Source organism: Pristiophorus japonicus, chromosome 3 (genome assembly GCF_044704955.1).
Source record: "Pristiophorus japonicus isolate sPriJap1 chromosome 3, sPriJap1.hap1, whole genome shotgun sequence".
Classification (NCBI taxonomy): domain Eukaryota; kingdom Metazoa; phylum Chordata; class Chondrichthyes; family Pristiophoridae; genus Pristiophorus; species Pristiophorus japonicus.
The window spans coordinates 243,030,440-243,318,797 of NC_091979.1; the positions used below are offsets into that span (position 1 = coordinate 243,030,440).

The 288,358-nt window shown below is 46.9% G+C and overlaps 3 protein-coding genes across 4 annotated transcripts in view; 1 reads left to right on the forward strand and 2 right to left on the reverse strand.

The window, feature by feature from the left end:
• The first annotated feature begins 18,534 nt into the window (after nucleotides 1-18,534).
• On the forward strand, nucleotides 18,535-52,590 carry cyp17a1 (cytochrome P450, family 17, subfamily A, polypeptide 1). 2 transcript variants are annotated; one of them, XM_070876478.1, is made up of 8 exons: nucleotides 18,535-19,018; nucleotides 23,592-23,730; nucleotides 28,928-29,157; nucleotides 29,980-30,066; nucleotides 31,491-31,700; nucleotides 36,694-36,863; nucleotides 43,728-43,831; nucleotides 49,767-52,590. In XM_070876478.1, the coding sequence occupies exons 1-8, from the start codon at nucleotides 18,707-18,709 to the stop codon at nucleotides 49,877-49,879; spliced, it is 1,365 nt and encodes a 454-aa protein (XP_070732579.1). In that variant the 5' UTR covers nucleotides 18,535-18,706; the 3' UTR covers nucleotides 49,880-52,590. The 2 variants fall into 2 exon arrangements, with proteins under 2 accessions (XP_070732579.1, XP_070732578.1); XM_070876477.1 differs by having other exon boundaries at nucleotides 18,536-19,018; nucleotides 49,602-52,590.
• Nucleotides 52,591-88,502: 35,912 nt separating this feature from the next.
• wbp1la (WW domain binding protein 1-like a) lies at nucleotides 88,503-209,494 on the reverse strand. Its single transcript, XM_070876479.1, has 4 exons — nucleotides 209,338-209,494; nucleotides 115,301-115,409; nucleotides 101,068-101,229; nucleotides 88,503-92,343 (listed from the first exon to the last, which is right to left on the reverse strand). Exons 1-4 carry the CDS (start codon nucleotides 209,446-209,448, stop codon nucleotides 91,466-91,468), a joined length of 1,260 nt encoding a protein of 419 aa, XP_070732580.1. The 5' UTR covers nucleotides 209,449-209,494; the 3' UTR covers nucleotides 88,503-91,465.
• A 51,929-nt stretch (nucleotides 209,495-261,423) lies between these two features.
• sfxn2 (sideroflexin 2) overlaps nucleotides 261,424-288,358 on the reverse strand; it is a 164,120-nt gene continuing 137,185 nt past the window's right edge. The window contains exons 11-13 of the mRNA XM_070876481.1: nucleotides 280,264-280,313; nucleotides 271,941-271,988; nucleotides 261,424-269,051 (exon numbers count right to left, since the gene is read on the reverse strand). Coding sequence (XP_070732582.1) covers nucleotides 268,952-269,051; nucleotides 271,941-271,988; nucleotides 280,264-280,313 — 198 coding nt within the window. The 3' untranslated portion in view covers nucleotides 261,424-268,951. The remainder of the gene's footprint in view (nucleotides 269,052-271,940; nucleotides 271,989-280,263; nucleotides 280,314-288,358) is intronic.

The window sequence follows — 288,358 nt, forward strand, 5'->3', positions numbered from 1 at the left end:
TGCCACGCGTGAGTCTAATGATAAGAGGTTAGAGCAGATGAATGCGTGGCTGGAGAGATGGTGCAGGAGCGAGGGCTTTAGATTCCTGGGGCATCAGGGCCGATTCTGGGGAGGTGAGACCGGACGGGTTGCACCTCAACATCATCATCATAGGCAGTCCCTCAAAGCGAGGATGACTTGCTTCCACGCCAAAAAGGAATAAGTTCACAGGTGTTTCACTGAAGGACCTAATATTCCAGATCCCGAACTACATCTTGAAGGATGGAAGATGCCTGTGCATGGATTTTTTTTAATGTGTGGTGGCCATTGCACACCAGCCACCACACGGGCTTGACAGAGCTAGGTCTTGGTCCAGTGGTAAGGATTACCCAAGACAACTGGAGACCAGCTCTGCTGCATAGACCGAGCGCGCACACATATAGCAGTGTGGGCTGGCCCGTGCTGTCCCTGGGCCCTCGCCTCTTCTGGGCCCCAGACTCACACCTCTCCTGGGCCCCGGTCACTTCCTTCTACAAACTCTTGCCGCTCCTTCGCCTCTCCTGCTGTGCCTGCCCGCACTGCAATCAGCGACCTGACTTCGCAGCTGTCGTCCTCCTGAAGTGGTATGCCGCCGCACGCTGCTCCCTCTGATGGCCCCGGCCTGCTGATGATCTTGCAGGCTGGCACCGTGCCGATTTCTGGGCCAAGCCGGGCCGGGCCGCTGCACACTGCTCCCTCTAATGCAGCCTTTCAATCACAGTAAATCCTCTTCAATTTACTAACGTGTTCTTTCGATGGCGGTGCATTTACCCAGCCAGTACCAATGACCTCGCGGGGAGGTTTGCTCGTGTTGTTGGGGAGGGTTTAAACCAGGATGTAGCATTAGAAAGGAGAAACAAAGGGCACAAAGGACTGGGAGAGACGGATAGCACTAAAGCAAAAAATAGGAAAAGGCATTAGTTAGGTTCAGACTAAGAGAGAACACAGGATGATCTAACATAGGTTTACAATGTATGTATGTGAACGCATGAAGCATAGTAAACAAGTTAATTGAGCTGCAGGCACAAATAGCACGTGGGAATATATTGTTGTGGTAATAACGGAGACCTGGCTCAAAAAAGGGCAAGATTGGGTATTGAATATTCCTGGATATATGTTCAGAAAAGATTGGGAAGGAATGATAGGAGATGGTGTAGCAGTATTGGTTAAGGAGATTGTCAGTACTGGAGAGAGAGAATGTCCTGGAAGGGTCAAGAACAGAATCTATTTGGTTAGGGTTAAGATATAATAGAGATGCCATTACACTACAAGGTGTATTGTATAGGCCACCAACTAGTGGGAAAAATATGGAGGACCAAATTTGCAGAGAAATTACAGAGAGATGCAAGAACTATAGAGTAGTGATAATGGGGGACCTCAATTATCCTAATATAGACTGGGATAATAATAGTGTAAAGGGCAGAGAGGGGGAAGAATTTCTGAAGTGTGTTCAGGAGAATTTTCTGAATCAGCATGTTTCTGGCCCAACGAGGAAGGAGGCATTACTGGATCTGGGGAATGATGTGGGTCAAGTGGAGCAGGTGAACATTTAGGGAAAGTGATCATAGTAACATAGGCCCCAAGTTTCGTGCCGCGGCGAAAACGGCGCACCTCCGAGCTGGGCGCCTGTTTTTCGCGCCGAAAACTGCGCTTAAAAAAAACTCCCATATTCTCGAGCTCCTTGGAGCTTGATATCTGCTTGGTGCGGCGCGCTCTTCGCAGCAGGGGGCGGAGCCTAACACTCGCGCCGATTTTCTAAGTAGCAGGGGGCGGGTACAATTTAAATTAGCCTTCGTGGTGCCGGCAACTCTGCGCGTGCGCGTTGGAGCGTGCGCGCATGCGCAGTCTCACACAAACATTGGCACTCGGCCATTTTTAAAAGGACTGCAGAAAAAGTGAAGATTTGTTTCTTGGACCCCTGCAAAGGCTTGTAATTTAATTTTTTTGATATTTCTGTGTGTGAGGGAGTGCTTTTAGCAGCACTGCTGAATAAATCACCTGCTGAAATCAGTGAGTGCAGCTTTTCACTGCTAAACTTGCAGAATCGGTGCTGCATTGGTGCATGCAAATTAAGGACTGTGTGTTTGGAGAAATAAGAGTGCCAATTCAACTTTGCAATGGATCAACGTCCACCAAGAACAAAGAATTTCTTGCATGAGGAAGTGGAGATATTAGTCAACGTCATTGAGCAGAGATGGCAGGAGCTAGATACCAGCAACAGAGGTCGCATAAAAGTGCCACCAAAAGAAATTTCGGTACTGCTCAGATTCCTCCACAGATGCTCGCAAGGCTATGTGGGTACAATCAATGCAACCCTGTACCTTTGGGAAGCCGGCAATCCTGAAGAAGCCCACAGCCCTCTCGTGGATCATTTGTGCGGTCATTGGGAAATTGATGAAGTAATTCCTTCGCGCATAAAGTGCAGCCGTGACCTGGTAAACGCAGGCATGTATTGCATGTTGAGAGATGGCACACACATCTCCAGTTGTAGCTTGAAACGATCCCGAGGCATAGAAAGAAAGTGCAGCTGTTACCTTCACTTCAACAGACAAGGCAGTTGTCCTTCTGCTTCTGGGCTGCAAATCTGCTCTCACCATATCACAGATCTCAGTGACAACTTCTCTGCGAAAACACAGCCTTTTCACACAATCAGCCTCGCTCATGTCCAGGTACGAGTGCCTGGTTCAATATTGTCGACGTGGGTAAGGTCTCCTGCCCATCAACCTACGGGCTACGATGTTCCTGGTGCGGTGAGCTCTAATTAATTCTCTCCTATGCAGTGAATTGATGGCAAACCATTGCATAATACGTGGTGTTGACAATGCAGCACCCATTCTGCAAATTTAAATATAAAACTGTCGCCATGGCTGCCTCTCCCTGTCCAAATGGCCTCAGTCCCCCTCACAGCTCGAAGGCTGCTGCTGTATCTTCGGCTGCCGTCGAGCCACTGACGCTGCCCCTAAAGCGTGGCCGAATGGCCTCAAGCATTATAAAGAGCTGCGTGTGTCAGGTGTTGATTCTTCGGCTGCCGGCCAGCCACTGACGCCGCCGATATCCTATGGCCGAATGGCCTCCCGTCCGTCCGCTGCTGATTCTTCGGCTGCCGGCCAGCCACTGACGCCGCCCCTAAAGCGTGGCCGAATGGCCTCAAGAACCTTAATGAGTTGCGTGTGTCCTGCGTTGATTCTTCGGCTGCCCACCAGCCACTGACGCCGCTGCTATCTCATGGCCGAATGGCCTCACGTCGGTCCGCTGATTCTTCGGCTGCCAGCCAGCCACTGCGCCGCTGCTATCTCATGGCCGAATGGCCTCACGTCGGTCCGCTGCTGATTCTTCGGCTGCCAGCCAGCCACTGACGCCGCTGATATCTCATGGCCGGATGGCCTCGGGTCCGTCCGGTGTTGCTTCTTCGCGGCCAGCCAAGAAGAGAATGAAGGCCTGCCTCAAGCACCGCAGCTCAGCTCGAAGCTTGCTGCCGCTGCCGTTGAGACACTGACGCCACACCCCTGCCTGTCTCCAATATGAAAGGCCTGCCTGAAGCACAGCAGCTCGAAGGCTGATGCTATTTCACACAGGTAGGAACATGGTTTATTTAATCTTTTCTTTGCTTATAAATTTTTATTCAGGTTGGATTTATTTGTATAATATTTGTATAAGTATAACTAAGGATTGATTGTAGAATTTAATGACTTCCCTTCAACCCCCCCCCCCCCCATTCCCTACGCCTAATTTGTAACCTATGCCTGATTTTCTAAAGTGTAGACAAGGCTTTTTCGAGCGTACAAAAATCTTCACTTACTCCATTCTAAGTTAGTTTGGAGTAAGTTTTCACTGACAAAACTTTGAAAACAGGCGTAAATGGCCGGACACACCCCCTTTTGAAAAAAAAATTCTGTTCCAAAGTGAAACTGTTCTAACTGACTAGAACTGGAGCAAACTAAATGGTGAGAATTCCGATTTCTAAGATACTCCGTTCTACACCAGTTGCTCCTAAAAATCAGGAGCAAATCATGTCAAAACTTGGGGCCATAAGGTTTAGAGTAAAAATACTTAATTGGAGGAAGGTCAATTTCAGTGAGAGGAGAACTGATCTGGCCTGGGTAAATTGGAATCACAGATTGGCAGGCACAGCTGTAGTAGAACAATGGGATGCATTTAAAGAGGCGATGGTTTGGGTATAGTCGAGGTACATTCCCACTATGAGTAAAGTTGGGCAACTAAAGCCAGAGCTCCCTGAATGATGAAACAGATAGAAAGATTAAGCAGAAAAAGAGCGCGTATGACAGATGTCAGGTCACGAATACATCAGAGAATCAGGCTAAATATAGAAAGTTCAGAGGAGGTGAAAAAGAAGATGAGGGGGAAAAGGGAAGAGAATAGAATGGCAGCCAACATAAAGGTAATCTAAAAGTCTTCTATAGGCATATAAATGGCAAATGGGTAGTAAGAGGAGCGGGGGGGAGGGGGGGCGGGGTGGCGATTAGGGACCAAAAAGGAGACCTACGCATGGAGGCAGAGGGTGTGGCAGAAGTACTAAATAAGTACTTTGCATTTGTCTTCACCAAGGAAGAAGATGCTGCCAAAGACATACTAAAGGAGGTAGAAGAGATATTGGATGGCATAAGAATTGATAAAGACAAGGTACAAGAAAGGCTGGCTATACCTGAAGTAGATAAGTCACCAGGATTGGATGGGATGCATCCTAGGATGCTGAGGGAAGTGAAGGAAGAAATCGTGGAGGTACTGTGTTGCTTGAATGGCAATTTCACTAGTTGTGTGACTAGTAGTTGCCTGCAAAGGTTCTTGAGTTAAATACCAAATGACACACTAGAAAATGGTGGTACCGTTAATGTTTGTTTAATACAGAAGAAGTACAAGACTCACCACTTATATGTTATAGTTACCCAATAGGTGCCTGGATGATCAGTCCGTCCTAATACTGTTCCATCAAGGGTCTCTTCCCTAGTGCCTACTTCTGCCGAGTGTTGCTCCTAGGTCCTCGCTATGGCCTAACAGTGTTCCGTCAAGGGTCTCTTCCCTGGTGCCTACTTCTTTTGAGCGTTGCTCCTAGGTCCTCGCTATGGACTGTCTGAACCTGTCTAATTTTATACACTGCTTTTCATGCCTAACTACTCGAGTTGGTGCCAGTAAGTCTGAGGTGATTAGGTCAGTAAGTCGAAGGTAAATAGCTAATTTCCTGCTGAAATTGGCAGTGCTTACTCAGTCTTTGTGTTAGAGAAAATTGGCTCCGCTTTGTCTGCCCAGACCAGTGACCTTATGGCCTGTCCTTCCACATTCCTTCCTTTGATCAATTATATATATATATAATATGTAATGATTTGATCAAAGTAGGGTTTCAGCTTCGATACTGGGTCCTCTTTGTACTTGTCCTCTTCTTTTGATATGAGTAATTTCTTCGTTTCCAATTCTCATAGGTCTCAACGGGTGAGTGCAGAAGCTTGGTTTGGGTATCGGGCAAATTTGTGTTCCGTAATGGTAGGTCCTTTTTGTTATATATGTAAACTTGTATTTACTCTGTACAGCCACCAGAGGGCTCATCCCATAATCCCTTGGGAGCACAGGTATTTAAGGAGGCTTCACAGGTTGGAGAGGCACTCTGGAGACCTGCAATAAAAGACTAAGATCACACTTTGCTTTGAGCTCACAGTGCTCAGTCTCACTCTTTCTCCATACATGACAACTGGCGACGAGGTACAGATAGCGAACTCAAAGATGCAGAGAACAGTGGGCATCCTGGTGAAATTCTCGGAGGGAGATGATTGGGAAACTTTTGTGGGGTGGCTCGACCAATACTTCGTGGCCAACGAGCTGGATGGGGAAGAGAGTGCTGCCAAATGAAGGGCGATCCTCCTCACCATCTGTGGGGCACCAACGTATGGCCTCATGAAGAATCTGCTGACTCCAGCAAAACCCACGGAGAAATCATGCGATGATTTGTGCACACTGGTCCGAGAGCATTTGAACCCGAAGGAAAGCGTTCTGATGGCGAGGTACTGGTTCTACACCTACAAAAGGTCTGAAGGCCAGGAAGTGGCGAGTTATGTTGCCGAGCACGATATTGCCAATTTGAAGGACATTTGGAGCACATGCTCAGAGACTTTTTTATATAGGCATTGGCCATGAAACCATACTGCGCAAACCTTTGACTGTAGAGACCCCAACCTTAATTAAGGCCATAACGATAGCCCAGGCGTTCTTTGCCACCAGTGACAATACGAAGCAAATCTCTCAGCACATAAGTGCTGCTACAAGTACTGTGAACAAAGTGATGTTGTTTTCGAATCGTAATGTACAGGGCAGGTCACACATACCTGCAGGTACATGTTCGCAGATGTCTCAGAGTCCACCATCAAGGGTGATGAATGCAACCATTAACACCTTGTTGGCGCTGCGAGGGTGATCATCGTTTCCATTCATGCCGATTCAAAGAGTATGTTTGTAAGGGCTGTGGAACAATGGGACACCTCCAACGAGTGTGCAGGCAAGCTGCAAAGCCTGTTAAACCTGCAAACCACCATGTTGCAGAGGAGGACAGATCCACGGAGGATTATGATGAACCAGAGCCTCAGATCGAGGAGGCAGAGTTACAAGGGGTGCACACATTCACCACGAATTGCTGAATGTTGAACTAAATGGACTCCCGGTGTCAATGGAGCTGGACAAGGGCACGAGCCAGTCCATCATGGGCAAAAAGACTTTCGAAAGGTTGTGGTACAACAAGGCCTCAAGGCCAGTCTTAACTCCAGTTCGCACAAAACTAAGAACTCACACGAGAGAACTGATTCCTGTAATCGGCAGTGCTACTGTAAAGGTCTCCTACGATGGAGCGGTGCAGAAGCTACCACTCTGGGTGGTACCGGCCGATGGTCCCATGCTGCTCGGCAGGCGCTGGCTGGGAAAGATACGCTGGAACTGGGACAATGTCCGAGCGCTATCGCCCGCTGACGACATTTTGTGTGCCCAGGTCTTAAACAAATTTCTTTCGCTGTTCGAACGAGACATCGGGAAATTCCAAGGAGCAAAAGTGCAGATCCAACTAATTCCGGGGGCGCGACCCATCCATCACAAGGCGAGAACAGTACCGTACATGATGAGAGAAAGGGTAGAGATCGAGCTAGACCGGCTGCAAAGAGAGGGCATCATTTCACCAATCGAGTTCAACGAGTGGGCCAGTCCTATCGTCCCAGTCCTCAAGAATCTGTGGTGATTACAAAGTAACTATCAATCGTTTCTCCCTGCAGAACCAATACCCACTACCAAAAGCCGACGACCTCTTTGCAATGCTGGCAGGAGGAAAGACTTTCACGAAGCTGGATCTGACTTCAGCCTACATGACGCAGCAACTGGAGGAATCATCGAAGGCCCTCACCTGCATCAACATGCACAAAGGTCTTTTTGTTTATAACAGATGCCCGTTTGGAGTCCGATCGGCGGCGGCGATATTCCAGAGAAACATGGAAAGCTTACTGAAGTCGGTCCCGCACACCGTGGTCTTCCAGGACGACATCTTGGTCACAGGTCGGAACACAGTCGAGCACCTGCAGAAACTGGAAGAGGTTCTTAGTCGACTCCAACGCATGGGGCTCAGATTAAAACGCTCTAAGTGCGTTTTCCTGGCACCTGAAGTGGAGTTCCTGGGAAGGAAGATTGTGGCGGAAGGCATCAGGCCCACCAACGCGAAGATGGAGGCAATCGAGAATGCACAGAGGCCACAGAACGTGACGGAGCTGCGGTCATTTTTGGGACTCCTGAACTACTTTGGTAATTTCTTACCGGGTCTCAGCACACTATTAGAACCACTGCATGTCTTACTACGAAAAGGGGATGAATGGGTTTGGGGCAAAAGTCAAGAAAATGCCTTTGTAAAAGCAAGAAAATTGTTTTGCTCGAACAAATTGCTTGTGTTGTATGATCCATGTAAGCGTTTGGTACTAGCATGTGATGCGTTATCATATGGCATCGGGTGTGTATGGTTTCGGGAAACTGCAACTGGTTGCTTATGCATCCAGGATTCTGTCTAAGGCTGAGAGAGCCTACAGCATGATTGAGAAAGAAGCGTTAGCGTGTGTCTATGGGGTAAAGAAAATGCATACAAATATCTGTTTGGGCTAAAATTTAAATTGGAAACTGACCATAAGCCACTTATATCCCTGTTCTCCGAGAGTAAAGGGATAAATACCACACATCGGTCCGCATCCAGAGATGGGCGCTCACGTTTTCCGCATACAACTACGTCATCCACCACAGGCCAGGCACAGAAACCTGCGCCGATGCTCTCAGTAGGCTGTCATTGCCCACCACGGGGGTGGAAATGGCGCAGCCCGCAGATCTAGCCATGATTATGGAAGCATTTGAGAGTGAGCAATCACCCATCACTGCCCAGCAGATCAAAACCTGGACAAGCCAGGACCCCTTTTTGGGCCCAAGTTTCGGGCCGCGACTAAAACGGCGCAGCCCGGACCTGGACGCCCGTTTTACGCACCACAAAGTGCGCCTAAAAAAAACGTACCTATTCTCCGGCTCCCTGCAGGTCCTCTGGAGCTGGGCGCGGCGCAGCACGAGCTGTGGGGGGCGGAACCAGGTCCCTGCGCTGAAAACAGTGTCGGGACCTCTGCACATGCGCGCTACAGTGGGCGCGCATGTGCAGTAGCTCCAGGCGCCCAAAACTGTGGGAGAGGCCCGAAGCACGCAGCTCCTAGCCCTGGCGAATGGCCTCACTGACGCTGCGTGGATAAGGCTCCTCCCACCTGACCGGACCCGACCCGATCCTCGCTCTCCCCCCCCCCCCCCCCAGGCGACTCGACCTCTGCTTCCGCCCCCCGACTCTCCCACCCCGACCTCCACGACTCCCCCCCCCCCCCCCCGGACCTCCGCGACTCTCACCCTCCCCCCCCTCCGGACCTCCATGACTCTTCCCCCCCCCCCCAACCCCCGAGACCCGACGCCACCTACCTGTAAATCCAGCCCGAAGTCTTGGGCCCGGCCGTTCAGCCTCCTTCTCTCCCTTCCACCCCCCCCCCCCTGCTCTCTCCTTCCTCCCCTGCTCTCTCCTTCCCTCCCTCCCTCCTCCCTCCCTCTATCCTCTCTCCTTCCCTCCCTCTCTCCTCTTTCCTTCCTTCCCTCCCTCTCTCCTCTTTCCTTCCTTCCCTCCCTCCCTCCTCTCTCCTCCCCTCTCTCCCTCCCTCCTCTCTCCTTCCCTCCCTCCCTCCCTCCTCTCTCCTTCCTTCCTTCCCTCTCTCCTTCCCTCCCTCCCTCCTCTCTCCTTCCCTCCCTCCTCTCTCCCTCCCTCTCTCCTTCCCTCCTTCCCTCCATCCTCTCTCCTTCTCTCCCCCCTCCTCTATCCTTCCCTCCCCCCTCCTCTATCCTTCCCTCCCCCTCCTCTCTCCTTCCCTTCCTCCCTCCCTCCTCTCTCCTTCCCTCCCTCCATCCTCTCTCCCTTCTCCCCCTCTCCCCCTTCTCCTCGCCCCCTTCTCCTCGCCCCTCCTTGCCTCCTCCCACCCCCCACCCCCCTCCTCCTCCCCCACACCCTCCTCTTCCTCCTCCCCTACCCCCCTCCTCCCCTACTTCCCTCCTCCCCTACATCCTTCCTCCCCCCCACCCCCCCTCCTCCCCACCACCTCCTCCTCCCACCCACCTACCCTCCTCCCCACCCACCTCCCCCACCTCCCCACCACCTCCCCCACCCCCCACACCCCCCCCACTCCCCCTACTCCCCCCCTCCTCCTCCTCCTCCTCCCCCCCCACCACCCTTCTCCCCCTCCCCTCGCTGTCAGAAATACAGACACTGACAGACAGAGAGTGAGAGACACACACACAGACAGACAGAGAGATAGAGACACTGACAGAGACACACTGGGGGGGCCGTCCCAGCACGCTGTTGGAGGGCTCCCGGTGCTGCAGTCGGTAAGTAGAAAATGTTTTATTTATTGATTTTTTTAATTTTTTTAATTTTTTATTAATTTTTTTTGATTGATTTATTGGTTGATTTATTGATTTATTTATCATTTATCATTGATGATGGCTCTTTATTTGTAAAACTGAAGTGTTTAATGTTTGTAAACTTCCCTTTAAACCCCCCCCCTAATTTGTAACCTACGCCTGATTTTCTAAAGTGTAGACAAGGTTTTTTCGAACGTACAAAAATCTTCACTTACTCCATTCTAAGTTAGTTTGGAGTAAGTTTTCACTGCCTAAACTTTGAAAACAGGCGTAAGTGGGCGGACACGCACCCTTTTGAAAAAAAAAATCTGTTCCAAAGTGAAACTGTTCGAACTGACGAGAATTGGAGCAAACTAAATGCCGAGAATTCAAATTTCTAAGATACTCCATTCTAAACCAGTTGCTCCAAAAAAACAGGAGCAACTCAGGCCAAAACTTGGCCCCATTATCTCTAGTCAAAAGCTATGTGCTTCACGGGAGCTGGTCCAGTGTCCCAGTGGAAATGCAGGAAGAGATAAAGCTGTTCCAGCGGCGCAAAGATGAAATGTCTATATAGGCAGACCGCCTTCTGTGGGGCAATCGAGTAGTGATCCCCAAGAAGGGCAGAGACACCTTCATCAATGACCTCCACAATACCCACCCAGGCATCATAATGGTGAAAGAGATAGCCAGATCCCACGTGTGGTGGCCCGGTATTGATGCGGACTTAGAGTCCTGTGTTCACAGATGTAACACATGCTTGCAGTTAAGCAATGCACCCAGGGAGGCGCCGCTAAGTTTATGGTCTTGGCCCTCCAAACCGTGGTCTAGGGTACACGTCGACTATGCAGGCCCGTTCTTGAGTAAAATGTTCCTTGTGGTTGAAGACACGCACTCCAAGTGGATTGAACGTGAGATAATGTCGGCTAGCACGTCCGTTGCCACCACTGAAAGCCTGCGGGCCATGTTTGCCACACACGGCCTACCCGATGTCCTGGTCAGCGACAATGGGCCATGTTTTACCAGTACTGAGTTCAAACAATACATGATCCGTAACGGGATCAAACATGTCACATCTGCCCCGTTTAAACCAGCGTCCAATGGTCAGGCAGAGAGAGTATTGCAAAACATCAAGCAAGGCTTGAAGAGGGTAACTGAAGGCTCACTGCAGACTCACCTATCCCGAGTCCTGCTCAGCTACCACACAAGACCCCACTCACTCACTGGGATCCCACCTGCTGAGCTGCTCATGAAAAGAGCTCTTAAGACAAGGCTCTCGTTAGTTCACCCTGATCTACATGAACAGGTAGAGAGCAGGAGGCTTCAACAAAGTGCATATCATGATAGTGCAAATGTGTCACGTGAGATTGAAATCAATAATCCTGTATTTGTATTAAATTATGGACAAGGTCCCAAGTGGCTTCCCGGCACTGTCGTGGCCAAAGAGGGGAGCAGGGTGTTTCGGGTCAAACTTTCAAATGGACTCATTCACCGGAAACACTTGGACCAAATCAAACTCAGATTCACGGACTATCCTGAGCAATCCATCTTGGACCCTACCTTTTTTGATCCCCCAACATACACACCAGTGGCAACCGGCACCCCAGTTGACCATGAAGCAGAACCCATCATCCACAGCAGCCCAGCAAGGCCCAACACACCAGGCAGACAGCAAGGCCACCCGCACAGCAGCCCAGTGAGGGCCCAAGAAATGATTCAACAACACCAGCTTTTACACCGAGATAATCAACCAGGGCAAGAAGGGCCCCAGATTGACTCACATTGTAAATAGTTACACTATTGACTTTGGGGGGGGGGGGGGGGGGGAGTGTTGTTATATATGTAAACTTGTATTTACTTTGTACAGCCACCAGAGGGCTCATCCTCTGGAGTCCCAAGGGATCCCATAATCCCTTGGGAGCACGGGTATTTAAGGAGGCTTCACACGTTGGAGAAGCACTCTGGAGACCTGCAATAAAAGACTAAGGTCACACTTTACTTTGAGCTCGCAGTGTTCAGTTTGACCCTTTCTCCATACATGACACTTTTGGTGGCGGTGAAACAATAAGTCCCATTTCCCAAACAGGCACTCCTGACGAATTTTTGGACCTTCACATTCAACATGGTCAGAGTACAGTTCTTGGCGGTGCTGTTCTTGAAACCACACTTTGCAGTGTTTTCGCAGCTGGCATCCATCTGGAGGGTGTGGTTCCTTGTTCGAGGTCAGACTCTGAATTTGGGTATTATTGATCCAGGTGGGAATGCTACCCTCTTTGGTTTCCTGCAGGTTTTTCCGTAATTATTCTATCATCCAGTTTCCATAACTTGCACCTGAGTTTGGTTCTCTGCTTTCTTGGCAGCATTGGTTAATTGGTTGATAGTCTGAGCGTGACTTTCCAATATGGTGATCATTCATTTCTCCCGCTTACCGTCATTTTTTTCCTGCCTCCGTTACCTGTCTCTGATCATTATTTAAACTATTTAAAACCTGCTTTATTTGTCCGGTCAATCCCTTTATCTTAGTGTTCAAATTAGTAATATCTAAGGTAGTGACTGTGGCAATTCCTGCCCCGTACGCTGTACCCATGTCATTTGCAATGCGTCTTTTCTGCCTACTCTTACTTTCTGTCTTACTCGGTCCTATTTCTTGTCTCAACAGTAGTGAAGTCAGGTCCTGATACAACTTCCTTAAGTTGTCCAGGCACCAGTTGGGCAACTGAATATTACTTAAGTTAAGTACAACAGGTATCAACTCATACTGTACATTGTCATCAAATTACAGTAATAAGCAAACACACAAAACATAAAAGTATTCTGATTGCACCCTGTAGGATAATAAAACACAGTATCAGTTGCTCTACTTACGGAGTAGGTCTTCTCAATCTCCTCGAATCCAGGGTAGAGCTAGGCAAAGATATTGGATGGTTCCTTGTCCACGCGACTGTTCCTTTCTCTCTCTGGGAACCATCGTCCTCGCTTCCTTCTCCTGACTCGAGGTGTGAGACTCATAGCTTCGAAACTCCATGACAAACTGTCTGTCGGACTTGGTGCCGTCTCATCGTGGGGGGCACGGACTTCGTCAGGTGTCCCTGGGGCGGGTACCTGGTCATCTTCTGAATCATTACTTTCTTCTTTGGTGGCTTCCACTGAACTACTTGCGGCCTCTAAATTTTGGATAGGCGGCAAGACGGGTATTATACCTTGGGCTGGGATCGGGTTAGCTGCTTGGTCGGGTGGGGCGAGCCCTGTCTCTTCTGAATCTAACATGACGTGGTACATGTGGCTGTTCATTTTCCCAAAGGGTTTTAGCTGGTTAAGGTGGTGCCACTTATACTTCCCTTGGCCATCCATGACCTTGAACACTGAGGCACTAACCTTTTCCATTATACTAAATGGTCCGGCATATTTAGGGGCAAGGAAAGTTCCTTCCTTCTGGATTTTTACCATGAGTTGGTCTCTGATTTTTAGTTCCCATTGGTGTACCTTCCCATCAAAGTAGGCCTTTTTTTTTATGTTCGTTTCCCAATTTCACTGCAGCAGCCATTTTAGCAGCTTCCAAATACTTCATCAAGTTTGACATGTATTTCTCTGAGGACAGGGAAGTTTTCTGGATCTCGTTCAAATCTAATCCCATGAAGGCTTGGACATCTCTCATGACTCTTCCGGTCATTGGCTTGTGGGATGAATAGCCTGTAGAGACTACCACTGTGTTTCAGATGGCCATTAATACATAAGGGAGGACCTTGTTCCAGGACGTGTGGTTCTGCTGTACTAATATCCGTGACATGGTTTTTAATGTCCGATTCATGCACTCTACCACTCTGCTTGATTCCGGGTGGTGGCGATATGGAATTTCTGTTTTACCCCTGCCAATTGCATGACCTTCTGCATAACTTGTCCCGTGAAATGTGTTCCCTGGTCAGAATCGATGCCGTCTGGCAATCCCCATCTGGAAAACACTTCTTCCATAAGTATTTTTGCGGTTGTGGCAGCCAAGTTATTGTTAGTTGGAAATGCTTCGATCCATTTGGAGAATACGTCCACCACTACTAGGATGTATTTCTTACCACCGGGACAGGTGGGTAAAGGTCCTACATAGTCTATTTGAAGTTGAGTCCAAGAGTCCTTGCCCTGTCTAGTATGTCCTAATTCTGCCTGGGTTTTGTACTGTCGGATTGTTCTGGGCACATACCAGACAGTTTTTGACATACCCTTCCACTTCTTGCTGTATTCCAGGCCACCAGCATAGCTCCTTCAATTTGGCTGCGGTCCTATCTATTCCCTGATACTCAATGATTTTAAGTAATTCTGCATAACATGCTGCCAGTAAGACACATTTAGACGCCCTCCTTTTCTTTTCCTTTTTAGTTTTGTCGAAGAATGAGTCTCCTCCGGTATATCCGGGTGAGCACATTGTTTCAAGTCATCCCCTGAACTGGTTAAACTGCTCTTCCCACAACTGGGAGATTCCACATTTTCCTGCCATTTCTCCGATGTCTTACCTATAGTTTTAACTCAGAATCATCCCATCTTGGTTGCCACTGTTGCTCGAATGACAATTTCGCTAGTTGTGTGATTTGTAGTTGCCTGTGATGGTTCTTGAGTTAAATACCAAATAACACACTAGACAATGGCAGAACCGTTAATGCTCGTTTAATACAGAAGAAGTACAAGACTCATCACTTATACTTTATAGTTACCCAATAGGTCCCTGGATGATCAGTCCATCCCAACACTGTTCCGTAAAGGGTCTCTTCCCTGGTGCCTACTTCTGCCAAGTGTTACTCCTAGGTCCTCGCTATGGACTGTTTGAACCTGTCTATCTTTACACCCTGCTTTTCATGCCTAACTAGTCGAGTTGGTATCAGTAAGTCTGAGGTGATCAGGGTCTTTCCTGCTGTCGAGTTGGTGCCAGTAAGTCTGAGGTGATCAGATCAGTAAGTCTAAGGTAATTAGCTTCTTTCATAGAAACATAGAAAATAGTGCAGGAGTAGGCTATTCGGCCCTTCAAGCCTGCACCGCCATTCAATGAGTTCATGGCTGAACATGCAACTTCAGTACCCCATTCCTGCTTTCTCGCCATACCCCTTGATCTCCCTAGTAGTAAGGACTACATCTAACTCCTTTTTGAATATATTTAGTGAATTGGCCTCAACAACTTCCTGTGGTAGAGAATTCCACAGGTTCACCACTCTCTGGGTGAAGAAGTTTCTCCTCATCTCGGTCCTAAATGGCTTACCCCTTATCCTTAGACTGTGACTCCTGGTTCTGGACTTCCCCAACATTGGGAACATTCTTCCTGCATCTAACCTGTCTAAACTCGTCAGAATTTTAAGCGTTTCTATGAGATCCCCTCTCATTCTTCTGAACTCCAATGAATACAAGCCCGGTTGATCCAGTCTTTCTTGATATGTCAGTCCCGCCATCCCGGGAATCAGTCTGGTGAACCTTCGCTGCACTCCCTCAATTGCAAGAATGTCCTTCCTCAAGTTAGGAGACCAAAACTGTACACAATACTCTAGGTGTGGCCTCACCAAGGCCCTATACAACGGTAGTAACACCTCCCTGCCCCTGTACTCAAATCCCCTCGCTATGAATGCCAACATGCTATTTGCTTTCTTAACCGCCTGCTGCACCTGCATGCCAACCTTCAATGACTGATGTACCATGACACCCAGGTCTCGTTGCACCTCCCTTTTTCCTAATCTGTCACCATTGACAGTGCATACTCGGTCTTTGTGTTGGGGGAAATTGGCTCCGCTTTGTCTGCCCAGACCAGTGACCTTATGGCCTGTACTTCCACATACTGGCCATAATATTCCAATCCTCCTTAGAAACGGGGGTGGTGCCAGAGGACTGGAGAATTGCAAATGTTACACCCTTGTTCAAAAAAGGGTGTAAAGATAAACCCAGCAACTAATGTCAGTTCAACCTTGTTTTTTTTAACTTTTAATTGATATTTTTGGTCGGTCAAGAGTTTTTGTAAACAGGAACCCATTCCCATGCTTAAGAGTCTCCAATCCAAACTACTGACAAATCCACAAAGTACTGCACTGAAGCGTTAGCCAGGATTATGTGCTCAAATCCCTGGACTGGGTCTTGAACCCATGACCTTTTGAGTCATAGGTGAGAGTGCTAACAAATATGCCAAACTGGTCCTTCATACTCAGAACAATGGGGTTTAGCCACTAATAACTGGTCAGTGTGGTGTGGGGGTGATGCTGAGGAGTCTGAACCCCAATATTGAGGCCGAGGAATCACCTTGGGTCAGGCAAACTGGTCCTTAAAGGGGAAGGGCCAGTGGGGAGATTTTCTGTTGGAGGTCACATAAGTGGATTTTCTGTTCGCACGATGCAGACAGCATACCCACTCTCTGCAGGACACATCACACAATTCCGGAGAAGTGAAGCACAGGTTGGCAAAACAGCAAAGGTTTAGAGACCGCTGGATAGATACTGCAGCAGTCTTGCCAACAAAGAAAGCACACACACAGCTTAACGTCATAGAGCACTGGCAAACTTAACACTGGCTACTGCTACAGTAGCGACTTGCATTTATATACGAGCCTAACATAGAAAAATAGTTGTGTGTGCTTCACAGACGTGTAATGAAAATAAATGGCTGCCGAGCCAAAGGAGAAGAGATTATACATAGATACATAAGAGTTACAACATGGAAACAATCCATTCGGTCCAAACAATCCGTGTTGGTGTTTACTCTCTGTGCAAGCAAATAGTCCTAATTGCATTTACCTACCTGGTTCTCATATCCCTTTAACCCCATTTTCCATCATCCATCTATCCCATCTAATCTTGAATGTTGACATTGTTTCTCCCTTAACACTGGAAGTGAATTCCACAGTCCCACAACTCTCCAGGGTAGAAATTCGGAGCGTTTGCGTCTCCCGTTGGCGCTAACGGGGCACAAACGATTTTCCCCAGGCGCAGGACTGCTAACGATTCCCGCAATATTTCGTGGGAGTTTAGCGAGCGCGGTAACCGGTAGCAACCCGCTCCGCTGCGCCGTCGATGACGATGTGTGTTGACAAGGTGTTCAAATTCATGAATGGTTTTGATAGAGTAAATAGGGAGAAACTGTTTCCAGTAGCCAAAGGGTTGGTAACCAGAGGACACAGATTTAAAGTGATTGGGGAAAGAATGACATGAGGAAAAAATTTTTGCAGCAAGTTGTTACGATCTGGATTGTGCTGCCTGAAAGGGTGGGGGAAGCAGATTCATTAGTCACATTCACAAGAGAATTGGATAAATACTTGAAGCGAAAAAATTACAGGGAAAGAGCAGGAAAGTGGAATTAATTTGATAGCTCTACCAAAGAGCTGGCACAGGCATGATGGACTGAATGGCCTCCTTCTATGCTGCATTATTGGGTCATTCTATGATTTTATCTCATCCCATAATCTGTGCAGTTGAAATGAAAAAGGCTACAGTTTTTCAAGTGTTTCTGCCTATTTGTATTTCCTCATACCAGGCAGCATCCTAGAAAATCTGCATTGTATCTTCTTTACAGCCTCAATATGTGCACGGTGCTCAAACTGATTAGGAAGAGTGACCAAAGGCTTGCTCAAAGCAGTGGGTTTTAAGGAGGCTCTTAAAGTGAGGGAAGTGGAAAGGTTTAGGGAGGAAATTCCAGTACATGGGGGATGGGACCTAGGCAGCTGAAGGCACAGCCACTAATAAAGAGGGATAGATAAGAGGCTAGGGTAAAAGAAATGGAGGTCAGGGACAAGGGGCTTGTAGGGCTGGAAGAGGCGAGAGAGAGATTAGGGAGGGGCAAGGATATGGAGTGATTGAAGACAAGGATGAAAATTTAATATTTAAATTTGATGCTTCCCTTTATTTCTCTGCAGATTTATTAAGGGCCCTGCTCTTCTTCAAAATGGGATCTTTTATGTCCACCTGAGAGAGCAGTTTAACATCACACCTCTGACAGTGCAGCACTCCCTCAGCACTGCACTCGTGAAATTCTGATAACAGCTGGACTTTTCACCCGTTGCGTTTGAATAGCCTTACTGTAGTGTACTCTGTACTCAAAACTAACATTAGAAAGACTTGCATTTCTATAGCACCTTTCATAACCCAAAGCGCTTTACAACCAATTTTACTTTTGGTGTGTAGTCACTGTTGTAATGTAGGAAACGCGGTAGCCAATTTGCACACAACTAGCTCCTACAAACAGCAATGTGATAATGACCAGCTAATCTGTTTTTGTTATGTTGATAGAGGGATAAATACTGGCCAAGACACCGGGGATAACTCCGCTGCTCTTCAAAATAGTGCCATGGGATCTTTTACATCCACTTGAGAGAGCAGACAGGGCCTCGGTTTAACATCTCAGCCAAAAGATGGCGCCTCTGACAATGCAGCGCTCCCTCAGCACTGCGAGTGTCAGCCTAGATTTTTGTGCTCAAGACTTGAATCCACAACCTTTTGACTCAGAGGATGCCCACTGAGCCACAACTGACACTGCAAGTCTAGATATGTGACTCTGTTAGAACTGGAGTGCCCTCTGCAGGTGAATATTATCAATCTGTGCGTAGAACGTCGTGCGATTGGGATTGGCTAGGTAACAAAAATGCTGAATTGTGGAGTGATAACACAAAGCAAAGACATCGTTCTCCTTGCTGCTGCGGATGATAACACTGTGTCAAGGCACTGACTCCTAGACTTATAAAAGGGCTCCCACTACAGTGTGAGCAGATCCCCCGCAGAGGGTCCAGAGTGCAGAGAAGATGAGTCTGATGCTGGCTGCTCTGATCCTGACGGTGGCCTTTGTGATCTGCTGGTTGACTGGACGGACTCAGAGAAACCTGAAAGGGGGCAGAATTCCCAAAAGCCTGCCATCTTTCCCGCTGATCGGGAGCCTACTCAGCCTCAGGAGTGAACTCCCTCCTCACCTGCTCTTCCAAAAACTCCAGAAGACCTACGGCAGCCTCTTCTCCTTCATGATGGGACCTCACCATGTAGTGGTGATCAATAACCATCAACATGCCAAAGAAGTCCTGCTAAAAAAGGGCAAGATCTTTGCCGGTAGACCCAGTATGGTAAGATTGCATTGAATAATGGAAAGATTATTTTTTTTATAATTGCCTTACAATCATGTTTTTTTAAATTTACGATTTCAAAAATTATACATGCTCATACAAAATCTGCATTCTTTTTAAAATAAATGTTATGTTTTTCATGCACTTTATTTAATTATTTTGCACAATGTGAGAGTTGAGTTCTGATGAGTTATTCAGTAATCGAATCGATTTGCTTCTTGTTGAGTATCTGTATGGGGAGGAGGGAAGGGGGGAATAAATGAGATTTTGAGATGCTTCTAGATTTGTGTTTCTCATCCATTCTCTTGAATTGATAGTAAGGGATTTTGTGATGATTGATATTACTGCCTAACCAGCTCCAACTCAACATTTCAATCAGCCCAAGCCCTGATCTCCCTGAGTCTTCTCCACCTCCTCCAATCTACGGGCTTTTAAAAACCAACTGGGTATTTAAAAGCACCTTCGTGACTTCAGGATGCCCTACAGTGCTTGACAGCCAAAGAAGTACCTTTAAAAATTGTACATCACTTGTTGTAATGTAGGAAACACGGCAGCCAAATTTGCGAACAAAGTCCCACAAACAATGAGCTTTTTTTTTTAGTAACAGATGCCCTTCACGCAATCTTTATCACTCCTATTGATCATTAATACTGTATCATGGCTTCCTAAGTTCAGTCCGTTTTGAGTGAGGTAGAGATGGGCATTGCATTGCAAATGTAAATATATCCACTGTTTCAACTGCCGATAGTCCCATAGCTGCAAGATATCTGTGATAACATTGGCACATCTGTCTCCTCGTGTGTTGGGTCAGGGTTTTGGTTTCCTCCAACACGCAGGAATCTCGAAGAAGAAAAAAATACCCTGAGCCTTAACTCTGTGGTTGAGTGAGGTTTCAGTCCCACCAGCCCAGCTCCTGAAGGAGGCGTTGTCTCCTGCTATTCACTGGTCCCCAAACGATTGCTCTATTGAAAAACAGTCACCAAAGAATACTAGGCTCAGCGTGTTGGAGTAAGAGATGTGATCAGGAGTTCACTTTATTGCATAAAACTTCACCTATGAATGGCAACAGATCAGAAATTCAAGGGGTACCATTTTCATGAAAAGCAGAAGGTTAACACATTGTCCTTTCACCTCTGGACCTGGATTTGAATCCAGCCCAGACTTATAGGATTACATTTTCCTCTGTGTCATCTGAAGCCAATTCTCTTGCTGTCTGTCTCTTAAAAAAATCTGACGTTTCCCTTGATTACATTTTAGAGGATTAGAGAATAAGCAAAACATTTCCTCTGAGTGTGCATGAGTAGTTCTAGGGACCATACAATGATCCAATATGGCCAAGGACATTCTATCCCTTTGGCCCCGATCTTAACTCCAGACGGATTCCTCGCTCAGGCCTAAATTAAAATTACAGTCGCGTTTCAATGTCATCAGGCCATAGATAAAGAATGACCCTGTTGGCTCCAGGCGCCTGTCCAAGAGAGCAGGTTAAAATTGCAAATGTTGCGATCATAGCAGCTTTTGGACAGGTAAGAGCCAGGGCGATTTTAACTGCCCACCCACCAGATTTCTGCTGAGCGAGTAGGGTTAAAATTGCTTCCTAATGTAACTTTAATAATGTAACACAGATTCCCCTAGTGACCTAGGAGATAATAGCATGATCTGGTGCAGCAGTACTTTTCACATACACAATGAGGAATGCATGTTGGGAGGCGGCTGAGCTTTTGAGAAATTGATCGTCAAGCTGATGAAAGCATGTATAGTAGTATCAACAGTAGCGAGACTGAGGAGGGGACATAAGTGACCAATGTTCTGGGGACAGATGGACTAGCTTAAACCTCAGCTCAGGATCAAATAAAGTACTGGAGATGCCCAACGCTGGTTCAGCCTCAGCAGGTGGCCAGAACGGTTAGAGGCAGAGGTTTGTAGGTACTCTTGAGAGCCGAAAAGATTCAAATAGGCTAACGATATTGGCTCACAGATGACTTTCATGGTGGATTGCACTGAACCAAGCAAATTTGAGGGCTAACATTGAATGTTTGGTCTGCAGGCAGATTTCAGCCAATGCAGCAGCTGAGGTGTTACAATAGGTGATTATTGGGAATATTTCAGAAAAAAACATTACTAGATATAACAATTAACACTGTCACATCATGGAGCACAGACATAGGTTGGAAAATATGCTATATGGCCCAAACTGTCTTTCATTGTCTGGTTTGCATTTTAGAAATTAGAAATTTATAAGAACATAAGAAATAGGAGCAGGAGTAGGCCATACAGCCCCTCGAGCCTGCAATGCCATTCGATAAGATCATAGCTGATCATCGACCTCAACTCCACTTTCCCACCCGATCTCCAAATCCCTTGATTCCCCTAGAGTCCAAAAATCTATCGATCTCAGCCTTGAATATACTCAAAGCCTTGATTATACTCAAAGACATTAGAAATGGTTCATTCAAAAACTGGACTTTCTAATTCAAAACCAGATGGCAATTTTTAAATGGAATCTATTGATAATTAATATTGCCAGGGGAGGTGGTGCAGAATAGGATGACAGATTTACTATAAGCACTGTGATCCAATGAAGGATCGACTTAGTAACTGTAGATACTTTCCCATTCGAAGATTGCATCTAATGACAAATTTTCATCTGTTAATAGTGGAAACAACCAAAACCACTGCAACCCAACACAACCCAAACAACCCAACACAACAAAATCCAACTCAACCCAACCCAACTTAACACAAACAACCCAAATAGCCTAACCCAACTCAACCTAACCCAACCCAACCAACCCATTACAACTCAACCCAATTCAAATAACCCACCGCAACTCAACCCAATTCAAACTACCCATGTCAACTTAACCCAAACTACCAAAATAACCCAACTCATCCCAACCCAACCCAAATCAAACCCAAACAAACCAACCCAACGCAACCCAATTCAACCCAACCCAAACAACCCAACCCTACCCCAACTCAATTCAGCGCAACCCACCCCAACTCAACCCAACCCAAACAGCCCATCCCACCCAACCCAACTCAACTCAATGCAAACAACACAACTCAACTCAACCCAAACCAACCCAACTCAACTCAACCCAAACAACCCAATCCACTCCAACCCAACTCAACATAACCCAGCTCAAGCCAACAAAACTCAACCCAACTCAACTCAACCCGACACAAACAACCTAACCTAAAAAACCCAACTCATCTCAACCCAACCCAACCTAACTGAATCTAAACAGCCCAAACCAACTCAATCCAACCCAACTCAACAAAACTCAACCCAACCCAATACAAACAACCCTACCCAAACAACTAGACACAACCCAAAAAACCCAACCCAACTCATCCCAAAAAATCCAACACAACACAATCTAATTCAACTCAACCCAACCCAATCAACCCAACCTAACCAAACTCAACCCAACCTAACCAAACTCAACCCAACCTAACAAAACTCAACCCAACCCAACCTAACTGAACCCAAACAACCTAACACAACCCAGCCCAACTCAATCCAACCCAACGCGACCCAGCCCAACCCAGCTCAACACAACTCAACCCAACCCAAACAACCCAACTCAACACAACCCAACTCATCTCAATCTAACTCAACCCACCCCAACTCAACCCAACTCAACTCAACGAACCTCAACCAAGCCCAACTCAACCCCACTCAACCCAACCCAACTCAATCCAACCCAACCCAACTCAACCCAATCCAACTCAACCAAACTCAAACCAACCCAACTCAACCCAACCCAACTCAATCCAACCCCAACTCAACTCAACCAAATCCACTCAACCCAACCCAACTCACCCAACTCAACTCAACTCAACCCAACCCAACTCAACCCAACTCAACTCAACTCAACCCAATCCACTCAACCCAACCCAACTCATCCAACTCAATTCAACCCAATCCAACTCAACTCTTCACAACCTAACTCAATCCAACCCGACCCAACTCAACACTAGTGGCATTGCATACAAAATGTGAGTATATTAATGTGCTTTTTGGGGTTACTACTTCCACTGCCAGTAAAATAAATGTAGAGAGCCAGTGCCTGCATCTTTTCACTCAGATCCCTATACTAACAGAATTTGAGAGGCCTGCAGTACTGCAACAACCAGTTCATTAAAGCAAGTATAAAATGGAGGGACGAGGAGCTTGCTATGCTGAAACATTACCTCTTCACCCCATTAAGACTCACCTACAGCACCGGATAATAGGGTCTTCTAAACACAACTTGGACATGATTATGTACAGAACAAACTGCACTAATCAGGAACTGGGGTATAGGTCAGCAGCACAACACATACAGCTTCCCGTCTCTCCACAGAAACTTCTAGGTTTTGTCTTGTGTATGCAGCAACCCCTTTTCCTTTCCTCAGGGATAACAAAGTATATTTTGTACTTCCTTACTAGGGGAGCCTGTGCTACATTATTAATGACACAAAGGGACAGAATTTCCTTGTTATTGCAATTGGGCACATTGGATCATTGCAACCCAGTGTTTAGATATCAAAGCAAAAGCACTTATTATCTCCTTCCTCTGTTCAGGTGACTACAAACTTACTCTCCAGAGGTGGGAAAGACATTGCGTTCGCAAACTACGGGCCTATCTGGAAATTCCATCGGAAGCTTGTTCATTCAGCCCTCTTTCTGCCTGGTACTGGGTCAGCGGCTTTAGAGAAAATGAGTGAGTATACTTAACAGTCATGCACCGGCAATTATTTCTGGCTCCTCCGATGGCTCAGTGTGTTTATCGGTTGGCTGAGCCATGCGCATTAGCATAGTTCCAGGTTCAATCCTTGCTCTGGTGCTGAGTTAGCAGATCTCAGCCGGGGCGGCTCGAGAGACGCTATACTTGTCTGAATTAGAGAGGAGAAAATAAAATAGGGTTCCTACTCCTGTCTGTTCTCCAGTAAGCCCAGCTGGAGGTGGGTGTAGGCATCACATATCCTGCTACTACTTGTCTAGGTTCATGCGTAAATAATGGCCACTTCTCTGAAGTATCAGAAAAAAGAAATAGCTTCAGTACAACAGACCTGTAATGTATGCACCTGTTTGTAGAGCTGTTGCACGCAATGACATGCCATCTTGCCATCCGGAGCAGACAGGGTTCTCCAATGGATTGCACTCTATGCAGGAGTCCTCCCTTTATCTATTGGGGACTTGGCCTGGAGGGTGTTGCACAGGCAGTCCCATTCAATAGGTTTTTAAGTCGGTTCACGGACTCCCAGGCCACCGGCAATTTCAGCGGTCTGGAGGAGCCCGTGTTCCAAGTGTATATACAATGTGTGAGGTTGCAGCCCCTATTCCATTATTTGAAGGGGCTGCTCCTCGAATTTTGGCTGCACTTCAGTCCCGTGCTCCTGATCCTTGGGCACCCGGTGCGGAGGGGAGCTGGCAGGTCGGAGGGCCTCCTCACAGGACTGCTCCTCGGCCTGACCGAGGTGGCCATTAACAGGTCCAGGCAGTGGGTGGTCAAGGGGAGCGTTCAGCCCAACTGCCTGCTTCTCTTCCGTGGCTATGTTCGTGCCAGGGTGTCCCTGGAGATAGAGCACGTAGTGTCCACCAGTATGCTCGCGGCCTTCTGAGGTAATGGAGTATATCATTTCAACAGAGAACAGAATTTTAATTTGATTTCACAAGGTTTCCTTTAATGTCTATTTGTTAATTTGTGGATTTTGGTGCCCTTACAAAAGGGGGCACTTGATTTAAAGTTATACCAAAAATAGTAGTAGAGCTGTTGCATTGTGAGTGGCTTAGCCAGTCATGTGATGTTCACAAGACTCAATAAAACCCCAGTCAGTTGGGTTTAGATCATCCACAATGAGGTATGCCGTTGTGAGCCTAGTGGATGAACTGGTAATGTGTAGTGCGATTGTTAAACCTTTGTTAATAAACCAACTAGTTCCTAATAGCAATGTGTTGCTATGAATTCTTAAGCAAAGAATCCATGAAGCAAACACATTACAATATTCTATGAGGGAGTCAACACCTTCAGGAGTTTGGAGGGAGAAAAAAAGAGATTACATAAGGCAGTTTAATTTATCAATCCCCAGTCAGTGTGAAATACGTTTTCTAGTAAGTAATGAAAACTTACGCCAAAATTCACTTCATAAATGTAAGAAAAGATCCCAAAGGCACTTCACAGAGATGTAACCAGAAATAAAGGAGCTGAAGAAGATATCCTGGATTTTACAGTCACCAGCGAAGGAATGGCGCTTGCTATTCACCTCTGTCAGCCGTCCACAAAGATTTGACCAACTTTAGAGTGGTGACATCCATGGGCTCCACACTTATAACATTAATTTTTCAGAGCCAGAGAGATTGTTTGGTAGTAATTATCACTTATTACAATGTTAAAAACTCACTTACTCCTGAATGCACTAGCTATAACTTTTTCAGCTGTCTGTAGTGTGGAATTAGTGGGCAACTACCCCAAGTTCACGCCATAGCAGCGATTTAAATTGCGAGTCCGTTGATGAGGACTGCAACAGCGCACCCTGTGGAGGAACAGGGTATCTCGGAGAGCAAATTCGGGATTTCCATGTTTGCATGCACGGGTGCCTGAAGTTGCTGTCAGATTTACACAGTAATATTACGGCAAGATCCTGGCCATTAGCTTAGTGTCCAAAACCTTGGTCAGGAAGGTAGATTTTAAGGAGGGTCATAAAGACTGAGAGGGAAGCGGGGATTAGGGGGGATTTAAGGAGGGAATTCCAGAGCTTGGAGCTAGGCAGTTGAAGGCATTGCCGCCAATGGTGGGGTAAAGGAAGAAAAATGAAAGTCTTGCATTTATATAGCGCCTTTTATGACCACCGGACGTCTCAAATTGCTTTACAGCCAATGAAGTACTTTTCGGGTGTAGTCACTGTTGTAATGCAGGCAACGCTGCAGCCAATTTGTGCATAGCAAGCTCCCACAAACAGCAACGTGATAAAGACCAGATAATCTGTTTCTGTTATGTTGATTGCAGGATAAATATTGGCCAGGACACCAGGATAACTCCCCTGCTCTTCTTTGAAATAGTGCCATGGGATCTTTTACGCCAGTTGAGAGAGCAGACAGGGTCTCATCTGAAAGACGGCACCTCCGACAATGCAGCGCTCCCTCAGCACTGCACTAGGAGTGTCAGCTTAGATTATTTTGTGCTCAGGTCCCTGGAGTGGGACTTGAACCTACAACCTTGTGACACAGAGGCGAGTGTGCTGCCCATTGAGCCACCGCTGATACTGGAGGGGTAAAGGAAGGGGGATGAACAATTGATCGGAGCATGAGGAAAAGGAGGATTTAGGAAGGATTATCAGGGCTGGAGAAGGTTCCAAAAAAAAAAAGGGAGGAATGAGGCATTGGCGGTCTTCAAACTCCCAAGGCCTCCAGGTATCCTCATGGGTGAAGATACAATGGCTGGGAGCGTGTGGTTGGGGTGTATTTCATTTTCACCCTCCTTCCCCTGCGGTGGGTTCTGGCTGTCCTGCAGGACCTCAAACAACTGCCCGGTTCTGTTTGTGAGGCTGGACCATGAATATCTGCAGGACCTCCAGCCTTCGGGAGGGATCACTACAACCGAGTCCCAATCTGTCCTCACCTGCCCACCCTATGTGGATGCACTCTCCAGCGGGAGTTACAGTAAAATGATCAGGGCGAGAAACACTGGTTCTGATTCATTCTCTTTGACCCGGAGCTGACGTCCTCGTTTGCAACTGTGTAGCGAATGTTCTCACTGAGCCATCAAGGACCCCTGTAATCATGTCAGCCAAGTTAATAAGGGCACCAGTTGTTTTCTTGCATTCATTTTTAAAGTGGTAATATTTTCCTTTCCTCTCTAGGTCCGCAAAACCACCTCCTTACCCCACACCACCACAAGTGATATCATCATCATCATAGGCAGTCCCTCGGAATCGAGGAAGACTTTGCTTCCACTCTTAAAATGAGTCCTTAGGTGGCTGAACAGTCCAACATGAGAACCACAGTCCCTGTCACACGTAGGACAGATAGTCGTTCAGGGTAGGGGAGGGTGGGACAGGTTTGCCGCACGCTCTTTCCGCTGCCTGCGCTTGATTTCTGCATGCTCTTGGCGATGAGACTCAAGGTGCTCAGCGCCCTCCCGGATGCACTTCCTTCACTTAAGGTGGTCTTTGGCCAGGGATTCCCAGGTGTCAGTGGAGATGTCGCACTTTATCAGGGAGGCTTTGAGGGTGTCCTTGTAACGTTTCCTCTGTCCACCTTTGGCTCATTTGCCATGAAGGAGTTCTGAGTAGAGCGCTTGCTTTGGGAATCTCGTGTCTGGCATGCGGACAATATGGCCTACCCAGCGGAGCTGATCAAGTGTGGTCAGTGCTTCAATGCTGGGGATGTTGGCCTAGTCGAGGACGCTAATGTTGGTGCATCTGTCCTCCCATGAAGGCGAAGTGATATATGATTCCCTGAACTAGTGGATGAAGAGGAACAAAGACTTGTATTTATATAGTGCCTTATTACATAGCTCAGAAATGTCTCAAAGTCCTTTAAATTACTTTAGTGTAGTGACTGTTGTTACCCAGGCAAACGTGGCAGTCATTTTGCAAATCGCAATGAGATGACTGGCGAGTTAATGTCTTTTGGTGGCAATTGGTTGAGGGAGGAATATCGGCACTTTTGACAGAGCAGCACTCCCTCAGTACTGCAATGGAGGGTCAGCATAGATTATGCCCTTAGAAACAAAGACTTGCGCTTATATAATAATAGGGACTTGGATTTATATAGCGCCTTTCATGACCACTGGACGCCTTAAAGCACTTTACAGCCAATGAAGAACTTTTTGAGGTATAGTCACTGTTGTAATGTGGGAATTCATTATTTAAAGGGGCTGCTCCTCAATTTCTGGTTGCACTTCAGTCCCACACTCCTGATCTTTGGGCACCCTGTGCGGAGGGGAGCGGGTAGGTCCGAGGGCCTCCTTGTAGGACTGCTCCTGGGCACGGCCAAGGGTGCCATCAGCTGGTCCAGGCAGCGGGCAGTCGAGGGGGTCGTTCAGCCTGACTGCCTGCCTCTCTTCTGTGCGTACATCCGGGCCAGGGTGTCCCTGGAGATGGAGCACGCGGTGTCCACCGGTACGCTCGCAGCCTTCCGCGAGAGGTGGGCGCCGGAGGGACTGGAGTGCATCATCACCCCCGGCAACCAAATTTTAATTTGATTTTATATGTTCTAAAGTCTAATTTATTTTAAATGCCGGTTTTAGTGCCCCCCTCCCCTTTTATAGGGGGCACTTGAAAAATTATGATTTTAGTGCCCAAAAAAACAAAAATAAACACAAAAAGGGCACGTGAAAAGTGTTTGGAGTGTCCCCCAGATCGGGGGGCACTTGATTTAATTTATTATGTTTTCCCCAAAAGAGTTGTAATGTGGGAATCGTTGGGAAGTGTGACTTGGACCCACAAAGGCCAAGCTCACTGCCTCCCAGTCTGCTGCCACTTGCTCTATCGGCTGAGCGCAGAGAGTGAATTGGACTGATTTCTCAGTCTAATTATTTTGGGGTGGTATTCTTTGGCTCTGCACCTCAGTTTGCCACATAGGAAAGCTGCAATCCTAAACCTATGTCCGAGTACTTCGTAGCACAATGCTAACCAAGCTTTATATAAAATCCAAAGCAAAATACTAGGGATGCTGGAAATCTGAAATATATACATGGAAAATACTGGAGAAACAGAGTTAACGTTTCAAAAATGATAACTCTTGTCTCTCTCCGCAGATGCTGCCTGACCTGCTGAGTGTTTAGAACATTTTCTGCTTCTATCCAAGCTTTCTATTCCTTGTGGAAAGGCCCAGCCCACCGCGCTGAGTTTCCTGTCTGTCCTATTTCTAACAATAATATTATTTTTTTCCGGCACGAATTGGACGATGAACAGTTTGCCAAGAAGCTACCTCATTATGCTCCACATTTGAACGTTTGATGGACTCGCCGCTAGACCTAATGACTGAGGTGACACGAGCCATCACCAATGTAATCTGCTTGCTATGCTTCAGCTCATCGTATGATAAGGAAGACGAGGAGTTACAGAAAATTTTGAACTATAGCCAAGGCATTGTGGACACTGTGGCAAAGGATAGCTTTATAGACATCTTCCCCTGGCTCCAGGTACTTTAGTCCCAACCACTGTCTCTATCTGTAACATGAAGGGCTGGATTTTAGGCTTTTCGGTTTCGGGGCAAAAACGGAGGCGGAGACGGGAACGTTACCGGTCGGGAATAGTTTGCGTATGGAAGTTTGGGCATCTGGGCCCTGCGTCAGGGGGTGCAGCACGAAGAGAGGTGTTGTACACCTCTTGTGGCGCAAGGATAGGAAACTCCCGAGCTAAAGTGCCGGGCCGTGTGCGCTCCGAGAGAGGCCCGGTGGGGGGGGGGGGACACCTTAAAAAACCCACAGAAACATTCCCAAAACATTGCCCACACCACCACAACACAAATCACAAATGTAATTAAAAGAACAAACACTCGCACTTACCTTCAGAGTACTTTACCTAGCTCTGCGCCGCCGGCTATGCCGGACCACTCTGATATCCCAGGCCGTCATTGCGGGCGCACTTCCAGGCGGACGGATTGGGCAAAAGTCCAAACTCCTGCCGGTGTCGCAACCAGAGGCGTTGCACACCCGGCGCAGCTCTTCCCGGCGGTGCTGCTCAGCGCCACCACAAAACCCGACCAGAAGATCGCGGCGGGGCGCTGGAGACCTCACCGCCGCCTTTCACCCCGCTCCGGGGCAAAACCCCGAGCGCAAAGGACGGGAAAATCCAGCCCCAGGTGTTTAATACACGGGTTTCAGTAATCTCGGATTGCAGATAGTACTTAGCCAATCTGATCATGCATCTCCCCCCAGTGAATCCTGTGCACATTAACCTCTGGTTGCAGATCCCGCAGTCATCAATTATTACACATTGTTTCTCTCGTACTTCCTTTACAGTTTTTTCCTAATGAAGATCTCCAGACTCTGAAACAATGCATCTCAATTCGAGACAGTATCCTTCAGAAGAAACTCGAAGAACACAAGGTACTTTGGTGTGAAATGTGTAGCATCTCAATTTTATCTGTGCAATGGGAGAAGTTAAATGGGTGTGTGCTATCAGATCAGTCAACAATTGTATAAGTTGTAGTCAACACTCAACTGCACATAAGAACATAAAACATAGGAGCAGGAGTAGGCTACACAGCCCCTCGAGCCTGCTGCACCATTCAATAAGATCATGGCTGATCATCGACCTCAACTCCACTTTCTCGCCTGATCTCTGTATCCCTTGATTCCCCTAGACTTGAAAAATCCATCAATCTCAGCCTTGAATATATTCAGAGACTCAGCATCCACAGCCCTCTGGGGCAGAGAATTCCAAAAATTCACAATCCTCTGAGTGAAGAAATACCCCTTATCCTGAGACTGTGCCCCCTAGTTCTAGACACTCCCACCAGGGGAAACAACCTCTCAGCATCTACCCTGTCAATCCCCTTCAGAATCTTGTATGTTTCAATGAGATCACCCTTATTCTTCTAACTTCAGAGAGTATAGACTATATTCCAATATTTGTAAATTGCTGCAGATAAGTTTTTTTTTCCAGTCTCTGGTTCTTTTCCAATAATGTGCAACCACTACCTGTGGTATCCAATAGGGCTTCAGGACAGAAAATGAAGTGCAGGTCAATCTCCCCCCAGGATCTCCCCAGTACAGCATTAAACTGCCTCTAGAATGATTCCAGAGGGGTTGCCTCCACATCCCTACCCAGAAGACCATTCCAGGTATTAATCCAGGTGTACAAATGTTCTTCCTGATGACAGTTCTAACATTCACCCGATTGTACCTATATCTTCCTGTCCTGCCATCTTGGTTTAATCTGAAACAGTCCTCGGGACTAAACTTTTCTATTCTACTGATTACATTGTACACCCTATAAAGCGCCCCCCCCCCCCTCACTCATTTATCTCCATCTCCTTTTAAGCTGAAGAGTTCAACTTCTTCGCCATTACTCAATCCTCTGACACTGGGGATCCACCTCGAGGCACTTTCCCCTCACAACTCCCCAGGGCTTCGATTTTTCCCTTGTGCCTCAGTGACCGGAACTGAATGCGGTAATGAAGATGCCGCCCAACCACAAGATCTGCAGCGATTCAGCGCATTATCTTGGCTTTTGTCAACAGTCTAATTGATCATAAGATAAGAAGTAGGAGCAGGAGTAGGCCATACAGCCCCCTTGAGCCTGCTCCGTCATTTAATACGACCATGGCTGATCCGATCATGGACTCAGGTCCACTTCCCCGTCCGCTCCCCATAACCCCTTATCCCCTTATCGTTAAGAAACTGTCTATTTCTGTCTTAAATCATCGCAGCTGCCAGTCATTTCTTTGATCGCTTTAGCCTGTGCAGCTCTCAACTGTGTGTATGTTTTTATTTCAGTGATTCTTGTTGTTTCCCCACCCCCCTTCCAGGCAAATTACAACAGCGACTCTGTCAATGATTTGCTCGACATCCTCATAAAAGCCAAGATGAATTTAGAGAACAACAACAGCTTGGTGCACGGGATGGAGTTGACGGATGACCACGTGCTCATGGCGGTGGCCGACATATTTGGGGCAGGGGTGGAGACCACAGTTACCACGATCGGATGGATTTTTATTTATCTGCTTCACAATCCTGAGGTAAAAGAAACATTTAAAGAAAAACATACAACAGTATTTACAGCACAAAAACAGGCCATTCGGCCCAACAGGTGCGTGCTGGAGTTTATCAGCCTCCTCCCACCGCTCTTCATCTCACCCCATCAACATATCCCCTTCCCCTCTCCCTCATGTGCTTACCAAGCTTCTCCTTGAATCCATCGATATAATTCGACTCATCCACTCCCTGTGGTAGTGAGTTATACGTTCTGAGTAAAAAAAAGTTTCTCCTGAACTCAAACAACAACTTGTATTTATATAGCGCCTTCAACGCAGTAAAACCTCCCCAGGGGCTTCACAGCGTGATAAAACAAAATCTGGCACCAACTCACATAAGGAGATAAGTAGGGCAGGTCAAAGACGTAGGTTTTAAGGAGCATCTTAAAGCAGGAGAAATAGGCGGAGAGGTTTAGAAAGGGAATTCCAGAGCTTAGGGCCCAGGCAGCTAAAGGCACGGCTGGTGGAGAGATTAAAATCGGGGATGCTCTGGAGGCCTGAATTCCCTATTGGATTTTGTGGGTTGAGAGGTTTGAATGTTTTTAGCACTAAAATAAGGAACAGAAAATGCTGGATACACTCAGCGGGTCAGGCAACATCTGTGAAGAGAGAAACAGAGTTAACATTTCAGGTCAATGACCTTACATCAGAACTGATCAATTCTAGTCTTCATCTTCTTAAGCAGTCCCTTGGGGTCAATGATGACTTGCTCCCACACTAAAAATGAGTTCTCAGGTGACTATACAGTCCAATGCGATATCTACAGTCTCTGTCACAGGTGGGGCAGATGGTGGTTGAAGGAACGGATGGGTGGGGAGTCTGGTTTGCCACACGCTCCTTCCGCTGCCTGCGCTTGGTTTCTGCATGCTCTCGGCGATGAGACTCAAGGTGCTCAGCGGCCTCCCGGATGCTCTTCCTCCAATTTGAGCGGTCCTGGGCCAGGGATTCCCGGGTGTCGGTGGGGATGTTGCACTTTTTCAAGGAGGCTTTGAGGGTGTCCTTGAAGCGTTTCCTCTGCCCTCCTGGGGCTCGCCTGCCGTGTCAGAGCTCTGAGTAGAGCGCTTGCTTTGGGAGTCTCGTATCAGGCATGTGGACGATGAGGCCTGTCCAGCAGAGCTGATTAAGTGTGGTCAATGCTTCAATGCTGGGGATGTTGGCCTGAGCGAGAACACTGACGTTGGTGTGCCTATCCTGTCAATGGATTTGCAGGATCTTGCAGAGGCAGTGCTGGTGGTACTTCTCCAGAGTTTTGAGGTGCCTGCTGTATATGGTCCACGTCTCTGAGCCATATAGGAGGGCGGGTATTACTACTGCACTGTAGACCATGAGCTTGGTGCCAGGTTTGATGTCCTGGTCTTCAAACACTCTCTTCCTCAGGCGACCTCAGGCTGCACTGGCACACTGAAGGCAGTGTTGGACCTCGTCATCGATGTCTGCCCTTGTTGACAGTAGGCTCCCGAGGTATGGAAAATGGTCCACGTTGTCCATGGCCTCATTGTGGATTTTGATAACCGGGGGGTAGTGCTGTGTGGTGGAGTTAGGTTGGTAGAGGACCTTTAGTGTAAGGAATGTTTGATGTAAGGCCCATGCTCTCGTACGCCTCGGTGAAGGTGTTGACGATGGCTTGGAGTTCGGCCTCTGAGTGTGCGCAAACGCAAGCGTCGTCTGCATACTGTAGTTCGATGACAGAGGATGGGACGACTTTGGATCTGGCCTGGAGACGGCGGAGGTTGAACAGATTCCCATTTGTTCTGTAATTTAGCTCCACTCCAGCGGGGAGCTTGCTGAGTGTGAGGTGGAGCATAGCAGCAAGAAAGATCAAAAAGAGCGTTGATGCGATAACACAGCCTTGCTTGACCCCGATTGGACGTGAATTGGGTCTCTGGTGTATCCGTTGGTCAGAACCTTTGCTTTACCTTCTCCATGGCTCTAATGTGCTTGCTATAGAGCAGGAAGGTTATGCTTAAATTGTATAATACTTTGGTTAGGCCACAGCTGGAATACTGCGTGCAGTTCTGGTCGCCGTATTATCGGAAGGACGTGATTGCACTGGAGAGGGTGCAGAGGAGATTTACTAGGATGCTGCCAGGAATGAAGAAGCTTAGTTATGAGGACAGATTGGATAGGCTGGGTTTGTTCTCATTGGAACAGAGGAGGTTGAGAGGAGACCTCATTGAGGTGTACAAAATATTGAGGGGCCTGGACATAGTGGATAGTAAGGGTCTATTTCCATTGGTGGAGGAGTCTATTATAAGGGGGCATAGTTTTAAGGTGGTTGGTGGAAGGTTTAGAGGGGATTTGGGTGAGGGGCTTCTTTACACAGAGGGCTGAAGGGATCTGGAACTCGCTGCCTGGAAGAGTGGTGGATGCAGAAATCCTCACCACTTTTAAGAGATAGTTGGATAGGCACTTCAAGTGCAGTAACCTGCAGGGTTACGGACCTAGAGCTTGTAATTGGGATTAGAGTGGATGACCTTTTGTTGGATGGCACAGATATAATGGTAAGTACTGCAGGGAATAGAATACGGCCAGGGTGATCTCCTGGACTAGTTTTAATCGCCTGGATGGGTCGGAGAGGAATTTTCCCAGATTTTTTCTCCCTAAATTGGCCATGGTTTTTTATCTGGTTTTTGCCTCTTCCAGGAGATCACATGGCTCCGGTTGGGGTGGAGTGTAGAATGTTTCAGTGTAAGGGGTGTCGCAGTTGTGTGAGGCGGACTGGTTGGGCTGGGTGCTCTTTGCCTTTCCGTCATTATTCATAGGTTTATATGTAACCTTTAGGGTTGCTGACCAAGGGCCATGTGGCTCTTTGTCGGCCGGCGCGGACGCGATTGGCCGGAATGGCCTTCTTTTGCGTTGTAAATTTCTATGTTTCTATGTTTCTATTAATCTAAAACTGCGGACAAAACGCCAACTGATGCCTAATCAACATCTTGTACAAATTGAACAGTGCTTCCCTGCTTTATAGTCAGTGTACCTATCTCTACATGAATCTAATTTGCCTTTGTATTGTCTTTTCTACCTGTACCCCTGCATTTAAAAATCTGTGTAACTGCACCCAGTCATCGCGCTGTTCCATCATACACTCTGTTAAAATCTTACCTCTCAGGGTACACGGTCCACGCCTGATAATTCAACGTTATATTTTTGCACTTGCAGTGTCAGCTGTGGCTCAGTGGATAGCACACTCGCCTCTGAGTCAGAAGGTTGTGGGTTCAAGTGCCACTCCAGAGACTTGAGCACAAGAAAATCTAGGCTGACACTCTAGTGCATTCCCGAGGGAGTGCTGCACTGTCGGAGGTGTCCTCTTTCGGATGAGATGTTAAATTGAGGTCATAGAATCATAGAAATTTACAGCACGGAAGGAGGCCATTTTGTTCCATCGTGTCCGCGCCGGCCAGCAAAGAGCTATCCAGCCTCATCCCACTTTCCAGCTCTTGGTCCGTGGTCTTGTAGGTTACGGCACTTCAAGTGTATATCCAATGTGGTGAGGGTTTCTGCCTCTACCACACTTTCAGGCAATGAGTTCCAGACCCCCACCACCCTCCTACCAATTACTTTAAATCTATGCCTATAGTCTTCGTCCCATCTGTCCTCTCAGTAAAAGATCCCATGGCACTATTTTGAAGAAGAGCAGGGGAGTTCTCCCCAGTGTCTTGGCCAATATTAATCCCTCAATCATAATAACAAAAACAAATTATCATTGCTGTTTGTGGGAGCCTGCTGTGCGCAAATTGGCTGCTGCGTTTCCTACATTACAACAGTGACTACACTTCAAAAAGTATCTCATTGACTGTAAAGCACTTTGGGACATCGGTGGTTGTGAAAGGTGCTCTAGAAATGAAAGTCTTTCTTTCTACTGAAGAAAATGTGTACTAACGATTAATTTGAATAAAGCAAGATAAATAACAGCAAGTGGATTTAGTGCTAACATTTCTTTAAATTATCAGATAATTTGAATTGAGTGGCTTTGAATTCAGAGAAGTTGTTGGTATTTCCTTGCAGTGTTTTCTTTTTGAAAAATGTACATTTCTCTGCATTTGTCACCTCTCTGCTAACCCATCTATGTCCTCTGCAATATCCTAAATTCTTCCCGATTGTTTGCTATGCCCCCTGATTTGTTATTGTCAGCAAACCTCAATATGATTTCTCTTGTGCCTGTAACATTTTTGGGGGCTTCTCTATCCTTCTTACTCCAGACCTTTGACCCCTGTGTTTTAGATCACTCACACAGGTGAGTCCCAACACCATACTTCTTTGAGGGTGTCTTCAACAGAACTTCATATCCCCGGCTGATTGGTCAAGTTCAATATTGACACCCCTCCAACGTGTGCAATTGCTGTGTCTTGCTGAAGTCTAGAGTTTAGAAGACTGAGAGGTGATCTCATTGAAACATACACAATTCTTCAGTCCTCCACAGCCCTCTGGGGTAGAGAATTCCAAAGCTTCACCACCTGCTGAATTAAGACATTTCTCCTCATCTCGGTCCTAAATGACTGACCCCTTATTCTGTGACCCTTGGTTCTAGACTCCCCAGCCAGAGGAAACATCCTTCCTGCATCTACCCTGTTAAGCTCTGTAAGAATTTGGTATATTTCAATTAGATTATCTCTCGTTCTTCTAAACTCTAGAGAATATAAGCCTAGTCTACTCAATCTCTCCTCATAGGACAATCCCCCCACCCCCCCAGCCCCCATCCCAGGAATCAGTCTGGTGAACCTTTGTTGCATTCCCTCTTTGGCAAGTATATCCTTTCTTGGGTAAGGAAACTAAAACTGTACACAATATTCCAGATGTGGTCTCACCAGGGCCAGATGTGATCTCACCAGGGCCAGATGTGATCTCACCAGGGCCCTATATAATTGCAGTAAGACATCTTTACTCTTAAACACCACATAAAAAAACGTTTGCTATATTATAGGTAGATTATTCAATGAGTAAGACAGCTGAATAGTTTGACGCTCTGTTTTCACTGCAGGTGCAGAAAAAAATACAGGAGGAAATCGATAACACCATTGGATTTGAGAGGACTCCCACAATAAGTGACAGATGCAATATGCATTTTCTCAATGCAACTCTCAGTGAAGTCCTGCGGATCCAACCAGTATCACCTCTCGTAATTCCACACTTGGCTTTAGCTGACTCCAGGTAAATGCGTCTTGGATCCAAGGCATCTGCATGTCCTGAATTGTATATTGGGAACATAGGAACAGGAGTAGGCCATTCAGCTCCTCGAGCCTCTTCTGCCACTCAATTAGATCATTAGTGATGTGTATCTTAAATCCAGTTACCCACCTTGGTTCCATATCCTTTAATACCCTTACCTCACAAAAATCTATCACATTTTCAATAGACCCCCAGTCTCTACAGCTTTTTGGCAGAGAGTTCCAGATTTTCATTATGCTTTGTGTGAAGAAATGCTTTCTGATATCACCCCTGAACATCCTGGCTTTAATTTTAAGCTTATAATAGATAAGGGAGAACCAGTGGATGTAGTGTATTTGGATTTTCAGAAGGCCTTTAATAAAGAGGTTAATGTACAAAATTAAAGCACATAGGATTGGGGGTAATGTATTGGCATGGATTGAAAATTGGTTAACTGACAGAAAACAGAGAGTAGGAATAAACAGGTCTTTTTCAGGGTGGCGGGCAGTGACTAATGGGGTACCACAGGGATCAGTGCTTGGGCCCCAGCTATTCACAATATATATAAATGATTTGGATGAGGGAACCAAATGTAATATTTCCAAGTTTGCTGACGACACAAAACTAGGTGGGATTGTGAGTTGTGATGAGGATGCAAAGACACTGCAAGGCGATTTAGATAGGTTGAGTGAGTGGGCAAACACATGGCAGATGCAGTATAACGTGGATAAATGTGAAGTTATTCACTTTAGTAGGAAAAACATAAAGACAAAGTATTATTTAAATGGCGATAACTTGGGAAATGTCGGTGTACAAAGGGACCTGGGTGTCCTTGTACACCAGTCATTGAAAGCAAACATGCAGGTGCAGCAAGTAGTTAGGAAGGCAATTGGTATGTTGGCCTTCATTGCAAGATGATTTGAGTACAGGAACAAGGGTGTCTTACTACAGTTATACAGGGCCTTGGTGAGACCACACCTGGAGTATTATGTGCAATTGTGGTCTTCTTACCTAAGAAAGGATATACTTGCCTTAGAAGGAGTGCAGCGAAGGTTCACCAGACTGATTCCTGGGATGGCAGGACTGTCATATGAGGAGAGATTGGATCGACTAGGCCTGTATTAACTAGAGTTTAGAAGAATGAGAGGGGATTGCATTGAAACGTATAAAATTCTGACGGGGCTGGACATACTGGATGCGGGGAAGATATTTCCCCTGGCTGGGAAGTCTCGAACAAGTGGTCACTGTCATGTATTCAACTGTCATTGTAACCCATGTAAAAGCTGACCTAAGTTGTACACCTTGAGAACATTAACCACAAGGGGGTGAACTTGTGGGAGACACTCCTAACCTGGACTTTCAGGTATAAAAGGGGAAGCTCCACCCATCTTCACACTTGAGGTCTTGGTAATAAAGGTAACTGGTCACAGAGTGACCTTATCTCAAGTATGGGCCTCGTGTGCATTTATACTGTATAGTAAGGACGTATCAGTCACAGTCTCAGGATATGGGGTAGGAAATTTAGGACTGAGATGAGGAGAAATTTCTTCACTCAGAGGGTGGTGAACCTGTGGAATTCTCTACCACAGAAGGCTGTGAAGGCCAAGTCACTGAATATATTTAAGAAGGAGATAGATAGCTTTCTAGACTCAAAAGGCATCAAGGGGTCTGAGGAGAAAATTGGAATAAGGTGTTGAGACAGAGGATCAGCCATGATCATATTGAATGGCGGTGCAGGCTCGAAGGGCCGAATGGCCTACTACTGCTCCTATTTTCTATTTGTTCTATGTTTCCATATTATGCCCTCTTGTTTTGGACTTCCCCACCAGAGGAAATAGTTTCTCTCCATAAACTCTTAACACATTATTTAATCATCTTATACACCTCAATTAGATCACCCCTTAATATTCTACACTTAAAGGAATACAAGCCTAGTCTGTGCAACCTATCGACATATTTTAACCCTTTTAGCCCCAACATTCTGGTGAATCTACACTGGACCCCCTCCAAGGCCAATATATCCTTCCTGGAGTGCGGTGCTCAGAACTGAACGAAGTTGCTCCAGATGTGGTCCAACCAGATCTTTATTCAACTGTAGCATAACTTCCACCCCTTTATATTCCAGCCCCCTTGAGACAAAGGCCGACATTTCATTATCCTTTTTAATTATTTGTGGTACCTGTCCCCAGCTGTTAGTGATTTCTGTACATGGACCTCTGCTCCTCCACAGTTCCGAGCTCCACGCTATTTAGACAATACTCTGATCTATCTTCCTTAGGTACAAATTGGATGACCTCACACTTCCCCACGTTGAACTGCATCTGCCACAGTTTTGTCCAATCAGTTAATCTATCAATGGCCCTTGCAACCTTTCCTTTCCCATCTACACTATTTACTGTGCCACCTAACTTAGGGGCCAAGTTTCGGCCTGAGTTGCTCCTGTTTTTTTGGAGCAATTGGTTTAGAATGGAGTATCTTAGAAATTGCAATTCTCTGCATTTACTTTGCTCCAGTTCTAGTCAGTTAGAACAGTTTCAGTTTGGAACAGATTTTTTTTTTCAAAAGGGGGCGTGTCCGGCCACTTACGCCCGTTTTGAAAGTTTAGGCAGTGAAAACTTACTCCAAACTAATTTAGAATGGAATAAGTGCAGATTTTTGTACGCTCAGAAAAACCTTGCCTACACTAAGAAAATCAGGCGTAGGTTACAAATCAGGTGTAGGGAATGTGGGGGGGGGGGGGGTTTAAAGGAAGTTTACAAACATTAAAAAATTCAGTTTTACAAATAAAGAGCCATCATCAATAATAAATTATAAATACATCAATAAATCAACCAATAAATCAATCAAAAAAAATTAATAAAAAATTAAAAAAATTTAAAAATCAATATATAAAACATTTTCTACTTACCGACTGCAGCACCGGGAGCCCTCCAACAGCGTCCCCCCCCCTCCCCCCCCCAATGTGTCTCTGTCAGTGTCTCTATCTCTCTGTCTGTTTGTGTGTGACTCTTTCACTCTCTGTCTGTCAGTGTCTGTGTTTCTGACAGTGAGGGGAGTGGGAGGAGGGGGGGAGAGGGAGAGTGAGGGAGGGGGGGGAGAGGGAATGAGGGGAGGAGGAGGGGGGGAGGGGGAGAGGGGGAGAAGGGAGGGAGAGGAGGGAGGGAAGAGAGGGGGAGAAGGGAGGGAGGGAGGGGAGGGGGAGAGAGAGAGAGGGGGACAAAGTCGGGTCCGGGGGGGGGGGTCGGGTCCGGGGTCGGGTCGGGTCAGGTCCGGGGGTGGGAATGGGAGTTGGGTCGGGTCCGGGTGGGGAGTGGGAGTCGGGTCGGGTCCGGGGGCGGGGGTGGGAGCGGGAGCGGGAGTAGGGTTGGGTCGGGTCAGGTCCGGGGCAGGGGGGGGAGCGGGGGTTGGGTCGGATCCGGGGGCTGGGGGGGTCGGGTCCGGGGTCCGGTCCTGGGGCGGGGGGTGGGTCGGGTCCGGGGGTGGGGGGGGGGAGTGGGAGCGGGAGTCGAGTCGGGTCGGGTTGGGTCCGGGGTGGGGGGAGCGGGGGTCGGGTCCGGGGCGGGGTAGGGGAGTCGGGTCGGGTCCAGTCCAGTCCGGGGGCGGTTGGGGGGGGGGGGGGGAGTGGGAGCGGGAGTCGGGTCGGGGTGGGGGGAGCAGGGGTCGTGTCCGGGGCGGGGTGGGGGAGTCGGGTCGGGTCGGGAGGAAGCAGGAGCTGGGAGTGGGAGGTGCAGCCTGATCTACGCCGCCCCAGTGAGGCCATTCGGCCAGGGCTAGGGGCTGCGTGCTTCAGGCCACTCCCATACAGTTTTGGGAGCCTGGAGCTACTGCACAGGTGCGCCCATGTAGCGCGCCTATGCAGAGGTCCCGGCACTGTCTTCAGCGCAGGGACCTGGCTCCGCCCCCCCACAGCTCGTGCTGTGCCGCGCCCAGCTCCAGAGGACCTGCAGGGAGCCGGAGAATCGATAAGTATTTTTTTGACGCACTTTCTGGCGCAAAAAACGGGCGTCCAGGTCGGGGCTGCGCCGTTCTAGTCACGGCCTGAAACTTGGGCCCTTAGTATCATCAGCAAACTTGGATATGCAGCTCTCCATTCCTTCATCTAAGTCACTGATAAATATAGAGAAAAGCTGAGGCCCCAGTACAGATCCCTGGGGGGGACACCACTACTCACATCCTGCCAGTTGGAGTACATATCCATTATTCCTACTCTCTGTCTCCTACCTCCTAACAAATTCCCTACCCATGTCAATTGATCTTGATAGCCCTGTTACAATGGGCACGTGTTTAAATCCTTCTGTAACTCTGTAACTTCCAAAATTGGTTTTGTAAAGCTACATATCTGGACAATCTGACATATCCAAGTACCAATCATTTTCATGCCCAATGCATATTTTTATAGCCAAAAAATAATCCAAAAATAAGGGGTGTGCATTATACACGGATAGTAAAATTCAAGGCTCAAATATGAGGGGAGAGAAACAGTACATCTCATACCCACAGACTCTTGATGCTTAATTCTCCTGTGCTGTGGTGTAAGTTATTTTAGGCAGGTAGATGATGTCTACAGCAGGTAATGCTCATATCTTCCACTCATACTTCAACACCAGGGAACGGACTGGCCAAAACGTCACATGGGGGCTTATTGAACTTTTCACCCAGGTTTTTTAAGCAAAAGCTACGAGCTGTGGTGGATTGGAAGATAGCGCAAACCAGTGAAGGAGGTACAGCTGTCAGCCGTGGCTCGGTTGATAGCACTAAATATAAACCTATGAAAACGGTGGGCAGGAAAAGACCAACTGTTCCATCAAGCCAGCCCACACACAGGATGACTGGAGCAATGTGTGGTGGCCATTGCACACCAGCCACCACACGGGCTTGACAGAGCTAGGTCTTTGTCCAATGGCCAGGATTACCCAAGACAACTGGAAATCTGTTCTGCTGCATGGAACTAGTGTGCATACATATCGCAGTGTGGGCTGGCCTGTGCTGCCCCTGGGCCCCTGGCCCCGAACTCACGCCTCCTCTGGGCCCCGATCACATCCCTCCACAGTCTTTCACAGCTCCTTCGCCCCGATCTCGTCGCTCCTGCTGCATCTGCCCACGCTCCAATCATCGACCTGGACCTTGCTGACATCACCCACCACATCAGTGGCAATGCATTCCAGAGACTTACTACTCTCTGGGGAAAGAAGACCCGCCTTACATCCAGTCTATTCCTACTCTTACACTGTGTACAGTAGACAACTCAAGTTGCTGGAGAAATATCACCAACGATGTGTCCGCAAGATCCTACAAATCTCCTGGGAGGACAGACGCACCAATATCAGCATCCTCATCCAGCACTGAAGCACAGACCACACTCAATCAGCTCCGCTGGGCAGGCCACATTGTCTGCATGCCAGACACAAGACTCCCAAACCAAGTGCTCTACTCGGAGCTCCTTCACGGCAAACCAGCCAAAGATGGGCAGGGGAAATGCTACAAAGACACCCTCAAAGCCTCCCTGATAAAGTGCAAGATCCCCACTGACATCTGGGAATCCCTGGCCCAAGACCGCCCTAAGTGGAGGAAGTGCATCCGAGAGGGCGCTGAGCATCTCGAGTCTCAATGCCAAGAGCATGCAGAAATCTAGCGCAGGCAGCGGAACGAGCGTGCAGCAAACCTGTCCCACCCACCCCTTCCCTCAACGACTATCTGTCTCACCTGTGACAGAGTCTGTGGCTCTCGAATTGGTCTGTTCAGCCACCAAAGAACACTTCAGGAGTGGAAGCAAGTCTTCCTCGATTCTAAGGGACTGCCTATGATGATGATGACTCTTACACCGTCTAAATGTGTATCCTCTCGTGCTCTCCATTTTGTTAAACTGGAATAATCTATCAATAGAGACGCTATCCAACCCTTTCATTATTTTATCGCCCTCGATCAGATCTTCTCCAAAGTTTCCTCTGCTCAAGAGTAAGTAGAGCCAACTCTTTGAGCCTATCTGAGTAACTAAGTAACCTCTGGGTCAGAAGGTCGTGAGTTCAAGTCCGACTCCAGGAACTCGAGCACATAAATCTAGGCTGACACTCCAGTGCAGTGTTGAGGGAGTGTTGCATTGTCGGAGGTGCCGTCTTTCAGTTGAGAAGTTAAATTGAGGTCCCGTCTGCCCTTTCAGGTGGGCATAAAAGATCCCATGGCACGATTCAAAGAAAACAGACTGGATGCAGGGAGAATGTTTCCCCTGGCTGGGAAGTCAAAAACAAGGGGTCACAGTCTCAGGATACGGGGTAAGAAATTTAGAGCCGATATGAGGAGAAATTTTTTCACTCAGAGGGTGGTGAACCTGTGGAATTCTCTACCAGAGAAGGCTGTGGAGGCCAAGTCACTGAATATATTTAAGAAGGAGATTGATAGATTTCTAGACACAAAAGGCATCAAGAGGTATGGGGAGAAAGCAGGTATATGGTGTTGAGATAGAGGATCAGCCATGATCATATTGAATGGTGGTGCCGGCTCGAGGGACCGAATGGCCGACTACTGCTCCTATTTTCTAAGAGCAGGGGAATTATCCCTGGTGTCATGGCCAATATTTATCTCTCATGGCCAATATTTATCACAAAAAACATTATCTGGTCATTTATTTAATTGCAGTTTGTGGGAGCTTGCTTTGCACAAATTGGCTGCCACGTTTCCTACATTACAACAGGTGACAACACTTCAAAAAGTACTTCACTGGCTGTAAAGCGCTTTGGGATGTCCTGAGGTAGTGAAAGACGCAATATAAATGCAAGTCTGTCTTTCTAGGAGGTGATCTGGTTTTGAAAAAAAATTATTCACATACTTTTGAGATGCAGTTTTAACTGATTCCAATTTGTTGATTTGTAGCATTGGTGACTACACAATCCCAAAAGGAACTCGTGTAGTCATCAACCTCTGGGCTATTCATCACGACGAGAAGGAGTGGAAGAACCCAGATACCTTTGATCCAGGTGAGAGCTGTTCTTTGCAGCCTTCCGGACTCAACATTGCGTTCAACAATTTCAGATCATAATCACAGCTCCCATTTATTGGACAGCAGGTGCTGATGATGACTCTCCCAATCTCTGTAATCTCCTCCAGCCCCACAATCCCCCGAGATGTCTGCGCTCCTCTAATTCTGCCCTCCTGAGCATCCCTGACTATAATCGCTCCACCATTGGGCGGCCATGCCTTCTGTTTTCTGGGCCCCAAGCTCGGGAACTCCCTGCCTAAATCTCTCCGTCTCTCTACCTCTCTTTCCTCCTTCAGGATGCTCTTTAAAACCTACCTCTTTGACCAAGCTTTTGGTCACCTGCACTAATTTCCACTTATTGGTCAAATGTTTATCGCATAATACTTCTGTGCAGCGCCTTGGGACGTTTCACTACGTTAAAGGCGCTATATAAATACAAGTTGTTGTTGTTACCGCTGTCATTTACAGCTTCTCTTGACCCATCTTTTGTTTCTTTACTTGTCCCTTTACCATCTCCTTTCGCCCTGTACCATCATCCCTTTAGTCATTCAATCACTCCTTGCCTTCCACCCTATCACAGGCCTTTCCTTTTCTTCTTTCCTCCCCCTCCATTCGTTCCCCTGTCCCTGCACTCACATAGAAATATAGAAAGTAGGTGCAGGAGTAGGCCATTCGGCCCTTCGAACCTGCACCACCATTCAATAAGATCATGGCTGATCATTCCCTCAGTACCCCTTTCCTGCTTTCTCTCCGTACCCCTGGATCCCTTTAGCCATAAGGGCCATATCTAACTCCCTCCTGAATATATTTAATGAACTGGCATCAACAACGCTCTGCGGCAGGGAATTCCACAGGTTAACAACTCTCTGAGTGAAGAAGTTTCTCCTCATCTCAGTTCTAAATGGCTTACCCCTTATCCTTAGACTGTGACCCCTGGTTCTGGACTTCCCCAACATTCTTCCTGCATCTAACCTGTCCCGTCCCATCAGAATTTTATGTTTCTATGAGATCCCCTCTCATCCTTCTAAACTCCAGTGAACACAGGCCCAGTCGATCCAGTCTCTCCTCATGTGTCAGTCCTGCCATCCTGGGAATCAGTCTGGTGAACCTTCGCTGCACTCCCTCAACAACAAGAACATCCTTCCTCAGATCAGGAGACCAAAACTGAATACAATATTCCAGGTGAGGCCTCACTAAGGCCCTGTACAACTGCAGCAAGACCTCCCTGCTCCTATACTCAAATCCCGTAGCTATGAAGGCCAACATACCATTTGCCTTCTTCACTGCCTGCTGTACCTGCATGCCAACTTTCAATGACTGATGTACAATGATACCCAAATCTTGCTGCACCTCCCCTTTTCCTAATCTGTCACCATTCAGATAATATTCTGCCTTTGTGTTTTTGCCCCCAAAGTGGATAACCTCACATTTATCCATGTTATACTGCATCTGCCACGTGTTTGCCAACTCACCTAACCCGTCCAAGCCACCCTGCAGCCTTTTAGCGTCCTCCTCACAGCTCACACTGTCACCCAGCTTAGTGTCATCTGCAAACTTGGAGCTATTACACTCAATTCCCTCATCCAAATCATTAATGTATATTGTAAATAGCTGGGGTCCCAGCATTGAGCCCTGCGGCACCCCACTAGTCACTGCCTGCCATTCTGAAAAGGACACGTTTATCCCGACTCTCTGCTTCACAGTTTTGGTCTCCTGCTACACAGATAGATAGATTTTTAACCAATAAGGGAATTAAGGGTTACAGGGAGCGGGCGGGTAAATGGAGCTGAGTCCACGGCCAGATCAGCCATGATCTTATTGAATGGCGGAGCAGGTTCGAGGGGCTAGATGGCCTACTCCTGTTCCTAATTCTTATGTTCTTCCTGTCTGTCAACCAGTTCTCTATCCACGTCAGTACATTACCCCCAATACCATGTGCTTTAATTTTGCAACCAATCTCTTGTGTGGGACCTTGTCAAAAGTCTTTTGAAAGTTCAAATACACCACATCCACTGGTTCCCCCTTGTCCACTCCACCAGTTACATCCTCAAAAAATTCTAGAAGATTTGTCAAGCATGATTTCCCTTTCATAAATCCATGCTGACCTGGGCCAATCCCATCACTGCCTTCCAAATGTGCTGCTATTTCATCTTTAATAATTGATTCCAACATTTTCCCCACTACTGATGTCAGGCTAACCGGTATATAATTACCCATTTTCTCTCTCCCTCCTTTCTTAAAAAGTGATGTTACATTAGCTACCCTCCAGTCCATAGGAACCGATCCAGAGTCGATAGACTGTTGGAAAATGATCACCAATGCATCCACTATTTCTAGGCCTACTTCCTTAAGTACTCTGGGATGCAGACTATCAGGCCCCGGGGATTTATCAGCCTTCAATTCCATCAATTTCCCTAACACAATTTCCCGCTTTATAAGGATATTCTTTAGTTCCTCCTTCTCACTAGACCTTCGGTCCCCTAGTATTTCCAGAAGGTTATTTGTGTCTTCCTTTGTGAAGACAGAACCAAAGCACTTGTTTAACTGGTCCACCATTTCTTTGTTCCCCATTATAAATTCACCTGAATCTGACTGCAAGAGACCTACGTTTGTTTTCACTAATCTTTTTCTTTTCACATGTCTATAGAAGCTTTTGCAGTCAGTTTTTATGTTCCTAGTAAGCTTCCTCTCATACTCTATTTCCCCCCTCCTAATTAAACACTTTGTCCTCCTCTGCTGTATTGCAAAATTCTCCCAGTCCTCAGGTTTGCTGCTTTTTCTGGCCAATTTATATGCCTCTTCCTTGGATTTAATACTATCCTTAATTTCCCTTGTTAACCATGGTTGAGCCACCTTCCCCCTTTTATTTTTATTCCAGACAACGATGTACAATTGTTGAAGTTCATGCATGTGATCTTTAAATATTTGCCATTGCCTATCCACCGTCAACCCTTTAAGTGTCAATTGCCAGTCTATTCTAGCCAATTCACGTATCATACCATCGAAGTTACCTTTCCTTAAGTTCAGGACCCTAGTCTATGAATTAACTGTGTCACTCTCCATCTTAATAAAGAATTCTACTATATTATGTATACTTCCCCAAGGGGCCTCGCACAACAAGATTGCTAATTCGTCCTTTCTCATTACACATCACCCAGTCTAGGATAGCCAGCCCTCTAGTTGGTTCCTCGACATATTGGTCGAGAAAACCATCCCTAATGGTTTTCAGGAAATCCTCCTCCACTGCATTGCTATCAGTTTGGTTAGCCCAATCAATATGTAGATTAAAGTCGCACATGATAACTGCTGTACCTTTATTGCATGCATCCCTAATTTTTTGTTTGATGCTGTCCCCAACCTCACTACTACTGTTTGGTGGTCTGTACACAACTCCCACTAGCGTTTTCTGCACTTTGGTATTCCGTAGCTCCACCCATACCGATTCCATATCATCCAAGCTAATGTCCTTCCTTACTATTGCATTAATTTCCTCTTTAACCAGCAACGCCACCCCACCTCCCTTTCCTTTCTGTCTATCCTTCCTGAATGTTGAATACCCCTGGATGTTGAGTTCCCAGCCTTGGTCACCCTGGAGCCATGTCTCCGTAATCCCAATTACATCATATCCGTTAACTGCTATCTGCGCAGTTAATTCATCCACCTTATTCCAAATACTCCTCGCATTGAGGCACAGAGCCTTCAGACTTGTCTTTTTAACACACTTTGCCCCTTTAGAATTTTGCTGTAATTTGGCCTATTTTGCTTTTTTGCCTTGGATTTCTCTGCCCTCCATTTTTACTTTTCTTCTTTCTATCTTTTGCTTCTGTCCCCATTCTACTTCCCTCCATGTCCCTGCATAGGTTCCCCTCCCCCTGCCATATTAGTTTAACTCCTCCCCAACAGCACTAGCAAACACTCCACCTAGGACATTGATTCCGGTCCTGCCCGGGTGCTGACTGTCCGGTTTGTACTGGTCCCACCTCCCCAGAACTGGTTCCAATGTCCTAGGAATTTGAATCCCTCCCTTCTGCACCACTCCTCAAGCCACGTATTCATCTGAGCTATCCTGCGATTCCTACTCTGACTAGCACATGGCACTGGTAGCAATCCTGAGATTACTACTTTTGAGGTCCTACTTTTTAATTTTGCTCCTAGCTCCCTAAATTCGTCTTGCTTAAAGCCCGTTACATCTCCAACTTTTTCCAGTTCTGATGAAAGGTCACCGACCTGAAATGTTAACTCGGTTTCTCTCTCCACAGACATGCTGCCTGAACAGCTGAATGTCTCCAGCATTTTCTGTTTATATTTCAGACTTTCGGCATCCGGTGTATTTTGCCTTTTGTAGGAACATAAGAAATAGGAGCAGGAGTAAGCTATTTGGCCCCTCGAGCCTACTCCGCCATTCAATAAGATCATGGCTGATCTGATTCTGCCCTCAACTCCACTTCCCCGCCTGCTCCCCATAATCCTTGACTCCCTTATCATTCATAAATCTGTCTATCTCCGCCTTAAATATACTCAACAACCCAGCCTCCACGGCTCTCTGAGGTAGAGAATTCAAAAGATTCACGACCGTCTGAGAGAAGAAATTCCTCATATCCATTTTAAATGGGCGATCCCTTATTCTGAAACTGTGTCCTCTAGTTCTCGATTCCCCCATGAGGGGAAACATTCTCTCTGCATCTACTCTGTCAAGCCTCCTCAGTATCTTATACGTTTCAATAAGATCAGCTCTCATTTTTCTAAACTCCAATGAGTCAGGCCCAACCTGCTCAAGATAGTGAAGGTTCACCAGAGTGATTCCCGGGATAGCTGGACTGACATATGAGGAGAGACTGGATCAACTGGGTCTTTATACACTGGAGTTTAGAAGGATGAGAGGGGATCTCATAGAAACGTATAAGATTCTGATGGGACTGGACAGGTTAGATGCAGGAAGAAAGTTCCTGATGTTGGGGAAGTCCAGAACCAGGGGACACAGTCTTAGGATAAGGGGTAGGCCATTTAGGACTGAGATGAGGAGAAACTTCTTCACTCAGAGAGTTGTTAACCTGTGGAATTCACTGCCGCAGAGAGTTGTTGATGCCAGTTCATTGAATATATTCAAAAGGGAGTTAGATATGGCCCTTACGGCTAAAGGGATTAAGAGGTATGGAGAGAAAGCGGGAAAGAGATACTGAGGGAATGATCAGCCATGATCTTATTGAATGGTGGTACAGGCTCGAAGGGCCGAATGGCCTACTCCTGCACCTATTTTCTATGTTTCTATGTTTCTAACCTTTCTTCATAAGACAACCCCTTCATATTAGGTGCTCCTTACTGAGAGAAAATGAACACAGACCTTGAACACATTAAAAAGTAACGCGTCAAATTTTTCCAATCCCACCCCCGGCTCAAAGCTGCTGAAAGGAACTTTTTAGGTATCTGAATTGAACAGATTATATATACAAGTTGAACCACCCTTATCTGGCACCCTCGGGACTTGGCCTTGCCGAATAAGGGATTTTGCCAGATAAAGGGAAGACAGCCCGAGGGAGGGGAGGGGGGAGGAGGAGGTCAGTGCCCCGGGCGGGCCTGAAGTGTCAGCGAGCCCCAGCGGGCAGAGTGTCGGTGCGACCCCAAAGTCCGGGTGGAGGTCAGCCACGTTCTGCGCATTCGAACCCAACCACCAGAATCATGCCGGATGAGGGGTGGTGCCGGATAAGGGAGTCCCCGATAAGGGAGGTCCAACCTGTATAAAAAATATATATATTTGGTCTCTATTGCAGGCCGGTTTCTGGATGAGGATGGAAAATACATCCATTCTCCTTCGCCCAGTTTCCTGCCTTTCGGGGCTGGCGTCCGTGTTTGCCTCGGGGAGGTGCTGGCAAAGATGGAACTCTTTCTCTTCATGTCGTGGATTCTGCAGCGCTTCACTGTCCATGTCTCCCCAGGCGATCCGCTGCCAGACATGACAGGAAAATTCGGGATTGTCCTGCAACCAACAAAATTCAAGGTCCATCTGAAGATCAGGGAATCTTGGAAAAATTGCGGATTGCGCGATTGACAGCAAAAATGGTGCACCAGCTCAGAAGCAGCAACCAGTCTTAGTAATGCTACTCATCGCTACTGAACAGGGAAAGCAATCACAAGCCCACTGGGCCCCATAATCTGCTACATGTAGTAACTGACGCCTTGCACGGTTCTGTGTACTTAAAGTGTGTTCACGACTGACGAGTTTTTTTTTATTGTGTATAAGCTGCTGGCAAACAGTAACAAAAGTTGCAAGAGAAATGTTAAGAGAAATGAGAAATGCATTTGGGGTGGGTGAGAGGGCGCAACCTAATATTAGAGGGTCTACAAGGCTATGAAGAGGGTCTCCGAGAGAAGTTTAATCCCAGGTCCAAGCAGAAAGTTCCTTGAAAATGACACAGCACTTGGGGTCAAATGGAGATAAGTTTTCAGGGATAATTTGTGGGTTGCTCCACTCTGTCCTTCCCCCCCCCAAAAAAAAATATATAGCGTACCTCCAGTCTCTGAACAATATCTACTACCACACGAGGGTGGCATAAATTTCCATTTTTTCATTCCAGACATCCCGAGGTGTCGCTGAGTGAAACTGACCAATTCATGCCACTTTCATGCTGTGGATTCATGTCCTCCCCCCACGCCCCCCGTCTAGATGAAAGTTGCTCAAATACCTTTTATATAGTTCCCGTTTACGACTGACATACCCAGCAGACTTTCATTCTATCAGTCTGGGATGGACCCAGACCTCAGAGGTGAACCACAGTGTGCTCAGAACATCTCCACCCCCTCCCCACACATTTTAGACATGAAGAGTGGCTGCAGTTGGTTTGGCCGAGGGGGTGATCCCCAATCACTCAGCCCGATAGTGAGAGGGAGCTGAATTGTTAGGTGCTGTTATTCACTCAGAGTGCTGCCTCGATTTATTCCCACTCCTTTGAGGAGTTCGGAGTCCTCCAAGGCAGTCTTTCATAAGAACATCAGAAATAAGAACACGAGTCGGCCATTTGGCCCCTCGAGCCAGCTCCACCATTTAATAAGATCAGGGCTGATCTGATCCTGGCCTCAACTTCACTTCCCTGCCCATTCCCCATAACCCTTCACTCCTCTACAGTTCAAGAATCTGTCTATCTCCACCTTGAGTATATTCAGTGACCCAGTCTCCACAGCTCTCTGGGGCAGAGAATTCCAAAGATTCACAACCCTCCGAGTGAAGAAATTCCTCCTCATCTCCTTATATGGACAACCTCTTATTCTGAAACTTTGCCCCCTAGTTCAAGATTCCCCCACGAGGGGAAACATCTACTCAGTCCCCAAATATTTTAGGCGTGAAGAGTGGCTGCTGTTGGCTTGGCCACCTACCTTTAATAATAAAATTACCTTTAAAGAAGGTCTGAATAGTGAAGCTCCCCTTCTTTAAAGGGAGGTTTGGGTCGGAGACTCCCCCTTTAAATGTTTGGTGAGATTCCTGTCTTTGAAAACGAGAATGTCCCAAGATAAGACTCCCTCTTCAATACACATATCAACTGTAGGTTCAATGAGGCTTTGTTACCCTGAGAAATTACCCAGCTCATGTTTTTCAGTCTGCAATAGTTTTCTGTTCTCTTCAGTGAATACAAGGGCTATGATACAATTCCCTTGACGCAAAGGGGATTTAATAGTTGCATCTGTAATTATAAATGCTGCAATATTTACATATTTGAATAGCTTCCGCTGGCCTCCCCATTTATTTACTCTGATGACCATATTAACATAGGCACAGGCTCCCGTTTTGCTGTTTAGGACACCTTAATGGGTAAAAATGCTTTTCTTCATCTTTCGGATGAGACGTTAAACCGAGGCCCCATCTGCTCTCTCAGGTGAACGTAAAAGATCCTGTGGCACTATTTCGAAGAGCAGGGGAGTTATCCCTGGTGTCCTGGCCAATATTTATCCCTCAATCAACATAAAAACATTGCAATAGTGACTACACTTCAAAAAGCACTTCATTGGCTGTAAAGAGCTTTGAGACGTCCGGTGGTCATGAAAGGCACTATTTAAATGCAAGTCTTTTCTTTTTTTCTCGGAAACAACCTTTCCAGATCGGTCACTGCAACTTTTGGTGCAGACAGGGGAGTCAACATTATTCAGATGTAACTCCTTTGTTTTGCATTAACTAATGGGAGTTTATTTAAGGCACTGTACCTTCTCTTGTGTGAAGACGAGGAGGCTATCTGTAGAGTCTTCATGCATGGGCTACAAGGGCTCCTTTACAGTCATACTCTCCATTGGTGAGTGCTGCACGGAATCTTACTGTTGCAGTTATTCTAATTCTAAAACACTGCACCGAGCTTAACGACATCTACATGAATATTTGTACCTATGAAATATTGTATACAAATATATATTCACAGACTATAGCTACCAGCTAATCAACTTTTGTTCAATACTCAATAAACTGTAGTGATTGCTGCTTTGTGGGATCTCTTCCACCCTTCTTCCTCTGGGCTGAATTTTAAGTTGCTTTAACAGGTTATTCTCGACTGCTGTTGAGATTTGGAGATCCTCTTTGTCATGTATTCTACTGTCATTGTAATCCATGTATAAACTGACCTAAGTTGTACACCGTGAGAACACTGACCACTAGGTGGTGAACTTGTGGGAGACACTCCTAACCTGGACTTTCAGGTATAAAAGGGGAAGCTCCACCCATCTTCTCCACTTCAGTGCTGGCTAATAAAGGTTACTGGTCACAGAGTGACCTTCTCTCTAGTATGGGCCTGGTGTGCATTTGTACTGTATAGTGTTAGTGAAAATAAATTCACATAGACTCTAGTAAAGTAAGAGAGACAACTTTATTGCTTCTCTGGGAGAAGAGTTGCGATCCCGCGATCTGCTAACACCTTCTCCCTGAGTGCCTGGTGCCGCGGGGTTATAAGCAGCTTACAGGGGGTGGGATACAATCATTTAAATTCATTTACATACAACCAATCAATCCATATGGCAATGCAATTCATTTACATACAACCAATCAATCCATATGGCAATGCAATTCATTTACATACAACCAATCAATCCATATGGCAATGCAATTCATTTACATACAACTTTTTAGTCCTAGTGAAACCTGATAGCATGGCACGAGTTTGGGGGCCCTTCCTCTGTATCTTCTTTTGTGGTTAGTTATTCTGTTGCAAAGCTTTCTATGAAACAGTGGCCTGCACCTGGCCAGGAGTCACTTGTTGCTGCAGAGTTCATATTAGGGACAGCAGATAGGCTTCTTGGTACAAAGTTCATTTAGTGGAAAGGCAGATAGTTGGCTTACCCCATCCTGCTTTGCTATGTCTGAAAATCCACTCCAACAGTTCCCCCTGTTGGTCCTGGAGGATGTTCACGAAATCCAGATGATCACAATGAAGGTGGCTCAGTGCCTACCTTCGAGGCAAGTTACTTCCCTGCCTTGCCTGTAGCTCTAGCCTACCCTTCATCGGTAGTGGTCTGTGCCTGCGTCGTCCGCTCCATCTTCCTCGGCGTCTTCGGGTGTTCCCATCAGATGTTCTTTTCCGGTGATCACGCTGGCAACCGGCACTATTCGGGCCATCATGACTTTACAGCAGATATTAAAACATCCGATAATCGAGCAACAAGTAATTATTATTACAACAAGAATAACTACTCCATGCGTTAAATAGGACCCCCAGGATCCCCCAGTCAAACCAGCTATTCCCCCTTTTTGGGCCTTGTCTGAACTCGTCAAGCTGCTTTCTTATGGTATCAATGGCTTGGGTGATATTGTATGATTCATCCGTAACATGCGTTATACATTTGTCTCCTATTATTGTGCATACTCCCCCCTGCTGGGCTAACTGATAATCTACGGCATAACGGGTCTGCTGCGTATACAATCTTAATTCAGACAGCTCCCGGTTGATGGCATCCAATCCCTTAGATGTACTGTTTCCCAGAATGGTTAATTCACAAATAAGATAGTTCCTATTTTTTGCACTAATTACCCCCGCTAATTCCCCCACAGACAGGGCCACGAACAGGGCCTCTACTGATTGGGCTAGTGGGTAACACACGGTTCGATTGCCGTGTAAACGTATATGGGTCTTGAAAAACGAGTTATCTTCAAATCCTATTAGCTTTACAACCGTGACAACATAGAGTAACGCGATTATATACGCTATCTTAGACATGTTTGTTACGCTCAAACAATACAATATTTACACATTAGCAGTAGGCGTAATTTCGACTTGCTTGCAGTCGTCACCTGTTCGGGGTGCATAAACAAGTATCCTGGTTACATTATTGTTAGCGTTAGTGTTTTCTCAGAAGAATCACTCAACACTCAGAGTCGGTTCCAATGCTGATGCGGCCTTTACTACGCTTAGCGGGGAGGAAATCACAAGACTGAGTCCAGGCTTCTCTCCACAGAACAAAGGGTTACATTCACTTTTATATGTTTCACAACAGTTACAAACAGTTTACTACAGTTACACAGCCCATCACGGCTGGACACAAGCCAATCACAACGATTATAGATTACATATAGGTTCTTTTAACCCAATAGAATTCCCCTTATGTCTCAGGAACCATGTGTTCGTCTCTTGTCAGCTTGGGCTGATTGATATAGGTTCTCTCACTAGTTCTTTCTTCTTGGAGAAATAATTGGTTTATAACCTTGTTTACAGGAGATGGGTTCTCTTATCTCTTTCTTCCTGGGGAATTAATTGGTTTATGGCCTTGAATACGGGAGATGGGTTCTCTCCTCATTATTCTTATCCTGCATCCAAGGCATTCCTATAGTGGGCCTCACAGGGTTATTGCTCGGTCATTGAACATTCAACAGTTCACAGCTTGACTACCTGATTTCCCATCATGCCTGGGCAGCCATTTTATGTGTGGCCACTTTAAACTTATATGCGTTTAGATATATCTAGCAGGTGCCTAATGCCTCGTATTCTGGTATATTCTAAAGGTGCCTACCTCCTACAACAACTCCCCCTTTCGGTAAAGGGACTAGTCCTAGTCCCCTTTTAACCGACCATTTGACCTTTATTAGATTTTGTGCACGGCCCGGTACTCCCTGCCTCAACGTGCTGGCCAGTCACGCGGTTTCAGGAGTCCTGGTTGCTTGAATCGAATTGACAAAGGCCAAATCCTCCTGCCCCCTTATCAAACAGGCTTGTTTAGTATCCGGGGAGCGGTGATTTGTCCGTCTTCGCTGTGCGTGGTGTCTGCATGCCTGGCAGGCCATTACGCCCCATGTTATCGCTAAGATCAATTGTATCCCGACCAGTATGTGTGAAATTATTCGAATCCATGGGTGGATGTTCACATTTATTCCCCAGTCCCAGACCTTTCTCCACCAACTCTGACTTTGTAAGTCTACCTCGGTATCTTCTTCCAGTACTTTGATTTTAGTTTGTAGTTGGTGGTAGAGCTTTACGGATTGACCCACTCTGAGCCTCAACTCTCGTAATACTTCGGTTAGATGTGGGATAAGGACCTGATCTGGTTCGTCATAATCCTGTAAATGATCATGGAGCTGATCGGTTACCTCAATAACTTCGGACTTCCGGCGCCTAACCTGGGTGATATGCGTTTGCCCGATCGCGACAGGTCGTAGTGGTGTAAAGCAAAAGTTTGGCTGTGGTATATGGCACTGCAGGTCATTATACTGGAATGAACGCTCAGTAGTAGAGACGCAGTATCTTCCCTTCCTTCCATAGCCTGCCCTCGCGAAGTGCATGTGTGCGGGCACTATTTCTAGTACACACCCGTAGGTTCGGTTAAACCCGCACTCGTCTAGCTCCCCTCGGCCCACCGGGTGAGGGCATACTGTGATTTCCCCCTTTTGCTTGCAATCTGCTAGGGAAATCCCGGTAAGTATGTTGTTTCGACGAACGGCAGAGGTGGTGGTCAGGTAGTAACGTATGGAAACATTTTCCCGTATTATTCCAATATTCTCTCGTTGGTATAGGGGGAACGGCCCTGAGTCCGGCATGGCTATAGGGATCATCAGGACTATCCCTATCCCGGTAGTCCTACCCATCTGGCAATCTGGAATTGCTGGGTATACTCAGGTCAGTCCCTTCAGAGTACAATTATCCAGTGTCCCCCTTTGGTTAGCCAACTGAGCTAAATGTGAACTGTCTATCCAATCGGGTACTTCCCCGCGTTGGATCTGGTCGAGATTGTGGCGGATCTGTCCCACCATCCACAGACCATAAGCGTGACAGAGTTGCCCCTGTCTTTGCTTTCCCTGTATCTTCCTGTTCTCTATCAATGAGGTGATTGATGATTCTGGCGTGAGCTTCCAGGACTGAGATGCCATCCAGCTGGATTTTGGCACCCTCCTTTCCTAGGTTGGCTTGGTCTTCCTGGTTTTGCTCCACCCTCTCCAATAACCCCTTCATCACCCCTCTAAGCTGTTCCACCCTCTCATTTAATCCTTGTATGTCTATCGAGTTCACTACGGAGGTCCCTGTATTGAAAACGGTAGCAACATCATTAACTATTTCCCTCTTCATCCTGGGGGCTAACCCCTGTCCCCGGAACCTACTGGCACCCATTGCATCGGCAGCCTGCTGCATTACAACTTTACTTAATACATTGTACATCTTCCTTGACTGTTCTGTACAGTATTCCGGCATCTGGATGCCTGAAATATTGATCAGAACAGGCACAATTTCATGTTTAACATTATCATACAACAGTTCCCCTTCATTGTACATTACAATCCCATTCTCTGGTCCCTTCGTAGTTATGGGACAAGGCAGTTCCTCGGGCAATGTAGTGATTCTTATGGGGCGCGGTGTCGGAGGGGGTGAGAAACAGACATACAATGATATTGCAGCCGTCCCCGCCTCCTCGTAATACCCACACAGCCCCATTCCCTTCTTGCGGATGACTGATTGCTGGGATTGTCCTGGAGGCGCGCAAATTATGCCGAAAGTACATTCATCGGGCCCTTTGACATCCCTCCGTTTAATGCATCTGCTCCTTATACCCGTGGAGCACTGTACACATACTCTTATTCTTATTAGGATTCTTATTAGGATTCACTTGTAACCATGCATTAAAATAAGTCCTGTCCTTGCTCCAGTCCTTGGCTGCTGGGATGCACATTCCGTCCGTTAAATTAAACAAGACTCCATAGTTCATGTAGTTGTTTATTTCCAGCGTGCTCTGCTGTCCGTCGGTGTTGCCCAGGGTACGTGCATGTCGCAGGGCTATCCATATTACGAGTAGCGCCGTTCGTATTCCCATTCCGATAAGTATTATCTGTAATTTTAAACAGACGGCCTGGTCGTCACCAGGGGTTAAGTTTTTTGCTCTACGAGTGTCCCTGTCACCCTGCAAAATCAGAAGCACAAGGTTATAATCGAACCATTTCGAGCTGAATCTGTAGGGCGTGCGCCCGTGCCTTTACCCACTTAAATATTACCCAAACTCCTATGACCAAGGCCAAAGCTATTCCTCCGAACATCGCTGTCTGCTTTACCGTTAGGTTAGGTTTGTGGACTACACCTATCCACCGTGGGGTACATTGGCTCTATTGCCAGAGGTGATGGTGCTATGGCTGCGCACTGCACTATCCGTCTAGTCCCGTTATCTCTTCCAGCCTGTTTATCTTAGCTTTTAACTCTTCAATTTGTTTTATTGAGTATCTATTTCTTTATTGTATCAGGCAAGTATTATTACATAAGCTAGTTCTGTTTTTATTTTTGTTTCCTCTGTTAGGTGAGTCTTTTTTTTCCTATTAAGAAATCCAAATTAATAATGTTCAGTATAAAACGGCTGTCAATGGAAAGGGTTAACTCCTTTCCAGGTTTGTAAGAAGACCTGATGTCATTACGTGACTTCACGTAATCATCTGAAAAAAAAGTCTTTGTGCCTTCAAAACTGGCTTCGAAATTAGGAATCCGTTAAAAACAGCATAAATCATTCGAGTAAACTCCAATGTTTTCTTAACTTCTAATTCAAGTACTTGCCAAAGAATTTTTTAAAAATTGTTTTAAAACAAGACCACACATACAATAGCAATTTTGCTTACTGAAATTCAATTCTGTTTTTTTTTTATTTCTCTCTTTCTCCTCGTTATCTTCAAAACCCTCCTGCTTGTTTAGACTGTTCGGGACTTTTTTTGATAAACACTGTCTGTTAGCGTTAGTGTTTTCTCTGAAGAATCACTCAACACTCAGAGTCGGTTCCAATGCCTGGCGGCCTTTAATTACGCTCAGCGGGGAGGAAACACTCAGGACCGTATCCAGGTTTCTCTCCACCGAACAAAGGGTTACATGCACCTTTATATGTTTCACAACAGTTACAAAACAGTTTACTACAGCTACACAGCCCATCACGGCTGGACACAAGCCAATCACAACGATTATAGATTACATATAGGTTCTTTTAACCCAATAGAATTCCCCTAGTATCCAGGGAACCATATGTTCGGTTATTGTCAGCTTGGGCTGATCAATGACTTTATAGGTTCTCTCCCTAGTTCTTTCATCTGGGAGAAATAATTGGTTTATAACCTTGTTTACAGGAGATGGTTTCCCTCTTATCTTTCTTCCTGGGGAATTAATTGGTTTATGACCTTGTTCACAGGAGATGGTTTCCTTCTTATCTCTGTCTTCCCGCATCTCAGGCATTCCTACAGTGGGCCTCACAGAGTTATTGCTTGGTCATTGAACGTTCAACAGTTCACAGCTTGACTACCTGATTTCCCATCATGCCTGGGCAGCCATTTTATGTGTGTGTTCATTTTAAGCTTATGTGAGTTTTAAATATCCAGCAGGTGCCTAATGCCTAGTTATATATATGTTTCTACTCTCTACAACAATTCCCCCTTTCGGTAAAGGGACTAGTCCTAGTCCCCTTTTAACCGACCGTACTGCCTTTATCAGATATTTGTGCACGGCCCGGTATTCCTTGCCTCAACGTGCTGGCCAGTCACGCGGTTTCAGGAGTCCCGGTTGCTTAGATCAAATTAACAAAGGCTAACTCCTCCCGTCCCCTTATCAAACAGGCTTGTTTAATATCCAGGGAACGGTGATTGGTCCATCTCCGCCGTTTGTGGCGCCTGCATACCTGGCAGGCCATCATGCCCCATGTTATTGCTAAGATCAATTGTATTCCGACCAGTATGTGTGAAATAATTCGAATCCATGGGTGGATGTTCACATTTATTCCCCAGTCCCAGACCTTTCTCCACCAACTCTGACTTTGTAAGTTTACCTCGGTATCTTCTTCCAGTTCTTTGATTTTAGTTTGCAGTTGGTGATAGAGTTTTACGGATTGACCCACTCTGAGCCTCAACTCTCGTAATATTTCGGTTAGATGTGGGATAGGGACCTGCTCTGGCTCGTCATAATCCTGTAAATGATCATGGAGCTGATCAGTTACTTCAATAACTTCGGACTTCCGGCGCCTAACCTGGGTGATATGCGCTTGCCCGATCGCGACAGGTCGTAGTGGTGTAAAGCAAAAGTTTGGCTGCGGTATAGGGCACTGCAGGTCATTATACTGGTATGAACGCTCTGTGGTAGAGACGCAGTATCTTCCCCTCCCTCCGTAGCCTGCCCTCGCGAAGTGCATGTGTGCGGGCACTATTTCTAGTACACACCCGTCGGTTCGGTTAAACCCGCACTCGTCTAGCTCACCTCGGCCCACCGGGTGAGGGCATACTGTGATTTCCCCCCTTTGCTTGCAATCTGCTAGGGAAATCCCGGTAAGTATGTTGTTTCGACGAACGGCAGAGGTGGTGGTCAGGTAGTAGCGTATGGAGACTTTTTCCCGTATTACTCCGATATTCTCTAGTTGGTATAGGGGGAACGGCCCTGAGTCCGGCGTTGCTATAGGGATCAACAGGACTATCCCTATCCCGGTAGTCCTACCCATCTGGCAATCTGGAATTGCTGGGTATACTCGGGTCAGTCCCTTCAGAGTACAATTATCCAGTGTCCCCCTTTGGTTCGCCAACTGAGCTAAATGTGAACTGCCTATCCAATCGGGTACTTCCCCGCGTTGGATCTGGTCGAGGTTGTGGCGGATCTGTCCCACCATCCACAGACCATAAGCATGACAGAGTTGCCCCTGTCTTTGCTTTACTGTATCTTCTTGTTCTCTATCAATGAGGTAATTGATGGTTTTGGCGTGAGCTTCCAGGACTGAGATGCCATCCAACTGGATTTCGGCACCCTCCTTTCCTAGGTTGGCTTGGTCTTCCTGGTTTTGCTCCATCCTCTCCAATAACCCCTTCATCACCCCTCTAAGCTGTTCCACCCTCTCAGTCTTGCAGCTATGGGGTTCACCTTCGGTCACTATTCCCTCCGCGGGATTAAAACCTATATCCCTGATTATTTGTATGGACTGGTCTTTGGGTAATAGTACTGCCTCCCAGGTAGCTCGTCGCGCATCTGACACTGTTTTTAACCTCCCGGTATTTAGCAATTCCACTATGTTGTGCTTCGTGTGTAAGATTATCTGCCCCGACATCGTGACTGGTTCGCATATTCTGGCAGTCCAAGCGGCACAGTCGAGGGCAGCCACACACTGATGAAGTCCTTTCACTACCGGGGACTCTTGTGTTGAGTAATACGCTACTGGTCTCATTACCCCCCCTTTCTCCTGGGCTATGACGGCGCTATAAAAACCTCCATCGAGATCATAATATACATGGAACGGCTTTGTCATATCCGGTAGTTCAGCGCAGGGGCTGCTACCAATTCGGCTTTTAATTTCCCATAGGCTTCCTCTTGCTCCGATCCCCAGTCTACCTGCTCTGTTCCTGGTTTTGGATTTATTTTAAACCCTGCCTTATCTAGAGTCCTTAGAACCATGGCTACGGCCCCTAAATGCTCTCGGTCACTTGATGAGGCTATCAGGATGTCGTCCACGTACTGAAGGATTGTACTATTATACGGGGTTAGGTTACATGGTTCCAAGGCGTTACTCATGACTCGGTGGAAAATGTTCGGGCTGTTATGGAATCCCTGAGGGAGTCGGGTCCATGTGTATTGTCTATCTCTGGATGTAAATGCGAATCTCTCCTGAGACTCAGGGTCCAGCGGGATTGACCAAAATCCGTTAGCAATATCTAAAACGGTGAAAATCCTATGTTCCGGATTCAGACCGTTGAAGATAGTCGCTGGGCTGGCCACAATCGGGTGTTCCCTGGGTGTAACTTTATTCAGGGCTGTGTAATCTATCGTTAGTCGGTAGCTTTCATCCGGCTTTTTAACTGGCCACATCGGGGAGTTTGTGACTGACACGGTCTGTCGTAGTATGCCCTGTTCTACCAGGGCTTCTATTATCCCCTCAGTGGCTCGCATGGCCTCTGGTTTGATAGGCTACTGCTTGTGGGGGGGGGTGTACCGGTCCCGTGACCTTCTCCGGTGTCATGTCAACAAGTCCACAGTCCTGTTTGCTTTTTGCCCAAACTCCCGGGATAGCCTGACACAGTAATCCCAACATCCCGTCCTTAGACCAGTCTCTCGTCAGAGTATCCGTTTTACCTAATGTGGCTATGTTCTTTACTAGTGCCCATTTCCTGGCCACTTTATCCTTATACCCTTTCGTACTTTTCCAGGTTACCCGTCTTCGCTGCGCATCCACTATCGTTCCTAATTCGCGGAGTAGGTCCATCCCTAGTATAGTGCCCTCTGAGTTTTGACATACCCAGAACTGGACCGGCATCATTATCCCGTCCACCTCTAGCACTTGGGTTTCACTTTGATATGCGGTGGTCCTGTCCCCCCCTACCCCTTGGATCGTGATGGATCTTCGGGTAGTGGGTAGGTCGAGGTTCGTTATTGATACCGACGCCCCGGTGTCTATCAACATATCGCATCGCCGGCCCCCTAACGATGCGTTGATCCACATACGGGGATCGGGTTCTTGGCCGGGGGCCGATGCGATTCATTGGGGACTCGCCTGCTTCTGGGTCAGCTGCTGTATAATGTCCAGCAGCTGCTGGTTCCCGAGGGTACTAACGTCCGGGGCTCTTTCATTGATCGTTTTTCCCGATCTAGGTCCCTTCCCTTCTTTGCCACCTCCCTTGGCCCAACAGTCCTTTGCCTCATGGCCTAGTCGGTCACAATTACTACACTTTTTGCGTCCGTTGCGTTTTGGGGCTCTACACTCGGCGCGGCGATGCCCCGTCTTGTTACAATTATAGCATGTCTCAGCCGCCTTTTTGTCAGTGGCTGCACAGACCTCCGTTGTACTTGCGGCTACTTTGGACCTTTGTTGATTATCTACCGAGGTCGCCCATCTTTCCAGGTCATCAAAATTATTGTACATCACCAAGCCTGTTTTTAAGATGGCTTGGTGTGCAGGGCTTAGTCCGTCCTTATACAATTGTATGAAAGCCGGGTTCTGCCGGTCAGCTCCGGGTATTCCGCCATGTGCTAAGAACGCCTCAAATTTCCTTGCCCCGTATTCTGGTGCCTGTTCATCCTTCTTCTGTACTACTCCCACTATAGCGTTCCAGTTTACGGGGACCTGGCCTAAAACGCGTATCACGTTCGCTTTAAATTCTATCATGGAATCCTCCTGCTCCTCTTTTGTAGAGGACAGGTCGGCACACCAGGTACCGTCTTGGTGATCATTATCTAGTCTGTCCCAGTAACTTTCTGGCATTTTAATCCTAACTATACCAGCGATATCTCGGTTGTGGAGCTGGTGGCAAATTATCATTTCTTTGAGCTTCTGCCAGAAGGTTGCGTTGTTATGGCGGGGCACTAGGGGTGGCAGTTTCTCTAACAACTGCATCGTGTCCCCTGGGGTCAGCGATAATTATGTTACTCGTGTCTGCGCGGGTATGGCGGGACTGTCATGACGTCTTGTCCCGGCTGGGATCCTGGGTATGTGTTCTACCTTTAGCGGGGCAACCTGAGCCGGGTTAATCGTATTATATGGGGGTGGTAAGATGCCTCCTTTAATGGAGTTGCAACTATCCGTTTCATTCTCTAGGCTTTCCCAGTCTTCCTCACTAGGTGGTGCACTTGGGCTATTTATTGCCAGGACTGGCAAAACTGTCTGTCCGTTATCAACATCTACTTGCTTCCTTTTTATTTGCACATACCGGTTAACCTTTTCTGTTAACTTTACATGCGCTCGCAATATCAAAATTACTGCCTTTTCCTCTTTATCTTTCTTTTCCTTCTCCCACCATTCCCTTTGCTTTGCTGGTAGTTCCTGAGGATTCCACCCTGCTTTGATCATTTTTTCGATTAGCTTCTTTTGTTTTTCCGCCAGGTGGCGGGTAAGTGACCCTTCTGGTCCCCACTCGAGTTTATTTGTTTCCATGGCCATTTCTGGGTAGGACTAGTACCGTTAGGAATCTACTCTCGGAGGTCCGCTTTCTTTCTAGCGCGACTTGTAGTAAACTGTCTCTTGGCTACTGTCAGGTCACAAGTTCTGCTGTTACACACACTTATACAATTCTTAAAAACGCGTTTAAACAATTCCCGCAGTGCTCTACGTATCCTTAACGACTACCTACCACCGCTCGGCCCGTTGGTCCGACCCTGTTCACAGGTTTGGATTCCGTTAGCCGCTGCACACCGCTTGGTTCTACCCCGGGGTATATCTCCAATTACACTACTGGGTCCGGAAGGTGTCTTTCGGTATCACGATCCCACGGTCCAAGTGTGTTCCCGGCACCTACTTAATTCCTGGCCGTTACGTGGGACTACTGTCCTCTTAATTCAGGCTCAGGCTAGGTGTTTGAGATATTGGACCGTTCCCTCGTGTCGATCAACCAGCATCCACCTTCCGCACTTTTATAATTTAAAAATCGTCTGTGTTTATACTCACCCGGGTTTACTCCAAGTGCGCTCAGTGACTTCGGGGAATCCTGCCGACTACGCCATTGTTAGCGTTAGTGTTTTCTCTGAAGAATCACTCAACACTCAGAGTCGGTTCCAACGCCTGGCGGCCTTTAATTACGCTCAGCGGGGAGGAAACACTCAGGACCGTATCCAGGTTTCTCTCCACCGAACAAAGGGTTACATGCACCTTTATATGTTTCACAACAGTTACAAAACAGTTTACTACAGCTACACAGCCCATCACGGCTGGACACAAGCCAATCACAACGATTATAGATTACATATAGGTTCTTTTAACCCAATAGAATTCACCTAGTATCCAGGGAACCATATGTTCGGTTATTGTCAGCTTGGGCTGATCAATGACTTTATAGGTTCTCTCCCTAGTTCTTTCATCTGGGAGAAATAATTGGTTTATAACCTTGTTTACAGGAGATGGTTTCCCTCTTATCTTTCTTCCTGGGGAATTAATTGGTTTATGACCTTGTTCACAGGAGATGGTTTCCTTCTTATCTCTGTCTTCCCGCATCCCAGGCATTCCTACAGTGGGCCTCACAGGGTTATTGCTTGGTCATTGAACGTTCAACAGTTCACAGCTTGACTACCTGATTTCCCATCATGCCTGGGCAGCCATTTTATGTGTGTGTTCATTTTAAGCTTATGTGAGTTTTAAATATCCAGCAGGTGCCTAATGCCTAGTTATATATATGTTTCTACTCTCTACAACACTGTCCATTTTGGAAATCTTTTCAAACTGCATTGAAACTTTTTCATAATTTAAAATTCGAATCCATGTAGAGTGTTTTTTTACTTATTCCAATTTTTTTTTCCTTCTAATTAAACCAATATCTTTTTCACAGCAAACATCAACTAGTATTTAGTAAGTTATGTCTTTTTCCATTTAGTCCGTTACATCTTTTTTTTCTTCAAATTAGGTTTTGTATTTTACACGGAGGGTTCGTAACTCCATAAAGTTGTTAATTTAAAATCATTTGTTTACTTTCAAAGTGGCGTCTTTATCTTTTTCTTTTTCTCCATAACTGGAATGGAGTCCAGCTTTGAGAGTTTGAGGGCTGCCTTTCGTTATCTCAAAATGCTCTAGTTTCAAAGTCGTTACTAAAGCTTGCTGTTTTTAACATTTTCCAAAAGTCCCTTTTACACCTTCGCAGATAGCTCGCCACTCGCCCAGAAGTTTGACCTGATCAGATTTAATTTAATAATTTTTTTTTTTAATCCACCTCAGTATTTTCTGTGCCTTCTCTGAATATCTCAAAATCCCAATTCAAACTTTGTAATTTCAATCTTTATTTAAAACTTTTTTTTTTTGCTAGAAGCTCTTTTTTTTTAAAGCATTCTTTATCTCATTCCGAGACTAAATTTATGTCTTTCAACCCAATCAATCATTGCATGTTTTCTTTCGGCAAGTAAGTGAGCGTGTCAAATAAATCTTTTGCTCAACAAACCTATCCTTTATTGTTTATTTTTCTAGCTCCGTAACTTATCATCCGAATAAATCCACACCTGCGTTTCTAACTTAAATGTCTTAAAACTTCCCACATACAGGACAACATTACAAAGGGTTAAAAAAAGACTTTCACTCTGTTTCTAAAATAAACAGACACTTGCATTCCTCTTCCAACCAGGCTTTCGGAACATGAAAACATTAAAAAATTCATTCTGCAGTCAAAAATCACACAGACACTTCTCACTCAACGATCAGACATTTACAACAGTCTCTCTTCTTGTTTTAGTTGGCTCTATTTTTGGATCCATGACCTTTCAGGGAATTCGTAGTTTTATCTAAATAATTCCTCACATAACTAGTTCCTGAGGATTCCACCCTGCTTTAATCATTTTTTCAATTAGCTTCTTTTGTTTTTCCGCCAGGTGGCGGGTAAGCGACCCTTCTGGTCCCCACTCGAGTTTACTTGTTTTCATGGCCATTCCTGGGTAGGACTAGTACCGTTAGGAATCTACTCTCAGAGGTCCGCTTTCTTTCTAGCGCGACTTGTAGTAAACTGTCTCTTGGCTACTGTCAGGTCACAAGTTCTGCTGTTACACAAACTTATACAATTCTTAAAAACGCGTTTAAGCAATTCCCGCAGTGCTCTACGTATCCTTAACGACTACCTACCACCGCTCTGCCCGTTGGTCTAACCCTGTTCACAGGTTTGGATTCCGTTAGCCGCTGTACACCACTTGGTTCTACCTCGGGGTATTTCAAATTACACTACTGGGTCCGGAAGATGTCTCTCGGTATCACGATCCCACGGTCTAAGTGTGTTCCCTACGCCTACTTGGTTCCTGGCCATCACGTGGGACAAAAGTCCTCTTAATTCAGGCTCAGGCTAGGCGTTTGAGATATTAGACCGTCTCCTCGTGTCGATCAACCAGCTTCCACCTTCCGCACCCTTTATACTTAAAAATAGTTTTTTTTTATACTCACCCGGGTTTTTCCAAGGGCGTCCAGCGACTCCGGGAAATCCTGCCGACTACGCCACTGTTAGCGTTAGTGTTTTCTCAGAAGAATCACTCAACACTCAGAGTCGGTTCCAATGCTGATGCGGCCTTTATTACGCTTAGCGGGGAGGAAATCACAAGACTGAGTCCAGGCTTCTCTCCACAGAACAAAGGGTTACATTCACTTTTATATGTTTCACAACAGTTACAAACAGTTTACTACAGTTACACAGCCCATCACGGCTGGACACAAGCCAATCACAACGATTATAGATTACATATAGGTTCTTTTAACCCAATAGAATTCCCCTTATGTCTCAGGAACCATGTGACTGGGCTGATTGATATAGGTTCTCTCACTAGTTCTTTCTTCTTGGAGAAATAATTGGTTTATAACCTTGTTTACAGGAGATGGGTTCTCTTATCTCTTTCTTCCTGGGGAATTAATTGGTTTATGGCCTTGAATACGGGAGATGGGTTCTCTCCTCATTATTCTTATCCTGCATCCAAGGCATTCCTATAGTGGGCCTCACAGGGTTATTGCTCGGTCATTGAACATTCAACAGTTCACAGCTTGACTACCTGATTTCCCATCATGCCTGGGCAGCCATTTTATGTGTGGCTACTTTAAACTTATATGCGTTTAGATATATCTAGCAGGTGCCTAATGCCTAGTATTCTGGTATATTCTAAAGGTGCCTACCTCCTACAACATTATCGTGAATCACATGTCTTATGTTTACTCATTAGTTTCTTTGTACAATTTCAACTGGGTCCAATGTTTCTATATACTCTTCCCTCTTATGTCCAGACAGGCACAGGTGTCTCCACTGATTATGACCTCATATGGGCCATTCTATTTTGGTGCAAACCCTGGTTTTTCAGGTAATGTTTTTACCATGACGCGACGTCCCGCCATCGGGATGTCAGGGAGCCTTTCAAGCTCTTTCTGAGCGTCTCGCTCTTCCTGATTGTCTCTTACTAATTTACGCATCCCTTTGAGTTGAGTGCTTAGTTCCAAAACATACCATTTAATTTTGTCTTTTAATGGGCCTACGTCGGCCCCACCTGTTATGATGCTTTCTGGTAATTGCATCGTCCTTCCTGTCATTGGTTCATAAGGGGTTAATCCGGTTGTCCGGTTTACCGTGGTTCTTAACTTCATTAATATAATAGGTAATACTTCTGTCCACATTCTTCCTGATGTTTGCATGGCCTTGGCCAGGGCGTTCTTAAGGGTACGGTTCATGCGTTCTACCATCCCAGAACTCTGCGGGTGGTAGGGGATGTGGAATTTTTGTTTTATGCCCATCAGTTGGCATACTGTTTTTATAATCTTCCCGGTGAAGTGGGTGCCTTGGTCGGAATCTATCTGAAGAGGCACTCCCCATTGGGGAATCACCTGCTCGGTCAATATCCTTGCCACTGTTGAGGCAATGCAATCACGTGTGGGGAAAGCTTCCACCCACCGGGTAAATTGATCTATAATCACTAGGCAATATCTTTTCCCATGGGATGGGGGCAAAGGACCTGTGAAATCAATTTGTACGTGTTCCCATGGCCCCCGTGGACGGGGCTGGTGTCCCATTTTAATTTTAATGGGCCTGCCTGGATTATATTGTGCGCACGTAACGCATCGATGGCAATGTTTGTCAATATCTCTCCCCATCCCCTTCCACCACCAATCTCTTCCAAGACTCCCGGTCATGGCCTCTCGTCCCGAATGGGACAGGCCATGGTGCAACTCCAATAAGGTATTCTGTATGCATTCAGGCGCCATTACCTTGTCGTTTTGTCTCCAAACGTTATCCTTTCCTTACGTTGCGCCTGCTTTGTCCACATACCCCTTTCTTCCTCAGAAGTGTCCTGGTGTAGTTTCTCGATACTTATCTGTTTGTCTCGGACCCCAGCGGCGTTGACTGAGGCTTCCTCACACTCCTCTTGTTCTAATGCCTCTTGTGCAGCTAAGTCCACAGCTTGATTTCCCTGGTGACTCAGCCAATCTGGACTGGTTCGGTCCGGTTCCCTTTGGTGGGCTTTAATTTTAATGACCGCTACCTGTTTTGGTTTATTACTGGCTGCTAAGAGAGCTTCTATTCTCAGCTGGTGTTTTATGGGATGTCCACTGGTTGTGATAAAACCCCTCCTCCCCCATGCTGTCATATAATCGTGTACTACCCCGAATGCATATTTACTGTCCGTATAGATATTAACGATCTTACCCTCTGATAGTTCCAGTGCCCGGGTGAGGGCTACCAATTCTGCTACCTGAGCTGACGACCCCCCATTAATTCGCCCTGATTCGACTGTCTCTAGATCCTGGTTAACTACGGCCCATCCAGTACGAGGTAGTCCCTCTACGTATTTTCGCGAGCCGTCCACAAACAAGGTTTATTCTGCGGTTTGAAGGGGGGTGTCTTTTATTCTATCCTCTTCCATGTCCATAGCCACGTCCCCGCAATCGTGGGGCTCTCCCTCTTGCACTATGCCCTCTGCGGGGTTTTCCCCTACATCTCTAATTATAGTTACTGCTTTGTTGGGTGGCAAGAGGACTGCTTCCCACTTTGCCCGTCTCATATTAGAAACAGTTCTCAGTTTTCCTGTGTTTAACATTTCTACCAACGTGTGTTTGGTGTGGAGAATGATGTTTCCGGTCATTACCACGGGCTCGCTTATTTTTACTGCCCAAGTTGCGCAGTCTAGTGCAGCTATACATCTGGATAATCCGGTCACCACCGGACCTTCGGCGGTGGAGTCATAGGCTATAGGTCTCCTTTTATCCCCGTGATCTTGGGTGACCACAGCCGTATAGAACCCATCATCATTGGTACAGTGGATGTGGAAATCTTTACCCATGTCAGGCAGTCCCAATCCAGGTGTGGAGACTAGTTCTGACTTGAGTTTACTATATGCCTGTTCTTGTTCAGGGCCCCACTCTATAAGGTCTAGGACCGGTTTTCCTCCCTTTACTAATCTTTGTATAGGCTCGGCAATCTTTGCAAACTCAGGGATAAAGTTCCGACTGTAATTAAAGAGACCCAGTACCTTCCTCACCCCCCCTTACCGTTACTGGTCTAGGCATGTCCTTGACAGCTGTTTTCCTATCCGAGGGCATTTCTTTCAACCCCTTTGAAAGGCAGTACCCTAGGTACAGGACTTGGGTTTTCCCTACCTGGGCTTTCTTGGGGTTGACCTTAAGGTCGGCCGTCTCCAAAGCTCGTAACACCAGGTATAGGGTTGCCTGATGTCCCTCCTTGGTTTCTAAAGCTATTAATATGTCGTCGACATATTGAAAAATACTATTTCCTGCCGGCACTTCTATTTGTTTTAGTACGTCGCTCATGACTCGGTGGAATATGGCAGGACTATTATGGAACCCTTGTGGTAATCGGGTCCAAGTATATTGTTTATCCTCCACCATGAAAGCGAATTTCTCTTGTGATTCTGGGTCGAGGGGAAGTGCCCAGAAACCATTGGCTATGTCCAGGACTGTAAAGATTTTATGTTCAGGGGATAATCCATTAAGGATTGTGGAGGGACTGGCTACTATCGGGTATAGTTTGGGGGTGACCTTATTAAGGGCGGTGTAGTCAATGGTTAGTCTATAACTCCCATCTGGCTTCCCTACTGGCCATGTTGGGGAGTTAGTGGTGCTAACAGTTTCTCTTAAGATACCTTTTTCCACTAGTCCCTTTACTATTTCTACAACTGCTGTTCTGGCTTCGGGCCTTACAGGGTATTGCCGGTGAGGTTTATGAGATGGTCCAGGGACCTTAATAGGGTCCATGTCTGCCTTTCCGGTATCCAATTTTGTCTGTGCCCAAACCCCGGGCACAGAGGCACAAATGCCGCCATATCCTCCAGTCTTGGTATGCCAGTTGGTTTTCGTGGCTGTTGCTACACCTAAACTTTCCATATGGTGAGCTATCTGTCCCAAATCTCCCTTACTGCCATCTGCCTTTGGCCATGTTAATTTCCCCTCGCCACAATCAATCAAGACCTGGAATTCCTTCATTACGTCATTCCTCAATATTGTTCCCTCACGATTCTTGCATACGTAAAATCTCATGGGTATACATAAATTATCAATTTCCACCACTTGGGTGATGCTCAGGTAGGCCAGTGTTGGCCGTCCATCTATTCCGTTTATTAAAGCCTTTTTGTTGGTTACGGGAAGGGGTAGATTGGTAATGGATATTGAGGCTCCCGTGTCCACTAGCATCTCACACTGTCGGCCCCCTACTAGTGCAGACACATATATCCTTCCCTCCTTTTTACTTTGTACAGGGGCCGCCGGGCATCACAGGGTGGCTTTGTACTCCTGCCACTGCTGGTATTCCTGTTCTAACAGGGTCCTTGCCTTATTAGGATAGCCATTTTTACTATAGCAGGTCGCGTCTAAATGTCCCTTTTTGCCGCAATATGTGCATTGTTTTTCCATGCGTTTTCCCCTTACATTCTTTGGCAAAGTGACCCACCTTCCCGCAGTTATGGCACGTCCCCTTTTACTGTCCTCCCCCCGTCCCTGCTGCAAAAACCCTTTTTTGTTTTATCTTTGTTTGGGATTTTTCATCGCCCCCTCCCTGGACGCCACTATCCCACTCGACCAGTTCATCATAATCCTAGGTTACAATTACTCCCATTTTATAATGGTCTGGTGTGCAGCGGATAATCTGTCCTTAAATGCCTGGATAAATGCTCGGTCGCCGCGGCCCGGGTTTCCCTATCCAGAGCATTCTTGATATATCTGGAATAATCGTTCCCCATACTCTGAGGCTCCTTCCCCCTTTTGTTGTTTGGTTGTAGTAATTTTACTCCAATTAGTAGGGGCATTACCTAAAACTCGTTGGATCTCAGTTTTAAAAGGGCCAAAGGCCGCCTGTTGACCATCTACTTCGGGTGGTTAAAGGTACCGCGTGTGTCCAACGTCCCCCTGAAAAGTCGGCATTAGCTGCTACCGCGGCTCCTCCGGCCACTACTCTCCACCGATCTGCCGGGCAAGCCGCTCGGACTAGTTGGTGGATATCTCTGAGGTGTAGTTGGTGGCCCACCCAAACTGTATCCAGCTCTGCCCAAAATTTGGTATTCGCACACCGGGGTTGTAATTTTCCAGGGATGCCATTATCTGCTGTCTCTCGCCGGGGGTAAATGGTTTATAGATTGCAGTGGGATTCGCTGCAGTTCCTCCCCTGGTGACTGGCGCGCCGGGAAGGTTTCTAGATCTTCCTGACCCGGAGCTATTGCCTCACCTTGGTAATCTTCGTAAGGGGGCAGTGAGGCTGTTTCTCCCCCCCCATTGGGAACGGTTCTGAATCTGTTGTTCTAACGCCAGGCATTTCTTTTTCCATTCCCTACATTTTCCTTGTGCCTGAGTTAATTGTTTACTTTTCTCTTCCCTTTTCCCTCTAACGTCCTTTACTTGCTCAATTAGTCTTGCTAACTGATGTACTAGTAATACTCCGGCCTTTTTGGTTTTATCTTTCTTTTGTTTTGCCATCCAATTTCGTTGTTGTTCTAATGTCTGGGATACATCCCAGTCGTCTTTCTGCATTTTTAAAATTAAGACTTGTCGATCGGTCATGTAAGAATTAATTAGGCACCCGGGCGGTCCACATTTTTACGTCCATTTCCTTAACTGCCATTGAAGATGTTTATTCTATGTTCCTGTATTCCCCTCTAGTTTATGGAATTTCCGAACTTAAATACTCAGGGCCACGATTCACCTCGCAGAGACCTCTTGTCTTGCTCGCGAAGATTAACGTGTTTCCTTACCACCGGAGTCCGGCTCTTGGTTGGAGTGATCAGCTCCCTTCCGCACCGATTTCTATATCACCTTCTATGAACATTGGACTAAAATAATCAACCCCCGCATCACTAATTACTTTACTTTCAGTCTGCGTTGTACGCCACTATAGTCTGAATTTCTTAACTCTTATCACATACTATCACATATTATCAAGTTATGTCTCTTTCCTCACTTAATTTTTTTATTCGTTTGATACCACATCGCCGGCCAGCCGCTTCCCCCAGTATAATTTCTGGGTGGTCAGAAATTGACTACTATCCCGTTCTACTGGGTCATACGACTATCCAGCTCCGCTGTATCCTGCCAACTACGCCAATTTGTTAGTGAAAATAAATTCACATAGACTCTAGTAAAGTAAAAGAGACAACTTTATTGCTAACAGAGCTCTGGGAGAAGAGTTGAGATCCCGCGACCTGCGAACACCTTCTCCCCGAGTGCCTTGTGCCGCGGGGTTATAAGCAGTTTACAGGGGGCGGAATACAATTATTTAAATTCATTTACATACAACCAATCAATCCATATGGCATCGCAATTCATTTACATACAACTTTTAGTCCTAGTGAAATCTGATAGCATGGCGCGAGTTTGGGGGCCCTTCCTCTGTATCTTCTTTTGTGGTTAGTTATTCGGTTGCAAAGCTTTCTATGAAACAGTGGCCTGCACCTGGCCAGGAGTCACTTGTTGCTGCAGAGTTCATATCAGGGACAGCAGATAGGCTTCTTGGTACAAAGTTAATTTAGTGGAAAGGCAGATAGTTGGCTTAACCCATCATGCTTTGCTATGTCTGAAAATCCACTCCAACAATAGTAAGGACATATTATTGGCGACGAGAAACTGGGATTGAAACTACGCAAACATGGCCACTAGCTGCACAGATGAGAGGTAGTGTGTTGGTGATGACTGGGACGATTTTATTGAGAGACTACAGCAAAGTTTCGTCACCAATGAATGGTAGGGACATGATTCGGCTGACAAACGCAGGGCTCATCTCCTGATGGTTTGTGGATCCAGGGCATACTCGCTGACGAAGGACCTTCTAGCATCATAGAAGCCGGCGGACACGACTTTTGAAGAGCTCAGTAAGTTGATCGGGGAACACTTTAAACCGGCGAGCAGCATGCACATGGCGAGACACCGGTTTTACATGCACCGGCGGCGAGAAGGGCAAAGCGTTCCAGACTTCATGGCAGACCTCCAGCGACTGGCGAGTCTATGTAAGTTCCCAGATGCATGCAGAGCGGAGATGCTGCGAGACTTTTTTATTGAGGGCATCGGGCACGCTGGGGTTTTCAGGAAACTGATTGAGACCAAAGACTTGACCCTGGAAACGGCGGCTTTGATAGCCCAGACATTTATCTCAGGGGAGGAAGAGACCAGAATGATGTTTAACAAAAATCTTGGTTTAAATGCAGCAAATGGACAGGGAGTCAACATTGTTAATGCGGCACACAGTTCTCCAGGCAGCCAGGGGCAATCGGATATGCCCGAGCATGTAGTCGAACCCAAAGGGGGAATTCAACAGAGACAATGGCTAGCTGAACGGCAATTCATGCCATCACAAGAGACAATGCGGCCAGTAATGGGGCCATCAACACCTGTCAATGGTGCGTTTAAGGACAGTTACAGAGACAGTCAGAGACGATCGACTGGTAATGAACCTTTTGTTTCCAACAACGGCTCATGTTGGAGGTGTGGAGGCAAACACCCAGCCAGAGCTTGCAGGTATCAGCAATATACCTGCAGAAACTGCAATGCCAGTGGTCACTTGGCGCGTATGTGCAGGAAGCCTGCAGCCAGGTTGATGAACGATGAGGACGGGCCCAATGTAAGCCCTACGAGGCCAAATGAATACTGGGGGAAATCGCTGGAAGCTGAAGTTCAGCGAATTCATGTGGAGCACATATACTGTTCATATACCAGGACGTCACCGATAATGATGAAAATGCTTCTCAATGGCATCCCAGTATCAATGGAGCTAGACACAGGGGCCAGCCAGTCCCTGATGGATATCAAACAGTTCAACAAGTTTTGGGCGTCCAAGGCCAGGAGGCCAAAATTATTGCCGATTGACGCACAGCTACAGACATATACAAAGGAGATCATTCCGGTGCTAGGCAGCGCCACAGTAGTCGTGACCCACAAAGATTCGGAGAACAGGTTGCCACTCTGGATTGTCTTGGGGGACGATCCCGCACTACTGGGGAGGAGTTGGCTTGCTGTCATTAACTGGAAATGGGGCGATGTCAATGCAATTTTTTCTGTGGAGCGAGTATCATGCTCACAGGTCCTGGACAAATTTGACTCACTATTTCAACCTGGCATTGGCACTTTCATGGGGACCAAGGTCGTGATTCACATAAACCCGGACGCCAGGCCAGTACACCACAAGGCCAGAGCGGTGCTGTACGTGATGCGGGAAAAGATAGAATGCGAATTGGACCGTCTGCTGAGGGAAGGCATCATCTCACCAGTCGAATTCAGTGACTGGGCGAGCCCGATCGTGCCGGTGCTCAAGACGGATGGGTCGGTCAGGATATGTGGCGATTACAAGGCCACCATCAATCAGGTGTCACTCCAAGACAGTACCCGCTACCGAGAGCAGAGGACCTCTTTGCGACGCTATCCGGTGGCAAACTTTTTTCAAAATTGGACCTGACCTCAGCTTATATGACCCAGGAGCTGGCGAGTGAGTCGAAGAAGCTGACCACCATCACGACACACAAGGGGTTGTTTGAGTACAACAGATGTCCGTTTGGGATTTGTTCGGCCGCCGCGATCTTTCAGCGAAATATGGAAAGCCTTCTCAAGTCGATTCCAAGGACGGTGGTTTTTCAAGACGACTTCCTCATCATGGGTCGCGATACTGAAGAACACCTCCACAACCTGGAGGAGGTGCTACGCAGACGGGACTGGGTAGGGCTGAAAAAGGCGAAGTGCGCCTTCTTAGCTCCAGAGGTAGAATTCCTGGGGAGGAGGGGAGCAGCAGACGGGATCAGACCGACTGCGTCCAAAACGGAAGCGATCCAGAGAGCACCCAGACCCCGTAACACGACGGAGCTGCATTCGTTCCTGGGGCTCCTGAACTATTTTGGTTACTTTCTTTCCAAATTGTGCACGCTGTGAGAATCGCTACACGTGCTCCTACACAAAGGTCGCGATTGGGTCTGGGGGGACAGCCAGAAAAGGGCTTTTGACTGATCACGCAATTTGTTATGCTCCAACAATCTGTTAACGCTATATGACCCATGTAAGAAACTTGTGTTAACGTGCGATGCGTCGTCCTATGGGGTCGGGTGTGTGTTGCAGCATGTGAATGCCAAGGGTCAGTTACAGCCGGTAGCTTATGCCTCCAGAAGTCTGTCCCAGGCAGAAAGGGGCTACGGGATGGTAGAAAAGGAAGTGCTTGCATGTGTTTATGCAGTAAAAAAAAATGCACCAGTACCTGTTTGGCAGGAAATTTGAGCTGGAGACAGATCACAAACCCCTAACGTCCCTTTTGGCCGACAACAAGGCCATAAATGCGAATGCATCGGCCCGCATACAGAGGTGGGCACTCACGTTAGCCGCCTATGACTATACAATTCGGCACAGACCAGGCACTGAAAACTGCGCCAATGCACTCAGCAGGCTCCCACTAGCCACCACCGAGGGGGCAACCGAGCATGCTGCTGAGATGGTCATGGCTGTTGAAGCTTTTGAAAGCAAAGGCTCACCTGTGACAGCCCGTCAGATCAAAGTCTGGACAAATAGAGACCCGCTACTGTCTTTAGTCAAGAAATGTGTCCTGAATGGGGACTGGGCAGCCACGTATGGGGCATGCCCTGAGGAATTTAAACCATTTCACAGGCGCAAGGATGAACTCTTGATTCAGGCCGATTGCCTACTATGAGAAAACCGAGTAGTCATGCCCCAGATGGGCAGAGAGGTGTTCCTCCGAGAACTCCACAATGAGCACCCGGGCATTGTCATGATGAAGGCAATTGCCAGGTCACACGTTTGGTGGCCAGGTATAGATGCAGACCTGGAACTTTGTGTTCGCAGGTGCAACACGTGTGCCCAGCTGGGCAATGCGCCCAAGGAAGTCCCCCTTAGCCCCTGGCCCGCCAAGCCATGGTCACGCATCCATGTGGAATACGCAGGTCCTTTCATGGGAAAAATGTTGCAGTAGATGCCTACTCCAAATGGATCGAGTGTGACATTCTCAATTCAAGCACATCCTCTGCCACGGTAGAAAGTCTACGGGCAATGTTCGCCACCCATGGTCTACCGGACGTCTTGGTCAGCGACAATGGCCCGTGCTTTACAAGCATTGAATTCCAGGACTTCATGGCAGGAAATGGTATCAACCATGTTAGAACGGCACCGTTCAAGCCGGCCTCAAACGGCCAGGCGGAACGAGCAGTGCAGATAATCAAACAGGGGATGCTCAGAATCCAAGGGGTTCCCTTCAAAGCCACTTATCACGCCTCCTGTTGGTCAATAGATCCAGACCACACTTGCTCACAGGGGTTCCACCCGCAGAGCTGCTAATGAAAAGGACGCTCAAAACCAGGTTATCCCTTATACACCCCACCATGAAAGAAATTGTTGAGAGCAGGCATCAGTCACAATGTGACTACCATGACGGGAATGCGAGGGCGCGATGTATTGATGTCAATGACCCTGTCTTTGTCCTCAACTACGCTGCAGGGCCCAAATGGCTCGCAGGCACTGTGGTTGCCAAAGAGGGGAATAGGATTCTGGTAGTTAAACTTACCAATGGACAAATCTGCCGCAAACACGTGGATCAAACAAAAAGGAGGTTCAGCAACCCCATAGAAGAAGCAGAGGAAGAACACGATGTAGAGTTTACTCCACCACAGGTGACCGAACACCGGAACCAAGTGGAGGAGAGCCCAGTCACTGTGGGCAGTCCGGATAGGCTTGAGGCACCACAAACAGCAGACATTCAGGCCAGCGCCCAACAACCGGAGCACCAACTCAGGCGCTCTACAAGGGAGCGTAAACCACCAGAGAGACTTAACCGGTGATCCCTATAAGACTTTGGGGGGTGAGGTGATGTCATGTATTCAACTGTCATTGTAATTCATGTATAAACTGACCTAAGTTGTACACTTTGAGAACACTGACCACTAGCTGGGAACTTGTGGGAGACACTCCTAACCTGGACTTACAGGTATAAAAGAGGAAGCTCCACCCACTTTCATCACTTCAGTGCTAGCGAATAAAGGTTACTGGTCACAGAGTGACCTTCTCTCTAGTATGGGCCTCGTGTGCATTTATACTGTATAGTAAGGACATATCACTCTTCACCGGCTCCGGTGGCCAGGTAAGTTTCTGACAGCAAGATCAGGATAACGAGCAGGAAACCTTTCTGTGAGTTGCCTCAGTTATCAGTGGCCTCAGAACATCTCTCTTGAGCCCTCAAAAAGTGGATAGAGCCTCAACATCAGACATCATTTCAACCTTTAACTAAAAAAAATAAATTTATTGAACAATGGGCAAACAAAATAAATATATAATACAAATATATTTGAATACATAGTTGAAGTACACGATCCTTTGAAGGTGGATAGACACGTTGAGAAGGCCTTTTTTATTAAAAAAAGCATATAGAATCCTTGGCTTTAAATATCGAGGCATAGAGTAAGAACATAAGAAATAGGAGCAGAATTAAGCCACTTGGCCCCTCGAGCCTGCTCCACCATTTAATAAGATCATGGCTGATCTGTTCATGGACTCAGCTCCACTTCCCTGCCCGCTCTCCATAACCCTTTACTCCCTTATCGCTCAAAAATCTGACTATCTCCGCTTTAAATATATTCAATGACCCAGCCTCCACAGTTCTCTGGGGCAGATAATTCCATAAATTTACAACACTCAGAGAAGAAATTTCTCCTCATCTCAGTTTTAAATGGGCGGCCCCTTATTCTGAGACGATGTCCCCTAGTTTTAGTTTCCCCTACAAGTGGAAATATCCTCTCTGCATCCACCTTGTCGAGCCCCCTCGTTATCTTATAAGTTTCAATAAGATCACCTCTCATTCTTCTGAACTCCAATGAGTAGAGGCCCAACCTACTCAATCTATCCTCATAAGTCAACCCCCTCATCTCCGGAATCAACCTAGTGAACCTTCTCTGAACAGCCACCAAAAGCAAGGAAGTTATGCTAAACCTTTATAAATCACTGGTTAGGCCTCAGCTGGAGTATTGTGTCCAATTCTGGGCACCATGTTTTAGGAAGGATGTGTGAAGACCTTGGAGAGGGTGCGGAGGGGATTTACCAGAATGGTATGCAGGAATGAGGGACTTCAGTAATGCAGAGAGCTTGGAGAACCTGGTATTGTTCTTCGATGTCAGCCGTGGCTCAGTGGGTAGCACACTCACCTCTGAGTCAGATGGTTTGGGTTCAAGTCACGACTTGAGCACATAAATCTAGGCTGACACTCCACTGCAGTGCTGAGGGAGCGCTGCACTGTCGGAGGTGCCGTCTTTCAGTTGAGACATTAAACCGAGGCCCCGTCTGCTCTCAGGTGGACGTAAAAGATCCCATGGCACTATTTCAAAGAAGAGCAGGGGAGTTATCCCCAGTGTCCTGGCCAATATTTATCCCTCAATCAATATAACAATAACAGATTATCTGGTCATTATCACATTGCTGTTTGTGGGAGCTTGCTGTGCGCAAAATTGGCTGCTGTGTTTCCCACATTACAACAGTGACTACACTCAATTGGCTGTAAAGTGTTTTGAGATGTCCGGTGGTCGTGAAAGGCATTATATAAATGCAAATCTTTCTTCCTTTCTAGAGCTGAGAAGGTTAAGGGAGATTCAATTGAAGTGTTCAAAATTATGAGGTTCCAAATTTTCAAAAGGGGAATTAGATAAATACTTAAAGGGGAAATATTGCAGTGGCTATGGGAAAAGAGCAGGGAACTAGCTCTTTTCCTGCTCTTTCAAAGAATATATTGGGCTGAACGGCCGGCCGCCTTCTGCGCTGTAGCATTTATCAGCTATCACCACTAGATGGCAGTAAAGTAGCAAGAAAAATCTCCTGGCACCAAAAGGTGTGAACAGATAAACAACACCTTGTATTCATACAGCGTTTTTAACGGAGCAAAACATCCCAAGGCACTTCACAGGAGTGTTATTAGACAAAATTTGAGCCAGCCAGCCACAAAAGGAAATATCAGGACAGGAAAGACGTAGGTTTTAAGGAACGTCTTAAAGGAGGAGAGGAAGACAGGCGGAGAGGTTTAGGGAGGGAATTCCAGAGAGCTTAGGCAGGCAGCTGAAGGCACGGCCACCAATAATGGGGCGAAAGAGGTCAGGGATGTGCAGGGACCAGAATTGGTGAAGCGCAGAGTTCTGAGAGGGCTGTAGAAGATTGCAGAGATAGGGAAGGGGCGAGGTCGTGGAGGGATTTGATGGCAAGGATGAGAATTTTAAATTTGAGGCATTGGTGAGCTTGGAGTCAATGCAGGCAATGTTATGACCATATGGGAACCTATGCAGGGAGACAGAGGGAAGTAGAATGGGGGCAGAAGCAAAAGATAGAAAGAAGAAAAGTAAAAGTGGAGGGCAGAGAAACCCAAGGCAAAAAGCAAAAGGGGCCACATTACAGCAAAATTCTAAAGGGACAAAGTGTGTTAGAAAGACAAACCTGAAGGCTCTGTGCCTCAATGCGAGAAGTATTCGTAATAAGGTGGATGAATTAACTGCGCAGATAGCAGTTAACAGATATGATGTAATTGACATCACGGAGACATGGCTCCAGGGTGACCAAGGCTGGGAACACAACATCCAGGGGTATTCAACATTTAGGAAGGATAGACAGAAAGGAAAAGGAGGTGGGGTGGCGTTGCTGGTTAAAGAGGAAATTAATGCAATAGTAAGAAAGGACATTAGCTTGGATGATGTGGAATCGGTATGGGTGGAGCTACGGAATACCAAAGTGCAGAAAACGCTAGTGGGAGTTGTGTACAGACCACCAAACAGTAGTAGTGAGGTTGGGGACAGCATCAAACAAGAAATTAGTGATGCGTGCAATAAAGGTACAGCAGTTATCATGGGCGACTTTAATCTACATATTGATTGGGCTAACCAAACTGGTAGTAATGCGGTGGAGGAGGATTTCCTGGAGTGTATTAGGGATGGTTTTCTAGACCAATATGTCGAGGATCCAACTAGAGGGCTGGCCATCCTAGACTGGGTGATGTGTAATGAGAAAGGACTAATTAGCAATCATGTTGTGCGAGGCCCCTTGGGGAAGAGTGACCATAATATGGTAGAATTCTTTATTAAAATGGAGAATGACATAGTTAATTCATAGACTAGGGTCCTGAACTAAAGGAAAGGTAACTTCGATGGTATGAGACATGAATTGGCTAGAATAGACTGGCGATTGATACTTAAAGTGTTGACGGTGGATAGGCAATGAAAATATTTAAAGATCACATGTGTGAACTTCAACAATTGTACATCCCTGTCTGGAGTAAAAATAAAAGGGGGAAGGTGGCTCAACCATAGCTAACAAGGAAAATTAAGGATAGTGTTAAATCTAAGGAAGAGGCATATAAGTTGGCCAGAAAAAGCAGCAACATTTAGAATTCAACAGAGGAGAACTAAGGGTTTAATTAGGAGAGGGAAAATAGAGTATGAGAGGAAGCTTGCTGGGAACATAAAAACTGACTGCAAAAGCTTCTATAGATATGTGAAGAGAAAAAGATTAGTGAAAACAAACATAGGTCCCTTGCAGTCAGATTCAGGTGAATTTATAATGGGGAACAAAGAAATGGCGGACCAGTTAAACAAATACTTTGGTTCTGTCTTCACGAAGTAAGACACAAATAACCTTCCGGAAATACTAGGCGACCGAGGGTCTAGTGAGAAAGAGGAACTGAAGGAAATCCTTATTAAGCGGGAAATTGTTAGGGAAATTGATGAGATTGAAGGCCAATAAATCACCGGAGCCTGATAGTCTGCATCCCAGAGTACGAAAGGAAGTAGCCCTAGAAATAGTGGATGTATTGGTGATCATTTTGCAACAGTCTATCGACTCTGGATCAGTTCCTATGGACTGGAGGGTAGCTAATGTAACACCACTTTTTAAGAAAGGAGGGAGAGAGAAAACGGGTAATTATAGACCAGTTAGCCTGACATCAGTAATGGGGAAAATGTTGGAATCAATTATTAAAGATGAAATAGCAGCACATTTGGAAAGCAGTGACGGAATCGGTCCACGTCAGCATGGATTTATGAAAGGGAAATCATGCTTGGCAAATCTAGAATTTTTTGCGGATGTAACTGGTAGAGTTGACAAGGGAGAACCAGTGGATGTGGTGTATTTGGACTTTCAAGAGGCTTTTGACAAGGTCCCACACAAGAGATCGGTGTGCAAAATTAAAGCACATGGTATTGGGGGTAATGTACTGACGTGGATAGAGAACTGTTTGGCAGAGAGTCGGGATAAACGGGTCCTTTTCAGAATGGCAGGCAGTGGCTAGTGGAGTGCTGCAGGGCTCAGTGTTAAGACCCCAGCTATTTACAATATACATTAATGATTTGGATGAGGGCATTGAGTGTAATATCTCCAAGTTTGCAGATGACACGAAGCTGGGTGGTGGTGTGAGCTGTGAGGAGGATGCTAAAAGGCTGCAGGGTGACTTGGACAGGTTTAGGTGAGTGGGCAAACGAGTGGCAGATGCAGTATAATGTGGATAAGTATGAGGTTATCCACTTTGGTGGCAAAAACAGGAAGGCAGAATATTATCTGAATGGCGGCAGCTTAGGAAAAGGGAAGGTGCAACGAGACCTGGGTGTCATGGTACATCAGTCATTGAAAGTTGGCATGCAGGTACAGCAGGCGGTGAAGAAAGCAACAATGGTGTGTTGGCCTTCATAGCTAGGGGATTTGAATATAGGAGCAGTGAGGTCTTACTGCAGTTGTACAGAGCCTTAGTGAGGCCTCACCTGGAATATTGTGTTCAGTTTTGGTCTCCTAATTTGAGGAAGGACATTCTTGCTATTGAAGGAGTGCAACGAAGGTTCACCAGACTGATTCCCAGGATGGCAGGACTGACATATGAGGAGAGACTGCATCGACTGGGTCTGTATTCACTGGAGTTTAGAATGATGAGAGGGGATTTCATAGAAACATATAAAATTCTGACGGGACTGGACAGGTTAGATGCAGGAAGAATGTTCCCGATGTTGGGGAAGTCCAGAAGCAGGGGACATAATCTAGGGATAAGAGGTAAGCCATTTAGGACTGAGATGAGGAGAAACTTCTTCACTCAGAGAGTTGTTAACCTGTGGAATTCTCTGCCACAGAGAATTGTTGATGGTAGTTCATTGGATATATTCAAGAGGGAGTTAGATATTGCCCTTACGGCTAAAGGGATCAAGGGGTATGGAGAGAAAACAGGAAAGGGGTACTGAGGTGAATGATCAGCCATGATCTTATTGAATGGTGGTGCAGGCTCGAAGGGCCAAATGGTCTACTCCTGCTCCAATTTTCTATGTTTCTATGTTTCTTTCCCAGAGTTTCAGTTGATTATGTTGGGAAGCCATTTCAAACAGCTTTATCTTCCTAGAGATTTGACTTATCCTTATTCAAGTGCCTTAGATTAGATAAGTTGGGTGAAGTCCATGAAAGCGCAATTATACATAATGCACAGGGGTCAGTTCAATGGGTCAATACCTTGTCTTATTTCATAAATGTTTTTGTATTAATATTAAAAACAGTTGACCTTGCCTAGCGCTGCTCACCGATAGTTTGGGACCTGGTGTCTGGAGGCTTGGCCTGGGGATATTGGTCAGTTGCTGCCGGACTGAATGGCAGTGTTGCAATGGGAGGGGTGCGGAGGGAGGAGGAGCGCACAGCAAATCCCTGGCTCAACAACCTGGAACTCCCTCCCCAACAGCACTGTGCGAGCACCTTCACCACGCGGTCTGCAGTGATTCAAGAAGGTGGCTCACCACCACCTTCTCACGGACAGTTAGCAACGGGCAATAAATGCCGGCCTTGCCAGCGATGCCCATATCCCGAGGGGCAGGACTATGCGCGACGCAGTGTCAGGAGATCAGGACTTTGCACTCGCACTGTTGCTCCATTCAGGAGGCGGAATATGCCTCAGTGCCATTGTACGTTGAATAGTGAATAAAAAGACTTCCAGAATCCTGGCCAACAAGTCAACAATCGCACCTTTTACAATAACGAGAGGTGTGTGCACACACACAGACAAACAAACAAACAAACAAACAAAGGCTGTTCCCATTAGCTGATGGTGCAAGGACTAGAGGGACACAGATTTAAGGTTTTGGGCAAGATATACAGGGGGGAATGTGAGGAAGAACTTTTTTACACAGTGAGTGGTAATGACCTGGAACTCGGGGCCGACGAGGGTAATGGAAGCGGAGACTGTTATATATGCAGACTATAGATATACTCTCTGTGTAGTCACTGTATATCAATAAGGTTTACACTGTGTATACACTATGCTGGCACCACTAGAGGGTGCAACTGGTGGAGACCGGGATTTCCTGCCCTGGTGGCAGGGGCTGTATAAAAGGGGAGCCACCATGCAGCTATCTTACTCTGGAGTTACGAATAAAGGACCAAGGTCACTACAGTTTGAGTACAACACATTGTCTCGTGTCGTCATTCATAAGTACATTACAGACATAACAGACGATCGATGATTTCAAAAGGAAATTGGGTAGGCACTTGAGGGAAATAAACTTGCAGGGCTACGGGGATAGAGCGGGGGATGAGACTGACTGGATTCCTCTACAGAGAATCAGCATGGACTCAATGGGCTGAATGGCCTCCTTCTGTGCCATTATGACTCAATAACTCAATGACTAAAGGAGCATTTCAATCTACACTAGTAGATGTCCCATGGCTTATTGCATGGTTAGCCCCACTCCAGGGACTTCAGCACAAAAATCTAGGCTGACAATCCCAGTGCAGTGCTGAGGGAGCACTGCACTGTCGAAGGTGCCGTCTTTCGGAGGAGATGTTAAATCGAGGCCCCATCTGCTCTCTCAAGTGGACGTAAAAGATCCCGTGGCACTATTTAGAAGAAGAGCAGGGGAGTTATCCCCAGTGTCCTGGGCCAATATTTATTCTTCAATCTACATAACAAAAACAGATTATCTGGTGATTATCACATTGCTGTTTGTGGGAGCTTGCTGTGCGCAAATTGGCTGCCGCGTTTCCTACATTACAACAGTGACTACACTTCAAAAAGTACTTAATTGGCTGTAAAGCGCTTTGAGACGTCCGGTGGTCATGAAAGGCGCTATATAAATCCAAGTCTTTCTTTCTTTGTGGGTATCTTCGGGTTGGTGTTGAATAGGTAACCTGGCTTGTGTCTGAAAGGCCACTGCTCTAAATGGGTAGATCCCGGTAACTTTAGCTACTCCTGAACTACTGAGTTCAGAGCACAGCTGCAACAGTTTGCAAATTTCTGGCTCCCAGGTCAATGACTGGCTTCCGTTTTTGAAAAAAAATGATCGTTTTATATCTCGAACAAAATATCACAAATATGCATTAAACACAAGATAATACAATTTAAAAACAAACATACATTGGCAAACAGACTTTGTGGTTTTGTATCGAGGTACACCGTGAAAAAGCAATGTTGAAATTATACAAAGACCTTAGTCAGGACACTGTTGGGAGTACTATGCACAGTTTTGGACACTTCATTATCGGAAGGACAATAAACGCAATGGAAAAGGTGCAGCACAGATTCATTCGGCTGTTAACCAGGGAGAAAGGATTTACAATTATGAGAGGCTTGAGTAATTCGGGTGTTTTTTTACCCACTAGAGCACTTAAGGACGAGTGGATAGAGGTCTTCCAGATTCTGAAAGTTTATGAGAGGAATAGTGATAGATCTTGACCATTGGGTGACAAGATGGCAATAAGAAGGCACAAAATTAAGATAATCGGTAAAAAAAAGTGGGTTTATAAAAACCACAGCTTGTGATTAGAATGTGGAATTTTCCGCCATAAACCTTGGTCAAAACAGAGTTTATAAATTCTTTTAATAAGGAATCAGATAGCTACTGGAAAAGGAGTGTGGAGTGCAACCAAGGTTCACCAGACTGATTCTGGAGGTTTGGCCTCTGAGGAGAGATTGAACACACTCTAGAGTTTAGAAGAATGAGAGGTGACCTCATTGAAACATAGAAAATTCTTACAGGGGCTTGACAGGGTAGATATATTGAGGATGTTTTCCATCGCTGGGGAGTCTATAACCAGGGGTCACAGTCTCAGAATAAGGGGTCGGCCATTTAGGACTGAGCTGAGGAGAAATTTCTTCACTCAGAGGGTGGTGAATCTTTGGAATTCGCTGCCCCAGAGGGCTGTGGAGGCTCAGTTGTTGAGAATATTCATGAAAGAAATTGATAGATTTTTGGATACTCATGGAATTCAAGGGATATGGGGATCGGGTGGGAAGGTGAAATTGAGGTAGATCAGCCATGATCTCATTGACTGGCGGAGCATGCGCGAGGAGCCGAATGGCCGACTCCTGCTCCTAATTCTTATGTTCTTAAATAGAAGGGTGGAAATAGACTAGGTGGCTCACATGAGGAAGAACATCTGTTTCTGCGCTGAAACATTGTATGATTCCAAATAAAAAGTATAGATTGTTGCCAAGACGATTCACAAGAGATATAAGAAAAGCCAACGCTTGAAATTTGAAAAAAAACAGGAAACAGTACTAGAAACACAAGCAGAACAAGGACCTGGAAGACACAATGCAAGGTCCTGGAAGTCACTCTCCTGCACAATTCCTCTGATGAGAGGTAAACCTTTCAGATGGAACCTAACTTTCCAATGCTCTGTTCACCATCCCACACCAAGTCTGCTTCACCCATCCCCTTTGTCCTCGCTGACCGGCACTGGTTCCCAGTCCTCCAACACTTCAAATTTAACATTCTCATCCTGCCGTTTAAATCCCTCGGGGGTGGGGAGGCCTTACTCTCCTCTCCCCACCCCCCCCCACCCACATCCCCCATCTCTGTAATCTCCTCCAATGCTCCACATCCCCCCATCCCACGAAACACTCCCCTCCTCTGAACATAAGAAATAGGAGCAGGATTAGTCCGTATGGCCCCTCGTGCCTGCTCCGCCATTCAATACGATCATGGCTGATCCGATCATGGACTCAGCTCCACTTCCCTGCCCGCTCTCCATAACCCCTTATCGTTTAAGAAACTGTCTATCTCTGTCTTAAATTTATTCAATGTCCCAGCTTCCACAACTCTCTGAGGCTGCAAATTCCATAAATTTACAACCCTCAGAAGAAATTCCTTCTCATCTCAGTTTTAAATGGGCGGCCCCTTATTCTAAGATAATGCGCCCTAGTTCTAGTCTCCCCTATCAGTGGAAACATCCTCTCTGCATTCACCTTGTCAAGCCCCCTCATAATCTTATTCCTCTCATTCTTCTGAATTCCAATGAGTAGAGGCCCAATCTACTCAACCTTTCCTCATAAGTCAACCCCCTCATCTCTGGAATCAACCTAGTGAACCTTCTCTGAACTGCCTCCAAGGCAAGTATATCCTTTCTTAAATATTGAAAACCAAAACTATACACAGTACTCTAGGTGTGGCCTCACCAATACCTTATATAACTGTAGCAAGACTTCTCTGCTTTTATACCCTATCCCCCAAGATTCCATTGGCCTTCCTGATCACTGGCTGTACATGCATACTATCCTTTTGTGTTTCATGCACCAAGACCCCTAGATCCTGCAGCACTTTCTCCATTTAAATACTAACTTGCTATTATTAACCCAACCTCTTGTGTGTTCCCCTCCCTTCTTTGCCTAGTCACCAGTGGCAGCAATTGTTTAGGTCCCACCCTCTGGCATGCTCTCGCTCAGCTCCCCAGCCATCTCTATTTCACCTCTCCTCCTTAAAGACCCACCTCGCTGACCATGTTTTTGGTGAACTCCTCCTAACCTCTCCTTTGTTGGATCAGCATCCATTATTCTTTAGCCTTCGCGACATCCCTTGGGATATTTTTCTACATTAAAGGTGCTATATAAATATAAGTTGTTGTCGTGCTGTACGGCATCCAAGGCTTCACAGAACTGCGGCTTAAAGGTTACAGCAAGCCACCCTGACTGGTGAACAGATCAAGCTGCGAATAGCCCAGACCAGGGGAGTATCGCCATTCCCTCATTCCTACAGAATTTATAAAGGAGAGCTCTAGAAAAAGAGAAGGCTGAGGAGGGACCTGATGGAGGCCTTTAAGATCACAAAAGGGTTTGATAGGGTTGATATAAAGATGTCAAAACTTGTGGGGAGATCAAAGCTAGGGTCATAAATATAAGATGGTCACTAATAAATCCGATAGGCAATTCAATTCGGGAGAATTTCTTTTTTAAACCCAGAGAATGGTTAGAGTGTGGAACTCGCTACCACAGGGAGTGGCTGTGGCGAATAGCGTAGACACATTTAAGGGGAAGCTGGATATAAATGCACGAGGGAGAAAGGAATAGAGGGATTATGCTGAGGGCGAGATGAAGTAGGATGGGGATGAGGCTTGTGTGGAGCATAAACACCGGCACGGACCAGTTGGACTGAGTGGCCTGTTTCTGTGCTGTACATTCTATGCAATTCTGTTTTATTTTTTTGAAACTTCAATTGGTGAATAATTTTCGTCTTGGCAAAATCGCTGACTGACCAAGTTGAACAGGCTTCACAGAAATAATTAAGCGGCACTCTTCATTCTCCAGCGATGGCAGCGATCTGCACTGCAATCGTTACCGAGATACATGCGTGGCAATGTGATGCTGCACGTGGCCCAGTCTTCCCTAGGCAGTCTTGCTGCCAAACCGCAATCAGCGGGTGATCTGTTGGAAGGCAAGGTGATGTTACGTGACATCCCACGGTAAACCCTGTGGATTTCTATGATAATAACTGCATGCAGTTGACGAGGTTGATTCCTGAGATGAAGGGATAGTTAGATGAAGAAAGGTTGAGCAAGGTTGGGTCTATTAGAAGACTGAGAAGTGATCTTATTGAAAGATTCTGAGGGGGTTTGACAGGGTAGATGCTGAGAGAGGATGTTTCTGCCCTAGTGGGGGAATCTAGAACTAGGGGGCACAGTTTCAGAATAAAGGGTGTCCCATTTAAAGCAGAGATGAGGAGGAATTTCTTCTCTCAGAGGGCCGTGAATCTTTTGAATTCTGTGCCCCAGAGAGCAGTGAAGGCTGGGTCATTAAATATATTTAAGGTGGAGGTGGAGAGATTTTTGAATGCTAAGGGAGTCAAGGTCTATGGGGAGTGAGCGGGGAAGTGGAGTTGAGGCCAGGATCAGATCAGCCATGATTTTATTGAATGGCAGAGCAGGCTCGAGGGGCCAGATGGCCTACTCCTACTCCTAGCTCTTATATAGTCGGACTTACTGCCGCAATTTAGTATTTGAAGAGTCCCAGAGGCGGTTGAAGTGACGGTCCGAGGGCAGGGTTGAAGTGATAACAAATCACCAATGCTTGTAATAATGCGGCAAGTTCTTAAAAGAAAAATAATGACCATGAGATCAGAAGACACTATTGATTTTTTAATAAATCATTAAAATATCTATTGGAAAATTACAATGTGATGTTGAAACCAAGTTAAAGCTAGCAGTTGGTAGGAGTACTCCAAGGAACGCGCCTTCACGTGAAAATCGTGATTACTTAAGACCAGCCCAGTCTACTATGCATCTGTATGAAGCTCCCTGCAGTTCATATGAAAGCATTTCCTTTTGCATTCAGTAGTTTCTACCTGTATACTTCAAGATTTTTTTTTTTTTTTAAACTTGTTTTCGAATCGAGACAGCAAATCTAATTTTAAATCCACACTTTCCCGGTTAATGTCACCGTGAGAGATTAACCCCCCCCACCGCCCCATCCCTAACCCCATTAAAAAAAACTCTCTCTAAACTAGTCTTGTGAATGAAACTGGAAATCGCACTGTCACTCTCCTCCACTATTCAGTCAGTGTGGAGCTAACCACGGCAATGCAGTCCCCCCCCCCCACCCCAAACTAAAACCGGGTGCACTTCAGCAGCCCTGCTGCCAATCACTGTACACGTCTCAATCTGCACCGCAAAATGGCTCCCTCATTCACAAGGCTGACTACGAGCCAACCGCGTGTCTACACCTCGGTTGACCTCTATGTGGTACAAGTTCCTTTGGCTCCATGGTACATCCTTGCTCGGTTGGATCGTCTGCTCATTTATCCATCTTGGCATCACGCGGCCCCTTGTCTGGTGTAACATCACAATGCTGCTTGTGGGAGCTTGCTGTGCGCAAATTGGCTGCCGTGTTTCCTGCATTCCAGCAGTGACGACACTCCTAAAGTACTTCATTGGCTGTAAAGCGCTCAGATGTCCGGTGGTCGTGAAAGGCACTATAGAAATGTAAGTCTTTCTTTCTTTATGACTTCCCCCACCCTCCCTCCGACAGTCAGCTTCAGATCTACGCTGTCACATAGCCAGCCCCCCCCACCGACACCACTGAAAACAATCGCCATCACTTGGGGTGACCTTGGTCTGAAGGAGTCGGGATCCGGCAAGAGCCATTTGGTTCACTCGCCAATAAGCTTGACCAGCAGTCCTGATACACGACATTATTAGAGGAGACAGTCGTTCCCAGAGTTTGTGGAGGCAGCGCATCAAATAAGTGACTCAGAATATATTGGTATCAATCTAAAAATCCCACTGTGACCCAACTCCAAATTTAACATTAGAGAAGTACTGGGGTGCGCTGGGGGAGGAGAAGGGAAGGGGGAAAGAGGAAAGGTAGCTTGTATGTTCTACAATAATATGCATAGACGGTCAGAGAATTACAGAGTAGTGCTCAGGGCCCAGGTAACAGGGTTTGGTATTTCTGCATACACAGCCAAAACAAACCAGGCAGCGCACACTCACACGTGCGCACACTGCATCTGTAATTCGCCCAACATTTTCTATTTATACTTCAGTGTAGTACCGCACTGTCGGCGGTGCCATCGTCTGGATGAGACGTTAAACCCGAAGCCCCGCCTGCTCTCTCAGGTGGGCGTAAAAGCTCCCACATCACCATGCGGACAGCTAGGGTAGCTCTCCCCAGTATCGTTTATCCCTCAACTAACACCTTAAAAACAGAGGGTAGGGTCATTTATTTCATTGGTGTTTGTGGGACCTTGCTGTGCGCAAATTTGGTTTCCTACATTACAACAGTGAGCACACTTCAAAAGTAATTCATTGGTTGTGAAGCGCTTTGGGACACCCTGAGGTCATGAAAGGCGGTATATATAAATCCGGGTCTTTATTTCTTTTAATTTATATATAAGTGGTCATAATCTGTGCGCTGTGTACAAGATGCAAATGCTTCAGATAAAACGGGTTTGCATTTTTTGTTGTGACAGAGCGCAACGCAGAGGAAATATGCGTCTCTACTGCCATCCCGTGAATGGCAGGCACGGCACTGGTGGAGGAGGAGATGTGGCGAGAGGCAGAGAGCGACTGTTCTCACTTGCACTGCAGGTTTGAGTCTATCACAGATGTACAGAACACCGCTCAAGCAGGGTCCGGACATCATTCAAAACCAACCTTAAGTTTCACACAGGAAACGTTTTTAAAAAAAATAATAATCTCGATGACAGCACCCATTGTCAGCCACATCAAGGGACACATTTACAGTTACAGACCCAGCACAAAAAAAATTTGCATATCCAACCCAGTTATGGCTTTTTTTTTCTTTGTGTGTTTTTTTTCTGCGCTACATATCAACTTCTCCGGGCGATCTGTTCCTCTCGCCTTCCCACGCTTCTGGAACCTCTATACACAATGTCGTGAAGAGCGAGCGTAAAAAATAAAAAGCCTCAGCAACTGAAATAATGAAACTTGTGCTTCTGTAGAGAGAGAGAGAGAGAGAGAGAGAGAGAGAGAGATGATGCGGAAAGATGTCCTTTATGCAGTTTAAAGCCGGTCTTCACAGTCCCAGGCGTGAGGAGAACCATCACCCAAAAGCACACTGTGCATCGGTCTCCCAGGTCCCCATCCTGCTTGCCGCTCCAACCCAGGTGTATAAAGCGGTCTGTCTCTCTTGCAAGGTCACAGGTAAAGAAAAGTGATGTGGTCTCTTCAAGGGACACAAGGGGTCACGATCCCATGCAAATATGTTTTGATTAAAAATTTAAATGCTGGATATAAAATTCCAGTTGACGTCATAATTGCTTCTATACCACAATTCGACAGGCCAACACGAACCCTCGCAGTGTGCGTCATTCTCGTTACTAGGCTGACCGATTTCTCCTTGTTCAACGCAGCCAGCTCAGTCTTTTGCTCCATAACCCCCCCCAGCAAACCCTGGCATTTACCGTATTATTTTCCCCTCCTTTCTCTTTCTTTCTTCCCAGTATGCCTGGGACCACCGGAACGGGTTCCGGGGTTGGGTGTCAAGGTGGAATTCAAGTCCTCGGGAGCACTGGAGCACAAAAGGTCCAAAAAACAGGGCGGCCGGCAAGGCAGCGGCAGCTGCAGTTTAGGTCGGGGAGTCGCGGTGCTGGTGCGCTGGCGGCAATTCGTTCTCATTGATGGTGTCCAGCAACAGGCAGACCGGTTCCTCCGCGGCGACGTCCCCGTGAGCGCGCTGCTGCTCCTTACAGTCCTGCTGCTGCTCGCGGGCTCCGGCGAACGCCTCCTCCCTCGTGTCTGGGCGGGGGCAGGGGTCGCACACGTTACAGCTGTCGCAGAACTCCCTAGCATCACCCAGCCCGTCGATCAGGCCGTCCCGCTCCTCGGAGCCCTCGCGGCCGCAGTCGTCCTCCTCGTCGTCATCGTCGTCTCGGTTGCAGACGCAGACCTCGATGCCGGAGTCCCCGGTGAAGCGCCGGTGCCGACCGGTGGTGGTCTTGTCAACCTCCTTGATCTCCAGGCAGGAGTGGTGGTGCCAGTTCTCGATCTTGGAGGAAGAGCCTGGGTAATAGTCGGCCAGCCGCTCCTTCTCGGGGCAGCCCAGCTCGTCATCCTCCTCCCCCTCTTCCTCCTCCTCCTCCTTCTCCAGGTCCAGGCGACAGGTGCGCACCGATCCGCACTCGGTGCTGGCCGCCCGCTGATGCTCCTCCTCCTCCCCTGCCACACGGTTAGCCGTCGGCGGCGTTTTGTCGGAGCCGCGTTGGGGGCAGCCGAGGGGAGAGTCCGGGTCCGGCGCACCATTCCCGCCTTCCCGGGGCAGCGCCTCGCAGACCGTGGGCACCAAATTACTCGGGGTGGCCGGAGCCCGGGCCGGCTCGGGGTTGTTGGCGGAGCCGTTGCAAGCCGCGACGCACTGCTGGTGAAAGGCACTGTAGGGAGGTGGCGGGGTCACAGGTCGGTTCACCACCTCTTCATAAGGAGGGAGCAAATAACTCGGCAAAAACCCTGTGTTTTTTGGGGGGTGGGGAGAAAGGAAGAGAAAAGAAAAACAAAATGTTTATTTATAATGCAAATATATTTCATCGCTGTAATGTATGGGTTCTTTGCTTAAGAATTCATCATAACACATTGCGACTGAGAACTAGTTGGTTTACGAGCAAAAGGTTTAACAATCACACTAGACATTGGCAGTTCATCCACCAGGCTCACAACCCCCCCTGCCTCGTCGTGGTTCTCCCGAACCCAACTGGCTGGGGTTTTATTGAGTCTTGTGAACATCATGTGACTGGCTAAGCCACTCCCAACTCAACAGCTCTACAACTATTAAACCTGTGAGCATGCTCACAGGTGCATACATTACAATTGCAATATTAGAATGATCAAAGGAGGTGCAGAACAGACAAGAACAATGGTTCTTCGGGGTGTTACACTTTATCATGAGTGACAAGACCTTAGCTGTGAAAGTTTCGCAAAACTGACGTAGCAACTCAGTGGTCCAGAAATTGCGGTTGGAGGTTTCCTGCGGGAGAAAGTACTTGGTGGTCCCGGAGGAACGTAGACTTGCAGTCGAGGCTTCCATTCGCAGTCCAGTATTTGGGCTCGCGTATTCCAGGAACGTAAACACATCCTGAGATCACGTGGGCATGGACCACCAATCACAATGGAGTATTCTCATTGATAATAATGGTGAGTTCCGTTTGTACGAGCTCCCATTACTATCAATGAGAATAACCCCCAAAACACAGAAAAACACACAATAAATTAAAAAAAAACACCTCACATATTTAAAATTCATTGACGTATTTAATTAAATATTTTAGACAAAAAATTATTTTTTTGAATTTTTTTTATGGGGTTTAAAAAAAACTTACCTTAATGGACAGAGTTTTTAATATAAAAATTAGTGATAACATTTAATTTTTCTATCTTTTAAAACTCTTATGCTGGTAAAAGTAGGCCGTACACCTACTTTTACCAGGCATAAGAATTTGAAGGACATTTGCTGAGCAGGAGTTGGGCAAATAGCCCAAATCTCCGTCCCACGAATGCCCTTCTCCCGGGGATGTGTGCAATCTGACAAGAGACATTTTGACAGTTCGCAAATGCTGGATCTCAGCATATCACACACACCTGGAGAGGCTGCAATTTATGGCCCAATGATAATTGTTAATTAGCACTGAACCCTTCCATTTATATACCCCTTTGTACCAGTAAAACGTTCCAAGGTAATTGAATCACAGGAACAATTATCAGACAAAATTTTACACCGAGTCACTTAAGGTGATATTAGGACAGGTAAACAAAGAGGTCAGCTTTAAGCAGTGACTTGAAGGAGGGGAGAGGCGGAGGAGGAGGAGGGGAGCTTTGGGCGGGGAATTCCAAAGCTTAGGTCCCAGGCAGCTGAAGGCACGGCTGCCAATGGTACAGTGGGGAAAATCCTGGATGAGCAAGAGGCCAGAATGCGAGGAACCCAGAGATTTCAGAAGGTTGTGGGGCTGGAGGAGGATAGAGAGATAGATAGATAGGGAGGGGCGAGGGCCATGGTGGGATTTGAAAACAAAATGAAAATGTTTTAAAAATCGAGGCACGTACAACAGAATAATGGTCCTCAACGATTTTTCCACCTTTGTGTTTGTGAGTATTTAGCTGAGGCTGGTGTTTTTTTAATCTAAGTTTTTATCTGTAGCTACTGAAGTCTAGTCAATCACAAGATTTGAGAGAAAATGGAACACTTGGAAAGCAAAATATTAAAAGGATGGGAAAACAGCAAGGGACTGGGCAACGTTTCCTGGAAGCTGCACGCATACGCAGCGTCTGAGATTCCACGCAATGCTCAAACGTCTTCTGTATTGTAAAAAAAAATGCGCATGTGCAAAATCTGAATAGGCCACACAGCAACTTAAAGGGACCCATGCACGCAAAAAAAGTAAGAGGGAACTTTGGGAGCGGGGAGAGATTAGATAACTCCAATGGACCCAACGGATAAATAATCTCTACCTACATAAGAACACAAGAGCATCAGAAAACTGTATGCAGTTTTGGTTTCCATATTTACAAAAGGATATGCTTGCTTTGGAGGCAGTTCAGAGAAGGTTCAGTAGGTTGATTCCGGAAATGATGGGGTTGACTTATGAGGAAAGGTTGAGTAGGTTGGGCCTCCACTCATTGGAATTCAGAAGAATGAGAGGTGATCTTATCAAAACGTATAAGATTGTGAGGGGGCTTGACAAGGTGGATGCAGAGAGGATGTTTCCACTGACGGGGTGACCTCGAGAGCATAATAGAATAAGCGGCCGCCCATTTAAAACTGAGATAAGGAGAAATTTCTTCTGAGGGTTATGGATCTGTGGAATTCGCTGCCTCAGAGAGCTGTGGAAGCTGGGACATTGAATAAATTTAAGACAGAAAGAGACAGTTTCTTAACCCCTTATCATTTATAGGGAGTGGGCGGGAAAGTGGACCAGAGGCCATGATCAGATCAGCTATGATTGTAATAAATGGCGGAGCAGGCTCGAGGGGCCATATGGCCAATCCTGCTCCTATTTCTTATGTTCTTATGTAACATAAGAAATAGTAGCAAGAGCAGGCCATTCGGCCCGTCGAGCCTGCTCCACCATTCAATAAGATCATGGCTGATTTTCGACCTCAACTCCACCTTCCTGCCCGATCTCCATAATGCCTTAAATCCCTTAGTTGCCAAATACTGACATTTTTATGATCCTATACAACTGAGATGGTGGACAAATAAAACCTTCTATTTGCACGTTGAAAAAGAAATTGGGAAAGGTACAAGTGTGCCTATAGTTAAGACAGACAAAATACAGCTGGGTTGCAGGTTACATTAAAATATATTGAGACAGGAACAGAAAAAAATTGGCATACTGTTGGAAGCAAAAGTCTTTAAAAGAATAATATCTTTCTTTCTGCCTCTCCGCTTCGAGGTGCTCCACCAAAGTGCGTTCTTCAGAAGCAGATGCACTTCCGCCCAGGCAACTGCCAAAGCAACTCTAGGATCTGCCACTAGAGGGGGCAGAAGAGCAGTCCCCAGCCACACCGCCCCCACACTTTGCGAAGGTCAAGCTGACAGTCTCCGAGTGCCTCGAGCCTCATTCCAATGAACGAAAAGAATGGCGCTGGAGCGCCGTTTGCTTCTGGGCCAGCTGTGGCCTTCGCCCAACCATGGGCTTGCATCACCTGCCCGGCTGCTCTGGGACAAAGGGAGGCTGGGTCGTCTCTCCTTCACCTCAGCTGCAAGCCAAGGGGGGCCCAGCCAAAAGACCACTCTTTAATAGAACGATTGTAATGGGCTGGATTTTGGGTTTTACTAATTTCGGGGTGGTAATGGCGGCGGGGCGGTAAAGTTTGCACCCGGGAACAGTTTGTGCCTCAGTCAGCAAAATTCATCAGCTGGGCCCCGAGTGTGGGGCGGAGCGCTAAGGGAGGCATTGCACACCGCTCTTAGGGCGCTAGGCCGACTGAGCATGGGAAAATCCCGAACTGAACTGAAAATCCGTGAGGTGGGCCTGGGGAGAAAAAAAAAAACTTGAAAAAAACCCCCACCAAAAATATTAATAAATATCTCACGCCACCAGAAAAATTAAAATAAAAACCAATCAATTTTATCTGAGGTTCACATTACTTACCTCACTGCGGCCGCTACAGCTCGAACCGGCCGCTTTCACAGGCCGTCCCACTAGGGGGCGCTGCGGGGCACTATGGATCGGACGGGAGGCAAAAATCAAGCCGGTGTTGCAACCCAGGGGCGTTGCACACTGGCTCACCTTGCGGTAATGCTCCACGCCCCGCCCCCCCCACCGCCCGCCCGCCGTAACTGGCCCCGAAAACACCCGGAAGAGCTCACCGCCGCCCCTCCAGGGCGAAAACAGAGGTGACAACGCAGCAGAAATCCAGCCCAAATTATTGTTCCTACAATTTTCCCTCTTCTTATGGGGAAATGCCAGACCCAGTTGGCCAGTGCCCACTGTGGTACGATTCAGTACCGGGCACCACAGGCTCTTTCTTATTACTCCAGGAAGCAGCGTTTCACAGAGTAACCAATGAGCAATGTATCGCTAATGAAGGGAATAGATTTTACTTTTTTTTTAAAAATTCATTCACGGGATGTGGGCATCACTGGCAAGGCCAGCATTTATTGCCCCTCCCTAATTGCCCTCGAGATGGTGGTGGTGAGCCACAGCAATCCATGTGGTGAAGGTACTCCCACAGTACTGACTCGTCCTAGCTTTTTTTGGTACAACTGAGTGTCTCGCTAGGTCATTTCAGAGGGGCAGTTAAGAGTCAACCACATTGCTGTGGGTCTGGAGTCACATATAGCCAGACCGGGTAAGGGCAGCAGATTTCCTTCCCTAATGTCCGCTAATCTGGCAAGCCAGTAGTTTCATGGACCCCATTACTAATACTAGCTTTTGATTCCAGATTTATTTAATTAACTTAATTTAAATTCTCCCAGCTGCCATGGTGGGATTTGAAGTGTCTCCGGAATTATTAGTCCAGGCCTCTGGATTACTAGTCCAGTGACATAACCACTATGCTACCGCTCCCTTATATTGTATTCCAATGGACAGTTTGTTCCAATTAAATAGGTTAGGGAGGACCAGGGGGGTCACAATTTTAAGTTGTACAAGGTCAGACCGAGGTTATATGTCAGGAGGTGGTTCTTTTCCCACAGACTAGAAGAGCCCTGGAAGAGGCTGCCGTCTCGTGTGGTGGACGAGGGCTGGCTGAATTGCTTCAAGCGAGAGCTGGACCTGTTTCTGACTGGGTCGAACATCACCTCTTAGAGCAGGGACTCCGGGGCCAGCGTGATCTGGACCACTTTTGATCGTCGAGGTGGGTCAGAGAGGAATTTCCCAGATTTTTTTCCCCCCCCGAATTGGATTTTTAAATCTGTTTTTTTTTGCCTCCCCCAGGGGGTCACATGGTCCCTTTTAACAGGCTGCATTCAAAATTCTGCGCATGCACGGTTTTTCTGTGTGAAAGCTGGCTTAAAGGGAAAAGTTGCCGGAGAGCATATAATGTTGTGATACACAAGGTATCGCAAGTGTGTGGGACAGGCTGGGTGGACCAGTTGGTCTTTACCTGTCTGTCGTTCTTTGTGCGATTGAGATTGTGGCCCACATTCTACCCTATGCAAACTGGAGGTGATCCAAAACTCAGCTGCCCATGTCCTAACTTGCACCAAGTCCCGCTCACCCATCACCCCTGTGCTCATTAGCTTCCAGCTAGGCAACACCTCGATTTCAAAATTCTCATCCTGGTTTTCAAATCCCTCCATGGCCTCGCCCCTCCCTATCTCTGTAATCTCCATCAGCCCCACAACTCCCCCCCCCCCCCCCCCCCCCGCCCCCCGGAGATGTCGGTGCTCCTCTAATTCTGCCCTCGAGCATCACTGATTATAATCATTCAACCATTGGTGGCCGTGCCTTCTGTTGCCTTGACCCCCAAGCTCTGGAACTCTCTGCCTAAACCTCTCTGCGTCTCTTTCTTCCTTCAAGACGCTTCTTAAAACCTGCCTCTTTGACCAAGCTTTTGTTCATCTGTGCTATGTTAATGGTGCTATATAAATACAAGTTGTTGTTGTTGTTGTCATTAACGCGAGTGTTCTGTACTTTAATCAATCCACCGCAGCTGTCTCATGCCAACGTCATTCTAGGCAAACGGAAGTTACTGCCATGCATCAGTGAACATTAGCAAGCAAGTTAAAGAGTGAGAAGGTTTTACTATTGTTTGTGCTTTCACTTGTGACACTTCAGTCTAGCACATTCTGACAAGGAGCTAGACTGAAGTGTCACGAGAGAGAGAGAGAGAGAGAGAGACACACACACACGGAGATACGGAGAGAGAGAGACACACACATACACAGGGAGATACGCATAGAGAGCGACACACACACACAGGGAGATATGCATAGAGAGAGAGAGAGAGAGAGACACACACACACACGGAGATACGGAGAGAGAGAGAGAGAGAGAGACACACACACACACACACACACACACACGGAGATATGCATAGGAGAGAGAGAGAGAGAGAGACACACACACACACACACACACACACACGGAGATATGCATAGGAGAGAGAGAGAGAGAGAGACACACACACACACACACACGGAGATATGCATAGGAGAGAGAGAGAGAGAGAGACACACACACACACACACACGGAGATATGCATAGGAGAGAGAGAGAGAGAGAGAGACACACACACACACGGAGATACGGAGAGAGAGAGACACACACACACACGGAGATACGGAGAGAGAGAGACACACACACACACGGAGATACGCATAGAGAGAGAGACACACACACACACGGAGATACGCATAGAGAAAGCCACACACACGCACAGGGAGATACTCACAGAGAGAGAGAGAGAGAGAGAGACACACACACACAGGGAGATACGCATAGATAGAGAGAGAGAGAGAGAGAGAGAGACACACACATACACACAAAAAGGGAGATACGCATATAGAGAGAGAGAGAGAGAGAGAGAGAGACACACACATACACAGGGAGATACGCATAGAGAGCGACACACACACACAGGGAGATATGCATAGAGAGAGAGAGAGAGAGAGAGAGAAAGACACACACACGGAGGTATCCATAGAGAGAGAGACACACACAGGGAGATACGCAGAGAGAGAGAGACACACACACACACACACAGATACGCATAGAGAGAGACACGCGCACACACACACACGGAGATATGGATAGAGAGAGAGACACACACACACACACACACACACACACACACACACACACACGGGGAGATAAGCATCATCATCATAGATGGTCCCTCGTATCGAGGATGACTTGCTTCCATGCCAAAAAGGGATGAGTTTGCAGGTGTTTCAATGAAGCACCTAATATTCCAGGTCCTGAACTACATGTTGAAGGGTGGAAGATGCCTGTGCGTGGATATTTTTAACATGTGGTGGCCATTGCACACCAGCCACCACAGGCTTGACAAGCTAGGTCTTGGTCCAGTGGCAAGGATTAACCAGGACGACTGGAGACCAGCCAAGCTGCACGGAGCTAGTGCACACACATATCGTAATGTGGGCTGGCCCGTGCTGCCCATGGCCCTTGCCTCTTCTGGGCTCTGAACTCTTGCCTCTCCTGGGCCCCGAGCACGTCGCTCTGTGATCTCTTGCCACTCCTTCGCCCTGACCTCCCTGCCCCTGCTGTATCTGCTCACGTTCCAATCAGCAACCTGGGTTATGGTGACGTCCAATCCAGTCACCCTCTTCGTGGCGGTCGCCCTCCTGAACCGACTCGCGCTGAGCCTTGAAGTGGTATGCTGCCAGACTGCTCCTTCTTTGAAGGGCCCGACCTGCAAGGACCATCAGTGGAGATGGGCATACACAGAGAGACACACATGCGGAAAGCGAGAGAGAGAAAATGCGCTAACACTGGCTTGATGGGTTAGAGACGATCAGGAAGCACCACTTATTAACAGAACTCTCAGAATGAGTCAGGAAATGTCACACTGTTGGGGTCAGTAACCTTTCCAAGTTCTGTTGATATTAGCACAGTTGCTGTTTAAACAAAAGTATACATCAAATAAAAATATCTAATCCAAGAGAGACAGACACACACACACACACACACACACACACACACACACAGGGAGATATGCATAGAGAGCGAGAAAGATTTCCACACCCTCCCCTCCCTCCAAGTGTGAATTTTCTGTTCCCCAACAGTGAGAAATATAAGAGATAGAATGGAACAGTGTCAGCACCAAGCGCCTTCAGCTCACGTACAGACAAAGCATGGTTAGATTCAGAAGAAAGTTTCCTCAACTCTATTCCAAACTCCACCTCACACCTGAACCCGTTTCTATTTCTAACACCAGCCACCCTGTGACCTTCGAGCGAGATTGCCAATTAAAATCAAACCCAGTGCCAGTTTTGCCCTGTGGGCCCAAACTCACCTGGGACGCGGGTTGGGACTGCTCAACTTCTCATTTCACCGCACCACCATCGGAGACTTCTCCCTCATCAGTCCCGACTGGATCCCGACCCTGGTCCCAGGAGGAGAGGCCAATGCTTCACCCACCAGACTGGATTCACACCCAGATCTCAGTATCTAACTTGGGTCAAATACTCAGTTCTATTCTATATTAAATTTATTCATTCCTGGGATGTGGATGTCACCGGCAACACCAGCATTTATTGCTCGTCCCTAATTGCCGTTGAGAAGGTGGTGGTGAGCCGCCATTTCAGAGGGGCAGTTAAAAGTCAACCACATTGCTGTGGGTCTGGAGTCACATATAGGCCAGACCGGGTAAGGGCGGCAGATTTCCTTCCCCTAAAAGGACATTAGTGAACCAGATGGGTTTTTGCGACAATTCGGTAGTTTCATGGTCACCATTACTGACACGAGCTTTTGATTCCAGATTTACTTTATTAACTGAATTTAAATTCCCCAGCTGCCGAGGTGGGATTTGAACCCATGTCTCCGTGGATCATTAGTCCAGGCCTCTGGATTGCTCGTCCAGTGACATAACCACTATGCTACTGTGCCCGCATTGTTAAGAAGCAACGCATCGCCACAACAGCGCATTGTTGGGAACACAGCAATCATTTTTTACCCCCCTGTGAGAATGACAAGTTGCTACTCTGAAAGGGGCTGACAGCCATGTACAATTCCCCAGGGGAAGCACAACCTGCGACAGAGAGACACGTACTTAGGTAGAGGGGAAGCAGGGAGTAGTTGCGGGCCCCCTGGTATGCGATGAGGTTGATCTCGTGCTGCCGCTGCTGCTGCTGAAGGCGGAGCTTGGCTCGTCGATGGTGACAGACGCAGCAGCAGCTCAGGATGATGATGATGGTCCAAACAAGCCAGAACCCTGGAGAGAGAGAGAGAAGGAAGAAAGAAGAGAAACATCATATAGCTGAATTACAGCTTTACAAAAACCCCAGATTCCATTTTCCAGTCAATCACACCGAGACTTGAAAGGACACATTTAAAAGACATTGGGCTGGATTTTTCCGTCCTTTGCGCTCGGGGTTTTGCCCCGGTGTGGGCTGAAAGGCGGCGGTGAGGTCTCTAGTTCCCCGCCGCGATCCTCCGGTCGGGTTTTGCGGTGGCGCTAAGCAGCACCGCCGGGAAGAGCTGCGCCGGGTGTACAACGCCTCTGGTTGCTACACCGGCAGGGGTTTGGACTCTTGCCCGATACATCCGCCCGCAATGACCGCCTGGGAAACCAGAGTGGTCCGGCATAGCCGGCGGTACAGAGGAAGGTAAATACTCTGAAGGTAAGTGCAAGTGTTTGTTCTTTTAATTTCTTTTAGCGATTTGTGTTGTGCTGGCGTGGGCAGTGTTTTGGGAATGTTTTTGTGGGTTTTCTTGTTTGTTTTTTTTTTCAAGGTTTCCCTTAAAGTAAAGCACTTTACAGCCAATGAAGTACTTTTGGAGTGTAGTCACTGTTGTAATGTGGGAAACGCAGCAGCCAATTTGCGCACAGCAAGCTCCCACAAACAGCAATGTGATAATGACCAGATAATCTGTTTTTGTTATGTTGATTAAGGGATAAATATTGGCCCCAGGGCACCAGAGCTAACTCCCCTGCTCTTCTTCGAAATAGTGCCGAGGGATCTTTTAAATCCACCCGAGAGCAGACGCGGCCTCGGTTTAACGTCTCATCCGAAAGATGGCACCTCCGACAGTGCAGCGCTCCTTCAGTATTGCACTGCACAAAGTTGAAAACCAGGCTCTCAAAACTGTCACCAAGTTAATGGTCTACAGGACGGTAGTAATACCTGCCCTCCTGTATGACTCAGAAACATGGACCATGTACAGTAGACACATTAAGTCGCTGGAGAAAAACCACCAATGATGTCTCCGCAAGATCCTACAAATCACCTGGGAGGACAGGTGCACCAACGTTAGTGCCTCGACCAGGCTAACATCCCCAGCATCGAAGCACTGACCACACTCGATCAGCTCCGCTGGGCAGGCCACATCATTCGCATGCCAGACACGAGACTCCCAAACCAAATGCTCTACTCGGAACTCCTTCACGGCAAATGAGCCAAAGGTGGGCAGAGGAAACTTTTGAAGGACACCCTCAAAGCTTCCCTGATAAAGTGCAACATCCCCACAGGCCCCTTGGAGTCCCTGGACAAAGACCGCCTTAAGTGGAGGAAGTGCATCCGGGAGGGTGCTGAGCACCTTGAGTCTCGTCGCCGAGAGCATGCAGAAATCAAGCGCAGGCAGTGGAAAGAGCGTGTGGCAAACCAGTCCTTCCCACCCCTTCCCTCAGCGACTATCTGTCCCACCTGTGACAGGGACGGTGGTTCTCGTATTGGACTGTTCAACCACCTAAGGACTCATGTTAAGATTGGAAGCAAATCTTCCTCGATTCCGAGGAACTGCCTATGATGACTGGACAAATATAAGCACGCACGCACGCAAATACATATACACATCTATAAATAAATCTCACATACTAGATGAAAAATGTACATCCTGTTTAGAACCAAATGTGGAAAGGGGGGGGGGGGAAGGGCGCAGTTGGGGTTACCTTACACCTGGATCCCATCTATCCTGCTCAACTGAATCCATTTTAGAATCCAGCCTCGAGTAGGGATTTGGAGAGTGGCTGTTTAAATAGCAGGATTCCTGGAGGAACAACATAGCAGCAAACAGGAGCTCTCCCTCCTGGCCCCTGCTGTTGATGCTAAACCTCCCAGGAGGGAGGGCAGGGTGGGGGCACCATTTTATGCGCGAGTTATTTTATACTCCTGTACATGTGTTTTTTTAAAAAACAAAGTCCCCCCACAAGGTCAGCATACCTCAGCGTGCCGTGGCAAGGAATTTTAGCTCTGCTGTCTACACGATATTTGAACATTACAGGACACTGCTAGCCATGGTTTTATTTTAAACTCCATCCCGCCCCCCTACACCCACCCCCCCACTGCCCCCACCTCCGCCCATCCCCATCACAGCCTTCTGGAACATTCAGATGTTTTAGCTCCCACTTAACTGGTCCTGAGAAATGTGTTTACTGGCATGCGGAGCAGCCAGAGTTACAGATAGTGTTGTCGGAAGCACATTGCTCTGCCTGGAACAGCTGTCTCGCACCATGCACATAAGTAAACACAGGCACTGACTCAGCAAATCTTCCTTGGCACAGGATGTGAAAAAAAAGTTGACGTTTTGGGGGGGGGGGGGGGGGGGGGCTTTAAAAGGACAAACCATTTTCTCCCCCTCCCCTCCCCCCCCCCGCTTCTTTCGCAAGTGCACTCAACATTCTCAGCTATCTGGACATCATTACCAGCCCAGATTGTTTTTACAGTTTCCCAATAAAAGTGACCTGGTTTGGGGTGCGGTGTTTTACAGCAGGGTTTAATTTAGTAATTTTACGCCTCCAGACGTCTACCCAACATTACAAAGAATTAAACAGAATTTCACAGCACAGAAACAGGCCATTCCGCCCAACGGGTCCGTGTGGGTGTTTATGCTCCACACGAGCCCCCTCCCACCTCTACTTCATCTCACCCCATCAGCATATCCTTCTATTTCTTTCTCCCTCATGTGTTTATCTAGCTTCCCCTTAAACGCACCTACACTATTTGCCTCAATCACTCTCTGTGGTAGTGAGTTCCACATTCTGACCACTCTCTGGGTAAAGAAGTTTCTCCTGAATTATTCTCGAGGACAATTAGGGAAGGGTAATAAATGCTGGCCTTGCCAGCGGCACCCACATCCTATGGATGAATAATAAAAAAACATTTATTGGATTTATTTTATATTTATGGCCAGTTCTGTCGAAAGGTCATCGACCTGAAACGTTAACTCTGTTTCTCTCTCCACAGATGCTGCCTGACCTGAATATTTCCAGCATTTTCTGTTTTTATTTCAGATTTCAAGCATCCGCAGTATTTTGCTTTTGTGTTATATTTATTTGTGGCCCCTAGTTTTGGACTCACCCCACACATGGCTTGATTTGCTACTTAAAGTAATTATAGAAATAATATTCGTACATAAAGACCAGATCACCCTTAGGACCATGGTCTTCTAGTCCTTCAGCTGCAGTTTGGGGGAAGATTTAGTTACATTATTACACTTTACACTCTAATGTATTTGCTTCATGGGTTCTTTGCTTAAGAATTCATAGCAACACATTGTTAGTAAGAACTAGCTGGTTTATTAGCAAAGGTTTAACAATCACACTACACATTACCAGTTCCATCCACCAGGCTCACAACCACCTGCCTCATTGTGGATCTTCCGAACCCACTGGCTGGGGTTTTATTGAGTCTTGTGACCATCACATGACTGGATCGGCCATTCCCACCTCAACAGTTCCACAAACCCGTGAGCATATTCACAGGTGCATACATTACATACACCATCGGCACTCTTTTGACACTGGATTCGAACACACAATAAACCTTGCGATTTTTCACTTGATGTGTCCCAGTTTCTCACGAAGACTGTGGGCGTGTGGGGGGTGGGGCGGGGAGGAAATAAGGCTGGTACTTCACCCCGGGAGGTGGTCCTCACTTTAGATGGCAGCGCCACGATCAGGCATGGCTCAGTGGGTTAGTACTTCTGCCTTTGAGTCCCACGCTAGAGACTGACGCACAAAATCCAGACCGTCACTTCAGTGCAGGGCTGAGTGGGCGCTACACTGTCGGAGGTGCCGTCTTTCAGATGAGACGCTGAACCGAGGCCCCGTCTACCCTCTCGGGTGGACCGAAAATGATCCCACCACACTATTTCGAAGAGGCACAGGGGAGTTCTTCTCGGTGCCCTGGCCCATCTCTAAAACAGATTATCTGGTCATTGTTGGCTGCTGCCTGCTCTAGGTTCAGCAAGTTGAGTGTGGAGTCGAGGACTCTTGGGTCCCTTTCATCTTCTCCATAGCTATTTCAACACCATGAAGGACTTCAGTCACGTAGAGAGACGAGAGAAGCTGGGATTGTTCTGCTTAGAGCAGAGAAAGTTCAGGGGAGATTTAACAGAGGTGTTCAGAATTATGAGGGGTTTTGATACGAAGAAATAAGGAGAAACTGCTTCTACCGGCAGGAGGGCCGGTAACCAGAGGACACAGATTTAAGATAATTGGCAAATGAGCCAGACTAGAGAGGAGGAGAATATTTTTTTTGCAGCGAGTGGTTATGATCTGGAACGTGCTGCCTGAAAGGGTGGTGGAAGCAGATTCAATTGTAACTTTCAAAAGGGAATTGGAAAAAATTGCAGGGCTCTGGGGAAAGTGCACGGGAGTGGGACTAATGGGATCGCTCTTTCAAAGAACTGGCACAGGCACGATGGCCTGAATGGCCTCCTTCTGTGATGTAAGATGCCAGGTAAAAGTAGCTTTTGTCCTCCGATATCCAGTACCTTTTCGGTGAGCGATCAGCCCGGCGATGTGCCGAAAGTTGCGCTGAGCAATGTGTGGGCAATCACCTCGGCAATGTGACACGAAAGTTGGACCGGCAATTTTCTGGTGATGTTCCGGCCCAACTTTCCACTTTTTAATCAAAATGGCCGATATATGGGCACTAGCCCAGCGATCTGAAGTGGAAAGTCTAGCCCATTCTAACACCATTTGTGGAGTAGTGGCATTGCTTATTTTTCTTCCTATTTGCAGGACCTTACATCTGTCTGCATTAGATTTCATCTGCTATTTATTTGGCCAAATTATCCAATTTTTCCAATTCATTCTGTAATTGCTGAAGTGCCTCCTCTAATTCCTGCGAGTTTGGTATCATCTGCAAATTTGACCACTTTGCATTGGGTTTCTGAATCCAGGTTACTTAAGTTAATTAGAAATAGGAGCGATCCCAACAGCCCCCCCTGGGACCCTATCCCACACCCAATAGAGGTTCAGCATTTCTCAGATCTATTATTTTTGTCATGTAAGAGGCAATTATATAGAGCAGATTGTAAAAGTCGCTTTGCCTACTGGGGACAAAGTAGACTGTCCTACTTTGTCTACAGAATCTGTGGTTTATGACAACATCATCATCATAGGCAGTCCCTCGAAATTGAGGAAGACTTGCTTCCACTCTAAAAGTGAGTTCTCAGGTGACTGTACTGTCCAATATGGAAATTACAGTCTCTATCACAGGTGGGACAGACAGTGGTTGAAGGAAAGGGTGGGTGGGAGTCTGGTTTTCCATAAGCTGCCTGCGCTTGTCTTCTGCATGCTCTCAGCGACGAGACTCGAAGTGCTCAGCGCCCTCCCGGATGCTCTTCCTCCACTTGGGGGGGGGCTTTGGCCAGGGAATCTCGGGTGTCAGTGGGGAAGTTGCACTTTATCAAGGAGGCTTTGAGGGTGTCCTTGACAACATTACAAATCACAGAGACACAATCAATCCCACACTTTCAACCTTCTGCACACAATCCAATGCAGTCCACAGGGTTCAAGGAAGAGAAGAACAGGAGCAGGCCATTCAGCCCCTCGTACCTGCTCCTCCATTCAATCATGGCTGATCTGCACCTCAACCCCATTTACCTGCCTTAACTTGATATTCCTCAATATCTTCGCCCGACACAAATCTATCGCCCTCAGCATTAAAAACTTCAATTGTCCCAGCATCCAGACTTCGAGGTAGCGAATTCCAGATCTCTACTATCCTTGGTATGGAGAAAAAAGTGCTTCCTGATGACCTGCCTTTCATTTTAAAATTATGTCCCCTCTTTCTTGATTTCCCCCACCTGATGGGCAATGAAACCTGTGGTATATACCCCCCCGCCACTAGGAGCTAAAAATAACAGTTGGGACAGCAGCATTCCTATGAAAGGATATTCTCCACTTTGAAGATGATCAAGATAGCAAGGAGTCATCTCCAGGAAGGAGATTTCACAACCAGGAGCCTAATAAAACATTCACACCATCCAGTGAAATTGGAAACGATTCCATCGAGACATTTTAAGCCACGGAGGACAAGACGTTTACCGGAATTATTAAAGCACAAGGATATTTCGAGTCCATTTTTAATGATTATAAATTTATCTTCTACTTTTAGGTTTTATGTATAAAGCTCCTTCCACTGGAAGCGTTGTGGCAGAGGGGCTTTCGTACGTCCCATGTAATCTTGTGAAGCTACCCGAAGGAGCCTTCGAGTCTGAGGCAATTCTGGAGATTAATCAATAGTGTCACAATTCAAGGGCGAACAAAAGCTGTTTACAATACAGATGCATCATAAATGGGAAGGGCCTTTTGGATCCGACAGCCTTTTCCTGTTCCTACAAATTTGTTCAGTCCTCCTAATTCGAGCCGCAGTGAACATAATACTGCATCTGTACAACTCTTGAACTGGCATTTATATAGTGCCTTTAAAGCAGTAAAACGTCCCAAGGCACATCACAGGATCGTTATCTAACAAAATTTGACACCAAGTCACATAAGGAGATATTAGGGCTGGTGACCAAAAGTTTGGTTAGAGAGGTAGGTTTTAAGGAACGACTTAAAAGGAGGAGAGAGAGGTAGAGAGGCAAAGAGGTTTAGGGAGGGAGTTCCAGAGCTTTGGGCCCAGGCAACAGAAACATAGAACATAGAAAATAGGTGCAGGAGTAGGCCATTCGGCCCTTCGAGCCTGCACCACCATTCAATAAGATCATGGCTGATCATTCACCTCAGTACCCCTTTCCTGCTTTCTCTCCATACCCCTTGATCCCTTTAGCCGTAAGGGCAATATCTAACTCCCTCTTGAATATATCCAATGAACTGGCATCAACAACTCTCTGTGGCAGGGAATTCCACAGGTTAACAACTCTCTGAGTGAAGAAGTTTCTCCTCACTTCAGTCCTAAATGGCTTACCCCTTATCCTTAGACTGTGTCCCCTGGTCAAGGCACGGCCGCTGATGGTGGAGCTTTTAAAATAGTGGATGCTCAAGAGGGCAGAATTAGAGGAGTGCAGCGTTCTCGGAGAGTTGCAGGCAATGTTCTCTCCAAGCTGCACAGTTCTCTGCTGGTCCCGCGCAGTCCATTAAAGGGGTCTCACATCCCCCCAAAAATTCAGGGGGAACATTGGTTGTGGAGCTGGAGGAGGTTACAGAGATGGGGCGAGCCAAGATCATGGAGGGATTTGAAAACAAGGATGAGAGTTTGAAAATCATGCCGTTGCTTAACCAAGAGTCAATGTTGGTCAGCGAGCACCAGGGGGGGTGATGGATGTCATTGCAGGTTGGGGCTTCAAAGGCAGAGCAGTGTGGAGCCCGACCCGGCATTCGGCGTGGCGGCCCCAACCTGCAAGGACCATCAGCAGGTCAGGGCCTTCAAAGCAGGAGCAGCAGCATGGAGCATACCACTACAAGGGACAGCACGAGCCGTTTCAGGAGGGCAACAGCTGTGAAGAGGGCGACTGGATTGGATGTCACCAAGGTCCAGGTCGGTGATTGGAGCGTGGGCAGGTACAGCGGGAACGGCGAGGTCGGGGCAAAGGAGCAGCGAGAGATTGCAGAGGGATGTGATCAGGGCCCAGGAGAGGCATGGGTTCGGAGCCCAGAAGAGGTGAGGGCCCAGGGGCAGCACGGGCCAGTTCACACCGCGATGTGTGTGCGCACTAGGTTCGTGTAACAGAGCTGGTCTCCAGTTGTCCTGGTTAATCCTTGCCACTGGACCAAGACCTAGCTCTGTCAAGCCCGTGTGGTGGCTGGTGTGCAACGGCCACCACACGTTAAAAAAAAAATCCACGCACAGGCATCTTCCACCCTTCAACATGTAGGTCCCTCATTGAAACACCTGTGACCTCATCCCCTTTTTGATGTGGAAGCAAGTCATCCTCGATACGAAGCTGATGATGGATGAATGGGACAAAGCTCCTGGTTACAATGCCGGAGGCAGTTTACTTACTTCTTCCCAATAGTCTCCTGACAATTCTGCAATGCAGAAAAGGCAGGCGGTTTTCAATCGGCATTTGACCAGCCCGCCAGTACCTAGGCCAAGTGGCCATTCATATGCCAACGTTGATGGCAAGGGTCGACAAGCTTATGGACCACAAGTGCATCACAGCCCTAGGGGCCCGATCCACACACCTGCAAGGTCCACACTGGGTATTGACCAGGAGCAGGAATGCCTGGTTGATTTAAAAAGATAAACAGTTCTACCTAGCGAGGCCGGTTATGAATTGTACTGCTCCAGTCTTGTGCTTAGATTAAACCGAGGACCATGTTGGTCTGTAGTGCTCAGCGCCACACCGAGTATAAACTTATAATGTGACTCACGCAGGAAAGACAATCTCAGACCACTTCACAGAGCCAGTTGGAAGGCAGAAGAGGTAGAGTGGAATTAGGGAACAGGGTAAAAAATAGATGGACAGAAGAGTTTTGAGAAGGCAGTCAAACGAAAGGAGTCCTTTCTCTATAGATTCACAGAAAAATTACGACACAGAAGGAGACCATTCGGCTCATCGTGTCCATGCCGGTCGAAAAAGAGCTATCCAGCCTAATCCACCTTCCAGCACTTGGTCCGTAGCCCTGTGGGTTACGGCACTTCAAGTGCCCATCCAAGTACTTTTTAAATGTGGTGAGGTTTTCTGCCTCTACCACCCTTTCAGGCAGTAAGTTCCAGACCCCCACTACCCTCTGAGTGAAAACATTTCTCCTCAAATCCCCTCTAAATCTCCTACCACTTACTTTAAATTTATGCCCTCTGGTTATTGACCCCTCTGCTGAGGGGAATAGGTCCTTCCTATCCTCTCTATCCAGGCCCCACAAAATTTCATACACTCAATTAGGTCTCCCTTCAGCCTCCTCTGTTCCAAAGAAAACAAATCCAGCCTATACAATCTTTCCTCACAGCTAAAATTCTCCAGTCCAGGCAATATCCTCGTAAATCTCCTTTGTATCCCTGCAATTTTTCGCCGTCAAACATTTATCCAATTCCCTTTTGAAGGCTACTATTGATCCTGTATCCACCACCCTATCAGGCATTGCGTGCCAAATCCTAACCACTCGTTGCGTAAAAAGTTTTCCCTCATGTCGCCTCTGGTTCTTTGGCCAATCACCTTAAATCTGTTTCTCTTTATTTAATCTATCTAAACACTTCATGGCTTTAAACACTTCCATCAAATCTCCTCTTGGCCTTCTCTGCTACATAAGAATTAGGAACAGGAGTAGGCCACCTAGCCCCTCGAGCCTGCTCCGCCATTCAACAAGATCATGGCTGATCTGGCCGTGGACTCAGCTCCACTTACCCGCCCGCTCCCCGTAACCCTTAATTCCCTTATTGGTTAAAAATCTATCTATCTGTGACTTGAATACATTCAATGAGCTAGCCTCAACTGCTTTCTTGGGCAGAGAATTCCACAGATTCACAACCCTCTGGGAGAAGAAATTCCTTCTTAACTCGGTTTTAAATTGGCTCCCCCTCATTTTGAGGCTATGCCCCCTAGTTCTAGTCTCCCCGACCAGTGGAAACAACCTCTCCGCCTCTATCTTGTCTATCCCTTTCATTATTTTAAATGTTTCTATAAGATCACCCCTCATCCTTCTGAACTCCAACGAGTAAAGACCCAGTCTACTAAATCTATCATCATAAGGTAACCCCCTCATCTCCGGAATCAGCCTAGTGAATCGTCTCTGTACCCCCTCCAAAGCCAGTATATCCTTCCTTAAGTATGTTGACCAAAACTGCACGCAGTACTCCAGGTGCGGCCCTACCAATACCCTATACAGTTGCAGCAGGACCTCCCTGCTTTTGTACTCCATCCCTCTCGCAATGAAGGCCAACATTCCATTCACCTTCCTGATTACCTGCTGCACCTGCAAACTAACTTTTTGGGATTCATGCACAAGGACCCCCAGGTCCCTCTGCACCGCAGCATGTTGTAATTTCTCCCCATTCAAATAATATTCCCTTTTACTGTTTTTTTTCCCCCCCCCCCAAGGTGGATGACCTCACACTTTCCGACATTGTATTCCATCTGCCAAACCTTAGCCCATTCGCTTAACCTATCTAAATCTCTTTGCAGCCTCTGTCCTCTTCACAACCCGCTTTCCCACTAATCTTTGTGTCATCTGCAAATTTTGTTACACTACACTCTGTCCCCTCTTCCAGGTCATCTATGTATATTGTAAACAGTTGTGGTCCCAGCACCGATCCCTGTGGCACACCACTAACCACCGATTTCCAACCCGAAAAGGACCCATTTATCCCGACTCTCTGCTTTCTGTTCGCCAGCCAATTCTCTATCCATGCTAATACATTTCCTCTGACTCAGGCGTACCTCTATCTTCTGCAGTAACCTTTTGTGTGGCACCTTATCGAATGCCTTTTGGAAATCTAAATACACCACATCCATCTGTACACCTCTATCCACCATGCTCGTTATATCCTCAAAGAATCCAGTAAATTAGTTAAACATGATTTCCCCTTCATGAATCCATGTTGCGTCTGCTTGATTGCACTATTCCTATCTAGATGTCCCGTTATTTCTTCCTTAATGATAGTTTCAAGCATTTTCCCCACTACAGATGTTAAACTAACCGGCCTATAGTTACCTGCCTTTTGTCTGCCCCCTTTTTTAAACAGAGGCGTTACATTAGCTGCTTTCCAATCCGCTGGTACCTCCCCAGAGTCCAGAGAATTTTGGTAGATTATAACGAATGTATCTGCTATAACTTCCGCCATCTCTTTTAATACCCTGGGATGGATTTCATCAGGACCAGGGGACTTGTCTACCTTGAGTCCCATTAGCCTGTCCAGCACTACCCGCCTAGTGATAGTGATTGTCTCAAGGTCCTCCCTTCCCACATTCCTGCTCCGAGGAAAACAACCCTAGCTTCTCCAGTTTACCCTCTGAAGAAATGTTTCCTCATCTCCCCTCTAATCTTTCTACCAATTGCGTTAAATCTATGCCCCCTGGTTATTGATCCCTGTGCTAAGGGAAATAGGTCTGACCTATACACTATCTTGGCCCCTCAATGTTATACACTTCAATTAAATCTCCCCTCTATGGGGTTTTTAATGTTCTTTAGCACTTCGTAAAGCTAAAATAGGTTCTCAAATTAACTCAATCCGTGGTCTACACGTGTCTTTAAACCGGTGTTTTTGATCTTGGTGTTTATCTGTCTGCAGAATGTTGGGTGAAGGTAAAGTGCCTTTATTATCCGAACCATAGAATGAAAGCTCAGAGGCCCATCGTACCTGTACAGCCCACTGGCTTTGTTCTGAAATGTGTTAGTTATGTTTGCAGGGTGTGGTAGTGCAGTGGTTATGTTACTGGACGAGGAATCCAGAGAATGCGAGTTTAAATTGGCAATTGGCAGAATGTGAATTCAGTTTAAAAAATAAATCTGGAAATAAAAAGCTGGTATCAGTAAAGTGACCATGAAGCTGTTGGATCGCCATAAAAACCCATTCGGTTCACTAAATATCTTAAGGGATGCAAATCGGCCGCCATTACGTAGAATGTACAGCACAGAAAAGGTCATTCGGCCTAATGGGTCCATGCCGGTGTTTATGCTCCACTCGAGCCTCCTCCCTCCCACCTTACTTCATTTAACCCCATCAGCATTCCCTTCTCCCTCGTGTGTTTATCCAGCTTCCCTTTAAACACATCTATACTATTCACCTCAACCATGCCCTGTGGTAGCCAGTTCCACATTCTCACCACTCTCTGGGTAAAGGAGTTTCTCCTAAATTCCTTACTGGATTTATTAGTGACTAGCTTATATTTATGGCCTCTAGTTTTGGTCTCCCCCACAAGTGGAAACACTTTGGAGAAATTAGGTCGCTCCTCTGTTGCGGTGTTAGTCCAGGTGGAACAGTCATTTTAGCGCCTTGAAAAAGTTTGCACCTCCCGCCCAGAAATTCGTCAGAATCAGTCGAAGAGCTGACAGGGGTGCTAAATCAGCCGTTGCACACTAGAGCTGGGGGAATGGGCGATAATGAAAACGCCGCCGCTAACTTTAACCGAGTCATTATGCACGCGCCGAACTCCGATTCCGATCCCGGGAAAAGCTGAGTCTTAGTAATGCACATTAAAGTTTACATCATCACCTTTTTCAAGCTGAACTCTTATTTCTGTCTGCCGCTGCAAACTCGGGAGGCTCACGCACCGTGCTGTGTGTAAATGTTGCACTGACTGTGACCTCTAAGGGAAGCGCTTTCTCATCTTTTAAGTAGCCACCAGTTAACAACTCTGCAAGCCTGTAACCACTGATTTTCCAGACATTGTTCTTGACGGCTGCACCTAATTTACTGACCGGTGCGCAAGTATGGGCATTGCACCAGGAATATGTCCTGATCGGAGTGATTGTCAGCAGCCGGGCGCTACTGGTTTGTACACCCAGTGAGCCTCTAATGAATTTTCGGTCTGGGCGCTAGATGCTGTGCTCCCGGTCGGTAACCTCATACGCTCCCATTAACGCCACCGCTGGCTGCTAACTGAGGCGTTAGACAACCGAAAATCCAGCCCTCTACGTCTACCCTATTGAACCCTTTCATAATCTTAAAGACCTCCATCAGGTCACCCCTCAGCCTTCTCTTTTCCAGAGAAAAGAGCCCCGGCCCGTTCAATCTATCCCGACAGGTATAATCTATCAGCGTTGATTGAACCTCACATATATGTTGAGTTATTGGCACAGGTCCAGGCTTGGTCAGGCTCAGAGAGTAGCATCTTCTTATTTCTTCGTCTGAGGATGTGCAAGTGAAATGTATCGTATTGATTTTATACTGCTGTCTAATGTTTTACTTTTAATAATCTCATTTCATAGCTTATAGCCGACGTTGAACGACCCAGCGATCTGACAGCTCAGAGATCATGAGAGGACTCCTGTCAATTCCCTGAACAAATAACAACCACCAAGGCCTGTTCAACCCCTGGGAATTGGTAGCCTACCAGGTATTGAGCACATAGAGTACAACTAGGTAGAGAGTGAGTGGGGGGGGGGGGGGTCTCTTTTTCAGGAGTGGTGCTTGGTGCTGAGAATGAAATAAATATCTAGCAAGAGGCCCAATATCAAATTCTTTCAATAGCATGGAGGGATGAAGGTACAGAGGGGGTGGGGATTTTGGCAAGAAGCTCAAGAGGCCATAGAATGAAAGAACAACTGATGGTGGAGCGCAAATACTGTGGACAAGTCGTGCCAGAGTAATGAAGGGCATGCGCAGAGAAACAGGACTGAAGGAGGTCAACAACAACTTGTACTTATATAGCACCTTTAGCGTAGTGAAACATCCCAAGGCGCTTCACAGGAGTATTACGAGATTTTAAAAATTTGACACCGAGCCGCAGAAGTAGAAATTAGGGCAGGTGGCCAAAAGCTTGATCAAAGAGGTAGGATTTCAGGAGAGTCTTGAAGGAGGAAAGAGAGGTGGAGAGGTGGAGAGGTTTAGGCAGGGAGTTTCAGAGCTTGGGGCCCAGGAACAGAAGGCACGGCCACCAATGGTGCAGTGATTATAATCAGGGATGCTCAAGATAATCACAGCGATATTCGAGGCAAAAGTCCTTGAGGCTCCTGTAGAATAGTCACTGGTTTTTTGATAGATAACCCAAAAGCCCGAGCAGCAGGCTCAAAGTTGAGCGGCAGCTCCAGACCTTGCAACGTGGTTTGTTTTAGCCCCACTTCCGGCTTCCTTGTACATCGCACTGCACACGCGCGACCAGATCGGATTGAGCACGCAGGCGCAACAAGGGGGCGGTACCCACGGCATGGCGCAGAAGGACACAAAAAATGTCCATGCAGATAATCACGACGATAATAAATGGCTAACAAAAGAAAGACAGACTTGCATTTATATAGCGCCTTTCAGGACCACCGGACGCCTCAAAGCGCTTTACAGCCAATGAAGTACTTTTGGAGTGTAGTCACTGTGGCCATGTAAAGGTGACAAAGAGACGGGGAGAGGGGCACCATTCGCTCCTTGCATGAACAGATCAGCAAAATGAAGCTCGTGACTCACAACAACTGCCGTCTCCGCCTATTCACAGTTAGAACTGAGGGGGTCAATACTTACACCAAAGTTCGTAATAGTAGTTACAGCATTGCGATTCTCCACAGCAATGTCCCGTTTCACAGTAGTAGCTCTGGTTGTTCACTCCGATGCATACTTCTCTTCCTTGAGACTGAAAAAGGAAAAAAAAATTCAGTTACAGCGCAGATAAGAGTGGGAAACTCATGGAGGCTCGAGTGGTTACAAGGTGGTAATGTAACCGTCTTTCGGATCAGACATTAAACCGAGACCCCGGCTGCTCTCTCAGGTGGAAGTAAAAAATCCCACGGCACTATTTCGGGGGCAGGGGCGGTGAGGGAGATATCCCCGGTGTCCTGGCCAATATTTATCCCTCAATCAACATCACCAAAAAAAAAAAACAGTTCATCTGATCATTATCGAACTGCTGTTTGTGGGAGCTTGCTGTGCACAAATTGGCTGCTGCGTTTCCAAGATTACAATAGTGACTACACTTCAATAAGTACTTAATTGGCTGTAAAGCACTTTGAGACGTCCGGTGGTTGTGAAAGATGCTATATAAACCCAGGTCTTTCTTTTTTCTTTTAACCAAGGGTCATTAGCCACTTAGCTTTGCCCACCATCATGAGCCAGAATGTAGTTTGCTATCTTGCGGTAATATATGGTTCATTTATGGAAAAGGGTTGGGTTCAGTTTCGGGTCAAGTACATTTGAAAATCAAGAATTAATTTCACCCAATCGAACTCATCCTGTCCCAAGACCATAACTGCTCACCTTCCTCAGTCTTCGCTCCCCGTGACCTTGAGCCTTGGCAAACCCAAGCTTAGCTGCTACAATTGACCCATTGTGTCTTCCTTGCTGCGTTCTTGGTGGTGCCCTGTAATATAGGCCTTGGCCCCTCACCTAGATTTAATGAAAAACCCCGACAGACACTGTCGCTACAGTCAATGCATTCAGTACAGCGATACCCATCAGTGCTCACCGCTGAAGGATTAATGATGGTATTGCTATTGAATGTCTGTCAAAGAAATAGTCTAGATGTGACTACCAGGAAAGTCTACAGCCAGTGAGTAAAATATCACATCATCTTTCTACCTAGGGTTAGCTGTTACAGTTGTTACAAAGCTGAGGGGCGGTGAGCCCAATTCAGCGGTGGGGGTGGGACTTCCTGTGCCCGGCACAGGAAGTCCCGCCCCAGTAGGGTACCACCCCCAATCGGGGCACAGGGCAAATTTCCTCCCCGGGAAGAGAAGGATGAGGGGTGACCTAATAGAGGTCTTCAAAATGATGAAAGGTTTTGATAGAGTAGATACAGAGAGAATGTTTCCTTTGTGGGGAAGAACATATCTCGAGGCCATCAATATAAGATAGTCACCAAGAAATCCAATAGGTAATTCAGAAGAAACTTCTTTACTCAAAGCACGGTGAGAATGTGGAACTAGCTACCACAGGGAGTGGTTGAAGCGAATAATATAGATGCATTAAAGGGGAGGCTAGACAAGCATATGAGGGAGAAGGGAATAGAGGGTTATGCGGATAGATTTAGATGAGGAAAGACTGGCGTAGGCTCGAGTGGAGCATAAACGCCGGCATGGACTGGTTGGGCTGAATGACCTGCCATAGATCCTCTGTAATCTTTTGTAATCAATGCATCTTTCAGAAAGCCTCAGGGTTCCATTTGGAATCTCCAGCACTATTCATTCAAGGTTAGAGCAGGGAAAGAGGGGTACAAGTGAAATGGCTGCCGATCAGGGGGATGTCTGGACCCAGCAAAGAAGAGGGGGGTCGGGCTGAAAGCGGAAAAGGCTAAAAAGGATGTCCACAACCGAGTGAAGCAAAGAGGCCAGGAGGGGGAGTGGGTGCTGTGAATTGGGAAGCACCACAGAATCACCAATGATGGGCAAGGCATGGACGATGTGCCCACCTGCTCTACAAAATGAGGGACGGTCCAAAGTGCGACTGTGGCCGTGAATCCCAGACCACGGAACATGTCACATCGACCTGCCCACTGAGATCTGTTGCAGGGGGCACCTCATTTCTCCACTCGGCATCTCAGGAGGCCATCGAATGGAACGCCAATCTAGACATCCTGTTATAAGCTTTTCCCGTCATAGGAAGTAACAACCACCAGCAATGATGGGAGGCCTGCAACTACACTGTAACAGGCATGTGTTTACATAGAAATTGCCATTATAAATGTTTACATATGGATTCCCATAATATGTCAACAAAAGCATTACTCAATAATCATGACAACAGAAAGTAAAGTTTATAGACAGGAAGTGTTCACCATATACAAGACCTTTAATAATTTATAGGTCTACATAAAACCAAACTGTCGAAGTTGAGGGCTGACCATAACCTTCAAGACTTTGGTCTCTACTTAAAACATTTTGTGACCAAGAGTACAAAGGTTATGGTTAAGAGGTGCGTGCGACGCACAATCCTGGAAAATAAACATACGCACCTTAGACCGGATTGTGAGCCCATGGTAAAGAATGCCAGATGCTATCAAGCTGTACAGATAGACTGAAGCCACGGTGTATGTGCAGAGCTTGATAGGATCAGTATTGGTGTGATGAACAGAGGCCACTCCATCAGACAGGAGGCCGCTGAGGGCAAGAGATACACAGATTCACTAAGAGACTGTACAACATGGATTGCCAGTCCAACAGCAATCATGCTTCCAAAAAGAAAATGTTGATTCATGAGAGATACCTTATCTCGGTACTGTTTTAAAACACCCATGAGGTTAGTATTGTCCAAGACTGAATCTAGATGCAAGCAATCATGTGAAAGATCTTAAGCAGCATTCAGTTTCACTCAACCTGCATCCAGTTATCACAGGACTGCAGTAGAAAATCACTTCACACATCCGAACACACAAATACGAGTGTAATTCATTGCCAATTCAATTTGTTCTGCATTCGAGAAACTGCCCATTATGAAGCAACAACAACTTGCATTTATACAGCGCCTTTAAAGCAATAAAAATGTCCAAAGGTGGAGCGATTAAAATCGGAGATGCGCAAGAGGCCAGAATTGGAGGAGCGCAGATATCAAAGAAGCCAAGTATAAAATTCTAGTAATTCAATCCAATCCAAGCTATGGAACAGAAATTCACCAGGATTAGGTTAGGCCAAAGAGGAATGAAACCCAAACAGATTTATTGAACAGTGTTGGACAGCACAGTGTTGACTTACTTCAGATGCAGTACAACACTGATTTTACATATTTCAGACTTGAAAGTTAAAAAGATGTACAGTACCTTTTCTGCAGGTTTATAAAGCCAGCGCGACACTCAGAATTTCTCTATCAAAGCAGATAAGCCAGCCTTTTGGTAATAGCTGTGTCAGCTGTGGCTCAGTGGGTAACACCCTCGCCTCTGAGTCAGAAGGTTGTGGGTTCAAGTCCCACTCCAGGGACTTGAGCACATAAATTCAGTGCTGAGGGAGTGCTGAACTGTCAGAGGTGCCGTTTACCGGATGAGACATTAAAACGAGGCCCCGTCTGCTCTCTCGGGTGGATCCCATGGCACTATTTCAGAGAAGAGCAGGGGAGTTATCTCTGGTGTCTTGGCCAATATTTATTCCTCAAACAACATAACAAAAAACAGATTATCCGGTCATTATCATGTTGCTGTTTGTAGGAGCTTGCTGTGCGCAAATTGGCTGCCGTGTTTCCCACATTACAACAGTGACTACACTCCAAAAAGTACTTCATTGGCTGCAAAGCGCCGGTGGTCGTGAAAGGCATAAGAACATAATAGGAGCAGGAAGTCGGCCATTCAGTCCCTCGAGCCTGCTCCACCATTCAATAAGATCATGGCTGATCTGATCATGGGCTCAGCTGCACTTCCCCACCCGCTCCTCATAACCCTTCACTCCCTTATCGCTCAAAAATCTGTCTATCTCCACCTTAACTACATTCAATGACTCGGCCTCTACAGCTCTCTGGGGCAGAGAATTCCAAAGATTCACGACCCTCAGAGAAAAGCAATTCCTCACCTCAGTTCTAAATGGGCGAACCCTTATTCTGAAACTATGTCCCCTAGTTCTAGATTCCCCGCGAGGGGAAACATTCTCTCTGCCCCCTCAGTGTGTTTCAATAAGATCACCTCTCATTCGCTCTGCAAATGCAAGTCTTTCTTTCTTTCTGGTAAAGACTTAATATAAAAAAACAGCTCCCGACTTGTACAACTCCCTAAATAATATGGCGTTTAAGCCAACTTTCCTATCCAGCACCGTACCTGACCTTCCATCCCATGGGCCCTTACCTTTGGCATTAATTGCTGAAGCAGAATCATGGCAAAAGCTCTCTTGAAAAATCCCCGTTTCTCACATTAACTGCACGTGTTCTGTGCGGCACGTCCCGTCTGTGCCTTTGAGAAACTGCAGGTCAGTAATCGCAGCCACCCGTCCCCACCACGATTGTCTAAGCAAGCTATCTTTCCCAAGTTTTCCCCCACTGGATCGCCAGAGATTGTCCCCTAAAAAAAACATTCCGTGCAGCTGACAAAGCAATTTAAGTTTATAAAAACACAGCCACTCACAAGCCTGCAAAGTCACCTCTGTCCCGAGCTCATTTGCAGCTGAAAAGAATAGGCGATTGTGTCCAACGCTGGTTTGTATAAAAGGTTTCTCTGTAACTGTTCAAGCCTAGTTTTCCATTAATCCAAAGCAAATAGATGTGTTAAAAATAAGTAAATATGGCTGTGAACATTATGTGATCCATTTACTGTAATCCAGGATTTAGAATTACCTATTGAATGTGCGTTCTGATGGTTCCAATTAACGGTGGACAATGTGCTGGACTATAGCAGTAGTTCTCAAACTTTTTTGGTTGACGGACCACTTTTCCAATTGATTAGTAATCACGGAACCCCCCCAAATCAGAATATTATGAGCGCTACATGTAGAGTGTTTTAATAATAGAACTGAGATGAGGAGGAATTTCTTCTCTGAGGGTCGTAAATCTGTGGAATTCTCTGCCCCAGAGAGCTGTGGAGGCTGGGTCATCGAATATATTTAAGGCGGAGATAGACAGATTTTTGCGAGCTAAGGGAATAAAGGGTTATGGGGAGCGGGCAGGGAAGTGGAGTTGAGTCCATGATCAGATCAGCCATGATCTTATAGAATGGCGGAGCAGGTTCGAGGGGCCAAATGGCCGACTACTGCTCCTATTTCTTATGTTCTCACAATGCTCTTGTGATACCCCCCCCTCAATAATGCTGACTAGTCAGAGCAGATATGGCCTGAGGAAAAGGGTGTTCGAAGACCAGGCCCTAAAATCTACCACCAAGCTCATGGTCTACAGGACTGTAGTAATACCCGCCCTCCTGTATGGATCAGAGGCATGGATGATATATAGAAGGCACCTCAAGTCACTGGAGATATATCACCAATGATGTCTCCGCAAGATCCTGCAAATCCCGAGAGGACAGGCGCACCAACATTAGAGTCCTCGTCCAGGCTAACATCCCCAGCATTGAAGCACTGACCACACTCGATCAGCTTCGCTGGGCAGGCCACATGGTTCGCATGCCAGACACGAGATTCCCTAAGGAAATGCTCTATGCGGAGCTCCTCCACAGCAAACGAGCCAAAGGTGGGCAGGGGAAATATTACAAGGACACCCTCAAAGCCTCCCTGGTAAAGTGCGACATCACCACTGACACCTGGGAGTCCCTGGCCAAAGACCATCCTAAGTGGAGGAAGTGCATCCGGGAGGGCGTTGAGCTCTTCGAATCTCAACGCCAAGAGCGTGAAGAGGTCAAGCGCAGGCAGCGGAAGGAGCGTGCGGCAAACCTGTCCCATCCACCCCTTCCCTCAACGACTATCTGTCCCACCTGTGACAGAGACTGTGGTTCTCGTATTGGACTGTTCAGCCACCTAAGAACTCATGTTAAGATTGGAAGCAAGTTTTCCTCGATTCCGAGGGACTGCCTATGATGATGATGACAAGCCCAAGCAGAGAAGCACAAACTGTGCCCACAGTAGGAAAAGTTTTGCTTAAAAAATATTTAATGAAGTTGAAAAGTTGTACAAAAAGTTCTTACTGCCACTTTCAAACTAAATTAACTAAAAGTTAAAGAAAGTCATCTCTTGGAATTGCCTTAAAGCACTTTATATACACTGGAGTTACTTGAAATGCTATGGATTTATGTAGGCTACTTTTTAAACATGGTATAGCATCTTGGGACACTGTTCTATGAAAATTGCATGCTCCTTTTCCAATAGTGCCAGTGGATCTTTAATGTGTGTCTGAAGCAATGGAATAGGGCAGATGATTGCTTGATTTACCATCTCATCCAAAGGATACTATCCGTGACAATGTAGCACTCCTTCATATAGCACTGCAGTATCAGCCTAGATTAGAGAAAGAATAAGATTTATATAGCGCCTTTCAGGACCACCGGACATCTCAACGCTTTACAGACAATGAAGTACTTTCGGAGTGTAGTCACTGTTGGAACGTGGGAAACTGCAGGAGCCAATTTGCGCACAGCAAGCTCCCACAAACAGCAATGTGGTAACGACTGGATTATTTGTTTTTTGTTAAAGGCGCTATATAAATAAAATATAAGAAGCTAGATAAACACCCGAGAGAGAGAAAGGAATAGAAAGATATGCCGATAGGGTTAGAAGAGGGGTGGGGAGAATGCTCTTGTGGAACAGACAACGCCAGCGTGGACCCGTTGGACCGAGTGGTCTGTTTCTGTGCTGTAAAATCTGTCACAAAACATGAGGCCCAGCAAGGGAAAGTGGTCCCAAACACTTGTAATAAAACCTGCTTGCACCAGGTGCAAGAGAAAAACACACTTGAATATTTAGTTTCAGCTTAAGAGGCCTGGGTCACTCGATACTCGTAATCAAGAAGCCGAGATAAAGGATAAAGGATAACGGCTCATTGTGCAGGACACCAGTGATGCTGGAAAGATGAGAAGAAAGTTTGAGATAAACACCAAATCATCAGATTGTTAAGTGACACCAAGCTTCAGTCTCACTAAAACTGATTATCTGGTCATTATCAAGTTTGTGGGAGCTTGCTGTGCGTAAATTGGCTGCCGTTTTTACAACAGCAGGCACTCTACTCGGAACTCCTACATGGCAAGTGATCACCAGGTGGGCAGAGGAAATGTTTCACGGACACCCTCAAAGCCTCCCTGATAAAGTGCAACATCCCCACCGACACCCGAGAATCCCTGGCCAAAGACCACCCTAAGTAGAGGAATAGCATCCAGGAGGGCGCTGAGCACCTCGAGTCTCGTCGCCGAGAGCATGCAGAAAGCATGCGGCAAACCAGACTCCCCACCCACCCTTTCCCTCAACATCTGTCTGTCCCACCTGTGACAGACTGTAATTCCCATATTGGACTTCAGTCACCTGAGAACTCACTTTTGGAATGAAAGCAAGTCTTCCTCGATTCCGAGAGACTGCCTATGATGATGATGATGATGATTACAACAGTGAATACACACTCCAAAAAGTACTCGATTGGCTGTGAAGTGCTTTGGGACGTCCCGAGGGCATGAAAGGCGTTATATAAATGCAAGTTTGTCTTTCTTCTTTCAGAAACCTCAGGTTTGTAGTTGAAAGGGAGCACTGGGGGGTGGGAGGAGTTTCAAAGGTTGCAGATCCTGGAAAAGAATGAGTAAAAGCAGGAAATAGCGAGGTGAGCTGTAACTGGAACACCAGAAAGATGCAGAATAAGTGCGTAGGGAGGTGTATTTCGGCATTTTGGGAGGGGAACAGGAGAATAAAGGTTGGTGGATAAAAGACCATTGTAGCATTGGTACTTGTGTGAGTGAGTCTCTCTCTCACACATTAAAGGAAGGCAGTACAAAGGGAGTGTGGAGTTGGGTGATTGGAGAAACCCATGTGCAGTGTTGAAACAGAATCTGTAACAGAAACACGAGGAATTATTCAGCTCAAATTTGCAGTCCAAATAACCTGGTTATTACCTCATGTCAAATAATTACATTTAAACAAGAAATAACCTAAGGAATGATTCCTGCAATGACTGACCCCATATGGTGTGATGAACAAAATGGAAATACTAGGTACCAAACTCAGTACGTCCAGACATCAGTGCTTAAAGCAAATAAAATCAGGGCATATATAAAGAATATATTGTGTGTATATATATCTATCTCTATATGTGTGTGTGTATATATATCTATATATGTGTGTATCTATTCTATCTATCTATATATATTATATATATATATATTTTGATCCATCTATATCTATGTATATATATATTTCTATCTATATATATATCTATGTCTAACTATAAACACAGGTGCAGCGTCCCAAATCCGGAACCCTCGGGACCGAGGCTGTTCCGGATTTTGCGTTTTTCCAGACTTTGGAATGTCTTTCTGATGTCATGAATCCAGAAACACCTGAGCCCAGGTTTGGGTATTTCCTGATTTCGGAACGTCAGAAAGCTGGGGTGGGGGGAATTCCCGCTGAAGAACTGTTTGGACCATCCTGCCCCGCCAAGGTGTTTGGGCGGGCCGGCGAGGAGGTCCTGAGGTCGGGCAGCGGTGAGGCCCCGAGGTCGCCCGGTCGGATTCCAGAACATTTTACGGATTCCGTTCGAACCTGCCATGGATTGTCCCGGAGTCTTCGGATCAATCATATATATAGTTGGACCTCTCTGGTCCAGAAACGTCATGGTTCGGTTTCGGCATCGGTTTGCCACGCTTCCTGGCTCTCAACGATCAGTGCGCAACTGTCCCTTTACGTGGATGGTGTCCCGGTTTCCCTGTGCTTACACAGACAGAGAGAGAGCGTGGCCCGAGTTTCGCAGCCTGAGCCGGAGCGCAGCCAAGGTGTTCAGGAGCCTGAGCGCTGTCGACAGGTACCGAGGCTCAGCGTGACCTCCCGTGGTTTGGAAAAAATTCTCTGTTCCGGCACCGGTCTGGTCCCCGAGGGTGCCGGACCAGAGAGGTCCAAGCTGTACCTCGTTACACTGTTCGGCTCATTTAACATTCCTTGAATGGCATCTCTTTTGCTGCAGGTCTGTGATCAAAAATTGTGAAACAGAGTGTCTACTGACACCCACTGCGTCAGCCAATGAGGTGGAGGCGGGCTGGGACTTACGACACGGCGCACGATACGCAGTTTATTTTACAGCAGAGTTTATTTAAACAGCGCACTACAGCAAGCAGTCTACAGTGTCTATTTAAAAAGACTCCCCGACGAACTACAGCAAACGGAACTCATGAACGGAACTACAGCGACATCTCCCAATAAAACGGTGATTTCTCCAGCAACTGCAGTCATCAACTGTTGTGTATCTGTAAAGCATGCACTCCCATGTTCCACCACCAAGTAGCGCATCCCCTGAAGTCCCAAGGGATCCCAGCATCCCATAGGAGCACTGTATATAAGCCGGCCCCTAAGGCCTGTTCCTCACTCTGGAGTGTCTTATTAAAGACTGAGGTCACTGTTACTTTAACCTCCCTGTGTGCAGCCTCATCTGTGTTAGGAACACAATAACTGGCGACGAGAATACGAATCCAACGCAAAGATGCAGCAAACTGGCATCCTGGAGAAGTTCCCGGAGGGTGAGGACTGGGAAGTCTATGTTGAATGGCTAGACCAGTACTTTGTAGCCAACGAGCTGGATGGAGAAGGATGCGCTGCAAAAAGGAGAGCAGTCCTCCTCACAGTCTGCGGAGCACCTACCTACAGCCTCATGAAGAATCTTCTGGCTCCGGTGAAACCCACAGATAAGTCATATGAGGAGCTGTGTACACTGGTTTGGGAGCATCTTAGCCTGAGGGAGAGCGTGCTGATGGCGAGGTATCGGTTCAACACGTGCCAGCGATCTGAAGGTCAGGAAGTGGCGAGCTATGTCGCCGAGCCAAGGCGACTTGCAGGACAATGTGAGTTTGATGGCTACCTGGAGCAGATGCTCAGAGACTTTTTTGTACTGGGCATTGACCACGAGACCACCCTATGAAAACTTTTGACTGTAGAGACACCGACCTTCAGTAAGGCTATTGGAGGCTGGTTTAAATGGGGTTTATGTCCACCAGTGATAACACCAAACAAATCTCTCAGCACACAAGTGCTAGCAATGTTCATAAATTAATTGGAGCTGTGTTTGCGAGCAGAAATGTACAGGGCAGAATCCACGAGTCTGCAACTGCCAGCAGGCCTCAGGTGACCCAGATGATTCAGAGTTCGCAACAAAGAATGAATGCAAGGCAATTCACACCTTGTTGGTGTTGTGGAGGCTTCCATTCAGCCTATTCATGCCGCTTCAAAGAATATGTTTGCAAGAGCTGTGGAACAATGAGGCACCTCCAACGAGCTTGCAAACGAGCTGCAAGCTCTGCAAAACCTGCTAACCACCACGTGGCAGAGGAAGATCGGTCCATGGTGGATCAAAGCAATTTCGAGCCTCAGAGAGAGGAGGCAGATGCTGAAGTACACGGGGTGCACACGTTTGACGAAATATCCACCTATAAAGCTAAACGTAAAATTGAATGGCTTACCCGTAGCCATGGAACTGGACACTGGCGCTAGCCAATCCATCATGAGTAAAAAGATGTTTGAGAGACTGTGGTTCAACAAGGCATTCAGACCAGCCCTGAGCCCCATCCACACGAAACTGAGAACGTACACCAAAGAGCTCATCACTGTCCTGGGCAGCGCCATGGTCAAGGTCACCTACGAGGGCACGGTGCATAAACTGCCAATCTGGATTGTCCCGGGCGATGGCCCCACACTGCTTGGAAGGAGCTGGCTGGGGAAAATCCGCTGGAACTCGGATGGCATCCGAGCACTATCACATGTCGATGAGGCCTCATGTACCCAGGTTCTTAACAAATTTCCTTCCCTTTTTGAGCCAGGCATTGGAAACTTTTCCGGGGTGAAGGTGCGGATCCACTTGGTCCCAGAGGCACGACCCATTCACCACAAGGCGCGAGCGCTACCTCACATGATGAGGGAGAGAGTGGAAATCGAGCTGGACAGGCTGCAATGCGAGGGCATCATCTCTCCAGTGGAATTCAGCGAGTGGGCCAGCCCGATTGTTCCAGTACTCAAAAGTGATGGCACGGTCAGGATTTGCAGCGATTATAAAGTAACTATTAATCGTTTCTCGCTACAGGACTAATACCCGCTACCTGAGGCAGACGACCTATTTGCGATGCTGGCAGGAGGCAAGACGTTCACCAAGTTCGACCTGACTTCAGCCGACATGACGCAGGAGCTGGAGTCGTCTTTGAAGGGCCTCACCTGCATCAACACGCACAAGGGACTGTTCATCTACAACAGATGCCCGTTTGGAATTTGGTCGGCTGCAGTGATCTTCCAGAGAAACATGGACAGCCTATTCAAGTCGGTACCACACACGGTGGAGCTGTGGTCGTTCCTGGTGCTCCTCAACTATTTTGGTAACTTCCTACCGCGGTTAAGCACCCTCTTAGAGCCCCTACATGTGTTATTGCGTAAAGGTGAGAACTGGGTATGGGGAAAAATCCAAGTAATTGCTTTTGAGAAAGCCAGAAACATTTTATGCTCCAACAAGCTGCTTGTATTGTATAACCCGTGTAAAAGACTCGTGCTAGCATGTGATGCGTCGTCGTACGGAGTCGGGTGTGTATTACGACAAGCTAACATTGCGGGGAAGTTGCAACCTGTCGCCTATGCCTCCAGGAGCTTGTCTAAGGCCAAGAGGGTCTACAGCATGACTGAGAAAGAGGCATTAGCGTGTGTGTTTGGGGTAAAGAAAATGTATCAACACCTGTTTGGCTTCAAATTTGAGCTGGAAACCGATCACAAGCCCCTCACATCCCTGTTCGCTGAAAACAAGGGGATAAATACTAATGCCTCAGCCCGCATACAAAGGTGGGCACTTGCGCTATCAGTGTATAACTATACCATCGTCATAGGCCAGGCACCGAGAACTGTGCGGATGCTCTCAGTCGGCTACCATTGCCCACCACGGGGGTGGAAATGGTGCAGCCTGCAAACTTGTTGATGGTGGCGCAGCCCGCAGACTTGTTGATGGTCTTGGAAGCATTTGAAAATGATAAATCACCTGTCACGGCCCGCCAGATTAGGACTTGGACCAGCCAAGATCCTCTGCTGTCCCTTGTTAAAAAAAAAACTGTGTACTGCATGGGAGCTGGGCCAGCACCCCCGTTGAAATGCAAGAGCTAATCAAGCCGTTCCAGCGGTGAAAGGACGAGCTGTCCATTCAGGCAGACTGCCTGTTGTGGGGTAACCATGTAGTGCTACCCAAAAAGGACAGGGAGACGTTCATCTCGGATCTCCACAGCACACCCGGGGAGAGTAATGATGGAAGCGATAGCCAGATCCCACGTGTGGTGGCCCGGTATCGACTCTGACTTGAGTCCTGTGTACGGTAATGCTGCGTGTGTGCTCAGTTGAGCAACGCGCCCAGAGAGGCACCACTAAGTTTGTGGTCCTGGCCCTTCAGACCATGGTTGAGGATCCATGTTAACGATGCGGGCCCGTTTCTCAGTAAAATGTTCCTGGTGGTGGTGGATGCTTTTTCAAAATGGATTGAATGTGAAATAATGTCGGGAAGCACCGCCACCGCCACCATTGAAAGCCTGAGGGCCATGTTTGCCACCCACGGCCTGCCTGACATATCGGTCAGTGACAACGCGCCATGTTTCACCAGTGCCGAATTTAAAGAATTCATGACCCGCAATGGGATCAAACATGTCACCTCGGCCCCGTTTAAACCAGCCTCCAATGGGCAGGCAGTACAAACAATCAAATAGAGCCTTAAACAAGTCACAGAAGGCTCACTCCAAACCCGCTTGCCCCGAGTACTGCTCAGCTACCGCACGAGACCCCACTCGCTCACAGGGGTGCCCCCGGCTGATCTACTTATAAAAAGGACACTTAAAACCACTCTCGCTGGTTCACCCCAACCTGCATGATCAGGTAGAGAGCAGGCGGCAGCAACAAAATGTAAACGATGGTCGCGCCACTGTGTCACGGGAAATTGATCTGAATGACCCTGAGTATGTGCTAAACTATGGACATGGTCCCAAGTTGACCGCGGGCACGATGATAGCTAAAGAAGGGAGTAGGATGTTTGTAGTCAAACTAGACAATGGACAAATTTGCAGAAAGCACCTGGACCAAACGAGGCTGCGGTTCACAGACTGCCCTGAACAACCCACAGCAGACACCATCTTTTTCGAGTCCACAACACACACCCAAAGGATCAACACCACCACCCCGGACCAGGAAATTGAACCCATCACGCCCAACAGCCCAGCAAGGCCATGCTCACCCAGCAGCCCTGCAGGGCCAACAACACGCCAGCCCAGCGAGGGCACAGCCAACACACCAGAATATAAATTTGTACCGAGCCGGTCCACCAGGGAAAGGCAGGCTCCCGACCGCCTCACCTTGTAAATAGTTTTCACTTTGGGGGCCGGTGGGGGGAGGGGTGAGGGAGTGATGTTGTGTATCTGTAAAGCATGCACTCCCATGTTCCGCCACCAGGGAGTGCATCCCCTGAAGTCCCAAGGGATCCCAGCCTCCCTTTGGAGCGCTGTATATAAGCCGGCCCCCCTAAGGCCTGTTCCTCACTCTGGAGTGTCTGAATAAAGACTGAGGTCACTGTTACTTTAACCTCCCTGTGTGCAGCCTCATCTGTGTTAGGAACACAACATTAACTACTTCCATTTCCAGAATATTAGCCCTTTCCTACTTCACCCCAATTGCTCTCAATCAAGCTTTAGTCACCTTCAGACTTGACTTTTCCAATGCTCCCCTTGCTACCCTCTGAAGCTCCAACCCATCATGATCACATCAGGAAATTAGATATTGACAACGATCCGACCACCCAGCTGCCCCCACACCTCGTGCCAGTTTCAGATTTAACGAAAGGTGCCAAGCATAGCACCCTCGATTCTCCACACCTGAGCGAATGGTCCCACACCTGTCCCGCAGGAGAGCAGGAGACTTGTGCGCAAGTCACCTCACCGGCACAGTCATCTCCCAGCAGCCAATTAGAGTGACATGAAGCCATGAAGGCCACCGGCTGCAGCTTGAGGAATACTCAGGAAGTTGTCCTCCTAATGTTTAAGAATAATCAAATATTAGATAAACCTAAACAGTCTCCGCCCTTGCCTCAGCTCATCCGCTGCTGAAACCCTCATCCATACCTTTGTTACTCTAGACTTGACTATTCCAACGCACTGCTGGCTGGCCTCGCACATTCTACGCTACGTAAACAAAAGGTGATTCAAAATTCGACTGCCCATGTCCTAACTCGCACCAAGTCCCGCTCACCCATCATCCCTGTGTTCGCTGAACTACATTGGCTCCCGATTAAGCAACGCCTCGATTTCAAAATTCTCATCCTTATTTTCAAATCCCTCCATGGCCTCGCCCCTCCCTATCTCTGAAATCTCCTACAGCCCCACAACCTCCAGCTATATAAATACATGATGTTGTTGTTGTTGTTGTTGTTGTTGGAGGACTAAGGAATTCAAAGGTAACTGTACATGCTGAAATTCAATTATTCACGACCAGCACAAGTGGGATTTAGCATTTTTAAGTGTACAATTAGATTGTACCAGGTAGCCTTGGAGGAGATTTACTAGAATGATACCAGGGTTAAGGGACTTCTGTTATGTGGAGACTGGAGAAGCCGAGATTGTTCTCCTTAAAGTGGAGAAGGTTAAGAGGAGATTTAATAGTGGTGTTCAAAATCATGAAGAGTTTTGATTGAGTAAATAGGGAGAAACTGTTTCCAGAGGCAGGAGGGACACTGATTTAAGATAATGTTAAAAGAACTAGAGGGGCGATGACAAAACTTTTTTTTTTATGCAGCAAATTACTATGAGCTGGAACGCACTGCCTGAAGGGGCAGTGGAAGCAGATTCAATAGTAACTTTCAAAAGGGAATTGGATATATATATATACTTGAAAATAAAAATGTGCAGGGGAAAGAGCAGAATAGTGGGACTAATTGGAGAGTTCTTTCAAAGAGATGGCACAGGCACGATGGGCTGAATGGCCTCCTTCTGGGCTGTAAGATTCTATGATTGACTGCTTGTATGTTTTTTTTAAATGGGAGCATTTTATTTTCCCTACTGCTGGGCATTATACCATTGTCATATGAAGAAAGGTTGAGCAGGTTGGGCCTATACTCATTGGAGTTTAGGGGAATGAGGGGTGATCTTATTGAAACGTATAAGATTCTGAGGGGGCTTGACAGGGTAGATGCAAAGAGGATGTTTCCCCTCATGGGGGAATCTAGAACTATGGGGCATAGTTTCAGAATAAGGGGTCGCCCATTTAAAACGGAGATGAGGAAGAATTTTTTCTCAGAGGGTCGTGAATCTTTGGAATTCTCTACCTGAAAGAGCTGTGGAGGCTGGGTCATTGAATATATTTAAGGTGGAGATAGACAGATTTTTAAAAGGACAAGGGAGTCAAGGGTTATGGGGCGCGGACAGGGAAATGGAGTTGAGGCCAAGATCAGATCAGCCATTGAATGGCGGAGCCGGCTCGAGGGGCGAAAAGGCCGACTCCTGCTCCTATTTCTTATGTTCTTATGTATTAAAGCTGGACTGGGGCGTCAACAGCCAGGGACAATGCAGCAGGCAGGCCTGAAATCACTATTTTCCCACCCCTTCACCTGAGGTTGAGTAAAAAAAAAACAAGCAGCACTCTAACAATTTCACAACTAATACATATATTACTTTTTCAATATCCTAGTTCGCAGTTAATGCAGTGCATCAAAATAACCACATCAGCAAAGAGACGAGAAAAGTTCCCACCTTGAAATTTTTGTTTTTATACTAGATATAAACAAATCAGTGGTGGTGGAGAAAGACATGTTGAGGTTTATCTCACCAAAGCCTCAAGTTAACGTGCACAGACATGCAGCACATGCAGATACTGCTTTTAAACTGGCTCGATGTTGAAAGAAACCAAGAACAAGGAGAATAAGACCTCTGAACTTTGGTCAAAACAGACTGTTACTCAAAGAGGTTAATGCAACAAAGGGACCTTTGAATCGCCTGAGCATTGGGAGGTGGCGGAAGAAAGGGGAGGAAGGGAAGGAAGGAAGACAGAATTGGATTTCTATAGCGCCGTTCATGACCACCTGACATCTCAAAGTGCTTTATTGGAAAATAATTCATTGGATGTAAAGCGCTTTGTGATGTCCTGAGGTCGTGAAAGGGGCTATATAAATGTAGGTTCGATCTTTCTTTAGAGGTATATATAGGAGTGAATGGATTCCTGAGCAGCTGGGGGGCAGGGCACAATATAAGCAGAGAACAAAACAGAGCATGCAATAGGGGAAACGGTGATTATGAAAAGTCAGACAGAAAAGCAAGGAGTGAAAGTAATGTTAAGAACAGCGAGAGAGAGACCCGAGCAGGGACAAACGCCACACACAGAACAGAAAGCAGTCAGCGAGGAATGTGAGATAGCCTATCTCGCGTGCAGTCCTTTCCCCATCTGTTCAAACAAAGGACTCTCCCATCACCCTGACGTCATCAACCTTGGCACTGCACAAACTTGAGCACGCTGTGTCTTTGCTCGGCTTATTTCGATCCAGCAATCCGGGGCTACTGTACAATGAATCGAAGTCCCAACGCCATGCATGACTGGCAACCGGGTAGCTTGTTGTGACGGTGCAGGGTATCGCTTTAAAACGAGAACACTGCATGCATAACAGGCGTAAAGAACACCCAAGTTAAACATACAAGCCAGGGAGAGGGAAGGGGGTTGAGCAAATTCCAGGCAAAAGCAGAAAGTCAACAGTATTACCTGTTTGGAACTCAGAAGGAAAGGCATATTGAACTCAAACCTGGGTGAAGAATGAGAAATCTGAACTTTGAGGAAATCTGGGGATGCCATTTCCCAGCCTCTGTAGCCCAGGCCTCCGCCGCATGTGTTATTTCAATGCTTGTAAAAGTGCCAGAAAATGTCAGTAAACAGCCTCGCAGACAAGGCTCATATAGGACACTACTGGGCCTTGGCAGCGGCAGCCACTGCCAAGAATTAATTACATCTCTACACACCACGGACTCACCACCAGTCAGCTGTTTTACTATCGAGAGGCAGGAGTTCAGAAACATGGCTGGAGTTTGTTTCGCCGCCTCCACCCTGCAATTACCCTGCAATTCTCAGGAGCATAAACAAGCAAATGTCGTAAATGACTGGGGCTATCTATGACTAACCACCAGAATATCGCACTCCTGTTGTAAGTGCTACTGCCACAAACAGACCTGAACATCGCCTATTCCTCACACTCTCAATCATGATCTCTTGATTTCCTCCCTACCCGGTGCCACCCACCCTAATATTGAAGGCGACACCTCTCGTACGCCAACAGACTGCGAGTACTGCAACCGTGCCAGTGTTGAACTCAACATTGTTCAAAAGCTGCGGAGAGATATATTCAGCTGATCATCATCATAGGCAGTTCCTCGGAATCGAGAAAGATTTGCTTCCACTCTTAAAATGAGTTCTTAGGTGGCTGAACAGTCCAATATGAGAACCACAGTCCCTGTCACAGGTGGGACAGATAGTCGTTGAAGGAAAGGGTGGGTGGTGAGTCTGGTTTGTCGCACGCTCCTTCCGCTGCCTGCGCTTGTTTTCTGCATGCTCGTGGTGATGAGACTCGAGGCCCGCCCGGATGCTCTTCCTCCACATAGGGCGGTCTTTGGCTAGGGACTCCCAGGTGTCGGTGGGGATGTTGCACTTTATCAGGGAGGCTTTGAGGGTGTCCTTGTAGCGTTTCCTACAGGGAAAGGTGGCTGGTGTCTTTCCGAGCCAAACTTACAAAGGCCCAAGGGATAGGGGTAAATATGGGTCAGAATCATGGCACTCCCTACCTAGCAGCACTGTGGGAGTACCTTCGCCACACGGACTGCAGCGGTTCAAGAAGACGGCATCTTCTCAAGGGCAATAAATGCCGGTGTTGCCAGTGACACCCACAGCCCGAGAATGAACAGAAAAAAATCTTGCATTTTATTCCTTACAAAAACAGACCTAGAAAAATGTATTTGTTCAAAGCTTTATATAATCAACAACAATTTGCATTGATATAGCGCCTTTAACGTAATAAAAGATCCTAAGGTGCTTCACAGGAGCGTTATCAAACAAGATTTGACACCGAAAGCTTCATCAAAGTCACTTGACCAAAAGCTTGGTCACAGAGGTAGGTTTCGAGAAGCGTCTTAAAGGAGGAAAGTGAGGTAGAAAGGCAGAGAGGTTTGGGGAGGGAATTCCAGAGCTTATGACCTAGGGAGCTGGAAGCACAGCCACCGATGATGGAGCGAAGGAAAGCGGGGATGCTCGGAGGCCAGAATTGGAGAAGGGCAGAGATTTCGGGCTGAGGGGGGGGGGTCTGGAGAAAATAACAAAGATAAGAGGGGGCAAGGTCATGGAGGGATTTGAACACAAGGTTAAGAATTTTAAAATCAAGGCATTGCCAGGCCAGAAGCCAATGTAGGTCAGCGAACACAGGGGTGATGGGTGAACGGGACATGGTGCGAGCTAGGATACAGACAGAGTTGTGGAGGAGCTCAAGTTTACGGAGGGTGGTAGGTGCGACAAATCTAAATGAAAAAAGGTTTCCCATGACAGTTTAGTTGCAAATTTTCTGTCTAGTATCTGAGGCTGAACCAGGCTGTTTGCAACCTGTGTGTCATATTTGACCCTGAAATGAGCTTTCGACCACATATCCACAGCATAACTAAGACCGCCTATTTCCACCCCCGTAACATCACTTGTCTCCGCCCCTGCCTCAGCTTATCCTGCTGCTGAAACCCTTTTCCATGCCTTTTGTTACCTCTAGACTTGACTATTCCAACACACTCCTGGCTGGCCTCCCACATTCTACCCTACGCAAACGAGAGGTGATCCAAAACTCAGCTGCCCGTGTCCTAACTCGCAACAAATCCCATCACCCAGTGATCGCCGACCTACATTGCCTCCCGGTTAAGCAACGCCTCGATTTCAAAATGTTCATCCTTATTTTCAAATCCCTCCATGGCCTCGCCCCTCCCTATCTCAGCAATCTTCTCCAGTCCCGCCCCCCCCCCCCGACCTCCCGAGATGTCTGCGCTTCTCTAATTCTGACCTCTTGAGCATCCCTGATTATAATCGCTCAACCATTGGTGGCCGTGCCTTCTGTTGCCTGGGCCCCAAGCTCTGGAACTCCCTGCCTAAACCTCTGCCTCTCGACCTCTCTTTCATCCGTCAAGACGTTCCTTAAAACCTACCTCTTTGATCAAGCTTTTGGTCACCTGCACAAATTTCTACTTATGCAGCCTTGATGTCAAATTTTTAATCTCATAATACTCTTGTGAAGCGCCTTGGGACGTTTCACTATGCTAAAGGTGCTATATAAATACAAGTTGTTGTTGTTGTAGTAGCGTGCTGAGCCAAAGTGCCCAGGAAGGTCTCAGCTTCTACCCATTGGTGCAGTATTAGCTGATTTTTGGAGAGGAGCTTCGAATGGCCTTAGAACCCTGGGGCTGGAGGAAAACCTGCGCCCCTGTCAGGTGAGGAGAGGATAAAAGCTCAGCGTCTCTGCACGATCAAAATATCTGGCATCAGAAACATGGCTACTTGTGTGAGGGACTGGAAGGTAAGCAGCATGCCAGCTGTAGCTCAATGGGCAGCACACTCACCTCAGAGTCAGAAGGTTGTGGGGGTTCAAGTCCCACTCCAGGGACTTGAGCACAAAAATCTAGGCTGACACTCCTAGTGCAGTGCTGAAGGAGTGCTGCACTGTCGGAGGTGCTGTTTTTCCAGATGAGACGTTAAACCATGGCCCCGTCTGCTCTCTGAGGTGGATGTAAAAGATCCCAGGGCACTATTTCAAAGAAGAGCAGGGGAGTGATCCGCAGTAACCTGGGCCAATATTTATCCCTCAATCAACATAAACAAAAAACAGATTATCTGGTCATTATCACATTGCTGTTTGTGGGAGCTTACGGTGTGCAAATTGGCTGCTGCATTTCCCACATTACAACAGTGACTACACTCCAAAAGTACTTCATTGGCTGTAAAGCGCTTTGAGACGTCCGGTGGTCATGAAGGCGCTATATAAATGCAAGTCTTTCTTTGTTTTATCATCCACACCCCAACAAAGAATCAATGCCTTGTTGAGGGCCAGGAGAGGAGACAAAACTGGCAGAAATAAGTTGAGGGGCCAGAGAGGAAACAAAATTTATGTAGGATGCTAATTAAGTTCTACTTTGGCTGAGCTGGTAGCACTCTCGCCTTTTCCCGACAAAACATGTGCTTCACAAAGTCTATTAGACCAGAAACGGACCATATATTGATTAAAAAGCAACCAATTTTCATCAACACAAAATGCTCCTACGCTATCTAGGTCCTGCAGCTAATTCAACTCACCATCTCCCCTACACAAACACATTTCAGAAAGGTTGTTTCTCTACATACCGAGAACTTCCTGTCGAAGCTTCCTCACTGTATACAATGACATCGCTGTCACTTGCTGAAACTACGTGGGAACCAAGAAGTGACGTACATTACAATTAATTACAGTTTCACCAGAATCCTGGACAGACATCAACAACTCCTACTGCAAATAATTAAAAAAATGCATGTCTAGTCCACAAAACTTACTTCCCACTGTTACGATTTCTGGTCAATCTTTCCTGCCAGCATTGCCCATTCAATTTTGCTACGTCCAATGATCATGACGGAGATGAGGAGGAATTACAGCACTGGCATCTGCTCGACTACGTCAACATCCGAGCGAGGGACTGTAAGGACGTGCGTATCACCCGCGCCATGACAGGAGTCGATGACTGCTGGACGGATCACCGCCTGATCTGCTCCGCTCCGTCATTAATATCCACGTAGCCCCAAAACAGTGACGGCAACGGAAGCAATACCGCAGAAAAATCAATGCCGGGGTACTCAAAGACCCAGTTAAGAAAGCCCTATGTAGCCAGCATCTCACTACCAACCTGGCGACCCTCGATGACCCCGAGACGCAGAGTGCCCACAGTGATTGGTCTGCTCTCAAGGCCTCCATAACCAACACCTGCAAAGAGACGCTCAGTCACTCAACCAGGAAACACCAAGACTGGTTTGACGAGAACGACCAGGAGATCCAGGAACTAATAAACCGCAAATGCAAGGCATTTCTGAACTTAAAGCAGCAACCCAACTCGGGAGCAGCAAAGCAGCTCTGCAGGCGGCTGAAGGCCGAGGTCCAACAAAAAAACCCGTGACCTAAAGAATAGATGGTGGGTGGAGAAAGCACAGGAGATCCAGCCATGACGTGCAAGGATTCTTCAGCGCAGTGCAGACCACCTACGATCCAAGCACCCAAGGCCCCACCCCACTGCTGGCAAAGAACGGAGAAATTAAGGACACCGAGGCAGTCAGGGCCCGCTGGAAAGAGCACTTTGAAGATCTTAACCGAGACTATGCCTTCGACACGAGTGTCCTCGACTCTACTGTTCATAACTGGGCATCAGGCAGCATGAAAATAGCGGCCGAGTTGAGTTCACCTGATGATTCTTTAAGTTAGGGTAAAATTTCAAACGTGAAGGTTATTCTAACAAACCCATCATAATGGTATGTCCTTGTGCCTATTTTTAAACGACACCAGCAGATACATATATTTTTTTAAATACCAAAACAAATCCAAAATCATGTTATTGTTGGCTGATTTCCCAATAGTTTGGTCTCCATGGTGCTGTGCCAACCCTGTGAGTGTACTGCCCACCCAGCACAGCAGTCGTATCAGACTAGGCGTGGGAAGTGAAAGAAAGACTTGCATAGAATTTACAGCAAGTAGACCATTCGGCCCAACTGGTCTGTGCCGATGTTTAGAACATAAAAAATAAGAAATAGGAGCAGGAGTAGGCCATACGGCCCCTCGAGCCTGCTTTGCCATTTAATACGATCTTGGCTGATCCAATCATGGACTCGGGTCCACTTCCCTGCCCGCTCCCCATAACCCCTTATCGGTTAAGAAACTGTCTATCTCTGTCTTAAATTTATTCAATGTCCCAGCTTCCACAACTCTCTGAGGCAGCGAATTCCACAGATTTACAACCCTCTGAGAGAAGAAATTCCCCCTCAAATCAGTTTTAAATGGGCGGCCCCTTATTCTAAGATCATGCCCTCTAGTTCTAGTCTCCCCCATCAGTGGAAACATCCTCGCTACATCCACCTTGTCAAGCCCCCTCATAATCTTATACGTTTCGATAAGATCACCTCTCATTCTTCTGAACTGTTATGAGTAGAGGCTCAACCTTCCTCATAGGTTAATTCCGGAGATGAGGGGGTTGACTTATGATCCACAAGAGCCTCCTCCCATCCAACTTCATCTCACCCCATTAGCTTATCTTTCTATTCCTTTCGCCCTCGTGTACTTCTCTAACTTCCCCTTAAACGCATCTATACTATTCGTTTGTAACCACTCCTTGTGGTGGTGAGTTCCACATTCTAACCACTCCGTGTAAAGACGCTTCTCCTGAATTGCCTATTGGATTTATTAGTGACCATCTTATATTTATGACCCATAGTTTTGGACTCCCCCACAAATGGAAACATCTTCTCTATGTCCACCCTATCAAACCCTTTCATAATTTTTTTAATACCTCTATTAAGTCACCCCTCAGCCTTCTCCTTTCTAGAGAAAAACGCCCCAGCCTGTTCAGTCTTTCGTGATAGTTTTAACCCCTCAGTTGTAAACTTGCATTTATGAAGTGCCTTTCACGACCTCAGTTCCGTCTCAAAGCGCTGTACAGCCAATGGAGTACAGTGGACTGGTCATCATAAGCAGTCCCGCGGAATCGAGGAAGACTTGCTTCCATTCTTAAAATGAGTCCTTAGGTGGCTGAACAGTCAACACGAGAACCACAGTCCCTGCCACAGGTGGGACAGATAGTTGTTGAGGGAAAGGGTGGGTGGGACAGGTTTGCCACACGCTCTTTCCGCTGCCTGCGCTTGCTTTCTGCATACTCTCGGCGACGAGACTCAAGGTGCTCAGCGCCCTCCTGGATACACTTCCTCCACTTAGGACGGCCTTTGGCCAGAGACTCCCAGCTGTCAGTGGGGATGTTGCACTTTATCAGGGAGGCTTTGAGAGGGTGTCCTTGTAAAGTTTCCGCTGCCCACCTTTGGCTCGTTTGCCGTGAAGAAGTTCCTCGAGTCTCTTCACCAGGAGCACGCGGAAGTCAAGCGCAAGCAGCGCATGCCAACCCAAGCACCCCACCCACTCGTCCCTTTAACCACCTGCCCCACCTGTGACAGAGACTGCAGATCCCGCATTGGTCTCATTAGTACGGAAGCAAGTCATCCTTGACTCCGGGGTTCTGCCCAAGAAGATGACCCTGCTCTAGGCCTACAATTAGTTGCATGAGACGCACACTTGGCTGGATTCAACGGGATTTTAGCCCTCTGAGATATTGTCCACTGTTGAGGTCAGAGTAAAAACATTAGCAGTTGGCTCTTTACTGAAATAAATCCCCAAAATGAGGGTTTTGTTAAATGTTTCTCCCCCTTTTCACATCAGCAGAGACACAAACATTCCTCACTGATTGTCATTTTAACTCTGTAGATGATTTTCAAGTTGCTGCACTGGTTCCCACAGATACCAGCACCTGGCCTCATGCTCCCCTTTACATTACTATCCAGGGCCATTCTCCATCAGTTGGCCGGGTAAAAATGGAGCAGGCAAGTCCAGCTCTCCGCTACGGCCAAAACAGGGTCAGGCAGGACAGAAGCATGCGCTTACTGCCGGCTGCAGGTTTTTAAGAAAACACATCGAGCAGCGTTAATACAAACTAAATGGTACAATTTTAAAGGGGGTACAGGAAGAGAGAAACCTGGGGCTGCTTGTGCACAAATCAGGACAGCCTAACAAAGCGGCTAATAAAGCATACAGGATCCTGGACTTTATAAATAGAGGCATAGAGTACAAAAGCCAGGACGTTATGCTAAATCTATATAAAGCACTAGTTGGACCCCAGCTGGAGTATTGTGTCCAATTCTAGGCACCGCACTTTAGAAAGGAAGTGAAGGTTTGGGAGAGGATACAGAAGATATTTACGACAATGGTTCTACGTATGAGGGATTACAATTGCATGGATACACTGGAGAAGCTGGGTTTGTTCTACTCAGAGCAGAGAAGGCCAAGAGGTATTTAAAATCGTGAAAAGTTTAGATAGAGTAAATAAAGAGAAACTGTTCCCATTGTCGGAAGGGTCGATAACCAGAGGCCACAGATTTAAGGTGATTGGCAAAAGAACCAGAGGCGGCATGAGGAAAAACATTTTACGCAGCGAGTGGTTAGGATTTGGAATGCGCTGCCTGAGAGGGTGGTAGATAGAGAGTCAATAGAAGCCTTCAAAAGGGAATTGGATGAATGCTCGCAGGAGAAAAATTGCAGGGGTATAGAGGAAATTTACGAGGATGTTGTCAGGACTGAAGAATTTTAGCTATGAGAAAAGATTGGATAGTTTGGGGTTGTTTTCTTTGGAACAGAGGAGGCTGAGGGGAGACCTAATAGAGGTGTACAAAATTATGAGGGACCTGGATAGAGTGGATAGGAAGGACATATTTCCCTTAGCAGAGGGGTCAATAACCAGAAGGCATAGCTTTAAAGTAATTGGGGTCGGAGGTTTAGAGGGGATTTGGGGAGAAATTATTTTACCCAGAGGGTGGTGGGGGTCTGGAACTCACTGCCTGAAAGGATGGTAGAGGAAGAAACCCTCATCGCATTTAAAAAGTACCTGGATATGCACTTGAAGTGCCGTAACCTACAGGGCTACGGACCAAGAGCTGGAAAGTGGGATAAGAACATAAGAAAAGAAGAAATAAGAGCAGGAGTAGGCCATACGGCCCCTCGAGCCTGCTCCGCCATTTAATACGATCATGGCTGGATAGCTCTTTGTGGGCCGGCGCGGACACGATGGGCTGAATGGCTCCTTCTGTGCTGTAAATGCCTTTGATTCTAGGATATGGGCAAAGAGCGGGAGAGTGGGACTAACTGGATTGCTCTTCGAAAGAGTGGGCGCGGACTCGATGGGCCGAATGTGCTATTCTATGATTCTATGAAAAAGGCTATGGGAAAATGTAATTTCCTCACACAAGTAGAGACAGTAACTTCTCCCTGCTCCTCACAATAATAGTCAACCAACTGAGAAATTCAACCATCCAATTTGGGCTGGCGCCTCTACTGACGCCCCGGAGGGCCAGTAATGGGTATGCAAATGATTTCCAGCTGGGCAGCCAGCTTTCAGACGGCCCTCCCCCCTTCCCCGGGACATTTGGTGCTGGATTTGTGGGGGTGCGGAGCAGTACCGCCGGGGAGCATCGAGCCGTTTGCGACACCGCGGAGAGAAATGTTTCGGGCGGCACCTGTAGCGCCCCCTAATGGAACCGCCTGGGAAAGCTGGCAGTTCGAGCTGTTCTGGTGGCAATGAGGGAAGGAATGACTACCTGAGGTAAGTGCGATTGGGTTTTGTGTTGTTTTATTTTTGCGACTTATCTTTATGTGGGATGCGTAACTGTATTGGGAATGTTTTTTGGGGCGATTTTTTTTCCCCCCCCAGGGAAGCCTCTCTTCGGGTGCTGTAAATCCGGCGCTTTAGCTCGGGATTTTCAGTTGCTCAGCCGGCCGAGCACTCAGAGGTTTGCAACGCCTCCCTTTGCGCCCTGCCCCACACTCTGGGCCCAGCTGCCGACACAGACGCAAACCATTTCCCGGCGCAAAATTTACCGCCCCGCCAATGAGAATGTGAATAGAGGGGTTGTGAATGTGTCAAGTGGTGAAGAGAATCATGGGAAGATAGCTGAAAGAAATGTAAAGCTGCAATACTTGCAGTGTCGACACAAAGAGAGGTTACTCAGAGTGTGGTCAAACACGAGTTACGCGAAAAGCGAAGTCAGGTATGAGACAGACGAAAGAGACTGCTATAACAAGCCATAAAATAGGGAAATAAGAGGCCCCGAAACTGTAAACAAGCTAGGCCGAGTGCCCGCCCTGTCTGGGGGACCTGTCGGCCTGCCATTAGATGTATTCTGGGGGAAGCAGAAAGTGATTGGATGAACTAAGTGCTAATCAAATGTGTTCTGTTTTGAAAATGTATAATTACTGTGCTTTCGCGCTGTTACGAGACTTGTCCTGAGGGAGTTGAACAAGCTCTAATTGAGAGTGTTCCTTTATCTTGACAAGTCCCGATCGGAGAATCTTCAATAAAGGTCTTTTACAGAAAAGGCAACAAAGGTGTTCGGTGTCAGTGTATTCGCTGAAGCAGATTGAGGGAAAAAGAATCCGTATTATCACCGCCATTAGCGCCCGAAAATGCCTCCGACCGAAAATCCAGCCCTACATAGTTTTTAAGAAAAGGATGCAAATGGTGCAAAAACTTGCTCTTAAAATTTTTTTGGTGTTTGGAATATAAAAACAGTCTTCAAGTCTTGTGAATTGCGGCTGTTTTAAAGTTTCGAAAGTTCAATGAGTGTGGTAGCAGATACTGATTACTTATTTGGATTACAGTCGCATCAGTTTTTTTCTCTCGCTCTCTCTCTCTCCAGTAACTGTGCTTCCTCCCTGCTGGGAAATGTGCCAGCTAGCCTAACAAACCATAGAAACATACTCGTCTAATGCAGGGTTTAATCGAACACTACTACAAAGGCTGCAATCAACAAACTTTCTCAACACTCCTCTCTCTCTCCAGCTCTTGTACAAGCCATCCACAGGCCGCATACACTGCAAACAAGTCTTAAAAAGGACATTATCTGCAGGGCTACAGGGAAAGAGTGCCGGTGGGGAGGGGGGGGGGGGGGGGGGCGGAGCTGGGATGTGGGACTGATTGGAGAGCTCTTTCAGAGAGCCAGCACAGGCCTGATGGGCCGAATGGCCTCCTTCAGCGCTGTAGAATTCTGTCACGCTGTGCCGCGAGGCGTGATTGCAATTTTGAGAACTCAGCAGAATTTCCCTAAAATGTCACCGTGTACATTATCTTTAACTAGTCGGCAATGCCAAAGAGCAGCTGATACGAAACAAAAGGTTTGCAGATGCTTGGTAAAGAACCTGTTGATCTGGTCGAATGTCAAAGTGAGGGTGGAGGGGCGCTGTCTAAATGTTCCCAATGGTACAAGTTGACTTCAGTGAAGTATAAACATTATATGGTGCGAACTGACTCCCAATATCCTGTTCACAGCCCGACAAATGATCATTTAACTGCTCTCCCCACACCACAATTAACAGGATTGCATTGTGGCTGAGCGAGCAGCATTGGAGCAGGCCGGGGAGCGGAAAGAGTAGCGTGGCAGCGTACCACTCCAGCACGTGCTGGAGCAGGAGAGCAACGGCAGTGAAAAGATCCAGGGCGGTGATTGGAGCGCGGGCAGGCACAGCAGGAGCGGCGAAGTCTGGACGAAGAAGCGGCGAAAGATTGTAGAGGGATGTGATCGGGGCCCAGGAGAGGCGTGAGTTTGGGGCCCAGAAGATGCGACAGGCCAGCCCACACTGCTATATGTGTGCTCACTAGGTCTGTGCACCACTGCTGGTCTCCAGTCGTCTTGGTTAATCCCTGCCACTGAACCAAGGCCTAGCTCGGTCAAGCCCGTGTGATGGCTGGTGTGCAATGGTCACCACACCAGGCATCTTCCACCCTTCAAGATTTAGTTCAGGACCTGGAATGTTAGGTCCTTCATTGAAACACCTGTAAACTTGTTGACGTGGAAGCAAGTCATCCTCGATTCGAGGGACTGCCTATGATGATGATTATGATTGTGGACAGTGACAGCCCCAATGAGATGGAGATGCACAAGTTACATCGGAACAGGAGGGGGGGCCATACAGCCCCTCGAGCCTGCTCTGCCATTCAACGAAATCACGGCTGATCTGCACCTCAACTCTATTTATCCGCCTTTTGCACTTAATCCCTTGCTTCTCGTATCGAACAGAAACCTATCTCCGGGAGGGCACTGAGCACCTCGAATCTCGTCACCGAGAGCATGCAGAAAACAAGCGCAGGTAGCGGAAGGAGCGTGCAGCAAACCAGACTCCCCACCCACCCTTTCCTTCAACCACTGTCTGTCCCACCTGTGACAGACACTATAATTCCCGTATTGGACTGTACAGTCACCTGAGAACTCACTTCCAGAGTGGAAGCAAGTCTTCCTCGATTTTGAGGGACTGCCCATGATGATCTACCTTAATCTAGAAATTTTCAAATTGGCCTAGCACAACCAGAGTCTTTGCCCGGGGATGGGGGGGGGGGGGGGGGGGAAAAAAAGAGTGTTTCAGATTTCCATGACTCTTGTGACACCACTCCTATACGGCCTGGCTCGAATCTCAAGGTTATGCCACCTTGCTCTGGACTCCTCTGCCAGAGGAAATAGTTTCTCTCTATCTACCCCTATCCAATCTCTTGATTGTATTAAACACCTCGATTAGATCATCCCGCTAAACTCAAAACAAGCCAAATGTATGCGATCCAGCTTCATTCTGCACATGCTATTTTCGTAGTTCCTCAAATAAAGTTTTACTTGAGGCACTTGTGACTTGCAACTTTATTACAGCACAAACTGATAAACCGTGGCAAGCACGCAACAGAGCAACTTCCTCATGAAAACTTTTTCGAAAACTTTATATATGAAGCGCACGCAATATTACAACAACAACTCTCCACAGGAATGCAGTTACACGTTAGGCCTTTTGCAGCCCACCGTGATTTAATCCAGCTGGAAATCCAGGGTATATTAGAAGACAATAGCATGGTTTTAAACAAATAAATAAATTAGGTACTTGTCTTGAGGCAAATAATATCTTCAACTGGAATAACTATTTCTATAACATTAAAGACCAGCGGGGAGGTTCGTAATGCTATTCTCCCAACTGACCTGCGTGAGAACACCAGCGGCAGGTCGGGGCCATAAAAGGAGCGGAGATGCGGTGGCCCGGGAGCAGCGTGGAGGCCACTTCAGGGAGCAGCGGGAGCTGGTGCAGAAGGGCGACGGCAGTGAAGAGTGACATCATCAAGGTCCAGGTCAGTGATTGGAGCGTGGGCAGATACAGCAGGAGCGGCGAGAGACTGTGGAGGGATGTGATCGGAGCCCAGGGGAGGCGTGAGTTCGGGGCCAGGGGCCCAGGGGCAGTTCGGGGCCAGGGGCAGCACGGGCCAGCCCACACTGCGATATGTGTGCGCACTAGATCCGTGCAGCAGAGTTGGTCTCCAGTCGTCTTGAATAACCCTCGTCACTGGACCAAGACCTAGCTCAGTCAAGCCCGTGTGGTGGCTGGTGTGCAACGGCCACCACACGTTAAAAATATCCACAGGCATCTTCCACCCTTCAACATGTAGTTCAAGACCTGGAATATTAGGTCCTTCATTGAAACACCTGTGAACTCATCCTTTTTTGGTGTGGAGGCAAGTCATCTTCATTTCGAGGGACTGCCTATGATGATGATCTCCCAACACTGGGGCTTTCATTGAGGTGCAGGTATTATTACATTATTCCCATTCTCAACAGGTGTCTGAATGGACCAGACATCCTTCACACCACCCCCCCGCTGACAAAGGAATTCGTCTTAAAATGTCAACCAATCAAAAATAAAATTTAATTGCCTGTCTGCTTAGCCACAATGCCTCAAAACAAATAAAGATTTGTACCCAATGCATCAAAACCCATCAGAAATGTAAATTCATGGCATGTCACCTACTCAAACTCACTCTCTCCCAGCATCTCATTAACTGCAGATTTCTGTCCCTAATGAATCCCTCAATCTTCAGGCTTTTAAAACCCAAATTCAGCCTCACCTAATCATTACTACTAATTTTCTATATCTTCCTCACGTGCTACCCTCCTCCCTCCCTCCCATCCTCTCCCCCTAGCTCAGATGAATATGTGGCTTGAGGAGTGGAGCAGAAGGGAGGGATTCAAATTCCTGGAACATTGGAACCGGTTCTGGGGGAGGTGGGACCAGTACAAACCGGACGGTCTGCACCTGGGCAGGACCGGAACCAATGTCCTGGGGGAAGTGTTTGCTAGTGCTGTTGGGGAGGAGTTAAACTAATATGGCAGGGGGATGGGAACCTATGCAGAGAGACATGGGAAGTAGAATGGGGGCAGAAGCAAAAGATAGAAAGAAGACAAGTAAAAGTGGAGGGCAGAGAAAACAAGGCAAAAAGCAAAAAGGGCCACATTACAGCAAAATTCTAAAGGCGCAAAGTGTGTTAAAAAGACAAACCTGAAGGCTTTGTGCCTCAATGCGAGGTGTATTCGTAATAAGGTGGACGAATTAACTGCGCAGATAGCTGTTAATGGATTTGATGTAATTGACATCACAGAGACATGGCTCCAGGGTGACCAAGGCTGGGAACTCAACATCCAGGGGTATTCAACATTCAGGAAGGATAGACAGAAAGGAAAAAAAGATGGGGGTGACGTTGCTGGTTAAAGAGGAAATTAACGCAATAGCAAGGAAGGACATTAGCTTGGATGATGTGGAATCGGTATGGGTGGAGCTACAGAATACCAAAGGGCAGAAAACGCTAGTGGGAGTTGTGTACAGACCACCAAACATTAGTAGTGAGGTTGGGGACAACATCAAACAAGAAATTAGGGATGCGTGCAATAAAGGTACAGCAGTTGTCATGGGTGACTTTAATCTACATATTGATTGGGCTAACCAAACTGGTAGCAATGCGGTGGAGGGGGATTTCCTGGAGCGTATTAGGGATGGTTTTCTGGACCAATATGTCGAGGAACCATCTAGAGGGCTGGCCATCCTAGACTGGGTAATGTGTAATGAGAAAGGAATAATTAGCAATCTTGTTGTGTGAGGCCCCTTGGGGAAGAGTGACCATAATATGGTAGAATTCTTTATTAAGATGAAGAGTGACACAGTTAATTCAGAGACTAGGGTCCTGAACTAAAGGAAAGATAACTTTGATGGTATGAGCCGTGAATTGGCTAGAACAGACTGGCAAGTGATACTAAAAAGGGTTGACAGTGGATAGGCAATGGCAAACATTTAAAGATCACATGGATGAATTTCAACAATTGTACATCCCTGTCTGGAGGAAAAATAAAATGGGCAAGGTGGCTCAACTGTGGCTAACAAGGGAAATTAGGGATAGTGTTAAATCCAAGGAAGAGGCATATAAATTGCCCAGAAAAAGCAGCAAACCTGAGGACTGGGAGAATTTTGGAATTCAGCAGAGAAGGACAAAGGGTTTAATTAGGAGAGGGAAATAGAGTATGAGAGGAAGCCTGCTGGGAACATAAAAACTGACTGCAAAAGCTTCTATAGATATGTGAAGAGAAAAAGATTAGTGAACACAAACATAGGTCCCTTGCAGTCAGATTCAGGTGAATTTATAATGGGGAACAAAGAAATGGCGGACCAGTTAAACAAATACTTTGGTTCTGTCTTCACGAAGGAAGGCACAAATAACCTTCCAGAAATACTAGGGGACCGAGGATCTAGTGAGATGGAGGAACTGAAGGAAATCCTTATTAGGCGGGAAATTGTGTTAGGGAAATTGATGGAATTGAAGGCCAATAAATCCCCGAGGCCTGATAGTCTGCATCCCAGAGTACTTAAGGAAGTGGCCCTAGAAATAGTGGATGCATTGGTGATCATTTTCCAACAGTCTATCGACTCTAGATCAGTTTCTATGGATTGGAAGGTAGCTAATGTAACACCACTTTTTAAGAAAGGAGGGAGAAAGAAAACAGGTAATTATAGACCAGTTAGCCTGACATCAGTAGTGGGGAAAATGTTGGAATCAATTATTAAAGATGAAATATTAAAGAAAAATGCATTTGGAAAGCAGTGACAGGATCGGTCCAAGTCAGCATGGATTTATGAAAGGGAAATCATGTTTGACAAATCTTCTAGAATTTTTTGAGGATGTAACTAGTAGAGTGGACAAGGGAGAACCAGTGGATGCGTGTATTTGGACTTTCAAAAGGCTTTTGACAAGGTCCCACACAAGAGATTGGTGTGCAAAATTAAAGCACATGGTATTGGGGGTAATGTACTGACGTGGATAGAGAACTGGTTGGCAGACAGGAAGCAGAGAGTCGGGATAAACGGGTCCTTTTCAGAATGGCAGGCAGTGACTAGTGGGGTGCCGCAGGGCTCAGTGCTGGGACCCCAGCTATTTACAATATACATTAATGATTTAGATGAAGGAATTGAGTGTAATATCTCCCAAGTTTGCAGATGACGCTAAGCTGGGTGGCGTTGTGAGCTGTGAGGAGCTCGCCAAGAGGCTGCAGAATAACTTGGACAGGTTACGTGAGTGGGCAAACGCATGGCAGACGCAGTATAATGTGGATAAGTGTGAGGTTATCCACTTTGGGGGCAAAAACAGGAAGGCAGAATATTATCTGAATGGCGGCAGATTAGGAAAAAGGGAGGTGCAACGAGACCTGGGTGTCATGGTACATCAGTCGTTGAAAGTTGGCATGCAGGTACAGCAGGCGGTGAAGAAGGTAAATGGTACGTTGGCCTACATAGCTAGGGGATTTGAGTATAGGAGCAGGGAGGTCTTACTGCAGTTGTACAGGGCCTTGGTGAGGCCTCACCTGGAATATTGTGTTCAGTTTTTTCTCCTAATCTGAGGAAGGACGTTCTTGCTATTGAGGGAGTGCAACGAAGGTTCACCAGACTGATTCCCGGGATGTCAGGACTGACATGTGAGGAGAGACTGGATCGACTGGGCCTGTATTCACTGGAGTTTAGAAGGATGGGAGGGGATCTCATAGAAACATATAAAATTCTGACGGGACTGGACAGGTTAGATGCAGGAAGAATGTTCCCAATGTTGGGGAAGTCCAGAACCAGGGGACATAGTCTAAGGATAAGGGGTAAGCCATTTAGAACGGAGATGGGGAAAGCCATTTAGAACGGAGATGGGGAGAAACCTCTTCACTCAGAGAGTTGTTAACCTGTGGAATTCCCTATTGCAGAGAGTTGTTGATGCCAGTTCATTGGATACATTCAAGAGGGAGTTAGATATGGTCCTTATGGCTAAAGGGATCCAGGGGTATGGAGAGAAAGCAGGAAAGGGGTACTGAGGTGAATGATCAGCCATGATCTTATTGAATGGTGGTGCAGGCTCGAAGGGCCAAATGGCCTATTCCTGCACCTATTTTCTATGTTTCTAGTCCTCCCCGCCTCCCTCTCCCCCTCACTGTGGACCTCTCCTCCTCTTTCCTCTCTGCTATTCTCCTTCCCCACCCCCCGCCTCCAATCCTCCCGCTCTGCTGCCCTTCTGTCCCCCCTGGCTCCGGTCCTCCCCCCCTCCTCCCTCTCTGCGGTCCTCGTTCTCCCCCCACCCACTTGCTCCGGTTCTCCTCCTCCTCCCCTCCCTCCCTCTCCCTCTCCTCCTCCCCTCCCTCCCTCCCCCTCTCCTCCTCCTCCTCCTCTCTCCTCTCCCCCCTCCTCCCCGGTGGTCCAGTGAACGTCACTAAAGTGGCTGCAGAGCTCGCAGCGCCACCCGCCCCCCCCCCCCCCCACCCTTTAACTGAAGGGCAGAGACGTTGCTACGCGTCAAGGCAACGCGTCAAGCTGCTCAGCGCGGCACGGATGACACCGACCGCCTTCCGTCCCGCTCTCAAAGCACTTCCGGCCCTCAGCCGCCCGGACAAATTAAAAAAGTTAGAGAGGTCAATTTGCCTCTATTCTCCGCCCCATGAATTCGGGCGGAGAATATTCATTTCATTCGAATTACCCGCCCAGTTTGGGGTGGAGGGTAATTTCGGCTCTTGGAACCTTTTGCATGGCTAAACCACAACCTTGGGGATTCTACCAAATTGGCAGCTACCAAATTCTATGAAGTTTATATCTTGGAGCTTTACTGATAAGCATCGCTACAGCAGCCTAATTAAACATGGAGGAGTGATAGGCCGTGATGTTCCTTTCTTGTCAAGACACAAACACAATATTTGCTTTAATCAATCCTTAATGGACCCAGCTTATTGCTGCATGAACCCTTGGCATTTGTGGTAAATTTAGATTTTTTTTTTTACAAATGAGCCTGCCATGATGTGAATTAAGAGACCCATGTTGCACTCTGTTGCCAAACCGGGATCCGATGTAGGTCAGCAAACAACGGGGTGATGGGTGAGCGGGACTTGGTGCGAATTAGGACACAGGCATCAGAGTTTTGGACAAGCTCAAGTTTATGGAAAGTGGAAGGCTAGAGACCAGCCAGTAGAGAATTGGAAAAATAAAAATTGCAAAGATAAAGCAACAGCATGGCAGCAGGAGCAAGGACGAGGGCTCGAGCGTCAGATGGGCTGAGGTGGGGAGGAGATAATTAAAGTAAATAACCCAGCTGCTTTGATAGCTGGGAATCAGAGAGGGATTAATACATAAACACCTTAAATGTATCTGTTTGACTTGCTCAGAGTGGAACGATAACACAAGAACATAAGAATTGGGAGCAGGAGTAAGCCACACAGCCCTTCGAGCCTGCCTGCCATTCAATAAGATCATGGTTGATCATCAACCTCAACACCGCTCAATCCCCACAATCCCTTGATTCGAAAAATCTAGCGATCTCAGCCTTGAACATGCTCAAAACAATTCAGCATCCACAACCTTCTGGGGCAGAGAATTCCAAAGATTCACAATCCTCTGAGTGAAGAAGTTCCTCCTCATCTCAGTCCTAAATGACCGATCCCTTATTCTGAGACTGTGCCCCCTAATTCTAGACTCTCCAGTCAGGGGAAACAACCTCTCAGCATCCAATCTGTCAATCCCCCTCAGAATCTTGTATGTTTCAAAGAGATCACCTCTCATTCTTCTAAACTCCAGAGAGTATAGGCCCAATCTACTCAATCTCTCCTCATAGGGCATCCCTCGCATCCCAGGGATCAAGACGTGCTGTTATAATCAGGAGACAATATTATTGCAGCCTTCATTAAATGCGCAGTGACTGATCTTGCCTGTGCGATGCAGGGTGGGGGGGGGGGGGGGAAAACATTGCAAATATTTGCAGTTAGCCATTAGACACGCAAACTATTACATTTGGGCAGCTTCCTGAGCGAATGTTTTGGGGGGCAGCTTCGAGCAAGTTTTGCCTCATTTTTCGCCAATGTTTTCTTGGGGTCAGTCAGTCTGACGCAATCACAGGAAACATGGACTTGATTTCTCTTGCTCTTGTTAAACTTCAAAAACAGCTGGGAAACATATCTTGGGCAGAAGCCATGATCGGTAAGCAGTGAACTCTCTCAAAAGGTTCTGGTCAGGGACCTTGTTCCTGATCCATGTTTTACTGTGAGACCCGACTGTTAACGTTCAAAGGGTGATAGCCACAGCGCATCACTGTAAATCTGCTGCTGTTTTATCTTTGCTATCGTTTACCGAGACATTTGTTAAAAATAAATCTGTTTGTTAGTTTATTGTCTGAGCTACAATCTACACACCTCTTACATAAGAACATAAAGAATAGGAGCAGGAGTTGGTCATTTGGCCCCTCGAGCCTGCTCCGCCATTTAATAAGATCATAGCTGATCTGATCTTTCCCTCCACTCCACTTCCCTGCCCACTCCCCATAACTCTTGACTCCCTTTATTATTCAAAAATCTGTCTCCTCCACCTTAAATATATTTAATGACCCAGCCTCCACAGCTCTCTGGGACAGAAAATTCCAAAGATTCACGACGCTCTGAGCGAAGAAATTCCTCCTCATTTCTGTTTTAAATGGGCGACCCCTTATTCTGAAACTGTGCCCCCTAGTTTTAGATTCCCCCATGAGGGGAAAGATCCTCTGCATCTACGGTCAAGCCCCCTCAGAATCTTATATGTTTCAATAAGATCACCTCTCAGTCTTCTAAACTCCAAGGATTATAGGCCCAATTTATCTTCATATGACAACCCCTTCATCCCAGGAATCAACCTTGTGAACCTTCTTTGAACTACCTCCAATGCGAGTATATCCTTCCTTAGAAACATAGAAACATAGAAAATAGGTGCAGGAGTAGGCCATTCGGCCCTTCTAGCCTGCACCGCCATTCAATGAGTTCATGGCTGAACATGCAACTTCAGTACCCCATTCCTGCTTTCTCACCATACCCTTGATTCCCCTAGTAGTAAGGACTTCATCTAACTCATTTTTGAATATATTTAGTGAATTGGCCTCAACAACTTTCTGTGGTAGAGAATTCCACAGGTTCACCACTCTCTGGGTGAAGAAATTCTTCCGCATCTCGGTCCTAAATGGCTTCCCCCTTATCCTTAGACTGTGTTCCCTGGTTCTGGACTTCCCCAACATTGGGAGCATTCTTCCTGCATCTAACCTGTCTAACCCCGTCAGAATTTTAAACGTTTCTATGAGGTCCCCTCTCATTCTTCTGAACTCCAGTGAATACAAGCCCAGTTGATCCAGTCTTTCTTGATAGGTCAGTCCCGCCATCCCGGGAATCAGTCTGGTGAACCTTCGCTGCACTCCCTCAATAGCAAGAATGTCCTTCCTCAGGTTAGGAGACCAAAACTGTACACAATACACCAGGTGTGGCCTCACCAAGGCCCTGTACAACTGTAGCAACACCTCCCTGCCCCTGTACTCAAATCCCCTCGCTATGAAGGCCAACATGCCATTTGCTTTCTTAACCGCCTGCTGTACCTGCATGCCAACCTTCAATGACTGATGTACCATGACACCCAGGTCTCTTTGCACCTCCCCTTTTCCTAATCTGTCACCATTCAGATAATAGTCTGTCTCTCTGTTTTTACCACCAAAGTGGATAACCGCACATTTATCCACATTATACTTCATCTGCCATGCATTTGCCCACTCACCTAACCTATCCAAGTCGCTCTGCAGCCTCATAGCATCCTCCTCGCAGCTCACACTGCCACCCAACTTAGTGTCATCCGCAAATTTGGAGATACTACATTTAATCCCCTCGTCTAAATCATTAATGTACAGTGTAAACAGCTGGGGCCCCAGCACAGAACCTTGCGGTACCCCACTAGTCACTGCCTGCCATTCTGAAAAGTCCCCATTTACTCCTACTCTTTGCTTCCTGTCTGACAACCAGTTCTCAATCCATGTCAGCACACTACCCCCAATCCCATGTGCTTTAACTTTGCACATTAATCTCTTGTGTGGGACCTTGTCGAAAGCCTTCTGAAAGTCCAAATATACCACATCAACTGGTTCTCCCTTGTCCACTCTACTGGAAACATCCTCAAAAAATTCCAGAAGATTTGTCAAGCATGATTTCCCTTTCACAAATCCATGCTGACTTGGACCCATCATATTACCTCTTTCCAAATGCACTGCTATGACATCCTTAATAATTGATTCCATCATTTTACCCACTACCGATGTCAGGCTGACTGGTCTATAATTCCCTGTTTTCTCTCTCCCTCCTTTTTTAAAAAGTGGGGTTACATTGGCTACCCTCCACTCCATAGGAACTGATCCAGAGTCAATGGAATGTTGGAAAATGACTGTCAATGCATCCACTATTTCCAAGGCCACCTCCTTAAGTACTCTGGGATGCAGTCCATCAGGCCCTGGGGATTTATCGGCCTTCAATCCCATCAATTTCCCCAACACAATTTCCCGACTAATAAGGATTTCCCTCAGTTCCTCCTCCTTACTAGACCCTCCGACCCCTTTTATATCCGGAAGGTTGTTTCTGTCCTCCTCAGTGAATACCGAACCAAAGTACTTGTTCAATTGGTCCGCCATTTCTTTGTTCCCCGTTATGACTTCCCCTGATTCTGACTGCAGGGGACCTACGTTTGTCTTTACTAACCTTTTTCTCTTTACATATCTATCGAAACTTTTGCAATCCGTCTTAATGTTCCCTGCAAGCTTCTTCTCGTACTCCATTTTCCCTGCCCTAATCAAACCCTTTGTCCTCCTCTGCTGAGTTCTAAATTTCTCCCAGTCCCCAGGTTCGCTGCTATTTCTGGCCAATTTGTATGCCACTTCCTTGGCTTTAATGCTATCCCTGATTTCCCTTGATAGCCACGGTTGAGCCACCTTCCCTTTTTTATTTTTACGCCAGACAGGAATGTACAATTGTTGTAGTTCATCCATGCGGTCTCTAAATGTCCGCCATTGCCCATCCACAGTCAACCCCTTCAGTATCATTCGCCAATCTATCCTAGCTAATTCACGCCTCATACCTTCAAAGTTACCCTTCTTTAAGTTCTGGACCATGGTCTCTGAATTAACTGTTTCATTCTCCATCCTAATGCAGAATGCGGGGGGTCTAGTAAGGAGGAGGAACTGAGGGAAATCCTTATTAGCCGGGAAATTGTGTTGGGGAAATTGATGGGATTGAAGGCCGATAAATCCCCAGGGCCTGATGGTCTGCATCCCAGAGTACTTAAGGAGGTGGCCTTGGAAATAGTGGATGCGTTGACAGTCATTTTCCAACATTCCATTGACTCTGGATCAGTTCCTATGGAGTGGAGGGTAGCCAATGTAACCCCACTTTTTAAAAAAGGAGGGAGAGAGAAAACAGGGAATTATAGACCGGTCAGCCTGACATCGGTAGTGGGTAAAATGATGGAATCAATTATTAAGGATGTCATAGCAGTGCATTTGGAAAGAGGTGACATGATAGGTCCAAGTCAGCATGGATTTGTGAAAGGGAAATCATGCTTGACAAATCTTCTGGAATTTTTTGAGGATGTTTCCAGTAGAGTGGACAAGGGAGAACCAGTTGATGTGGTATATTTGGACTTTCAGAAGGCGTTCGACAAGGTCCCACACAAGAGATTGATGTGCAAAGTTAGAGCACATGGGATTGGGGGTAGTGTACTGACATGGATTGAGAACTGGTTGTCAGACAGGAAGCAAAGAGTAGGAGTAAATGGGTACTTTTCAGAATGGCAGGCAGTGACTAGTGGGGTACCGCAAGGTTCTGTGCTGGGGCCCCAGCTGTTTACACTGTACATTAATGATTTAGATGAGGGGATTAAATGTAGTATCTCCAAATTTGCGGATGACACTAAGTTGGGTGGCAGTGTGAGCTGCGAGGAGGATGCTGTGAGGCTGCAGAGCGACTTGGATAGGTTAGGTGAGTGGGCAAATGCATGGCAGATGAAGTATAATGTGGATAAATGTGAGGTTATCCACTTTGGTGGTAAAAACAGAGAGACAGACTATTATCTGAATGGTGACAGATTAGGAAAAGGGGAGGTGCAAAGAGACCTGGGTGTCATGGTACATCAGTCATTGAAGGTTGGCATGCAGGTGCAGCAGGCGGTTAAGAAAGCAAATGGCATGTTGGCCTTCATAGCAAGGGGATTTGAGTACAGGGGCAGGGAGGTGTTGCTACAGTTGTACAGGGCCTTGGTGAGGCCACACCTGGAGTATTGTGTACAGTTTTGGTCTCCTAACCTGAGGAAGGACATTCTTGCTATTGAGGGAGTGCAGCGAAGGTTCACCAGACTGATTCCCGGGATGACGGGACTGACCTATCAAGAAAGACTGGATCAACTGGGCTTGTATTCACTGGAGTTCAGAAGAATGAGAGGGGACCTCATAGAAACGTTTAAAATTCTGACGGGGTTAGACAGGTTAGATGCAGGAAGAATGTTCCCAATGTTGGGGAAGTCCAGAACCAGAGGTCACAGTCTAAGGATAAGGGGTAAGCCATTTAGGACCGAGATGCGGAGGAACTTCTTCACCCAGAGAGTGGTGAACCTGTGGAATTCTCTACCACAGAAAGTTGTTGAGGCCAATTCACTAAATATATTCAAAAAGGAGTTAGATGAGGTCCTTACTACTAGGGGGATCAAGGGGTATGGCGAGAAAGCAGGAATGGGGTACTGAAGTTGAATGTTCAGCCATGAACTCATTGAATGGCGGTGCAGGCTAGAAGGGCCGAATGGCCTACTCCTGCACCTATTTTCTATGTTTCCACCATATTATGGTCACTCTTCCCCAAGGGGCCTCGCACAATGAGATTGCTAATTAATCCTCACTCATTACACAACACCCAGTCTAAGATGGCCTCCCCCCTAGTTGGTTCCTCGACATATTGGTCTAAAAAACCATCCCTTGTGCACTCCAGGAAATCCTCCTCCACCGTATTGCTTCCAGTTTGGCTAGCCCAATCTATGTGCATATTAAAGTCACCCATTATAACTGCTGCACCTTTATTGCATGCACTCCTAATTTCCTGTTTGATGCCCTCCCCAACATCACTACTACTGTTTGGAGGTCTGTACACAACTCCCACTAAAGTTTTTTGCCCTTTAGTGTTCTGCAGCTCTACCCATATAGATTCCACATCATCCAAGCTAATGTCTTTCCTAACTATTGCATTAATCTCCTCTTTAACCAGCAATGCTACCCCACCTCCTTTTCCTTTTATTCTATCCTTCCTGAATGTTGAATACCCCTGGATGTTGAGTTCCCAGCCCTGATCATCCTGGAGCCACGTCTCCGTAATCCCAATCACATCATATTTGTTAACATCTATTTGCACAGTTAATTCATCCACCTTATTGCGGATACTCCTTGCATTAAGACACAAAGCCTTCAGGCTTGTTTTTTTTTTTAAAAACACCCTTTGTCCTTTTAGAATTTTGCTGTTCAGTGGCCCTTTTTGTTCTTTGCCTTGGGTTTCTCTGCCCTCCACTTTTCCTCATCTCCTTTCTGTCTTTTGCTTTTGCCTCCTTTTTGTTTCCCTCTGTCTCCCTGCATTGGTTCCCATCCCCCTGCCATATTAGTTTAAATCCTCCCCAACAGCACTAGCAAACACTCCCCCTAGGACATTGGTTCCGGTCCTGCCCAGGTGCAGACCGTCCGGTTTGTACTGGTCCCACCTCCCCCAGAACCGGTTCCAATGCCCCAGGAATTTGAATCCCTCCCTGCTGCACCACTGCTCAAGCCACGTATTCATCTGCGCTATCCTGCGATTCCTACTCTGACTATCACGTGGCACTGGTAGCAATCCCGAGATTACTACTTTTGAGGTCCTACTTTTTAAATTTAGCTCCTAGCTCCTTAAATTCGTTTCGTAGGACCTCATCCCTTTTTTTAACCTATGTCGTTGGTACCAATGTGCACCACGACAACTGGCTGTTCTCCCTCCCTTTTTAGAATGTCCTGCACCCGCTCCGAGACATCCTTGACCCTTGCTACAGGGAGGCAACATACCATCCTGGAGTCTTGGTTGCGGCCGCAGAAACGTCTATCTATTCCCCTCACCATTGAATCCCCAATCACTATTGCTCTCCCACTCTTTTTCCTGCCCTCCTGTGCAGCAGAGCCAGCCATGGTGCCATGAACTTGGCTGCTGCTGCCCTCCCCTGATGAGTCATCCCCCTCAACAGTATCCAAAGCAGTGTATCTGTTTTGCAGGGGGATGACCACATGGGACTCCTGCACTACCTTCCTTGCACTGCTCTTCCTGTTGGTCTTCCATTCCCTATCTGGCTGTGGACCCTTTCCCTGCAGTACGACCAACTCGCTACACGTGATACTCACGTCATTCTCAGCATCGTGGATGCTCCAGAGTGAATCCACCCTCAGCTCCAACTCCGCAACGCGGACCGTCAGGAGCTTGAGGTGGATACACTTCCTGCAGATATAGTCGTCAGGGACACTGGTGTCGTCCCTGAGTTCCCACATGGTACAGGAGGAGCATAACACCCAACCGGGCTCTCCTGCCATGACTTAACCCTTCGATACACTTAAATTGGCAACAACAATGTTAAAAGTTACTCACTGATATAGGAGACCGAAACTATATGTTGTACTTCAGGTGTGGTCTTATCAACGCCCTTTACAGGTGGAGCAGGACTTCCCTGCTTTTATACTCCATGCCCTTTGCAATAAAGGCCATCATTCCATTTGCCTTCCTAATTACTTGCTGTACCTGCATGCTAACTTTTTGAGTTTCATGCACAAGAACTCCCAGATCCCTCTGTACCGCAGTATTTTGTAATCTCTCCCAATTTAAATAATAATTTGCTTTTTTATTTTTCCTATCAAAGTGGATAACCTCACATTTTCCCACATTATACTCCATCTGCCAAATTTTTGCCCACTCACTGAGCCTATCTTTATCCCTTTGTAGATTGTGTGTCATCCTCACAACTTGCTTTCCCACCTATCTTTGTATCAGTAAATTTGGCTGCATTACACTCAGTCCCTTCATCCAAGTCATTAATATAAATTATAAATAGTTGAGGCCCCAGCACTGATCCCTGTGGCACCCCACTAGTTAGAGTTTGCCAGCCTGAAAATGACCCATTTATCCCGACTCTCTCTTCTCTGTTAGCGTGGATAGTGGATTAGCTAACTGACATATTACTCCCATCTCCGTGAGTTCTTAACTTGTGCAGCAACATTTTGTGTGACGCCTTATCGAATGCTTTCTGGAAATCTAAATATACGACATCAACTGGTTCTCCTTTATCCACTCTGCTCATTACATCCTCAAAGAACTCCAGCAAATTTGTCAAACATGATTTCTCTTTCATAAAATCATGCTGACTCTGCTTGACTGCATTATGATTTTCCAAATGTCCTGCTACTACTTCCTTAATGATGGACTCCAGCATTTTCCAAATGACAGATGTGATATTTCCAGCAAGCCCTAAAACAGCCACAAGCATTTCAATTTGAACCCATGAGCTTGCAGCAGTCATTAGATTTCCGACATTTAATACATAATCCAGCTCAGAGAGCAAGGGGTCAATTATAGAAGTGACTTTGGCATTGGACACAAGAAAAGTATCAGAAGTAAAAGTCCAAAAATGCAACAGGCCTTTTCATCATCATCATCATTATCATAATAGGCAGTCCCTCAGGATCGAGGAAGACTTGCTTCCATTCCTGAAGTGAGTTCTTTGGTGACTGTACAGTCCAATATGAGAGCCACAGACTCTGTCACAAGTGAGACAGATAGTCGTTGAGGGAAGAGATGGGTGGGACTGGTTTGCCGCATGCTCTTTCCACTGCCTGCGCTTGATTTCTGCATGCTCTTGGCGTTGAGACTCAAGATGCTCAGCGCCCTCCCGGATGCACTTCCTCCACTTAGGGCGGTCTTGGGCCAGGGACTCCCAGATGTCAGTGGGGATGTCACACTTTATCGGGGAGGCTTTGAGGGTGTCCTTGTAGCGTTTCCGCTGCCCACCTTTGGCTCATTTGCTGCGAAGGAGCTCCACGTAGAACACTTGCTTTGGGAGTTTCGTGTCTGGCATGTGGACTGTGTGACCTGCCCAGTGGAGCTGTCGAGTGTGGTCAGTGCTTCAATGCTGGGGATGTTAGCCTGAATGAGGACGCTGATGTTGGTGCGCCTGTCCTCCCAGGGGATTTGTAGGATCGTGCGGAGACATTGTTGGTGATATTTCTCAGCAACTTGAGGTGTCTACTGTACATGGTCCATGTCTCTGAGCCACACAGGAGGGAAGGTATTACTACAGCCCTGTAGACCATGAGCTTGGTGGCAGTTTTGAGGGCCAGGTCTTCAAACACTTTTCCTCAGGCGGCCGAAGGCTGCACTGGTGCACTGGAGGTGGTGTTGGATCTCGTCTTTTGATGCCTGTTGTTTTGATAGGAGGCTCCCGAGATATGGGAAGTGGTCCACGGTGTCCAGGACTGCACTGTGGATCTTGATGACTGGGGGGCAGTGCTGTGCGGTGAGGACAGGCTGGTGGAGGACCTTTGTTTTCCGGATGTTTAGCATAAGGCCCATGCTTTCGTACGCCTCAGTAAATACTTCGACTATGTCCTGGAGTTCAGCCTCCGTATGTGCGCAGACGCAGGCGTACTGTAGCTCGAAGACAGAGTTTGGCGTGGTCTTGGATCTGGCCTGGAGATGGCGCAGGTTAAACAGGTTCCCCACTAGTTCTGTAGTTTAGTTCGACTCCAGCGGGGAGCTTGTTGACTGTGAGGTGGCAAGAAAGATTGAGAAGAGGGTTGGGACGATGACGCAGCCCTGTTTGACCCCGGTCCAGACGTGGATTGGGTACAACCCTTTACATCAGACTTCATGTGTCAGCTGTGGCTCAGTGGGTAGCATTCTTGCCTCTGAGTCAGAAGGTTGTGGATTCAAGACCCACTCCAGGGACTGGAGCACAAAAATCTAGGCTGACACTTCCAGTGCAGTGTTGAGAGGGTATTGCACTGTCGGAGGTGCTGTCTTTCGGATGAGGCCCCGTCTGCCCTCTGAGGTGGACGTAAAAGATCCCAGGGCACCATTTCTAAGAAGAGCAGCGGAGTTACCCCGGTGTCCTGGCCAATATTTATCCCTCAATCAACAGAACAAAAAACTGATTATCTGGTCATTATCACATTGCTGTTTGTGGGAGTTTGCTTGTGCATAAATTGGCTGCAGCGTTTCCTACATTACAACATTGACTACACTCCAAAAAGTACTTCAGTGGCTGTAAAGCACTTTGAGACGTCCAGTGGTCGTGAAAGGCGCTATATAAATGCAAGTCTTTCTTTCTTTTTCCACAGCGCAGTTTTGTCCTTTCACAAATCAGAAGGGTTGCTGAATTCCAGTAAGCTGGTTCAAGATATACTTTTTTTCTTATAATATAAAACTCAGTGTTCAACGAATAAAAGGCAATCAAATATGTTATGTCCCCTGATTGCATCAGGTTGTCATGGACTGGAGCTTCATATTAATAATCTCCAAGGTGACAACCCTGAGGAGGCAGCCCCATTTTAAGCCTGCGTCTATACTTCATACAATGTACAGAAGCACACCTGATCAAAGCATTGTACGTGCGATAACTGCTGCTTCGCCCCTCCAGTACCAGCTCAGTTAGTTCTGGAAAAATCTGATCACATATTTGAAGAGTCACAGGCTGTGCCAACCCATCCTTTTGAAGTCTAGTATTCCATTGATCACCAAAGACCCTCAATTTTGGACATATCGATGAAGGGCCTCTGTTTAAACTTCAGCTACATCAAGTGGCTGTAAAGCAATGCATCTGGTGGGACACCAGATAAACCCCAGATAGTAGTGTTCCAGTCAGTGCCGTGCATCATCACAGGATTATCAAAGTGGAGGAGGATCAGCAAAGACAACAGGTTTCGTTATCTGTTGACTTACTCTGACACTTTCCCTGGAGCTATGTATAAGGAGTGGCTCAAGAGCTGGATAAGGAAACATTTTAGCTGATATCAGCTGTCTCTCAGTGAGTAGCACTCTCACCTCTGAGTCAGAAGGTTGTGGGTTCAAATCCCCACTCCAGGGATTTGAGCACATAAATCTAGGCTGACACTCCCAATGCAGTTCTGAGGGAGTGATGCACTGTTGGAGGTGCCATCTTTTGGATGAGACGTTAAACCGAATTCCCGCCTGCTCTCTCAGGTGGACGTAAAAGATCCCACGGCACTATTTCGAAGAGGAGGAGAGTTATCCCCGGTGTCCTGGCCAATATTCATCCCTCAATCAACACAATAAAAACAGATTATCTGGTCATTATCACATTGCTGTTTGTGGGAGCTTGCTGTGTGCAAACTGGCTGCCGCGTTTCCCACATTACAACAGTGACTGCACTCCAAAAAGTACTTAATTGGCTGTAAAGCGCTTTGAGACGTCCGGTGGTTGTGAAAGGCGCTATATAAATGCAAGTCTTCCTTTCTTCTTTCAACACGGCAGTGTTAAGAGGTGCCATTCTTCGAATAAGATATTAAACTGAATCCACACTGCCTGTTTAAGGTGAATATTAAAGTTCTCCCCATATTGAAGAGAAGCAGGGAGTTTTCCCAACGCCCCAGTCAACATTACCCCTTCAATCAATGTCGCCAAAATTCAGATCAATCAGTCAACCAACTCAGTGCCTGGTTCTGGTGTGTTCTGGTGGAAAATGGCTGCCATCTTTGTTCACCTGGAGTCTCGTCGCCGAGAGCATGCGGAAAACAAGCGCAGGGAGTGGAAGGAGCATGCGGCAAACCTGTCCCACTCTCCCTTACCCTCAACGACTGTCTGTCTCACCTGTGACAGAGACAGTAATTCCTGTATTGGACTGTACAGTCACCAGAGAACTCACTATTGGAGTGGAAACAAGTCTTCCTCGATTTCGAGGGACTGGCTATGATGATGACATAGCAACAGATCATTTGGAAAAATAATGAATTGCACTGTCAGAGGATGTGTCTGGAAAGACAGAATGCAATAAATGGCACAATTTTGTCAAGTGTAGATGAGCAGAGACTTGGGTGTCAATATACACAAATCCTTACAGGTGGCAGGGCAAGTTGATAAGGTGATTATAAAAGCATATGGGTTACTTGGGTTATAAGTACAGGAATAGAATATAAAAGCAAAGAAATCATCCTAGAACTTTATGAATCACTGTTTAGGCCTCAGCTAGAGTATTGCGGACAATTCTGGACTCCACACTTCAAGAAAAATGTAAAGGCCTTAGAAAGCCTTGGAGGAGGTTAATCCAGGATGTTCCCATGGATGAAGGACTTCAGTTATGAGGAGAGGTTGGAAAAGTTAGCACTTAAGAGTGCCTGCCTAGATTTTTGTGCTCAATTCCCTTGAGTGGGACTTGAACCCACGACCTTCTGGACTCAGAGACAAGAGTGCTACCCACTGAGCCACACAGAGGCCATGGATTTAAAATCATTGGCAAAAGATGCAGAGGGGAGATGGAGAAATGTTTTCACTCAGAGTTGTCGGGATCTGGACGCTCTACCTGAAAAAGTGGTGGAAGCCGATTCCATCAATAATTTTAGAGAGAGTTGGTGGGTACTGGAGGATGGGGAACTTACAGGGTTAGGGACAGAAAGCGGGGAATGTGGGACTGAGTACGACTGCGCTTTCAAAGAGGGGCCGAATGGCCGCCCTCTATGCTGTAAGTCTCCATGATTCTCATCATCATCATCGTCATCACACTTGATCCGCTCCGCTGGGCAGGCCACATTGTTTGCATGCCAGACTCTACTCGGAACTCCTACACGGCAAACGAGCCGAAGGTGGGCAGAGGAAACGTTACAGGGACACCCTCAAAGCCTCCCTGATAAAGTGCAACATCCCCACTGACACCTGGGAGTCCCTGGCCAAAGACTGCCCTAAGTGGAGGAAGTGCATCCGGGAGGGCGCTGAGCACCTCGAGTCTAGTCGCCAAGAGAATGCAGCGTGCGGCAAACCAGTCCCACCCTTACCCTCAACAACTATCTGTCCCACCTGTGACAGAGACTTTGGCTCTCATATTGGACTGTTCAGCCACCTAAGGACTCATTCCTCGATTCCAAGGGACTGCCTATGATGATGATTTCAAAGAGCCGGCACAGGCATGAGGGGCCGAATGGCCTCCCTCTGTGCTGTAAGTCTCTACAAGCGCCTGGAGACAATTTGTCAGACATAGCGTGAAGCATAAATGCAAATATCTCTTCACACGGAAATGCCCCAACACCCCCAGAACTCGTTTGATCACAGCAGCGGTGTGCAGCGTCCGTGTATTTGCCTGTACAGGTACCAGTTTGCTGTTGCGTTACTAGAATCATGAGCCAGACCGTGTTGGGGCTGGTGCAACTCAACCACAAAACATACAACTGCCACAGGCATGGAGCTCAGTTGGTGAGGCACATGAGTGAAACTTCCCATTTCTGATGAAACCACATGAAATTACCCGTAAGCTTATGCAGACAGGGTTTAAATGTAGGTGTTGACGGCACCACAGAGTGTGAGAAAAAGGAAGTGTTCAGTACTGAAACAGTGTTGAGGGATACAATGGTTTTGCAATCTGAGCACAGATTCTATTAATTTTTGGGGGCTGAATTCATTATGATGAAGGAGGTCTGTGATAGGGGAAAAGGAAATGATCATCCTCTTCAGGCAACCAGCATCAACATCAGCACTAGAAAGACTTGCATTTATATAGTGCCTTCCACGGCCACTGGACATCTCAAAGCGCTTTAAAGCCAGTTATGCGCTTTTGGAGTGTAGTCATTGTTGTAATGTGGCAAACACAGCAGCCAATTTGCGCACAGCAAGCTCCCACAAACAGCAATGTGATAATGACCAGATAACCTGTTTTAGTGATGTTGATTGTTGGCCAGCACACCGAGGATAACTCCCCCACTCTTCTTCCAAACAGTGGCCATGGGATCTCTTACGTCCACCTGAGAGAGCAGACGGGGCCTCGGTTTAATGTCTCATCCGAAAGACAGCACCTCCGACAGTGTAGCACTCCCTCAGCACTGCACTGGGAGTGTCAGCCTGGATTTATGTGCTCAAGTCTCTGGAGTGGGACTTGAACCCACAACCTCCTGACTCAGAGGCGAGTGTGCTGCCGACTGAGCCACACAGAGGCCAAAGATCTAGAGGGGAGATGAGGAGAAATGCTTTCACTCAGAGTTGTCGGGATCTATTGCTAGAGTAAAGCTCCTGTTGTCCCAGCATTTTCATCCCAAACCTCAATCAAGCACCTCCTACACAATGAGCACGGTCCTCTCCCCAGCGTCACACGCTCACCTTTATAGACAATTTACTGTCAACTCTGCGTTGCAAGATCAGGACTGGCAATGGGACGCGCACACTCTGAATCAGGAAGTCAGTTTGAATGCACCAGACTGCGGCAGACAGCGCCACATTCGGAACAGTCCAGTGTGGATCTCATCCATTCAGGCCAGAAATGTATCCTCGGGGCGAGAGAAAGTGAAACCGAGGGGTGGGTGGAGGAGAAAGCAGGTGCTGCCATGTCACGTATTTCTGATCATTAATGAGTAAATCAAGCAGGGGTACGTTAGCACAGTGGTTATGTTACTGGGCGGATAATCCAGGATTCAACACAAGCTCGAGGAACAGCACCTCATCTTTCGTTTAGGCACTGTATTGCCTTCTGGACTCAACATCGAGTTCAACAATTTCAGAGCGTAACCACTGCCAATCTTTGGCTCCCTTTTCTCCCCACCAGCCCCCTCTCCCTCTCCACTGCCCCCCCCCGCCCCTTCCCAAAGCTATAGTACAACAACCAACCACAGTCTAATGATACAAGTGCAAACAGCGGAAGGAGTGCACGACAACCTAAGCACTCTACCCACGCTCTTCTTAACATGGTCGCATCCACATCTTCCTGGATAGCCATAGTCTTGCAACCACCGTCTGTCCCACCGGTGACAGAGACTGTAGATCCCACATTGGACTCATCAGTCACCTTCGAACTCATGTTAGTGTGGCAGCAAGTCATCCTCGACTCTGGGGGACTGCCTAAGAAGAGGAGCTACCGATTCAGGATTGACACGCCGTTGATTCTCAGCCGGTGATAATCGACATGCACTCAAGCTCAGAGACCTCTGCACTGGTAAATTCTTCGACATATTACGTGCTGCCGAATCTCCCCCCTCGGCACTTTTTAAATCCAGCTCGAGTGCTCTTCAGTAATATCGCATGTAGTGTCAAACCCAAACCCTGTGAGGCTCTTTCCTCTGTTGATTCCTGAGATGAAGAAAGGTTGAACAGGTTGGACCTATACTCATTGGAGTTTCTAAGAATGAGAGGTGATCTTATTGAAACATATAAGATTATAAGACATTATAATGTCTTGGACATTAGAGTCAGGTCAAGTGCCATAAGAACATAAGAAATAGGAACAGGAGTAGGCCATTCGGCCCCTCGAGTCTGCTCCACCATTCAATAAGATCATGGCTGATCTGATTTTGGCCTTAACTCCACTTCCCTGCCCGCTCCCCATAACCCTTGACTCCCTTATCGCTCAAAAATCTATCTATCTCCACCTTAAATATATTCAATGACTCAGCTTCCACAGCTCTCTGGGGTAGAGACTTCCAAAGATTCACAACCCTCAGAGAAAAAATTCCTCCTCATCTCCATTTTAAATAAAACTATGCCCCCTAGTTCTAGGTTTCCCCACGGTGGTGGGGGGCGGGGGGGGCTGAAACATCCTCTCTGCATCTACCCTGCCCAGGCCCCTCAATATCTTATATGTTTCAATAAGATCACCTTGCATTCTTCTAAACTCCAATAAGTACAGGCCTAACCTGCTCAACCTTTCTTCATCTCAGGAATCAACCGAGCGAACCTTCTCTAAATTGCAAGAATGGAGCCCTTATTCTCGCTGCAGCTGGCTCAGCAAGGTCACAGCCTGCAGTATAACTCCAGGTGGGTTTGAAGATCAGGTCTCGAGATCAGGTCTCCAATCAGTTTAACTACCTTTGGTGTAATGCCAAATGTGCAATCAACTTAACACTGCAGCATCAGTTCGGCTAAAGTCCACTTCTAAAAACAAAACATGCTGAAATACCACTTCCTGCAGAATGTTCACTGCATGAATTTGTGTTTCTTAAAGGAGTGTCGGTCCGGTCTTCTGGTACAAGTGCTCGCCAAGCCTTTACATGAAGATCACATTGAATATATGCAATAAACACACAACACAAACACACGCACACTCTCACGTGTATGCAATCACACACGCAGTCACACACGTGTATGCAATCACATTTACACACACGCACACAGTAATACACATGTATGCAATCACACACACACACGTGTATGCAATCACACACGCGACTACCTGTATTCGTGAGCAGACTACAACAAATACCATTTCAACTTTTTACAAAAAGGAACATTTCAATCTCAATAACAGAAGAAATAGTAGCAGTAGGCCATTCGGCCCTTCGAGTGTGCTCCACCGTTCAATAAAATCATGGCCGATCTTCTACCTCAACTCCACTTTCTCGCTTTTCCCCCCCAAATCCCTCGATCCCCTTAGTGTCCAAAAAGTTAGCGCTCTCGGTCTTGAATATACTGAATGACTGAGCACCCACAGCCCTCTGGGGTAGAGAATTCCAAAGATTCACCACCCTCTGAGTGAAGACATTTCTCCTCTCCGTCCTAAATGGCCGATCCCTGATTCAGAGACTGTGACCCCCGAGGTCTCGACTCTCCAACCGGAGGAAATTGTTATGACAGTGCATTCCAGATCATAACAACTCGCTGTGTAAAAACTCAGCGATCTTCTTCAGCCGAATATTCTACCTTGGAGTGAAGACATTTCTCCACATCTCAGTCCTATAACGAGTGCTATACCTACTAACATTGAATTGCTACACATAACCTACCAGTTTAAAAATATATTTTTCCTTGCCAGTTGCTACAGGCTTATCACAGTTTTCAAAGGCTATATTTTTTGGGGGCGCGGGGAAGGTTGGTGCAATAAAGGATTGATGCATCTGTACGGAATACAGTAAGCCTTCTAGTTACTGGATTACATACCCATGACAGTTGTACCATTGCCAGTCACAATGTGTTCATGTTCCAAACAGAAAACTTCAGGTCACTTCAAAACAAAGGCAAAGATCTCATTCAGAACTTGTTTTAGCGCAGGTGACAAAAAGCTTGGTCAAAGAGGTAGGTTTTAATGAAGGTCTTAAAAGGAGTAAAGACAGATGTAGAGAGGCAAAGAGGTTTAGGCAGAGAGTTCCAGAGCTTGGGGCCTCGGCAACAGAAAATATGGCCACCGATGGTTAAGCGATTATAATCCGAGATGCTCAAGAGGACAGAATTAGAGGAGCGCAGACATCTCGGGGGGGTTGTGAGGCTGGAAGAGATTAGAGATAGGGAGGGGTGAGGCCACTGAGAGATTTGAAAACAAGGATGAGAATTTTGAAATCGAGGCGTTGCTTAACCGGAAGCCAATGTAGGTCAGTGAGCACAGGGGTGATAGGTTAGCGGAACTTGGTGCGAGTTAGGACACGGGGCAGCCGAGTTTTGGACCACCTCTAAGTTTACATAGGGTAGAATGTGGGAGGCCAGCCAGGAGTGCGTTGGAGTAGTCAAGTCGAGAGGCAACAAAGGCATGGATGAGGGTTTCAGCAGCGGATGAGCTGAGGCAAGGGCAATGATGGGTGATGTTACGGAGATGAAAATAGGCGGTCTTAGTTATGCCGCGGATGTGTGGCTGGAAGCCAATTTCCGGGTCAAATATGACGCCTAGGTTGCAAACAATCTGGCTCAGCTTCAGGCAGATGCTCGGGAGAGGGATGGAGTCAGTGGTTAGGGAATGGAGTTTGTGGCGTGGAATGAAAGCAATGGCTTCGGTCTTTCCAATATCAAGCAAGAGTCATTGGAGCTGAGGTCAGTGCCCCCAAAGTTGCGGAATTGAAATCACAAATCTTGTGGGGTTCCTGTTTATGATGACTATTCAGCATCAGCGACTGTACACGCGTGCATGTCCGAGAGCCTCACAAGAGACAAGATGTACAAAGAAACTATTTCCTCTGGTGGTGGAAATCCAGAACAAAAGGGGCATAATCTTAAAATCAGAGCTGGGCCATTTAGGAGTGAAGTCAGAAAGCACATCTTCCACAGAAAGGATAGTGGGAATCTGGAACGAACTCTCCCCTATAGAGTCGTGGATGCTGGATCAATTGAAACTTTGAACCCATTCAAGGGACTTGAGCACTAAAGTCTAGGCTGACACGCCAGTGCGGTGCTGAGGGAGCGCTGCATTGTCGGAGGTGCCGTCTATCAGATGAGACGTTAAACCGAGGTCCCGTCTGCTCTCTCAGGTGGATGTAAAAGATCCCATGGCACTATTTCAAAGAAGAGCAGGGGAGTTATCCCCGGTGTCCTGGACAATATTTATCCCTCAATTAACATCACAAAAATACAGATTATCCAGTCACTATCACATTGCTGTTTGTAGGATCTTGCAGTGCGCAAGTTGGCTACCGCATTTCCCACGTTACAACTGTGACCACACTCCAAAAGTACTTAGTTGGCTGTAAAGCGCTTTGAAATGTCCGGTGGTCGTGAAAGGCGCTATATAAATGCAAGTCTTTCTTTTTGTTTTCTTTCTAAAAGACCAGTTGAGATAGGGAACGATCGGTACTCCAGTATTGGATTGAGGAATTATGCCGATCCAAGGCTGGCAAAGATTACCCAGGTAAAACATTTCAAAGCAATGACGCAATTCCTGACGCAAACTTTGTCGGCCGCAGGGAGCCAGTGGAACTTGATCAACAAGATTGTTTCGGGTATTCCTTGAAGAAAGTTGCCGTGACACATTTGGAAATGCCTTTGGGGCAAGGGCACTGAGGAACAGTGCAGAGTATTATGAACATAACAAGCACTTGTGTTATTGCAGAATCCTTTTGGCAGTAATTCACAAGCTGCAGCGTTCAGTCCAGCCAAGATTCATCAACAAAAAAAAAAAGCAGCTTTTTTGCTTTATGCCGACTGCCTTCTCATTCTCTGAGAATGCAATGACAAGAGCACACGTTGAGGGTGGGACAGAATGGAACTTTGGCAATTGGTCTATGATTCCATCACAAACACGCAGTGCACAGCAAAACTGCCCTGTTACGGATTTTTGAAACACGTTATTATTTAAATGGAGAAAGATTGCAAAGTGCCGCAGTACAGCGGGACCTGGGGGTACTTGTGCATGAAACACATAAGGTTAGTATGCAGTTACAGCAAGTGATCAGGAAGGCCAATGGAATCTTGGCCTTTATTGCAAAGGGGATGGAGTATGAAAGCAAGGAAGTCTTGCTACAGTTATACAAGGTATTGGTGAGGCCACACCTGGAATACTGCATGCAGTTTTGGTTTCCATATTTACGAAAGGATATACTTGCTTTGGAGGCAGTTCAGAGAAGGTTCACTAGGTTGATTCTGGAGATGAGGGAGTTGACTTATGAGGAAAGGTTGAGTAGGTTGGGCCTCTACTCATTGGAATTCAGAAGAATGAGAGGTGATCTTATTGAAACGTATATCATGAAGGGGCTTGACAAGGTGGATGCAGAGAGGATGTTTCCACTGATGGGGGAGACTAGAACTAGAGGGCATAATCTTAGAATAAGGGGCCGCCCATTTAAAATTGAGATGAGGAGGAATTTCTTCTCTCAGAGGGTTGTAATTCTGTGGAGAGCTGTGGAAGCTGGGACATTGAATAAATTAAAGACAGAGTCAGACAGTTTCTTAACTGATAAGGGAATAAGGAGTTATGGGGAGTGGGCAGGGAAGTGGACCTGAGTCCATGATCGGATCAGCCATGATCGTATTAAATGGCAGAGCAGGCTCAAGGGGCCAAATGGCGTACTCCTGCTCCTATTTCTTATGTTAATAGTTTACGATTGGCTCAGGGTTCCAGGAATTCAGTTATTCAGAAGGGCAGCAAGCGTGGGATTATATTAGCGAGAGAGCTCGAATTGCAGCCTCGAGAGTTGATGGCACACACAGCTCTGGCTTATTGCAAGAGTTCACATCTCTGCATTCCAAAACGAGCAGGCAGTGGAGCATGGAATGAGCCGTAATCCAGCAGTGGAGGAGGAATGGAGAAAATGAAGTGACACAAGGCTGGAAAAAAAAAAAGAGTGCTCCAAAAGGGTGGCGTGTGGCCCTGAAGATAGTTCAGAACAACATCTTCTCTTCTAAGGCAGTCCCCCGGAGTCGAGGATGACTTGCTTCCACACTGAGTTCTCAGGTGACTGATGAGACCAATGCGGGATCTACAGTCTCTGTCACAGGTGGGGCAGGTGGTTAAAGGGGTGGGTGGGTGGGGTGCTTGGGTTGGCATGCGCTCCTTGCGCTTGACTTCCGCGTGCTCCCGGCGAAGAGACTCAAGGTGTTCGCCGCCTTCCCAGATGCTTCTCCACTTTGAGCGGTCTTGGGCCAGGGATTCCCAAGAGTCGGTGGGGATGTTACATGGAGGTTTTGAGGGTGTCCTTGAAGCGTTTTCTCTGCCCTTCTGGGACTCGCTTGCCGTAGCTCAGAGTAGAGAGCTTGTTTTGGGAGTCGAGTGCATGTGGACGATGTGGCCTGTCCACCCGAGCTGATCGAGTGTGGTCAATGCTTCGATGCTGGGGATGTTGGGCTGAGAACAACGTGGTTCTTGACATCAATTCTCTGGTGCTAGAGAGCTAGTGAAACTCGATGAACCAAATGGTATTCCTTTAAGAATGTTGCACTACCAAATTATACCGACAAAGGAAGGAGCTAGTGTGGTGTATCTGTAAAGCATGCACTCCCATGTTCTGCCACCAGAGCTCATTCCCTGAAGTCCCGAGGGATCCCAGCATCCCTTGGGAGCACTGTATATAAGCTGGCCCCTAAGGCCTGTTCCTCACTCTGGAGTGTCTTATTAAAGACTGAGGTCACTGTTACTTTAACCTCCCTGTGTGCAGTCTCATTTGTGTTAGGAACACAATAACTGGCGATGGGAATATGAATCCAATGCAAAGATGCAGCAAACTGTGGGCATCCTGGAGAAGTTCGGCGGGTGAGGACTGGGAAGCCTATGTCGAACGGCTAGACCAGTACTTTGTAGCCAACGAGCTGGACGGAGAAGGAAACGCTGCAAAAAGGAGAGCGGTCCTCCTCACAGTCTGCGGGGCACCGACCTACAGCCTCATGAAGAATCTTCTGGCTCCGGTGAAACCCACAGATAAGTCGTATGAGGAGCTGTGTACACTAGCATCGGGAGCATCTTAACCCGAGGGAGAGCGTGCTGATGGCGAGGTATCGGTTCTACACGTGACAGCGATCTGAAGGTCAGGAAGTGGCGAGCTACGTTGCCGAGCTAAGGTGACTTGCAGGACAATATCAATTTGATGGCGACCTGGAGCAAATGCTCAGAGTCTTTTATGTACTGGGCATTGGCCACGAGACCATCCTACGAAAACTTTTGACTGTTAGACACCGACTCTCTAAGGCCATTGCGATAGCACAGGCGTTTATGTCCACCAGTGATAACATCAAACAAATCTCTCAGCACACAAGTGCCAGCAATGTTCATAAATTAACTGGAACTGTGTTTGCGAGCAGAAATGTACAGGGCAGAAACCACAAGTCTGCAACTGCCAGCAGGCCTCAGGTGACCCAAATGACTCAGAGTCCGCAACAAAGGATGAATGCAAGGCAATTTACACCTTGTTGGCATTGCGGAGGCTTCCATTCAGCCTATTCATGCCGCTTCAAAGGGTATGTTTGCAAGAGCTGTGGAACAATGGGGCACCTCCAACGAGCTTGCAAACAAGCTGCAAGCTCTGCAAAACCTGCTAACCACCACGTGGCAGAGGAAGATCGGTCCATGGTGGATCAATGCAATTTCGAGCCTCAGAGAGGAGGCAGATGCTGAAGTACACGGGGTGCACACATTTTCGACGAAATGTCCACCTATAATGCTAAATGTAAAATTGAATGGCTTACCCGTAGCCATGGAACTGGATACTGGCGCTAGCCAATCCATCATGAGTAAAAAGATGTTTGAGAGACTGTGGTGCAACGAGGCATTCAGACCAACCGTGAGCCCCTTCCACACGAAACTGAAAACGTACACCAAAGAGCTCATCACTGTCCTGGGCAGCGCCATGGTCAAGGCCACCTACGAGGGCACAGTGCACAAACTGCCACTCTGGATTGTCCCAAGCGATGGTTCCACATTGCTTGGAAGGAGCTGGCTGGGCAATATCCGCTGGAACTGGGATGACATCCGAGTGCTATCACATGTCGATGAGGCCTTATGTACCCAGGTTCTAAACAAATTTCCTTCCCTTTTTGAGCCAGGCATTAGAAACTTTTCCGGGGCGAAGGTGCAGATCCACTTGGTCCCAGAGGCACGACCCATTCACCACAAGACGCGAGCGGTACCTCACATGATGAGGGAGAATGTAGAAATCGCACTGGACAGATTGCAACGCGAGGGCATCATCTCCCCAGTGGAATTAGGCGAGTGGGCCAGCCCGATTGTTCCAGTACTCAAAAGTGATGGCACGGTCAGGATTTGCGGCGATTATAAAGTAACTATTAAACGTTTCTCGCTACAGGACTAATACCCGCTACCTAAGGCAGACGACCTATTTGCGACGCTGGCAGGAGGCAAGACATTCACCAAGCTCGACCTGACTTCGGCCTACATGACGCAGGAGCTGGAGGAGTCTCCGAAGGGCCTCACCTGCATCAACACGCACAAGGGACTGTTCATCTATAACAGATGCCCGTTTGGAATTCGGTCGGCTGCAGCAATCTTCCAGAGAAACATGGAGAGCCTACTCAAGTCGGTACCAGGCACGGTGGTCTTTCAGGACACCATATTGGTCACGGGTCGGGACACCGTCGAACACCTACAAAACCTGGAGGAGGTCCTCCAGCAACTGGATCGCGTAGGGCTGCGGCTGAAGAGGTCGAAATGCATCTTCATGGCAACAGAAGTGGGGTTTTGGGGAGAAAGATCGCAGCGGATGGCATTCGGCCCACAGACGCCAAGACAGAGACTATCAGGAACGCGCCCAGGCCAAAGAACGTCACGGAGCTGCGGTCGTTCCTGGGACTCCTCAACTATTTTGGTAACTTCCTACCAGGGTTAAGCACCCTCTTAGAGCCCCTACATGTGTTATTGCACAAAGGTGAGAACTGGGTATGGGGAAAAAAAAACAAGTAATTTCTTTTGAGAAAGCCAGAAACATTTTATGCTCCAACAAGCTGCTTGTATTGTATAACCCGTGTAAAAGACTCGTGCTAGCATGTGATGCGTCATCGTATGGAGTCGGGTGTGTATTACAACAAGCTAACGTTGCGGGGAAGTTGCAACCTGTCGCCTGTGCTTCCAGGAGCTTGTCTAAGGCCGAGAGCGCCAACAGCAAGATTGAGAAAGAGGCATTAGCGTGTGTGTTCCGGGTAAAGAAAATGCATCAGTACCTGTTTGGCCTCAAATTTGAGCTGGAAACCGATCACAAGCCTCTCTCATCCCTGTTCGCTGAAAACAAGGGGATAAATACTAATGCCACAGCCCACATACAAAGGTGGGCACTCGCGCTATCAGTGTATAACTATACCATCCGCCACAGGCCAGGCACCGAGAACTGTGTGGGTGCTCTCAGTCGGCTACCATTGCCCACCACGGGGGTGGAAATGGCGCAGCCTGTAAACTTGTTGATGGCGGCACAGCCTGCAGATTTGTTGATGGTCATGGAAGCGTTTGAAAATGATAAATCACTTGTCACAGCCCACCAGATTAGGACTTGGACCAGCCAAGATCCTCTGCTGTCCCTAATAGAAAACTGTGTACTGCATGGGAGCTGGGCCAGCATTCCCGTTGAAATGCAAGAGCTAATCAAGCCATTCCAGCAGCGAAAGGACAGGCTGTCCATTCAGGCAGACTGCCTGTTGTGGGGTAACCACGTAGTGTTACCAAAAAGGGCAGGGAGACGTTCATCTCGGATCTCCACAGCACACAACCGGGTATAGTAACGATGAAAGCGATAACCAGATCCCCCATGTGGTGGCCCGGTATCGACTCTGACTTAGAGCCCTGTGTGCGGCAATGCAGTGTGTGCGCTCAGTTGAGCAACGCACCCAGAGAGGCACCGCTAAGTTTGTGGTTCTGGCCCTCCAGACCATGGTTGAGGATCCATGTTAACGATGCGGGCCCATTTCTCGGTAAAATGTTCCTGGTGGTGGTGGATGCTTTTTCAAAATGGATTGAATGTGAAATAATGTCGGGAAGCACCGCCACCATTGAAAGCCTGAAGGCCATGTTTCCCACCCACGGCCTGCCTGACATATTGGTCAGTGACAACGGGCTATGTTTCACCAGTGCCGAATTTAAAGAATTCATGATCCGCAATGGGATCAAACATGTCAACTCAGCCCCGTTTAAACCAGCCTCCAATGGGCAGGCAGAGCGGCAGTACAAACCATCAAACAGAGCCTTAAACGAGTTACAGATGGCTCACTCCAAACCCGCCTGTCCCGAGTACTGCTCAGCTACCGCACGAGACCCTACTCGCTCACAGAGGTGCCCCCGGCTGAGCTACTCATGAAAAGGACACTTAAAACCAGACTCTCGGTGGTTCACCCAATCTGCATGATCAGGTAGAGCAGTCAGCAGCAACAAAATGTAAATGATGGTTGCGCCATTGTGTCATGGGAAATTGATCTGAATGACCCTGTGTATGTGCTAAACTATGGACATGGTCCCAAGTGGATCCGGGCACGGTGATAGCTAAAGAAGGGAGTAAGGTGTTTGTAGTCAAACTAGACAATGGACAAATTTGTAGAAAGCACCTGGACCAAACGAGGCTGCGGTTCACAGACTGCCCTGAACAACCCACAGCAGACACCACCTTTTTCGAGCCCACAACACACACCCAAAGGATCAACGACACCACGCCGGACCAGGAAATCGAACCCATCACGCCCAACAGCCCAGCAAGGCCAGGCTCACCTAGCAGCCCTGCAGGGCCAACAATACGCCAACCCAGCGAGGGCACAGCCAACACACCAGAACAGACATTTGTACTGAGGCGGTCCACCAGGGAAAGAAAGGCTCCCGACCGCCTCACCTTGACTTTGGCGGGGGGGGGGGGGGGGGGGAGAAGAGGGGGGAGGGGGGAGAAAGGAAGTGGTGACGTGTATCTGTAAAGCATGCACTCCCATGTTCCGCCACCAGGGAGCGCATCCCCTGAAGTCCCAAGGGATCCCAGCATCCCTTAGGAGCACTGTATATAAGCTGGCCCCTAAGGCCTGTTCCTTACTCTGGAGTATCTTATTAAAGACTGAGATCACTGTTACTTTAACCTCCCTGTGTGCAGTCTCATCTGTGATAGGAACACAATAGCTAGGGAGTGCATTTGTATTCTTTTCAGCTAGTACCTGCAACACCTCAGTTCTGCATCGTGATAAGGCAGGAAGTGCATCACCTTCTGATGGCCCAGGGTTGAATGCAAACCATAATTTAATCTTCGGGTTCACTGAATGCCATAAACAGCCCAAGTGTGGCCTTGGTAGGTTATGATGCGATCAGAACACAATGAGATTTTCCCCTTGAAATCAGAGCAATTTATGGCACAGGAGGCGGCCATTTGGCCCATCGTGTCTGTGTCGACAAAGAGCTATCCAGTCCCACTTTTCAGCTCTTGGTCCATAGCCCTGTAGGTTACAGCAGTTTAAGTGCACATCCAAGTACTTTTTAAATGCGATGAGGGTTTCTGCCTTAACCACCCTTTCAGGCAGTGAGTTCCAGACCCCTACCACCCTTTGGGTGAAAAAAAGGTTCTCCTCAACTCCCCTCTAATCCTTCTACCAATTACTTTAAATCTGTGCCCCCTGATTGTTGACCCTGTCTGCTAAGGGAAATAGGTCCTTCCTATCCACTCTATCCAGGCCCCTCATAATTTTATACACCTCAATTAAATCTGCCCACAGCCTGCTCTGTTCCGAAGAAAAACAAATCCAGCCTATCCAATCTTTCCTCATAGCTAAAATTCTCCCGTCCTGGCAACATTCTCGTAAATCTCCTCTACACCCTCTCCAGTGCAATCACATCTTTCCTGTAATGTGGTGACCAGAACTGCACACAGTACTCCAGCTGTGGCTTAACTTTCCCACATTACAACAGTGACTACTCTCCAAAAGTATTTAATTGCCTGTAAAGCGCTTTGAGACGTCCAGTGGTAGTGAAAGGTACTATATGAATCCAAGTCTTTCTTAACGAGTATTTTATACAGTTCAAGCCTAACTTCCTGGCTGTGTCTCATTCCACAGAACAGTACAGGGTTAATCTGTCGTGTCAGCCACCGAGTGCTGCAATTCAGCGGCCAAGAAAACAAACTTAAAACTGGGTGGGAGGAACTACTCAGCTGAATGATAAACTGAACAGTATGTACAGATAAGCACGATGACTTACAGGAAACCATGAAAAATCTTACACTGACTGCAATCAATTGTGCAACTTACTGACTGATAAATTGTAACTAATATATATATATTTTACAAAGCTAGTGTCACGTGTGTGTGTATGTGTGTCTGTATGTGCTAAGCACTCTACAACAACTTGCATTTATATACCATCTTTCTTCTTTTTCTCCTTCTTAGGCAGTCCCCCGGAGTCGAGGATGACTTGCTTCCACACTAAAATGCGCTCTAAGGTGACTCAAGACCAAATGCGCAACCTACAGTCTCGGTCACGGGTGGAGCAGACGGTGGTTGGAGGGACGGGTGGGTGGGGTGCTTGGGTTGTCGTACACTCCTTCCGCTGTTTGCGCTTAGCTTCCGCGTTCTCCTGGCGAAAAGACTCGAAGTGTTCGGCGCCTTCTCCGCCACTTTAAGCGGTCTTGGGCCAGGGATTCCGTTAATACAGCGCCTTTAATCTCGTAAAAAAATCCCAAGACGCTTCACAGGAGCATCATCAGACAGAATTTGACCTGGAGCAGTGTAAGGAGATATTAAGATAGGTATCCAAAAACTTGGTTAAAAAGGTACGTGTAATGTATTTGCTTCATGGGTTCTTTGCTCAAGAATTCATAGCAACACAGTGTTATTAAAAACCGGTTGGTTTATTAACAAAGGTTTAACAATGACACAACACATTACCAGTTCATCCACTAGGATCACAACTGCATTCCTCATCGTGCATGATCTCAACCCAATTGACTGGGGTTTTATTGAGTCTGAACATCACGTGACTGGCTAAGCCACTCAATGCAACAGCTCTACAACTATGTTAAATAGAGCTTTAAATCAAGTGCCTCCTTTTGGCAAGGGCACTAGAACCCACAAATTTCCAAATAAAACTTTAGCAGAAACTTAGATCCAATTTTTTCCTGAATTTAAATCCTCTAGCTGCCGTGGTGGGATTTGAACTCCTGTCTCTAGGTCAGGTCTCTGGATTACAAGGCCAGTAACATAACCACTATGCTACCATTACATTCCCACAACAGCTCTACAACTATTTTAAGTAAACTTTAAATCAAGTGCCCCCTTGTTAAAGAGGCACTAAAACCGGCAAATAAACAAATTATACTTTTGAAAAAATATGGTCAAATTAAAATTTGGTTGCCGGGGGTGATGATGCACTCCAGTCCCTCCGTCGCCCATCTCTCGCGGAAGGCGGCGAGCGTACCGGTGGACACCGCGGTGCTCCATCTCTAGGGACACCCTGGCCCGGATGTAGGCGCGGAAGAGAGGCAGGCAGTCAGGCTGAACGACCCCCTCGACCGCCCGCTGCCTGGACCAGCTGATGGCCCCCTTGACCGTGCCCAGGAGCAGTTCTACGTGGAGTCCTTCCGAACTGCCCACTCCCCTCCGCACGGGGAGCCCAAAGATCAGGAGTGTGGGACTGAAGTGCAACCAGAATTTGAGGAGCAGCCCCTTCAAATAATGGAAGAGGGGCTGCAACCTCACACCCTGTACATACACATGGAACACAGACTCTTCTAGACCGCAGAAATTGCAGGTGGCCTGGGAGTCCATGAACCGACTTAAAAACTTATTGCACGGTACTGTTCCATGCAACACCTTCCAGGCCAAGTCCCCAATAAATAAAGGGAGGAGTCCCACATAGAGAGCACTCCATTGGGGACCCCAGCCTCCTCCGGATGGCAAGATGGTACGTCATGTCGTGTAACAGCTCTACAACGCTTTTAGTTGTTAACTAATATTCAAGTGCTCCCTGATTAAAGGGGGGAGGGCAGGGGGGGGACACCAAAATTTTTCAAACAAGTGCTCTCTTATTTTTTTTTTTTTAAGTTTTTTTTTTCCCCGGGGCACCGAGGGGCAAATTATACAAGTGCCCCCTGGCTAAAACCCGGCACAATAAACCAATTAAACTTAAAACATATAAAATCAAATTAAAATTTAGTTGCCGGGGGTAACGATGCACTCCAATCCCTCCGGCGCCCACCTCTCGCGGAAGGCCACGAGCGTACCGGTGGACACCGCGTGCTCCATCTCCAGGGACACCCTGGCTCGGATGTAAGCGTGGAAGAGAGGCAGGCAGTCGGGCTGAACGACCCCCTCGACCGCCCGCTGCCTGGACCGGCTGATGGCACCCTTGGCCGTGCCCAGGAGCAGTCCTATGAGGAGGCCCTCGGACCTACCCACTCTCCTCCGCACAGGGTGCCTAAAGATCAGGAGTGTGGGACTGAAGTGCAACCCCTTCAAATAATGGAACAGGGGCTGCAACCTCGCACATTCCATAAAAACGTGGAACACGGACTCTTCCAGACCGCAGAAATTACAGGCGGCTTGGGAGCCCATGAACCAACTTTAAAATTTATTGCACGGGACTGCTCCGTGCACCACCCTCCAGGGCAAGTCCCCAATAAATAGTGGGAGGACTCCCGCGTAGAGAGCACTCCACTGGGGACCCCCGCAAACTCCGGACGGCAAGATGGTGCGCCATGGCGTGCAACAGCTCTACAAACCTTTGAGCATACTCACAGGTGCATACATTACAGTAGGTTTTAAGGAGCAATGTAAAGGAGGAGAGAGAGAAGCAGAGTGTTTTAGGGAGGGAATTCCAGAGCCTAGGGCCCAGGCAGTTGAAGGCATGGCCACCAATGTTGAAGCGATGAAAATCAGGGATTCGCAAGAGGCCTCCCATGGAGAAAGATTATTGGGGCATTAAATAAAAAATGCTTCTTTCTGTTGGTGTCGGAGGGGGCAGTGGAAGAACCAGAAATGTGCTTTTTAGATCAAGTTTCAAAACAAAATCTGAGACAAAATTGCAGAAAAATGGCAGAGTTGTTTATTTAGCAAGTGCGGCGATATATGTGTGACACATGTCGACGTACTTTGAAATTTGGCACTGTTTTATTTGTATTTTGTAATATTTTCTAAATGGTTATAAAGGCTGCGTTTGTATTCATGTCAGAGAGCAAAAAGAGAACTTGTAGCAATCAGGAAAAAAAATGTCAGTAGATTCTGTAACCATTATTCAGGTTTGCAGGGAGATTCAAAATCAAAGTCAGGAATTTCAACATGTTTCTTTAAGCAGAACCAGTTAGTGACTGAGTATTTTTGCTGAATATTTGGTAACGGGGAGATGCAAATTAGTTTTAATCATTTCAAGTTTTGAATTTTGTTTGCCCTCACTATACAAAAAGACTTGCATTTATATAGCTTCTTTCACAATCACAGGACGTCCCAAAGTGCTTTACAACCAATTAAGTACTATTTGGAGTGTAGTCACTGTTGTAATGTGGGAAACGCAGCAGCCAATTTCGCACACCAAGCTCCCACAAACAGCAATGTGATCATTTTTTTTCCTCTACTCCTTCCAGTTTGTGGGCGTCACTGGCAAGGCCAGCATTTATTGCCCATCCCTAACTGCCCTTGAGAAGGTGGTGGTGAGCCGCCTTCTTGAACCGCTGCAGTCCGTGTAGTGAAAGAACTCTTGCTGTTAGGGAGGGAGTTCCAGGATTTTGACCCAACAACGATGAAGGAACAGCCGATATATTTCCAAGTCAGGATGGTGTGTAACTTGGGAGCAGAGGTGCTGCTGCTCCCATGCGCCCGCTGCCTTGGTCCTTCTAGTGGGTAAAGGTCGCGGGTTTGGGAGGTGCTGCCGAAGAAGCCTTGGCCAGATAATGACCAGATCATCTGGGTTTTTTTTTGTTATTTTGAATAAGGGATAAATATTGGCCAGGACACCGGGCAGAACTTCCCTGCTTTTCCTCAAAATAGTGCCATGGGATCTTTTTTGTCCACTTGAGAGAGCAGAGGGGGCCTCAGTTTAATGCCTCATCTGAAAGACAGCACCTCAGACAGTGCAGCACTCCATTAGCACTGCACTGGGAGTGTCAGCCTGGATTTATGTGCTCAAGTCGTTGGAATGGGGCTTGAACCCACAACCTTCTGACTCAAGGGGCGACAGCACTACCCCCTGAGCCACGGCTGACACTAAATCAGGAGACATATTAGACATCTTAAGTCAAGAGATATATCCCCCGGTGAGACTCATTCCCCTACACACAAAATGTAACCAAATGTGGGCCTGGTGCATGCAGACAAAACTTTCTAGTTGTTGTTGAAATAAACTGATGCAATTCTGTGTCATCGTCTGTTTGTATCACAGGTATATACTTGCCAAACGACAGCACGGAGTACAAATAGAAAAAGGCCTGAGAGAACACAGCCACCAAGCAACTTTACAAAGCATATCATTAAAACCATTTGTTGCTGCAATTAAAATAGATGTAACAAGTGGCTATTCATGCAGCACGTATGAAACTGCACCCAGGAGAGGCGCGAGTTCAGGGCCCAGAAGAGGCGAGGGCCCAGGGGCAGCATGGGACAGCCCACACTGTGATATGTGTGCGCACTAGGTCCGTGCAGCAGAGCAGGTCTCCAGTCGTCTTGGTTAATCCTTGCCACTGGATCAAGACCTAGCTCTGTCAAGCCCGTGTGGTGGCTGGAGTGCAACGGCCACCACACGTGAAAAAAAATCCACGCGCAGGCATCTTCCACCCCTGAGGATGTCGTTCGGGTCCTTCATTGAAATACCTGTGCACTCATCCATTTTTTGGCGTGGAAGCAAGTCATCCTCGTTTCAAGGGACCGCCTATGATGACGACGACGATGAAACTGCAACTCTGCTGACTACAAAGAATGCAAACAGCTTGGCACCGTCGCAACATGTCACATTTCTGGCTGGCTGCAGCCACTTTGTGCCCAGCAAAATCAGTTCGGTGACTAGATTCACCCAACTCCGAGTGCATGATGAAAATCATAAAAACGACGAGGGTTTATGGATGAGTCAATGTCTGCGGTTGCACGAACATTACCGTGATTTTGGTAGCTCTAACCCGACTGTAAACAAGAGCTGTTAGAAGTTGGAAACAGCCAATAGGTTCAAGAAGCCTGTTCCTCTCGACAGAACTCAACTCCACCTACCTACCTGCCTTCTCCCCATATTCCTCAATTCTTTCAAGTCTAGTCTAGTAGCCTCGAGCCTATTTATACTATCCTACATTAATAACCTTCTCGAGTAACTCACCATACTATTGCTCCCATAGAAACATAGAAAATAGCAGTAGTAGGCCATTCAGCCCTCCTTCGAGTCTGCAGCGCCATTCCATATGATCATGGCTGATCCTCTATCTCAACACCATATTCCCGCTTTTTTCCCATACCCCTTGATGCCTTTTGTTTCTAGAAATCTATCAATCTCCTTCTTAAATATATTCAGTGACTTGGCCTCCACAGCCTTCTGTGGTAGAGAATTCCACAGGCTCACCTCCCTCTGAGTGAAAAGATTTCTCCTCATCTCAGCCCTAAATTTTCTACCCCGTATCCTGAGACTGTGACCCCTTGTTCTAGACTTCCCAGTCAGGGGAAACATCCTCCCCGCATCCAGTCTACCCAACTCAGTCAGAATTTTATACGTTTCAAATGAGTTTAGAAAATTCGGATTCCTTCATACCTCGTATGGCTCGGTGTCAAATTTTGTCGGGATCGCCCCTGTGTAGCGCCTTGGCCTGGGGGGGGGGTGGGGGAGGAGAGACGTTTTACTACATTAACGCGCTATATAAATGCAGGTTGTTATTGGCAAGTTCAGAAGATGTGGGGGTGATGCAATCGAGGTGTTTAAAATGATAAGTGAATTCAATAAGCTAGATAAAGAGAGAAACTATTTCCTCCGGTGGGAGAATCCAGAACAAAGAGACACAACCTTTAAAATTAGTGGTGGGCTGTTCCGGGCTGAAATCGGGATGCCTTTTTCACACCAAGGGTAGTGGAAATCTGGAACTCGCGCCCCCAGAAGGCAGTGGATGCTGAGTCAATAGGAATATTCAAGACAGAGATGGAGAGATTTTGCTGGGTGAGGGAGTCAAGGAAGGAGGAGCAGAGACCAGTAATTGGAGTCGAGCGGCAGATCTGCCATGATCCAACTGAATGGAGGAAACGGCTCACGGACAGCATACTTACTGACAGTAATTATCTGTACAACACATTTAGGGGCCGAAATCGCCCTCTGTCCCAAACGGGATGGATAATTCGACTGAAGTGAATATTCACCACCCGAATCCGCGGGGCAGAGAAGAGGGAAATTGCCCACTTTTTTCTCCTTTATTTCCTAGCGCCGGTGTTTGTGGGCGGGCGTGCTCTTGGAGCGGGGCGGAAGGCGGGCAGTGTCATGACGCCCTTCCCTTTAAGGGCAGACGCGCCGCCCAGCCATTTGACAGCTTTCCGCTGGGGTAAAGCTGTCAGGGGGGCACTGAGCGGCGGCCCATCTGCTCCCGTGGGGTCGCTGCCGGGCGGTGAAGGGTCGGCGCGTGCCCGACAGGGAGGGAACACGGGGCGCGGTGGAAACCCGTTTCCCTCTGCCCCTGACCTGGGGGGCAATTTCTGATGGGTCGGCCCCACCCCCGGTCGGAATGGCCTTACCACCCCGTTACTGCCTCTTAGAGTCGGCAATGGAGAAAGATTGCAAAGTGTCGCCTTAAAGCAGGATCTGGGGGTACTTGTGCATGAAACACAAAAGGATAATATGCAGATACAGCAAGTGATCAGGAAGGCCAATGGAATCTTGGCCTTTATTGCAAAGGGGATGGAATATAAAAGCAGGGAAGTCTTGCTACAATTATACAGGGTATCGGTGAGATCACACCTGGAATACTGCGTGCAGTTTTGGTTTCTATATTTACGAAATGATATATTTGCTTTTGACGCAGTTCAGAGAAGATTCACTAGGTTGATTCCGGGGATGAGGGAGTTGACTTATGAGGAAAGGTTGAGTAGGTTGGGCCTCTACTCATTGGAATTCAGAAGAATGAGAGGTGATCTTATCGAAACGTATAAGATTATGAGGGGGCTTGACAAGGTGGATGCAGAGAGGATGTTTCCACTGATGGGGGAGACTAGAACTAGGGGGCATAATCTTAGAATAAGGGGCCGCCCATTTAAAACTGAGATGAGGAGGAATTTTTTCTCCGAGGGCTGTAAATCTGTGGAATTCGCTGCCTCAGAGAGCCGTGGAAGCTGGGTCATTGAATAAATTTAAGACAGAGATAGACAGTTTCTTAACCGATAAGGGCATAAGGGGTTATGGGGAGCCAGTAGAGAAGTGGACCTGAGTTCATGATCGGATCAGCCATGATCGTATTAAAAGGCGGAGCAGGCTCGAGGGGCCGTATGACCTACTCCGGCTCCTATTTCTTATGTTCTAATGTTATGTTCTTAAAGAGGGGGCAATTTCGGCCCCTTAAAAATTTCACACATAGCGTGCTCTTCTAAGCATCACAATTTCTTCCCGTCACATTTTGTTCGACTAGCTCAATGTAAAGCAGCAGCGAATCAGAATCAAAATTGGGGAAATGTATAATTTAAAAGCAAACAAAATAGAATTAGTGCATAACACAGCGTAACACCCATAACATTTTCAACTGCACATTCCTTAACTCACCATGAGCTATGCCACAGGAGACAAGTGAAAAAAAACAATGGCACTTTTTTAAACCAATATGACACATGGCGCCTGTATCGTTTGGGTAACCAATTGCAGATTACCATTTAAACCTGGGCGTTTATGTTTCACCTTTCCATCTAATTAAAGTCTCGATGACAGTAATAAGTAATGGCAAAGGTATCTGAGCCTCCTAAATGAGCTCAGTGGCTGGTAATGTTTTTTTACATAGACACCTTCAGGGAGAGACCAGAGTGAGTGGTACAGGGCTGAAAGGTTGAAAGCAATGCAACAGCGTGATCAGTGTCCCCAAGGCTCAGATGGAGTATTGCTAGCAAACCTATGACTGCACCACTTTTGGTCTCGGTCCGTACATCTCTCTATAAGTTTGTGGTGTAATTAAATCTTGAAATAACTTCCAAAACTGCTTCGGTGGGTAATGCGTCACATGGATCTGCACTGCCCAAACCCTGTGACCTCCACCACCTAGAAGGACAAGGGCAGCAGGCGGGTGGCAACACCACCACCTCCAAATCACACACCATCCTAACTTGGAAATATATCACCGTTCCTTCATCGTCACTGGGTCAAAAATCTTGGAACTCCCTCCCTAACAGCACTGTGGGAGTACCTTCACCACACGGACTGCAGCGGTTCAAGGCGGCTCACCACCACCTTCTCGAGGGCAATTAGGGATGGGCAATAAATGCTGGCCTCGCCAGCGACGCCCACATCCCAGGAATGAATTTTTAAAAATCGAAACACTGATATCGGAGGATGTGAATGGCACTATATAAAATGCATGTTTCTTCTTTCTTTAACTCTTGTGGCCAAAATGACCAACATTCATTGCTTGGGTTTCAGACAAGGAATGGTCACCTCCAGATCCCAAATGGCTGCTGGCAACTGTATGCCAGTATGAGGTACCACCTTCAGGTGGGGAGGCTAGGCAGGAGGGGAAGGAAAGAGGTGAGATACACACCACACACACACACACACACACACACACACACACACAGACACGTGCGCGCGGAGTTAAATAAAATATTGCAAGTCTGAAATCAAAGCAGAATGTTGGACATACACAGAAGGTCCACAACATCTGGAGAGAGAAAATGCAGAATATGTTGTTTCGGGTTTAGGAGTCTTAGTGAAAGAGCTGAAAATTTAACCTGTTTTTTCATATAAATGATGAATCGCCTGGAGTGCATGACCATTCCAATGGCATTACCCAAGAGTTTATTTTATTGCTACTTATTCTAACGACCTTGACCCGGGAGTTGAAAGAGATTACTGTGGTAGCACAAGAAAGGTTGTAACAAATTAAGAAACAGTACTGTATTTCTAACAGGGACGGTATCACCAACCTCAATGCGTCATGATACATCTGTCCAACTTGAAATTTTCGATGTGCAATCAATTATTTTCCCCCAACAAGCCAGCAGGAAATTTGAATGCTCATTTGGCTCCTATGCTAATCTATGAGGGAAACGAGCTGCTGATTCACCTCGGCATTGGATCTGAAAACTGAAATTCCTTTGGTTTTACTGAATGATTTTCTTCTTCCAGACGAGGAGAAACTTGCTTCATACCGAGCTGGAAGGTTTTCAATTCAGTGTCCATATCCCCAGGACTTTCCTTTGTTAAATTTGGCTTCTGATACAAAAGACCTTTTTTTTTCCAAAATAAAATGCAGGAAACTAGAGAAGAATCCACTAAAGCTCACCCAATGACCGAATGTGGACAGCAAATGCAGTGTTTGGTTATACTGTACCACGCCATGCATCAACCATTGGTGGCCATGCCTTCAGCTGCCTGGGCTCCAAGCTCTGGAACTCCCTCCCTAAACCTCTCCGCCTCTCTTTCCTCCTTTAAGACGGTCCTTAAAACCTACCTCTTGGTCATCTGACATAATTTCTTATGTGGCTTGGTGTCAAAATATATATTTTTTGTCCATAACACTCCTGTGAAGCGCCATGGGACGTTTTACTACTTTAAAGGCACTATATAAATACAAGTTGTTGTTGTACACCAGAGGATTTCAGATTTGATTCCCAGTCTGTGCTGGTTTCATTTGGAGGGAGGGGAGGGGAGGGGAGAGGAGGAAAGAGCGACCAAACGACTACCAGACATATCAAAGCGCATAACAGCCAAAGAAATACTTTTGAAGTGTAGTCACTGTTGTAATGTGGGAAATGCGGCAGCCAGTTTGTGCACAGCAAGCTCCCACAAACAGCAACGTGATAATGACCAGGTAATCTGGTTTTTTTATGTTGATTGAGGGATAAATATTGGCCCCAAGACACTGGGGATAACTCCCCTGCTCTTCTTTGAAATACTGCCGTGGGATATTTTACTTCCACCCAAGAGATCAGACGGGGGCCTCGGTTTGACGTCTTATCCGAAAGACGGTACCTCAGCCTAGATTTATGTGCTCAAGTCCACAACGTGAACCCACAACCTTCTGACTCAGAGGCGAGGGTGCTACCCACTGAGCCACAGTTGACACATCACAAGAGTTGGGGCAATACAATTGGGCTTAGTGCCCAGGATCGGGGAGAGGGGCAACAAAAACAATACGAATCAGTAACCACCCCTCCCCATTCTGGAACGTCACCGTGCGCAAACGTTGGGAGAGAGCAGGATCAGGATTTCCAGAAACCATTTTTAAAGAAAGCAAGGCTTCCATTTCTATGTCGCCTTTCATGACCTTGGGACATCGCACATTGCTTTACAACCAATGAAGTACTTTCAGTGTAGTCACTGTCGTAATTTAGGAAAGTTTTATAAAATTCTGGGGTGGGAGGGGACTTTTGAAGATTAATGGCAAATTGGCTAGGTGGTTTCAAAATTAGCTCAACAGTAGAAAGCAAAAGGTAATAAATAAAAAGGATTCGGTCAAGAGGGGGTGGAGAGTTTGGGTTGAATGAATGGAGATCTACAGAGGTCTGCTATGGGTCTGTATTGTTTACAGTCTCCTCAAATAACAGGCAGAAGGTAGTTCCAATAACATTATGAAATTTGCTAAAATATATTAATTGCATTCAAAGGGATAGAGACAATTTAAGCACATTGACGGATGGATGTCATAAGGGAATATATATTGGAACTGAAAATATGAAACATAGACTATGAATGTATACTATTTTCAAAAGATATACAACAAATTTCATTTATATAGCACCTTTAATGTAGTAAAATGTCCCAAGGAGTTTCACAGGAGTGTTATCAAACAACATTTTATACTGCCTTTCTTTTAAAATAGTTTAGAGGGGAAATTTCTTCAACCAGAGGGTTGTGGGGGCTTGGAATTCACTGCCTGAAAGGGTGGTAGAGGCAGAAATCCTCACATTTAAAAAGTACTTGGATGTGCACTTGAAGTGCCGTAACCTACAGGGTTACGGACCAAGAGCTAAAAAGTGGGATTAAGCTGGATGGCTCTTTGTCGGCCAGCATGATGGACTGAAATGGCCTTCTTCTGTGCTGTAAATTTCTGATTCTATGATCCACATAAGGAGATATTAGGACAGGTGACCAAAAGTTGAAAAAAAAACAATGAAAATCGGGGATGCGCAAGAGGCCAGAATTGGAAGAGCGAAGAGATCTCGGAGGTTGTGGGGCTGGAGGAGGTTACAGAGATAGGGAAGCCATGGCGGGATCTGAAAACAAGGATGAGAATTTTAAGATCAAGGTATTGCCAGACCGGGAGCCAATGTAGGTCAGCGAGCACAGGGATGATGGGTGAACGGGACTTTGGTGCAAGTTAGGACAGGGGCAGCCGAGTTTTCGGCACGACCTGATATTCCCAGACCTCCTATCAAGATACTAGCTCTGTGTAACTGCTTAGCTGCCGAGATCAGAATGGGTATTTTATTTGTAGATTTCAAACCATGCCACCCGGACAGAATGCTGTCACCTGCCGAAAATATGCAGGTTTACAGATGAAATCCATCATTTCAAATGGTTCAGGGGAGCTTTGGTCAATGAGGGGTCAGGTGTCAAAAGCAAACAGGTGGCTAGAGATCACGGTTTACATATTTTTTAGTGCTAGAAATAGTTCATATTTCAATTGTCTGTCGCATAGTTTTTCTTTGTCCCTCAAATGAGCCCACTCCAACCATCATCATCATAGGCAGTCCCTCAAAACAAGGATGACTTGCTTCCACGCAAAAAAGGATGAATTCACAGGTGTTTCAATGAAGGACCCGAACTACATCCTGAAGGGTGGAAGATGCCTGTGCATGGATTTTTTTTTAAACATGCGGTGGCCGTTGCACACCAGCCACCACACGGTCTTGACAGAGCTAGGTCTTGGTCCAGTGGCAAGGGTTATCCAAGACAACTGGAGACCAGCTCTGCTGCACGGACCTAGTGCACACACATATCGCAGTGTGGGCTGGCCCGTGCTGCCCCTGGGCCCGAACTCACACCTCTCCTGGGCCCCGATCACATCCCTCTACAGTCTCTCGCCGCTCCTGCTGTACCTTCCCACGCTCCAATCACCGACCTGGACATTGATGATGTCAATCTTCGCTGCCATCACCCTCCTGCACCAGCTCGCGCTGCCCCCTGGAGTAGCCTCCATGTTGCTCCTTGTATGGCCCAATACCACTCCAATATCCAAGGAAAGACAGACAAAGTTGAAGAAGAGTCCCATGGTCTGCAGTTCCCTCCTTCACACTGCCTGAACTATAAGAGGAAGCTAACAGGGACTTGGGTGCAAGGTCCATCTCTCATTCAACATCCCTCCAAGACTCCGACAAAACCAATGGAAAGAACAAAGTACAAATATCGCAAACTCTTCCTTGTTTTGAATGCGGTGCGTAAGCCATGTGTAGCACTACCGTTACCACCCCACTTCTGTATAATTATCTTGCTTGCAAATAAATCTGCCTATTTGTTTTAGCCTGAACATGAAGGCCTGACTGATAGTGTCATATGTGCTGACTTTTAAATAAACAGGGGGGGGGGGGGGGAAAGAGGGTGAGGAGAGAGAGAGAGAGAGAGAGACGGAACAGGGTGAGCACTGCATGTATTCAGTCTCTGGTGTGAAAATCTATTTTTAAAGAATAATTCCTAGTCCCTTGCCACACTATTTTGCTCATGTCATGCAAAGGGATGCAGATTCTGGTGCACAGGAGACTCGCATGCTTTTGAAGCTATCTCTTGGTCATAGCTGCAAAGTACAAGAGCTGGGGAAATGTCTGCACTGCAACATTCCACCACACAGTAAAGGTTAACACCCACTGTCCCGAGTCTTGCAGTAGATCCAGTAAAAGCTAGTTCTATATCTTGTATCTGTGTTTTCCCCTCCAATATTCCAAATTTTCCTGGCAATTTTGATCATTGTAATTGTCTAGTTTCATTATAAGTCATCAGTTGCAGCTTTACTTTCATCTTTGGTTTACGGGTATGCTTGGCAACTAACGCAAATGGGCTGGATTTTCAGGTCTGCTCATTTCGGGGCGGTAAAGTTTGCGCCTAGGAACATTTTGTGCCTCAGTCAGCAAAATTCGGACAGCTGGGCCCTGAGTGTGGGGCAGGGCGCTAAGGGAGGCGTTGTACACCTCTCTTAGGGCGCTATGCCGGCTGAACATGGGGACATCCAGAGCTAAACAGCCAGCCTCGGAGCGCTGAGAGAGAGGCTTCGGGGGGCGGGGAGGGGGGGGGAAACCTGAAAAAAAAAAATCCACCAAAAACATTTCCAACATAAATTGCAAAATAAATAAAATAGAAATCAATCACCCTTATCCGAGGTCGACATTACTTACCTCACTGCGACCGCTACAGCTCGGACCGCCCGCTTTCACAGGCAGTTCCAGCAGGGGGCGCTACGAATCGGGCGGGAGCCAACAATCGAGCCGGTGTCGCAACAAGGTGCGTTGCACACCGGCTCGCCTCCGCAAGGCGGTAATGCTCCGCACCCACCCGCCCGCCCCCCCCCCCGCGCCGAAACCAGCCCTGAAAACGCCGGCGGGGTGCTGGAAGCTGGCCGCCCGCCCGGAAAAGCTCACCCACCGCCATTGCTGCCCCTCCGGGGCGCTAATAGGGGCGACGGAAGACCGAAAATCCAGCCTGGAAAAGTTTCTGTAGCATTTCCCAAAATATGTTTTTCAATTGGGATTAATTCTCAAAGCCTTTTACATCCCCTTCCCCCTCAAACTCTGTAAAACTGACAAATATCGGCATAATGTACCGGCATATCTTTGGGTGATCCTGATGGCATTTTGAGGGGTGCGGTGATGGGGCGGACATGGCAGTGAAGCACATCAGAAAACCTGCAGTGAAACGGGAGGTACAGGTGGCTCCGAAACCACACAATAAAAAACACTAAACTGAGGGCCGCTCACTCTGAACAATGCCACTTCCAGCTCTGTTGTGCATGTGGCTTTTGAGAACAAGACATTTTGTATGTTTCAGTTTCCTGTATCAAACGCTCTGGTACAAACTGCCTAATATGTAAATCACGCAAGCCACATAGGAAGGAACAATAAAATGCAAACGAACTGCACCTATGGTGCTCATTAATTTTTTTTTTAAGTTTGAAGCTGCAAAAGTGAAAGGTTGTCACAGATCTCACCAACTCAGTGGGAACCCTCTACTCCAGAGACTAGAGCATATAATCTGGGCTAACGCTTCATGTAACACTAAGAGAATGCTGCACTGTCGGAGGTTCATTAAGTGCCTGACGAACGTCCATGTATACAATATTCACCCTGTTCCTTTTATCTATAACAATCGATTCTCCTCAAAAGATCAAACGAATTAGTCAAACCCAACCTGCCCTACACAAATCCACGCTGAGCGGTCTCACTTAGCCCAGGTCTTTCATCCCGTATTGGGGTCTCGGGTAAATAAAAGAAAAAAGACTTGTATTTCTATAGCGCCTTTCACGATCACCAGATGTCTTCAAGCGCTTTACAGCCAATTAAGTACTTTTGGAGTGTAGTCACTGTTATAATGTGGGAAACGCGGCAGCCTTTTACGCACAGCAAGCTCCCACCAACAGCAGTGTGATTATGACCGGATAATCTGTTTTTTTGTATTATGTTGATTGAGGGATAAATATTGGCCCCAGGACACTTGAGATAACTCCCCTGCTCTTCTTCAAAATAGTGCCATGGGATCTTTTATGTCCACCTGAGAGGGCAGATGGGGCCTTGGTTTAACATCTCATCGGAAAGACGGCACCTCCGACAGTGCAGCACTCCCTCAGCACTGCACTAGGAGTGTCAGCCTAAATTTATTTGCTCAAGTCCCTGGAGTGAGACTTGAACCCACAACCTTCTGACACAGAAGTGAGTGTGCTACCCACTGAGCCACAGCTGACACTCTTTGAAAGGTAATTCCTAATGGTCAACAAATTGGTATTCAATGGGGGGGGTAAAGAGAGAGAGAATTAACTGAGAATTATCACCACAAGAGGGAAGTTAAATTAAAAAAAAGAAATTCCACACTGAACATCACTGGGACATGGAATGCTGAACCGCAGGTGGCTACTGAGGCAGTGCCTATGGCATCAATTAAAATAAAATTCGATTGGCATGTGAATAGAATTATAAAAAAGGGATGCAGGAAGAGGTGTTCGGTCAGATCGCTCCCGTTAAAGAGTTAGCATTGTGGAACAATGTTCCTGTTAAGCTGTGCGGCCACGCAGTCACCAGCAAGGCCATGCGCAGGCCACTCACCGGCTCTCACATTGTCGGTACCATTCCCTTTAATTACCGCTCCCCAAGCGGCCAGCCGAGTTCACCACGCCTCCTATTGCGGGCGTTGTTGGCGCGAGGCAATACAGCCGGGGCCGAGAGTCAATTTCACATCTGGGGCGGTTAACGGGGCGCTGCGCACTTTATGACATCACAATCGGCTAGGCGCTAGAGGCCCAGGCAGTAAGAGTTAGCGCTAGCAAAAAACCGGCACTGAGTTTCGCGGGCGTCACTGCATTCGCCACGCCCGGTCACTAACCCCTTAGCGCCCCCCTCAGGCGCTAATGGGAGATGCTAACCTACCGAATTTCTAGCCCGATGCAATTACAAACAGTTAAACATCTAAAAACTTTTAAAACAGATATCGGAGTTATAACTTTGGAGTGTGGGAAAAAAAAAATTGGGCTTTACTCTACAAAGCATAACTTACAATTTGGGCTCCCACTCAAGGTCACTATTTGGAGATTCCTGATGGAAAATGTGTGTGTGGATGTCAGGGGACGGCAGGATTGAGTTTAATTGTAATGACCCTGGGGAAAAAAATAGCCTGCTGACACTCAATGTCCAGGCTCTCACAGAAGAGTGGCGACTTGAGAGACTTGGGTCAGGACAGTCATGGAAACTAGAACTATATTGACAGGATAGATGCTGAGAGGTTGTTTCCTCTGGCTGGAGTGTCTGGAACTAGGGGGCACAGTCTCAGGATAAGGGGAAGGCCATTTAAGACAGAGATGAGGAGGAATTTCTTCACTCGGAGGGTTGTGAATCTTTGGAATTCTCTGCCCCAGAGGGCTGTGGATGCTGAGTCTCTGAGTATATTCAAGGTTGGGATTGATAGATTTTCGGACTCTAGGGGAAATCAAGGGATAGGGAGGTCAGACGGGAAAGTGGAGTTGAGGCCGATGATCAGCCATGATCGTACTGAATGGCAGAGCAGGCTCGAGGAGCCGTATGGCTTTCATTTCTCATGTTCTTAAGATCTTATGTTCTTATAACCCAACATTGATGGAGGCAGGGTGTTCAAATACCCCAGAAATTTCTGTGATTCTTAAAAAAATCACTGCTTCATTTGAAAGAACGTGCCTTAGGTTAGTTGACAGACCATGGAACGGTCAGTTCCCAAATTCGACCAGTGAAAGCTGGTTAGTTGGGCCAGCGTTTCCCAATGTTCACCGGGCCGGTACGATGAATAATAACGAAGTTACTGATAGACCAGCGCTTTAAGTTTTTTGTCCCACCAGACTGTTTTCTTTTCATTTTCTTTATTTGAATGGTTATAGAAAGAAAAAGACTTGCATTTATATAGCGCCTTTCATGTCCTCAAGATGTTCCCAAGCGCTTTACAGCCAATGAAGTACTTTTGGAGTGTAGTCACTGTTGTAGTGTAGGAAAAGCGGCAGCAAATTTGCGCACAGCAAGCTCCCACAAACAGCGATGTGATAATGATTGAGGGATAAATATTATCCACGACATCGGGGATATCTTCGAAATAGCGTCATGGGATCTTTTGCTCCCAGCCGAGAGAGCAGGCGGGGCTTCGGTTTAACGTCTCAGCCGTAAGACAGCACCTCCGACAGTGCAGCACTCCCCCCGCACTGCATTGGACTGTCAGCTTAGATTTTTGTGCTCAAGTCTCTTGAGCGGGACTTGAACCCACAACCTTCTGACAGAGGGGAGAGTGCTATCTACTGAGCCACAGCTGACACAATAGACCATTGGTTAGATTAATGAATTGTGGTTAGATTAATGAATGGAATAATTTTTCTATTTGAACCTTATTGTGAAATTCTTATTTGGAAAAAGACTTTCTGAAGCAGTTGTATTTGGTCTGGTAAACTCGTATCATAAGAATATAAGAAATAGGAGCAGGAGTAAGCCATACAGCCCCTCGAGGCTGCTCCGCCATTCAATAAGATCATGGCTGATCTGATCTGATCTTGGCCTCAACTCCACTTCCCTGCACACTCCTCATAACCCTTTACTCCCATATTGTTCAAGAATCTATCTATCTCCACCTTAAATATATTCAATTACCTAGCCTCCACAGCTCTCTGGGATAGAGAATTCCAAAGATTCACAACCCTCAGAAGAAATTCCTCCTCATTTCCGTTTTAAAATGGCGACCCCTTATTCTGAGACTATGCCCCTAGTTCTAGATTCCCCCACGAGGGGAAACATCCTCTCTGCATCTACCCTGGCAAACCCCTTCAGAATCTTATGTTTCGATAAGATCGCCTCTCATTCTTCTAAACTCCAATGAGTACAGGCCCAACCTGCTCAACCTTCCTTCATAAGACAACACTTTCATCTCAGGAATCAACCTCATGAACCTTCTCTGACCTGCAACTGTATGTATCCAAACACAAAACCATCCCAAAAGCTGAAATCCTGCCTACACCATTGACCAGTCAGCGTCCGGAGGAATAGGAAACATAGAAACATAGAAATTTACAGCGCAGAAGGACGCCATTTCGGCCCATCGTGTCCGCGCCAGTCGACAAAGAGCCGCATGGCCCTCGGTCAGCAGCCCTGAAGGTTACATATAAACCTATGAACAATAAACAATGGCGGAAAGGTAAAGAGCACCCAGCCCAACCATTCCGCCTCACACAACTGCGACGCCTCACACAACTGCGACACCCCTTACACCGCAACATTCTACACTCCACCCCAACCGGAGCCATGTGATCTCCTGGGAGAGGCAAAAAACAGATAAAAACCCAGGAGAGGGGTAAAGTCCCAGCAGAATACTATACTTTCAAATCCGATTGCTGGGATCACGATGCATTTCACACCCCGACTGCACAGATATTTCCGATCACTGAGATGGAAGCTAGCAGCTGCAAGGGTCAGATGACGGGGAGGGACAGCTGAATTAACAGTACCAAGAAACAAACACAGAAGCCTAAACCATCAACACATTAAATAATGGGCTAGAATTTCGACAAGCCAGTCGGGCAAAGATCGCCTGTCTGTTACAGAAAGTGCCTGACAAATCGAGATCAGGCGGTTGGTTTCTGTATTGGGCGGCCAATTTACAAGCTCAGCGTTATGCCCGGGTGGCAAATTGAAATTCTGACCCAAAGTCCCTCCATCAGCAGCACAATTCACGCGTTACTGCACAGGGTAGTTAGTTAAAGTGTTTGTTTTAAAAGTGAGCTTCTCACTTTGAAGCTGAAGTTTCAAAGATAGAGTCTCTTATCAAGGAGCGACGATGTGGTCTGAGGGAAGTACAGTACACCAAGTCTCTACTGTTGGACTTGCATCGTGTAGATAAGACGTAGCGCACGCCAACTTCATTGGATACAAGACGACAAATTCTAAGTGTTGCGGAATTGTTCTGTATCTGTCTCCGTCACTCTCTCAAAAATAGAAATTTGAGTGGAGCTACTATTCCACATTACTAAAGCCTCTGGGGCTGAAACTCAGCTCTCCAAAAAGGCCACTTACGGCCAGAAAGCAGCAGAGTCGAGTGGCCGCCAACTCCTGGTCTAATGGCTGCTGCCAGCGCAATTCAGCTCGGGGTTTTTTTTTGTAGCGGTCCCCACTTCTGCCGCCGACTGCCCTAAGTGCGTCATCAAAGGGGGCTCCGCCGATCTCCCGCACCTCCATCACACCTCCATCCAAATTTAGTTCGAAGAATCTTAGATCCGCCGCGCGGTGCCCCCGACAGCTTTTTCCTGTCGGTGCACCTTGTTTTTACTCTGAGCCACGGCAGCGCGGCGGCCCTTCAAGGGGAGGGCACACTGCCGCCGCGGCCGCCATGTTTTTTTTTTTGCCGGCCATCTTCCAGATCGGCCGGTCAACTATGCCCCCAGATTCAACCGGGCCACCAACAGGCAGTCTGGCACATCCTCTTAGCTGAAACCCTCCCTGGTGGCCCAGTGGACCAATGTTTCGCAATGCCGAAAGCTCTCCCCTTTAAGTAAAGGGAGGAGCGTGGTGACGCACCCGCGTCGTGGTGTCATCTCCGCTCCGCTGCTGACTGACAGCGGCAGAGACTCCGTTCCGGCCCAACTTCCGCCCCTCTGCAGTACTTACCACCCCACTTCCGCCCTGTTATGACCGGAAAAAAAACGCCAAAGACCTGAATTTCACAGAAGAGTCGACTTCATCCCACACGATGAAAAAAACACTTCTGGAGCGGAAGGTACGATCCGTTTCGGGCCCTTTGTGCTTTATGTTTTCCGGGGGGGGGGGGGGGGGCGAATAGGAACATAGGAACAGGAGGAGGCCATTGAGCCCCTTGAGCCTCTCGAGCCTGTCCTGCCATTCAATGAGATCGTGGCTGATCTGCGACCTAACTCCATATGGCCCATATACCTTAATACTTTTGGTTAACAAAAATCTATCATTTCAGATTTAAAATTAAAAATTGATCTGGCATTCAATTACCATTTGCGGAAGAGAGTTCCAAACTACTACCACCCTTTGTGTGTAGAAATGTTTCCTAACTTCACTCCTGAAAGGCCTGGCTCTAATCTTTAGACTATGCCCCCTCGTCCTAGACTCCCCAACCAATGGAAATAGTTTCTCTCTATCGACCCTATCTGTTCCCCTTAATATCTGAACTTAAATTCCCGTAAAATGCCCAGAATTCGATAGAGCAATAAAAATGGAATCTGACTCATCTGATCATGAGAAATGCAACTGGTTTCTTTTATGCACAAGAAAACAGCTGGAATCGCAGAATGCTGACATCAAGAAGTGAGCTTTCTAGAATCCCATGTCATAAAAAAAACCAGAATTTGACTTATTCAGCCATTGCAAACCAGCACGTAAATCTTCGCTATAAAAATAATACAAAATTAGGCGAGGAGTGTTGCTGCATCGTGCCACCTAGTGGTGGGAGTCAGGTCGATCCCTGTCACTGCGCACAGTTGCTCACTGGCCATGGCCTTACAGCAGGATGCCCACCCTATTGATTGCGGAAGGTGTTGTGTCCGTGAAGGAATATTAAGGACAGGAGGTGGAAGGTGGGGGAGGGGGAGAAATATCTACGTCAATAATAGTAGATCCCCTCATTGCATTGCTCGTAGGTAGTCTGGGTTCTGAAACATGGTCGGAACATCTAGCTTCTAACTTGGTCTGTCTCTCTATAGCCATGTTTCAAGCACTCAGTGTGGAAACCCAGGTAAGTAAAACTGCTTGTAAATTGGTGAGGTCCATGAGAGGTCAGGAGCCCAGAGTGAAATGCCTGGCTTTCCAAGCTGTGTTTTTTTTTTAAAAAAAGGATTATTTTGCGTCTTCAACAAAGTGTGATAGGTATATGCTGAAACCCAAGAATAATTAGTTATCTCTGGAAATGTTTCGAGGTGCATCCATCGCACTTCAGGTGTACGACGTCACACATGGAAATTTCAGCGTCTCACTTCCATAGTATAAAAACAGAGTGTGACATTCTGACCTCCAATTGACCTGTGGGTCTGTCCCAACAATTTGACAAAATCCCTAAAGGGGCCCGCAAAATACACAGCTACACTTCAACAGCAGGATAATACGTATTGAGCCGAAATTTGCATTTGCCGCCATTTTGCCTTTGAAACTGACCGCAACTTCAGGAGTTAGCACAGGTGCAGCCTAACTCTGAAATCTTGAAGTTGCGGTCTGTCATTTACTGCTCCGCCACAGACTGTCCTGTACCCCTCTCCCTGTGCCCCCCTCCCACACTGTGCCGCCCCCAGCCCAACAAAGCCGACAATCAGTGAAATCTCTCAAATCATGGAAACTGACCAAATGTTCGGCTATTCTACTGCTAAATTTCCCATTGAAAGTTAGACCCAAAGGGATTAGGTATAACTGGGGTTTTAGCAGTGTATTGACTGCTAAACAAAGGTTATAGTTTTGAAAAACAAATTTGAATTTTGTGCAGTCAAATGTATGCATTTTAATAAAAAATTAAAATCGTGAAGAAACTTGTTTTTAAGTTTAATTTTTTTAATAAAAGTTTGTTCATCTTTATTTCAGGTTTGCCTTTTCCCCATGCAAGAGCCCCAAACTTTGTTCTGCTCTCTCTAAACATTTTTAAAAGTTAGAATTTGAGGAGCTTACCCACTTCTTGGTTCGCTGGCTGAGAGAACTCTGTGTTTTGATTGGCTGCTTGGACAGCTGGTTGGCATCACTGCAGCACGTCCCTGGGAATCCCCATTAACTTCCGTTGATTTCAACTACCCGTCAGAAAACGCAAAATTCCTGCCAGGTGGATCGCAGGATCTTTGTCCGAAGCTTACTTCGGGGCCATCACCGCAGACCACAAATTCCAGGCCATCGTGCTACATGGTACAATGCTTCTATCTTTATAAAAATGCACCAGTCGCAGATTTACCTTCATCACCACCACAGGAGATCAGCTAGCAGCCTAAATAATTATTACTTGCAGCTTGATTGCAGGCTCTGTGCTGAACAACAACATATTGTATTTATATAGCGCCTTTAACATAATAAAACATCCCAAGTCACTTCACAGGAGTTTTACAAGACAAAACAAATAAATGACACTGAACCACACAAGAAGAAATTACGGCAGATGACCAAAAGCTTGGTAGGCTTTAAGGAGCGCCCTAAAGGACGAAAGAGAGGCGGAGAGGTTTAAGCAAGGAGTTTCAGAGCTTGGGGCCTAGGCAGGTGAAGGCACGGCCACCAATGGTTGAGCGATTATAATCAGGGGTGCTCAAGAGGGCAGAATTAGAGGAGCGCAGATATCTCGTGGGGTTGTGAGGCTGAAAGAGATTACAGGGAGAAAGGGAGGAGCGAGGCCATGGGGGAATTTGTAAACAAGGATGAGAATTTTGAAATCGAGACCTTGCTTAACTGGGAGCCAATGTAGGTGGGCGAGCACAGGGGTGATGGTGAGCAGGACTTGGTGCGAGTTGGGACACAGGCAGCCGAGTTTTGGATGACCTCAAGTTTACGTGGGGGTAGAATGTTGAGTAGTCAAGTCTAGAGGATGGATGAGGGTTTCAGCAGATGAGCTGAGGCAGGGACGGAGACTGGCGATGTTACGGAGGTGGAAATAGGTGGTTTTAGTTATGCCACAGATGTGGCTGGCAACTCATTTAGGGTCAAATTCTCGACTGAGCCTATAGTGGGTAGTGACATCACTGCCGCCTGACTAGTGATGCAGATAAATAAAACAAGGAGTATTAAAAAAAATGCATCCGTGAGCGCTCCAGCTCCTGGTCACTAGCCTTGGGACACCTTGCTACGTTAAAAGGCGCTATATAAATACAAGTTGTTGATGTTGTAGCCAGAAAGCCCTGGTGTGGATAGGTTCGGGCCCAGCTGTAACACTCAGACTGATGTAGTCCACTTTCATTCACCGTGCCGCTTCACACGTGAAGGATGCCCACTGATGTACCGGAGCACTGCCCGTGAAACTGCTCTACTCGGAACTCCTTCACGGCAAACGAGTCGAAGGTGGGCAGAGGAAATATTACAGGGACACCCTCAAAGTCGCCCTGATAAAGTGCAACACTCCCACCGACACCTGGGAGTCCCTGGCCAAAGACCGCCCTAAGTGGAGGAAGTGCATCCGGGAGGGCGCTGAACACCTCGAGTCTCATCACCGAGAGCACGCAGAAATCAAGCGCAGGCAGCGGAAGGAGCGTGCGGCAAACCAGTCCCACCCACCCCTTCCCTCAACGACTATCTGTCCCACCTGTGACAGAGTCTGTGGTTCTCGTATTGGACTGTTCAGCCACCTAAGAATTCATTTTCAGAGTGGAAGCAACTCTTTCTCGATTCTGAGGGACTGCCTAGGATGATGATGACGACTCCGACATGCATCAGCAAATTCAAGAGAGGAGCTGGGAACAATTAGGTGGGATGGAACAGCATAGAAATAGTTTCATTTATCCAATTTGTATTTTTGAGAAGAGACAGGGGATGGAAAGAGGAGGGAAGAGAAGTGGCAAACAAAACAAATACACATTATATTCTTGTGATAGTGAATAAGAGCCAACCCTTAAATATACCTTCTTGGGCAGGCACTGCTTCGTTGGGACAAGTTTTATTTTGTTTACATCAGAGCCCTAGATTTCAATCTGCACTCTCCTCGCGTCACTGCTAACCCTGAAGGCATTTGCATCGATATGTAAAAGTTTCAACCACTGCAAGTTGATTGTGTTTATGACTGGAACACCCAGCCAACATCATTAAACATCTGCCGTGAAGCCCTGGGATTGTCTAGTTAAACTTCAATAATGTAGAAACATAGAAATTTACGGCACAGAAGAAGGAGGCCATTCAGCCCATCAAAGCGTATTGACAAAGAGCTACCCAGCCTAATCCCACTTTCCAGCTCTTGATCGGTAGCCCTGTAGGTTATGGCATTGAGTGCACATCCAAGTACTTTTTAAATGCGATGAGAGTTTCTGCCTCTACCACCTTTTCAGGCAGTGAGTTCCAGACCCCACCACCCTCTGGGTGGAAAAAAGTTTTCCTCAACTCCCCTCTAATCCTTCTACCAATTACTTTAAATCTATGCACCCTGAAGGTTGACCCCTCTGCCAAGAGAAATAGGTCCTTCCCATCCACTCTGTCTAGGCCCCTCACAATTTTATATACTTCAATTAAATCTCCCCTCAACCTCCTCTATTCCAAAGAAAACAAACCCGATCCGATCTTTCCTCATAGCCAGCATTCTCCAATGCTGGCAACATCCTTGCAAATCTCCTTTGCACCCTCTCCAGTGCAATCACATCTTTCCTGTAATGTGGTGACCAGAAATGCACGCAGTACTCTAGCTGTGTACAGCATGGACACTGCACCTGATGTACCTCATTGTCAAGGCATCTACTGTTGGCAGATTCGAAGGGTAAACCTTCACGTTACAGATCTGCCTTGATTATAGGGAATGTGTTTTGAGACTTTAATGAATAAGGGATCGTCTAGAAGGAACGGTTCTGATCGGAAGGGGCAGATCATGCCCGAAAAATTTACTGGATTCTTTGAGGCGGCCCCGACCTGCGAGAGACCATCAGCAGCAGCAGGTCACGGCCATAAAAAGAGCCCGTGGACAGCGTGGCGGCATACCACTGCAAGATACAGCGCGAGCTGGTGCAGGAGGGCGACGGTAGCGAAGAGGGACGTCATCAAGGTCCAGGTTGATGATTGGAGCTTGGGCAGATACAGCAGGAGTGGGGAGGTCGGGGCGAAGGAGCGGCGAGAGATTGTAGAGGGATGTGATCGGGGCCCGGGAGAGGTGTGAGTTCGGGGCCAGAAGAGGCGTGGGCCCAGGGGCAGCACGGGCCAGCCCACACTGCAATATGTGTGCGCACTAGGCCCGTGCAGCAGAGCTGGTCTCCAGTCGTCTTGGGTAATCCTTGCCACTGGACCAAGACCTAGCTCTGTCAAGCCCGTGTGGTGGCTGGTGTGCAAGATGTAGTTTGGGACCTGGAATATTAGGTCCTTCATTGAAACACCTGTGAACTGATCCCTTTTTGGCGTGGAAGCAAGTCATCCTCGTTTCAAGGGACCGCCTATGATGATGCAGGTCTAGGACTAAGTTGGGTGGCAGTGTGAGCTGTGAGGAGGATGCTATGAGGCTGCAGAGTGACTTGGATAGGTTAGGTGAGTGGGCAAATGCACGGCAGATGAAGTATAATGTGGATAAATGTGAGGTCATCCACTCTGGTGGTAAAAACAGAGAGACAGACTATTATCTGAATAGTGACAGATTAGGAAAAGGGGAGGTACAACGAGACCTGGGTGTCATGGTACATCAGTCATTGAAGGTTGGTATGCAGGTACAGCAGGCGGTTAAGAAAGCAAATGGCATGTTGGCCTTCATAGCGAGGGGATTTGAGTACAGGGGCAGGGAGGTGTTACTACAGTTGTACAGGGCCTTGGTGAGGCCACACCTGGAGTATTGTGTACAGTTTTGGTCTCCTAACTTGAGGAAGGACATTCTTGCTATTGAGGGAGTGCAGCGAAGGTTCACCAGACTGATTCCCGGGATGGCGGGACTGACATATCGAGAAAGACTGGATCAACTGGGATTGTATTCACTGGAGTTCAGAAGAATGAGAGGGGATCTCATAGAAACGTTTAAAATTCTGATGGGTTTAGACAGGTTAGATGCAGAAAGAATGTTCTCAATGTTGGGTAAGTCCAGAACCAGGGGTCACAGTCTAAGGATAAGGGATAAGCAATTTAGGACTGAGATGAGAAGAAACTTCTTCACCCAGAGAGTTGTTGAGGTCAATTCACTAAATATATTCAAAAAGGAGTTCGATGTAGTCCTTACTGCTAGGGGGATCAAGGGGTATGGCGAGAAAGTAGGAATGGGGTACTGAAGTTGCATGTTCAACCATGAACTCATTGAATGGCGGTGCAGACTCAAAGGGCCAAATGGCCTACTCCTGCACCTACTTTCTATGTTTCTATGTATTCAAGGGCAGGCCCGTGGACCGTATTTATCTGAAGGATCAGCTCAGCTGTAATGTCCAGACTGATTCTCAAGCCCTTGGGATAGATGGCAAGATGGATTGCTATTGGACAGCAAAAGGTAGATGTACATGGTGAGGTGTCAGAGTGGAAATTGGCTCCAGTGGAGTCCCTCAGGGGTGAGTGTTGGAAGTGGTCGCTGTTGATAATTTTTATGAATGACTTGGAAATGGATGGAATACTGCGCAAGGTGTTTAATTTTGCTAATTACATTAATTAAGGGGGCAGTAGCCCATCATACTAACCAACATTCAATAGTCCAAAGGGCCCTCAACGGGAGAGGTCAATGCATGTGGTATTCAACACGGCCAAGTATAAAATTACGATTAATTGCAAACGACAATGTGGACCACACTATACATGCTTGAGCCAACAGAATAGGAAAGTTGTCTAAGGTTTTGGTGGATAGATTGATAAATCATTGGTTCAATTTTCACTCGCGGTCAAGAAAACAAATCAAATGTCTGAATGGATGGGTTTTTTTTATTTATTCGTTCACAGGATGTGGGCGTTGCCAGAAAGACCAGCATTTATTGCCTATCCCAAACGGCCCTTGAGAGGGTGGTGATGAGCTGCCATTTCAGAGGGCAGTTAAGAGTCAATCACATTACTGTGGGTCTGGAATCACCTGCCAGACAAGGTAAGGACGGCAGATGTGCTTCCCTAAAGGACATTGGTTTTTACAACAATCCTGTAGTTTCATGGTCACCATTGGCTTTTTATTTCCAGATTTATTTAATTGACTAACTGAATTTAAATTCCCCAGTTGCAACTGCAGACTGAAACTAGGATTTTGCTGGGGGTCTTCCTCGATACTGAGGAACTGCCTATGATGATGGGGTCAAGTACTACCACACAGTGCAGTGAAGCCACTCACTAAACCATCAGGCCAGCACTGTTGGAAAAGCAGGGAGTTCTCAGTGTCGTGCCTACACTTTTTTCACCTAACCAGTACCGCCTAAAAAAAAATGAACTGCTCATTCAAATCATTGTTGTTTGTGTAACCAGACTGCATGCAAATCAGCTGACATGTTTGCCTACACAACAGAGACTGCACTTCAACGTAATTCCTTTTATGTCGAGCATTTTGCGACGCTTGTGACACGTGATGAAGCACGATACAGAATCTCACAGCCCAGAACCCTTGGCCATTCGGTCCATCGTGCCTGTGCTGGCTCACTGAAAGAGCTATCCACTTCGTCCCAGTCCACTGCCCTTTTAAATATTCACCCCCTTGCCTTTAAAAAGAACTATTACAGATTCCACCTCAATCATTCCATGTTGTAAAAAACCCTCTTCATTCAAATCTTTCCCTGATCATCACCTTCCATTTGTCGATGGTCTAAAGTTATGTTACTGACTCACCAACTAGTTTAAATAATTGTCCCCTGGTTACCTTATCCACATTCCCACCCCACAGAATTTTGAACACTTCAATTTCCTATGTTACAACAGTGACTACACTCCAAAAGTACTTCATTGGCAGTAAAGCACTTCGAAACGTCCGACGGCCGTGAAAGACACTATATAAATCCAAGTCCTTCTTTCTTTCATTCAATCAGCTCTCCTCCTGTTCCAGTGAAAACCTCCCCAATTTTTCTATCCTTTCCTCATCAGTAAAGCCTCTCGTATCGACATTATCTCCGTAAACAACTTCTTGTACCCTCTCCGTGGTTTTGACAGCCTTCCAAAATAAGCTGTGTGAAAACAGACACAAGGGCCTGGGATTTTCCACTTCTGCACTCCCCGACTGACATATTCTACCGATTGGGTAAAACAAGCTCAAGTTGGGCCCGTAGAAGCAGAAAATCCCAACCAATATTCTAACTGTAGACTAAACAACAACTTGTCTAGATTTAGCACTGCCCCTTTGCTTTTGCATTCTGTCTATTTATAAAGCCTTGGATCCCATACTTTTGAGTTTATTTTCTCTATTGCAACTTTTACTAGTTTGTCCCCTCAATTAAAAATGTTTCTAGATCTAAATCCAAAGTCTGTCTGCTCCTTTACGCCTTTTCAAGTTTTACCCTTTCATGTATATTTTCTCACCTTATTTTCCATCCTAAAATATATCATTTCATATTTCCCCACATTAAGTTTCATCCAACATCAATCCAGCTTGCGGTGGGTAATAACAGCGAACTGACAGCATTCGCTGTTATTATCCCTTTGAAACTGGCCGCAACTTCAGGATGTAGTGTATACGCATCTAAACACGGAAATCCCCGCGTTGCGGTCAGTCATTCACTGCTTCGTCATTGGCTGCACTATGCACCGCCACCCCCCACCTCCTCCTCCATAGTCGGCAATCAGAGAAATCAGGGAAACTGACGTAAACCTGGGCTCTTCCACGACTAGCCTCCCACAATCTACCCTACGTAAACTAGAGATGACCAAAAACTCGGCTGCCCATGTCCGACCTCTCACCAAGTCCTGCTCACCCATCACACCCGAGCTCGCTGACCTACATTGGCTCCACGGTTAAGCAACACCTCGATTTCAAAATTCTCATCCTTATTTTCAAATCCCTCCATGGCCTCGCCCCCCTCCCTAACTCTGTAATCTCCTCCGGCCCCACAACACCCCCCCCCCCTCCCCCGAGATGCCTGCACTCCTCTAATTCTGCCCTTGAGCATCCCTGATTATAATCGTTCAACCATTGGTGGCCGTGCCTTCTGTTGCCTAGGCCCCAAGCTCTGGAACTCCCTGCCGAAACCTCTCCGCCTCTCTACTTCTCTTTCCTCCTCCAAGATGCTCCTTAATCTTTGATCAAGCTTTTGGTCACCTGCGCTAATTTCTCCTTATGCAGCTCGGTGTCAAATTGTTTTATCTCATAACACTCCTGTGAAGCACCTTGGGACGTTTCACTATGTTAAAGGCGCTATATAAATACAAGTTGTTGTTGTTGTCATTGTAATGTCGCTGTTCAATAACCCATTAAAAGTTAGGCCCTTTTGGATTGGGTGTAACTGGGGTTTAAACAACGTACTAACTGCTAAACAAGCATTTTGGCCCTGAAAAACCCATTTTAATTTTGTGCAGGGTCAAATATATCCATTTTAATAAAAAAATTAAATTAAGAAACTTTAATGTTTGTTCATCTTTTTTTTAAGGTTTTCCTTTTCCCCACACAATAGCCCCAATCTTTGTTCTGCTCTCTCAACATTTTTTTTTTAAAGTTAGAATTTTAGGAGCTTACCCACTTCCTGGTTTGCTGCCTGTGAGAATTCTGTGTTTTGATTGGCTGCTTAGACAGCCTGTCGTCGTCACAGCAGCTCTTCCCTGGGAAGCCCAGTAACTTCCATTGATTTAAACTACACATTGGAAAACCTGAAATTCTCACCACAGGGATAGCGAGATCTTTGTCTGAAGCTTACTTTGGGGCCAGCAGTGAACATCTTTGCTTTGCCACTGAACACAAATTCTGGGCCAATCTGTCCACTGACATGGATCTGTCCGATCTACTAACCTGTCTAGGTCCACCTGATGTCACTGACAGTCCTCCAGGCAGTTAACCACATTCCCTATTGTACTGTTCTCTGCAAGAGTTGATATTGTACTCTTGTATGAGTGCAGACCACACACGTACTGCAAACAGCAAACATCCTGATACTCACCCCCACCCTCCCCCGGGGACACCATTGTTTACAACCCTCTCCTACTAAAATTATCCCTTAACTGTTAATCACTGGTTATCTCATTGCTGTTTGTGGGACCTTGCTGTGCGCAAATTGGCTGCTGCGTTTCCTTACAATACTGTGAAGCATTTTGGGACATTATGTTCTTTACCCAACTTCCTATCCATGGTGCCTGGTTTCCTTGAATACCGTGTGCCTTAATTTTTAAACAGCAGCAACATATCAAACACCTTTTGAAAATCCATATACACAGCACCGATCAATCTATTCTATTACCTTCCTCAAAGAACGATATTACATTTGTTAAACAGGAGTCAAAAGCAAGGAGGTTATGATGAACATTTATAAAACACTGGTTCGGCATCAACTGGAGTGTTGTGTCCAATTCTGGACACCACACTTTAGGAAGGATGTGAAGGCCTTAAAGAGGGTGCAGAAAAGACTTACAAGAATGGTTTCAAGGATGAGGGACTTCAGTTATGTGGATTGACTGGAGAAGTTGGAATTGTTCTCCTTATATCAGAGAAGGTTGAGAGGAGATTTGATAGAGGTGTTCAAAATCATGAGGGGTCTAGACAGAGTAGATAGAGAGAAACTGTTCCCCATTGGTGGAAGGGTCGAGAACCAGAGGACACAGATTTGAGGTAATTGGCAGAAGAACCAAAGGCGACATGAGGAAAAACTTTTTTACGCAGCGAGTGGTTAGGATCTGGAACTCACTGCCTGAAAAGGTGGTGGAGGCAGATTCAATTGTGGCTTTCAAAGGGGAGTTGGTTAAGTGCTTCAAAGAAAAAATTTACAGGGCGATGGGGGAAAGGGTGGGGTGAGTCGGACTTGCTGAAGTGCTCTTGCCGAGAGCTGGCATGGGCTTGATGGGCCGAATGGTCTCCTTCTGTGCTGTAACCATTCTATGACTTGCCTTTTCACATTTGCTGCTGGCTAACTCATGTCTTTCAGTACTACCTCCTTATCTACATGCATCCTATCTAATTGTTCCATATTCTCTTTGTACCTTTTCGATTGCATCAGTACACTTCTGTGAGCATTTTCATAGCTTGAAGGCCATTTCATGACAAACACATCATTGCAGAATAACTATGCTTATTTTCCCTTGTAAATGTAATTGTTGCTTTATTAGCCCACTGCTAGTCTATTATTATGGCTCCTATAAGGAAAACGAAGGTAGTCCTATTTATTTACTAAGGTCTTACCAAGCATCTATCACAACAGGGTCCACAATGGTCAAGAACAGATGGTATAATTGTTGTTATATTAAATTAAAAAAAACACATTAGTGGAGCACGTTTTTGTCAAGCGCGTTCTTGTACTTTATAATATCACCTGGAACTCCTCAATCCATTACTATCCAGTAATTATTCCCTCGTGTATAGGAGCACAGGAATTGCTGGATGTAAAGTGACCAAGGTCCATCGAGTTCGCCTTCTGCCAACCTGGCAGTCACACGATCGGTGATTGGAGCATGGGCAGATACAGCAGGAGCGGCGAGAGACTGTAGAGGGACGTGATCGGGGCCAGGGGCAGCATGGGCCAGCCCACACTGCGATGTGTGCGCGCATTAGGTCTGTGCAGCAGAGCTGGTCTCCACTCGTCTTAGTTAATCCTTGCCACTGGACCAAGACCTAGCTCTGTCAAGCCCGTGTGGTGGTTGGTGTGTAACGGCCACCACAAGTTAAAAAAATCCATGCACAGGTATCTTCCACCCTGCAAGATTTAGTTCAGGTCCTTCATTGAAACACCTGTGAACTCATCCTTCATGCGGAGAGCAAGTCATCCGCGTTTCAAGGGACTGCCTATGATGATGTTGAGTCACACAATCCAACGATAATGGAGTTGTTGATTAATCACAGCGATCAATCTCTATCAATTAATCTACAACAGACCCAGACATGAGGCGAGAAAACTGTCCCCCCTCCCCCTGGTGGGGAGCTTTGGGAACCATCGGTCCAAAGTCTCCTGTTCCTCCCAAGCATTGCTACATTTACCACACATCGTGCCTCGAATGACTCATATACTGCGTCCCAAAATGCTATTTTCTGAAATAAATTTTCAATCATGTTATTTCCCAGTCATCAACTGTTGCATGGCTCAAACTTTCAACAACTTTCTTAATCATAGAAATGACAGTCGAGCAGGCTGCCATTTGGCCCATCACACGTGCTAGCCCTTCAATTCAGCTGTCCACTCCAATCCCATTCCCCTGTTCTTTCCCCGTATCATTTTATAGAATCACAATCACCAATCCTTTTGGTGTGGATGAGCAGTAAGCACCACAAATCTCAATAACTGTACTCTGCCTCAACTCCCCCAACAAAACAAAACACCAGGTGTGAAAGAGAAGTTACAAAAGATACTGAAAGGACTTCAGGGGCTGTAACCTACAACTCATGCAGCTCAAAAGATAAGTCAGAATGCCTGAGCTTTGCTCTCATCTGAATCCACCAGATAAGGTTACAATATTACAGTCAGGTATCCATTATTCTGTGTCGTATTCTGGAACTTCTAGTCATCAACAGCTTATATCACAATCGCTAATCCTTGGACATAGAAACTAGCAGCAGTTGGCTAACATCTGCCATAACTTTCCATAGGAATAGGACCCAAACATTAAAATCTCCCCCCGCTCAAATCACCTCTGCATAGTGGACATTTCTAAGACACTCACAGCTCAGGGTATGCCATAATGTGATTATTTTATAAATTCTTCCAACTATAATTCTCAACGTATAAACTGATGCTATGCCATCCATTGTTACTTTAGTCCATTTAATATTTTTACTTAGAAAAAAATAACTTGTATTTCATCATCGAATCACTCATCATGGAAGCAGGCCATTCAGCCCAATGTATCTATGCCAAATCTTTGAAGAGCTATCCAATTAGTCCCACTCCCCATCTCTTTATTTGTACAGTACCTGTCCACATCGCTCCAAAACATCTCAAAATACTTCTTTAAAGTGCAGTAACTTGTAGAGGAAAATGCAGCAGCCATTTTGCACACAGCAAGATCTCACAAAGAGCAAATGAGATGAACGCCAGTTAACTGTTTTTCATGTTCGCATGAAGGAGAGAAATGTCAGCTCTGGTTCACTTGGTTACACACTTGCCTCCGAGTCAGAAGGTTGTGGGCTCAAGTCCCACTCCAGAGACTCGAGCACAAAACTCAAGGCTGATACTCCAGTGCAGTACTGAGGAAGCGCTGCACTGTCGGAGGTGCCATCTTTCAGATGAGACCTTAAACCAAGGCCCCATCTGCTCTTTCAGGTGGATGTAAAAGATCCCATGGCACGATTTCAAAACGAGCAGGGGAGTTATACCCGGTGTCCTGGGCCAATATTTATCCCTCGACCAACACAACAAAAACAAATTATCTGGTCATTATCACATTGTTGTTTGTGAGAGCTTGCTTGTGCATAAATTGGCTGCCACGTTTCCTACATTACAACAGTGACCACACTCAAAAAAGTCCTTAATTGGCTATAAAGTGCTTTGGGGCGTCTGGTGGTCAAGAAAGGCGCTATATAAATGCAAGTCTTTCTTTTAGGTGAACTGCAAGTGCACCTGAACCACTAGAACTGGTGGGGGGCTCAATTTAACACTTCATCCAAAACTCAGCCTCCCCTGACACAGTGCACCCCACCATCAGGCTCACCCCTGGGGGTGGGGGGCAGCCCGGATCAAGCCCCCTTTTCAGAGTGTGGGGTTGAGAAGGTTCTGAAGTCAGGCATGCTCACCAATTGACCCAAACAGCCAAACCAAGCCCAGAACAAAAAAAAAACAAACACAGAGACAGTCTCACAACACTGCAACTTATGAAAAAAGGAAAATGAAAGCTTAGTGAAAAGCACCGCCACATCAGGGTTGAAATGTGTCACATCATAAAACATGTCAACCACCCACAGCAAAAGTACTAAAAAGGAAACTCTTAACATATAAATGTTTTAAAAATATAGATTTTGATGCAACACTTCAAAATAAAAACCAGCAGTAGCCCTGACGCCTGTGAGGAATAAAAATGTAACAAATGTTGATGTAACCAAGGCCTGAAGTGGCTACAATGTAGCGACTGAGTATCGAGCAGCTGAAAAGGGGGATTTTTTTGGTGTGTGTGTGTTTAAATGGAAAACATATTTAAAAGGCCAGGGCTTTTGTTTCCGCTTACCTGGGCTTCCACCCCGGCCAGCCTGACAGGGAAGATGTGAGGCAGCAAGATGAGCATTTTCACCAGTACCTTGCCCATGTCCTTCCTGAGCGCGGTGGCCGCCAGCTCCATGCCCGCCCGCCCGCTGCCTCCCCGGCTCCGGGGGAGACTTCCAACACTCGCCGCCCGACCCGCGGCCGCCCTCCCCCCGCGAGTCCCGCCCTCCTCTCTCCCTCAGCCACCCCTGATTGGCCTGCCGCCCCCGCCCCCACCCCCGTTTGAAACTTTCCTCGCTCGCCATTGGCCGGCACGGCGTGTCGCTCACGCTGCCAGCGGGGAAGCGCTGGCGTTTGCACAGGGCGGGGAAAGCGAGCGGAGATTCCTTGTTTGTTCGCACCGAAAGCGATCGCTTGACGATTGTTTTTTTTCCCCTTCTGCGCTGCTAATACCTGCAAGTGTCGATATGAAACCTGTGCAATTTGATTTTTGAAGGTTCATTTGAAAAAAAATTCGAACAACAACAACTTTGTATTTATACAGCGCCTTTAACGCTATCTAAATCCTCTCGTGGGATTGTGAGGCTGAAGGAGATTACAGAGATAGGGAGGGGCGAGATGAGGTGAGCGGAGGCCATGGAGGGATTTGAAAACAAGGGTGAAAATTTTGACATCAAGGCGTTGTTCAACTGGGAGCCAATGTCGTTCAGTGAGCACAGGTGGTGATGGGTGAGCGGCACTTGGTGCGAGTTAGGACACGGGCTGCTGAGTTTTGGATGACCTCAAGTTTACGTAGGGTAGAATGGGGGAGGCCACCTCGAGCATGCAGAAATCAAGCGCAAGCAGCGGAAAGACTGTGCAGCAAACCAGTCCCACCCACCCTTTCCCTCAACGACTATCTGTCCCACCTGTGACAGGGATTATGGTTCTCGTATTGGTCTGTTCAGCCAGCTGAGGACTCATTTTTAAGAGTGGAAGCAAGTCTTCCTCGATTCCGAGGGACTGCCTATAATAATGATGATGATGACGATTAATGTCCCAAGGTGCTTGGCAGCAGTGATATAAGACAGCACAGTCGTCCTGGTTAACCCTTGCCACTGGATAAAGGCCTAGCTCTGTCAAGCCCGTGTGGTGGCTGGTGTGCAACGGTCATCCCACGTTAAAAAAATCCACACACAGGCATCTTCCACCCCCTCAATTGGCGTTCAGGACTGGAACATCGGGTCCTTCGTTGAAACATCTGTGAACTCGTGGAAGCAAGTCATCCTCGTTCGAGGGACCGCCTATGATGATGATTTAAAACAAACTTAATAAATTTGACACTGAGCTGCATAAGAAGAAATTACAGTAGATGATCAAAAGCTTGGTCAAAGAGGAAGGTTTTAACAAAGAAAGACTTGGATTTATATAGCGCCTTTCACGACCTCCGGACGTCTCAACGCGCTTTACAGCCAATTAAGTACTTTTGGAGTGTAGTCACTGTTGTAATTTAAGGAGCGTCTTGAAGGAGGAAAGAGAGGTGAAGAGGTTTAGGGAGGGAGTTCCAGAGTTTAGGGCCCAGGCAGCTGAAGGCACGGCCACCGATGGTTGAGTGATTATAATTAGGGATGGTCAAGAGGGCAGAGTTTCAGGAACGCAGACAAATCGTAGAGTTGTGAGGCTGAAGGAGATTACAGAGATAGGGAGAGGAGAGGCCATGGGGGGGATTTGTAAACAAGGATGAGATTTTCCGAAATTGAGACATTGCTTAACCGGGAGCCAATGTAGGTCAGCGAGCACAGGGGTGATGGGTGATTGGGACTTGGTACGAGTTAGGACACGGACTGCCAAGTTTTGGATGACTTCAAGTTTACGTAGGGTAGAATGTGGGAATCGAGCCAGGAGTGCGTTGGAGTAGTCGAGTCTAGAGATTACAAAGTCATGGATGAGGGCTTTAGCAACAGATGAGCTGAGGCAGGGTCGGAGGCGGGCAATGTTACAGAGGTGGAAATAGTCGGTTTTAGTTATGCAACAGATATGTGGCCGAAAGCTCAGGGTCAAATCATGGTCCTAATCATGCTTTCTCCCATGCACCGCCCTCCCCACCCCCGCTCAATGCATCTTATTTGTAACGCATGTTGTAGTTAGGTCCCCTTCGAAATGTTAGCCTAGCCTGGCTTTCAGATGCTGTCATTTCCAGTTTTATTGCAATATTATCCTTGCAATAATTATCGAGTTGAAGAATCTCTAGTCTATCCAAGGGATTTCAGTTATGTGGATAAACTGGGTTGTTCTCAGAGCGGAGAAGGTTGAGAGGAGATTTGATAGAGGTATTCAAAATCATGAGGGGTCTAGACAGAGTAGATGGAGAGAAACTGTTTCCATTGGCAGAAGGGTCGAGAACCAGAGGACACAGCTTTAAGGTGTTTGGCAAAAGAACCGAAAAACTTTTTTACGCAGCGAGTGATTAGGATCTGGAATGCGCCGCCTGAAAGGGTGGTGGAGGCAGACTCAATCATGGCTTTCAAAGGTGAATTGGATAAGTACCTGAAGGAAATAAAATTGCAGGGCTATGGACAAAGGGCAGGGGAGTCGGACTAGCTGAAGTGCTCTTGCAGAGAGCCAGCACGGGCTCGATGGGCCGAATGGCCGCCTTCTGTGCTGTAACCATTCTATGATTCTAAAACTACATTCTTTCAGAGTGAAAATCCACTAGTGTCTGAATTAGATTAGTAACTTTCCATTTATATCATATATTTTGGGACCTTCTATTACATTAGAGACGCCATATAAATGCAAGTTGTTGTTGTTGGTATCTGGCAAAGTCGCAGCACTAAAATGCTGAGAGAGTCAGGTATTACCTGCACTTTATATTTTTAGTCCCAATTTCCACCATTTATATTTTTTTGTATCCATCTGTAGAATCATACAGCACAGAAGGAGGCCATTCGGCCCCATCATGCCTGAGCCGGCTCTTTGAAACATAGAAATATAGAAACATAGAAAGTAGGTGCAGGAGTAGGCCATTCGGCCCTTCGAGCCTGCACCGCCATTCAATGAGTTCATGGCTGAACATGCAACTTCAGTACCCCATTCCTGCTTTCTCGCCATACCTCTTGATCCCTCTAGTAGTAAGGACTACATCTAACTCCTTTTTGAATATATTTAGTGAATTGGCCTCAACAACTTCCTGTGGTAGAGAATTCCACAGGTTCACCACTCTCTGGGTGAAGAAGTTTCTCCTCATCTCGGTCCTAAATGGCTTCCCCCTTATCCTTGGACTGTGATCCCTGGTTCTGGACTCCCCCAACATTGGAAACATTCTTCCTGCATCGAACCTGTCTAAACCCGTCAGAATTTTAAACGTTTCTATGAAATCCCGTCTCATTCTTCTGAACTCCAGTGAATACAAGCCCGGTTGATCCAGACTTTCTTGATAGGTCAGTCCCGCCATCCCGGGAATCACTGCACTCCCTCAATAAAAGAATGTCCTTCCTCAAGTTCGGAGACCAAAACTGTACACAATACTCCAGGTGTGACCTCACCAAGGCCCTGTACAACTGTAGCAACACCTCCCTGCCCCTGTACTCAAATCCCCTCGCTATGAAGGCCAACATGCCATTTGCTTTCTTAACCGCCTGCTGTACCTGCATGCCGACCTTCAATGACTGATGTACCATGACACCCAGGTCTCGTTGCACCTCTCCTTTTCCTAATCTGACACCATTCAGATAATAGTCTGTCTCTCTGTTTTTACCACCAAAGTGGATAACCTCACATTTATCCACATTATACTTCATCTGCCATGCATTTGCCCACTCAACCTAACCTATCCAAGTCACTCTGCAGCCTCATAGCATCCTCCTCGCAGCTCACACTGCCACCCAACTTAGTGTCATCCGTAAATTTGGAGATACTATATTTAATCCCCTCGTCTAAATCATTAATGTACAATGTAAACAGCTAGGGCCCCAGCACAGAACCTTGCGGTACCCCACTAGTCACTGCCTGCCATTCTGAAAAGTACCCATTTATTCCTACTCTTTGCTTCCTGTCTGCCAACCAGTTTTCAATCCACGTCAGCACATAACCCCCAATCCCATGTGCTTTAACTTTGCACACTAATCTCTTGTGTGGGACTTTGTCGAAAGCCTTCTGAAAGTCCAAATACACATCAACTGGTTCTCCCTTGTCCACTCTACTGGAAACATCCTCAAAAAGTTCCAGAAGATTTGTCAAGCATGATTTCCCTTTCACAAATCCATGTTGACTTGGACCTATCATGTCACCTCTTTCCAAATGCGCTGATAAGACATCCTTAATAATTGATTCCATCAATTTCCCCACGACTGATGTCAGGCTGACTGGTCTATAATTCCCTGTTTTCTCTCTCACTCCTTTTTTTAAAAGTGGGGTTACATTGGCTAACCTCCACTCCATAGGAACTGATCCAGAGTCTATGGAATGTTGGAAAATGACTGTCAATGCATCCGCTATTTCCAAGGCCACCTCCTTAAGTACTCTGGGATGCAGACCATCAGGCCCTGGGGATTTATCGGCCTTCAATCCCATCAGTTTCCCCAACACAATTTCCTGACTCATAAGAATTTCACTCAGTTCCTCCTTCTTACTAAACCCTCTGATCCCCTTTATATCCGGAAGGTTGGAAGGTTGTTTGTGTCCTCCTTAGTGAAACCAAAGTACTTGTTCAATTGGTCTGCCATTTCTTTGTTCCCAGTTATGACTTCCCCTGATTCTGACTGCAGGTGACCTACGTTTGTCTTAACTAACCTTTTTCCCTTTACATACCAATAGAAGCTTGTGCAGTCCATTTTAATGTTCCCTGCAAGCTTCCTCCCGTAATCTATTTTCCCTGCCCTAATCAAACCCTTTGTCCTCCTTTGCTGAGTTCTAAATTTCTCCCAGTCCCCGGGTTCGCTGCTATTTCTGGCCAATTTGTATGCCACTTCCTTGGCTTTAATACTATCCCTGATTTCCCTTGATAGCCACGGTTGAACCACCTTCCCTTTTTTATTTACGCCAGACAGGGATGTACAATTGTTGTAGTTCATCCATGCGGTCTCTAAATGTCTGCCATTGCCCATCAACTGTAAACCCCTTAAGTATCATTCGCCAATCTATCCTAGCCAATTCACGCCTCAAACCTTCAAAGTTACCCTTCTTTAAGTTCTGGACCATGGTCTCTGAATTAGCAGTCAGAATCAGGGGGAGTCATAACGGGGAACAAAGAAATGGCAGACCAATTGAACAAGTATTTTGGTTCGGTCTTCACTAAGGAGGACACAAACAACCTTCCGGATATAAAAGGGGTCAGAGGGTCTAGTAAGGAGGAGGAACTGAGGGAAATCCTTATTAGTCAGGAAATTGTGTTGGAGAAATTGATGGGATTGAAGACCGATAAATCCCCTGGGCCTGATGGACTGCATCCCAGAGTACTTAAGGAGGTGGCCTTGGAAATAGCGGATGCATTGACAGTCATTTTCCAACATTCCATTGACTCTGGATCAGTTCCTATCGAGTGGAGGGTAGCCAATGTAACCCCACTTTTTAAAAAAGGAGGGAGAGAGAAAACAGGGAATTATAGACCGGTCAGCCTGACCTCAGTAGTGGGTAAAATGATGGAATCAATTATTAAGGATGTCATAGCAGCGCACTTGGAAAGAGGTGACATGATAGGTCCAAGTCAGCATGGATTTTTGAAAGGGAAATCATGCTTGACAAATCTTCTGGAATTTTTTGAGGATGTTTCCAGTAGAGTGGACGAGGGAGAACCAGTTGATGTGGTATATTTGGACTTTCAGAAGGCCTTCGACAAGGTCCCACACAAGAGATTAATGTGCAAAGTTAAAGCACATGGGATTGGGGGAAGTGTGCTGACATGGATTGAGAACTGGTTGGCAGACAGGAAGCAAAGAGTAGGAATAAATGGGTACTTTTCAGAATGGCAGGCAGTGACTAGTGGGGTACCGCAAGGTTCTGTGCTGGGGCCCCAGATGTTTACACTGTACATTAATGATTTAGACGAGGGGATTAAATGTAGTATCTCCAAATTTGCGGATGACATTAAGTTGGGTGGCAGTGTGAGCTACGAGGAGGATGCTATGAGGCTGCAGAGTGACTTGGATCGGTTAGGTGAGTGGGCAAATGCATGGCAGATGAAGTATAATGTGGATAAATGTGCGGTTATCCACTTTGGTGGTAAAAACAGAGAGACAGACTATTATCTGAATGGTGACAGATTAAGAAAAGGGGAGGTGCAACGAGACTTGGGTGTCATGGTACATCAGTCATTGAAGGTTGGCATGCAGGTACAGCAGGCGGTTAAGAAAGCAAATGGCATGTTGGCCTTCATAGCGAGGGAATTTGAGTACAGGGGCAGGGAGGTGTTGCTACAGTTGTACAGGGCCTTGGTGAGGCCACACCTGGAGTATTGTGTACAGTTTTGGTCTCCTAACTTGAGGAAGGACATTCTTGCTATTGAGGGAGTGCAGCAAAGGTTCACCAGACTGATTCCCGGGATGGCAGGACTGACCTATCAAGAAAGACTGGATCAACTGGGCTTGTATTCACTGGAGTTCAGAAGAATGAGAGGGACCTCATAAAAACGTTTAAAATTCTGATGGGTTTAGACAGGTTAGATGCAGGAAGAATGTTCCCAATATTGGGGAAGTCCAGAACCAGGGGTCACAGTCTAAGGATAAGGGATAAGCCATTTAGGACCGCGATGAGGAGAAACTTCTTCACCCAGAGAGTGGTGAACCTGTGGAATTCTCTACCACAGAAAGTTGTTGAGGCTAATTCACTAAATATATTCAAAAAGGAGTTAGGTGAAGTCCTTACTACTAGGGGGATCAAGGGGTATGGTGAGAAAGCAGGAATGGGGTACTGAAGTTTCATGTTCAGCCATGAACTCATTGAATGGCGGTGCAGGCTAGAAGGGCCGAATGGCCTAGTCCTGCACCTATTTTCTATGTTTCTATGTTTCTAACTGTTTCATTCTCCATCCTAATGTAGAATTCCACCATATTATGGTCAGTCTTCACCAAGGGGCCTCACACAATGAGATTGCTAATTAATCCTCTCTCATTACACAACACCCAGTCTAAGATGGCCTCCCCCTTAGTTGGTTCCTCGACATATTGGTCTAGAAAACCATCCCTTATGCACGCCAGGAAATCCTCCTCCACCGTATTTTTTCCAGTTTGGTTAGCCCAATCTACATGCATATTAAAGTCACCCATGATAACTGCTGCACCTTTATTGCATGCACCCCTAATTTCCTGTTTGATGCCCTCCCTAACATCACTACTACTGTTTGGAGGTCTGTACACAACTCCCACTAGCGTTTTCTGCCCTTTGGTATTCCGTAGCTTCACCCATACCGATTCCACATCATCCAAGCTAATGTCTTTCCTTATAATTGCATTAATTTCCTCTTTAACCAGCAACGCCACCCCGCCTCCTTTTCCTTTCTGTCTATCCTTGGTTGTTGAGTTCCCAGCCTTGGTCACCCTGGAACCATGTCTCCGTGATGCCAACCACATCGTATCCATTAACTGCTATCTGCACAGTTAATTTGTCCACCTTATTCCGAATACTCCTCTCATTGAGGCACAGAGCCTTTTTAACCCACTTAGACCCTTTAGAATTTTGCTGCAAAGTGGCCCTTTTTGTTTTTTTACCTTGGGTTTCTCTGCCCTCCACTTTTACTCATCTCCTTTCTGTCTTTTGCTTTTGTCTCCATTTTGTTTCCCTTTGTCTCATAGAAACATAGAAACATAGAAAATAGGTGCAGGAGTAGGCCATTCGGCCCTTCTAGCCTGCACCGCCATTCAATGAGTTCATGGCTGAACATGCAACTTCAGTACGCCCTTCCTGCTTTCTCGCCATACCCCTTGATCCCCCTAGTAGTAAGGACTTCATCTAACTCCCTTTTGACTCCCTGCATTGAATCCCATCCCCCTGCCATATTAGTTTAACTCCTCCCCAACAGCACTAGCAAACACTCCCCCTAGGACATTGGTTCCGGTCCTGCCCAGGTGCAGACCATTTGGTTTGTACTGGTCCCACCACCCCTAGAACTGTTTCCAGTACCCCAGGAATTTGAATCCCTCCCTGCTGCACCACTGCTCAACCACGTATTCATCTGAGCTATCCTGCGATTCCTAATCTGGCTAGCACGTGGCACTGGTAGCAATCCCGAGATTACTACTTTTGAGGTCCTACTTTTTAATTTAGCTCCTAGCTCCTTAAATTCTTTTCGTAGGACCTCATCCCTTTTTTTACCTATATCGTTCATACCAATGTGCACCACGACAACTGGCTGTTCGCCCTCCCTTTTCAGAATGTCCTGCACCCGCTCCGAGACATCCTTGACCCTTGCACCAGAGACGCAACATACTATCCTGGAGTCTCGGTTGCGGCCGCAGAAACGCCTATCTATTCCCCTTACAATTGAATCCCCTATCACTATCGCTCTCCCAATCTTTTTCCTGCCCTCCTGTGCAGCAGAGCCAGCCACGGTGCCATGAACTTGGCTGCTGCTGCTCCCCCCTGATGAGTCATCCCCCTCAACAGTACTCAAAACGGTGTATCTGTTTTGCAGGGGGATGACCGCAGGGGATCCCTACATTACCTTCCTTGCACTGCTCTTCCTGTTGGCCTTCCATTCCCTATCTGGCTGTGGACCCTTTACCTGCAGTAAGACCAACTCACTAAACGTGCTATTCACGTCATTCTCAGCATCGTGGGAACTGTCCAAGTAGGCCCACTCCCTCGCTTTTTCCCAAGAGCACTGCAACTTTTTCCTTTTCAAATATATATCCAATTATTACCATTATTTATATCAAGTCAAAATATCTCAAGGTATTTCAGAAAATAAATTTCCTCTTGAAGTTCAACAACGATTGCTATGTAGATAAAAGCAGCAGCAATTCTGTGCCATCAACGTGCCACAAACAGCCATGAGATGAATGACGAGTCAATCCATTTTTTTGGTATAAGAACATAAGAATATAAGAAATTGGAGCAGGAGTAGGCCATTTGGCCCCTCGAGCCTGCTCCGCCATTCAATAAGATCATGGCTGGTCTAATCATGGACTCAACTCCACTTCCCTGCCCGCTCTCCATAACCCTTTACTCCCTTATCGCTCAAAAATCTGTCTATCTCCGCCTTAAATATATTCAATGACCCAGCCTCCACAGCTCTCTGGGTGAATTCCAAAGATTTACAACCCTCTGAGAGAAGAAATTTCTCCTCATCTCAGTTTTAAATGGGCGGCCCCTTATTCTAAGACTATGTCCCCTAGTTTTAGTTTCCCCTATGAGTGGAAATATCCTCTCTGCATCCACCTTGTCAAGCCCCCTCATTATCTTATAAGTTTCAATACGATCACTCACCTCTCCAATGTGTATAGTAGGCACAACCTACTGAACCTATCCTCACAAGTCAATCCCCTCATCTTCGGAATCAACCTTGTGAACCTTCTCTGAACAGCCTCCAATGCAAGTATATCCTTCCTTAAAGACGGAGACCCAAGCTGTACGCAGTACTCCAGGTGTGGTCTGACAGTTGTAGCGGGACTTCATTGGTTGAGAGTGGAATGTTGGCTAATGCCTTGGGAGAACTTCCTGCTTTTCTTCCAGAAATACCATGGAACCTTTGACATCCCCTTGATCCACCAGAACAAGCAGACACAGCCTCTCAACCAAAGGACGGGTTTCCACTTAAGGCCCTACAATGGGCACTATTAAAAAGTATTGCACGAATTTGTGCCAAAATGCATCAGGTTAAGAGCCGCACTTAAGTGAACTGACCTGAATTGCTGTACGGTAATTAAACTGAAAAGGTAGACATTTATGGAAGGAAAGAAAGACTTGCATTTATATAGTGCTTTTCCCAACTTTGTTTCGTCCCAAGTGCTTCACCACCAATGAAATTCTTTTGCAGTGTAGTCACTGTCATAAATGCAGAAAACGTGGCAGCCAAATTGCACACAGTAAGGCCTCGTACTGTCTGGCACTCCACAAGCATTTCTACAAGAGAAACAAGGTTGGGTACATCAGCGAAATGATGCACGGTGTCGTCGACAGTGCTATCAAGCGGCACTTACTCATCAATAATCTGCTCACCATTGCTCAGTTTGGGTTCTGCCAGGGCCACTCGGCTCCAGGCCTCATTACAGCCTTGGTGCAAACATAGACAAAAGAGCTGAATTCTAGAGGTGAGGTGAGAGTGACCGCCCTTGACATCGAGGCAGCAGTTGACCGAGTGTGGCATCAAGGAGGCCTAGTAAAATTGAAGTCAATGGGAATCCGGGGGAAAACTCTCCACTGGCTGGAGTCGCACCTAGCACAAAAGGAAGATGGTTGTGGTTATTAGAAGCCAATTATCTCATCCCCATCGCTACAGGAGTTCCTCAGGGCAGTGTCCGAGGCCCATCTTCAGCTACTTCATCAATGACCTTCCCTCCATCATAAGGTCAGCATGATGATTGAACTTTGTTCAGTTCCATTCGCAACTCCTCAAATAATGAAGCAGTCCATGCCTGCATCTGGCAAGGCCTGGACAACATTCAGTGTTGGGCTGATAAGTGACAAGTAACATTCGCGCCTGTAATGTCAGTAAACTTGTAATGTTTGTAGCTCCACACTGTGGATGTGGATGTATTGTGTACTGCAAGTGCAGGGTTAATAATAAACAGAATCGGGCAGATTTCTGGAGACTTCCAAGAGAGCTGCCTGCCATGTTAGGAAGCTGTGTGTGCTGTGCTCTGTGAATATATCACATTTGGCGACGGAAGATGGGATTTTTCGGATGATTTAAAGCTTAATTTTTGTTGGTGAAGGATTCAGCCAACCGACAGAAAGGCTTTGGAAGTTTCTGTCTTTGGAAAAAGCTACAAAATCCGAGGTAAAATACAGCACACGGTGTGAACAGCTAAAGATTAAAATGGCAGTTGTATTGGGACAATTGGGGGAATATAGACATGACCGGGATCGTTTTAAAGCGTATGTGGATGAGCTAGAAATGTATTTCATTGCAACTAACATAATCGAAGTTCCAGACAATGCAGTCCAGAACCGGGCTGTGTTGAAATGTAAGAAAGGATCTTCTTATTGGAGGCGGGTCCAGCATTATACGAAACCCTTGTAAATCTGCTTGTGCCTGACGAGCCAAAGGATACAACGCTTAAAGAGATTTTAATAAAGCTGGAGCAACACTATAACCCCAAACCATTAGAAATTGCTGAAATCTATCGTTTTGGGATTCGGAATCAAAAGGCTGAGGAAAGTATCAGTGATTATGTCGTAGCATTAAAAAAGCTATCGATGCACTGTAATTTTGGAAACTTTCAAAACCGAGCATTGCGGGATCGTTTTGTTTGTGGGGTGAAAAATGATGTGATCAGAAGGAAGTTATTGACGATGGATGACTTGACTTTTGAGATTGTTTGTCAGACAGCGAGGTCGATGAGCATGGCCGAACAATATTCCCGAGAATTAAATAATGATTACGGTCGCCAGTCAACCGAGGTAAATCACCTGCAGGTTCAAGGTAAAAGACGGGCATGGCCGAAAGTCTCAGAAACTGATAATTCTACCAGAGCATCGAATTCATGCTCTTGGTGCCTGGGACAACACATTGCTCAAAGTTGTCCATACGCGAAGGCAGAGTATTTCTTCTGCAGAAAGACTGGGCATCTTGCAAAGGCATGCCGACTGAAGGGTAAACCAACTTTTAAAGCTATGAGTCCAGCGTTCAAAGCTATTAGTAGAAATCCCAAGAGACTACATAGAATGGAAGAACAACAACAGGACGAGGAGATGTTAGAGTTACATGTCATCAGGAGCATGAGGTTAACGGACAGCGATTCGGAAAGCATCAAAATCCACATAGATGTTGCGGGATTCAAAATACCCATGGAAATCGACACTGGTGCATCCGTGAGTGCAGTACCGGAGTCACTATACCGTGACAAATTGCGTGATTTTCAACTGGAGAAATCCAAGATAGAGCTGCGAGGCTACTCAGGAGAGAAAATTTCTGTGGTAGGTCGTATCACCGTACCGGTGAAATATAAAGATCAATTTCAGAACTTGCCTCTAATAGTAGTGAAAGGTGACAAGTCTGCCTTACTAGGAAGAAATTGGTTGAGCTCACTGAAGCTGGATTGGAGTAAGATTTTCTGTGTGGAAGCGAGATTTTCATCAACGGATGAGGTTATCAAGAAGTATCCGAAGGTGTTCTGTGAAACGGGCATTCCGATCCAAGGCTTCAAGGCGAGTGTCAGGGTACAGAAGGACGCTAGATTGATTTACCACAAGCCACGTTCCGTACCATATGCACTCAAGGAGAAAGTTGAGCAAGAACTCAAAAGACTAGAGACTGAGAACATTATTTGTAAGATAGATCGATGTAATTGGGCTACACCCATTGTTGTTGTACCTAAGTCCAATGGTAAGGTAAGATTGTGTGGTGATTATAAAGTAACCGTAAACCAGGTTCTAGAGGGTAATGTCCCCAATACATTGCCGAATATAGAAGATTTGTTCACAACACTGACAGGTGGTCAGATCTTCTCAAAACTGGATCTTACGAATGCCTACTTGCAGCTTGAACTAGATGAGGAGTCCAAGTCATGTTTGACTATAAATACTCATCTAGGCCTATATCAATTTAATAGGCTACTGTTTGGAGTGTCTTCCGCCCCTGCCATATTCCAAGGGGTGATGAACCAGATTTTGCAAGGTATTGAAGGGGTAGTATGTTATTTGGATGACATACTAATTTCAGCACCAAATAGGCAAATTCATAATAACATATTGAATAAAGTCCTCAAACAGCTAGAGAAGCACAGAGTACGAGTGTCTGCTCGTAAGTGTGAGTTATTTAAAAACTCAGTGGAGTACTTAGGGTACAGAGTAGACAAAGATGGTTTACATCCAACCATGGAAAAATTGGATGTGATCAGAAATGCACCCACCTCCCAGGAATGTCACTGAACTTCGTTCAGTCTTGGGTCTTTTGAACTATTATGGGAAGTTACTACCAAATTTGGCTACAGTATTACATCCACTGAATGAACTTTTGAAAAAACAGGTCCATTGGAAGTGGTCAGAAGAATGCGATACAGCATTCAAGGAGTGTAAAAGCAAATTGGCGGAGAGCACCATGTTAGTTCACTATGACATATCTAAGGAGATTAAGCTAGCATGTGATGCCTCTCCGTATGGAGTTGGGGCAGTAATCTCTCATGTATTAAGTAGTGGGGAGGAGAGGCCAATTGCTTTTGCTTCACGCACTCTCAGTGCCAGTGAGAGTAATTATGCGCAAATTGAAAGGGAAACTTTGGCATTAATTTTTGGGGTCAAGAAGTTTCACAAATACTTGTATGGTCATAAGTTTACCATCGTTACGGACCATAAGCCCCTAACAGCAATCCTCCATCCAAAGTTCCCAGTTCCAACATTAGCTGCAGCCCGAATGCAGAGATGGGCTTTGATTTTGTCAGCATATACATATGATATTGAATACAGATGATCAGCTGATCACAGTAATGCTGATGCAATGTCTAGATTGCCTTCCCCATCACAAGTTACCCGATAGGGAATAAGTGTTTTATTTTTCATACATTGATGAACTGCCAGTCACAGCTGAAGAGACTGGTAGAGCAACCAAACGTGACCCAGTGATGTCAAAGGTGTATGAGTATATTGCAAATGGATGGCCAAACCAGGTAACAGACAAAGATACACATCCATTCTTCATTCGTAGGAATGAATTATCAGTAGATAAAGATTGTATCATGTAGGGTGCAAGAGTGGTTATACCAAATAAATTCATGTCCAAATTATTAGGAAACCTCCATGACCAGCACCTGGGAATGTGCTTGACCAAGAGTTTTGCACGCAGTTATTTATGGTGGGCAGGTCTTGATAAAGATATAGAGTACCACGTGAGTCAGTGTACAACATGTCAATCGGTAAGCAAGCAACCACTACCAATACTATTACAGCCATGGAAATGGCCTCCCAGAATGTGGTAAGGCTACATATTGATTTTGCTGAGTTAGAAGGACAACAATTGTTCATTGTGATTGATAGCCATTCGAAGTGGGTTGAGGTGTTTCCAATGTGGAAAATAACAACAAGTAAAACATTGGACACTTTACGAAAATTATTTTCTTCATTTGGCCTCCCTGAAGAAATTGTTTTGGATAATGGACCACAATTTCGTTCAGAAGAATTTGCACAATTCACGAGCAAAAGTGGTGTGAAACTTACCAAGGTTCCACCATACCATCCTGCTTCAAATGGTGCAGCAGAGCGCACTGTACAAATTGTAAAACGTGCCCTCATAAAACAAATGTTAGATTCAAATCCAAGGAAATGACAGTTGTCATTGGATCACAAATTGGCTAATTTTTTGATTCCATATCAAAATACTCCTCATACAACTACTGGTAGAACACCAGCAGAGTTGTTTCTCAAACGACAGCCTCGAACCAGATTCTCGTTGTTAAAGCCAAATTTGGCACAGTCCGTAGAAGAGACACAATTAAGACAGAAAGAGAATCAGGATAGAGGTAGAGTAAAAAAGAGAAGTGTGAAATTAAACCAGAAGGTGAGAATGAAGAACCATCACCATAAATGGTTAAAGTGGTTACCAGGAAGAATGGTGAAGATACGTGGTCCTCGTACATATTTGGTAAAGATGTTTGATAATGGACAGGTTAGGTTTGTTCATATTGATCATATTTTACTTACAAACATGGAAGGAGTTGAAGGTGGGAATGATTCAATTATTTCTGACTCATCAGATAGTTTTGATATACCGATAGCAAATCCTGAATCCAATGTACTGGAAACAAATCCAGGAGAGAATCAGAATGAAAGTCTGAGTCTGAGTCAGGAAAACAAAGAGCCTGAAGTTAGAGTGAATTCAAATGCAAATCAAGGAAATTCCATGGAGGAAAACGTTCCTCAGGATGAGCATGAAATCGACACCATGTTTGGAAGGTTCTGTTCGAGAACGAAGGTATCCTCTTCGAAACAGAAAACAAATGGTAAAGTTAAATTTGTAAATATGGAAAAAAATAAGTTTATATCCTGTGTTATGTATAAACATGAAAGTTATGCGTGATGTTTGTTATGATGGCTTCTTCATTAAGGAGGGAGAAGTGTAATGTCTGTAAGCTTGTAATGTTTGTAGCTCCACACTGCGGATGTGGACGTATTGTGTACTGCAAGTGCAGGGTTAATAATAAACAGAACCAGGCAGATTTCCGGAGACTTCCGAGAGAGCTGCCTACCATGTTAGGAAGGTGTGTGTGCTGTGCTCTGTGAATACAACACAGCGCCACACAACTGTAGGCAACGACCAGCTCCAACAAGCGAGAGTCTAACCACCTCCCCTTGACATTCAACAGCATTACCATTGCCGAATCCCCCACCATCAACATCCTGGGGTCATCATGGACCAGAGGCTGTGGCTACAATAGCAGGTCAGAGGCTGGGTATTCTGTGGCGAGTGTCTCACCTCATGACGCCCCAAAGCCTTTCCACCATTTACAAGGCACAAGTCAGGAGTGTGATGGAATACTCTCCACTTGCTTGGATGAGTGCAGCTCCAACAACACTCAAGAAGCTTGACGCCATCCAGGACAAAGCAGCCCGCTTGATTGGCACTCCGTCCACCACTTAAACATTCACTCCCTCCACCACCGGTGCACCGTGGCTGCAGTGTGCCTGGCTTCTTCGACATCACCTCCCAAACCAGTGACCTCTACCACCTAGAAGGACGAGGGCAGCAGGCGCATGGGAGCACCATGACCTCCACATTCCCCTCTAAGTCACACACCATCCTGACTTGGAAATATATCGGCCGTCCCTTCATCGACGCTGGATCAAAATCCTGGAACGCCCTCCCTAACAGCACTGTGGGAGCACCTTCACCACACAGACTGCAGCGGTTCAAGGCGGCAGCTCACCACCACCTTCTCAAGGGCAGATAGGGATGGGCAATAAATGCTGGCCTTGCCAGTGACGCCCACATCCCGTGAATGAATTCCTCCGGTTGCAGAGAACACCACTTCACAGATGCCCCCTTTACATTGCCGGCCCGTGCAAATTGCCCCGATACTGGGGAGAGGCCACAGCCAGAATGGAAGAACATAAATGCCACTTCAGATAGATTCTATGTGCGTTGCACAGTGCAGGCGCTGTTATTCCGGTGTTGCTGCTGGTCTCTGAATATATTGGGCACTGTTGCTGGGGCGAATTTAGAACACAGGGAGGACAGACGCACCAACTTGAGCGTCCTCGACCAGGCCAACATCCCCAGCATTGAAGCACTGACCACACTTGATCAGCTCCACTGGGCAGGCCACATAATTCGCATGCCAGACACGAGACTCCCAAAGCAAGCGCTCTACTCGGAACTCCTTCACGGCAAATGAGCCAAAGGTGGGCAGTGGAAACGTTACATTTACATCCTCAAAGCCTCCCTGATAAAGTGCAACATCCCCACTGACACCTGGGAGTCCCTGGCCAAAGACTGCCCTAAGTGGAGGAAGAGCATCCGGGAGGGCGCTGAGCACCTCGAGTCTCCGCAGGCAAAGGAAAGAGCGTGCGGCAAGCCTGTCCCACCCACCCTTTCCCTCAACGACTATCTGTCCCACCTGTGACAGGGACTGTGGTTCTCGTATTGGACTGTTCAGCCACCTAAGGACTCATTTTAAGAGTGGAAGCAAGTCTTCCTCGATTCTGAGGGACTGCCTATGATGATGAATGGCTTGGGGAGGAGGTGCGGGGGCAGCAGCCTATCAGCTGCCAGTAAGAATGATTCATTTATAGACAGATTGTAATTCCCTGAAAGTTGCCGGGACTCCACACCGTTGCCAGGGCATGCCACACAACTGCTGAATAAGGACACTTGCTCAGAAAATAACCCCAGGGCACGGTCAATGAGACGAGCAACTGTACTTTTCCATTCTCAGCATTAGGCCCACTTATAATTACCTAGTACTGAGAGGCACGGGCATAGTCTTAACTATCCACAAAAAAGAACAAGAAAATCTTGTTTAGTCTGCATGTACAATCCTACCTTTGACCTAGAAAAGTTTTATTTTTGTAAAACAACTATCCAACAGCAATTCTTAATTGACATAAATTTTCACCCACTCATTATCGCTCTTCCTCTCCGACAATTATTGCCTCTTGTAGTGGGTTGGTTCCGTAGGCATTGAGGCCCCGCAATAAGTCACTGAAATGGCCATTCTTTAAACCTGAGACTAGACATGCCAAGAATTTGTTGTGTTATTGCTACCAGCTTACATAACCCATTCATTGATCTAGCTAGAAAGACAAAAAATTGCTGACAGTCGTAAAACAAACATATTGCTGATTATCTAACCATTAACTGCAGAGCTAAGTGGTTTTCAGACTGGGCTTAAACGTAACTGGGTCGGAAAGAAAGACTTGCATTCATATAACGCCTTTCACGACCACCGGATGTCTCAGAAAGCGCTTTACAGCCAATGAATTACTTTTTGAAGTGTAGGCACTGTTGTAAAGTGGGAAACGCGGCAGCCAATTTGCACACAGCAAGCTCCCACAAACTGCAATGTGATAATGGACAGGGAATCTGTCTTTGCTATGTTGATTGAGGGATCAGTATTGGCCCCAGGATACCAGGGATAACTCCCCTACTCTTCTTTGAAATAGTGCCATGGGATCTTTTACGTCCACCTGAGAGAACAGACGGGCCCTCCATTTAACATCTCACCCGAAAGACAGCACCACTGACAGTGCAGCGCTCCCTCAGCACTGCACTGGAGTGTCAGACTAGATTTATGTGCTCATGTTCCTGGAGTGGGACCTGAACCCACAACCTTCTGACTCAGAGGTGAGTGTGCTACCCACTGAGCCACAGGTTACACTCTGAACTCTGAACTAGAGAAACTTTGCGCGAAGTGTAGACAGAGCTTTATTCGGCATCTGTACTGTACAGAGAAGCGGCTGAATCTTTATGCAGAGGTTTACGGGGATCGTAACTGCAATCATAAACTCAATGCTTTGAATCAATACACTGAAGGTTCCACCCCCCACACCCTCCCCCACCACCACCGTATCAAGAAAATCATCATAGGCAGTCCACTCTAAAAGTTCTCAGGTGACTGTACAGTCCAATATGGAAATTACAGTCTCTATCACAGGTGGGACAGATAGTCACTGAGGGAAAGGGTGGGTGGGGAGTCTGGTTTGCCACACGCTCCTTCCGCTGCCTGCGCTTGATTTCTGCATGCTCTCGGCGATGAGACTCAAGGTGCTCAGCGCCCTCCCGGATGCTCTTCCTCCACTTAGGACGGTCTTTGACCAGGGACTTCCAGGTGTCAGTGGGGATGTTGCACTTTATCAGGGAGGCTTTGAGGGTGTCCTTGAAACGTTTCCTCTGCCCAGCTGGGGCTTGCTTGCCATGTAGGAGTTCTGAGTAGAGTGCTTGCTTTGGGAGTCTTGTGTCCGGCATGCGAATAATGAGGCCAGCCCAGCAGAGCTGGTCGAGTGTGGTCAGTGCTTTAATGTTGGGGATGTTGGCCTGATCGAGAACACTGATGTTGGTGCGTCTGTCCTCCCAGGGGAACATAAGGAAGTATGGAATGTCAAAAGGCCATCAAGCCTGCTTTATCCATAGACTACCTGCCCCATCATGGCCTCTACCTCACCAATTTAATCTTCTAAAGGAAAATACTGCATAAAATATTCCCCAAAAGGTATGCAAACAGAACTCCAGACTATCAATTAATCCCCATATTTCATAAAAACATAAGAAATAGGAGCAGGAGTAGGCCACTCGAGCCTGCTCCGCCATTCAATAAGATCATGGCTGATCTGATCTTGGCCTCAACTCTACTTTGCTGCCTGCTCCCCAAAACCCTTGACTCCCCTGCAGTTCAAAAATCGGTCTATCTCCACCTTAAATATATTCAATGACCCAGCCTCCACAGCCTCTGGGGTAGAGAATTCCATAGATTCACCACCCTCTGAGAGAAGAAATTCCTCCTGATTTCCGTTTTAAATAGGCGACCCCTTATTCTGAAACTATGCCCCCTAGTTCGAGATTCCCCCACGAGGGGAAACATCCTCTCAGCATCTACCCTGTCAAGCCCCCTCATAATCTTACATGTTTCAATAAGATCATGCCCACCACACAACAGAAGACACCAATCTCAACCCCATCAGCGTACTCATCACAGTTGCTCAATCTATTCCTGATTCTTTCATTCAAAGTTGATTTTATTGCATTAGTAAATGTCCCAATAATTTGAATTAAGCAACATAAATAACACATGAGAACTTAGCACTAAAATCACTTGAGTTATCAGATCATTTAAATTAAGCCACTTTGAATTAAAGGGTGTAGAATGTATTTATACTTTTTCCTCTAAACTTCAAACCTGATCCAAACCAGATGCTGTTCCAATATTGTTGAAGGAGCAGCATTGCCAGCAATCGAGATTCATGTGATTGCACTAGAGAGGGTACAGAGGAGATTTACGAGGATGTTGCCTGGACTGAAAAATTTTAGCGATGAGGAAAGATTGGATAGGCTGGGGTTGTTTTCTTTGGAACAGAGGAGGCTGAGGGGAGACCTTATTGATGTGTATAAAATTTTGAGGGGCCTAGATGGAGTGGATAGAAAGGACCTATTTCCTTTAGCAGAGGGGTCAACAACCAGGGGCATAGATTTAAAGTAATTGGTTGGAGGTTTAAAGGGGAGTTGAGGGGAAATTTCTTCACCCAGAGGGTGGTGGGGGTCTGGAACTCACTGCCTGAAAGGGTGGTTGAGGCAGAAACCCTCACCACATTTAAAAAGTACTTGGATATGCACTTGAAGTGCTATAACCTACAGGGCTACGGACCAAGAGCTGGAAAGTGGGATTAGGTTGGATAGCTCTTTGTCGGCCGGCGCGGACACGATGGGCCGAAATGGCCTCCTCTGTGCAGTAAATTTCTATGATTCTATGTGCAGAGATAGAAGTGTAGAATTCTACAGGTCTAGATTTCCCCAATGGGCCGAAAGCAATCATATAAAAGACGACTGCAATTGCAGGATTAGTGGTGGCATCACAAAGGTTCAGCGCCACCTTATCAAGCAGCGTGCAGAAGCATTGCCTCAAGTGGGTCTAATTCGAAGAATGCAAAAATGCAATGCTTACGCCACACCTGGAGTGATCCTCCCAATAGGAATCATAATTCAGCAACTGGTCGATGGGCAGGTGTGAATCTGGGGACACTTTCAGGAAAATGCAATTTGCCCACAGGCACAGAATTGTAATAAAAGCAGAAAATGCTGGTGACACTCAACGGGTCGGGCAGCATCTGTGGAGAGAGAAGCAGAGTTAATGTTTCAGGTCGATGACTTTTCGTCAGAACTTTGCTTTGGCACAGAATTGCAGTTCTGTTCCAATCTCCATTCCCCCAACACGAAAGCAGTGATCTAATAATTTTGTTTTAAAAATATCGGACTCTATGATTGAACTATTAGAAATAAGAAAGAACACATTTATAAAGGTACCAGGACATCCCAAGGTCCTTGAGCCTATCAGAGTAGCTGAGATTCTTTAAGCTAGGAATCTTTCTTGCAGCTCTCCTCTGGAACTTTTCCAAGGCCACTATATCACCCACAAAGTGCGGGAAGTGGGTGCGGGGTGTGCGGGGTGTGGGGGGGGGGGGGAACTAAAACTGGCTACAGTACTCTAGATGCGGTCAGACCAGTGACTTTTATAGTGTCAATATGGCGACCTTTAATTTATACTGAAAGTTTCTATTCATACAACCTTGCTAACCTTAGCTACAGTTTCTCTACATTGGTCACTGTACAAGGTGCACTGCAACAACTCGCCAAGGCTTCTTTGGTAGCACATTCCAAACCAGCGACCTCTACCACCTAGAAGGACAAGGGTAGCAGGCGCATGGGAACACCACCACCTCCAAGTTCCCCTCTAAGTCACACACCATTCTGACTTGGAAATATATCGCTGTTCCTTCATCGTCGCTGGATCAAAATTCTGGAATTCCATCCTTAACAGCACTGTGGGAGTACCTTCACCACACGGACTGCAGCGGTTCAAGAAGGCGGCTCACCACCACCTTCTCAAGGGGCAATTAGGGATGGGCAATAAATGCTGGTATTGCCAGCGACGCCTATATCCCATGAATGAATAAAAAACAAATGAACTTTCAATCTAGGAATAAATGTCATACCTCTTGCACTGGAACTTAATAAAATATTAGATCTATAATGGGCTGGATTTTTGGCTTGTTGCAGCCCCTGTTAGCGCCCTGGAATTACCACCCGGGAGAGGTGAGCCGGTGTCCAATGCCCCTGGTTACGACACTGGATCGATTTTTGCCTCCCGCCCAACACGTAGTGCTCCAGAGAGCGCCGTGCTGGGACCGCTTGTGAAAGCGGGCGGTCTGAATTGTAACGGCTGCAGTGAGGTGAGTAATGTCGACCTCAGGTAAGTACAATTGTTTTTTTTTTGCGATTTATGTTGTGGTGGTGTGAGTTATGTATTGGGAATGTTTTTGGATGGTTTTTTTCAGGTTGTTTTTTTCTCCCCAGCCCTCTCTCAGGGCGCTCCGAGGCTGGCTGTTTAGCTCGGGATTTTCCCATGCTCAGCTGGCCGAGCGCCCTAAGAGAGGTGTACAACGCCTCCATTCGCGCCCTGCCCCACACTCAGGGCCCAGCTGCCCAATTTTGCTGACTGAGGCGCAAACTGTTCCCGGGCGCAAACTTTACCGCCCTGAAATCAGCAAAGCCAAAATCCACCATAATCTTACACGGTGATTCGCTGCTAACAGCCTCTGTTCCATCGATCTCTCCGATAGCTGCAATTGAATTGCCGACTTAGAGCAAGTCAGCCTGAAAAATACTTTCAAAATGCTTTGAAGATGAAGTACAACAAAGAAAATCAAAAATAAATCTCTCCTAACTACATCAAACAGTTAAAGATTAATAGGATTCCCAACAAAGACAATGCTTGTTGGCCTGAACATGCACCTACTGTAGCTTAGTTGATTCAACTCAAATAGCTTGGCCCTCGGGCAGGTTTACATCAGCCATATCTAGAAGTTGAATGGCCTATGAGATGTTGTCTTGTCCTGCTTCCAGAGCACAGCCAGTGGCTATCAAGTGGCGCTAACCCAAATGGCTTGGCTATCTCGATCCAGGCCGATACTCCAGTGCAGTGCTGAGGGAGTGCTGCACTGTCCGAGGTGACGTCTTTCGGGTGAGACCCCGACTGCTCTCTCAAGTGAATATAAAAAATACCATGGCCACTATTTCATAGAAGAGCAGGGGAGTTATCCCCGGTGTCCTGGGCCAATATTTATCCCTCACTCAACGTCACTAAAAACAGATTATCTGGTCATTATCACATTGCTGTTTGTGGGAGCTTGCTGTGCGCACATTGGTTGTCGCGTTTCCTCCATTACAACAGTGACTACACTCCCAAAAGTACATTCATTGGCTATAAAGCGCTTTGGGACATCCGGTGGTCGTGAAAGGCGCTGTATAAATGCAAGTTTTTTTTTCCCGTTAATATAATAAATCAACTTGGTCACCTACATGAAACCTGCTGCTGCATCATCGATGGACTCTGCACTATGCGTCAACCAGCAGGGGTTCATTCCTTCAACGAAACCTGGTTTTAATCCCAAAGGCACCATGACGAAAAGAAAGAAGCCAACAACACAAGACATCGTGGACAAAAGTGGCCCTGTTTCTGCCACAGTTGCTTTGCAGTTTCCGTTATGTCCCGACCGACATTCCTTCCTCTATGAACGCCACCGAAAACAGGCACGATGATCTGATTGACTGCCTGTGTGATCCTGCTGTGCGTAGCTGGGCTCTTGCAATGTATGCACCTGTGAGTATGTACACAGGTTTGTGGAGCTGTTGCGCAGTGGGCGGTCGAGGGGGTCGTTCAGCCCGACTGCCTGCCTCTCTTCTGCGGCTACGTTCGCGCCAGGATGTCCCTGGAGATGGAGCACGCGGTGTCCACTGGTATGCTCGCGGCCTTCCGCGAGGGACTGGAGTGCATCATTACCCCCGGCAACCAAATTTAAATTTGATTCAAGTTATGGTAAAAAGTTAATTTGTTTAATTGTCGGTTTTAGTGCCACCCCCCTCCCCCTGCCCCCGTTAATAAGGGGGCACTTGATTTATGGGTTTTACAAAAATAGTTGTAGAGCTGTTACAGGTACCCTTGCCAAAAGGGGGCACTTGATTTAATGCTCTACTTTAAAATAGTTGTAGAGCTGTTGCATCTAAAGGAGTCTGTGTTCCAGGTGTGTGTACAGTGTGTGAGGTTGCAGCCCCTCTTCCATTATTTGAAGGGGCTGCTCCTCAAATTCTGGTTGCACTTCAGTCCCACGCTCCTGATCTTTGGGCACTCTGTGCAGAAGGGAGCGGGCAGGTCGGGAAGCCTCCTCGTAGGACTGCTCCTGGGCATGGCCAAGGTGGCCGTTAACAGGTCCAGGCAATGGGCGGTCGAGGGGGTTGTTCAGCCCGACTGCCTGCCTCTCTTCCGCGGATACATTCGAGCCAGGGAGTCCCTGGAGATGGAGCACGTGGTGTCCACCGGTACGTTCGCGGCCTTCCGCGAGAGGTGGGCGCCGGAGGGACTGGAGTGCATTCTCACCCCCGGCAACCAAATTTTAATTTGATTTATTCGGTTTGCTAGTTGTGTCCCTTTAACAAGGAGGGCACTTAGTTAATTGTATGTTTAAAATAGTTGTAGAGCTGTTGCATTGTGAGTGGCTTCGCCAGTCACATGAGGTTCACAAGACTCAATAAAACCCCAGTCAGTTGGGTCTAGGTCATCCAAGATGAGGTATGCAGTTGTGAGCCTAGTGGATGAACTGGTAATGTGTAGTGTGATTGTTAAACCTTTGTTAATAAACCAACTAATTCTTGCTGGCAATGTGTTGCTATGAATTTTTAAGCAAAGAACCCATGAAGCAAATACATTACATCAGTCACGTGTGCCCATGCACCAACTGTGACTGCACTAAGAAAGTAACTGAGTGGCTGAGTTTTGGAACCTCCCTGAGGAAATGGTGCTATAGGAATGCAAGCCCTTTCTTTCTTAATAGTTACCTCACTTGTGGAGCTGGAAATGCCAAACTGTCTGAGTCAGCTCAGGACCTACTCAGTTAAAGGTTAGTTAATGAACGTCGGATGTAGTTTAAAAAATTTTTTTATTTTATACCCAAGCACTCAACTTTGAGACCGCAGCTAAATTTCATGAAGATGATAACTGGTTTTATAGTGATTGGCAAAAGAACCAAAGGTGACGCAAGAAAAAAAATTTTTCACGCAGCGAGTGGTTAGGATCTGGAATGCACTGCCTGAATGGGTGGTGGAGGCAGACTCAATCTTATCTTTCAAAAAGGAATTTGCTAAGTATCCAAAGGAAAAAAAATTGCAAGGCTACGGGGAAAGGGCGGGGGAGTGGGACAAGCCGAGAGCCGGCACGGGCTCGATGGGCCGAATGGCCTCCTTCTGTGCTATAACCATTCTATCAACTGGAAACTCAACGCTCTCCGTTAGATAGAATGTTTTTTTTTGGGTTGGTTAACCCTTGAGTTTAAAGTACAACAGTCCCAAAATAAATCAACAAGCAACGCTTAGACTGTTCAACCTGGCATGTTTAAACAAACCAGTTTGGCCGTGCCAACTGAAGTGATCTCTGCTCCTGTGGTCGAATGGGCTAACTTGCCTTTCAGCTTGTGTCTACCTCACACATGGGTGAATGGGCAGAGACGAGGTTATGGCAAAATGTAGAAGGAAGGAGTGCTTCATTCAGCGTGAGAAAAAATTCACAGTCATGAAAGAAAAAGTTGCATATTACCAATGCCTTTCGAGTCGCTTCATCATCAATGAATTACTTTGAAGTGCAGTTACTGTTATTCTGTTGGCAAATACAGCAGCTAATTTGCACATGGTGAGGTCCCAAAACAACAACAAGATAAATGATCAATGAATCTGTTTTGATTGAGGGATAGATGTTGGTCAGGATATTGGGAGAACTGCCCCACTTTTCTTCAGAGAGTAGCATGTGATCTTTCGTGTACACCTAAACAGAGACCGTGCTTTTTGTAGTGTATGCACCTGTGAGTATGCTCACAGGTTGGGAGAGCTGTTGCATTGTGAGTGGCTTAGCCAGTTACGTGATGTGCACAAGACTCAATAAAACCCCAGCCAGTTCGGTTCGGTGGATCCATGATGAGGCAGATGGGTGTGAGCCTGGTGGATGCATTGGTTGTAATTTACCAAAATTCCCTGGATTCTGGGGAGGTCCCAGCAGATTGGAAAACTGCAAATGTAACGCCCCTATTTAAAAAAGGAGGCAGACAAAAAGCAGGAAACTATAGACCAGTTAGCCTGACATCTGTAATTGGGAAAATGTTGGAGTCCATTATTAAAGAAGCAGTAGCAGGACATTTGGAAAAGCAAAATTCGGTCAGGCAGAGTCAGCATGGATTTACGAAGGGGAAGTCAAGTTTGACAAATTTGCTGGAATTCTTTGAGGAAGTAACAAACAGGGTGGATAAAGGGGAACCAGTGGATGTGGTGTATTTGGACTTCCAGAAGGCATTTGACAAGATGCCACATAAAAGGTTACTGCACAAGATAAAAGTTCATGGGATTGGAGGTAATATATCAGCATGGATAGAGGATTGGCTAACTAACAGAAAACAGAGAGTCGGGATAAATGGCAATCAGTAACTAGTGGGGTGTTGCAGGGATCAATGTGGGGACCCCAACTATTTACAATCTATATTAATGACCTGGAAGAAGGGATTGAGTGTAACGTAGCCAAGTTTGGGAGGAAAAGCAATATGTGAGGAGGACACAAAAAATCTGTAAAAGGACATAGACAGACTAAGTGAGTGGGCAAAAATTTGGCAGATGGAGTATAATGTTGAAAAGTATGAGGTCATGCACTTTGGCAGAAAAAAATCAAAGAGCAAGTTATTATTTAAATGGAGAAAAATTGAAAAGTGCTGCAGTACAGCGGGACCTGGGGGTCCCGGTACATGGGAACACAAAAGGTTAGTATGCAGGTACAGCAAGTGATCAGGAAAGCCAATGGAATCTTGGCCTTTATTGCAAAGGGGATGGAGTATAAAAGCAGGGAAGTCTTGCTGCAGTTGTACAGGGTATTGGTGAGGCCACACCTGGAATACTGTGTACAGTTTTGGTTTCCATATTTAAGAAAAGATATACTTGCTTTGGAGGCAGTTCAGAGAAGGTTCACTCGGTTGATTCCGGAGATGAGGGGGTTGACTTATGAGGAAAGGTTGAGTAGGTTGGGCCTCTACTCATTGGAATTCAGAAGAATGAGAGATGATCTTATCGAAACATATAAGATTATGAGGGGGCTTGACAAGGTGGATGCAGAGAGGATGTTTCCACTGATGGGGGAGACTAGAACTAGGGGGCATAATCTTAGAATAAGGGGCCACCCATTTAAAGCTGAGATGAGGAGAAATTTCTTCTCTGAGAGGGTTGTAAATCTGTGGAATTCGCTGCTTCAGAAAGCTATGGAAGCAAGGTCATTGAATAAATTTAAGACAGAGATGGACAGTTTCTTAACCAATCAGGGAATAAGGGGCTATGGGGAGCAGGCAGGGAGGTGGACCTGATTCCATGATTGGATCAGCCTTGATCGTATTAAATGGCGGAGCAGGCTCGAGGAATCGTATGGCCTACTCCTGCTCCTATTTCTTATGTTCTTATGTTCTTATGAACTGGTAATAATTATTAAACCTTTGCTAATAAACCAACTAGTTCTTAATAGCAATGCATTGCTATAAATTCTTAAGCAAAGAACCCACGAAGCAAATATATTACATGTGTGACCTTTCTGAGTGAGATAATCAATTTAGTACCAATTGGTGCAGAATTAGGGAGAATGACCCAAGTTAAGAATGTCTCAAACCACTTCAGGTAAGAACCATACTATTATGTATGCATCCCTATGTAACCAGCATTCTACCGCCACCAGAGGGCATATCTGTTGGAATCCCAAGGGATCCCAGCATCCCTTGGGAGCACTGTATATAAGCAGGCCTCCCATGCTGTACCAACGCTCTGGAGTTAGAATAAAGAGACTAAGGTCACATTTACTCACATCTACAGTATTTAATCACATTACTTTATTATGGACGTAACAACTGGCGACGAGATAACGAACCATCCCGCGAAAATGCAGAGAACTGCTGGTATCCTGGAGAAATTCTCAGAAGTGGATGATTAGAAGGCCTTTGTGGAGCAACTCGACCAATACTTCGTGGCCAATGAGCTGGAAGGGAATGAGAGCGCTGCCAAATGATCCTCCTCACCGTCTGCGGGACAACAACCTATGGCCTCATGAAGAATCTTCTTGCTCCGGTGAAATCAACAACCAAGTCGTATGAAGAACTGTGTATGCTGGTCCGGGAGCACCTAAATCCGAAGGAGAGCGTTCTGATGGCAAGGTATCGATTTTACACATGTCAACGGTCTGAAGGCCAGGAAGTGGCGAGCTACGTCGCCGAACTAAGGCGCCTTGCAGGACATTGAGAATTTGATGGATTCCTGGAGCAAATGCTAAGAGACTTTTTTGTGCTTGGCATTGGCCATGAGGTTATCCTTCGCAAACTATTGACTATTGAAAAACCGAACCTGAGCAAAGCCATAACGATACCCCAGGCATTTATGTCCACCAGCGATAACACCAAACAAATTTCGCAGCATAAAGATGTTTTGGCAAGTATTGTACACAAAGTAACGTCGTTTTCAGGCAGGAATGCATATGGCAGAAAGTACACGCCTGCAGTTGCACGACCTCAGATGTCTCAGAGTCCGCCATCAAGCGTTAATGCGAGGCAGTTAACACCTTGTGGGCGCTGCAGAGGTGATCATCGAGCCCATCAATGCCGCTTCAAACATTATGCGTGCAAAGGCTGTGGAACAATGGGACACCTCCAGCGAATGTGCAGATGAGCTGCAAACCCTGCAAACCACCATGTTGCAGAGGAAGACTGGTCCATGGCGGATCAAACTGAACTACAGACTCAAACCGAGGAGGCAGAAATGTACGGGATACACACCTTCACCACGAAATGTCTACCGATAATGTTAAAAGTTGAACTGAACAGAATTCCTGTATCCATGGAATTGGACACGGGTGCAAGTCAGTCCAGCATGAACAAAAAGGCCTTCGACAGGCTGTGGTGCAACAAGGCACACAGGCCCAAGCTGAGCTCCATTCACACCAAGCTGAGAACTTACAATAAAGAGCTGATCCCTGTAATTGACCATGCAGCAGTAAAAATCTCCTATGATGGAGCGGTGCATGAACTACCATTATGGATTGTACCAGGAGAAGGCCCCACACTGTTCGGCAGAAGCTGGCTGGGAAAAGTCCACAGGAACTGGGACGACAACCGAGCGCTTTTGTCCGTCGACGACGCCTCATGTGCCTAGGTTCTGAGTAAGTTTCCGTCGTTGTCTGAGCCAGGCATCAGAAGTTTCTCGGGGGCGAAGGTGCAGATCCACTTGATTCCCGGTACACGACCCATCCACCACAAGACATGGGCAGTGCCATATATGATGCGAGAGAAAGTGGAGATCGAGCTAGACAGGCTGCAACGAGAGAGCATCATCGCGCAGGTGGAGTTCAACGAGTGGGCCAGTCCGATTGTTCCGGTTCTCAAGGGCGATGGCACGGTCAGAATTTGCGGGGACTATAAAGTAACGATTAACCGTTTTTCGCTGCAGGACCAGTACCCGTTACCTATTTGCGACGCTGACAGGAGGAAAGACGTTCACCAAGTTGGACCTGACCTTGGCCTACATAATGCAGGAGCTGGCAGAATCTTCGAAAGGCCTCACCTGCATCAACACGCACAAAGGTCTGTTCATCTACAATAGATGCCCGTTTGGGATTCGATCGGCCGCGGCTATTTTTCAAAGGAACATGGAGAGTCTGCTAAAGTCGGTTCCGCGCACCGTGGTTTTCCAGGACAACATACTGGTCACAGGTCAGGGCACCATTGAACACTTGCAGAACTTGGAAGAGGTTCTAAGTGGGCTAGATCGTGTGGGATTCAGGTTGAAATGTTTAAAGTGTGTCTTCCTGGCACCAGAGATCGAGTTCTTAGGGAGAAGAATCGCGGCAGACGGCATCAGACCCACCGACGCCAAGACGGAGTCCATCAAGAACCTGCCGAGACCACAGAACGTGACGGAGCGGCGGTCGTTCCTGGGACTCCTTAACTACTTCGGTAATTTCCTACCCGGGGTTAAGCATCTTGCTAGAACCTCTACACGTGTTACTACGCAAGGGAGATGACTGGGTATGAGGGAAATCACAAGAGACAGCTTTTGAGAAAGCTCGAAATCTGTTATGTTTCAACAAACTGCTTGTCCTGCATGGTCCTTGTAAACGTTTAGTGCTAGCATGCGATGCGTCTTCGTAAGGGGTCGGGTGTGTGTTACAACAAGCAAACGAATCGGGAACATTGCAACCGGTCGCTTATGCATCCAGGAGCTTGTCCAAGGCCGAAAGGGCATACTGCATGATTCAAAAAGAAGCTCTGGTATGCGTTTACGGGGTAAAAAAAATGCATCAGTATTTGTTTGGGCTTAAGTTCGAGTTAGAAACTGACCATAAGCCGCTCATATCGCTGTTCTCAGAATACCAATGCCTCTGCTCGCATCCAAAGATGGACGCTCACGCTGTCTGCATATAACTATGTAATTCGCCACAGGCCAGGCACAGAGAACTGCTGATGCTCTCAGTCGGCTGCCATTGCCCACCACGGGAGTGGAAATGGCACAGCCTGCAGACTTGCTCATGGTGATGGATGCATTTGAAAACGAAAAGTCACCCGTTACGGCCCACCAGATCAGGACCTTGACCAGCCAGGATCCTTTACTGTCCCTTGTAAAAAGCTGTGTCCTCCATGGGAGTTGGTCCATCATCCCATCGGAGATGCATGAAGAGATCAAGCCGTTCCAGCGGCGTAAAGATGAAATGTCCATATAGCCGGACTGTCTTTTGTGGGGTAATCGTGTGGTTTTTCCCAAGAAAGGCAGCGAAACGTTCATACACGACCTGCAAGTACCCACCCAGGCATAGTAATATTGAAAGCTATAGCCAGATCCCATGTGTGGTGGCCCGGCATCGACTCAGATTTGGAGTCTTGCGTGCGCCAATGCAACACTTGCTCTCAACTGAGCAATGCACCCAGGGAGGCACCGCTAAGTTTGTGGTCATGGCCCTCCAAACCGTGGTCTAGGATCCACATTGACTTCGCTGGCCCGTTTCTAGGCAAAATGTTCTTGGTTGTTGTGGATGACTATTCAAAGTGGATTGAGTGTGTAATAATGTCTGTAAGCACGTCCACTGCCACCATCGAAACCTACGAGCCATGTTTGCCACGCACGGCTAACAGCGCCAACGGCCCGTGCTTCACCAGCACTGAATTCAAGGAATTCATGACCCGCAATGGGATCAAGCACGTCACAGCTGCCCCGTTCAAGCCCGCATCCAACAGCCAGGCAGAACAGGCAGTCCAAACTATCAAGCAAAGCTTGAAAAGCATGTCGGAAGGCTCCCTGCAGACCTGCCTGACCCGAGTCCTGCTCAGCTAGCGCACCAGACCCCACTCGCTCACCGGGGTTCCCCCAGCCGAGCTGCTGATGAAAAGGGCGCTCAAAACAAGGCGTTCTCTAGTCCACCCTGATCGCCATGATCTTGTCGAAGACAGGCGGCATCAACAACTTGTACCATAATCGCACAAATTTGTCATGCAATATTGAAGTCAATGACCCTGTATTTGTACTCAATTATGGACATGGTCCCAAATGGCTTGCTGGCACTGTCATAGCCAAAGAAGGGAGTAGGGTGTTTCAGGTCAAACTCGCAAATGGACTAACTTGCAGAAAGCATTTGGACCAAACCAAACCGATTCACAGACAGCCACGAGCAACCTGAAGAGGACACCACCAACTTCGACTCTCCAACACACACACAAGCGGCAACCGACATTACGGTTGATCACGAAGCTGAACTCATCATCCCTAGCAGCCCAGCAAGGCCAGCTGCGCAGCAGCCCAGTGAAGAATAAATCAACTCACCTGCAGCTGTGTTTGTACCAAGACAATCGACTAGGGAGCGAAAGGCCCAGATTGTCTCACCCTGTAAATAAGTGTACTATTGACTTTGGGAGGGAGTGATATTATGTATGCAACTCTATGTAACCTGTTTCATACTGCCACCAGAGGGCATATCTGTTGGAGTCCCAAGGAATCCCAGCATCCCTTGGGAGCACTGCATATAAGCAGGCCTCCCATGCTGTACCAACACTCTGGAGTTAGAATAAAGAGACTAAGGTCACACTTACTCACGTCTACAGTACTCAATCACATTACTTTATTATGGACGTAGGTAATTTACAGAGGTAATTTCCATCCCCGAGATCTAAACTGGATCTTTCACTTCAGGGAACGGTGAAGTGGTGATGCTAAACTACTGCAACACCCAACCTTACAGATACATGCACATAGAGGTACAACATTTCAAATCCAGCTGTCCGAAAGTCGGAATGGTCCGAAAACCGGACATTGTTAAGAAAATCCCATTTGATAACCAGTAAAATAAAATCCGGCGGGCCAGACTAGTTATCGGCTTCATCGCTATGTTTTAACTGGCTCACAATTGGTATGAGCCTTGCCTAATGACCCTTGACCCAGCCCGACCGGACCTGACCCATGCAAACATTAGTACTTTTTCTGTCTTGGGTAGCATACATGCGCGCTTGATTTTCCTGTCCGAAATCAGGAAAAATCCAAAAATCGGCACGGTCTGGGTCCTGAGGTTGCCGGATTTGAGACGTTGTAACTGTACATATATGTATAAAATGGGTTGAATCCAGTTCAACGATAGCTTTTGTTGTGCATGGAGAAAGACTGAATACTGTGAGCTCAAAGTAACATGTGACCATAGTCTTTTATTGCAGGTCTCCAGAGTGCCTCTCCAACCTGTGAAGCCTTCTTAAATACCTGTGCTCCCAAGGGATCATGCGATCCCTTGGAATTCCGGGGAATGAGCCCTCTGGTGGCTGTACAGAGTAAATACATAGAAACATAGAAACATAGAAAATAGGTGCAGGAGTAGGCCATTCGGCCCTTCTAGCCTGCACCGCCATTCAATGAGTTCATGGCTGAACATTCAACTTCAGCACCCCATTCCTGCTTTCTCGCCATACCCCTTGATCCCCCTAGCAGTAAGGACCTCATCTAACTCCTTTTTGAATATATTTAGTGAATTGGCCTCAACAACTTTCTGTGGTAGAGAATTCCACAGGTTCACCACTCTCTGGGTGAAGAAGTTCCTCCGCATCTCGGTCCTAAATGGCTTACCCCTTATCCTTAGACTGTGACCCCTGGTTCTGGACTTCCCCAACATTGGGAACATTCTTCCTGCATCTAACCTGTCTAACCCCGTCAGAATTTTATATGTTTCTATGAGGTCCCCTCTCATTCTTCTGAACTCCAGTGAATACAAGCCCAGTTGATCCAGTCTTTCTTGATAGGTCAGTCCCGCCATCCCGGGAATCAGTCTGGTGAACCTTCGCTGCACTCCCTCAATAGCAAGAATGTCCTTCCTCAGGTTAGGAGACCAAAACTGTACACAATACTCCAGGTGTGGCCTCACCAAGGCCCTGTACAACTGTAGCAACACCTCCCTGCCCCTGTACTCAAATCCCCTTGCTATGAAGGCCAACATGCCATTTGCTTTCTTAACCGCCTGCTGTACCTGCATGCCAACCTTCAATGACTGATGTACCATGACACCCAGGTCTCTTTGCACCTCCCCTTTTCCTAATCTGTCACCATTCAGATAATAGTCTGTCTCTCTGTTTTTACCACCAAAGTGGATAACCTCACATTTATCCACATTATACTTCATCTGCCATGCATTTGCCCACTCACCTAACCTATCCAAGTCGCTCTGCAGCCTCACAGCATCCTCCTCGCAGCTCACACTGCCACCCAACTTAGTGTCATCCGCAAATTTGGAGATACTACATTTAATCCCCTCATCTAAATCATTAATGTACAGTGTAAACAGCTGGGGCCCCAGCACAGAACCTTGCGGTACCCCACTAGTCACTGCCTGCCATTCTGAAAAGTACCCATTTACTCCTACTCTTTGCTTCCTGTCTGACAACCAGTTCTCAATCCATGTCAGTACACTACCCCCAATCCCATGTGCTCTAACTTTGCACATCAATCCACTATATAACAAAATTCCCCCCCCCCAAAGTCAATAGTGTAACTATTTACAATGTGAGTCGATCTGGGGCCCTTCTTGCCCTGGTTGATCGTCTCGGTGTGAAAGCTGGTGTTGTTGAATCATTTGTTGGGCCCTCGCTGGGCTGCTGTGCAGCTGGCCTTGCTGGGCTGCCTGGTGTGTTGGGCCCTGCTGGGCTGCTGTGGATGATGGGTTCTGTTTCGTGGTCAATGGCGGTGTCGGTTGCCACTGGTGTGTATGTTGGTGGATCAAAAAAGGTAGGGTCCTGTAAAGTCCTGTTCCCTCAGTACAGATTCACATGAGACACATATTGAAGTCAAGGTCACTCAGGACCTGCACCTTTATCACATAGCTCTCGAATGCCACACTTGCCTGAGACCTGTCTTTATATACCTGTGTGGAACAGGTATCCAGTGTCTCCTGCAAGTGCAGTCCTGGTGGTAAGGTAAGCTTGCGGTTACTGGTCATCTCTAGTTACAGTCATGTATAGCATGGTAAGATACAGTTATGCACAGTAGTGTGAGATACATGACATCACCCTCCCCCAAGGTCTTATTGTCTTTATAGGTTCAGTCTCTCAGGTGGTCTACGCTCTCGCGTGGAGCGTCTTAGTTGTGGTTCGGTTGTTTGCCTTGGTGCCTGTTTTTCTTTCGGTGTGATTGCTGGTATCTCACCTGGGCTGTCTGTTTCGTTCAGTATGATTGTTGGTGTCTCGCCTGGGCTGTCTGTTGGGATTACCCTTTCCTCAGGTCGTTCCCTCTGTCTGTCCACCAGGTGTGGTGTGAGTTCCACATTGTAGTCTGCCTCTGGTTCAGCAGTGTTATTGGTGAATCTACTTTTGACTTGGTCTACATGCCTCCAGCAGGTTTGACCATTGTCCATTTGTACCACCAGTAGCTTGTTTCCTTCCTTGCCTGTTACTGTCCCTGCAAGCCATTTGGGACCCCTGCCGTAGTTTAGCACAAACACTTTGTCTTTTATCTCATTCCACTTCCCCCTTGAATTTCGGTCATGGTACTCAGTTAGCTTACGGCGCTTTGCCTCAACGATTTCATGCATGTCTGGGAGGATTAATGAGAGCCTTGTCTTTAAGGTCCGTTTTATCAATAGTTGCGCAGGGGGAACTCCAGTCAATGAATGCGGACGAGATCTGTATGCCAGCAGCAGTCGCGACAGGCAGCCCTGCAGCATGGGACCTTGGATTTTGAGCATGCCTTGTTTAATGATTTGCACTGCTCGCTCCGCCTGGCCCTTGGAGGCCGGCTTGAACGGTGCCGTTTTAACATGATTTATGCCGTAGTCACTTATGAAATCTTGGAATTCTGCGCTGGTGAAGCACGGACCATTGTCACTGACCAATATGTCAGGAATTCCATGCATTGCAAACATAGTTCCAAGGCTCTCCACAGTGGTGGAGGTGGTGCTCGAGTGCATTTGATCCACTTTGAAAATGCATCTACAACTACAAGGAACATTTTGTCCATGAATGGGCCCGCATAGTCTACGTGCACCCGCGGCCATAGTTTGGTGGGCCAGGGCCAGGGGTTCAGGGGGGCCTCCCTGGGGGCATTACTGAGTTGGGCACAAGTGGTGCACCGCCGGACGCAGAGCTCCAGGTCCGCATCAATGTCAGGCCACCAAACGTGGGATCTGGCTATGGCCTTCATGAGAACGATCCCCGCGTGCTCGCGGTGGAGCTCTCGGACAAATGCCTCTCTGCCTCGCAGAGGCATGACTACTCAGCTGCCCCACATCAGGCAGTCTGCTTGTAGTGACAACTCATGCATGCGCCTATGGAAAGGTTTGATCTCCTCGGGGCAGGCATCGCGAGCCTCTGCCCAGTCACCAGTTAAGACACATCTTTTTACGAAGGATAACGTGGGGTCGCTGGTCGTCCAGGCTCTGATTTGGCGAGCCGTCATGGGTGAACCTGTGGACTCAAAGGCATTGATTGCCATGACTATCTCACAGTCCTGTTCGTCAGACCCTTCCATGGCCGCCAGGGGTAACCTGCTAAGCGTGTCGGCACAGTTGTCTGTGCCTGGTCTGTGCCTTATTGTGTAGTTGTAAGACGCCAGCATGAGTGCCCACTGTTGAATGCGCGCCGAGGCGTTGGCGTTTATTGCCTTGCTCTCGGATAGTAGGGACGTGAGGGGCTTGTGGTCGGTTTCTAACGCGAACTTGGCCCCGAAAAGGTATCGGTGCATCTTTTTGACACCGTACACGCACGCGAGCACCTCCTTCTCCAACATTCCGTACCCGCGCTCCACCCGCGAAAGTGACCTGGAGGCATAAACTATGGGTTGTAATTTACCCGCACTATTGACATGTTGTAAAACGCACGCAACCCCGTACGCTGACACATCACATGTAAGAACTAGCTTTTTACCTGGATCAAAGAAAGCCAAAACACTGTTGGAACACAGAAGGTTGCGTGCCTTATTGAAGGTGCGTTCCTGGGCGTCCCCCCAAGACCAATTGCACCCCTTTCTGAGTAGCACGTGGAGGCTCCAGCAGCGTGCTTAAGTTCTGCATAAAGTTCCCAAAGTAATTGAGTAGCCCGAGAAAGGTGTGCAGTTCGGAGACATTCCGGGGCCTGGGTGCCAGGCGAATTGCTTCTGTTTTGGACTCTGTTGGGCGGATTCCATCAGCGGCAATCCTTCTGCCCATAAATTCAACCTCGGCCGCGAGAAAAAGGCACTTGGATTTCTTAACTCTTAGGCCTACCCGATCCAACCGCTTTAGTACTTCCTCCAAATTGCGGAGATGGGAATCGGTGTCCCTGCCCGTGATAAGTATGTCGTCTTGAAATACAACCGTTCCCGGGATGGACTTGAGCAGACTCTCCATGTTGCGCTGGAATGTAGCAGCTGCCGACCTGATGCCGAATGGGCATCGATTGTACATGAAAAGGCCTCGATGTGTGTTGATGGTGGTGAGTAGCTTAGACTCTTCGGTCAGTTCTTGCGTCATGTACGCAGATGTGAGATCTAGTTTTGAGAAAAGTTTTCCTCCAGCCAATGTGGCAAATAGGTCCTCCGCTCTGGGCAGCGGGTATTGGTCCTGTAGGGAAACTCTGTTTATGATAGATTTGTAATCCCCACAGATTCGTACGGATCCATCAGGCTTCATGACTGGGATGATGGGACTTGCCCAGTCACTAAATTCCACGGGTGAGATAATACCTTCCCGCAGAAGCCTGTCCAGTTCATGTTCAATCTTTTCCCTCATCACATCGGGCACAGCTCTAGCCTTGTGATGGACCGGTCTAGCATCCTGTGTGATGTTAGATTTTGACTTTAGCCCCTTTGAAGGTGCCCACACCTGGCTGAAAGAGATGTTCAAATCGACTTAGAACTGTTGAGCAGGAGGTCCGTTCCTCTGACGACATGGTGTGAACATCATCCCATTTCCAATTTAGTTTTGCCAGCCAGCTTCTCCCCAGCAGTGCTGGGAGATCTCTGGGGACAATCCACAGGGGAAATTGGTTCACTGTCCCTTTGTGTGTGACTGAGAGGATGGCGCTGCCGAGGACTGGGACGATTTCTTTGGTATAGGTCCTTAGTTTGGTATCGACCCTTGTGAGTTTTGGTCTGTCTTTTTTGTGCGACCACAGCTGTTCAAATTGTTGAGCGCTCATGAGAGATTGACTCGCTCCCGTATCCAGCTCCATGTTGACGGGTATCCCGTTGAGTAGGACCCTCATCATTATTGGAGGCGTCTTGTTGTAAGAGCAGTGGCCATTGATCGTGTTGACCCACTGTACATCGGTGTCCTGGGTACTGTCCCCACCGTCTTCTGGTCTGCTTTCCGACCCTTCCGATTCGTATACCAGCCGAGCTGCCGTTTTTCTGCACATGTGGGCCAGATGTCCTGTATAGTTGCAGTTTCTGCAAACGGCATGCTGAAATCGACACCTGCTTGATGAGTGCCTTCCCCCACATCTCCAGCACAGACCGCTTCCATTGTTTCCAAGGAATGAGCTGTGTCTGGCTGATCTCTCTTGAGCTTCTCTCAGTTTGTAGTTGATTGCTCGCATTGTGGGTTGATGAGGTGTGAACGGCCGTTCATCTAGCCCTTGATGGCTTCTTGTGCCACTGCCTGCTGTTGAGGGCCTGCTCTCCTGCCTTTGTCTGTGTGTGGGGGTAGCGGCTTGTTTCACGCTGTGAACCCCTTGTTCCAATTTTTCATTAATTGTCGTACCCGCAGTATAGATCAACCTCGTTTCTTCTTCTCCTGCCAAGAATGTCTGTGCGACCAGTGCTGCTGCCTCTAGGGTCAAGTTTTTGGTCTCTATGAGCTTTCAGAATATGCCTGCGTGGCCTTTTCCTTCAATAAAAAAGTCTCTCAGTACTTCTCTCCTTAGTTCATCGGAGAACTCACATAAGCTAGCCAACCTCCGAAGTTCCGCCATGAAGTCGGATATGCTCTGGCCCACACAGCGTCTGCAGTTGTAGAACCTGTGTCTGGCCATGTGTAGGCTGCTCGCTGGCTTCAGGTGGTCTCTTACCAGTGTGCTCAACTCTTCAAACGACTTGCTTGCTGGTTTCTCGGGTGCCAGCAGGTCCTTCATTAAGGCGTATGTTTTCGAACCAAGCTGGTCAAGAGATGGGCTCTTCTCGTGTCTGCCTTATCGTCGCCTAACCAGTCTTTGGTTACAAAGCTTTGCTGGAGCCTTTCTAGAAAGTCCTCCCAATTATCTCCAGCATTGTATTTTTCATCTGAGCTGTTGGTCGCCATTCTGTGGATTCTGTAATCCCGTAACTCGTCGCCATTGTAAAGTCCTGACCCTGCAGTACAGATTCACACGAGGCACATAATGAAGTCAAGGTCACTCAGGACCTGCACCTTTATTACACAGCTCTCGAATGCCACACTTGCCTGAGACCTGTCTTTATATACCTGTGTGGAACAGGTATCCAGTGTCTCCTGCAAGTGCACCCCTGGTGGTAAGGTAAGCTTGCGGTTACAGGTCATCTCTAGTTACAGTCATGTATAGCATGGCAAGATACAGTTATGCACAGTAGTGTGAGATACATGACATCACCCTCCCCCAAGGTCTTATTGTCTTTATAGATTCAGTGTCTCAGGTGGTCTACACTCTCGCGTGGAGCGTCTTAGTTGTGGTTCGGTTGATACAGTTATGTACAGTAGTGTGAGATACATGACAGGTCCAAGGTGGGTTGCTCAGGATAGTCCGTGAATCTGAGTTTGATTTGGTCCAAGTGTTTCCGGTGAATGAGTCCATTTGAAAGTTTGACCCGAAACACCCTGCTCCCCTCTTTGGCCACGACAGTGCCGGGAAGCCACTTGGGACCTTGTCCATAATTTAAAACAAATACAGGATCATTGATTTCAATCTCACGTGATACATTTGCGCTATCATGGTATGCACTTTGTTGAAGCCACCTGCTCTCTACCTGTTCATGTAGATCAGGGTGAACTAACGAGAGCCTTGTCTTGAGTGCTCTTTTCATGAGCAGTTCAGCAGGTGGGAACCGGTGAGTGAGTGGGGTCTCGTGCGGTAGCGAAGCAGGACTCGGGATAGGCGAGTCTGCAGTCAGCCTTCAGTTACCCTCTTCAAGACTTGCTTGATGGTTTGCACTGCTCTCTCTGCCTGACAATTGGACGCTGGTTTAAACGTGGCAGATGTGACATGTTTGATCCTGTTACCGGTCATGAATTTTTTGAACTCAGCACTGGTAAAACATGGCCGATTGTCGCTCACCAGGACATCGGGTAAGCCGTGTGTGACAAACATGGCCTGCAGGCTTTCAGTAGTGGCAGCGGACGTGCTCGCCGACATTATCTCACATTCAATCCACTTGGAGTACGTGTCTACAACCACAAGGAACATTTTACCCAAGAACGGGCTTGCATAGTCGACGCGTACCCTAGACCACGGTTTGGAGGGCCAAGACCATAAACTTAGCGGCACCTCCCTGTGTACATTGCTTAACTGCGAGCATGTATTACATCTGTGAACGTAGGACTCTTAAGTCCGCACCGATACCGGGCCATCACACGTGGGATCTGGCTATCGCTTTCATCATTACGATGCCTGGGTGGGTGATAGAGAATTCAAGCTCTGCAGCCTGGCTGCAGTTTTGAGAAAACACAGACCACATTGCATTAAGTCATCAATCAGCTTGAAATTTTAGGACCTTGGGTAGCGAGCCAACTAAAGGTTAACAGATTATCAATTGAGCCAATAAGGTCAAAGAAGGCGAGTTCTTTTCTGTAAATTGAACCAGGTATAAGGACAGCCATTTTGGCCATGTGGTCTCAGAAGGACAAAGGCTTGGCTTAAAGCTTGTTGCTGCTGCCAGAATAAAGTTACATTAAAACTACAATCGGAGTTCGTATTTCATTGGAAATTAAGAGATCTAACAATTTTGACGTCACGAACAGGATCGCTGAGGGAAGAAACTGAATTTTGGACATCGGACCTACATACTGAGGTAAGGACTCCTCTTTATAAAAGTTCTCGGTCAAAAGTCTAAATTCGCCTCTCCTTCTGTGTGATTCCAAAAGCCTCCGGTTTGCGAACCCTCCGGTTGGTAGTCGGCTCGAGGTCCCATAGACATCTAACTTCGGCGGTGTGTTAGTTAATTAATCACCGACCCACTGATCGGCTGGAAAGCCTACGACTCGAGACCCCAGTAAAGAAATCAGTATTACGACAGCAGGAGATAAGAGCAAAGAATTGCCTACAACTGTTAAAGGCGGGCGGGCACCACCTGAGGTTTCGATAGATGAAATCCTCGAACAATTGAAAGAATACATAGAGCAACAATTCAACTTATCTAAAACCTGTATTAAGATCGACCAAAAGTACGGAACCTCCAAAGGACAATGGCCCTTGGACGAGATTAAAAGGGTCTGGGGGAAAAACGACCCGTATGAAAAATAAAGAGCGAACTAGATGGTCCCTAACCGTTATGGGACAGATCCGAAAGCGGAATGAAATTATAATGCGTTCCCAACATCATCGAGAACTGACCAGTACAAAGGACCAATTGCAAGCTGTTTGTGCACAGCTGCGACAGAAAAGACTTGAACTTGAAAAGTCGGAAGCGGAAGTTAAAGATCTTAAAGGTGAAATTAAAGAATGGAAAAAATCATTAAGTCAAGAGACAGTAATAGGAAAAGGAAAATGTATTGGTCAATTCCCAGGGTACCCATGTTTGGATAAATTAAAAGCGCAAACCCGAAGACACGACCGAGGAATAGATACGGATTCTGAATCCTCCGATGATACCCCATTTGCCCCATTTAAAAAAAGACGAGTTGCAGTCAAATCAGAAGAGACTGCGGATGAGGGAGGAACCAAAAAAACGAGGAAAAGGGTGTATGCAGAACACTTAGTTCATGATCCGGCAGACCCAGAGAAAATTGATAAATGGTCCAAGGAATTGCCCAATCCAAAGAAAGGGGGAGTAAAAACGTGGGACCAATTGGACCGCTTAAGAAATATATATCAACTTCATCCCTAGGACGGAGTGCAAATTTTGACCATAATGATGCCAAAAACACAAGGAAGAAAATTGCACGACAAGGTAGAAGAAGCTTTGGGGCAGGATGAGCAAGAATTAAACACAGGATGGGAGGCGATTAAACACTGGCTGCAAGCCTTCAGTCCAGCTAAGACAGACTGGGGAAAAATTGCAGCCTGCCAACAGAAAGGAACAGAGGAGGTCCTGGAGTATGATGAGCGGTTTAGATGCACGTGGCTAGAACTTATTCGGGTATGAATAATACGGATGAGGAAATGGATGAACAAGTGTTTGGACCCCTGAAAGCAGCTTTCGTGGCAGGTCTAAAGCCAGAACTGTCCAAAATGCTTAAGGTAGTGTTACCGGACTGGGAAGGTAGAGGAACTACCTTTGCAGCATTGGTGGATCGATGTAACCAATTAGATCGGGATATGGGAGCTAAAGTCCGAGCTGTACAGGCTATTGGATGGAAATCCCAGGATTCCGATAAACAGTCATTAGGAAAATTACCCGGAAAATGTCATTATTGTGGGAAAGAAGGCCACTGGGCCAAGACGTGCAGGGCAAAACAGCAAGGTCGTGGCCGGGGAAGAGGACGCAGCCAGGGATACAATTCAGCCAACAAACCAGGCTTGTCACAAGATAACGACCTCATAGAAGCATTTAAGCGACTGACAATACAACAACAGAAGGAGTTACTTGGGATAGCAAAAAACGATTAGAGCCCACCCTGGCTCCCCTCCTCGCACTAATACAACAGAAGGGAGATGGGCTATATATAACTGTGAGGGTGAGTGATAAGGATGTGGACTGTCTTTTAGACACGGGCGGAATTAACATGCTTACCCCTACAAATGGAGACTTTTTGTCGTTGGATGGTAGGGCACGTACAGCCTATGGAGTTGGGGGCCATAAAATGGAAATTGAAAGGACAACACCGGTACTTAAAGGGCTGGGTCCACATGAACTAACCACGCCGGTCTGGATAGGCCCAGTAGATCAACCCCTTTTGGGAATGGACGTTCTAATCCAAATAGATTCATCGTTGCATTTCGAGGATGGTTGGGTGACATGGTCAATTAGAACTTTGAAGAAAGAAGAATTGAAGGAACACCCGACATGGGCTAAAGATAAGAACGATTGTGGCCTACTCCAGATGGAGCCTGCGTCATTTACCAGGACCAAGCCTCCATGCCGTAACCAGTATCCCATCAGTCCAACTGCCATCGCGGGAGTCTTACCGGTTATTCAGCAATTGGAGAAACAAGGGGTGCTTATTAAAACGCATAGCTCCTCCAATAGCCCCGTGTGGCCGGTACAGAAATCTAATGAGACTTGGCATTTGACTGTCGATTATAGGAAAGCTAACCAGTGTATTGATCAAAAAGCTCCTTTGGTCGCAGATCCTTCCACCATTTTTAATGCCCTCAAACCGGAACATAAATATTTCTCGGTTATAGATATGGCCAACGGATTTTGGTCGGTGCCTCTGGCACCAGAGGTTCAACAGTGGTTTGCTTTCACTGTCCAAGGACACTAGTATACTTGGACCCGGTTACCGCAGGGTTTCCACAATAGTCCTATGGTATTCCACATGGCTTCACAAAGCCATTTGCGAGAATTACCTCCCCTGTCATCCACAGTCATCCAATATGTAGACGATATCCTGCTAGCTTCAAACACGGAAGAACAGCATGAACAAGATTTACGAGCTTTGCTGGACCACCTTTGGCTGAAAGGCCATAAAGCCAGCATCGACAAAGCACAAATATCCCAAGAAGAGGTTGTATACCTGGGACAAAAGATTTCACAAGGAAAGAGAGAACTTACCCAGGATAGAACTGCAGCCATTCGGGCTGCTAAAAAAACCACCACTATTCAGGAACTAAGGTCTTTTTTGGGATTGTGTAACTTTAACAGAAATTGGATTGACTCCTTCACACAGCTTGCTCAGCCATTGAATGATATCTTAAAGGGGAAATGTGCCTCTAAAGAAGCCATCACCCTCACTAAGGAACAGCAAGAGGCCTTCCTGAGTTTGAAAAAGGCTTTGTGTTCGGCACCGGCTCTGGGAATCCCCGACAGTGGTAAGCCATTTACCCTGTTTGTCCATGAGAAAGAAGGATATATGACAGCTATACTGACACAAGAACATGGGGATCGGCAAAGACCTATTGGCTATTATTCGGCAAAACTGGATGCGGTAGCCCTCGGATGGGGAAGTTGCCTAAGGGCCATGGAAGCTACATGTCGAGCGGTAATGATCACTGCGGGTCTAGTCCTCAACCAAAAGCTGATTGTCAAGTGTCCCCACACCGTACACGCTTTGCTGTCTTTGAAAAGAATGTCTCAGGTGACGGCAGCTAGATGGACCTGCTGGACAGCAGTTTTGGAAGCTCCTAATCTCCATATCGTCCGGGCCAGCCCGGTTAATCCCGCAACTATGCTCCCGATGTCAGAATCGAGGAAGCAAGAGGGGGGAGAATGTGAAGAGCATGACTGCGTGGAGATGTTAAAAGAAACAGAAGAAGCAGCCTTAGCAGCAGAGGAGCCTCTGCACAACCCAGACCTCATCCTGTTTACAGATGGTTCCTCCTTTGTTGACAATGGTACCAGAAAAGCAGGATGGGCAGTTACAACCTGATATGAGGTAGTGGCAAAAGGATGTTTACCCTCAGGAACGTCAGCACAACAGGCCGAGTTACAGGCCCTGTCAGAAGCATGTCGAATAGCAGAAGGACAGACAGCTAATATCTACACAGATTCGCGTTATGCTTTTGGAGTCGCTCACGACTTTGGTCTATTGTGGCGGAAAAGAGGATTCCTCACTGCTGCTGGTACACCTATCCGAAATGGAAAAGAAGTCCGAGACTTACTAGAGGCTATACAATTACCTCAGGAAGTGTCCATCCTGAAGTGTAAGGCCCATACCAAGGAAAATACCACAGAAGCACAGGGAAATGCCCTAGCCGACCAGGCAGCTAAAGATGCCACCTCACAGGGCGTTCCCCCAGAAGAACCAACACAGATGTGCAGATTGAAAGCACTCAGGACTCTGACACGAGACCTTCAAAAAATGCAAGGCGAGTGCTCCCGACAAGAAAAATGGACATGGATTGAGGCAGGAATTAAGCTATGTGAAGATGGTGTCTGGAGACAAAGAGTTACCGACAAGCCAGTCGCGCCACAATGCTTCTGCCTTTTTTTAGCCCAACAGATCCACTCGTGGGGACACTTGGCCTCACAACAGATGACGGCACGGTTCCAGAAAAGCTGGAGGGGTCGGGGATTTAAAAAACATGCCCAGCTGGTTGCAGACCGCTGTGTGGTCTACCAGAAAAATAATTCTGGACCCATCACTGTAATGCCCCAACTGAGGCCCCCTGCCCCTGTCGGACCATTCCAGCATCTGCAGGTTGATTATATATCTCTTCCTTCATGCCAAGGATACACTAACATTCTTGTCACGGTCGACAGATTCTCTAGGTGGGTAGAAGCTGTCCCAACTAAAAGAGCCACAGCCAATCACACTGCAAAGGTCTTGTGTAAGGATTACATTCCCCGATGGGGAGTCCCGAGTAGCATTGACTCAGATCAGGGAACACACTTCACAGGTGCTGTCTGCCAAGAAGTCTGTAGGTTACTGAACATTACGTGGGATTTACACTGTCCTTATCATCCACAATCATCAGGACAAGTAGAGCGAATGAATCGAACTCTGAAACAACAGCTTGCCAAATATCACCAAGAAGGAACACCATGGACCCAGGCACTACCAATAGTGCTATGTAGTATTAGGGCAACCCTGAACAGAACTACAGGTCTAAGTCTATTTGAAATTATAACAGGAAGACCCATGTCGCTGCCAGGAACTATCGATTTACGGAAAGCTGATGTTCACTTAATGAGTGACACTTTGTTATCATACTGTCAGAACCTAACCAATGCTATTAGTTCTGTTTCCCGACAGGTATCGGCAGCTTGGGGTAATCCACCTGAAGGAGGACACGACATCATCCCGGGAGTTTGGGTGTATGTGAAACAGGTATTGATGCATTTTCTTTACCCCATAGACACACGCTAACACTTCTTTTTTAATCATGCTGTAGGCTCTCTCAACCTTAGACAGACTCCTGGATGCATAATCAACCGGTTGCAGTTTCCCAAAATCATTAGCTTGTTGCAATACACACCCGTCGCCATTTGACGACGCATGACATGCTGGTACCAAACGCTTACATGGAACGAACAACACAAGCAATTTGTTTCAGCATAACAATTTTCTTGCTTTTACAGAGGCATTTTCTTGGCTTTTGCCCCAAACCCATTCACCCCTTTTCGTAGTAAGACATGTAGTGGTTCTAGCAGGGTGCTGAGACCCGGTAAGAAGTTACCAAAGTAGTTCAAAGGTCCCAGAAACGACCGCAGCTCCATCACGTTCTGTGACCTCGGTGGGTTCTCGATTGCCTCTGTCTTCATGTTGGTGGGCCTGATGCCATCCGCCGCAATCCTCCTTCCCAGGAACTCCACTTCAGGCACCAGGAAAACGCACTTTCAGCATTTTAGTCTGAGCCCCACGCGGTTGAGTCGACTAAGAACCTCCTCCAGGTTCTGCAGGTGCTCGACTGTGTTCCGACCTGTGACCAAGATGTCGTCCTGGAAGACCACGGTGTGCGGGACCGACTTCAGTAAACTTTCCATGTTTCTCTGGAATATCGCCGCCGCTGATCGGATTCCAAATGGGCATCTGTTATAAACAAAAAGACCTTAGTGCATGTTGATGCAGGTGAGGGCCTTTGATGATTCCTCCAGTTCCTGCGTCATGGAGGCTGAAGTCAGATCCAGCTTCGTGAACGTCTTTACTCCCGCCAGCGTTGCAAAGAGGTTGTCGGTATTGGTCCTGCAGGGAGAAACGATTGATAGTTACTTTGTAATCGCCACAGATTCTGACGGTGCCATCTCCCTTGAGGACTGGGACAATAGGACTGGCCCACTCGCTGAACTCGATCAGTGAATTGATTCCCTCTCATTGCAGCCGGTCTAGCTCGATCTCTACCCTTTCTCTCATCATGTATGGTACTGCTCTCGACTTGTGATGGATGGGTCGGCGCCCCCGGAATTAGGTGGATCTGCACTTTTGCTCCTTGGAATTTCCCGATGCCTGGTTCGAACAGTGAAGGAAATTTGTTTCAGACCTGGGCACACGAAGTGTCGTCAGCGGGCGATAGCGCTCGGATGTTGTCCCTGTTCCAGCGTATCTTTCCCAGCTAGCTCCTGCCGAGCAGCGTAGGGCCATCACCCAGTACCACCCAGGGTGATAGCTTGTTCACCGCTCCATCGTAGGAGACCTTTACGGTAGCACTGCCGATTACAGGAATCAGTTCTTTTGTGTAAGTTCTTAGTTTCATGCGAATTGGAGTTAAGACTGGCCTTGAGGTCTTGTTGCACCACAACCTTTCGAAAGTCTTTTTGCCCATGATGGACTGGCTTGCGCCCGTGTCCAGCTCCATTGACACCGGGAGTCCATTTAGTTCAACATTCAGCATTATCGGGGGATAATTCGTGGTGAATGTGTGCACCCCATGTACCTCTGCCTCCTCTATCTGAGGCTCTGTTTCGTCGTGATCCTCCTCTGCAACATGGTGGTTTGCAGGTTTAACAGGCTTAGCAGCTCGCCTGCACACTTGTTGGAGGTGTCCCATTGCTCCAGAGCCCTTGCAAACGTATCCTTTGAAGCAGCATGAATGGAAACGATGATCACCCCAGCTGCGCCAACAAGGCGTTAATGGCCTTGCTTTCATAACCCTTGATGATGGACTCTGAGACATCTACGGACGTGTAGCTGCAAGTATGTGTGACCTGCCCTGTATGTTACAATTCGAAAACAACATCACTTTGTTCACAGTACTTGTAGCAGCACTTGTGTGCTGAGAGATTTGCTTAGTATTGTCACTGGGGGCAATGAATGCCTGGGCTATTGCTATGGCCTTACTCAAGGTTGGGGTCTCTACAGTCAAAAGTTTGCGAAGTATGGTTTCATGGCCAATGCCAAGTACGAGAAAGTCTCTGAGCATGTGCTCCAAATGTCCTTCAAATTCGCAATGTCCTGCAAGGCGACTTAGCTCGGCGACATAACTCGCCACTTCCTGACCTTCAGACCTTTGTAGAACCGGTACCTGGCCATCAGAACGCTTTCCCTGGGGTTCAAATGCTCCCGGCCAGTGTGCACAAATCGTCGTACGATTTCTCCGTGGGTTTCGCTGGAGTGAGCAGATTCTTCATGAGGCCATACGTTGGTGCCCCACAGACGGTGAGGAGGATCGCCCTTCGTTTGGCAGCGTTCTCTTCCCCATCTAGCTCGTTGGCCACGAAGTATTGGTCGAGTCGCTCCACAAAAGTTTCCCAATCATTTCCCTCTGAAAATGTCTCCAGGATGCCCACTGTTCTCTGCATCTTTGGGTTTGCTATCTGCATCTCGTCGCCAGTTGTTGTGTATGGTGAAAGAGTCAGACTGAATACTATGAGCTCAAAGTAACGTGTGACCTTAGTCTTTTATTGCAGGTCTCCAGAGTGCCTCTCCAACCTGTGAAACCTTCTTAAATACCTGTGCTCCCAAGGGATTATGTGATCCCTTGGGACTCCGGGGAATGAGCCCTCTGGTGGCTGTACAGAGTAAATGCAAGTCCACATATATAACAGCCTTTATCTCACTGCAGCTCTGAGTACTGGATGTATTCGCTGGAAGCGGGATATGTTATAGTAAACAGTACACTACTAATGATGACATGGTAGCTCAGTGCACTGGGGCCCCAATACAATCAGTTCACAGTGATGACCGTGCTGACGATACGCTCCCACTGTCAGTTGTGTTGTCACAGTAGACCATTCCCCGCACTGAAGGAGGAAAACCTAGAATGAGAATTACTACTGGCCTCTCTCCTCCCTACCTCTTCTTCTTAGGAGTCGAGGATGACCTGCTTCCAGATAAAAATGAGTTCTAAGGTGACTGATAAGACCAATGTGGGATCTACAATCTCTGTGACAGGTGGGGCAGATGGTGGTTGGAGGGACGGGTGGGTGGGGTGCTTGCTTTGTTGAATGCTCCTTCCACTATTTGCGCTTGGCTTCCATGTGCTCCTGGCGAAGAGACTCTAGGTGTTCGGTGCCTTCTCGGATGCTTCATAAGAACATAAGAAATAGGAGCAGGTATAGGCCATACGGCCCCTCGAGCCTGCTCCGCCATTTAATATGATTATGCCTGATCCGATCATGGACTCAGGTCCACTTCCCTGCCCGCTCCCCATAACCCCTTATTCCCTTATTGATTCAGAAAGTGTCTATTTCGGTCTTAAATTTATTCAATGTCCTGGCTTCCACAGCTCTCTCTGAGGCAGCGAACTCCACAGATCCACAAGTGGTTCTCCTCCACTTTGAGCAATCTTGGGGGTTCCCAAGAGTCGGTGGGGATGTTACATCCACCCAATCCCCAATATCCTCCCTATTGCCTGGAGGTGCCGTCTTTCGAATGAGATGTTAAACCGAGGCCTGTCTGCTCTCTCAGGTGGATGTAAAAGATCTCATGGCATTATTTCGAATAAGGGCAGTGGAGTTATCCCCGGTGTCCTGGCCAATATTTATCCCTCAATCAACATAACAAAAATTCTCTCAGAGGGTTGTAAATTGGTGGATCTCCCTCCTTAACAGCATTGTGGGAGTACCTTCACCACACGGACTGCAGCGGTTCAAGAAGGCTGCTTACCACTACCTTCTCAAGGGCAATAAATGCTGCCTCTGCCAGCGCTGCTCACATCCTGAGAATGAATGTAATATTTGTTTAAGTTTTAAAAGCTTGCTTTGCACCAGCTGAAGTTATTAAAGTTGAGGCTGTGAGTGAAATATTTGAGGCTGTGAGTGAACTAGCCTCTCATGGCTTGCAAAACGCCATCATCCTGGAGTAATTGGACTCATTACATGTTGAAGCAGGATATTTCCAGTAGAGTGGACAAGGGAGAACCAGTGGATGTGGTGTATTTGGACTTTCAAAAGGCTTTCGACAAGATCCCACACAAGAGATTAATGTGCAAAGTTAAAGCACATGGGATTGGGGGTAGTGTGCTGACATGGATTGAGAACTGGTTGGCAGACAGGAAGCAAAGAGTAGGAGTAAATGGGTACTTTTCAGAATGGCAGGCAGTGACTAGTGGGGTACTGCAAGGTTCTGTGCTGGGGCCCCAGCTGTTTACATTGTACTTTAATGATTTAGACGAGGGGATTAAATGTAGTATCTCCAAATTTGCGGATGACACTAAGTTGGGTGGCAGTGTGAGCTGCGAGGAGGATGCTATGAGGCTGCAGAGTGACTTGGATAGGTTAGGTGAGTGGGCAAATGCATGGCAGATGAAGTATAATGTGGATAAATGTGAGGTTATCCACTTTGGTGGTAAAAACAGAGAGACAGACTATTATCTGAATGGTGACAGATTAGGAAAAGGGGAGGTGCAACGAGACCTGGGTGTCATGGTACATCAGTCATTGAAGGTTGGCATGCAAGTACAGCAGGCGGTTAAGAAAGCAAATGGCATGTTGGCCTTCATAGCAAGGGGATTTGAGTACAAGGGCAGGGAGATGTTACTACAGTTGTACAGGGCCTTGGTGAGGCCACACCTGGAGTATTGTGTACAGTTTTGGTCTCCTAACTTGAGGAAGGACATTCTTGCTATTGAGGGAGTGCAGCGAAGGTTCACCAGAATGATTCCCGGGATGGCGGGACTGACATGTCAAGAAAGACTGGATCAACTGGGCTTGTATTCACTGGAGTTCAGAAGAATGAGAGGGGACCTCATAGAAATGTTTAAAATTCTGACGGGGTTAGACAGGTTTGATGCAGGAAGAATGTTTCCAATGTTGGGGAAGTCCAGAACCAGGGGTCACAGTCTAAGGATAAGGGGTAAGCCATTTCGGACCAAGATGAGGAGAAACTTCTTCACCCAGAGAGTGGTGAACCTGTGGAATTATCTACCACAGAAAGTTGTTGAGGCCAAGTCACTAAATATATTCAAAAAGGAGTTAGATGTAGTCCTTACTACTAGGGGGAAAGGGGTATGGCGAGAAAACAGGAATGGGGTACTGAAGTTGCATGTTCAGGTCTACTCCTGCACCTATTTTCTATGTTTCTAAGTTATTAGAGCTTCGCATCAACACAAAGTCATTTAGTGTAACTGACGTGGAGACTGTGAGTGAAATATTTCAATGCTCGTTTATAGACACTTGCCATATGTTTGAGCATGGAAAGTTGGCTATGCACCGTGGAGTATTTTGCCCCCAAAATTTGTTGTAAAAGTCAATGACACGCGAGAGGAAAACGGCACAGGAGGACTTTGCGTTTAACGTAGGTGGTGACACAGAGCCAGCAGAATGCTATCACCATTGAGCACCATTATCTGACAGCCATGGTTGAGTTAGTAGAGCCCTGGCGTCCGGGTCAGAACGTTGTAGGTTCAAGTCCCACTCCAGAGATTTGAGCGCACAAATCTAGGCTCTTTTTCAGAAGAGACGTTGATCCTAGGCCCTCTCAATTGGATGTAAAAGATCCCATGGCATTATTCTGGATAATAGGGGAGTTATCCCCAGTGTCCTGGCCAATATTTATCCCTCAACCAACATCACTAAAAGCAGATCATCTGGTTGTTAACACGTTGCTGTTTGTGGGCGCTTGCTTTGTGCTAATTGGCTGCAACAGTAACTAGACTTCAAAAGTACTTCATTGATTGTAAAGTGCTTTTGGATGTCCTGAGGTCGTGAAAGGCGCTAGTCTTTCTTTCTTTGACTGGTGGTCTACCTACCTGTTAATGGTTCAGAGAACGGACTGTTTTCAGAGTCCCGCCCTGCGTAAAGCTGTCGGGGGCACCGACTGGTGGCGGCCACACTCCCTTGGAGCAATTCCCTGCCGCCGACCCCCCCCCCCCCCTTGCGGGGCGGAATAGGGTCACCGCCGGACAGTAAGGGATCAGCGTGCGGCCGACAACGGGTGGGAGTGCTGGGCGGAAACACGGGGCGCGGCGGAAATTTGTTCCCGCCAACCCCCGGGGTAATTGCGGATGCGTTGCACTTTCCGCCTGCCCCTGGTCGGTAAGGCCTTACCACCCAGTTACCGCCTCTTGGAGGGGGAGTAACGGACCTTTTTCTGAAGGGCATTTTCCCTCTCCCCAAGCACTTCAAGGTTACTTTTTGCCTCTCCCAGAAGATCATATGGCTCTGGTTGGGGTGGAGTGTAGAATGTTATCATTAATTCACACCCAATAATGGTCATTTATTTAAACAAGAATTGATTAGGAAAAGGGGAGGTGCAACGAGACCTGGGTGTCATGGTTCATCAGTCATTGAAAGTGGGCATATAGGTGCAGTAGGCGGTAAAGAAGGCAAATGGTATGTTGGCCTTCATAGCTAGGGGATTTGAGTATAGGAGCAGGGAGGCCTTACTGCAGTTTTACAGGGCCTTGGTGAGGCCTCACCTGGAATATTGTGTTCAATTTTGGTCTCCTAATCTGAGGAAGGACGTTCTTTCTATTGAGGGAGTGCAGCGAAGGTTCACCAGACTGATTCCCGGGATGGCCGGACTGACATATGAGGAGAGACTGAATCAACTGGGCCTTTATACATTGGAGTTTATAATGATGAGAGGGGGTCTCATAGAAACATACAAGATTCTGATGGGATGGGACAGGTTAGATGCGGGTAGATTGTTCCTGATGTTGGGGAAGTCCAGAACCAGGGGACAGTCTTAGGATAAGGGGTAGGCCATTTAGGACTGAGATGAGGTGAAACTTCTTCACTCAGAGTTGTTAACCTGTGGAATTACCTGCCGCAGAGAGTTGTTGATGCCAGTTCATTGGATATATTCAAGAGGGAGTTAGATATGGCCCTTAGGCTAAAGGGATCAAGGGGTATGGAGAGAAAGCAGGAAAGGGATACTGAGGGAATGATCAGCCATGATCTTATCGAATGGCCTACTCCTGCATTGTAGATTTCTAAGTTTCTATCAACTAAATAGAGTTCGAAGAGTTGAAGTCTGGCCTTAATCCTACTTGTGAGATTTACTAAGTAATTTGTGCATTTTGATTTGAACAAAATATTAGCGTAACAATTCACAACCAGGCAAAATAATCCTATTGTGGCCTGGACAGTGCACCATTGAGAACCATTATCGTTAATTCACACCCAATAATGGTCATTTATTTAAACAAGAATTGACATTTTGCCATTGTTTCAAAATTCGCACCTAAAACAAGGTTGAAATTATTGACTGAAAAGTCTAGGTGGGTATCGTATTAGGCAGTCCCTGGTATCGAGGATGAGTTTGCAGGTGTTTCAATGAGGGACCTGATATTCCAGGTCCCGAACTACATATTGTACAGCAGATAGCAAGGATGTATTCACACACCAACTCCACAACTTTATTTTCTTGTAAACAAACATTTATTTTAAATGCAATTTTTCCATGATTTTGGTATTTGGATGAGCTCTCCCCATAACTCCAGTAGCACCTCTCCATCCTTAGACCGTCACTAGAGTAGATATTCTTATATGTTCTCCACTGAACTGATCGCCTGTAACACTAGCACCATTGGAAATGTGGACTTTCAAACTGATTGGTCTGTCTTTTAATGACGATCTACTCAAACCATGAAAGAGAGTGATTGTTTTGGAGCAGATGTTTTTTTCTCCCCGAAGGAATTCTCTTGATTGTCATTTGCACTCTTCACTGCTGTTCAATGACTGCTTAAGGGAACTGGAGCAAATAAAAAGAGTCATGAAGCAGCCTTGTAAATGCGATGGTTTGAAAAAAAAATGGGTAGAGCGTGGATTTGCTTGCATTATGTCTTGCCCAGAAACTCCTTACATCAGCTCTGCATACAGTGGTTTCTATGACTGATAGGATGCCTGCAAGCAAGCGGCAATAATGTAGGAGATGTTACTGGAGACATACCTAAAATCTATAGACCAGTCAAGTTTAATACAAGCAGGAAAAACATAGAAAATATTTTGAGAGATCTAGAGGGGCATGGTTTGAGAGGTCACACATGGAAATGTACAAGTGAACATGGATTTAAAAACAAAACATTTTAGGAACAGCAAGTCATCCTCGTTCGAGGGACCGCCTATGATGATGATGATGAGATGTTACTGTGCTGGATGTGCTGTGGTACAGGAAAGTATATTCTCCGGATGTGTTGGCGTGTCCTGTTAAGCATGCAGAATAAAACAGGCAACAAAAAAAACCTGGTCCAAAGTAGAATCTAAATATTAAAGTTACAGAAAAACTCAATTGAAGTAAAATTGAAACGTTACTGATGAGAAACAAGAGAGCAAGAAAGAGAATCAGGGAACGGAGAAAAAAAACATGAAGTTTTCGAACCACGAGTTGCATTTATATGGTGCCTTTAATGTAGAAAAACGTCCCAAAGCGCTTCACAGAGGTATAGTTGAAAAACCAGAGGGGTTATTGGATGGGGTGATGAAAAGCTTGGTGGAAGAGGTGGGTTTTTAGGAGAGGAAGGTGGAGGTGTAGGGGTTTAGAACAGGGGGCCTAGGCGGCTTCTTTGTTTTTTAATTCGTTCACGGGATGTGGGCATCACTGGCAAGACCAGCGTTTATTGGCCATCTTGAGAAGGTGCTGGTGAGCTGCCTTCCTGAACTGCTGTCGATTGTGGTGAAGGTACTCCCACCGTAACAGTTTGCTACCTGAGTGGCTCGCTAGGGCGTTTCAGAGGGCAGTTAAGAATCAACCACATTGCTGTGGGTCTGGAGTGACTGCTTAAGGGAACTGGAGCAAATAAAAGGAGTCATGAAGCAGCGCTGGTAACACATAGAGGCTAGACCGGGTAAGGGCGGAAGATTTCCTTCCCTAGAGGACATTAGTGAATCAGATGGGTTTTTCCAACAATCCGCTAGTTTCATGGTCACCATTACTGACACAGGTACTAGCTTTTTATTCCAGATTTATTTAATTAACTGAATTTAAATTCCCCAGCTGCCATGATGGGATTTGAACGCATGTCTCCGGATTATTCATCCAGGTCTCTGGATTATTAGTCCAGTAACATTACTACTATGCGACCGTACCATGCACAACATTACAACTGCTTTCAGATGGGAATCGGAATGAGCGACCTCAGTCCTGAAACAACATATTTCAGGCATAGATTCATTGTCGTCATTAACCGGTCCAAGCAGCGGGCGGTCGAGGGGCTGTTCAGCCCGACTGCCTGCCTCTCTTCCGTGGTTACATTCGAGCCAGGGTGTCTCTGAAGATGGAGCATACAGTGTCCACCGGTACGCTCGCGGCCTTCCGCAAGAGGTGGGCGCCAGAGGGACTGGAGTGCATCATCACCCCTGGTAACCAAATTCTAATTTGATTAAAGATTTTCGTTAAAGTTTTAAATTGTTAATTTGTGGATTCTAGTGCCCTTGCAAAAAAGGGGGCATTTGATTTTAAGTTTCAGCTAAAATAGTTGTCGAGCTGTTGAGTTGGGAGTAGATTAGCCAGTCACGTGATGTTCACAAGACTCAATAAAACCCCAGCCAGTTGGGTTCGGGGGATCCATGATGAGGCAGGTGGTTGTGAGCCTAGTGGATGAACTGGTAATGTGTACTCTGATTGTTAAACCTTTTACTGATAAACCAACTAGTTCTTAATGGCAATGTATTGCTATGAATTCTTAACCAAAGGAACCATGAAGCAAATACATTACAGGCGGAAGTGACATTTTTCATTCTATGCCCACTGGAATGGTGGAAAAACACCCAGCGATACAATCAGGTATGGTGCCCTTCCAAACATTGGTCTGGTTGTGTCATTTTGAGCTGTAATATACCCAGGTAAAGCACCAGTGGTTCAAGGTCCATCACTGCTGGTAGTACTGGGAGCAATTTGAGGTGACGTAGAACAACAGACAAGGAGCATGTGGCACAAGTGTATCTGATTAAGACTTTACTAATACGCCAAAGAAGTTCAATATCATCACCAGGATTGAGAGCAACTTCAACTCCGAGTCAGAAGGTTGTGGGTTCAAGTCCCACTCCAGGCACTTGAGCACAAAATCTAGGCTGACACTCCAGTGTAGTACTGAGGAAGTGCTGCACTGTCAGAGGTACCGTCTGTCGGATGAGACATTCAACCGAGGCCCCGTCTGCCCTCTCAGGTGGACGTAAAAGATCCCACGGTACTATAATTGGAGAAGAGCAGAAAGAAAGACTTTCATTTATATCGCACCTTTCACAATCACCAGATGTCGCAAAGCGCTTTACAGCCAATGAAGTACTTTTTGGAGTGTAGTCACTGTTGTAATGTGGGAAATGCAATGTCGTGGCCAATATTTATCCCTCAATCAACATCACTAAAAAAAGATTATTTGGTCAATGTCATGTTGCTGTTTGTGGGAGCTTGTTGTGCATAAATTGGCTGCTGTGTTTCCCACATTACAACAGTGTTTCTGATTAAGATTTTCCTCCCATAACATATTGGTACTAATACATTCAATAACAACACTAGAAATGATAGCAGGTTTTGATAGAGTAGATACAAAGAGTGTTTCTACTTGTGGGGAAGAGCAAAATTAAAGGCCATCAATATAAGATAGTCACCAAGAAATTTGGATATTAAGGGAATCAAGGGAAGTGCAGGAAAGTGGAGTTGAGGTAGAAGATCAGCCAGTATCTTATTGAATGGCAGAGCAGGCACGAGGGGTCGAATGGCCTACTCCTGCTCCTATTTCTTATGTGACTACACTTCAAAAAAAGTACTGCATTGGCTGTAAAGCGCTTTGGGACGTCCTGAGGTTGTGAAAGGCGCTATATAAATGCAAGTCTTTTTCAGGTATCCTTGGACCTCCAAATTAAAACTGGACACTGACATTTTTTTGGTCATGATTTTTTTCTTGCATTCCTACTTTGACAATAGGACAGGATGCAGTGTTACATTCAACACGATGCATGGAAGTGAAAAACCGATTCGTTGCGGTACTTTGAGGTGGTATTTCTTGAATGCAATTCACAGTGGTGAATCTGATGGATTAAGTTTGAATGTTTCATGTTTTGTCAGTCCAGTGAAGCCTTAATGACGTTAGCTGTGGCAGATTTTCTTATTTCGATTGACCACCTTTTAAAAAAATTATTGCGTGCCCTCCCGCTATACTGACGTGCTGTGCACTGAGTGCAGTCGTGGAAACAAACGGTCGATCTCAGCTGCATTGCTAGGGGAGGGGACGGGGGCCGGTGTTGATATGGTGGTTGAAGGGATCAAGGAACATGGGCGCTTGTGCAGTGTTTATGTGAGAATGATTAACAGGAACATCACATTGCTCCTGTACAATACACCAGACTGTTCGCAACCTTGGTGTCATATTTGATCCTGAAATGAGCTTTCGACCACATATCCGCAGCACAACGAAGACCGCCTATTTCCACCTCCGTAACATCTCCCGTCTCCGCCCTTGCCTCAGCTTATCTGCTGCTGAAACTCTCATCCATGCCTTTGTTACCTCTACACTTGACTATTCCAACGCACTCCTGGCTGGCCTCCCACACTCTACCCTACGTAAACTAGAGGTGATCCAAAACTCGGCTGCCTGTGTCCTAACTCGCACCAAGTCCCGCTCACCCATCACCCCGAGATGTCTGCGCTCCTCTAATTCTGCCCTCTTGAGCATCCACAATTATAATCGCTCAACCATTGGTGGCTGTGCTTTCTGTTGCCTAGGCCCTAAGCTCTGGAATTCCCTGCCTAAACCTCTCCGCCTCTCTACCTCCTTCAAAATTTTCCTTAAAACCTACCTCTTTGACCAAGCTTTTGGCCACCTGTCCTAGTTTCTCCTTATGCGGCTCGGTCTCAATTTCTTTCTGTCATAATACTCCTGTGAAGCTCCTTGGGATGTTTCACTACGTTAAAGGCGCTATATAAATACAAGTTGTTGTCTGTTGCTGAGTAGCATTATTGGACGCTGAGAAGTATCTCATCTGTTGCAGATGACACTTAGCCCAGAGATGCAAAAAGGAGAAGAAAAGAGGAAGTTCATCTTCAAACAACTAAAAGGGTTGAAAGTTCGGGCTCCAGCCTCTGATGTAGAAAGCTATGTTTTTTTTTTAAACCTATTCGTAGTATACATGCTTTGAAGAGCTGAACGAGCCGAGAAAGTTCAACGTGCGTCTGTGAGCCAGCACATTTGGAACACCCAGCCCTCTCCCCGGCACCTGCCCTGCTGCCCTGTTCACTTGCTAGCTTGGAGGAAGGGAAAAATACAACAATGATGCTGGCCTTGCCTGTTGGCTGAACGTGTCGCACAGCAAAGGTTCCTCAGTCCTGCTCCTAGTGGACAATCGACCCAAAGTGCAAAACTGCCTGGAAATGTGTCTGAGTGAGAGAGGGGGGGTGTACACGGCCATTGAAAGGATTTGGAAAGGACTCGTGAGCGACGTACTCAAGCAGTCTACGATTCAATTTACGCCAGCGAGCCAAAGGTGAGCAGAGGAAACGTTTCAAGGACACCCTCAAAGCCTCCCTGAAAAAGTGCAACATCCCCACTGACACCTGGGAGCCCCTGGCCAAAGACCGCCCGAAGTGGAGGAAGTGCATCCGGGAGAATGCTGAGCACCTCGAGTCTCATCGCCGAGAGCATGCAGAAATCAAGCGCAGGCAGCGGAAAGAGCGTGTGGCAAACCAGTCCCACCCACCCTTTCCCTCAACGACTATCTGCCCCACCTGTGAAAGGGACTGTGGTTCTCGTATTGGACTGCTCAGCCACCTAAGGACTCATTTTAAGAGTGAAAACAAGTCTTCCTCGATTCCGAGGGACTGCCTATGATGATGATGGATCAATTTACGCATATACTTGATAAGGTGACCCGATAAGAGGTCTTTAAAATTATGAATGGGTTGGACAAGATAGATGTGGAGAGAACGTTTCCACTTGTGGGGGAATCCAAAACTAGGGGCCATAAATACAAGATAGTTACTAATAAATCCAATAAGGAAGTAAGGAGGAATTTATTCACTCAGAGAGTGGTTAGAATGTGGAACTCGCTACCACAGGATGTGATTGAGGCAAATAGCTTAGATGCTTTCAAAAGGAAACTAGACGAGTACATGAGAGCAAAGGGAATAGAGAGATACACTGACAGACTGAGATGAGGTAGATGGAATGGGAGGAGACTTGTGTGGAGTATAAACACCAGTACAGACTAGTTGCGCCGAATGGCCTGTTTCTGTGCTGTATATTCGATGTAATTGGGCATCAAAACAAAAGCAAAATACTGCGGATGCTGGAAATCTGAAAATCCCGCCCCAGAAAATGCTGGAAACACCCAGCAGGCCAAGGCAGCAACTGAGGAGAGAGAAACAGAGTTAACATTTCCAGTATTTTCTGTTTTAATTTCAGGTCTCCTGCTTTGGTTTTAGTGTTTAATTCACTGCCACGTCTTTACCCTGAACGCCCACCATTTCTGCTCTTCTCTCCGACAGGGCTAGCTAGTTGTGCCTCTTTCACTTCGGTGAACTGTTAAATCTCTGACCTCTTCCAGTTCTGGTGAAAGGCATCGACTTTTAGAATAAGGGGCCACCTATTTAAAACTGAGATGAGGAGAAATTTCTTCTCTCAGAGGGTTGTGAATCTGTGGAATTCGCTGCCTCAGAGAGCTGTGGAAGCTGGGACATTGAATAAATTAAAGACAGAAATAGATAGTTTCTTAAACGATAAGGGGGTAAGGGTTTATGGGAAGCGGGGGGGAAAGTGGAGCTGAGTCCATGATCAGATCAGGCATGATCTTATTAAATGACGGAGCAGGCTCGAGGGGCCGTATGGCCGACTCCTGATCCTATTTCTTATGACCTGAAAAGGTGAACTTTTATTTTCTCTCTCCACAGATGCTGCCTGCCCGACTGAGTGTATTTTCTGTTTTTATTCCTAGTTTGGCAATTTTATTTCGAAAGGCGACGATGCCAGTACAGGAAATGGACATACGTCATACTGGCTCAGCAAAAAGTGCTCTTCTGAGCAACGCTGGTCAGATAGAGTCGAGGTACCATTGCTCCAAGTCAAACTGTCTGCCTCCTAACCTGGGAATGCTCGATTCTGACATTGGGCAGCCAAAAGGGAAAGTCCTCGAATTCCTCACTTACTAAAATCCCACAAAATTGCCACACACAAAAAAAATTGATTTTCTTCCTTATTGGGGCCTGGATATCTGTACTTTCCACCCCCCCCGCTTCAGTGTGTGCTGACCCATCACCCTGTTTTTGGCAATAGATAAGACAATAAAGGCAGAGCGGTGTAAAAGGTTTGCCGCCCTCTCATATTCATTCCATTTTCAATTCGGGAAAATGCCAGTGGTCATATCAAATATAACTTTGTCTTCTAGGATCTGTGCACCGTATATATAATATATGTGTCCCTGCAGTGATCTGGTTCAGTTTAGTCGGAATTTCCTCATCTTTCCGTGCGTGAGAACTAAGTTCCCCCCTCCATCCCCACCTCCCCTTGCCAAGTTGCTGTGTTGAAAAATATTAACAGATGCTAAACCTATTGGAGCGGAAGGTTCGAAAGTGACTCTTCAATGTGGTGGGATAGCAACAGAGATGATGGTAACAGGAGCTTTATGCATCACACGGCATGTGGCTTTCTGTTTTGTTATCTGTACTATCGATTGTGCGGAGATAAGTTATAAAACTAAAGGAGTCCTCAGCTCTTCGTCGGACAGCTCCTCCTAAAACCTACAGACCCTTGTTGAAGTAGACGTATTTCACTTTGTCTTCGTACTTGGCGGTTATGGAGTCCCTCAGCTCTGGTTCCAATTTAGAAACTGCCATAGAACTGTGGAAAAGTGGAAAAAAAAACATCTTTTGAGAATGCAACAGTGTTTCTACAACAACAACTAGGATTGGAAGTCTTCCCCTATACAGATGAGAGTTTAAGACGACAACTAAAGCGTGCAAATGTTGTGGGTTGTTGAACAGAGTAACTGTTCAATCCCAATCTGGGAGCATTCTGCCCTCATTGTTCCCCTCTCTACACATGTTGGGATGTTCCCCTCTCCCCCTGCACTGCAGGCTCAGCTCGCTATCCCATCCCGGCCACACCACACACACACATACACACACACACGCACAAACATGCTGGAGGTAAGCTTCCATATCCCTTTCTGCTACACCATTGTAAGAAACCGTGAATTGGAAGAAATAACTTGAGACCACAAAGTCTCTTCAGACTGGTGTTAGAATTGAAGGATTTATTCCCTGGGTTAATAGCTAAAGCCATTCCAACAGCGTGAACATAAATCACTGATAATAGGCAGCTCCAAACATCTGAAGGCCAAGAATGGCTCCAACCTTGGGAGGATAAATGTGAAGAGGAGGATTTCACCCAAGAGTTGAGACAAATAACCTGACATATCACAGGGTAAATGATTGGCCCATATCCTACACCAGGCCCACCCCTAAAAAGAGAATAAAAGGGATGTCTAAAGTGCTTTTCAGGGCAGACTGTGAATATAAGAACTGTTCGCACCACCAGCCGTCTGTCCGATCGGGACTAGTACCAGCTACTTGGCATGGTCGTATGTCTATCCTGATTGCGTGTTGTGTTTGACTATATTTGAACTACCGCTCCCTGAATAAAATGCCTTATGACTCCCAAGACCCTTTGGGTATCTGTGTGTGACCTGTGACCCTAATCTTACAAGGCAATAGTCAGCAGACTACTCTCAGGCAAATCCCGCAGTCACTCAAAAAGCCACATTGACGCCACCCTCCCCGAAACAGAAGGGTGGATCAGTCTAGCTGGCAAACGCATAGGCCGTCAATGCTGCTCCGCTTACCGGCAGGTCTGCTTTAAGTGGAACTGTAACCGACTGAATTGTTATGCAGTGTACCTTATTTCAAGATGAAGATATCTGCATACTTATGAATGTCTAACAGATATCGCTTGGTCATGCCTTACAGCTGATTTTAGGTAGCGTTGGGTCTGATGCTCTAATAGAAACCTCCGACTGATGCAACAGACAGAAAGGGGCTCTGCTGCCCACACCTCATAAGAACATAAGAAACAGGAGCAGGAGTAGGCCATACGACCCCTCGAGCCTGCTCCGCCATTCAATAAGATCATGGCTGATCATTGACCTCAACTCCACTTTCCCACCCGATCCCCATATCCCTTGATTCCCCTAGATCCCCCAAATCTATCGATTTCAACCTTGAATATACTCAAGAGACTCAGCATCATCCACAGCCCTCTGGGGCACAGAATTCCAAAGATTCACAACCCTCTAAGTGAAGAAATTCTTCCTTATCTCTGTCTTAAATGGCCTTCCCCTTATCCTGAGACGGTGCCCCCTAGTTCTGGACACTCCAGCCAGGGGAAACATCCTCTCAGCCTGTCAATCCCCTTCAGAATCTTGTATGTTTCAATGAGATCACCTCTCATTCTTCTAAACTCCAGAGAGTATAGGCCCATCCTACACAATCTCTCATCATAAGCTAGCCCTCTCATCCCAGGAATCAATCTAGTGAACCTCTGTTGCACCACCTCCAAGGCAAGTACCTCGCAAATCTGAAGTTCCAAAATCCAGAATGTTCCAAAATCCGGACATCGCGCAGATCGGTGGAGGGGTCATCCGAAATCCGTAAAAATGTTCCGGAATCCGAACATTTTTTTCACAACAGTAAATAATCCCCCCGCTCCCCCACCACATAGACACACACACACACCAAAATAAAATACATCACAAAACATTCACAAGACACTTAACTATCAAATCGCTGCAAAAGCATTAAAAATTCAAAAATTTTAACTAACCTTTTTTGCAGGTCTTCATACCTACTGCTGTCCCAAGGGTTGCAACGCAGGTTTTTTCCGGGCGTTTTTTGTCTTACTAACCACGGGTCACCGCTGAGCCAAATAGGTTTCTGGATTCGGGATGTCAGATTTCGTGCCCGAAATCCGGAAATACCCGAACCTCGGCCCAGGCGTTTCTGGATTCGGGATGTTGGAAATATGTTCTGAAATCTGGAAATGACCCGAAATCCGGAACGGCCTCGGTGCCGAGGTTTCCGGATTTGGGAGGTTGTACCTCTATATTCTTCCTTAGATAAGGAGACCAAGACTGCACAGTATTCCAGGTGAGGTCTCACCAAGGCCCTGTACAATTGTAGCAAGACTTCCTTACTTTTGAACTCCAACCTCTTGCAATAAAGGACAACATGCCATTTGCCTTCCTCATTACTTGTTGTACCTGCATGCTAGCTTTCTGTGTTTCTTGCACAAGGATACTCAAATCTCTCTGAACACCAACATTTAAAAGTTTCTCACCGTTTAAAAAATATTCTGTGTTTCAATTCTTCCGACCAAAGTGAATAACCTCACATTTCCCCACATTATACACCAGCTGCCAATTTTACTGTCCACTCATACTCCAAGTTTGTTCAACAAAAAAGGCTCTGGTCTCCATCGAACAGTTTGCTGTTACTTTCAAGCACCGACATGGCCTGTCAGAGCCGCACGGAGAGAGGGACCCCCGCAAACCACATTTAATCCGGGCTCGTGTGGTATTTATAGATGGCTCAGCGCGTGGTCTCAAATTCCCTTCCAGTAATTCAGTGCAGGTGGTTCTTTATATACATTAATCTTTCAGCAAACGCAAAATTGGAGTCAGAAAGAAAATAATTCTTCATTGCCAGCCTGCAGAACATTAAATGGTTCACTCACCACCTCTGAGGGAACAGCGAACACGCAATGGGCACCATAAAGATCAAGCTGCAAAATAAAAAACAAAAATATTTCTATTTCTCCTCTTCAAACGTAGGTTTACAAATAAGAGTGTTGAAACAATTGAAGATGGTAAAATCCATTAGGTACACATATACATACAGAAGGGCATAATAATATTTTTAGTCGGAAGGACAAGAGGGCATGGGTTCAGGACGGTGAAGGGCAGATTTAGTCCTGATACAGGTTAGACTGCCCTTATCTGGAACTCCCTTATCCGGCACAACCCCTCGTCCGGCATGATTCTGGTGGCCGGGGGCGCGTGCACAGAGCGTGGCCAACACTCGGCCCGCTGGGGGCCTGCCGACACTCAGCCTGCCGGGTGCCGTGCCAACACTTCGGGCCCGCCCAAGGCATCGATCTCCTTCCTCCCCCCCCCCCATGCCGACCTCAGGTCGCCTCCCTCTCCCTCGGGTTGATCTCCCTTTATCCGGCAAAATCCCTTATTCGGCAGAGGCCAGGTCCTGAGGGTGCCGGATAAGGGTGGTTCAACCTGTACCAGAAAGTATTTCCTTACAGAGAGTGATACACAGCTGGAACAGGTTTCGAGGAAGGGTAACGGAGACCCCCTCCTGAAAGAGAACGGCCAGGTGTTGTAATGGGAAGGCAGCTGGGCTGGATTCTGAAAGAATAAGGTAAACAGACTGAAGGGCCGCCTTCACCTGAATTCATCGGATTGCAGGGGTGGTTCAGTAGGCAGCACACTCGTCTCCAAGTCAGAATGTCGTGGGTTCAAGTCCCACTCCAGCAACTTTGAGCACAAAAATCTAGGCTAACACTCCCAGTGCAGTGCTGAGGGAGCGCTGCACTGTCGGAGGCGTCGTTTTTCGGATGAGGCGTTAAACCGAGGCCTTGTCTGCTCTCTCAGGTGGATGTAAAAGATCCCATGGCACTATTTCGAAGAAGAGCAGAGGAGTTATTCTCCCGGTGTCCTGGCCAATATTTATCCTTCAATCAACATCACTAAATGCAGATTATCTGGTCATTATCACATTGCTGTTTGCGGGAGCTTGCTGTGCGCAAATTGGCTGCTGCATTTCCCACATTACAACAGTGACTACACTCCAAAAGTTCTCCATTGGCTGTAAAGCGTTGAGGTCATCAAAGGCACAAGTCTTTCTTTCTTCGGTCTCTCGCACTGTGCAGTTCAATCTGATGTGGGCAAGCAAGCCATTTGGTTGTGTGAAAATAAAACAAATCTTGTTACTTGGAGCAATTGGGAATGAGGAATGTATTTGGCCTCGTCATTCATAAGAACATAAGAAATAGGAGCAGGCGTCGGCCATTTGGCCCCTCGAGCCTGCTCCGCCATTCAATAAGATCACGGCTGATCTGATCATGGACTCAGTTCCACTTCCACACCCATGTGAAACTCTTAGTACTGCCCAGACCTGCGAGGAAAGCCTTATTCCATGGTGGCACTGGCCTTAGGCTAGTGCCTGTCGTGTAAAGTTCTCTTTAAGCTGTGCGGTCACACAGCTGTCTGGATCTACCGTGCAGGCCGCTGGTCAGCTTCTCAATGGAGAATACGTGCATGCGCAGAAATTTGAATGGGCCACGCGCCCCCCCCTCCAAAAAAATTAAAAGGGAACATTTCTAATGACCCGCACGGTAATTGTCCTAACTCGCACCAAGTCCCGCCCACCCATCACCCCTGTGCTCGCTGCCCGTGTCCTAACTCGCACCAAGTCCCGCCCACCCATCACTCCTGTGCCGCTGACCTACATTGGCTCCCGGTTAAGCAGAATTTCAAAATTCTCATCCTTGTTTTCAAATCCCTCCATGGCCTCGCCCCTCCCTATCTCTAATCTCCTCCGGTCCCACAAATCCCCCCCAAAATGTCTGCACTCCTCTAATTCTGCCCTCTTGAGCATCCCTGATTATAATCGCTCAACCATCGGTGGCCATGCCTTCTGTTGCCTAGGTCCCAAGCTCTGGAACTCCCTCCCTAAACCTCTCCGCCTCGCTACCTCTCTTTCCTCCTTCAAGACACTTCTTAAAACATAACTCTTTGACCAAGCTTTTGGTCATCTACGCTAACTTCTACTTATGTGGCTCAGTGTCAAATTATTTGTCTCCTCTGTGATGCGCCTTGGGGCATTTCAGTACGTTAAAGGCGCTATATAAATATACATTGTTGCTGACCCGCTGACATCTACATTGGACATAGCAACTCGGCACTGCCCGTTGATTAGCTGACGACCCTTATCCAATAAGGTTGCAGCAACAGTATCAGATCAGCCTTGAAACATAGAAAATAGGAGCAGTAGTAGGCTATTCGGCCCTTCGAGTCTGCACCACCGTTCAATATGATCATGGTTGATCCTCTATCTCAACAACATATTCCCGCTTTTTCCCCATACACCTTGATGTCTTTTATTTCTAGAAATCTATCTATCTCCCTCTTAAATATATTCAGTGACTTGGCCTCCACAGCCTTCTGTGGTAGAGAATTCCACAGGTTCACCACCCTCTGAGTGAAAACATTTCTCCTCATCTCAGTCCTAAATTTCCTACCCCGTATCCTGAGACTGTGACCCCTTATTCTAGACTTCCCAGCCAGGGGAAACATCCTCCCCGCATCCAGTCTGTCCAACTCAGTCAGAATTGTATACGTTTTGATGAGATCCCCTCTCATTCTTCTCAACTCTAGTGAATACAGGCCTAGTCGACCCAATCTCTCCTCATACAACAGTCTTGTCATCACAGGAATCAGTCTGATGAACCTTCGCTGCACTCCCTCTATGGCAAGTATATCCTTTCTTAGGTAAGGAGACCAAAACTGCACACAATACTCCAGACTCTTATTGAAACGTGTAAGATTCTGAGGAGGCTCGATAGGGTAGATGCAGAGAGAATGTTTCCCCTCATGGGGGAATCTAGAACTAGGGGGGCATAGTTTCAGAATAAGGGGTCACCCACTTAAAACAGAAATGAGGAGGAACCTCTTCTCTCAGAGGGTCGTGAATCTTTGGAATTCTCTGTCCCAGAGAGCTGTGGAGGCTGGGTCACTGAATGTATTTAAGGTGGAGATAGACAGATTTTTGAATGATAAGGGAGTAAAGGATTATGGGGAGCGGGCAGAGAAGTGGAGCTGAGTCCATGATCAGATCAGCCGTGATCTTATTGAATGGCGGTGCAGGCTCGAGGGGCCAAATGGCCGACTCCTGCTCCTAATTCTTATGTTCTTGTGAATGGCGGAAGAGGCTGAATGGCCTTCTCCTGTTCTTGTGTCCTTAACTTTACGATCGCCTGTCCTTTTACGTGAATCTTATTTTGCACCAGGAACACAATCGTGTTAAAAGGTCAGAGGAATGAAATTTAAAAAAACAGAACTAAATCAAAGCCTACAGACGACAAACAGAGCTTGGGGAGTGCAGCAGCATTGAGTTATTCACTGCTGTAAGTGTACAATCATTATTGTACAATTTGATCTTTAAATGTGTACAAAGCTGAGTTGGGCTGTAGGGGCAGTTGCCAATAAGGAAAGCAGAACATTCAGAAACATGCAGGAAGCATTTTCATAGAAGCACTAAAGGAATGCAGCAGAAACCTGCTTTACAATGTTGTACAGGATGCAGACAAAGAATGAATTCATTCCAAGACAAGGCAGAAATGTACAGGCACAATGAATGAGCGTGTGAAAGAGGGCGAGTGACTGAGTGAACAACATAAGCAAAAGCCAGAGGCAGAAAATCAAGACACGGAACCCAGAAAGAGTCAAATCTGCATAGATTGCAGAGATACACACAGCGCAGGCATGCACTCCAAGCAACAGATACAGTTCACATTCCCCAAGAATGAGATGATTGTGCATGTGGATTTTAGCAAATGTGGTACCATTGTTTAAGAAGGGAGAAAGGGACAGGCTGAGTAATTGCAAGCCTGTCAGCCTAACTTCAGTGGTGGAAAAATTATTGGAAAAAATCCTGAAGGACAGGATAAATCTACATTTAGAAAGGCAAGGATTAAACAGGAACAGTTAGCGCGGATTTGTTAAGGGAATATCGTGTTTGACGAACCCGATTGAATTTTTCGAGGAGGTAACCAGGAGGGTCAAAGAGGGTAGTGTGTACGATGTCATGTATATGGATTTTAGCAAAGCTTTTGATAAGGTCCCACATGGCAGACTGGTCACCAAAGTAAAAGCCCATGGGATCCAGGGCAAAGTGGTAAATTGGATCCAAAACTGGCCGAGAGGCGGGAAGCAAAGGGTAATGGTTGATGGGTGTTTTTTGACTGGAAGGCTGTATCCAGTGGGGTTTCGCAGGGCTCAGTGCTGGGACCCTTGCTTTTTGTGGTATATATCAATGACTTGGACTTGAATGTTGCGGGTAAGATTAAGAAATTTGCAGATGACACTAAAATAGGCTGCTGCGGATTGCAGGAAGATATCAATGTACTGATCAGGTGGGCAGAACAGCGGCAAATGGAATTCAATCCAGATAAGTGTGAGGTAATGCATTTAGGGAGGTCTAACAAGGCAAGGGAATACACATTAAATGGTATGACACTGAAACGTGTAGAGGAACAAAGGGACCTTGGAGTGCAGGTCCACAGATCCCTGAAGGTAGCAGGCCAGGCGGATAAGGTGGTTAAGAAGGCATATGGAAAACTTGCCTTTATTAGACGAGGCATGGAATACAAGAGCAAGGAGATTATGCTTGAACTGTATAAAACACTGGTTAGGCCACAGCTGGAGTAGTGTGTGCAGTTCTGGTCACCACATTACAGGAAAGATGTGATTGCAGGAAAGATGTGATTGCACTGGAAAGGGTGCAGAGGAGATTTACAAGAATGAAAGGGTGGTAGAGGCAGGAACCCTCACCACATTTAAACGATACTTGGATGTGCACTTAAAGTGCCGTAACCTACAGGGCTACGGACCAAGAGCTGGAAAGTGGGATGAGGCTGGATAGCTCTTGGTCGGTTGGCGTGGACACTCTGGGTCGAAATGGCCTCCTTCTGTGCTGTACATTTCTATGACTCTATGTGGGAAAGCAGTAGGCCCAGATTATCCAAGTTGGCTCCACAGTTGATGCTGATTATTAGTCATCATGTAAAACAAATCCTCATACTGTGGCCAACACCACAGAGCTTGTGGGAGCAGAATAGGTTCTCCAGGTGACAGCAACGGCAGAAACGTTTCGTAGTTTTTTTTTTGTTGAAGGACCTGGGTGAGGGGCCACAGCAAATAGTGCAGGATTCCACCAAAGTTGAAAACAGATGAGACAAATCACAAAATAGTGATAAAAATCATTGGGGCCAAAATTGCCCCTTTCCTGAAGGCCCGTTGACACCGGAAATCGCCGGCCAGACTGCGGAGTGCAATGGCCGCCGACTTTTCACGTAATGACCATCATTATCAAAAGTCCACTCTTGCGGTAACCCGGCAGTGACCCACTCCCCTCCCCCACCCCACCCCCTACCGCTCCGCTGCTGCCGATCCGTGCTACGTGCGTCATCAGAGCGCGCACCACTGATGTCCCCTCCACCGATGGCAAGATTCCACCGAGAAAATCTTCCTCCCGCCCAGCGGTGCCAAAAGCTGCTTTTTCCCGGTGGTGCAGTGAGGCTGTGGCCTTCTAAAATGGCAGTGCGGCGCCCATTAAAGGGGAGGGGGCACTGCCGCTGCCTTTTTTTGTCGGGCGATTGCCATGTCGGGCCGACAATTATGCACCCGGGTTCGACCGGGCCGCCAACAGGCAGCCTGGCACACACCTCGCCGGCATAAACCCTCCCTGGTGGCCCAAGCTTTTAAAATCGCGCACGCTCTCCCCTTTAAGTGAAGGGGAGAGCCGCGGTGATGCGGCGCCGTGATGACATCATCAGCTGATGACTGACAGCGGTGGTCACCACACTGCCTCCCCCCCGCCCCCCAACTTCTGCCCCTCGAGTCCCACTTCTGTCCCCATTATGAACGACTTCCAGTCCACCGGGAAAAAAAAGCCAAAGAGCGGAATTTCGCTCAAGAGCCCACCTCAATCACCGCGGCGGTAAAAACACGGGGGTGCATGCACCTCGTTTCCAGCGGTGGGCAATTTCGTCCCCATTGAATCTTGCAGCACAGAAAGAGGCCATTCGGCCCATCAGGCCTGTGCTGGCTCTTTGAAAGAGCTCTTCAATTAGTTCCACTCCTCTGCTCTGCTCTTGGGCAATGACAAATTTGGGTTTGAAAGCCTGTACATTGGAAGACTGAGAGGCTTTGGGAGATAAGGAATTTGGAGGTCCTGTGAAATAATAGCTTAGAATGGGAGCAGGACAACAGTCCACATTTCCAACACAAGCATCAATACAGTATGGAAGAGCGGAGAACAGTATATTTGGAGCTAAGGGGGAACACCCATCCCAGTTACAGACACTTGGTGGCACAAGATTGGGCTCAGGTGTGATGACCTTACCAGTTGAATAGCCTGCAGCCACATACTAAGGTCACACGTGAAGAATATCAACTTTGACAAGGAAGAAAGACTTGCATTTATATAGCGCCTTTCACGACCACCGGATGTCCCAATGCCTCAAAGCGCTTTACAGCCATCGCAGTACTTTTGGAAGCGTAGTCACTATCGTAATGTGGAAAACACAGCGGCCAATTTGCGAGCAGCAAGCTCCCACAAACAGTAATGTGATAATGACCTGTTTTTTTGTTCGGTCGATTGAGGGATAAATATTGGCCAGGACACCAGGGATAGCTCCACTGCTCTTCTTCGAAATAGTGCAGTGGGATCTTTTACATCCACCTGAGTGGGCAGGCGAGGCTTCGGTTTAGCGCCTCAGCACTGCACGGGGAGTGTCAGCCTTGATTTTTTTGTGCTCAAGTCCCTGGAGTGGGACTTGAACCCACAACTTTCTGGCTCAGAGAAGAGCGTGCTACCCACTGAGCCACTGGCTGACCAGGGAAAGGAAGGGACAAAAGTGGGATGGGAGAAAGGCATAAACAGTGACCAGGAGAAGACAACGGTCGTTTCTAAACACAAGGGGGTTGAGTTTCCGCTTGGTTTTTCCGCGCAGTTCGCCCGAAGTCGTCGTGACCCTCGCAGAAGAGCGCTGAATTTTCCCCGTGAATTACACTCAGCGCAGATCAATTTTCTGCGATCTTTTGCGCTAGTTTTTAAAAAAAATCACTCCAGATGGTGTCCCCGCCCAAAATCTGGCCCCACCCCCTGGATGAATTAATCACCCTCGGTAGATTCCACTAATTGTGCTCGTTTGCGGGCCCTTCAAGTGGCCTCTAAACATTAAGCTGGTTCTTGAGGGCGCAAGGATACCAACAGGCACGTTTTAAAAGCTTTTTGAACGTATTTATTTTTTAATGTACCCAGTTGAACGAGCAAATGGTTCTGTGTATTTTTTCCAGTCATTTTCAGGCCCTCACCTGCGAGAGACCATCAGCGGCAGGTCGGGGCCATAAAAGGAGCGGCGAGCGTGGGCAGCGTGGCGGTGTACCACTGCAAGGTACAGCGCGAGCTGGTGCAGGAGGGCGACGGCAGCGAAGATTGACGGCAGCAAGGCCCAGGGCGGTGATTGGAGCGTGGGCAGATACAGCAGGAGCGGCGAGATCGGGGCGAAGGAGTGGCGACAGGCTGTGGAGGGACATGATCGGAGCCCAGGGGTGGCGTGAGTTCGGGGCCAGGGGCCCAGGGGCAGCACGGGCCAGCCCACACTGCGATATGTGTGCGCACTAGGTCTGCGCAGCAGAGCTGGTCTCCAGTCGTCTTGGTTAATCCTTGCCACTGGACCAAGACCTAGCTCTGTCAAGGCCGTGTGGTGGCTGGTGTGTAAATCCACACACAGGCATCTTCCACCCTTGAGCATGTAGTTCGGGTCCTTCATTGAAACACCTGTGAACGCATCCTTTTCTGGCGTGGAAGCAAGTCATCCGCGTTTCGAGGGACCGCCTTTGATGATGATGACTCACAGGTGAGTGAGCTCGCACTGGTTAAAACTGTTTTATTTTTGTGTGTGATTAACCCACTTCAGCCGTATTCATTAAATTTTACCACACTATAACTCTTTAAGTAGATCAAGGAATAACTTGCTTCAAAGCAAACCTTTAAAAAAAAATTCAGCTCTTAAACGCTGCCGGATTGGGCTGGTTCAGGGCAGACTGTGCGTCCGGGGACATGTGACTGAGTTTGAGTGGAAACTCGAGGGGAAATAAAACACTTCTCAAAAAACGGACGCAGCTTTTAGCCAACGTTTTGAGCCCAGATCCCCAATCCAAACCCCAAAGCTTATAGAGGTGACAAGCACATGTACTTACAAGCATCCAACCAGCATTACTTGCATCGGAGCATGGAGGAACTTAATTCTCTGCAAATGAAAAATATCAACATAAATTCATGATTTAAAAAAAAAAGTTTTTAAAAGATTCACCTAGACCATGGGCTAGAATTTGGTCAAAAACCGCCACCACTGGATTACTGCCCAAAAAACCCCTACGATTATTTAATTAAGGTCGACGGAAAATTAATCATAAAAAAGGAAAACATAGAAACATAGAAAATAGGTGCAGGAGTAGGCCATTCGGCCCTTCGAGCCTACACCACCATTCAATAAGATCATGGCTGATCATTCACCTCAGTACCCCTTTCCTGCTTTCACTCCATACCCCTTGAAATCTTTAGCCGTAAGGGCCATATCTAACTCCCTCTTGAATATATCCAATGAACTGGCATCAACAACTCTCTGTGGTAGAGAATTCCACAGATTAACAACTCTCTGAGTGAAGAAGTTTCTCCTCATCTCAGTCCTAGATGGCTTACCCCTTATCCTTAGACTGTGTCCCCTGATTCTGGACTTCCCCAACATCGGGAACATTCTTCCTGCATCTAACCTGTCCAGTCCCGTCAGAATTTTATATGTTTCTATGAAATCCCCTTTCATCCTTCTAAACTCCAGTGAATATAGGCCTAGTCGATCCAGTCTCTCCTCATATGTCAGTCCTGCCATCCCAGGAATCAGTCTGGTGAACCTTCGCTGCACTCCCTCAATAGCAAGAACGTCCTTCCTCAGATTAGGAGACCAAAACTGAACACAATATTCCAAGTGAGGCCTCACCAAAGCCCTGTACAACTGCAGTAAGACCTCCCTTCTCCTATTCTCAAATCCCCTAGCTACGAAGGCCAACATACCATTTGCCTTCTTCACCGCCTGCTGTACCTGCATGCCAACTTTCAACGACTGATGTACCATGACACCCAGGTCTTGTTGCTCCTCCCCTTTTCCTAATTTGCCGCCATTCAGATAACATTTGGCCTTCGTGTGTTTGCCACCAAAGTGGAAACCTCACATTTATCCACATTATACTGCATCTGCCATGCATTTGCCCACTCACCTAACCTGTCCAAGTCACCCTGCAGCCTCTTAGCATCCCCCTCACAGCTCACACCAACACCCAGTTTAGTGTCATCTGCAAACTTGGAGATATTACACTCAATTCCTTCATCTAAATCATTGATGTATATTGTAAATAACTGGGGGCCCAGCACTGAGCCCTGCGGCATCCCACTAGTCACTGCCTGCCATTCTGAAAAAGACCCGTTTATCCCGACTCTCTGCTTCCTGTCTGCCAACCAGTTCTCTATCCACGTCAGTACATTACCCCCCAATACCATGTGCTTTGATTTTGCACACCAATCTCTTGTGTGGGACCTTGCCAAAAGCCTTTTGAAAGTCCAAATACACCACATCCACTGGTTCTCCCTTGTCCACTCTACTAGTTACATCCTCAAAAAATTCCAGAAGATTTGTCAAGCATGATTTCCCTTTCATAAATCCATGCTGACTTGGACCGATCCTGTCACTGCTTTCCAAATGCGCTGCTATTTCATCTTTAATAATTGATTCCAACATTTACCCCACTACTGATGTCAGGCTAACCGGTCTATAATTAGCCGTTTTCTTTCTCCCTCCTTTTTTAAAAAGTGGTGTTACATTAGCTACCCTCCAGTCCATAGGAACTGATCCAGAGTCGATAGATTGTTGGAAAATGATCACCAATGCATCCACTATTTCTAGGGCCACTTCCTTAAGTACTCTGGGATGCAGACTATTAGCCCCGATGATTTATTGGCCTTCAATCCCATCAATTTCCCTAACACAATTTCCCGCCTAATAAGGATTTCCTTCAGTTCCTCCTTCTCTCTAGACCCTCGGTCTCCTAGTATTTCCGGAAGGTTATTTGTGTCTTCCTTTGTGAATTTGTTCAACTGGTCTGCCATTTCTTTGTTCCCCATTATAAATTCACCTGATTCTGACTGCAAGGGACCTACGCTTATCTTCACTAATCTTTTTCTCTTCACATATCTATAGAAGCTTTTGCAGTCAGTTTTTATGTTCCCAGCAAGCTTCCTCTCATACTTTATTTTCCCCCTCCTAATTAAACCCTTTGTCCTCCTCTGCTGAATTCTAAATTTCTCCCAGTCCTCAGGTTTTGCTGCTTTTTCTGGCCAATTTATATGCCTCTTCCTCAGATTTAACACTATCCTTAATCCCTTGTTAGTCACGGTTGAGCCACCTTTCCCGTTTTATTTTTACTCCAGACAGGGATGTACAATTGTTGAAGTTCATCCATGTGATCTTTAAATGTTTGCCATTGCCTATCCACCGTCAACACTTCAAGTATCATTCACCAGTCTATTCTAGCCAATTCACGTCTCATACCATCGATGTTACCTTTCCTTAAGTTCGTCTCTGAATTAACTGTGTCACTCTCCATCTCTTATAAAGAATTCTACCATATTATGAATCCGCCCGGCAGGAAAAATCGGTGTTCCACATGGATTCTCAGTGGAAAACACGATCCCGGTCAAATTTAGCGTTATTAAGACAAAATTTAGTCCAAGGCTGCGAGTTGGGCCTAGGGAGGGGGGGGGGTAAATATTTTTCAAAAAGACCAAAATCGGAAAACATTCATAGGACCCTTTTCGAGTGAATTGCTGCAAAAGAATGTTAAAAAAAAACTTTCACTTAGTTTTTTTTGCTGTTGCAGGGTTTCATACCTACCGCCGATCGAAAGGCTGGCTTCTCCTGGGTGTTTTTCTTCTCAACTACGGAACACTGCTACCACCAAACTTGGGCGGAAGCATTTTTTTTCAGTGTTATATGGTGGCAGTCCGCTCCCCAGCGATATTTCGAAACCACCGGAGGAACTCTTCGATCAAACCGGGTAATTTTCCACCAAAAAATAGGAATACAGGTTGAACCTCCCTTATCCAGAACTCCCTTATCCGGAACCACCCCTCCTCCAGAAACATTCCCGGCCACCGGGTGGCGCATGCGCAGAACTCCGACATGAACAAATTGAAGTCCTTCCTCGCTGCCGACTCCAGCAATCGCTGGCCTGTCCCTGCGATCCACACCCCCCCGCACCCCGGACCCCCACGATCTCTCTGCCGCACTCCCAGCCCCAAGCCAGCCAGCCCCGATATCCCCTTGCTCAATACCTGTACCATCCAATTTAACGTGACCACCTGTCGTCCGGAAAAAATCCCTTATCCGGAACAGGCCAGGTCCCGAGGGTTCCGGATAAGGGAGGTTCAAACAGTAACGCCGAAAATGCCGGCGGAAATGCTGACCAAATTCCAGCCCTTTAAAAGTGTTTTCGCTGGGTGGCAGCCGCATATGTCAGAAATGAGGAAATGGTGAAGGAAATGGCCTCTGCAGGTAGCCTCCCCCCAAAAAACATTATAGAAAGAAAATACTTTAGATAACCCAAACGTTTGATTGAGGGTTCATGAGGTTGATTCTGGGGATGAGGGGATTGACTTATAAGGAAAGGATGAGTAAGTTGGACCTCTACTCATTGGAATTCAGAAGAATGAGAGGTGATCTTATCGAAACGTATAAGATTATGAGGGGGCTTGACAAGGTGGATGTAGAGAGGATGTTTCCACTGATGGGGGAGACTAGAACTAGGGGGCATGATCTTAGAATAAGGGGCCGCCCATTTAAAACTGAGATGAGGAGGAATTTCTTCTCTCAGAGGGTTGTAAATCTGTGGAATTCTGTGCCTCAGAGAGCTGTGGAAGCTGGGTCATTGAATATATTTAAGACAGCAATAGACAGTTTCTTAAACGATAAGGGAATAAGGGGTTATGGGGAGCGGGCAGGGAAGTGGACCTAAGTCCATGATCAGATCAGCTATGATTGTATTAATTGGCAGAGCAGGCTCGAGGGGCCATATGGCCTACTCCTGCTACTATTTCTTATGTTCTTAAGTCATGTGTTGACACCGCTTGGTGAAACTTGAATGGCAAACATCACCAAATGGTTCCCAAACCGATGAAGTCCTCATTTCAGACGTACAACCACAAGGACACCAGCGAGTGCAGCCTAGGTGCTTCTACACCGGGGGTAGTGGGGAGGGGAGGGCACTGCATCAGGGGGTTACACCCAAGTGGAGGTAAATACACAGGTCACAACATGGAAGCAGCACATTTGGTCCAACCAGTCCGTGTCTGTGCCTACCCTCCACATGAACAGTGCTGATCACATTTACTCCCCCTATTCCCATATCCCTTCGACCACTTTTACTTCATTCACCGAGCAAATCTAATCTTGAATGTTGACATCGTTTCTGCATCAACCACGAACCCTGGACGTGAATTCCACAGCCTCACAACTCTGTGTGTAAAGAAGTCTTTCCAACCCTCTCTCGCCTTTCTCGACCACCGGACGTCTCAAAGCCCTTTACAGCCAATGAAGTATTTTTTGGAGTGTAGTCACTATTATAATGTGGGAAACGCAGCAGCCAACTTGCGCACAGCAAGCTCCCACAAACAGCAATGTGATAATGACCAGATAACCTGTTTTTTTTTGTTATGTTGATTGAGGGATAAATATTGGCCAGGACACCGGTGATAACTCCCCTGCTCTTCTTCGAAATCGTGCCGCGGAATCTTTTACGTCCGCCTGAGAGAGCAGACGGGGCCTCGGTTCAACATCTCATCCGAAAGACGGCACCTCTGACAGTGCAGCACTCCCTCAGCACTGCACTGCAGTGTCAGCCTGGATTTATGTGCTCAAGTCTCTGGAGTGGGACTCAAACCCACAACCTTCTGACTCAGAGGCGAGAGTGCTCCCCACTGAGCCAGAAAGAAAATACATTTTAAACACTTTTTTTTTCTTTTAAAAGAAAACCCTTTCCTCTGGCCCAACACGAGAGGGTTGCCTGTTGGTCCCTTGGGTGCAGGCCACCCGTCTAACCAACAAACTCACCAACTGATGCTCAGTCGACATTCTCTTGCACAACACAGCAGTGTTGATACAAACAGCATGGAATGTTCAGTTCCCTTATCTTGCACGCCCTTAAAACTAACCTCTCTTCAACAGCTCGCAAGAATTTTCATCAGCCTGCACCATCTTTCCATAAATAAAACCCGCTTCTTCATTTCAGTGACTGGTTTGGGGCCAAACAGCCTCCACCCGCGCTGTATCATTCTATGATTCTGTGTTATCAGGTTTTCAGAACTGTCCGAACATTTTCGCAAAAGGACAGACGCTCCCATGTTTTACCAAATGGGCCTTCCCTGCTGCTAAAGTTTCCCGAACATCAGCAGGCAGAGGGTTCCAAAAGGAGAGGGTGCTTGCCAAATAGAGACAAATTGCATTGATTCCCAATAAACATGTCCAAGCAACACAGAGTGACACTCAACAAATTCAATTGAATGTTGAATTACAAAGCCAAAATAGTTGAATGTAAGTCAGATGCAGTAGTACCCTGGGCGGCTGGCTGTACCTTGGATACTCTACATAGTTCTGGTCACCCAGAAACAAGGGTGGCATTCAAGCACTGGATACAGTGCAAAGAAGAGCCATGAGGCTGATCCCTAGCTTCAAGGGTCTGAGTTATGAGGACAGACTGGAGAAACTTGGGCTTTTTTAGGTACTCCCAGTTGGCCTCCCCCATTCTACCCTGTGTAGACTAGAAGTGATCCAAAACTCGGCTGCCCGTGTCCTAACCCGCACCAAGTCCCGCTCACCCATCACCCCCTGTGCTCGCTGACCTACAATGGCTCCCGGTTAAGCAACGCCTTGATTTCAAAATTCTCATCCTTATTTTCAAATCCTTCCATGGTCTCACCCCTCCCTATCTCTGTAATCTCCTCCAGCCCCACAACCCCCACCCCTTCGAGATGTCTGCGCTCCTCTAATTCTGCCCCCTTGAGCAACCCTGATTATAATCGCTCAACCATTGGTGGCCGTGTCTTCTGTTACCGAGGCCCCAAGCTCTGGAATTCCCTGCCTAAACCTCTCCACCTCTCTTTCCTTTTTCGAGTCGCTCCTTAAAAACTTACTTCTTTGACTAAGCACCTGCGCTAATTTCTCCTTATGCGGCTCAGTGTCAAGTTTTTAATCGCATAATACTCCTGTGACGCGCCTTGGGATGTTTCACCACATTAAAGGCGCTATATAAATACAAGTTGTTGTTGTTGTTAAATTGCCTGGGTTATGGAGCGGGGGTGGGAAGCAAAAACAAATAACAGACATCCTAATCCTGATGATTAACCAGCAAATGTGTAATGGAAGCACAAATAAGTGAATGTTGGGTGAGACAGGGTCAGGTGCAGTTGTCTATAATACCCCCCCCCGCCCCCACTCTCCCATCACCCATTTTCTGTTGAATAACCTGCTGACCGCTTGCTGGCTTGGCTCATTGACGGGGAATGTCGAGTTAGGCAAGTACAGGGGAGCACCGAGCAGGCACAGAACTGCACCAGAACAAGCGTCAGCACATCGAGCCAGAGGCGGAGGGGAGGAAAAGGAGGCGGAACAATAAAGGAACATGGATCGCCTGAATTTGGTCTGCTGCATTTAAAACAAGAAATTGGGAGGATTCACAAAGAGAGAAAACATTCTGTTTACAGACAATAGGAATTATGAATATGCTCCTTCAGGTGCAAAACATGAATGTTAGCACGATTTTAATAGGAATACTAAAGATAGGAAATCTTCCTACCACTCCAGGAACTTGAGCACATAAATCTAGGCTGACACTGCAGTGCTGAGGGAGTGCTGCACTGTCGGAGGTGCTGTCTTTTGGATCAGACGTTAAACCGAGGCCCCGTCTGCTCTCTCAGGTGGACGCAAAAGATCCCGTGGCACTATTTCGAAGAAGAGCAGGAGAGTTATCCCCGGTGTCCTGGACAATATTGATCCCTCAATCAACAAAACAAAGAACTGATTATCTGGTCATTATCACATTGCTGTTTGTGGGAGCTTGCTGTGCGCAAATTGGCTGCCACGTTTCCCACATTACAACAGTGACTACACTCCAAAAAGTACTTCATTGGCTGTAAAGCGCTTTGAGACATCTGGTGGTCGTGCAAGGCGCTATAGAAATGCTAGTCTTTCCCTCATTGTATACGAGGTTGTTAACACACAGCGAGCAGCTCCAGTACTGGGACAGTGCCACTGCCTAACCAGATATTTGGCTCAAACATAAGAACATAAGAATTAGGAACAGGAGTAGGCCATCTAGCCCCTCGCGCCTGCTCCGCCATTCAACTAGATCATGGCTGATCTGGTCGTGGACTCAGCCCCACTTACCCGACCGCTCCCCGTAACCCTTAATTCCCTTATTGGTTAAAAATCTATCTATCTGTGATTTGAATACATTCAATGAGCTAGCCTCAACTGCTTCCTTGGGCACAGAATTCCACAGATTCACAACCCTCTGGGAGAAGAAATTCCTTCTCAACTCGGTTTTAAATTGGCTCCCTCGTATTTTGAGGTTGTGCCCCCTAGTTCTAGTCTCCCCGACCAGTGGAAACAACCTCTCTGTCTCTATCCCTTTCATTATTTTAAATGTTTCTATAAGATCACCCCTCATCCTTCTGAACTCCAACGAGTAAAGACCCAGTCTACTCAATCTATCATCATAAGGTAACCCCCTCATCTCCGGAATCAGCCGAGTGAATCGTCTCTGTACTTCCTCCAAAGCTAGTATATCCTTCCTTAAGTAAGGTGACCAAAACTGCACGCAGTACTCCAGGTGCGGCCTCACCAATACCCTGTACAGTTGCAGCAACACCTGCCTGCTTTTGTACTCCATCCCTCTCGCAATGAAGGCCAACATCCCATTCGCCTTCCTGATTACCTGCTGCACCTGCAAACTAACTTTTTGGGATTCATGCACAAGGACCCCCAGGTCCCTCTGCACCTCAGCATGTTGTAATTTCTCCCCATTCAAATAATATTCCCTTTTACTGTTTTTTTCCCCCAAGGTGGATGACCTCACACTTTCCGACATTGTATTCCATCTGCCAAACCTTAGCCCATTCGCTTAACCTATTTAAATCTCTTTGCAGCCTCTCTGTGTCCTCTACACAACCCGCTTTCCCACTAATCTTTGT

Coding starts and splice junctions, on each gene's coding strand:
- wbp1la (XM_070876479.1), bottom strand. CDS start 209,448: ATGGAGCTGGCGGCCACCGCGCTCAGGAAGGACATGGGCAAGGTACTG. Junction 101,230..115,300: donor CTACTATTACGAACTTTGGT/GTAAGTATTGAC, acceptor CTCTCTCTCCAG/GGTTCTGGCTTGTTTGGACC. Junction 92,344..101,067: donor CCTGCTTCCCCTCTACCTAA/GTACGTGTCTCT, acceptor CAAAAAACACAG/GGTTTTTGCCGAGTTATTTG.
- cyp17a1 (XM_070876477.1), top strand. CDS start 18,707: ATGAGTCTGATGCTGGCTGCTCTGATCCTGACGGTGGCCTTTGTGATC. Junction 19,019..23,591: donor TTGCCGGTAGACCCAGTATG/GTAAGATTGCAT, acceptor TCCTCTGTTCAG/GTGACTACAAACTTACTCTC. Junction 29,158..29,979: donor ACATCTTCCCCTGGCTCCAG/GTACTTTAGTCC, acceptor CTTCCTTTACAG/TTTTTTCCTAATGAAGATCT.